Source organism: Lepidochelys kempii, chromosome 5 (assembly GCF_965140285.1).
Source record: "Lepidochelys kempii isolate rLepKem1 chromosome 5, rLepKem1.hap1, whole genome shotgun sequence".
In the NCBI taxonomy this organism is placed as follows: Eukaryota; Metazoa; Chordata; order Testudines; family Cheloniidae; genus Lepidochelys; species Lepidochelys kempii.
In genome coordinates, this window is record NC_136384.1 from 127,660,267 (window position 1) to 127,948,624 (window position 288,358).

Consider the following 288,358-nt stretch of genomic DNA (forward strand, 5'->3'; position numbering starts at 1 on the left):
GGAAGACAAGCAGCCAGCAGGTGTGATTTTATAAAGGGGGGATCTCAGCCATCCTGGTTGAAAACAGTGGAAGAAGGACTTGAGGTAAGCTATCCTGTAGGAGACAGGGGCTGGCTTATGAGTTAAATTGAGGCATAAGAATGATATCATTTTATTTTTATATGTAACTACTTGTTTCCAATATTCTTACTTGATATCATTTGAATATCTGGTCTTGGCTAAAGAACTGATTCTTGTTTTCACTATCAATGTACCTAAGTGCTGTGTGTCAAGTGGAGTGCTGGTGATCCTGAGTTGAATAGTGCACACCAGCTTGCAAGCTTCCTTTTGGGAGTAGCGCAACTGAGAGCTCCGTGTGCATTCAGTGGACCAGAGCCTGGATGCTATAGATGATGTTCCAGGTAGGTGTGCACCTTTCGCTAACCTGATCTGTCTCGATTATTATCTTTAAATTCCCTTCCCCAAACCTTCACTCTGTGTGTGTGTGCGCGACAATTTCAGTGCATGCCACTCTCGCCAGCAGACAGGGAGGGAGGCAGGTGATGCTGACACTCATTGTGCAAGCTCTCTCTGGAGAACCCAAGTGAGATCCATCACACACATGTCTAGAGAGTGCTGGCTGATGATGCAGGGGGCTCGCTGCTCCTCCCCCAAAGCCAGAAATGCTATATTAATTAATGCTGTGCTCCCCCAGCCTCACATCTGTTCATCCCCTACCAGAAATTAAGTTTATGACTTCAGGTCTACCTCTATCCCAGCCCCAGCTACTTCTGTAAAGGGTCTTCTCCCCATGCCTCCCAGGCCATGGGGGAGGGAGCAGATCCAGTAGGGACCCTCTTCTCCGTCCTAAGCCTGATGGTGCAGGAGGGGAGGTGCTGACCCATTTTTCCCAGGAGGGGAAGGTGGAAGAGGGAGTGGACGAGCCCAGCACCTCTGGGCTGGTCATCTGCTCTTCCTCCCCTCCCGTGAGAATGTGTTGGCTGCTCCCTCTCCCACTTGCCCTTCTCACAATCTCTAAAAGAGAGGTGGGGGTGGGACACACTGTATGTTTCCTGCAGCAGCTCTGATTGGCTGCCCCCCCACTGCCCTGCCTCTTGGGAATGAGTAGCCAATCAGTGGGGCTGGGGATTGCATGAAGTTTGGAGCTTGTGGCATCACCCCAGACTGGCCAAAATTCTGTTACTCCTCATGACATCATGAGACAGCCACCCTGCTATAGGTGTTTGTAGCAGGAGCATGGTACACCATAATATGTGAAAATTCTTGCACATGTCTTGAACACTCCATTGCCAGCAGAGGTCAGTCCATGAATCTAATGGTAAGATAAGTACATTCCATAGCGTGGATAAGCACCAAGACACTCTTTGATATGCCAGGAAGTTTCAGCTAAAATGGGTCAGCTGTGTCCAAGACTGAAGTTGAGCAAACCAGTATATTTTTCCTCTGTTACATTCTTATAAACACTTCATTAAGAAACTCTAGCATCCCTGGACTTTGTAGCAGGGACCTGAAATTTTGGCAGGGAATGTTGCCTGGTGTCAGGAATGTGCCTTTTGTCATCCCTGTGAAAACCTGCTCAAATTATAAGACTGACAATCTCAGTTTGCTCATGCTCGGTACAGACTTGTTAGAGTTTGGCAGCTAAATTCACTGAAGATTCCATCTGTACTGAGCATGCTCCAGCCTGGGGCTAAGCAGGCCTGTTCTTGTGATTACTGCTCCTGGCTACTGTGGCCAGGGTGGCATCAGGCAGAGAACTGAGAGCAGGGGGATTGACTCTCCTATACTCTCAATGCTCCTCCCTGCCCCTGGAGGAGAAGGAGGGAGAAGCTACACTACCATGCAGAGGGGTGAGTAACAGGAGGGCAGGGGATGAGATTGGGAGGAAAAGAGTGTCAAGCTTCCTGGGGGTACCCAGGGCTGTGAGTCAACTTGCTCCCACCAGCCCTTAGTGTGGGGATCTGCTGTGGATCAGCTCCCAGACTGCACCAGCCACAGACAACACAAGCCCTCCCCTCTCAGTCCATGCAGGCTCTGCTCTCCCTCCACAGGTAAGTGACTCCAGCTGGCTGCTCAGAAGATCCAGGGGGTGAGTCCAGCCCCTGCCACACTGGACACTCCCAGCAGGGCCAGAACTGCTGTTCCCAAAACAACAGCCCTACCCAGCTACACCTCAGAACACACCTCTGCTTGCACACAGCACATGCATTGGTTATAGTGCAAACGAGTTTATTGAGCAAGGCTCAGCCACGCTAGTGACAGCAAGCAGAAAGAGTGGAAATAACAGGTTACATAGAAACCAAAATAACACAATTAACTAGCAGGATGCCCTCCTGTCTAACAAGGTGCTATATACCCCAAAGCCTTTCTTCTCGTGTTTTCAACCATGATGGCTGAGCACCTCCTTTTGTAAGACCAAGCCTAGTCATCTCACTAGATGAAGCATGCCAGGATCTTTGTTCTTCAGCTGTAAACAGGGGTTTACAGCTGTTCAACACTTCCTGTTAATGTCTTCTCCTGACGTCCACAATCTCTTCACTAGCATCTGACACTGGCTGCTAATAGACTTCCGGTGTAAGATACACAATGGTCAGCCAGGGAGAAAAGTGCCTCCCACTTCCTGTCTGGTGGGACCTGTCTTAAGGCATATTACCTTGGGAGACCTGCCCTAATTATAGGGCCTTGAGACCATAACTTCCCATACATGTCTGTATCTCCTCACATATGATCTGCACATGTACATCACAAAAATGGTGATCCATCTGACACAGGCTTGCAGTAGAGATTTTACATGACATTCTTTGGTCTAGTATGTACACACCAGATCCAGGGGATCCCTGTAACTGTTATACACCTATCTGCCCATTAGCATCAAGGTCCTGGGGTCACACAGGACTAGGAACAGAGTGACAGACATAGAAGAAGGCAGATGATGGGGGATAAGAGGGAGAGAGAGGTGGGGGGAGAGGGGAAAGAGCCAGAAGTGGGGAAAGATAGAAGTGAAGTGTGTGTGTGTGTGTGGGGGGGGAATGAGTTAAGACAAGAAGCAGAGGATGAGAGAGGTAGATGGGAGATGAGGACAGGAGAAGGGGGAGCAGGAGGAATGGGTAGGAGACAGGGAGGGGAGTGGGGTGGAGACAGTCTCAGGAACTGAGGAGGGAGAATAGGAGCGGGGGAGGTGTCAGGGCAGAAGAATGTGTAACCACTAGTGCACACCCCTGTCCAGAACCTGGAATTGAACCCCGGGATCCTCTGCTGTCTGCAAATTGCTGTGAAAACCACTGACAAAGTTTATGACCCCATCCTCCCCTCTAGCGGTAGATTTACATAGCAGTTAACAGCCTACTCCTGCTACCAGTCATGTTGTTAGCTCGAGTGGTCGGGACTGTGGTTTGGATCTGAAGAGCTCACCCCCTGCTGATGACTGGTCTGTGTTCTGTCAACATGGTTCAGCTGAAAGCTGCCCTGGAGAACTGGATTCAATCCATGCCTCTGCCCCAGCCTCCCTGTGTGAGGCCAAGCAAGTCACTTAAACCAAAACTTTTTACAGGTGGCCACTAACTGTATTCTTAGGGTACCTGAATCAGACAGTGAGGGTCTGATTTGCAGATGTGCTAAGTACTCAGAACTGCAGTGAGATCAGTGGGAGCTCTCTATTCTGAGCATGTAAAGTGCTATGAAATGCTAAGTACTGTGAAAAATAATGCCCTGGGCTTCTCGCGTTGGGCTCCCCACATTAATTGATGCTTGACAATTGTGACTTTAATCCCGGACACAATTTTGTCCGTACAAACTGGGGATAATGCCATCAGACATCACAGGGGCATTGTGAAGATAAATGTATTAATGTTTGTAAAGAACTAAAATACTATGAGAGCATCAGAGAAAAGTCCACGAGGACACTGGTAATTCTGTATTCAGTGCAAGGCTTAGATGGTGAGCAGTAAATAGTGCATGCGGCTGAAAGATGAGGATAAAAGGAAATATTGAATAGCTGCACATTACGTGAGCACCATCCAGTCTGTGCACTGAATGAAGCAGAGGTCCTGGGGGGAAAATAGTATGCGATCATGTAATTAAAGACTGGATCATAATGCATACAGTGAATAGAGGCTGCATGGGCAGCCTTAATTTGAGCATTTCCTAACTTTTGCTTGTTTGACACTGCAACCTTAAGTTTCTTTAAACATCTTTGGGGGGAGGGGGTTAATTTATTTATTATATATATATATATATATATATATATATATATATATATATATATATATATATATATACACACACCCCCAATTTTATGACTATTGATCTTCTGAATGCTTGGTTACATGGACCATTGTTCTGCTGCTGAAGTCGTCATTCTGCTGTCAAATGTGATTTCAGTTCTTCACCCACAATTTCAGCAGGTGGACAGCTTTGCAAAGATGGATGTGGTGGCGAAGAAGAGATGCAGTTCTGTCAAAGGGAAATCAGGCACCTGGTACATGTGTTCCCATTGGTTATGTACATGATCACTGAATGATTAATAAACCTATGAACTGTACCTACTGTAAAGTTGAGATGTTCAATTTTATGAATGCCTCAGTCCCCAATTGGTTAATAAGCTAGGGGGTCCACTGTACATGTGGGTGTTTATTAGCTAGATATAAAACGTGTGTATGTATGTGAAATCTTTGAGTCTGATCTTCCACAGCCTGGTGCCATGTGGGACCAATTTCACTGGCACAAAATGAGTGGAAAGTTAGGGTAAAATTCTGTGGGTCTGATTCTCCAATCAGATAAACCAGGACTAACTCCATAGAAGTCAAGAAAGACATTGGTTTTACACCAGCATATAACTGAGAAAAGGATCAGGCCCTTGGATTTGCACCTTCCATTTCATGCTGATTTTGCAGTGACTTTGCGTCCGTGTAAGTGACTGCACAAGGTGTGAGGCAGTGGCCAGCCAGGCTTCATGGTCTCCAGATGCCCTGCTGAACTAGAGCTTGATTCTGCAAGTCTGAAGTTAATGGGTCAAATCCTCAGCTATCGTACCTGGGCCTAGCGCTCTCAACATTCAAGGGGTTATGCCAACCTAAGTCAGCTGAGGATGTGTTGCCCAACAAGAATAGAATCAGACACTTAAGGGGTGTGGAAAGAGCCCACTGGACTTAACTGGTTGGCTACGTTTTATTTCTCTATTCAATAAATCAAAGAAGCACAGCATTCTGACATCACATTTTTATATATTCCATGCATGGCATGTAAGCCCTTTCTTTACATGAATCACTACTTTTTCAGGCCCTGATTTAGCAATTCATCCCTACTCAGCCAAGAACTCAGGCACTTGTTTAAGTGCTTTGCTGAATTGGGGTGGATTTAACCACATGTTTCGGTCCTTTGCAGAATTGGGGTCTAAGAAGGCCAGTTTCAAAATGGCAAATGAGATGATTCTAGGATTCTGTATGTTGAATTATTCATTAGTACAGCTATTAACTTTCCGTCCGAGATCTTGTGTACATAACATGAAATTCAGACCGTCCTCTTTGCCAGCATCATGTAAAGCAACTTAATCTCCTTGGTAATGAAAGTTCTATCATGAACGATTTGCACCAATTCATTTCGTGCCCAGTGAAATGTAAAATATAAAGATTATGGTGAACATCATGGGCTTGATCATTAAAGTCAATGAGTATCTTTCCACTGACGTGATGGACTTTGGGTCATTGTCAATAGATGGGAGGAATGACAGTTTATTTGATTCCTTTAAACCATCTGGTAGTTAGCTAGCTTTTCATCTAAGCATCCCTTCTCCATCCTCTTTGCCAAGGGACTTGAACTGTACTGGAAGGCTGCAGGTAGCACTGGTCGGAAAATGGAATTTCCATTCCGCAGGAAATTCCCATTTGTTGAAATTTGTTTTCTTTTGAAATTGGAATGAAAACTCAAAAATCTGAAATTTTCTGTGAAACAGAAATCTCCCCCAAATTTTGATATGAGACTATTTAAACATTGTTTTGAGAATGTCAGAACATAATCTAATACACAATATGAGATATAATGGGCATATAGAGTAAAATACTAATTTAAATATAACATAAAAGTCAAAACAATATGGTAAAGTCAAGGCAAAACACACTTACCTTTCCAAGATGATAGAAATGAAAGGAGAGACAAAAATCCCTCATTTTGACTTTCTCTCATAGAAAAGTTCAGTGGAAATTGACATTCCTGCAAAATGTTTCCATTGATATGAAACTGCATTTGCTGATGGAAAACTGTTCCATTAACATTTTTTCAACCAGTTCTAGCTGGAGCCGTCTTGGGCCGGGTAGCACTGAGTACACTAAAGAGAGGTTTCAAATCTTTCCTCTGCCCAGGCTAGTGTTTAAGGGTGGTCACTGGACAGTGCAACTAGAAGGAATGAGATGGAATTGAGCAAGGGAAAATGTACACCTCTTTCCTTCTGTTCTGGCCTCTTTGTCCCACTTGGGGAATGCAAGGAGGGGGAATCTGGTCCAAGATGGCCAGCTGAGAATTTCTGGCATGGGGAGCTCTCAGCTCATATGAAATGATGTAGCTAGGTTCCACACCACCTCCCTCCCATCCCTCAGCCCTGCTTTCGGGGGGAGGAAGGAGTGTGTTGGGGTTGTGGGACCATGGGGCAAAGTATACCTGCGTTGTGCCAATTCACAGGTCCCGTAGGGACCTTTGCCAGTTGGTGTAAACTGGATCAGCCCCATAACTGCTCTACTTTATTTTGAGGGGCTCTAGAATCTTGAATTTGTTCGTGAGGATTTTCTGTGAAAGGCACTTGGATACTGCAGCGATGAGTGGCAGTACGAAACTAAGACAGATTTCGTCAGCAACATGTTAAGAGGGGGAGCCTCTTTCATGAGAGCTTCAGGGCAGAGGTGACCAGCAGAGGAAAGGGACTAGTAAACCTACAGGGAAATGATAGACGCAATACTTTTTAGTTATTTTAAGATTTCCGTTGCTGTCGTTTTGACCCCATTCCCTCTGTGTTTCTCTGAATATAACAGATCAGGGCCCTCAAACCTTTTCATAACCATATATTTTTAAAAGTTCACCATTTTTCTGGGCAGCTGTAGCCTTTTTTTAGCTTCCTTAAATGTGAATTATAAGGCTGGTCAATCAGTAATAAAGAAAATTCAGATTTCAAAGCGTTTCAACCAGTTCTAGTGAATTGGCAGCTGGCTAAGAGGAGGAATCTGCATCATGCGCTCAGCCGCATCTCCACAGCCCAGCAGCAGGATATGTAAGAACCACAGCATGGGACCTGCTGTGAGAGAGCCATCAAAGTCACCAGAATTAGAGCAGGAGCAATGTTAGGAAGATTTTTGTCACCCCACTCAGGCCCTGAGCCTGCCCCCAGTGAAGTCAGTGGCAGCAGGAGCTGATATATAACAGTCCCTGATCTTGCAATCAGAGACGGGTGGGGAGATGCATGCACCCACACCCTGCCCCAGATTGAATTTATGAGCTACTCTTGCAGCAGTGTGGCCCAGTGGATACAGCATTAAGCTAGGACTCAGCAGGCCTGGGTTAAGTCTCTGCCACTGCTCTGCTGGGTGATCTTGGGCTAGTCATTTCTCCGCTCTGTGCCTTTGCTTTCCCATCTGTAAAATGGTTATAGTGATACTGACCTCATTTGTAAATTGCTTTGAGATCTGATGACAAGCGCTGTAGAAGAGCTAAGGATTATAACTATTCTTTTATTATTTGCTCTGGATTTTCTGGACATTCCAACTGCATCAAGCGTGCTCAAGTCAATCGGGCTCCCCAGGGGGACAAAGGCTTGCCTGCACTGATCAGATTCCTGGCGCAGAGACTTAGGCTATGTTGCAGTGAAGCGGTACAGACAAGGTATAAACAGAGCTTACTGTTGTTTGGGAGGCTGGAGAGATGTAAGTGTGAGGTCTTTAAGCACAGCTTCCATCAAAAAAATTTCTATTCTCATCTTTGCTCAGTGCTTGGATACTCATATATTGATGACAGCACTTTATGCAGTGCTATTATTATGGAGAAATGTTGCCATTTCTGATTTTACTGCTGATCATTTAGTGTGCTATTAAACCACATTGCCTCCAGTTTCATATGCGGGCGTTCTGACCACATCCTGTTGTTTCCATGCAGATCAGGGATGTTCTATAGATAGCTGGACATTTAAAAATATCATTGTCCTGTGTGGATGATGTGACCAGTGGCCCTGCTGCTTTCTGCTTTGCTAAAGCAGAGTGTTCTTCCCATTGTCATTGTGCCAGTTTTTGGAGACCTCCCCATCTGTGTTCTCCAGCCTCCTTCCCATCAGAGAATGGCCAAGCTCTTGTTTCAAAGTCTGCCTGTTCCAAAGATTTGGTGACCTTCAACTGCCTATTTGGAGATGACCTTAGCAACAGATCTATTCCCTGTATGTATTTTTTGTTCTGTCTTCTTGATGGCAAAGAAGCAGTCTGTGAGCTCTGACCAAATTCCAGTTGTGTGGCCTCCTGCAGGGTTCTTGCCACTTCCTCTGAAGCATCTGGTACTGGCCAATGTCAGAGACAGACCCTCATCTATCTAGTCCACTACCCTGATTCAGTCTGGCAGTTCCCCTGTTCCTATGACATATGAGAAGGGCAGGATCTAAGAAAGGGCGAGAAGCAAGACTCCAATTGGGGTTATGCTTAAGTATACCACGCCCATCTCTCAAAGACCTCTCTGAGCCGCCTGTCATGTTTCCCTGCCCCTCTCCAGTGACACTGGTCAATCAGAGCTGGTAATGCCAAATTCCTAGGTCATAAAATGCCATCTCTGCCAGTTGCCTGCAGCAATTTTGCCAGCACAAAGAACTGTTGAGGCCCCAGCCATATACTGGTAATTTCTACCTTATTCTATCCAGGTGCCTTATACCCTGCCCATTAGCTTAGCAGCTGAATGTGTTGGTGCTATGAATGCGGAGAGCTTGGAAAGGTTTCACCATTTGTTGTTTCCTGGTATGACCCCTGGTGGGAAGAATTGGAGAGTCACATGACATGTTACTGGGAAGGAGTGTCTGCCCCACACTGGCTAGTTAGGGGTAAACAGAGTGCTCGGGCAGCTGAGTGAAAAGCAGCCAATAGGAGAGGGGATGTGAGAAGCAGCCAATCAGGGCCCAGCAGATCCATATAAAAAGAGCCTCAGGGCAGAGCAAGGTTAGTAGCTGCCTAGAGCTTGAGGACTGTGCCTGGAGTAGGCTGCAATCCTGTAGCACCTTAGACAAAGAAGTGCAGGCAGGGACCTGGGGAGAAATGCAGGAGCTCCAGATGGGTGCAGTGGCCACAGGGAAGTGGGTGAGGGAAATGCAGTGATAGTAGAGGCAAAGGAACACAGTAAGTGACTGCAGGAAGTGGGCTGGAACCTGGAGCAGTATGTGAGTCTGTGTCCCCCCCCCGCCACTCGCCATTGTAGAAGTGGTAGGATTGTTGACTACAGTCACCACTGGACTAGTAGCTAAACTCCCCCGGAAGGGGGGAACACAGATAGTGACATGGCCACAGGGCTGAGTCATGAAGTGGACACTGAGGTTCCTGTGGCTGCAAGAGGATGGCAGAGATAAAGTGACAGGTGCAAGACTGCAGATGAGGGTGTTGTCCTTGAGCTAACCCCTAGAGCAACCAGAAAGATGTGCTGGGCTGGTGATGAGTGACATGCACCATTCAGTTACACAAAATATTATTGGACTAGCTCCTGGAGACCCAAATGAGATCAGGACCCCATTTTGCTGTACAAAGAGGGCTGATTCTAGGGGTGGACTGGTAGGGTGATCACTCAGGGTGCCAACTTCCAGGGGGTCTGGTATTGCTGTTTCACTCTGCTTTTTTTCTCCATTCTGTCTTGCTCTGATTGGCCAGCTGTGTTTGGAGGATGGGGTGCTTCAAAACTCTTTCTGCCCTGGCTGGCAAAATGGCTAGGCCGCTCGTGTGTACAAGCACATACTAAGAGAGAGTGCCAGGCCCAGACAGCTTGCAACGTAAGTAGACCAGACAAAGGATTGGGGTGGTTAGGTGGGGCAGACAAAGAAGGGGCTGGGACATGCCAAGTCACACCCAATCAGTAGCAGAGCTTGGAATAGAGCTCTAGTATGTGGAGCCTGTACCTGACCCTGGGCCTCTCACACCACTTAAGTGACAAATTGCCGGGCAGCTCTTAAAACATAAGGCTCTACACATTTTAGAAAGCATGGGCACCTCTGAGACTAATGGAGCCCAAAGTAATGTCAGAAGGAAATTTTCTTGTCTCCCGCTCCCCTGGCTTACCTTCTATCCTCTGGGTCGAATGAGTGGATTAGCTTGTTCTTTGAGAAGCTTTGCAGAAGTGTTCAGAGTGCCTTCTCTCCTTGGTGGTTTGCATGGTATTGAGGAGAGGGGAATATTTTTACCTTTTAAAAAAGATGCATTGAATGAAACACTTTCAAATACAGAAATAAAGGGTGTGGAAGCAACATCACATCCAGTAGCAGAAGACACAATAACAACACTTAGAACTTTTCATCCATAGATCTCAAAGTGCTTTACAAAGGAGGTAGGTGTAATTAACCCCCCTTTACATAAGGGGAAACTGAGGCACAGAGGAACCAACTTACTCAAGGTCACACTGCACCAGAATCAGGAGTAGAACTTGTCCTGCCTCCCTGTAGGAGGGGGCAGAACTCCCTAGACCCTCCCTCCCAGGTCCCACTATTTGTCATTCACCTTCTGTGTCATTCACCCTGGGGCAATTGCACCCTGGGAGAGGGCTGGTTTTTCTTCCTCCCTTCCCCTTGTGAGGGAGGAGAATCTGGTTGGAACAGGGGTCAGCCTCTCAGAAAGGGCTTTATGGGCTCAGTCTCTCAAAGTCTATTGCCCCTGTGTAGGGTTTACCACCTACCCCTCTTCCTGGGCGTGTTGCTTGGCTGTCAGCTGGGGCATCTCTGGAAATGCTGTGACCCCCAGCTGTCTCCTCAACCGGCCTGCCTGTTAATAGCAGTCTCTGCATGGAGCAGCCTTCTGCCTGGTCACCAGCCCTGCCTATGATAAGCTTCCCCTTCTCCTCCAGGTTGAACAAGCCTTGCAGTTGTTCTTCCTTTGCACAGCACAGACCCAGAGGAGCTGGCTAGCCTCCTCCAGGCCAGTGTCTCCAGGGCTGTCCCTTCCTACTCCCTGAGCTGGGTGCCCTATCCACTGGGCCTCACTGCCTCTGGTTTGTTGGTTTCAGTGAGACCAGAATGAGAGCATCGCAACATCTGCAACAAGAAGAATTCTGGCAACTGTTCTCGGCTGGTTCCTCCCCATTTTGCTGGTGGCTATGATGTTGCTTCCACTTCTGTTATCCCTGGATAATAATAAGCAATACCCCAGGAGCCCCAAGCTGGGATCATTGTGCTCCATGCTGTACAAACGTAATGAAAAGATGGTGCCTGCCTCCAAAGATTTTACGATTTAAGGATAAGCGGCAATAGGTGATACAACACAGATCAGGTCCTGGAAGAGTTAAATTGTGTGACTCATGCCTCCTCATCATGGCGTTTCAGGTCAGAGGGGACTCTCCCTAGGAGACTTGTCTGGCCTCCCTGTATATCAGAGGCCACCAACACCACTCTGCAGCCGCCCATGAAACCCAACAACTGGAATTAGACTATTGTAGGCCATAGAGACAGAAAGAAAACAGGTTCCACTAAGCAGCTGATAGGATGTTGATGGAAAGCCAGGGCTAAAAGGCCCACATCAAATCTGGAGTGGGGATTTCAAGGAGGAGCACAAAGGGGTTGGATTGTTTTTGAAAAATGACCCACTAGCTGTCCTGCAGCAGGTACTGGGCTTGCATGCCGTAAGATGGCAGGTCTCCCTGAGCCTCCCCTGACGGCATGCTGTAGACTCGCCAACCACTGGGGTTTGCTTTGCACCTCATCCGAAAAAGTAGAGGTTATAAAACGCAGAGAGGCCTTGAATCAGGAGCCAGAGAGGCAGATCCCAGTGAGCAGCGCGTGTGCACCCGCAAAGCAAAATGCAGAGACAGTCTGGTTTTCAATTCCGCAGCGGCGCATCCGGATTAAGCCCCCGCTTTCAGCGGAGTTACTCCAGGTTCACACTGAAATCAGCACCTGGCCCCATGTCAGGGCTGGAGGGAGCTGCGCCAGCCCAGCCGGGGAGTGTGGAGTTTCAGAAATGCTGGGGGAAACCTTATGTTGTGTTCCGGCAAAATCCGGACTCCACAGCGCCTCTCACCTTGACTGGGGCTCTGAGAGTCTAGTGCCCCCCTCCCTCCCCCGTCCTACCCCAACAGGGTTCATGGCTCTGCTGACTGGGGGCTGCAGGGGGACCCTTCCCCATGGCCTCGTCCCTAGTCTTTCGCAATGGCAGGAAGAAGCGAGGCGTGATCCCCCGACCCCACCCCGCTGCAAAACTGAGTCACCCCCCCTCCAGCGGGACCCCAGTTGTCCGGCTCCCCAGCTGGGAGTTGCCCTGCCCTGCCACCGGGATCGGAGCCCAGGCCGCTGAACCGGGGCGCTTGGCCGGGCGGCTCCCCCCTTTCACCCTTCAGCCGTTCCCTGTGGGAGGGGGATCCGACTCCTCGGGCACTTGGCTTTCCCCCCCCCCCCCCGCCCCGCCCCGCCAGCCGCCCTCCCCCCGGGGCGTGAGAGCTGCTGGACGCCGGGCTGTGTGTGTGGACGCTCGGCGCGGGGCAGGGCCCGGAGCTTTGCCCAGGCTGGCGCGGCTCGCTCGTGGCCCCGCACCGCCGCTCTCTCCCGACGGCTCTGAGAGACACGCGGCTCCTCCAGTGGCAGCTCCCGCCTCGGGACTGACAGCCGGGCCCCGCGTACTGAAAGGCCGGGGTGGGGCCGGGGGCCCGCCGCTGCCATTGCCGCCCGGGAAGGTCCCATGGTGGTGGTGGGGAGTTGATCCTAACACTACCCCCCCATCCCCCCCACCCCCCGCAGCAGGAGCGCTGCGAACCCCTTGCAACCCCCCTGGTGCGGGCTGGGCGGCGGTGGGCTGACAGTGTGTGCGGGGGGCGGGGGGGCGCAGCCAGGCTGGAGATGCCGCCCTAGCCGCGGCAGGGGGAGGAGGAAGCCGCCAGGTCCCTCCTAGCCGAGTGGAAGGAGGGATGGTCCGGAAATCCCGTGATAAAAAGAGGGAGCGGGGCAAGCGGGAAGCTCTCGGCTCGGTTCGGCTCTAACTTCAGGGGACCGCTCCGGCCCGCGCCTTGCTGCGGCTCCCCCATGGACCCGGCCGGCGGGAGCTGCTAGGGCAGGCGTCGAGCCCCCGCTGCGGACCCGGAGGGGCAGGTAAGTCTCGCTCCCCCACATCCCGCCCCGGGGCGCTGTCCGCAGCCGCCGGGGTGCTGAGTCCGGCCCGGCCGGGCTGCAGGGACCCGCCGTGGGCCGGGAGGTTGCAATGCATGAAAAACCTGCCTCTGCACGGGGTGCCTCCGCGGTCCCCTCCCCGGGCCAAGCAGCGCGTGGCTCGTGGCTGGGGACAGGTTTCCGGGGGGGGGGACACCCCGATACCCTTCCTGGCAGAAGTTTGCAGAGGGGGGGAACACAAGCAGCGCGGGCAGCAGCCGGAGCTGGCGCCCCCCACATCTTGCCCCCCGCGAGAGGCTCCGAGCCAGGGGTTTGCAAGCGGTGCAAAGTCCGGCCGGTTACCCGAGCCAGCCTCCCGCTCCCCGGCCGCCCGGGCTCTGCAATGCCCGCCGTGGGAAGCGCCCTGCTGCCAGAGGGCTGACACGCCGCTTCCCCTTCCCGGTCAGGCTCCGGAGTTCAGCCGGCTGGGGGGGAGCGGGGGGGGCGTTGCGGAGCACACACAATTTGCGGGCATTTAAAAAGCCGCCCTAGCCGCAAAGCCGGGACCCCGAGCGCCCCGGGGTGCTGCATTCACAGCTTCCCCCCAGCCCCCGCCCGAGCCACGCTGCCCTCAACTCCCGCCTTTGCGTTTTGCACCAAACCCAGAGGCGGCTGCTCCCGGGCGCCCGTCACTGACACGGATCCGTGTCACTGGCCGGACAAACGGGGGCTGGGGCGAGCGCCCGGTGCCCCGAGTCCTGAACCGCCGCCCGACCCCCGGTGCCCGCAGCGGTACTTCCCGGCTGGGGCTCGGGCTCGCCAGCCTCACGGTGCGGGCTCCTGCACCAGCCGCTGCCAAAGCGGAGCCGGTTCACCTTCAAACGTCCCCGCGGCTCTCCCCGGCTGGGGCTGCTGCCTCCCGAGCACGCGCCCCGGCAAAGCCGGCCGCGGCAACAAAGTTGTAGAGCCCGGGCGCGGGGCTGCAGGGGGACCCCGCCAACCAGGCCCCCCCGGGGCAGCAACAGGGGCGGTGCAGCGCCGTCCTGGCGAGCGGCCCTGGCTGTGCGTGGCTTGCTGCCAACAGAGGCGGATGGGGATGCGCTTGCATCTGGGAACGAGTGCTACCCGTGTAAGGGGATCGCGCACACACACGCGCGCGCGAGCACACTGCGCAACGAGGGGGGGCTCACGGTAGTGTCAAGTAACTTCCACTGTCCTGGAAGCAACTGCCTGCAAGCTCTCCGAGAAGGGCTCCCCGGGGGGACAGCCACACACACGCGCGCGGTCCGGCCCTCTGTCCTCTACACCGACCTTTGTCTTGTCTTGCTTTGGGGGGTTCCCTCGCAGGCCGCCACCCCAGGACTCCTTCCCGTTCCACTTGCATGTGAGATCTGCCCGAGCGAGGAGGAATCTGAAGCCATCACCATGGATTTTGTTATGAAACAAGCTTTAGGAGGTAAGTGGGGTTGGGGCAGTTGATGCTTTGGGGTGCGTGCGGGACAATGACATGGGCCCCCCTCTCAGTAGCGCATCCCCCCCAACCCAGGAGTAAAACTGCATCTTTCAGATCCCACTGGAGAAGCCCCACGCAGTGCTGCTGGCACCAGGGCATGCCATTGCCCCACGGCACCCTCCGTTTCTTTCCCCGGGCGGCCCAATATAAAAGTCTTTCGACCGGAGCCAACATCCTGGCCCTGATATCCCGGGGAACGCGGGGACTGCATGTTTGCTGAATTTGTTCGCCAGTAGGGGGCAGCACCGTGGAGAGCAACAAACACAGGACTTGATTTCAAGCCCGTTGAAGTCAATGGGAGAGTCCCCATTGACTTCTGCGGGCTTTGGATCAGGCCCGCAGATCTGTGGAAGTTTGGGGCCCTAGGCAGACTGACAAACGTCCATCGCTAGTAGCTGGTCGCCCAAACAAAACAGCCACTGCGTGCTTCACTGCTCCTGGTAGCGTGCTGCCTTCCGGGACAGCTCCCTGTCTCGGTGTGGTTTTGCCAGTCCAGCATGCTAGTTACAAACAAAAAACCTGCCAATAGTGGTCAGATCTAGCCAGAGTAAGGCCAGATAAGTGGTAAAATCTTATGTGGAAGAGCTGGCCCTAAATTCTATTACAGACGCAAAACTTTGTGCAAACTCTGACACAGCCAGATGGTGCAGACATTTTATGCAGTACATAAGAACTGTTGGTTTTCTAGAACGGCTACCACAGGCAGAATCCGTTATATCAGTTAAGTATCTTTTTCCTGGCTTGCATCTGATGCCCTTTCTCCTTATTTTAATGCATTTCTTATTGTGGATGACGATCGTTTTTCACCCGGACAGTGCAAAAACGAAATGAAAGAAAAACACAAATGAAGAAAAATGTTTTATAACAGAATTCCCTCATTCTGTGCTGGCTATGTGGCCGATTCCAACCCAGCCTTTAGCAGGATCATTACAATTCACTCTTTCTATAACACTGAATATATTTTAGGTACATGGGATGTTTAGGTCTAATAGGTGGTCAAGGGCACAATTCTATGATTATTCCGGTCATATGGTAACTGCCCCATTTTTCCTTTGTCATTGGACCTACTGCGGTTTTATTGTACCGTGTTACTGAAGTCATTTTCTGTGTTATAATCACTTTATAAGGACACTTGCCACGAGAGTCACTGTTCATGTCTATCAGAGGTTTCGATATTCAAGAGAAAATGCAGTTTTCACTTTTTAAAGTGAAATAAATTAACAGTTGTAAATTGCAAAAATCAATCAGTAACAAAGCACAAGTTCGCACTGAGGTGCTGCGGATAAAAGGGTTTAATTTTAATTCTTCTGGGTTGTGCAGCATTATTGGGCAGAATATAACTGAACCCATAATCGACACCGCAGATTCACAATGTGTTGTCACATTTAATTAAATTCCGCGCACATTTCAAAGGGGAAATAATTTAATTGAGGGCAAATTCTGCTACCCTTCCTCAAGCCTGCACCATGAGCAATCCCACTGAAATTAATTTCAGCACTGGCAGAGTGGAGTACTACTTGTTGCAAGTAGGTATGGGACACTCAGACCCGACGGACTACTTAAGTAGTCAGGTATTGCTTATTATGATTAAAAATGGCAGAATCTGGCCTTTGCTGGAAAAAAAAATAGAGAGACCAAAAGACCTGCAATGTCATATGCTGTGGAATTGTAATTAAGAAATAACAATTGAGGTGCACACCATTTCCTGTGGATTAATAACCAGCTGGGAAGAGTTGATGGCCCGAGGCATAGCTAAGGATCTTTGATCCTAACCAGGCATCAATCCCATCAAAATGCCAATGTCAATATTTGCATTATAACAGGGGCATTCAAAAAAGCTGTTTTAAAAACCATTTTATGTCTCTGTTTTTGCATTTTTGGCGCATCAAGCACATGCTGCGACTGGCATCACTGTCAAGTCACTTTGCATCTCCCAGGCGTTGGTACCATAGACTCGCTCACCATGTGTCTATTCCCCCCCCCACCCATTTGTCTAATAAAGAGAAGTAACTGCAGCATTGTTGAAAATCATTAAATGTTAATTAATGAGAGTGAAGTACCACAGCCAACATCATTAACAGGTTTCAGTTTTTGGAAGCTGAATTGCCACAGATACATAAAATCACAAGTAAGAATCACTCAGCCAGCTGTTTCAACATAACATTGTCGACACTGAAGAGCACCGACATGTGCATTATGCTGCAACAGCTGGCAGTGTGTTTTTAATTTGCATGTGGTTTTTTATTAATGTTCATAAAGAAACAAGCAATAAAAGCTACACAAAGGTAAACAACTTACAGTTTGTATGTTACCAAATACTGCACATTTCATGGGCTATCCAGTGAAATTATGCAATTACACAACTTGTCAAAGCTGCAGGAGCAGACAACACAAAATCAGACAATATTACACAGACATAACATGCTAGGGTGGGAGTAACAATAATAGTAAAACCAGACATACATAAATGGGCACAAAAGGGAAGGAAGAGATGGGGTCAAAGGGGATATGCAGAGAGGGCAGGTGGAATGCCAGTCTGGTATTTGCTGCAATGGTATCTCAGCATTCTTTACCCAAATGTATCAAGAAACGGGTCCATATTTTTTCATTTAACTGTTTTATACATCAATAAACTATTCTTTCTTTCTCTGCTAACTCAGAGAGGTCCGAATACCCCTGCTCTATTCTGGAGATAAGTCTGCTCTTCTGTTTTTGTAAAATCATGCACTTGGTAATCAAGAACCAAAGTCTTTGTGGTGGAGTTAATCCCAGCATAGTAGGTACATAACATATCTTATAATTTGGAAGAGGTTTTTAAAATTTTTTTTTAAAGTTTAAAGAGAATTTTTAAAGTTATTTGTTTTATGCGCTGAACCCACGTAGAGATGCTTTTTGATGTCTATTTTCTCTGCATTTTTGAAATATGAGTTGATTTTCTAAATCTCCATGTGCATTTCAGAGAACAAGTCCTCATGTCCATAAAAGGTTTTATACTAAATGTTACATTTTGTTATTTTTAATAAGTGTCAACCCCTCTTCTTTCATGTGAAGACCCACTGAATCTTGCATTTCCAGTCAATGGAAAAACTCTCATTGGCTTACGGGAAAGAAAGCTTGTTTTTGCTAGAATATCTTGCATGATATGGTTGTTGCATTTTCCATAGGCGTGTGCTCTAGGAATTATTTTAGGCAAGTCCTTTGGCCTGTGTAACACAGGAGGCGGACTAGATGATCTAGCCTTAGAATTTATGAGTCTTTCACAAGCCCTTTTTGTATAAATTTGTCTCATTACCTTTCTATTTAATGCCATTTTGACCATCATTGTTTTGTTCTGAGAACATTTTCTACTGTGCAAAGTTATACCCTTCAGGTCCAATTCCTCTCTCACATGGGTGGAAATAAGAATTAATACCATTCAAATCAAAGGAGTTACCCACCATGTTAGACTGACACGAGCAGAGAATCAGGCCCACTTACTGTTACCAGTATAATACCTTGGACAATGATAAATTATGCTCCTGCTATTTCAATCTGCTCTTTTATCTGGGTAGGGATAATTTCTCCCCACACGCAGCTCTCCTGACATTGTGCACTTTCATGTAATTTGGCCCAGAGAGACCCATTACTCATCCCTGTCGTGTAAGTGGCAAGCAGTGGAAATTCTGACACCAGTTGAATTGCACACCTCCTTGGGACCAGTTAAAGAAAACCAGGAAGAATGACGTTCCTTCAGAGGCTTCTGGAAGCAAATAGGATGGAATTTCATCATGCACTTTCCATGTGCACAGCGTTTTCTTCTCTTGAATCCAACAGCAAAGACATTTGCAAACTAGAGGCACTTAGGGCTGGATTTTGAAAAATCCTCAGCAGTGGGACCAGAGCTTAGTAGAGCCTGGATGGTTACACCAGCTGAAGAGATGGCTCTGCGTTCTACTAAGTCAGTGGGAGCCTGAACTTGGATAGCCTTATGTCTATGAACAGTGATATTGGAATCAATCAGTGCCGTTCTCCTGGCCTTTGGGACTCAACTCCCTTCCTGACTGAAGGGAAACATTGTAAGGAGAACTTTGCAGTTTGCTCCCCTCCACCAGTGGGTTTTCCAATGGGAGAGGATGGCTTGGCCCTTAACTACTATAACTTCTAGGATACATGTTTATGGGATTTGGGACCTGGTCTTTGACATGGTCCCTGATGACATGTCCTTTGGCTCTAATAACATGCTGACAACAAGTCAGATTTGGTCCATATATATTTCCAACCAGAGTAGATCAAGGCTGTAAGACATTCAGGGGTGTGGATTGGTTCTTACTGCAGTTGACCGCTGGGTCAGAGGAAATTATCTGTGATGGATCTGGCAAGTTAGAAATGGAATTTTGGTCACTTTTCACCAACATTCATATGTGGGAACTGGGAAGATTTGTTGTAGGAATGTTCATGGAAGATGAATTTTGGCCTTGTGGCCGATATGAGTTTTGGAGGGAAACTGTATTCCAGACGTAGGAATCTTCCTTTACTACCCAATGGATTTGTCCAAAGAAGAGTGCTGTTTACATGCAGTCAATAACCATGCTTTGCACAAACTTCAGTGCCAGCTGTACCGTCGGCGTAATGCTGTTGTGCCCACACTAGGGTTATGTCTACACTAGAAACCCTACACTGGCACAGCTGCCCCACTGTAGTGTAGACACTTATTGCAGTGATAGGAGGGGTTCTTCTGTCACTGCAGTAAATCCATCTCTGCGAGAGGCGGTGGGGCTTAGATTGGCTTAACTATGTCTCTTAAAGGGGTGTGAATTTTTCACACCACTGAGTGACATAGGTAGGTTCCTCTAAGTTTTAGGTGTAGAGCAGGTCTCTCACTATCCCCTGGCATCTGCCTGGGCTCCAAATGTATCTTTTTAGCACATCTGTATCCCACCAGAAGTACCTCTTGTTGAGGGTGTGCACTGATGTCCACTAAAAGTGGTGACAAGTACCAGCTAAGCAATGCTTTACACAGCAGAGGGACAGACCTACTAAATATTTCTCTGATCCTGAGCCAGAGCCCTATCACGGGGCTGTTCCACCTCATCCCGGCTAGGACGGACCATGTGCATCTATGCTGCAATTTTTGTATCTCAGTAACTGTGCTGCATAGTAATGGGTGGCAGAAAACTAGAAACCAATCTATTAAAACATTTCTCTTGGTACATTATATAAGCAATATTGTCTCATATGAGACATTGTTTAGTAACAACAGCTGTGGCAAAGGATGGTGTGGCTCCCATACCCCTGGCCAGAGCCCCGACACAGAGACAAATGCTTGAGTAGAACCATACATACACACTGCAGTTACTAATTTGTCTGCCACAGTGACAGTGGCAAATGGTGAGAGGGAACAACCAGCTGAAAACCGGTAAATGTAATAATTGCACAAGGCAGACTCAGGAAATATTGCTGTACTGTGTTTAAAACCAGCACAGCACCTCTGGGAGGAACAGTGTTCCCCAGAGCCCAGGATGAACACAGTTAAATTAGATGGACGTTGGCGTATGACTTCACCATGGAAAAAGCCCCGATCAGTGCCCTGCCACAGAGACAATTAAATAGCCCAGATGGGAATCCAGCCACAATGTTTTCAGCTGGGATGCTGCATGCAAATGCCACACACAATTATTCTGTTTGACTGTGATGGGAGACAAAGCATTCTAAATCTGACCTCGCCTAGAGTTAGACTTGGCAGAATTAGTAGATGCTGAGATTCAAAAAGTTAAAGCTTTGTGATTGTTAAACTACAAATTGTCAACATCACAGGCCAAAATATACAAAGTAAATGTCCTTAAATCAAACTCTGATAAGCTCTCAAGCAGCATTGTTCTTACTTTGTCCATCTGTCAATTTTGATTATAATCGATGGAAGTATTTTTCTGTTGTTGGTTTGTGTGTATGGTGAAATGTACTGACATTTACCAATAAAAAATTAATCCTTTCAGATTTACCTACAGTACTCAAAAAGTTCAATTTCTCTATCAGCGATGTCTAAGACAAGGCCCCATGCAAGGTCACCTGGCCTTAAGAAAATAATAGGTTCTATAATTACAGCTGGACTGGAAATGGTTTTCCCATCCCCTGAGTTTAAGATTTCAATTTTTTTGACCTGAATTGGGATGAACTACTGAAAACTAAAAAATAAATAAATTTGCAAACCAATAATCCAAAAAAGAATTGGATTGGGTCAGTCAAACCAGTTCATTTTGATAATTTCAAGAGGTTTCATTTCAATTTTGACCTTGTTATCTTTTAATTTCCCCCAACGTTCTTTTGAATTGGAAGATTCATCAAAGCTGGCCCTTTTCTGTGAACAGTTTTGGTTTTGATGAATTGGCATTTGCCAATGAAAAAATGTTTCACCGGAAAATTCTCAGCCAGCTCTACCTAAAATCCCCTAATCCCGCAGGCTTGGCACCTCCTAGTGTCACAAACTGTTCTCACCCTCTTCCTCGAAGAATCAATGGTCCAGTAACTTTATTGTTTATCCAGTAACGAAAGGAGAACAACACCATGTGACTAAGGTGACCAATTGCACTGTGAAAATAACAATCAACAGCACATGAACATTTCAAGAGCAATGCGGAGGCTGACTTCCATTTGCATTGAATATTCAGGCCCCAATCCTGCAAGGTGTCCCAGGTCTTTATGTCTATGTTAGCCAGTGGGGTGCCATATGGACAATGGGGGCTGTCTGTGCTGAACTGCTGTTGGGAACAGGGACGTGCTGAATCACTAACAAATCTATGAACATCAAAGTCTGCTGGCAAACAAAAGACGTGAAGAAAAAAATGCTAAATTTACTGAATACATCTGTCACTGCAAATAGTTTATCCAACTCTAATTCTTACTATAGGTGTTACTCCTATGCATACATATAAACTGATTAGCGAAATGCAAAATCTTTGTACTTTATTAAGTGTTCACTTAATCCACAGACAGTACAGTGAGTTAGACAGTATGTACACTGTAATGATATAATAAACACAGAATAGGTCAAGATCTATCTATCATCAGTATGTCTACCCAGAAATACCATATATGCAATTCTAAGATATGTAAATACTGTTTTCTAATTTTTTCACTTTTCTGTATTATATCGGTATGTTCTTCATATAATACATGCACATCAACAGTGTAACAGATCTCAGTGAACTAAACATCAGACATAGATAATTGTGTTTCATATCGGATATTCAGTATGTTGTACTGATCACATTGTTTGGTGTTGGCAGAATAGGGCTGTGGAGTAAAATAACATTCATATCAAACTCTGCCAAGCTGACCTCGTGGTATTTTTATATGGCATTCATACAGAGTCAGGAGGAAACACTGTGATTGATGGGTGCAGATGTACCCATGCTACAGGCAATGGGAATTTTGTCTGTAATGTATCACGAGGAAAAGTGTCTGTTCCACCCCCCTTGCTTCTCTGCATAATCATGGCTGTGATTCAGCAGCGTACTCAGACACATAGTGAACCTTAAACCCATGAGTGACTTCAATGGGACTGCTCAAATGCCTGAAGTCAGGCATGTGTTTAAGGGCTTGTCTTCACTACTGGAGTAAGTTGACCTAAATTACGCTACTCCAGTTACGTGAATAAAGTAGCTGGAGTCAACTTAGCTTAGGTCGATTTACTGCAGTGTCTTCACTGCGCTGCCTCAATGGGAGACACTCTCCAGTCTACGTCCCTTATTCTTCTCGGGGAGCTGGAATACCGGAGTCGACCAGAGAGCACTCTGCCATTGATTTAGTGGGTCTTCAATAGACCCACTAAATTGACCTCTAAGTGTCGATCTCCCCAGCCCTAAATCCCCCTGAAGTCAAGTGGACATGAGCATGGGCTCAAGTGATTTGCTAAATCAGGGCCAGTCCTGGGATTACACTAATTGAATATATGAAGATGTGTGACTCTCAGACACTTTGGGAGGCAGGTGATGATCATTATAATACTATTTCAGTGCCACTGATTTAAGGGTTTAGGATCAGGCCTTTTCCATAGTTTGTTAGGGATGGTTTTTACCTTTGCTGTGTAACCATGAATAATTCATTCACTTTCTCTTTGACCCCTTGTGAAATGGATATTAAAATACTGGCTTATTTCACAGAGCATCATGAGACTTAACAAAATTAAAGTCAATGGGGCTATGCACATGCTTAAAGGTATGCACAGTGATGATGAAGAGGGAGATTTTCAGAGGCACAAATGGGTGTCAGACATCCAAGACCCACTAACTTTCAATGGGTATCGGGGCCTTGATTGCCCTCAGTGCCTTTGAAAATCTCCACTTTATTGATTCGGCCTAAAATCCCTTCGGGTGTCTTGGATTCAGGCTACACTGAAGTTTGAAAGGTTGTTCTTGTTGTAATTAACAAGTAGCTTTCATATCTGCTTGCTTTCCATAGCCTCTGCTTGGATTAGATGAGTTTGAAGTGCATTTGTATGATGAATTGACAGCATAGATTTTTGATGAGTGAATTTAAGAGAAGCACTGACTATTTTTCCATTAAACTGTTGGCAAGTGATTTTCATCAGTGAATCTCAACGCAAATGGCTCTTTGGAAGGCAATAATCATGGTTGTTGCCGAGATGAGACTAGAAATGAAAATCCCTGAGGTGACAGTATTATCAAAGGTACCAGAATGTGGTTTCAAGACATAGCACCAGATACTTTGCCAGTGTAAATCAGCGTAGAGTCAGAGACCATGCCAGTTTAAACCAGCTCAGGATCCAGCCTGTATATTCATTTAGGAACAGACCCGATCACCAGTATTCAATCCTACATGGAATAGCTTATAGAATCGGGGCTTTATTTTGCAGTCATTCCCATTGAGATCAGGTGGAATTACTCAATGAGGACGGTCCTATACAATGGATTCAGATCCAGTGTAAACTGATGTAACTCCATTGTAGACTAACTGATTTACAGCAACCTAGTATCTGGTGCAATGTGGGTAAAAGTGGCAGAATCTGGCCCTTATTTTTTTAGTCTCTATAAATCAGTGAAATCAATGGGAGTTAGGTGGCAAAATACCTTTAAAACTCTGGCCCTATGCCTTTCTTTTCTCAATCCTGCTCGTCTCTATGCTTACTTTCTTCTGTTGATCCCATTGTCCCGGCAATAATGTAAATGAAATCCTGCCTGAGTGTTCAGTAGGTATTAGGCCTCCTTTTGTTGTATTTGTAAATTAATATCAAAAGCGGACTGAGCTTATTCAGAGTCCTGTGATGGATGTGTGGTCTGGATCTGCTGATTGTAGGGATATGCTGAACTAGGATGTGTTCCATTTAGCAGCCATTTGTCAGACAGCCCATCCAGAAGGCGTCTATTTCGATAAGGAAAAATGATTAAAACTCACCAAGCTGTGAGAAAAATGATTTGCCTCTGGGGACAAAGGAAATCTGAGACGCATCAATGGTTTCATTTAGGACTGAGCGTTAAAAAACAACAATAAGCAAACAAAGAATGGAGGAAAAAGAATTACTGTTGATACTGGAAAATCAAAGAGAAATAATTCTTTTTAGGAAGGTTTTGCTTCATCAGCAAAGTGATTTTGTCTTGCACCAAACGCTTTATCATTAAAGAAAGAGCAAAAAGTTACGTCTTAGCAGAGAAAATATTGACACATGAAATCAAAATGTTAAAACTCCATTTTGAGATTTTTCTAAGCCTGTTGCCCTTTGGCTTGAATTGTAGCATCAAATGCATAATTGCAAATGAGCAATGGTGCCCAATAGGATAATAGAATCATAGGACTGGAGGGGACCTCGAGGGGTCATCTAGTCCAGTCCCCTGCACTCGTGGCAGCACTAATTATCTAGATCATTCCTTACAGGTGTTTGTCTAACCTGCTCTTAAAAATCTCCAGTAATGGAGATTCCACAACCTCCCTGGGCAATTTATTTCAGTGCTTAACCATCCTGACAGGAAGTTTTTCCTAATGTCCAACCTAAACCTCCCTTGCTGCAATTTAAGCCCATTGCTTCTTGTCCTATCCTCAGAGGTTAAGAAAAACAATTTTTCTTCCTCCTCCTTGTAACAACCTTTTACATACTTGAGAACTGTTATCATGTCCCCTCTCAGTCTTCTCTTTTCCAGACTAACAAACCCAATTTTTTCAATCTTCCGTCATAGGTCATGTTTTCTAGACCTTTAATCATTTTTGTTGATCTTCTTTGGACTCTCTCCAATTTGTCCACATCCTTCCTGAAATGTGGCGCCCAAAACTGGACACAGTACTCCTGTGAGGCCCAATCAAAGCTGAGTAAAGGTGAAGAATTAATTCTCATGTCTTGCTTACAACACTCCTGCTAATACATCCCAGAATTATGTTCGCTTTTTTTGCAATAGTGTTACACTTTTGACTCATATTTAGCTTGTGGTCCACTATGACCCCCAGAACCCTTTCCGCAGTACTCCTTCCTAGGCAATCATTTCCCATTTTGTATGTGTGCAACTGATTGTTCCTTCCTAAGTGGAGTACTTTGCATTTGTCCTTATTGAATTTCATCCTATTTGCTTCAGACCATTTCTCCAGTTTTTCAAGATCATTTTGAATTTAATCATAGAATCATACAATATCAGGGTTGGAAGGGACCTCAGGAGGTCATCTAGTCCAACCCCCTGCTCAAAGTAGGACCAATCCCCAACTAAATCATCCCAGCCAGGGCTTTGTCAAGCCTGACCTTAAAAACTTCTAAGGAAGGAGATTCCACCACCTCCCTAGGTAACGCATTCCAGTGTTTGACCACTCTCCTAGTGAAAAAGTTTTTCCTAATATCCAACCTAAATCTCCCACACTGCAACTTGAGACCATTACTCCTTGCTCTGTCCTCTGCTACCACCGAGAACAGTCTAGATCCATCCTCTTTTGGAACCCACTTTCAGGTAGTTGAAAGTAGCTATCAACTCCCCCCTCATTCTTCTCTTCCGCAGACTACACAATCCCAGTTCCCTCAGCCTCTCCTCATAAGTCATGTGTTACAGTCCCCTAATCATTTTTGTTGCCCTCCGTTGAACATTTTCCAATTTTTCCACATCCTTCCTGTAGTGTGGGGCCCAAAACTGGACACAGCATTCCAGATGAGGCCTCACCAATGTCGAATAGAGGGGAACAATCACGTCCCTTGATTTGCTGGCAATGCCCCTACTTATACATCCCAAAATGCCATTGGCCTTCTTGGCAACAAGGGCACACTGTTGACTCATATTCAGCTTCTCGTCCACTGTAACCCCTTGGTCCTTTTCTGCAGAACTGCTGCCGAGCCATTTGGTCCCTAGTCTGTAGCGGTGCATTGGATTCTTCGTCCTAAGTGCAGGACTCTGCACTTGTCCTTGTTGAACCTCATCAGATTTCTTTTGGCCCAGTCCTCTAATTTGTCTAGGTCCCTCTGTATTCCATCCCTACCCTCCAGCATATCTACCTCTCCTTCCAGTTTAGTGTCATTTGCAAACTTGCTGAGGGTGCAATCCACACCACCCTCCAGATCATTTATGAAGATATTGAACAAAACCAGCACCAGGACCAACCCTTGGGGCACTCCCCTTGATACCGGCTGCCAACTAGACATGGAGCCATTGATCACTACCCATTGAGCCCAACAATCTAGCCAACTTTCTATCCTCCTTATAGTTCATTCATCCAGCCCATACCCCTCCTAGCTTGGTATTGTCCGCAAACTTTATAAGTGTACTCTCTATGCCATTATCCAAATCATTGATGAATATATTGAATAGAACAGGACCCAGAATTGATCCCTGCGGAACCCCACTCGTTATGCCCTTCCAGCATGACTGTGAACCACTGATAACTACTCTCTGGGAACGGTTGTCCAACCAGTTTTGCATCCACCTTATAGTACTCCATCTAGGTTGCATTTCCTTAGTTTATTTATGAGAAGGTCATGTGGGAAAGTATCAGAAGCTTTACTAAAATAAAGATATACCATGTCTACCGCTTCCCCCCATCCACAAGGCTTGTTACCCTGTTAAAGAAAGCTATCAGGTTGGTTGGACACAATTTGTTTTTGACAAAGCCATGCTGACTGTTACTTATCACCTTATTATCTTCTAGATATTTGCAAATTGATGGCTTAATTATTTGCTCAATTATGTTTCCATGTACAGGAGTTAAGCTGACTGGTCTGTAATTCCCTGGGTTGTCCTTATTTCCCTTTTTATAGATTGTTACTATATTTGCCCTTTTCCAGTCTTCTGGAATCTCTCCCGTCTTCCATGTCTTCTCAAAATAATTGCTAATGGCTCAGTTATCTCCTCAGTCAGCTCCTTGAGTATTCTAGGATGCATTCATCAGGCCCTTGTGATTTGAAGACATCTGATTTGTCCAAGTAATTTTTAACTTGTTCTTTCCCTATTTTAGCCTCTTCTGATCCTACCTCATTTTCACTGGCATTCACTATGTTAGACGTCCAATCACCAGCAACCTTCTTGGTGAAAACTGAAACATAGAAGTCATTAAGCACCTTTGCCATTTCCACATTTTCTGTTATCCCCCCCCCCATCATTGAGTAATGGGCCATCCCTGTCCTTGGTCTTCCTCTTGCTTCGAATGTATTTGTAGAATGTTTTCTTGTTACCCTTTATGTCTCTAGCTAGTTTGATCTCGTTTTGTGCCTTGGCCTTTCTAATTTTGTCCCTACATACTTGTGTTATTTGTTTATATTCATTCTTTGTAATTTGACCTAGTTTCCACTTTTTGTAGGACTCTTTTTTTGATTTTTAGATCATTGAAGATCTCCTGGTTACGTCAGTTTGGTCTCTTGTCAGACTTCCTATCTTTTCTACGCAGTGGGATAGTTTCCTCTTGTGCACTTAATAACGTCTCTTTGAAAAACTGCCAACTGTTCTTCCCCTTAGACTTACTTCCCATGGAATCTTACCTGCCCACTCCCTGAGTTTGCTGAAGTTTGCCTTCTTGAAATCCACTGTCTTTATTTTGCTATTCTCTCTCCTACCATTCCTTGGAATCATGAAGCCTACCATTTCATGATCACTTTCACCAAAGCTGCCTTTCACTTTCAAATTCTCAACCAGATCCTTCCAGTTTGTCAAAATTAAATCTAGAACAGCCTCTCCCCTGGTAGCTGTCTCCACTTTCTGAAATAAAAAAGTGTCTCCAATACATTCCAAGAACTTGCCGGATAATCTGTGCCCTGCTGTATTATTTCCCCAACAAATGTCTGGGTAGTTGAAGTCCCCCGTCACCACCAAGTCCTCGGCTTTGGATGATTTTGTTAGTTTTAAAAAAGCCTCATCCACCTCTTCTTCCTGGTTTGGTGGTCTGTAGTAGACCCCTACCATGACATCACCTTTGTTTTTTACGCCTTTTATCCTTACCCAGAGACTTTCTAAAAGTCTGTCTCCTATTTCCATCCCAACCTCAGTTCAAGTGTATACATTTTTAATATATAAGGCAACACCTTCTCTCTTTTTTCCCTGCTGGTCCTTCCTGAGCAAGCTGTACCCTTCTATACCAATATTCCAGTCATGTGTATTATCCCAATACAGTCCTGATACTGCAATGTGGTCTGCTAGCATAGAAATATAGGGCTGGACAGGGCTTCAGGAGGTCAACCAGTGCCCCCGCCAAGCTGAGGCAGGAATAAGTACTCTTAGACTATCCCTGTCAGATGTTTTTCTGTGGTGCGGACCCTTACACTTTAATGAAATCAATAGGACTGGGTGCCTATGGATCCCCTGGCAGAGTCAGGGACTGTGGCCCTGATTTAGCAAGGTACTTAAGTGTGTGCATAATTTTAAGCATGTGAGGGGTTCCATTGAAGTCAGTGGGATTACTCATGTGCTTAAAGTTAAGCATGTGCTTTAGTACCTGGCTGAATCGGGGCCGGAATATGTTCTGTGTGTGTGTGTCCCTTTGCTTGTAAAGCTGTGTCCCTGAGTCATCACTGGTCCTGCTTCACAGGGCTGAGAGAGCTCTAAAATGCTCTGAAGCCTTCAAGACTAGAAGTCCATGCTTTGCCCGTCAGGAGGTTAGGGACCTCCCCTTTCCTATGGCACACAGCTCCTGTTTCTAACCATGGCAGGTCACCAGGATGAGCAGTCTCTCAGACAGCGAGGAGCTCACATAAAGAAGTAGCACCACTGTCAGAGAGGCGAACCTGGCCCGTGGCAGGTGTGACTGGACACAGTGTGAGGGTGGTGGTACTGGGGAGCAGGAGGTGGGGTTATTCCACATTTGGTGAGAGAAAGAGGAAACGTTTCTAGGGTGGCTGATCTCTGAACAAGATGGCGGCTGCTCAGAGCTGTTGAGAGGGTTGGAATGTGTCCTGGGGGAGAAGGATTAGTGAGCAGAGGACAGAAGAGACTGTCCAAGGGGTATGGTGACTCCATACCACACGGCTCTGTGGTCTATCCCCACCACCACGTGAGATGGACGGATGTCTGGGCATTCATACATTTTGACACAGTCTGATGGATTTTACATGGGAAATTATCTGAGCTTACGTAGCCAATACCAGAGACAGGCCTGAACTGACTCCCTGTTTCTGACACCTCTGGAGCCAGGCAGAAGGTTAGAAACTGAATCTGGCTCTGACTTTTGCAACTGGCCCCAATGCTCATAATGGGCTGAATCCACAGATCTGAACGCTCCTCGGGCGCTGAAACCCAGATCTGAATTTTCTGGCTCAAACGCTCTCTATTTCATACCACAGCAGCATCATAATAGCAGTTCCTTTAAGGCCTGATCCTGAACTGCTGAACTCAATAGCACTTTTCCCACACATTTCAAGGAGCACAGATCCAATGCCCATTGAAGTCAATGGAAATATTTCTGTTGATTTTGGGAGGATATTGGATAGGCCCCAGTCCACAGGGTGTCTAACTGTAAGAAGGACAGGAGTCCCATTGAGATCAGTGCAATTGCTTAAAGTTAGGCAGACACTTAAATTCTCACTGAATCATGGTCTTATGTAGCTTACTGACTGGTAGCCTATTATTTTACCTGTAACTTGATCACAGTGACTTGCTTATAGCCCAACCTTGCATTTCTTGTGCATCCAGAACTCCCATTGGCTTCAGTGGGGACATGAACAGGGTTCAAAGTGGATAAAACTACACATAAGGGTTAATTTCCCCCCATAGGATTTTAGTCTGATGCTGACCATTTTGATGTATGGGTTAAACAATGAAATCAAGAAGAGTGGTAAAATGTATTAGTGCTCTTACTTACACAGCTGAAGATTACACGGCAAGATATTTACAGCAAGCTGGGTCTTTCAGCCTCGATTGATTTATTCTGCAATTTTAAATTAGCTAATTTCAAACTGGTTGGGCTCAGTCATTGCAGAAACACATTAATACAAACAAAATTAATTAAATCTGCTAACTTTTGATGTGCATCTTATTAGAGTTAAAATTTGTCATCACCTATACAAATGAAACTGCTTACTAGCTACTTATCAAGAATTTGCAGCATGACTTGAATCCCGTAGCTTTTTTGTAGTGCTGTCGACCTTGGAGCAATGTCAAACGTGCAGCAGGCATCCACACGAGTTTGGAATTCAAAGTACTGAGAAGTATCATTTAAGGAAGTAAATTAAAACAAACAAACAAGCAAAATGTCCTTTGGTGGGCGAAATGGTGAAATTGTTTTGATAACTCTATGGGCCGGGAAAATGGAATGAAGAAACAGGAAAGCAGATGGCAAATAAAGAAAAGATAAAAAAGGATAAGAAATCCATCTGGGTGGATGGATAAGTAGATAGGCAGTTAGGCAGTACTTGCTCACTTCTATCTGTCTGATCAATCATTTTCACATTTTTTTTCTCCATCAGAGGGTGTAGGCTCAGCTGGCTGATTTAGAAAGAAGCATCTGCTTTGTGCTTATGGCACTGGGCAAGGAACTAGCTTCAAGTCTCAACCATGGCATGCATTCCTTGTGACTTTGGGAAAGTCACTTACTCTCTGGGCTAGATGTAACTTTACAGTCTGCTCTGAGAAAGAAGCTGTGCACATCTGTATCACCCCAGAAGCAGAGAATAAAACATGCTTCAGAGAGTCATAATAACCATTTTCCTTTCTCTGGGAAGGGAGAAAGTTACTTCACCCCTTCTTGAAGAGCAGTGCTCTCCTCCCAGCCAGCTGCTCTGGCCAGCATGTGGGAAGGAATGAAGCCTGCAGGCTCTGTGGCCTGAGTGTTTGTCCTTGCACTGATATTAGATTCATCCATTGAATCCCAGGAAAAATGTTTCAGTTAGAGCTGTTGGAAACTTTTTTGACAATTTTTTCTGTCAAACAATTTTTTTCTTCAAAAATGGTTTATTTCCTTGAAAAATAGTTTTCCATTAAACTATTCATTTTTTTGTGCTGAAAACTGGAAAACAATTTTTTCAGTTTTAAATTTTTCAACAGAAACTTGTAGGGAAAATGATAATTCCCCAACCAGCTCTGGTTATAATCTGTGACAAGCAATTTATTTTACACTGAAATTAAACTTACATCAGCCATTTTCCCCATAGCCAATTTCTGATAACAACACAAACGGTGGTGTTTAATGTCTGTAGCCCCATTGATTTTTGGGACCCAGACCTGTTCCTGTTAGAGTTAATGGGAAAACTCTCATTTCTTTTGGGGCTCGGACTGTGCTGCTACAGTTTAAGGTGACCTTTTTCTTCTTTTTTCCAAGCCCTTTTACCATTAATCGACATCCACCAATCAGATCCTTTTGTTCCAACCTCTCTGCTTCCCAACCAATCAAATACCAGTTCCAGAAACTTCTGTCCAATCTCCACATCCCCTGCTAATAATGTCTCAACTTACTTTTCCAAGAGGGTGCAGTTCCTACAGTCTCCACTAGGTGGCACAGTGAGCCACTTCAATAATGCTCCAGGTGAGAACTTGTCTACACTACGCGTTACTTCAGTATAACTACGTCACTTGGGGTGTGAATAATCCACACCCTTGAGCATCGTAAGTTACACCGACCTAAGCGCCGGTGTAGGCAGTGCTATGTCATCAAGAGAGCTTCTCCTGCTGACATAGCTTACTGCCTTTTGCAGAGGCAGGTGTTATAACGGGAGAGCTTAGAGCTTAGAGCCTCGCCACTACAAATGGTACAGCAGAACCGCTGTACTGGTGCAGCTGTGGCGCTGTAAGTGCTGTGATGTAGATGTAGCCTGACTCTTGAACATATAAAGAACTCTGTAGAAGACCAAGCTATCCAGGGGTGCTGGAGCAATTTGTATAGTGGGGGTGCTGAGAGCCACTGAACCAAACTGTAAACCTTGTATGTGATGGAAACCACTTCACCCTCCCCAGCACTCCTAGTTCCAGCACCTCTGAAGATATCTGTTCTCACCACATTCTCTTCTTTCCTTTTTTTCTTTTTTGTGTATTTGTAACTTCCCCCTTTTTGTTTTTCTTACTGCATAGTTGGGAGATCATAACTACACCTTCACTGTCACAGGGCTTGTTTACACTTACTGGGGGATCGATGCATGGTGATCAAAGCATCGGCGGTCGATTTAGCAGGTCTAGTGAAGACCCACTAAGTCGACCACAGATCACGTTCCCATCAACTCCTGTACTCCATCCGAATGAGAAGAGGAAGGGGAGTCAACGGGAGATGCTCTCCCATCAACATCACGTAGTGTGGATCCCATGGTAAATAGGTCTAAGCTACGTCAACTTGAGTTACGCTATTCACGTAACTCAAATTGCTTAGCTTAGATTGGCTTTCCCCTGTAGTGTAGACAAGACCATAGATACACGAAAAATGCATTACTACAGATTGAAAGAGGCCTGAAAGAGAAAGCATCCAATTATACAGAGTTTTATATTATTATATTAATTATATTATATTATATGAAAAGAAAATAAGCAATCTATTTGTTAACTGGCAGTTTGAACAAATGTTTTTTGCAGGTTTGTCTGGGTGTGTTGAGGGAAGTTTTAGACTTTGTACAGTTAAAGTGTATTGAGGCAGAGGTGTATAGCTGTGTGGGAATTTTTTGACAAATCATTTTTTGCCAGAAAATGTCAATTTGAAACCAAGCTTTTCATGGAAATTTATCTGTTTTGATGAAAATTTTGTTGAGACAGGTTTCTCAGGTTCAGGATGGAATTTCTCATGCAAGAGCAACCTAGTAGCAATAGCTCAGGGATTAGGCACTCATCAGGGAGGTAGATGACTTAGGTCCAGCTCACTGCTCTACCTAATTTGGAGCAGGGACTTAAGCCTAGTTCTCCCACATCCCAGGTGAATGCCCTAACCTCTGAGCTATTGGCTACTCTGGGGTAGAGCTTGCTCTGCTGTTTTTCCTGAAATATTTCAAAGGGTTGCATTTGTGTTCTGCACTGGAATGAAATCAAATATTGAACTCTCAAAATTTTTTCAGAAGACAGAATTCTGATTTTCTGGCCAGCCCTAATCTGAGGCAAATTCTCTGCTGGTGTCAATTGGCATGGCTTAACTGAAGTCAACATTGAGGGCCATTGGAAAAGGTTGCCAAGAGGTAAGGTAAATTCTCCAGCACTTGGAAATTTTAAGGTTGTGTCTATGTGAGGGAAATTATTCTAGAATAGGCATGGCATCAACTATTCCTCTATAACTATTCTGGTATAATTTCCCCGTGTGGAGACTCTTTCAGAATCAAAGTGATTTTATTCCAGAATTATTACTCTATTTTCAAGGTTATTCTGCAATAGCTATGCTGGTAAATTTCCCAATGTTGGCAACACTTAAGTAAAAATTGGATGTCTCTTTTAAGGATACATCTACACTTGGAGCTGGAGATGTGATTCTCAGTTCAAGTACACATAGGCTAGCACTCATAATAGTAGTGGCATGGGGCAGTGGCAAGTGATGGCATGGACTATCTGTGCCGAGTATGTATATGGGGGGGCCAGAGGGCACAGCTCCAAGTGTAGACATAGCCTAACAGAGATGCTCTAGTTCAACCAGTGGAGTGCCCCAGGGGTCGGTCCTGGGGCCGGTTTTGTTCAATATCTTCATAAATGATCTGGAGGATGGTGTGGATTGCACTCTCAGCAAATTTGCGGATGATACTAAACTGGGAGGAGTGGTAGATACGCTGGAGGGCAGGGATAGGATACAGAGGGACCTAGACAAATTGGAGGATTGGGCCAAAAGAAATCTGATGAGGTTCAATAAGGATAAGTGCAGGGTCCTGCACTTAGGACGGAAGAACCCAATGCACAGCTACAGACTATGGACCGAATGGCTAGGCAGCAGTTCTGCGGAAAAGGACCTAGGGGTGACAGTGGATGAGAAGCTGGATATGAGTCAGCAGTGTGCCCTTGTTGCCAAGAAGGCCAATGGCATTTTGGGATGTATAAGTAGGGGCATTGCCAGCAGATCGAGGGACGTGATCGTCCCCCTCTATTTGACATTGGTGAGGCCTCATCTGGAGTACTGTGTCCAGTTTTGGGCCCCACACTACAAGAAGGATGTGGATAATTTGGAAAGAGTCCAGCGAAGGGCAACAAAAATTATTAGGGGTCCGGAACCACATGACTTATGAGGAGAGGCTGAGGGAACTGGGATTGTTTAGTCTGCAGAAGAGAAGAATGAGGGGGGATTTGATAGCTGCTTTCAACTACCTGAGAGGTGGTTCCAGAGAGGATGGTTCTAGACTATTCTCAGTGGTAGAAGAGGACAGGACAAGGAGTAATGGTCTCAAGTTGCAGTGGGGGAGGTTTAAGTTGGATATTAGGAAAAACTTTTTCAGTAGGAGGGTGGTGAAACACTGGAATGCGTTACCTACGGAGGTGGTAGAATCTCCTTCTTTAGAAGTTTTTAAGGTCAGGCTTGACAAAGCCCTGGCTGGGATGATTTAATTGGGGATTGGTCCTACTTTGAGCAGGGGGTTGGACTAGATGACTTCCTGAGGTCCCTTCCAACCCTGATATTCTATGATTCTATGAACCACAAATTGTTGGGCTGGATGCTGGAATCATGAGATGAAATTCTCTGGCCTGTGCTATGCAGGCAGTCATAGATTCATAGATATTTAGGTCAGAAGGGACCATTATGATCATCTAGTCTGACCTCCTGCACAACGCAGGCCACAGAATTTCACCCACCACTCCTGCAAAAACCTCACACCTATATCTGTGCTATTGAAGTCCTCAAATCGTAGTTTAAAGTCTTCAAGGAGCAGAGAATCCTCCAGCAAGTGACCCATGCCCCATGCTACAGAGGAAGGCGAAAAACCTCCAGGGCCTCTTCCAATCTGCCCTGGAGGAAAATTCCTTCCCGACCCCAAATATGGCAATCAGCTAAACCCTGAGCATATGGGCAAGATTCATCAGCCAGATACTACAGAAAATTCTTTCCTGGGTAACTCGGATCCCACCCCATCTAATATCCCATTACAGGCCCTTGGGCCTATTTACCATGAATATTTAATTACCAAAACCATGTTATCCCATCATAACATCTCCTCATAAACTTATTGAGTTTAATCTTAAAACCAGATAGATCTTTTGCCCCCACTGCTTCCCTTGGAAGGCTGTTCCAAAACTTTACTCCTCGGATGGTTAGAAACCTTTGTCTTATTTCTAGTCTAAATTTCATGGTGGCCAGTTTATATCTATTGTTCTTGTGTCCACATTGGTACTGAGCTTAAAGAATTCCTCTCCCTCTCTGGTATTTATCCCTCTGGTATATTTACAGAGAACAATCATATCTCCCCTCAGCCTTCTTTTAGTTAGGCTAAACAAGCCAAGCTCCTTGAGTCTCCTTTCATAAGACAAGTTTTCCATTCCTCGGATCATCCTAGTATCCCTTCTCTGTACCTGTTCCAGTTTGAATTCATCCTTCTTAAACATGGGAGACCAGAACTGCACACAGTATTCCAGGCGAGGTCTCACCAGTGCCTTTAGTACAACGGTACTAAAACCTCCTTATCCCTACTGGAAATACCTCTCCTGATGCATCCCAAGACCACATTCGCTTTTGTCACGGCCATATCACATTGGCAGCTCATAGTCATCCTATGATCAACCAATACTCCAAGTTCCTTTTCCTCCTCTGTTACTTCTAATTGATGCATCCCCAGCTTGTAACTAAAATTCTTGTTATTAATCCCTAAATGCATGACCTTACACATCTTACTATTAAATTTCATCCTATTACTATTACTCCAGTTTACAAGGTCATCCAGATCCTCCTGTAGGATATCCCTGTCCTTCTCTAAATTGGCAATACCTCCCAGCTTTGTATCATCTGCAAACTTCAGTCAGACTGGATGATCACAGTTGTCCCTTTTGGAGTTAAAAACTACAAATTAGGCCCTGTATGGTTAAATCATGCCTCCAGATCATTTTCATCTTCCTCTCAGTTGCTTTATATTTTATTTTCTGCTTCTCCATGCATAAAGCTCTTCTGATGCAGCTCACATAGGGGACAAGTATTTCTACATGCCTGTTTTCAATATATTTGTTCGTTTATCCTACTGGAAACTCTTGGGTTTTTTGCACTTTAGTAGAGAGTGGAATCTTTTCAGAACTAGGTGTTTCAGAGGATTGACTTTGATGGTTTTGGACAGTGTACTGAGGACAAGCTGTTAGGTGCAATTTGTGAACGCCAGCACTCTATTATGTCAACTTCAATTGGTCCCAAACCTCACTTTATGGTCCTGTCCTCCAAGCTGGCAATATCCTTAGGGGTCCATGTGGTAGAGGGCATAGAGATGGGATGCTTCCGGGAAGACAGATGGTGGGCTAGAGCCCAGGGGTGTGTGCCATCCTATCTCTATCCTGCAACCAGCACATGAAATGGCAAGCTCAATAGCAAGGATTTTTAATGACTCCATAAACTTGGGGGCCGTACCCTGTGGCTGGAGAATTGCTAATATAGTACTTATATTTAAGAAAGGGGGGAAAAACATGACCAGGGAAACTATAGATCTGTTAGTTTGATCTCAATTTTTTGCAGGGTCTTGGAACAAATTTTGAAAGAGAAGGTAGTTAAGACTATAGAGGTAAATGGTAATTGGGATAAAATACAACATGGTTTTACAAAAGGTAGATTGTGCTAGCCCAACCAGATCTCCTTCTTTGAGAAGTTTCAGAGTAACAGCCGTGTTAGTCTGTATTCGCAAAAAGAAAAGGAGTACTTGTGGCACCTTAGAGACTAACCAATTTATTTGAGCATAGTCTTTCGTGAGCTACAGCTCACTTCATCGGCATCCGATGAAGTGAGCTGTAGCTCACGAAAGCTTATGCTCAAATAAATTGGTTAGTCTCTAAGGTGCCACAAGTACTCCTTTTCTTCTTTGAGAAGATCACTGATTTTTTAGACAAAGGAAATGCAGTAGATCTAATCTTCCTGGATGTCAATAAGGCATTTTATACAGTTCCACATGGGAAATTATTATTAAATTGGAGAAGATGGGGATTAATATGAGAACTGAAAGGTGAGTAAGGAACTGGTTAAAGGGGAGACTACAATGGGTCATACTGAAAGGTGAACTGTCAGGCTAGAGGGAGGTTACTAGTGGAGTTCCTCCAGGATCAGTCTTGGGACTATTTTTATTTAACATTTTTATTACTGACATTGGCACAAAAAGCGGGATTGGGCTCATAAAATTTGCAGATGATACGATCTTGGGAGGTATTGCTAATACGGAGGAGGACCGGCATATCACACGAGAAGATCTAGATGACTTTGTAAACTGGAGTAATAGTTCAAAGTGCAAGGTCATTCACTTAGGGACTAACAACAAGATTTTTTGGTATAAACTGGGGACTTATTAGTTGGAAGTGACACAGGAGGTTAAAGACCTGGGTGTATTGGTTGATCACGGGATGACTATGAACTGCCAATATGATGCGGCTGTGAAAAAGGCTAATGAAATCCTAGGATGCATCAGGCAAGGTATTTCCAACAGAGACAGGCAAGTGTTGGTACCATTATACAAGGCAGTGGTGAGACCTCACCTGGAACATGGTGTGCAGTTCTGGTCTCTCATGTCTAAAAAAGATGAATTCAAACTGGAACAGGTGCAGAGAAGGGCTATTAGGATGATCCGAGGAATGGAAAACCTACCTTATGAGAGGAGACTGAAAGAGCTTGGTTTGTTTAGCCTAACCAAAAGAAGTCTGAGGGGAGATATGATTGCTCTCTGTAAATACATCAGAGGGACAAATACAGTGGAGGGAGAGGAGTTATTTAAGTTAAACATTACTGCTGACAGAAGAACAAACAGATACAAACTGGTCATCAACAAGTTTAGGCTTGAAATTAGATGAAGGTTTCTAACCATCAGAGGAGTGAAGTTCTGGAACAGCCTTCCCAGGGGAGCAGTAGGGGCAAAAACCTTCACTGGCTTCAAGACTGAGCTTGATAAGTTTATGGAAGTGATGTTATGATGAGGTTGCCTACACTGTCATGTAGCCGATCTGCAACTGCTTGCAGCAAATATCTACAATGACTGTGATGGACACTAGATGGGGAGGGCTCTGAGCTACTACAGAGAATTCTTTCCCAGGTGTCTGCCTGGTGAGTCTCACCCAAATGCTCAGGGTCTAACAAATCACCATATTTGGGGCTGAGAGGGAATTTTCCTCAAGGTCAGAGTGGCAGAGAGCCTGAAGGTTTTTCACCTTCCTCTGCAGCATGGGGCGTTGGTCACTTGCATGTCTGAACTAGTGTAAATGGTGGATTCTCTGTCACGTTGAGTCTTTAAATGATGATTTGAGGACATCAGTAACTCAGCCAGAGGTCAGGGGTCTGTTACAGGAGTGGGTGGGCGAGGTTCTGTGGCCTGCGATGTGCAGGAGGTCAGACTAGATGATCACGATGGTCCCTTCTGGCCTTAAAGTCTCTGAGGTCTGCAGAGATGGCTGCTCAATTCTTACACCTGCAGCTACGGCCGCTCCTGCGCCTGCCTTGTTCTGAGCCTTGCTCCTGTCCTGCTCCTGTCGCCCCAGTCCTGCTCCCTTGCCCAGATTCTGACTCTAGTTCTGACACTTGACTTGATTCCTGGTCCCTGACTCTGGCTTTGTCCCATGGTTCTGGCTCCTGTCGCTCATCCTAGCTCTAACCACTAGGCTGGACAGCTCACGTTCCGGTTCAGAAACATGGAGACTCTTCAGGAGAAGTCATATGGCTCTGTTTACTGGAAGTGAAAATGAATGTGATCATTGTCCGTTGTCAGATTTGGATGCAGAAAGTGTTTATGATTAAAGACAAATACAGTAGGAAGACGAGGAACTGCAGGAGGCTCATGACTTTTTGGGTGGACCCTATGCATTTTGGTAGATCCCCATTTCTGTTATGGAAGTTATAGCTGGTTTAGAGAGTATACGGGCTCTAGTGAGCCCAGTTATAAACTATCCTGCATCAGTCATCCCACTCAGACTGCATGGGTTTCTTCTCGGTGAGGTAACCTCTGGTTGGATGCCCTCCGAGGCAGATTCCAGAAAAGGACTGTCAGTTGCGATAGGAGGAGTCTATCTGCAGAATTGTGCTCCTCTGAGAAGCACAGCAGATGCCTGCTTCAGTCGGGTGGTGCAGAGGCCTAAGGGGCTCTGGGAAAGCAGGTATGTTACACCCACAAGCCCGATCTCCATATACACACACACATGAGTTCAGAGACCAGCAGGTCATGCCCAGCTCGGGGGGGGGGGAAAGCAGGGGAGGGCGGTGAGAGGATGGCTTTAGCCTATTACTGAGCAGCAGAAGAAGAACAAGGATTCTGTCCCTGCTATGCATGACTTGAGTGACACTCACGTAGGTAGGGCTTTAGGTTGTAACACACCAAGCTCTTTAAAGCCCAGACAAAATATGTTCTAATTAAAATACTGCAGATTAGATGTTCTCTAGACCAAGAAAGAGCAAGTGGATCAGCCAGAGATACCTGGCACAACAGGATCACCATCCTTGACTGGGTATGACTACATTGCAAATTATTAATAATCATCAGCAGCAGCTGATATCAATCTGTCCATGTCAACGGAGCTTTGTTGATTTATATCAGCTGAGGACCTGACATTTGGGGGAAAGCAAATGACTTGCTGGTAATGCAAAGGAGACACTTGCAGATCTTTTTTCCTGAAACTTTAATACCTAACAGGGAAAAAAACCTGAACCCAAATTAAAAATACTGCTTTCATGGCTCAGAATATTTATTGTTTCTATGAAAAGTTCCAGCACTAGGAATCGCGTTTGAGAACCTTACCAATACAAAAAAACATGCTCTGCCAAACAAGAGCCCCCTACGCGGGTTACATAAGATTTTAAACATTCTCCGCTTGCTGCATTGACACTTCAGAGTTAAGCAATTGTCTCTTTTGCTGCTCTTAAGAACACAGCGACTTAGTTTTGCTTTTTTCCTCAAGAGGTGGTCCACTTAGTTGATTAAACCGCAACTCAATTATAAATGGTCATGCTACAATGTGGGAATAAAGCAGATGTAACAGACTTCAGCTGATAAAGTCATTATTTTTTGCCTTGTTGGTTAACTGGAAATTATGGGAGGGATTAGTTTTAATAGCTCCTGGGTGGCAGGCTTCCCATCCTCATCTTTGCTAACATTAGAGGACGCAAGAGTGGTTCAAAGAAATTTGTGCATTTCATGCTAGGATACAAAAGGTAATGGGGTAATTTATAAAAGATTTAAACTGAATATTAAATCCAAGAAAAGCCAAAGTAAGCAAATGATGAAGTGACAACTTAGTTAATATTTTAGTTGAAGTGAACCCAGAAAGCATGTTGACATTAGTGCATTATTTATAAGTATAATGCATCTGTGAAACGCCACGTTAAACCATCAAAGATGTCGGAAGGGCAAATAAGTCATCTAATTGGAGTCTGCAGAGCGACCAAAACTCTGCTGGAGATGGTCCCTCCTTGGCACTCTTCACTGACAGAGTTTCCCTTGGAGCCAAGCACATGACAGCTTGGTAGCTGTAGAAACAAAGCCTCTTGATGCTGGGTTCATGCTGAGGACATGCTTTTAAAATGGAATCTGATGCTGGTTCGAGCACAGTGTAATATTCCGTATTCTCCAGGCTGCCTTTTCCCCTTCACTTAATGCTTTCATCTAGTCAGGGGACAGGATGTGGGCTAGACAAATGTTGAGGGGAGCTGGGCTAGTAAATACAAAGCCAATATGTGGTTTTTCCCATGGATACCTGCTAGACCATGGCAATGGAGCACTTCTGCAATTACAGTACCCAACCCAAGAAGACAAAACATCTAACTGTAACCATAATCCTAGAAAGGGGAATGGAGCACCCCCTACAAGTGAGTCATGTAGCAGACAGCAAGATCCGGGCAAGGCAGCAGATTCACCTTGGAACCAGTTTAACACAGGTATTCAAGCTATTCAGACTAGAAGGATGTCTAGTGGTTAAGGCATGGGCCTGTAACTCAAGAGTGCCGGGTTCAGTTCCCACCTCTGCTACAGACTAGCGGTATGGCCTTCTGGAAGGCAGTGGATTTCTCTGTAAAGTGGGACTGATACCGCTTCCTTTGTCTATTTAGACTGTCTCTTACTAAGTGTTTTTGAAATGTGTAGCACGAAAGGGCCCTGTGCCTGGTTGGTGCACCTAGGTACTATTGTAAGGCTGTAGTGGTCCATAGGGCTCAGGCTCCTAGGGAGGCCACTCTGTCTCATTGCATCAGACAACAAACATTCAATTAGTAGTCTATGGCTCTGGCCACCTGGGTAGGGCACAGCAATGAGCAATCTTAGCCATGGCAGACAGCAAACACACAAGGCACAGGCCTGGGGTGAATAGGCAGCCACCCAGGGGTGGGGTAGGAAGCAGCGGGGTAGGGGGACCCGGACCCACCCTACTCCACTAGGTCCCAGCCCTGGGCCCTAACAGTGGCAGGTGGTTCTGCCACTGGGTCAGCAAGGATCCCACTGTAACACAAGGACTCTTACTGAGACAGAATAACCAGACTAGTGTCTGGTTTCCCTGGGCTACTTCCTATCCCAATGTCATCACGGCTCCCCAGTCGGTGAGTCCTCCGTCTCCTCTGGGTAATCAGCAGACGGCAGCAGCTCTTCTCCGCACTTGGTCTCCTCCACTGTCAGGGCGCTACATGGCTCGGTAGCAGGGCCAAAGTCCTGCAGCAGGATAGAGACATCTGTCTCATTTCCTGACTCCCTCCCAATTGAGCTGAAGGGCCTGCCTCTTATACCTCCTGTCCTGGCCCTCCACTTCTGGTGCTGGAGCAGGGCTGGCTTGGCTTTGCCTTCCAGGTGGAGTATAGTGGTCCCTTACTTTCAGGCTTGGAGGGAGGCCACTCTACCTTGCTACAAATGTCAATAAACAATAACATCACCAGAGTAAAAACAACATATTGGGCTACGTTCTGGCCTTGGTTGCATCCACACAAGCGTACTGAAGTTGGTACCCTGAACACACATACTTACTGCTGAATATATGAAATGCCTCATTTGAAATGCCTGATTAGCTAAGCACAGCCATAACACACTGTCTCACTGCTTGATCATTACTCTGTCCTCCTGAAAAGATCTAGGTGAGCTACAGCTATAAAATGCCAAATCCCTGTCTCCCAGTCTGGATTGGTCTGGGTTTTTGCCAGCTCTCTGAAGAACTAGCCATGGATTCCAGAGCCTAACTTTGGCACATTGGGAATTACAGATGATGAGCTTCCTTGGTGATCAACCTGATGCTCATAAAGAAGACGGTGGGAGAAATAGCAGCAGTCCATTTTGTGTACGTTCCTATAGCAGGGAGGAGTGAAGGGGTAGGGGAAACAATACAGCTATTCTGGCCAATATTAAATAAGAGTGACATCAGTTGTGATTGATTTTGTGATTGACCATCAGCAGATCACAAGTTGTTTATAGACGGTGAAGGAGAAGGTTCTGATTGTTGTACCTGGACTGATCCAAATGAACGAAGCCCCCTGAAGTCCAACTGCCCTTGATTTCAAAAGGTCTTCAGAGTTACCCCTGCAGGTAGCGCTTTTAAGATGCTTACCCGCGTCTTTATTTGTTGCTTTCATACTGAATTTCGCTCACAAGTTTCTTTCAGACCTTTCTCTGCAGCCGAATGCCCAGAGGCATTATCTGCTGGTCTCATTTTTCTCACTTCAGTGAAACCTCTGCCAGAAGGGACTCTGCCTCTCCGTGTTTTGCTCCAGCACCCGAACTGAGCCCAAGAAAGAGCTCTACAGCGGCTGTGTGAAAACTGTCTGAGTGAATCAGAACGTCTGTGTTCATTTTATCAGACTTAATATCAGGGATAGTGTCCATCCTGAAGGACAGAGGGGCCACGGCCAGGTCTACACTCAAAAGCTAAGAGGACCAGCTACGTCGCTCAGGGGTGTGAAAAATGCACACCCTCACCAACATAGTTAAGCTGACCTAACCCCCAGTGCACACAGCACTAGACTGATGGAAGTATTCTTCCATCGACTTATCTACTGCCTTGTGGGGCAATGAGTTAATTACCCCGATGGGGGGGAATCCCCTCCCACTGCTGTAGTGAGTGTCTACAGCATGCAGCTGTAGCATTTCAAGGGTTGAGAAGCCCTAACTCTGTGGGTCGCACCTGCTCTCTTTACTCACAGGAGTCATCTTTGCTACGGCAAAACCACTACTTGTGTGAGTAAGGAAGGCAGGGTTTGACCCTTTGAGAGAATTCTTCTTACTTTTGGTTTAAAAAGTCGTGTTTGGAGCACTGAGGAGCAAGTCTGCTGGTGTCCTCCATTTAACTCTAGCTCACTTCTAGCAGCTCTCTCTGTGCACCTTGTGATAGCCTGTCATGTTACCGAGCTGCACTGCACAGACGGTTCACCCAGCTGTCTTATGTGTCAGCATTAGGGAGCTGTCCCTTTTCTGTTGTGCTCTTTAGGAACATGGACTTCTTAGGGAGGTCTGCTGGCATCCCAGTGCCTGAACGAATCTGCTTGACATTTTATTAGTGGGATGTTAATGATATACAGTGTGACCAAGCTGCCTTCTGCGTTTCATTAAAATGTCAAGTTCTGCTTTGTCTGCTGGCTTATCATTTAGGGGGAGCTTGGAGTGAGGTTGTGGAAAACCAAATCCAGTTTGATTAAAAAGCTACGCAGTTCAGTTTAGTCCAAGATAAATGTTCCTCGTATTGCTTTTTGCACCCGGGCTCATTTCTTCCACCAGTACATGCCTGCTTTCTGATCCCTGCAATTACCTCCATCAAAGTGGTTACTGGGACTGGCAATGGGAGAGCAAAGTGGAATGACTACTACTTTTGTGAGTTAGCACACCAGGGGAGGGCTGATCTCTGGGTTAATACAGATAGTGAGTTATGAACTGGGTTTGTGCGAGATGTAAATGGGGCATATAATTCAAGGTTAATGCTATTAAACTCTGTCGCTAACTGTCTGTGCCTCTAGTCTGTTCTCATGCGCAATGATGTAAATTGGGATTAACACAAATGAAGTCAATGGAATGCTGGAAGAGCCTAATGTTTACTTCCCAATGTCAGGAAAATCTCCAGGCACTTCTCCCTGGCAGGGGCCTGGATCACTGACCTTATGGAAATACGAGTGGGAGGTGTCAAAGAAAAACTCTCTGAGTCCCCTCCAAAATCATTCTGTCCTGGGAGCCAGGAGGGAGTTGTCTGAGCCAGTGACCTTTGGCATAGGTGTGCCTCCTGACTAGTGCTGGGCAAGAATTTTTTGGCTGAAACCTTGTTTTGGTGAAAAATGCAGATTTGGCAACACTAAAACGTTTCACAAACTCGTATTGGTTTTGCTGATTTGTTTTTGGGGAAAAAAACAACAAAGGAAAAAGTCAGCAAAAGCCAAAATGAAACTTTGATTTTTCCGAATGGAAACAGCTTTCTGTTTTGTCATCATCTTCAGTTTAATGCTACATTTTAAAAAAAGGCTGAATAACACCATGTAGGGGTTGCCTTGAGCTGTGTATGACCTTTATGCAGCCCTTGGCAATCCTCAGTCTCATCAGATCTCTGAATGGCACTGGCCTGCCTCTCTCTCTCTATACACACCTGTCACACTTCAGGATAAATGCACATGTATTTCCCCCTTGTGGGCCAGCAAGGGCACTCATACTCAGGCTTCCGGTTCCCCAGCTATCACTTCTCTTGGGTGGAGAGCTGGTATCTCCAGGCTGCCACAGCTCCCTGCCTTCACTGTGTTATTCCCAGCAAAGAGAGTCTGCCTAAGCAGGCCTGCTGGCTTTCTCTTCAGAGACTGATCACAGCATAATTACCCACAGTTACAAGCTGCCCCATCACTCTTTCTAAGCAAGCGCATTGCATTCTTAAGGTAAGCACATTACACAGAAAACATATTAAAACAATAAAGGAGCCTACACACACTACTAAGCTTACCAGTGATCATCCCCACCCCTGCACTCCACAAGGGCTTCAGGTCCTCCCCCCATCTCCACTCTGCTGGGTATCAGTCCATCCAAACCCTTCCGTAAGAATCATAGAATCATAGAATCATAGAATATCAGGGTTGGAAGGGACCCCTGAAGGTCATCTAGTCCAACCCCCTGCTCGAAGCAGGACCAATTCCCAGTTAAATCATCCCAGCCAGGGCTTTGTCAAGCCTGACCTTAAAAACCTCTAAGGAAGGAGATTCTACCACCTCCCTAGGTAACGCATTCCAGTGTTTCACCACCCTCTTAGTGAAAAAGTTTTTCCTAATATCCAATCTAAACCTCCCCCACTGCAACTTGAGACCATTACTCCTCGTTCTGTCATCTGCTACCATTGAGAACAGTCTAGAGCCATCCTCTTTGGAACCCCCTTTCAGGTAGTTGAAAGCAGCTATCAAATCCCCCCTCATTCTTCTCTTCTGCAGGCTAAACAATCCCAGCTCCCTCAGCCTCTCCTCATAAGTCATGTGTTCTAGACCCCTAATCATTCTTGTTGCCCTTCGCTGGACTCTCTCCAATTTATCCACATCCTTCTTGTAGTGTGGGGCCCAAAACTGGACACAGTACTCCAGATGAGGCCTCACCAATGTCGAATAGAGGGGAACGATCACGTCCCTCGATCTGCTCGCTATGCCCCTACTTATACATCCCAAAATGCCATTGGCCTTCTTGGCAACAAGGGCACACTGCTAACTCATATCCAGCTTCTCGTCCACTGTCACCCCTAGGTCCTTTTCCGCAGAACTGCTGCCTAGCCATTCGGTCCCTAGTCTGTAGCGGTGCATTGGGTTCTTCCGTCCTAAGTGCAGGACCCTGCACTTATCCTTATTGAACCTCATCAGATTTCTTTTGGCCCAATCCTCCAATTTGTCTAGGTCCTTCTGTATCCTATCCCTCCCCTCCAGCGTATCTACCACTCCTCCCAGTTTAGTATCATCCGCAAATTTGCTGAGAGTGCAATCCACACCATCCTCCAGATCATTTATGAAGATATTGAACAAAACCGGCCCCAGGACCGACCCCTTGGGGCACTCCACTTGATACCGGCTGCCAACTAGACATGGAGCCATTGATCACTACCCATTGAGCCTGACAATCTAGCCAGCTTTCTAACCACCTTATAGTGCATTCATCCAGCCCATACTTCCTTAACTTGCTGACAAGAATACTGTGGGAGACTGTGTCAAAAGCTTTGCTAAAGTCAAGAAACAATACATCCACTGCTTTCCCTTCATCCACAGAACCAGTTATCTCATCATAAAAGGCGATTAGATTAGTCAGGCATGACCTTCCCTTGGTGAATCCATGCTGGCTGTTCCTGATCACCTTCCTCTCATGCAAGTGCTTCAGGATTGATTCTTTGAGGACCTGCTCCATGATTTTTCCAGGGACTGAGGTGAGGCTGACTGGCCTGTAGTTCCCAGGATCCTCCTTCTTCCCTTTTTTAAAGATTGGCACTACATTAGCCTTTTTCCAGTCATCCGGGACTTCCCCGGTTCGCCACGAGTTTTCAAAGATAATGGCCAATGGCTCTGCAATCACAGCCGCCAATTCCTTCAGCACTCTCGGATGCAACTCGTCCGGCCCCATGGACTTGTGCACATCCAGCTTTTCTAAATAGTCCCTAACCACCTCTATCTCCACAGAGGGCTGGCCATCTCTTCCCCATTTTGTGATGCCCAGCGCAGCAGTCTGGGAGCTGACCTTGTTAGTGAAGACAGAGGCAAAAAAAAAAAAAAAAGCATTGAGTACATTAGCTTTTTCCACATCCTCTGTCACTAGGTTGCCTCTCTCATTCAGTAAGGGGCCCACACTTTCCTTGGCTTTCTTCTTGTTGCCAACATACCTGAAGAAACTCTTCTTGTTACTCTTGACATCTCTCGCTAGTTGCAGCTCCAGGTGAGATTTGGCCCTCCTGATTTCATTCCTACATACCCGAGCAATATTTTTATACTCTTCCCTGGTCATATGTCCAACCTTCCACTTCTTGTAAGCTTCTTTTTTATGTTTAAGATCTGCTAGGATTTTACTATTAAGCCAAGCTGGTCGCCTGCCATATTTACTATTCTTTCGACTCATCGGGATGGTTTGTCCCTGTAACCTCAACAGGGATTCCTTGAAATACAGCCAGCTCTCCTGGACTCCTTTCCCCTTCAAATTAGTCCCCCAGGGGATCCTGGCCATCCGTTCCCTGAGGGAGTCGAAGTCGAAGTCGAAGTAAGGACTGGGGCCTCCCTTGGACAGAAGCTCCTGTTCCTTTGCTGGATTGGAATGAAGGCCCTGAGTCAGCTTCAACTCCGGCTATTTATTCAAAAGTCCTTTCTTTGTCTGTTGGGCCCTGGAGAAGCCAGCTGGGATCTTTGAACTGTCCTATCATAGCAGACAAAAGGTCCTCCCTCTCCCCCGGCCCAGGGCAAAGCTTCAAAGAGCTGGTAACTGGAGGAATTATATTAGCATATCTCCTCCTCCTAGAGATGTTCCATACAGTGTCATAATAACAGACACACAATTCCATTTTTAACACAGTGGACCCCAAAGGCATTAAACTTAATTCAATAAAATTTACCCAGGACATTGTCTCTAGTGTATCTCTAGCCCCATACACACCCGTAATAGAAATGCAGGCTTGGAAGGGACCTCCAGTGGTCATGTAATCTATCCCCCACCCCCTATGCTGAGGCAGGGTTACATAAGAACATAAGAATGACCCTACTGGTTCAGACCAAAGATCCATCTAGCCCAGTACCCTGTCTTCTGACAGTGGCCAATGCCAGGTGCCCCAGAGGGAATGAACAGAACAGGGAATCATATACATACATACATATACCAAGCCACCTCTGACAGGTGTCAGTCTAAGCTGTAACCTGTCTAACCATCTATTTATCTGTACACACATGTACACACCTACCCACCATCTTTTTTGATCCAGTAAAGTCAGATTGAGGAGCCAGACATGCTTCACTGGAAGAATAAAGAAGCAATGAAAAGCCAGTCATCATTACCTAAAGTACTACTTCGTTAACCTGTGATCAACTCATCAGCTTACCTTTCAAGCTGAAGCCTTGAAGTCGCAAACTAAGACCAATACAGCACTCAGACCGATACGCAATCTTGCCAATGAAAAGTCACCTCGATCATTTTCATGAAAGACTGTTTCACAATGTAACATTTTAAAATGCCTTTTCCTCACGTATCTCTGTCGCTCTGGGGAACATTTCCAGCTTCTTTCTATGACTAAGTGTGTGTTCTTCTCTAACACAAAAGGTGATAATGAAGTCCTTTACAGGATCCGTGCTGCCTGCCATGTACAAGAGGGTGAATTACAGCATCTGAATACATTCTGGCCCCCAGTCTATGAAAGAGGGAGGAAGGTTATTTAAACACGTTAGGCATAATGTAATCATTTGGAACATCAAGATGATTTGCTCCTTGCATTGGGCCCAATCATATAATAAGGAAATGAGTCACAGCTTTCGGCTTGTCGAGTTATTTCACAATATGAACTATCTTTGAGCGTATTGCATTGTGTGGCATGTCTTCATGACACTGCAGTACTACCTAGCTCTTATATAGCAATTTTCAACAGTAGATCTCAAAGCATTTTACAAAGGAGGTCAGTGTCATGATCCACATTTTACAGATGGGGAAACTGAGGCACAGTGGAAGCAATCTGCTGAGCCAGGAATAACCTAGGTCTCCTGAGTCCCAGTCCAATGTTCTCTTCATTAGGCAACCCTGCCACTAGGCCATGCATGGAATATATACAGAAGGGAAATGGTGACATTATTGGGTCAAGTATTATATTTGCCAAAGCATGCAGTTTCGTGATGAATGGAATTATTCATGAATTTGGGTCAAATTTAGTGAGTAGTTTTGGCTAAATAAAAAAGAGGAATTTTTTTTAAAGTCAAAATAGAGCATTTCAGCATTTTAGAAATGAACAATTTTGACATTTTGTTTCACCAGTTCACTTGGAAACGGTTTCATTTCTAAACAATGTTTGAAATGTTTTGCTCAACCCAAATGATTTTTTTTTTGGTTTCTCGTTTCGGTGAGAAAAATTGAAAAGATCCGGTTCCGTTTGAAACAAAACCAGGTGGGTTTTTGGAGGGTTCTGACTGGTTGCATGGTCTACCGATTCTGCATACCTGTGAAGACCTGATCCAAAGTTTATTGAAATCAACTGAAAGAGCCCGAATGATTTCAAGGGCTTTATGCTTACCCAAGATGCAAATCAGTGGAAACTCAAGCCCAGGTCTCTGCAGCTCTGAGTCAGATTCACTGTTAACAGAAAATGTTTGCAAAGTGTTCCCCTTTGTTTTCAGCCCACTAAATTGGAAGTGAGTTAGATAACCTCAGTGCATTCATTTGGATTCTTTCCTTAAAACTGTTAGTGTCCAGCAAATGTGCACAATTAGGCTATTCTAACAGCAACAAAGCTTTGGGGAAGGAATATCGAGCGATTGCTGGAGCACCACTGGAATTTGATCTGTCGTATGTTATGTGCTGTCAGAGCCCCACAGTTGTCGTGGAACTCATCTCCGCCTTTCAAGGATTTAGAGAATAGCATCTGTCTCAACTGTCCATAAAATATATATGTTTTGCTTTAGAGCCTACCCCGATAAGCCTAATTGTCCTCATATCCATTTGAAAGGGCATTGGGAATTTGCAGTTGAAATGGTGTTTATGCTGTATTACCGCTGCGAATGTTCTCTCTTCATGGGCTGCATGCTTGATGGCATCTTGCTCTCTCTTCATAAGCGATATAAAACCTACTGCCACCATGACAACAAACAGCCCTTTGTTTAGCCCTCGTGTACAGTCAAAACACCCTTAGAAAGTTGGCATTTGCAGCACTGAGTCTCTGTATTATTTCAATTTGGCAGAGAAAAGGCAGAGATGGGGAATGATTCTTTTTGTACTCTCAGGGCCATCGGTTGGTATTATGGCACCACTGCACACTTCAAGGCATGTGTGACGGGGTGGACTAGGCCCAGAGGCCCCCTGCTGGAGGGCTCAGGGTCCTGCCACACCCCGTCCCAGAGGGAAGCAGAAGAGAAGTCCTCCAAGTGGCTGAGAGTGGTTGCAGGAAAGCAGCCAATGAGAGAGCATTCAGAGCTCAGCTGGGCCATATAAAAGAAGCTGCAGAACAGCGCAGCAGTCAGTTGCTTCCTGGACCTTGAAGGGTGGTGGACAAGGTGTCTGGCTAGCTGGAAGAGTAGCAAGATCACGGACAGCTCACTGCAGGCCAGACTGAGCCCAGGGAAGACTGCTGAAGCTTAAGACAGTCTGTGGGCAGGGACCAGGGGAGCAAAGAAGGAGCTCCAGGCTGGCTGCTGGGACTGAGTAAGGACTGAGCCTAGGGAGGGCTGCAAGAAGACAGCCTCTTCAGGGAGGAAGCCTTAGGGGGATGGCCCCATACCAGGGCCAGGATACGTTTTAAAACTATGTACCCTGGAAGGGGTTTGTTCTGTTTCATGTACAGAGGCTGGAGGGCTGTGTCCTTGAAAAACCACCTGAGAAACCACTGACAGGGGTCACCATAAACTAAAGACCACAGAAACACCCAACCAGAAGGGGCTGTGCCAAGAGGTGGGTGCCGCTCTGTTACAGCGTGGTCTCTATAAGCTGTTTCCATCTGCTTGGTCTCCCTTTAACTTCTTCAGTGCGACACACACACTCAACTGCACTGTAAGGAGCTATTTCCACAGACATTAAGGACGTGCCATTAAGGACGCAGGGGGCACATCCCTCTGGAATGGGGGTGGCTGATCAGGGGAATGGTGAATTCATCTTACAAGGTCTGTCTATACTGCAGTGTAAGCCCAGGGTTAGTTGAACTCATGGTAGCAGACTCTGTGCATGTTAAACTAGGGCTTCAACGTCCACACTCATTTGTAACCCCAGGTGAGGAATTGTTGAATCCTAGGGCTCCAGCATCTATGTTGTGTTATGCTGGCCCGAGTCCACCCCCCACATCCCAAACTTCCCAGGGCCACTCTAGCCCTTTGTTCTTAGTGCAGTGTGGGAAAACTGACTGTCCATGTAGACCTGTGGAAATGTGCAATACTCTTGGGAGGCTCCCAGCACACGAGTCCAGTGGGGCTACGTCTACATCACAAACCAATAGAGCTTGAATCTTGGGTCCCAGTTTGACTTGGTTAGTGTCTGGGTTAGTGCAAGGCCTAGGTTAGTGCAATTTATGTGTAGACCGAAAAGAGGTTAGGCTTGAGCCTGAGTTTGAACCATGGGCTTATGTTGCAGCGTAAACATGCCCTCAAAGAGCCTGGCTCATTTAGCCTAGCTCATTTAGCCTAGAGAGGGGATCTGATTGTTCTCTATACATACATCAAGGGGATGCACGCCAGAGAGGGTGAAGAGCTATTGAAGCTGAAGGACAATGTTGGCCCAATAACAAAGAGGAACAAACTAGCCAGAAATATGCTTACACTGGAAATCAGAAAAAGGTTTCTAACCATCAGAGGAAGGAGGTTCTGGAACAACCTCTCAATAGGAGCAGTGAGGGCAAACAAACTAGTTTCAAGATGGAGCTTGATAAGTTTGTGAAGGGGATGATATGAAAGGATTGCCTGAGATAGAAGGGGACTGGACTCAGTGACCCAGGAGGCCCCTTCCCATTTTATGCCCCATCTACCTGTGACACGAAGGATTAGCTGGGAAAGTGGGGAGGAAAAGAGCTCTCAGTTATTCTCCAGATTCCCAGTTTTCATTTAAAAACACTCCTAGTTTGTACAGCTGTGGAGAAAACCTTCATAATGTGATCCTCATGCAACCAAGGCAGTGATGCCTGCCTGAATTTGCAGAGAGTCTGAAACAGTAGCTCTATGGTGTGAACTGCTCTGTTCATTTCAGTGGGTTCAACTCAGATGCCAGTGCTGGTAGTTTAAATGCTAACATTTAGCATTTCACATTTAACATTAGCAGAAGCTGGGAATGGACGACAGGGGATGGATCACTTGATGATTACCTGTTCTATTCATTCCCTCTGGGGCACCTGGCACTGGCCACTGTCAGAAGACAGGATACCGGCCTAGATGGACCTTTGGTCTGATCCAGTGTGGCCGTTCTTATGTTCCAACTCTTTGACTGCTTATCCAAGCACATAAGAAAGGAGAGGAAGGATCATATTATGAAGTTCTACATCCAAAGTGTGTGTTGCTTACCCTTGGGAGGGCATGAAGGACTAGGTTAGGGAGCTTATGAAGTGTATACGTTAGGATGGGTTGGTCTTTAACAACTCCAGGTGGTTGGAAGGAGGGAGATAGGGAAGAGAGGGCATAATTGGTTTCATTTTCCAGAAGCAGGGACTCAGCTTTCAAAAGACTGGGGAGCACTGAATTCAGGGATCTTGGTGGAAGGCTATGCAAGATTTAGCATGTGCAGTACATAAAGTAGGACTGTGGCTTGTTATGTGATGTACAAGTACAGGGATACAGTGCCCAGAGATTTACAGTGTCCTCACCAGGCTGGTCCCTAGCTAATTTTTACTTTAGCTGGTCTCTTTGTAGAATTGCATTGAGAATCAAAATAATACTCCATCTTGTGGGATGTTTCCACATGTTATCAGGGCGTGCAAGTTAATTTGGCTGCTAACTTCTGACCTGCCTACACTTAAGCTGCTGAGAGCAGTTCCAAATGGCTACAATTAATGACTGATAATGCCTTTTTTGTACCATGTCTTCAAAAACCATTGGGAAGGTATTTCAAGGCTCTTCTTGAATTAGGCCAATATTTTCAAAAATAGGTGCCTAAAGTTAGACTCCTAAATCCATACTTAGGTGTTCAAATAAGTGGCCAGTTTTAAAAAAACAAGCCAACCCAAAACATCTAAGCAGTTAACATCTCCCACTGACTTCCCATGTAGGATCCCAGCATTGAAACCTTAGTTCTATGCCTTATGAATAGGGAAGAGCTATCATTTGATGAGGGCATGATATGCTAATGATATTGCATAGAACTAGGGGCTGCAAAGCAGTGATGGTTGTTGAGCCTCTGTCCAGAAAATGTAGTGTGTCAGGAAGCAAATTTAAGAGGAAATTCTCTGCTGGGTAAAATTAAATCCACAATTTTGTTTCCTAAACAGCCAAATGAGGCCCTGTGCCAGCTCTGTCCTATGTTCCATACCTGCTCAGCATATTGTGATGTGTCCATTTCCCGAAGACGCTTGGCTGATGCTTAGCTTCAGACATGAATAAAACAGAGGTGATTGGATGCTGCTAACATCTAATGCAACTCAAGGCGAGTCTCAGTGCTGCAGTGCACCAGATCCTCCGCTGGTGTAAATGGGCGAAGATCTATTGGCTTTGATTTCCGCTAGCTGAGTGTAAATCATTCCTGGCCCTTCATGTGTATCCATTTTGAATGGCATTTTCCTGTCACTGGGAACAGAAAACAAAGATCCTAGAAAGATCAGTACGTGCCGTTCTCCTCTGGTCTCTCTTTGGGGAGTTGTTCTGTCCCGTCAGGCACTTTTATTTGCGTGGTGGAGGGTTCATACTTTATTGTGTTGTTCACCATGGCGATTGCTTCTTTTTAGCGTATTGATGTTGCTTTGCTTTCTTAGTACAACAGATTTTGTCAGTGCCAGATTGTGTTGGTTCGGGTAGAACCGATTAGAGAAGCACTGCTGAAAGTCATCAGTGACTAAGATGTGCATAGCAAAGGTCTTCTCTGGTGACCCAGCAGGCTATTTCTGCTCCCCGATGTGCTAGGGTTACGAGTCAGTCGACTTCGCTTTGGGGTTGAAAGCACCAAATCACTATTTTTACACACACACAGTAGCACAATGTATATGAGACAGAGGGTCAGTAGAAAAAGAAAGAGAGAGTAGACACGTATCTTGAAAACAATGGGTATGGGATGATTTTCCAAGGCCAAAGGGAGCAAGGCGTCCAGCTCCTACTGACTTCCAATGGGATCTGAGCACCTTCCTGCTCTTTTTGCCTTTCAAAATCTCCCCCATAATTATGACGCTTTGTGGAACTGAAATACCCACATGGTTTCTGCCACAGCAGCCAGAATGAGGCAATGAGGAAATGAAATATCCTGGGAAAACACCTCTCCTATCACCCCCTTAGCGGATGAGATGGTATATTTCATCAACCGCACATCTTCATCTTCCTCCTAAACATGATGCTGATGGTAGCGGGCCTTCAAGTGTGTCTCATTTCAATGCCTTGGATTCTCTTGAATTATATATTGCTTTGGACCAGAGAATTAAAAAAAAAAAGCCCCTTTCTCTCCCCAGGCCTATGTATCCGAAGTAGGAGCAGGGAATGATGTGCTGGGAGTCTGACCCCTCTCTACTGCTGGAGTGGCATGTGATATCCTAGTGTTGAAGTTCATTTCCATAGCAGTTTGCAATGTGATAGTCATGCCAGAACGGCTGGGAATAAGACGTGGCATGGGTACCACTTCCACTGTTATGTCAAAGTAGGTCCAGTATTGCTATGATGCCTGCCATTGGGGTATCATGTGGAGTAAGGTGTTCCTCTAGGTCAGATGTTCTCAAACGGGGGGGTGCAGAATGTATTTTGGAGGGGCATGAGACACTTAATTGAAAAAAACTGACTGCGCACATTCAGAGTTGGGCAGCCAAAGAGAGCGGTGGCTGCTGGCCAAGTGCCCAGCTCTGAAGGCAGAGCCACCACCAGCGGTGCAGGGAAGTAAGGATGACATGCTATTGCCACCCTTACGTCTATGCTGCTGCTGGCAGCAGCGCTGCCTTCAGAGCCGGGCACCCAGCCAGCAGCCACCGCTCTCTGCGCTGCCTTCAGAGCCGGGCACCCGGCCAGCAGCCACCGCTCTCTACGCTGCCTTCAGAGCCGGGCACCCGGCCAGCATCTGCGCTGCCTTCAGAGCTGGGTGGTTGGAAAGCAGCAGGTGCTGGCTGGGCGCTTCAGGGACGGGGGCGTAACCTACTACAGATACAAATAAAGGTCACTCCCCCTTATCATAGCACCTTACTCCACGAGAAGTCCCATGGAAATCAAGTCCCATGGAGTCCCAGCATGGGTAGTAGGGATGTCAGAAACTGACCATTACAGATTTTCCATTCAGGCACAGACCCAGCCGGACCCTACTGAGCTTATGAAACAGGGACCTTGGTGGGGTTTCATCTTCCTCTGCAGCCAGGATTATCTGTGTATATCTCACTTAATTATTTCATAGAATCATAGAATATCAGGGTCGGAAGGGACCTCAGGAGGTCATCTAGTCCAACCCCCTGCTCAATGCCCAACTAAGTCATCCCACCCAGGGCTTTGTCAAGCCTCACCTTAAAAATCTCAAAGGAAGGAGTTTCCACCACTTCCCTAGGTAATGCATTCCAGTGTTTCACCACCCTCCTACTGAAAAAGTTTTTCCTAATATCCAACCTAAACCTCCCCCACTGCAACTTGAGACCATTACTCCTTGTTCTGTCGTCTGCTACCACTGAGAACAGTCTAGATCCATCCTCTTTGGAACCCACTTTCAGGTAGCTGAAAGCAGCTATTAACTCCCCCCTCATTCTTCATAGATTCATAGATATTTAGGTCAGAAGGGACCATTATGATCATCTAGTCTGACCTCCTGCACAATGCAGGCCACAGAATTTCACCCACCACTCCTAAAAAAGACCTCACACCTATATCTGTGCTATTGAAGTCCTCAAATTGTAGTTTGAAGACCTCAAGGAGCAGAGAATCCTCCAGCAAGTGACCCGTGCCCCATGCTACAGAGGAAGGCGAAAAACCTCCAGGGCCTTCCAATCTGCCCTGGAGGAAAATTCCTTCCCGACCCCAAATATGGCGATCAGCTAAACCCTGAGCATATGGGCAAGATTCATCAGCCAGATACTACAGAAAATTCTTTCCCGGGTAACTTGGATCTTACCCCATCTAAAAACCCATCACAGGCCATTGGGCCTATTTACCATGAATATTTAATTACCAAAACCATGTTATCCCATCATACCATCTTCTCTTCTGCAGACTAAACAATCCCAGTTCCCTCAGCCTCTCCTCCTAAGTCATGTGTTCCAGTCCTCTAATAATTTTTGTTGCCCTCCGCTGGACTCTTTCCAATTTTTCCACATCCTTCTTATAGTGTGGGGCCCAAAACTGGACACAGTACTCCAGATGAGGCCTCACCAATGTCGAATAGAGGGGAATGTTCACGTCCCTCGATCTGCTGTCAATGCCCCTACTTATACATCCCAAAATGCCATTGGTCTTCTTGGCAACAAGGGCACACTGTTGACTCATATCCAGCTTCTCGTCCACTGTAACCCGTAGGTCCTTTTCTGCAGAACTGCTGCCGAGCCATTCGGTCCCTAGTCTGTAACGGCGCATGGGATTCTTCTGTCCTAAGTGCAGGACTCTGCACTTGTCCTTATTGAATCTCATCAGATTTCTTTTGGCCCAATGAGGGGGCCATTGAGGGGGCCTCGGGAACTGGTGCACCTCGGGCCCTCCTGTTCTCTGCCTATGGCACATAACAGTCTAGTCTCCCATGGGCTGTAATACTTTGGTCTCATTTCAGTTGCTGGGTTAGTGTGTGGGGGCTGGGGGGTATTGGTGGCCTGTGACTTACAGGAGGTCAGAACGGAGAATCTGATGGACTCTTCTGGCCTTAATGGTGACTCTGTGACACGTTTAACTTTAAGCTTGTGCTTCTGCCCCGTTGGAGTCACTGCTTGGCTGGATCAGAGCTCTGTGGAGCAGCGGAGCTCTGGCTCTTTGTACCTTACTTTCCTTGACAAGAGTATTTCCTATCCAAACTGGCCCACCTGAGAGAGCGGGGTGTTTTCTCTGGGGCAGCCTACCAGGACCCGCGTTCCTCCTTCCTGTGCTTCAAACCAATTTGCTAAACTCATGACCACGGGCTGCACAGAGTTAGATTTGATATTTAATTGGGTAATCAGAAGTTTGATTGGGGGTGGGGTCATAAAGAGTGAATCAGATAATATACAAACTGTCCCATTAGTGCTGGCAACAAAATCAAAGGTGTTACAGCTGGGAAGGTTTTACCCAGGAACTTTCAAATCATTCTGTCCCCATCCTCTCTCTCTCTCTCTCTCTCTCTCTCTCTGTCATTTTAATTTGAAGTTGTCTTTAAAAAAAAAATAACTGAAAGGATGGCACTTCAAAGGGCTATTTGGCTGTTACTGGCTGTTTCTCCACCCTTCTCATCTCCTTGTCTGTCTGACGGAGTCGCTGTCTGTCAGCCTTGCCTCAAACACGCTTCAAAGGGAAAAGAAACAAAAACAAATAATCTCCTGGCAGTTGTGTTGGCTGCCAGCTGGGTAGAGCACTCTGTAGCTTGGTAATGAAGCTCACTCTTCTTCACTAGCCTGCTGACAAGTGTGCTCTGGGAAGTGGCAGGGAGGCAGAAGCCAGGAAGATCCCGATGCATGTGGAGCTGGCTGATCATCAGAAAAGGAAGAGGTCCCTGGAGCTCTGGTCTGAACCTATTTGTCATTATGTGCCACCAGGTTTCTGCATATTGCCCCCTATTCTACCAAAGCCCTTAACTTTAAGCCTTGAAGGCAATGGGACTATTCATGTGATTTAAATTAAGCAAGTGCTTAAATGCTTTGCTGGATCAGGAGCTGACCTCTGTCCTTTTCCATACAAAAGAAGAATATTACAGTCAAACTTCTATCTGTAGATTTATTCACCTCACACTGGTCCTAAGTTCCTTACAAATGGGGTGCCTAAAGCTAGTGCTGTAGAATCAGTAGCTCCCGTTGACTTCATGGGAGCCTCTGGGTGCTCAGCACTTGTGAAAAGCAGGACACTAATATAGGTGCCCAAATCTGGACTGAGGAGCCAACTTTAGGGCCCTATTTTTCCAAATCTTGACCTTGGCAACATAAATCCCAGTCACTGCCTAATATTCAGCTTCTGAACATTTCCCAAATCATTTGGCATCTCTTGCACTCCACGGACATCCTGAATACAGATCTCACCTGACTCCTCCTGTCTCATGCCAAAGGTGGCTTTGCATGATTTAAAAATCCTCGTACCTTTAAAACTGTTTTTCTCTATCCACTATTTATGGTCAGCAGCAAACAATGGAACAAAACGGACCTGCTTTAAATATCGTATGGGACCAGAACCTCCACCCATGTAAATCAACAGAGCTCCATTGACTTTACTCTGTTCAAGTCAATGGGGCGATACTGATTTATATCAGCTGAGCATCTGGCTGCAGATCGTGTTGCTGTTTTCTGTGCATCCATGCTATAGAAACATTTTTTTCAGAAACGTAAAGGCGGGTGAAAAGGTGTAAGTAAGTCTGTACCTGATCTCGCATCAAAACACCACAATATGCTGCCAGTCTCTTAATTAAAGCATATACAGCAGCATCAGTACTGACAGTCATTTAGTGATGTCACTTCTGGGTGATGCCGTTTTACATCAGTTTAGTAACAAATGGGAACACCTGGGTTAAGAGGCGATTCCGCACTTCCTCCATTATACACTCTCCCAGGGTGTTTTTATTCCCATGATGACGTAACTTCTGGGAGGTTTGGCTGTTTTGCTAGACAGTCGATCAGACAAGCACTTTCTGGTTCGAGCTATGTGGATTTTCACCCATGAGCTTTGCTTCAAGGTTTAAGTTTGAATGAACTCACAATCTCAAAGCAAAAGTCCATTGAATTGGCCAGGTTTTGATTTGTGTGTGTGAATCCTACATGTGACAGTGAATTTGCCATGATTTCAAGTGTATTTTGCCAAGTCATTTTGAAACCTTCTGAACACTGGGGATTTGAAATTCAGACCTGGGTGGTAACTAACTGCGGGAAACATCCTCTGGATTGTACGCCGTTTAGGGAAATCTGCATTTGTTACACTTTGATCACATTGCATTTATACTTTTTGATGCATGTGATTTCTACCAAGCCCTGTGTATGAATTACCAGCATGCTGTTTTCAAACTGCTTTGACAATGTGTATGAAAAATAACAGCCCAGTAGTTCCCTCAGTTTATGCAGTGTATTTTTTTAAAACAGACTGTGAGTGGTAGGTGCTCTGTGACCTTGAGGCAACAGCTAATGTAATAATCCCTACTTTTATCACCAGCAGATCTCAAAGTGATTTATGAAGGAGGTTGGTATATTATTCCTATTTTACAGTAGGGGAAACTGAGGCACAAGGAAGGGCCGTGACTTGCCTGAAGTCACCCAGTGGTAGAGCTGGGATTAGAAGCCAAGTCTGCTGATCCCAATTTAGTGCGCTAGCTGCTAGGCCACAAGGGAGGAAAGAGAAACCATAGGCTACCTGGCAAAGGTGCTGAGAGAGCCCCCATCACTGTGGCTGAATGCCTCCCATGACCCCTGAGAGAGGGCAGTGCTATTACCCCCACTTTACAGATGGGTAACTGAGGTGCCGGTCACATAGTGAGTCTCCGTCAAAGGAGGGAACTCTTTCCCAGATCCGACCCTGGTGCCCTAACCACTAGTCCAGCCTTCCTTTTTAGGCTAAGGTATTCAGATTCCCCTGCCCCTCCCCAATCTGTATAAAATATTTCTCTGCAATCCTTTGTGATGAGCTGCCTAATTCGCTGGTGACTGTCATAATGTACATAGCCCGAACTCCTACTGAAAACCCCTTGCATCCTGTGTGCCGCAGACAGGCAGATATAGAGACAGATATATTATACTTAGGCTGGGCAGAATTCGACTTCTATTATTTTTTTATAACCTTGACAGTTAATACTGATTTTTCATTTTTTGATTGATTTAAATGTTCACAGGTGTGGGAACTTATGGGGGATGGTAATCAGACAAAGGGGAGGTCAGACAATAATTATTTAATAACAGTAGATGTTGAGATCCATAGAGCTAAAGCTTTTGGAATCGTTAAAACACAAAGTGTCCAAATGGCAGGGTCAGAATGTACCAATCAAATATCCTTAGCTCAGTTCTCAAGCAGCATTGTTCTTACTTTCCCTGTCTGTAAATTTCAGTGATCCTGGATGGGAATATGCTGTGTGTGTGTGTACGGTGAAATCGACATTTACTGATAGAGATCTAATCCTTCCCAGCCTATGTATGCTATATGGATGTTTGTAGAGCGCATTGGAGAAGTAGGATGTTAGATGCAGTGACAGATTAGATATAGTCAATTTCAGCTGGGAAACCAAATGCAAAGGTCTGGGAGCAAATGCTCCTCCCCTGGTTCTTGCACGGGGAGCATCCGCCAGCGGGAGGGCCAGCCTGGTAAGGGAGTAATTTGGGCTGCTGCTTCTCATAGCCGCATATTTGTCACTGCCTTCCTGCTTCTGCTCCAGCCCGCCGGGCAGCCGGAGTGCACCTGGGATTTGCTGCTCCATTACACAGCACCAAGGAGACACTTCCTCTGGGCTCCGCTGTGAGCATGAAGGCATCCGAAGCTTAGGTCACATTCCCACAGAGGAATAAAGCAGAACTTCTGAATGCCTAGGACTAACCTTCCTAACAGAGGCAAAACAAGACAGATACACTCGAACCTCCAGGCCCCTGGATTAACTCTGCTCATGGGAGGTGGGGGAAGGGGAGGAGGAGAAATAAGATTATAGACCCCTTTGGAGTTGGCTTCAGTTGCTTCTGATCTCACTCCTGTTCCAACACAGTTTGGATCTAAGTGGAACTTCCCCCATGCCGGGCTGGACAGGAGGAATAAGAAGCTGTCTATTTCATACTACTGCTGAGGCTGGATTGGGACTTTGGAGATACACAGAGGACTAGTCAGGCTGCAGTTCTTGAGATATTCTTTCATGGGTTGAGTAGACAATTCATGTATTCTTAGGTATTTTCCTGGTGCCCATCATGTCATTATCTGAGCACTGCATGATCTTTACCCTCACAAAGCCCCTGGGAAGCAAGGCAGGACTGTTCTCTCCATTTGGGGACGGGAAAATGAGGCACAGAGAGACTGAGTGACTTGCCCAAGGTCACACAGGAAATCAGTGACAGAGCAGGGACTTACACCTGGATGTCCCAAAGTCGCAGGCTACTACTCTAGCCGCTGGAGCATTCTTCCTTTTCTGTCTTGCCGAATAGGTGTTTGTTATGAGAAACAAATTTCTCCTGGCTTTGACGGCAGAAATCCTTCCCAGTTTTGGCTAGATCAATAGAAAAGTGTAACTGTCTCGCCTCACCACTGTGGTGCCTCCTGCTGGTCGTTCTGGGAATTAGCTCAGTCTTTTCACAGGGCCCCCTCCTCCAGTGGTGTCACTTCCGCTCTGGACCCGTGTCACCTCCAGGATCGTGGCATCCTCTTCAGGACACAGCCCTCCAGCCGTTTCCCATCCCGTTCTCCCCCCGTTCCGGGGGAGCAGGAGTCCTCTGGCCAGCCACTCACCTCTGTGGCCAACTGCAGCCCAATGTTCTAGCCACTTGCCTCAGTCGCAAACTGCAGCCCTTCACTGGCCACTCCCCTCAGTAGCAAGTGAGGGGCAGGGAGACCTGGGTCCGCCCACTACTCCAGGTCCTGACCCAGAGACCCTTTAAGCAGCAACCACATGCTGCATCTCCTTCAACTCCTGCTGTCCGTTTTCCTGGGCCATTTCCCTGTAGCCCTAGCACCTTCTCTGCCCCTGTATCATGACTTCAGTCTTTCAGCCAGTCAGGCTGCCCTGCCCTGCCCTGCCCTGCCCTGCCCTGCCCTGCCCTGCCCTGCCCTGCCCTATGCTGGCAGTTCCCTCCGCCCTTCAGGGACCAAGTCCTTTCTCCCTGGTCTCCCAAGAGGGAACTGACTCCTCTGCCCTTCAGCCCTCTTTATATATGGGCCTGCTCTGCCCTGACTGGCTGCTCCTTGCAGCCCCTCACTGATTGGCTGTCTGCTGCGCAGCCTCCCCAGGGCTGCTTTTTTAACCCTTTCTCCACCAGCGTGGGGCAGATGCCCCATCACAAACAGACACAAAAATATTATCCTGGACCCAGAGATTCTGAGAAATACATGTGATTTTGGATGTTTTTGTTTCTTTTCATCTGCTTTCCTATCTCTGCTTATACATATTACAGTGCAATATGGAGACATGTTCCCCTACAATCACATTAACCGATAATGTCCTTTTAAGCATCGAAATAATACTTTTAAGAAGATCTACAGCATAATTAAGTTGTATTGCATTTAATGGGCTACCCCAGTAAAACCCTATAAGCCCCCTTCCTGAAGAACTCCCAGTGACAACAATGGGAATTACACACATGTAACCTGCTTTTTGAGGCAAGGATCATCTTTTTCTTAGGTATTTGTACAGCGCCTAGCACAATGGGGCTGGGGCCTCTAGATGAGATGGCCATACCAATAAATAATAACAATAATAAGTAACCTGAATCTGCAAACATCTACTGCCAAGCGTAGTGCCACTCTAACTGCATTGCCTGGTAAGCCCTACTCTCAGTAGTAATTCTTTGCAAGTTTGAGACTAGGACCAAAGTTTTTCTCAACAAGACTGCATGCCTGAAGACATGATCCTTCTTTCTTTCTTTCTTTCTTTCTTTCTTTCTTTCTTTCTTTCTTTCTTTCTTTCTTTCTTTCTTTCTTTCTTTCTTTCTTTCTTTCTTTCTTTCTTTCTGATGGAGAAATATCTGAGTATTGTCTGACACTCTGGCATCTGTACATTCTCTTTGTATTTTGGTTACCTATCTTACAGCTTTCCCAAACTACATGAAAGGACCACAGATCTGAATGTATTTGGCCAGATCCTCAGCTGACATCGACTTCACTGGAGCTATGCTAATTTGCACCAGCTGAGGATCCGCCCCCAGACCTCTAACTACAACTCAGGCAGAGACTGACAAAAGCTCATCTGGTACATAGCAGTATCACAAGTCGACAAATGTGCCTTGGACAAAAGACACAGCAAAATCAGCTACCTATGGATGTGACATTTTGAAAATGCTGTAAGGTCATAGAAGCTTTGTATTTGTTCTGTCCTCTAGATTGGAAATCCAAAGGGCAGAATAAATTACCCAGGCCTGAGATTTCTTCCTTGCTGAAACACAGAGCTGTTGACAATGGGGTAATTTTTTACGGCGTATCCAACAGGGAACACTTTGTTACGAGTAAACCCAGAGCAAACAGGGACGTGATGCTGAGAGGTACCGAGTGCCTCCTGAAAAGGGCTGAGCCTGGCTGGCTGACTCGGAGTAGGTGCTCAGGGTGTAAAAGGATGAGGCTGTAACTTTGTAGCCAGCCAGCAGCAGCCTACCTGCAAACCTGGAAATATCAGATAAAACCCCTTTTATGCGCTCCAGATAATGGGGACACAAAAACAATAAACAAATGAGATCAACAGTCAAATCTTAATATAGCTGTGGTTTGATACTGCCACCCTAAAGTAGCAGCTTATGCTGTGAGTAGCCCTTTGAATCAGAGACCCAGGAGGAGGGGCAGCAGAATCCGCCCCCTGAAGAATATTACTCATGCTAGAAACCAATTCCTCTTTACAGAAACACTTATTTTAAATCCAGTGGAGACCCACCTTAGTGACCAAGGCTGGGAAAGCCAGTTCTTTAGCTCTGTGGCAGAAGTCCCCTATGGAACACTGAGGAGTCAGTCCAGTTCTCCTCTGATTGACTACTTTGCCCCAAACTCCCTGAAACATGGGCATGATTGGCTGGCACGGGGCTCTGAATTACTCTCCATGTAGCCCCAGCAAAACCACCCTGGCTCTCAGCCACAGGGCTGTGATGAGGGTGAGTCTGGCAGTGGATTCCCCTAGAGGTCAAATTCCAGACCCCCTTGTTAGAGCTGGCATTTGTGTCTGCAGGACCCAGCTGTGGCGACAGTCATAGACTCATAGAAGATTAAGATTGGAAGAGATCTCAGGAGGTCACCTAGTCCAACCCCCTTCTCAAAGCAGGACCAATCCCCAACTAAATCATCCCAGCCAGGGCTTTGTCAAGCCGGGCCTTAAAAACCTCTAAGGATGGAGATTCCATCACCTCCCTAGGTAACCCATTCCAATGCTTCACCACCCTCCTAGTGAAATAGTTTTTCCTAATATCCAACCTAAACCTCCCCCACTGCAACCTGAGACCATTACTCCTTGTTCTGTTATCTGCCACCACTGAGAACAGTCTAGATCCATCCTCTTTGGAACCCCCTTTCAGGTAGTTGAAGGCTGCTATCAAATCCCCCTTCATGCTTCTCTTCTGCAGACTAAATAACCCCAGTTCCCTCAGCCTCTCCTTGTAAGTCATGTGCCCCAGCCCCCTAATCATTTTCGTAGCCCTCCGCTGGACTCTCTCCAATTTGTCCACATCCCTTCTGTAGTGGGGGGGACCAAAACTGGACACAATACTCCAGGTGTGGCCTCACCAGTGACAAACAGAGGAGAATAATCACTTCCTTTGATCTGCTGGCAATGCTCCTACTAATACAGCCCAATATGCCGTTGGCCTTCTTGGCGACAAGGGCAGACTGGTGACTCATATCCAGCTTCTCGTCCACTGTAATCCCCAGGTCCTTTTCTGCAGAACTGCTGCTTAGCCAGTCTGTCCCCAGCCTGTAGCGGTGCATGAGATTCTTCCCTGCTACGTCATCCACATAGTCACCTTTTCTTAGACTGTTGCGATTCCACTTTATTATAATAAGTATTAGGAAACACTATTTCACTAGGAGGGTGGTGAAGCACTGGAATGGGTTCCCTAGGGAAGTGGTGGAATCTCCTTCCGTAGAGGTTTTTACAGTCCGGTTTGACAAAGCCCTGGCTGGGATGATTTAGTTGGTGTTGGTCCTGCTTTGAGAAGGAAGTTGGACTAGATAACCTCCTGAGGTCTCTTCCAACCCTAATCTTCTATGATTTTATGATTCTATTTGCATTATTTTTAGATCATTTGGGTGCCAAATTCTGCCAAGGGAGAGTCTCTATTGGACTAGGACGGCAAAATCTGACCTCCATAACATAGAGAACAAAGTAAATCATGTGTACGTGGAATTTTGTCATTAAAGGGGCACTCAGCTTAAAAATTATGGGCTGGTGTAAATCAGCATAATTATGTTGACTTCAGTTGAGGATTTGGCCCTATCTATTGTACAAAAAAAAAAGAGTGTAACTGTGTGACTATTAAGACCTTTAACTATTAAAAAATGAGATTCCTCTTTCCTTTTTACCACATTTACTGCTTGTTTAATTTTTGCACTTCACTGCGGTCGGTTTAGATCAATGGAGTCCATTTCACTTTGGTTTTTAGTCGGTCACTTACAGGTTCCCTACATGCTGCAATAGGTTGGTGCAGGTCAATATTTATTTATTTTAAAAAAATCACACCCATGGAAAAATGTCTGTTGTTCTGAGGTGTTGTAAAAGCTCGTTTTCCCAGATCTGAATTTTGGGTCAAATTGGAATTGCCACCATCCCTTTAAAAAAAACCACCTTAATTGTAAAGGCTGGCTACAGCAGTAGCAGAGTACAAAAGGCAGTAAGTGTCAGGTTGTGATGTGGCCAATGCCCTTTACTTCTTTCCGTTCAGTCTGGGAGTGAAAGCAGTAGGCCTGAAAGTCTGGTTGATGCATGATGCAATGTGAATAAAGAGCTTTTGTGGCATTTGACATGCTTGCTTTCTGGCTCTGATGATGAAGGGTGAAGGTTATCTGCATAAAACAGCCATAAATCATACTCATTGTGCTAGATAAGGCTGCTGATTGAATTCACCACTGAAATTTGTACCTTATTTTCTGGAAATTAGTGACTTGCAAGGCATGATTATAAGATCCTACACCAGGCTGACTCCATTGTGGTGTGTGCAACTAATTGACAGTTGGAATCTACACATAGTGGATATAGTAGCTGGATACATTAGTTATCAAAGTCAATCTATCAGCTAACAGTGCTGATTTAGTCATTAGTGTATATTGTCTTCACCTGCATTAACTAAGGACATACTTTTAAGCCTGCACCACTGAAATGAGTGGGAGGTTTGCCAATTACTTCACCGCAGGCAGCATCCTGCTGAGCATTCTGGCCCTGATTCTGTACCCATTGGCTTTCAAGCGTCTACTCACAGGCTTAAAATTCAGCCTGTGTTGAAGTGCTTTGCAATTCTAGGATCATAGAGACTGGCATTCTCTCTACGCAATCAGAGGGTGAAACCTGGCCACGTTAAAGTCAATGGCAAAATTCCCATTGACTTCAGTGAATTTCACCCAGAGTCTCTGACGTTTCCTTGAGATTATGGTGCATACTCTTAAAGGGACTGAATTTTGGCTCTACAAACTGCTCCTCTGAACAGAGCCGCATGAAGAACGCAAAAGCAACTCATGCCAACGTTCATTCCAATCTTGTACTTTACTTTGATTCAACCAAGTGTGTGCCCTTCGCTGGTCACTGTTCCTGAACATTCATGCAAATGTGCATTTGTTCCCACACATCGTTAGCCAATGGCTGTCCTATGTGGTTGCAAATCACCCTTGTGCAAAAGGCTAGCACAAGGCAAGTGCATTACTTAAGCTCCTCTTAAGCCTTCAGAATAAGAATTAGGTGGTGCATGGCTTTCCTGCTTCTCTCTGTCCATAGGAACGAGGGTTATTCATAATTCTCTATTTGTTAACAATTGTTTGCCTGTAAAGAAACTTTCACTCATCCTATCAAGGAGCAGAAAAAATATCATATGATAGGCAACAAGTCACATATCCTAGGTCATAAAAATAAACAGCAAAGATCGAAAGCAAATGGTTCATGGATAACCCTCACTCAAATGCATTGCATTCAATGCTTATGATTAAAAGATTCATTTGCAGAAATCAGGATTAGGACATGATTTGTAAAACTGCTACATTCACAGTCAGTATGATTTGCAATGAATAATTTGACCAGCTCTGCCTCTTGGACTTTCAATAGCTTAATGTGGCAGGACGATGAATTCACTATTTCATATAAAACTAACCAAACTGAGTAATAGAGTGACTCAGGATATACACCAGAGTAACTGAGATCAGAATCTGGCCTGTGTTGTGTAGAAAGTCATAGAACTGATCTGTTTTTGAAAATGATTGTGATGGTAATTTATCTCAAAGCATTTGACCTTTGAAAACTTGAACAGATTCAAATAAAATATCAGCACACAAAGGCGACACTTTGCTAGTTTTTCACAAATTAGACATTAGAGCAAGGTACAAATGGTTGGGAATTTTCCATTACAATATTTTTCAGATATATAGATTCTGCAAAATCAAAATTTTCATGGAAAAATTTCAGTTTCAGTTTGGGGCTTCTGCAAAATCAAAATATTCTGGTGAAACATTTTGATTTGCTAATTTTTTTTTTTTTTTTGGTTTTCCCTCTGAAAAATTGAAACTAAATGTTTGGTTTCAGGTTATTTTGACACTGAGTTGTGTCCACCTGAGCTTCCTTGGTGTCTCCTGGGAGTTGTAATTTGGGTACTTCATTCCCCTACTTTTCCTCTATGGGCTGGACTTCCTAGCTGGAGTACGTCTCCCATGAGGCATCATGGTCTCCTTTCTGGCTGAACTGTTGGGATGCATCATAGGAGGCTGTGATGCATTGTGGGTAATGTAGTCTGGATGAGTAGCCCAGCCCATACAGGAGAATGGGGTCATGAGATACCTGAACTACTACTCCTATGCAGTACAGTGGTGACTCTGGAAGATCTAATTCAGTGCTGACTGAGCTGAAATAAAATATCTTGAATTTTCTGAATTGAAATTTTTCAGAATTTTTGTTCCAGGAAAAACTTCAGTATTTTGATATTTCATCCTACTTTGGGACTGTGCAAAACATGGGATTTTTATGCATTGTGTGTGACTCAGTTTATCTGTTTAAACTTGCGCTGCTTGTTACATGAACTGAAGGGTTTAACTTATTTCAGAGACACTCACTGGGAGTGGGTAATCAATGGGCTGGTGTGTGTGTCATGTAGCCATGTCTGTATTGGGCTAAGGGATTATAAAGACTCGCTGACCTATGAATAGTCTGCTTGGGCAGTACTATAGAGATGTAAAAGAAGGTGGCCAAATCAAGAAAACTGGTTCTGGCACTTGGGCTGGGAACGAAGCAAAGGATCCCCTGGTGCGGGACTTTGATCACCTCACAAGGCTGATCAGGGGTCACATGACAGAGAACAAACCCTTTGTAAGAGGGAAGGAGCAACACTAATCTCTTTCCCTGGCCATTTCACCACCACACCTGCTCAAGGCTGGGGAGCTGCCTGCTGAGGTGGGGGACTCTGCCTCACTGCACACAGGTGCAAGGCCTCCCATAGGAAAGGTGAGCTAGAGCGAGGGGGACATGGTGGTCAGCCAGCTGGTGTTTTCCAGATGGTCTCTGCGGTGCTAGCTGTGAGTATGGCTGTGGGTTTGGGTTGGAATCCATTTGCAAAGCCTGGGTCTGTGTACTTCAAGGGTCACATGCCCCTGGAGAGATGAACTATAACCTGGAAAAGGGTGGACCTAAGCAACTGGGAAGTCTCTGCCCTACTCTCAGGGCTGAGGCAATTGGGCTGCAGGCTCTCAGCCCTTGGAAGAAGGTGCTAGACTGAGAATCTGCACCCTGCGGGTTGCTCAGCACACTCTGAGCTAGAGGCAGTGCCTGGGCAGTGCACAGACTCAGGGAGCTGAAAGCACCTGGGGGGACCCAAATGCAGTTGCCTGGTGAGTATCCAGCAGGAGGCGCTTGGCCAGAGCTGCCCCAGGCATGAGAACTGATGTTGAAATATCAGAACTTCCTTTGGGACAGAAATTCTGATTTTCAATCAGTGGCAGCGCAGAAATGTGTTATGAAGTGTATGAGCAGCCCCTAAGGGCATTAGGCACCCGATTCTCATTAAAATTCAGAGTTTTGGGTGCCCAACTCCTCTAGGATTCTACAAAAAATCCCAACTTTATCCCCAGTTTCTTATCAGCAGTAAATATGCTACAGCATGAGCCGTGCAATCTAAGGACTTGCGTACATGGTGCCTTGATAGGTTTCATTAAGAAAATTCCAAAATGTTTCATTTCAGTTTTAACACTTTTCTTTTTTTTTAAAAAAACCCTTTTAGGCTAATTACCATTAAATTTCTAAACAAAGTCACTTTGAACTAGAAAACCAGAATTTTTCACTTTTTGAAATGCCAAGTTTTGACAACTTTGAAAGCTTTTCTCTGTGTGTTTTTGTTTGTTTTTTTCAGTTTGGAAATTCAACCATGTTTCACAGACAGCTTTGGTTTTGACAAATTAGCATCTTTGGGTGAGAAAAAATGGTCATATTCCCAATCAGCACTATTCCTAAGGTCGTATCAGTACACTTGTATTCCTTGATTGAATCAGAATCCGTACCTATGTATTTTATCTGTGATAAAACTTACTAAGGCTGAGATTGTCAAATTTGCCAGAGGCAAACTGAGACCCAGTTGTCAACACTTGTATGGGAATTGAACATCCAAACTGCTCCAACATCTTGGGGGAAAATCTCAGCACAACAGATTGTTTCAGCCCCCATTGCAGTCTGGGGAAATTCTTCCATTGACTTCCATAGCTACTGAGTTAGGTGTGATGCTGGTATTTTACCCATCTGTGGTAAAAGCAAAGGGAGAAGAGCAGAAGAACTAGCAGGCTTAGGGACACGATGAGGTGAAGATCCCAGCTAATACATCCCACTCAGAGAAGGTTTAGATACCAATTGTCTTCTCAGAAGGCCACTGAAAACACGGTGTGCCAGCCTCAAAAATAGACCCATGACCAAGATCTACAGGGAATGGAAGCGCTACCCCAGCCTCCCTCCCTTTCCTTCCTGGCGGCATGGCTTCCCCAGCAACCAAAGGAAGTTGTCTTCTATGGGAATGGTGTACGTGGTATGTACACGCATTCCTGGCTCTGCTTGTTTAGATGATCTTTGTCCATGTTCGGTGGTTTGGGGTCAGAATTTTCTTTGTCTTTCTTGTGCTGTTCATCTCTGCCAAATGCAGGGAGTAACCAGGTTAGTGAAACATGGGCCTCCAACTCTGCAGATATTATCATGACCTCCCCACTGCGAAATGTCAGTTATAGCACGTTTGCCATCCAGATGGAGAGCTGTGAGTAAACAAAACATGGTGAGGGGGAGGGAGTGTTAAAAGCCCCAGAATGTGATTAAAAATGAGAAGAAATGAACGCAAGCAATAATAACAAGGTAACAAAGGTAGGAAGGGCCTTGTCATTCAAGGCCTGGGACTCAGGAGAGCTGGATTCAACTGCCAGCTTTCCCCCAGGTGTCCTACAGATCCCAGCGAGTATGTGAAGTTTGGGGGTGAGGGGAGGCAAAACTACAGACCCTTTGGCCGAGCCAGTTCCCCCAGCTCTTCACTAGAACTATTTGAGGAAATTTTTGCAAGGGGAGCCATGCAGGGTTCCTGCAATCCAGACCCCTTGTGAGAGTGTATCCAGAGGAATGGGTGACCCAAATTTCTCTTCAAATTCAGTCTGGTCTGGGCACTCCCAATGTCCATGGTCTGTTCCCAGCTGGCTGAGAATACAGGAGATGATCATCACTTGGAGAGGAAATGAGACATGTTGCCTGTTGAGATGTTTACCAATCTAGTGACATTTAAAAGCTCCATATGATTATTTATTTGCATTGCAGTCGTGTCTAGCCCTCATAGCCCCATTGTGCTGGGTGCTGTACTGAGGCCTGATCCAAAGCCCACTGATCTCCATAAAAAGGCTGCCTCTGACTTTAATGGGCATCACAATGATCAAGCTGGTCATGCAGAATATGAGCAAACTGCTACAACATATTTTGTTTGCAGAGCAATGGGAGCCATATTGGACCCAGGATGTTAGACAGAAAAGGCAGGTGAGGTAATACATTTGCTGGACCAGAAAGAGACAAGCGTTCGAGCTACACGGAGCTCTTCTTCAGTCTGTGTAGCTTGCGAGCTTGTCTCTTTCACCAACAGAACTTGGCTCAGTGAGGGAGATTACCTCATCCATCTTGTCTGTCATAACATATTTTGACAGTTGTGCAGAAGATCTGTGGATAAGCGGTGCCATAAAATTGCAAAGGAATATTTACTGGATGGCTGCAAACTTGCCTCTGGTTCTTTACCTGTGTCATTTTTCAAAGGGCTATGGGATGATATTGGATGTAAGGCTTACACGATTGTTTGCATGCCTTATGCTCTGTAGACCATAACAACAGGCCCTATCCAGTGGATTAGGGAGATATTGCTAAAATCGGCCAGTCAGCAACTAAGTTATTCAAGAAAAACTTAGGGTAGAGCCTCAGCTGGTGTAAATTGGTGTAGCTTCATCAAAGCAGTTGGACACAGATTTACACCAGCTGAGGATGTGGTTTTGTTTCACTGATGAAACATGATGGGCTAAATGTTGCTTTCCATTCCTCCAGGGTCAAACTACAATGCAATGACCCCAGATTTAAAAAAGAGCAACAGAGGCAGAATTTAACCTAATAGTTTGCAGCTGCCAGGTGTTAGAGAACTACTGCTGGAAAAATATTCTCAAGTTTTCTTGAAACAAAGGACCAGATACTTAGATTGTGTAAACTAGTGTCGCTCCATTGACTTCAGTTTGCACCTGCTGGGACCCTGGGCCGAGTAGCCCTGTGACATTTTAAAAAAAATCTTTCCTTCTAAATTCTGTTCCCAAATAGACAAACAATTCACACAAAGATTTTCCAAACTCTTGTTTGAGTCACTGAAAAATGCAAAGTATCTTGACAATACCCAATGTATTTTTAGTGTACCCAAGTCATTTAAAAAAAACACAATTGTGCATTTGGTGAAGCTATGAAATATTGCTTTTTCTCAGGAAGAGAGCTCATAAACTAACCCTGAAAATCTGGGCTTATAATGGAAACCCTGACAGACTCTTAGCTATTCCTGGCACTACTGAGTGCCTCAATAAATTCTCCCTGGCTTTGCACTTCCCATCATGATTCCCCCCAAATGTAATACATTTATAGCAAGTAATCACTTGAAAATGTAGGCAAAAGCTTTTAGATGAATAACCTGCTGTTTTGTGAATATCTTTATTAAGGAACACTGATTGAAATATTAGTTTCGCAGCGGGGGGGGGGGGGAGCTGTATTTTTCTGAATAGGGTTCTTATCAAAGTCCTTTAAACATTTAGCCACAGATGTTCTTTCTCTTTCTTTAAAATTTTTTTAACAATCTCCCCAGAGCTTTTATTCCAGTTGTTTTTTTTTCTTAAGAGCAAAACCCCTCTAAGATATTTCAAAATGGTTGTGATGAACTTTGTTTTCTTTAGGCTGCTCAGATCAGGTTTCAATGACAACCGAAAGAGGAAAGGGAAATGTGGAAAAGAGAATGTAAATAAGGTAGAACCACAGTGATTGGCACCCGTGCCTGGAGCTCTGATCCAGAGAAGTCCTTAAGAACATGGGTAACTTTCAAGCTGTGCATAAGTTTAATGCTAGGTACAAGCTTAAGTGCTCTGCTGGATCAAGGCCCACTGTGGAAAGGGCTGAATCCTGCACAAAGATCAAGCTGTTGGCTTGTGCATTGGAGTGATCTGGGGCGGTCTGGGTGTACGTCACAAAGTGGGAGGCTGTTAGTTTCAGCCCAAGCTTCTCCACCACTTCCAGACTATGCTAGAGGTGAGGAGAAAGGTGAAGATAGAAAAGGAGCTCATTCAGTGGAACCAGGTATCCATTGCCTAAGCCCCTTACATTACCACCATGGGTACAATGTCTATAATCTCATCACTGGATCCTCCATTCTGAAAACACAGGGAATGAGATTTTAGGATGCAAGCTTGCCCACTGGCTTCAATAGGAGGAGGGAGCAAGCCTTTAATGCAGGAGGCCTCACTGAAGACCGCTGCTCTGAAATCTTTGCTGAGGTGTCAGGTTAAGATGGCTCTGTGGTGACATTCATCTGGTTTGTGGATTAGCAAAATGAGATTTAGACAGGTCCTGATCCACTGAATGTTTGTTTCTAGTGGAAGTTCAAGGTGAATAAAAAGTCTGTGGGGAATTGAGATTAGAAGCATTTCATCTCTTGTGGGTCAGTGGCATTTTGAAAGAGGGCGTTGTCAGCAGAATGCAGGTTAGTTTGAAGTGGCGCCAGACTGAGAAGAGTGTTTGATTTTAATAAAGCTAAGACAAAGCCAGAAGTGCCTTGAGAGCTCCTCAGTCGGAACAAATCCAAGAGCAAAACTGACCAATCTGAAAGCACAGGTGGTGTGAAAAGAGCTGATCTGATCGCTGGCAAAGGAGTCCGCCTCAACATCAAAAGAGAACAGATCTTGCCGCTGTCTGCACTAATTAACAAATGAAAGCCTGCAGAAATAATGTGCCGTCTGTCAGATCTTTTATTGTTTAACGTGTAAAAAAAAATATGACAAGTAGCTTTATTCGGAAAGGCTTTGAGATTCCTATTTGCATACCGCACTAGGAAAATGCACTGCCACTGCTCAGATGCGCTTGTCCGTCAGAGTGACGAGCCAAACCCTCAGGGCCAGATTGTGGCTGCAAGCACTAAGTAAGGGGACGTGTGCAGTCGTGCTGCCCCGGCAGCAGAGTAAGGGCCAGATGTCATAATCTGGTCCCTGGCTCCTGCTCCAGGTGGAAGTAATCTTCAACCATATACCATCAGTGAGTAGGTGTGTTTCCAGTCAGGTCTTGCTGGACTCAGTTCTTGGCCCTACACTAATTAATGTTTTTATCAATGACCTGGCAGAGAATATAACATCGTCACTGAAAGCTTGCAGATGACCGAAAAATTGGGGGAGTGGTAAATAAGAAGGGGACAGATCACTGAGTCGGATTGCTTGGTAAACTGAGCACAAGTAAACAATATGTCTTAATTACACCTACATGTCAATATCTAGGAACAAAGAATGTAGGCCATACTTACACGACAGGGGACTTTATCCTGGGCAGCAGTGACTCTGTAAAAGATTTGGGGGTCATGGCGGATAATCAGCTGAACATGAACTCCCAGTGCGACGCTGTGGCCAAAAGAGCTAAAACAATTCTGGGGTGCCTAAACAGGGGAGTCTTGAGCAGGAGCAGAGAGGTTGTTTTGCCTCTGTATCTGGCACTGGTGCAACCGCTGCTGGAATCCTGTGTCCAGTTCTGATGCCCAGGGGCGGCAGGTTTGTATAATTTTTGGTGGTGCCCAGAACGGGTCCAAGTCCTGCCCCCCCCCAACCCACGCCTAAGGCTCTGGGAGGGAGTTTGGGTGCAGGAGACGGTGCAGGGGGCGGGCTCTGGGAGGGAGTTTGGGTGCGGGGTCTGGGCTGGGGCAGAGGGTTGAGGTGCAGGTGGGGATGCAGGGGGTGGGCTCTAGGAGGGAGTTTGGGTGCAGGGTGAGGGGTCTGAGCTGGGGCAGGGGGTTGGGGTGCGAGAGAGGGTGAAGGGTAAAGTGCTTACCTCGGGTGGCTCCCGGAAGCGACCCGCACACTCCTCTGGCAGCAGCTCCTAGGTGGGGGACCGGAGGAGTTTCCATGCATCGCTGCCTGCAGGCACTGCACCTCAGCTCCCACTGGCCTCAGCTTGGGGCTGGGGCAGGGTGTGGGGGGACCCCCCCCACCAGGGGCCACAGGGACCTGCCGGCCGCTTCTGGAAGGGGAGTGGAGCAAGTGGGCAGGAAGCCGTCTTAGCTCCATTGCGCTGCTGGTGGCGGCGGTGGGGTCCTTTAAAATTGCCCAGGGGTGGCAGGTGGGGCCGGGGGGGACGCTGAGGGGATGCTCTGGGGGCGGCAGGCAGGGTTGGGGGAGAGACCCCATGCTCTCATATTGGTGGAGGACGGCCATACAACTTGCCGCCCACAATTGAAGAAAGATGTTGATAAACTGGAGAGGGTTCAGAGAAGATCCAGGAGAATGATTAAAAGATTAGAAAATATGCTTTGTAGTGATACTCAAAGAGGTCCATCTATTTAGCTGAATCTTCTCTTTGCTAAGGAGTGACTTGATCATGGTCTATCAGTACCTGCATGAGGAACAAATATTTAATAATGGGTTCTTCAACCTTGCAGCAAAAGGTCTAACAAGACCCAATGTCTGGAAGTTGAAGCTAGACAGATCCAGACTAGAAATAAGGTATACATTTTTTACCAGTGAGGGTAACTAACCATTGGAACAATTTACCAAGGGTCATGGTGGACTCTCCATCATGGACAATTTTAAAATCAAGGCTGAATAAATTTAAAGATACATCTCTGGCAGAGCTGTGCGAATAATGGCTAGTTTAGTTCACTGGCAATTCTGAAGAATAAAAGAAAAAGGCCTTGGGTATGAAAAATGAAATTTTTCAAAATCTTCAAATTGAAAAGTCTCTCTAAAAATTCTTTTCAGTTGAAAGAAACATTTCATTTGACTTGAAATATTTTGTTTCGGTTTTGAGCTCTTGTCTCTCACCCTTAATTTTATTTTAAAAAGAAAATCTTTGGAACAAAGTCACCCTAATTGAAAAGTTGTAACACTTTTTGTTTAGAAAATAACATTTTGATTTTTAAAATTTTTTTTGGCAAAGCAATATCAAAATAGACACAAATGCAAAATGTCTGTCACCTCAAATTGGCATTTTTTTTTTTAAAAAAAAAGGTTCGGTCAAAAAATGTTGCCCAATTCTAGTCACTAGAAATAAAAATGGAGGGTTCCCAACCCAAATAACTGGAACCAAAGAGGCGTGAAGAAGAGCTCTGTGTAAGCTCACGAGCGCGTCTCTCTCACCAACAGAAGTTGGTCCAATAAAAGTTACCTCACCAACATTGTCTTTGGAATCAGAGTCACTATACAGACCATTAGTAAGAGACCCATTTCGATCTTAATAGGGATGGATGAATTGTGTTCAAAGCCAGTGTTGGTTTTGCCAGGATCCATCCAGCTACTGTTTCACCGGTGACTTGTCGAGGCAGGAGGTCGGATAGAAATTGCATGGTAGGTATCCTGGAGAGTGGATGGGAAACAGACAGAGGAGGAAGACTCTTGAGGCTAGAGAGAGAAGACAGCCCATCTAGCAGTACCATGAGTCTTTGAAAATTCCTAAAAACATTGGCTACAGATCACAAGATGATTAAACAAGGCTGTGGAAACTTCCAGTAGTGATCACAGAATATCAGGGTTGGAAGGGACCTCAGGAGGTCATCTAGTCCAACCCCCTGCTCAACCCCCTGACACAGGGAACAAAGGTAAGCAGCAGGATACGGACCCTGGACTTCAGGAAAGCAGACTTCGACTCCCTCAGGGAACGGATGGCCAGGATCCCCTGGGGGACTAACTTGAAGGGGAAAGGAGTCCAGGAGAGCTGGCTGTATTTCAAGGAATCCCTGTTGAGGTTACAGGGACAAACCATCCCAATGAGTCGAAAAAATAGTAAATATGGCAGGCGACCAGCTTGGCTTAATGGTGAAATCCTAGCGGATCTTAAACATAAAAAAGAAGCTTACAAGAAGTGGAAGGTTGGACATATGACCAGGGAAGAGTATAAAAATATTGCTCGGGCATGTAGGAATGTTATCAGGAGGGCCAAATCGCACCTGGAGCTGCAGCTAGCCAGAGATGTCAAGAGTAACAAGAAGGGTTTCTTCAGGTATGTTGGCAACAAGAAGAAAGCCAAGGAATGTGTGGGCCCCTTACTGAATGAGGGAGGCAACCTAGTGACAGAGGATGTGGAAAAAGCTAATGTACTCAATGCTTTTTTTGCCTCTGTTTTCACTAACAAGGTCAGCTCCCAGACTGCTGCGCTGGGCATCACAAAATGCGGAAGAGATGGCCAGCCCTCTGTGGAGATAGAGGCGGTTAGGGACTATTTAGAAAAGCTGGACGTGCACAAGTCCATGGGGCCGGACGAGTTGCATCCGAGAGTGCTGAAGGAATTGGCGGCTGTGATTGCAGAGCCACTGGCCATTATCTTTGAAAACTCGTGGTGAACCGGGGAAGTCCCGGATGACTGGAAAAAGGCTAATGTAGTGCCAATCTTTAATAAAGGGAAGAAGGAAGATCCTGGGAACTACAGGCCAGTCAGCCTCACCTCAGTCCCTGGAAAAATCATGGAGCAGGTCCTCAAAGAATCAATCCTGAAGCACTTGCATGAGAGGAAAGTGATCAGGAACAGCCAGCATGGATTCACCAAGGGAAGGTCATGCCTGACTAATCTAATCGCCTTTTATGATGAGATTACTGGTTCTGTGGATGAAGGGAAAGCAGTGGATGTATTGTTTCTTGACTTTAGCAAAGCTTTTGACACGGTCTCCCATAGTATTCTTGTCAGCAAGTTAAGGAAGTATGGGCTGGATGAATGCACTATAAGGTGGGTAGAAAGCTGGCTAAATTGTTGGGCTCAACGGGTAGTGATCAATGGCTCCATGTCTAGTTGGCAGCCGGTATCAAGTGGAGTGCCCCAAGGGTCGGTCCTGGGGCCGGTTTTATTCAATATCTTCATAAATGATCTGGAGGATGGTGTGGATTGCACTCTCAGCAAATTTGCGGATGATACTAAACTGGGAGGAGTGGTAGATACGCTGGAGGGGAGGGATAGGATACAGAAGGACCTAGACCAATTGGAAGATTGGGCCAAAAGGAATCTGATGAGGTTCAATAAGGATAAGTGCAGGGTCCTGCACTTAGGACGGAAGAACCCAATGCACAGCTACAGACTAGGGACCGAATGGCTAGGCAGCAGTTCTGCAGAAAAGGACCTAGGGGTGACAGTGGACGAGAAGCTGGATATGAGTCAGCAGTGTGCCCTTGTTGCCAAGAAGGCCAATGGCATTTTGGGATGTATAAGTAGGGGCACAGCGAGCAGATCGAGGGACGTGATCGTTCCCCTCTATTCGACATTGGTGAGGCCTCATCTGGAGTACTGTGTCCAGTTTTGGGCCCCACACTTCAAGAAGGATGTGGATAAATTGGAGAAAGTCCAGCGAAGGGCAACAAAAATGATTAGGGGACTGGAACACATGAGTTATGAGGAGAGGCTGAGGGAGCTGGGATTGTTTAGCCTGCAGAAGAGAAGAATGAGGGGGGATTTGATAGCTGCTTTCAACTACCTGAAAGGGGGTTCCAAAGAAGATGGCTCTAGACTGTTCTCAATGGTAGCAGATGACAGAACGAGGAGTAATGGTCTCAAGTTGCAGTGGGGGAGGTTTAGATTGGATATTAGGAAAAACTTTTTCACTAAGAGGGTGGTGAAACACTGGAATGCGTTACCTAGGGAGGTGGTAGAATCTCCTTCCTTAGAGGTTTTTAAGGTCAGGCTTGACAAAGCCCTGGCTGGGATGATTTAACTGGGAATTGGTCCTGCTTTGAGCAGGGGCTTGGACTAGATGACCTCCTGGGGTCCCTTCCAACCCTGATATTCTATGATTCAAAGCAGGACCAATCCCCAATTTTTGCCCCAGATCCCTAAATGGCCCCCTCAAGGATTGAACTCATAACCCTAGGTTTAGCAGGGCAATGCTCAACGCACTGAGCTGTCCCTCCCCCTGAATGATACAGTTGCTGCTGCAACTGATATTCTCTTATTGATTAACTAGCTAGGTGCTTCTATATCTAGATGGTACTGGGTCTGATTGCAATAGGAGATTCAGATAAGATAAAGTTGAGAAGAGAGGATTTCCTCCCCTTTCTCCTCTTTGAAGTCCTCAATTTATGTACAAAGCATAAAAAGAGAAAGAGGAGGGGGAGTACTTTAGAACTGAAGTAACTTCCTAAGTATGATAGACAGCTTTGATAGCATGAAAGAGAATCAACATTGAATAATGCTTCTCAATTACAGGAGGCAGCGCCAAACCATTGCACCACAAAGGGAAAAAGGCACTGAAATAAACCAAGATTAAGATTCAGCCTGCCTGTCATGCTTTCTAAAGCAGAGCCTGATGCTGGTTTCTCAAAAGACATCAGAGAGGGATGGGTTGCAAAGGGCCCGATCCAAAGCTCACGTGGCTGAGATTTTGAAAGAGGCTTTTAAGATCTCACTCCCAGAGTCTTGTTGTTGGCTAGAATGGTCCTTAGGCTAGTCCCAAAGCTAGGGGCAGCTCCGGTGCTCCTCAGAGCCAATGCAACTTTGACTTCGACTTCAGTGCCCTGAAATAGCCGCAAACATTGTGCTCGGACTTTGTAACAGACCCCCTTCCAGGGCAGGCTGACTGACCCTCCTGAGAGCCATGCACAGAGGCGACGGGGGGGGGGCTGTGGGGTCAAGTGCCCCCCAGATTTCAGACCCCGGCAGGGCTCTGCTCTGCCCGCCGGCCAGAGAGGCGGGCTCTGTCCTTCTGCTGCTGCCCCTCGGCCCCGGCACTTCCAGCTCGCTCGGCCCCTAGCCCCGGCAGCCGGGCCTGGGTGGGGGTGGGACGGAGCCGCTTCTCAGGGCGCGGACGCTCCCCAGCGCAGCCCAGCGGCCGCCCTAGAGAGCGGCCCCCCCGCCTCTCCCCACCCGGCGGGCAGGGAGTGGGGCCGAGCGAGCCGGAAACGTGCTCGGGGCGGGGGAGGGCTCGGCGGGAGAAGGTCAGAGCCCTGCCCCCAGGAGACTCTGGCGGGGAGAGCGCGGCGGCCGCTGGGAAAGGTGCCAGGAGCAGGGTCCCTCCGCTCAGCACGAGTTAGGGGCACTGCCTGTGCCCCTCCCCCTGCTCACACGTCCACGGGCGCCCGAGTCTCCCCCGGCTGCGCCCGGCCCGGCCTGGCCCGGCCCGGCGGCGCGCGCTCCCGTGGCCCCAGGACCCGGGGGGATTGGCTGCTCTGGCCCAGGGAGGTGGGGCTGGAAGGTTCCTCCTGGAGGCAACACATAGGGCAGTCACTTGCCCCCCCCAACGCCTGTGCCCCCTCAGTATCAGCAGGGACCAGGCGTCTCCGGCCATGCAGTTCTCAATGTGGCCAACAATTCTCTGGTCAAGTGCTTTTTTTCAGTGGAAAATGGCTTTAAATGAAGTGGAAACTTTTGCAACTAAAAATTCTGCTTTTGTCAAAAAAAGAGAACTGAGTTTTTTGTCTTGAGTTTCACTGAAATCTCCCAAAGAGTGTGAAGAAAACTTATATATGAAATCAAATCATTGTTTTCATATAAATTTTCTGGAGGAGTAAAAAATTGCCAAGCAGCCTGAGTGGTGGGTGAGTCCAAATTATTTGACATTTTCGTTTTTTAAAAAGACATTTTTGCATTCTCAGAAAATGGCAGATAACTAAGAGGACTTAACATCCATCTTCACTAGTCAAGATCCTCTAGATTCATAGATATTTAGGTCAGAAGGGACCATTATGATCATCTAGTCTGACCTCCTGCACAATGCAGGCCACAGAATTTCACCCACCACTCCTAAAAAAGACCTCACACCTATATCTGTGCTATTGAAGTCCTCAAATTGTAGTTTGAAGACCTCAAGGAGCAGAGAATCCTCCAGCAAGTGACCCGTGCCCCATGCTACAGAGGAAGGCGAAAAACCTCCAGGGCCTTCCAATCTGCCCTGGAGGAAAATTCCTTCCCGACCCCAAATATGGCGATCAGCTAAACCCTGAGCATATGGGCAAGATTCATCAGCCAGATACTACAGAAAATTCTTTCCCGGGTAACTTGGATCTTACCCCATCTAAAAACCCATCACAGGCCATTGGGCCTATTTACCATGAATATTTAATTACCAAAACCATGTTATCCCATCATACCATCTCCTCCATAAACTTATCGAGTTTAATCTTAAAGCAAGATAGATCTTTTGCCCCCACTACTTCCCTCGGAAGGCTATTCCAAAACTTCACTCCTCTGATGGTTAGAAACCTTCGTCTAATTTCTAATCTAAATTTCCTAGTGGCCAGTTTATATCCATTTGTTCTTGTGTCCACATTGGTATTGAGTTTAAATAATTCCTCTCCCTCTCTGGTATTTATCCCTCTGATATATTTAGAGAGAGCAATCATATCTCCCCTCAACCTTCTTTTAGTTAGGCTAAACAAGCCAAGCTCCCTGAGTCTCCTTTCATAAGACAAGTTTTCCATTCCTCGGATCATCCTAGTAGCCCTTCTCTGTACCTGTTCCAGTTTGAATTAATCCTTCTTAAACATGGGAGACCAGAACTGCACACAGTATTCCAGGTGAGGTCTCACCAGTGCCTTATATAACGGTACTAAAACCTCCTTATCCCTACTGGAAATACCTCTCCTGACGCATCCCAAGACGACATTAGCTTTTTTCACAGCCATATCACATTGGCAGCTCATAGTCAACCTATGATCAACCAATACTCCAAGGTCCTTTTCCTCCTCCGTTACTTCTAGTTGATGCGTCCCTAGCTTATAACTAAAATTCTTGTTATTAATCCCTAAATGCATGACCTTACACTTCTCACTATTAAATTTCATCCTATTCCTATTACTCCAGTTTACAATGCTAGTTAGAGCATTGGACGAATACACTTCTTGTTGATCTTCTCATGCCAGGTGAAGCGTTGCCAACTCTCACGATTTCATCATGAGCCTTGTGGTGTTCCTTTAAAGCCCCAGTCCCTGGAGTGCTGTGACTTCATGAGATTTTCAGCTTTTATATTAAGGAGGAGATTTCTAACCCTCACGGTTGCAGAGAAAAGCTGGAAAACATGATCCAAGTGCAACATAAATGTACAAAAGCCAGAAAGCAAATAAAAAGAACTCTTAACTTATTTATTTTTTTAAATCATGATTTTTAAGCCCATCCTAGGCTATTTTGGGGGGTGACTCCAAACAGCAAAAAGTTTGGGTTGGTGATATTGCAGGCAGAGAGAGGGATGTATGTGTTTTTTGGCTTTCCAGCCCCTCAAGTTCATGGGTCTTTGGTCTGATGGAATAGTGGGGACTTCAACCCAGCTGGACTTGAAATCTAGGAGGACATTAAAAATGAGAGTGAGGGAATAAGGTGGGGAGCTAAAGTAAACCATAGCAGGGATAAAAAGTTTCCAGTCTCCAGCAGGAATCAAGGACATAAAGCACAGAGGTGATCAGCAGATTCATAGATTCCAAAGCCAGATCTTCTAGTCTGACCCCCTGTATAACTGTTAGCGGCTTGTGGTGTGGTGATCAGGTAGCTGGTCAGTGGAAATAATACAGTAAGGGTGAAATTCACCCTTGTGCGGAGGGGCAGTGGTGTATTGTCCTTGCATTGGCTCTGTGCGCTGATGAACTTCATCCAAAGGCAGCAAAGAGACCACAGCATTTTTCTTAGGGCTTTGGACGGTCTTGTCCCAGTTTGTTTTCTTTTTCCCTCAAACCCAATTAAGTCTGAGCCAAAACAATGCTTGAGAAAGAGAGATTGCCATCTCTAATTCCCACTTGTTCTCCCTCCATTTGTATAACACGAGGAGAAACGTGGTCTGGTCATGCTGCCCCAGAGAAAGGCTTTCACTCTGATCTGGGACACAGCTTTTAGTAACTGCTCTGAAGCTAAGATTTTAATCCCCCAGTGGAGATGCTCAGCAGTGTGGCGTGCAAAAGCTCCAGTGTGCAGTGAAACCTGTGTGTTTGGGCCTGGTCCTGAGGCTGAAGGAGGGTGAAGAGGAATCTCCCCTGATCTCAGATGGGAACCTCAGAACTGCTTGGGGAAAGGGCTGGTGAGTTCATACAAACCAGCTTCCTGCCCCAGTGCCTTTAACAACTCCTCACTCTCTCTTCTTCTGGGGCAGGAGGGAGAGGGGCCAAGTTTCCGTTCATGTAGGGAGGTGAGCAAGGATCCCCAACCTTGTTACATCATTGGCCCAGTGGCCCTGGGCTGAGCGTTTTGATTCAGGTTGCCAAGCAGGACAGACTCAAGTCTTGCACCCTCTGATCCATTCAGGTTCCTCAACTGGGAAGGGATGTGCAGCCTTTCCCACAGCCAGGACCTCAAAGAGGCACCATCTGAGGTGATCTGTCCCCCAGAGCGCTGACAGCCATACATGTCCACCTGGCAGGGAAGGCCATGGGATCACAGACTCTAGCTCTGGGAAGGGGTTGGGCTTGTGCGGTTGTGTAGTTGCCACGAAGGTACTAAGGGCAGGGGGTCGAGCTAGCAGCATGGTGTCATGCTGTGGGCCGGGGTTCAGCTCCCTCGTTTTGCCAGTCTGTTCCCGCCTGAACGACTAGGCTGTTACTGCTTTGGCATGATGCCAGGGCTACAGAGCATCGCTGAGGCTGCAGAGTTGTTAATGCTGCTCGTGTTGCTATTCTTGGAACTCTGGCATCAGCTGCACTGGCAGAGAGTGAGGGGGGTGAAGCACTGAAATGGGTTCCCTAGGGAGGTGGTGGAATCTCCATTCTTAGAGGGTTTTAAGGCCCGGCTTGACAAAGCCCTGGCTGGGATGATTTAGTTGGGGTTGGTCCTCCTTTGAGCAGGGGGTTGGACTAGGTGACCTCCTGAGGTCTCTTCCAACCCTAATCTTCAGTGATTCTATGAGAGTGCTGTATGTTTATTCAGCATACCTCAGTGTTAGAGACCAGCTCGGTTCGGTGGTGAAGGCACCCACTGGGCCAGGTATGTCATCACTGAAGCACACTCCAACAGGTCACAGGGACACTAATGCCCGTGCCAAGGTAACGGCTCAGTCAACAAAACAGGATGCTGTCCCCTTGGCCGATACAAAGTTCCCCCTCCTATGATTTCTCCTTTAGTACATTGAGATGAACAAGTTACATATCACACTGCAGATGTGTTACCACCCTTCTCCTTGTACCTGCTTGTTCAAACCAAACATCCTCATCTGTTATCCTGTCCTCCCATCCTTACCTTACAGGGGTTGGTGTGTTCCTCTACCATCTCTTGGGAATCTGTTTACGTTGTTACTTGAGAACTTGCGTGTTCTTGTACTGTCCTCCCCAATCAGGAATGTGCTTCTGTGGTTAGCTGATACCTGGTGTTACTCTACTGCCAAGGCTACTCCGGTTCATACTCTGAGTTATGCCTTGGGCTCCAGCAAGGCCTATGTGGCGCCACTCTTATAATACATCAGTACTCGCTCTGGGCTGCATCGTGGCTGGCCCTTATGCAGGTGCTCGATGTGTCGGTAGAGGGAGCGGGGACATGCCAGGAGCCATTGCTCCACGGTGTGGTCCCCTTCTGGACCAGCCAGACTTGCAGACCCTGTTCCCCAGGGTGTGCAGAGACGTTACCTTCCCCGCGTCTCAAAGAGGGTCAGGAAAGGGAGGGGACAGCACACAGGACCGTGGCCCCATCCCCTCCATGTCATGCTGAGCAGTGAGATGGGTGCTCAGGGTAATGAATGCTGCACCCCCTGCAAAGATATAGTCACTGACCTTCTGCCCCATCTGAGAGCATCAGAAAGGACAGGTGATTTCAGGCTCTACACTACCCCCTGCAGGGCTGTTCCTCAACAGCCTGCCTGAACTCAAGGGCTTGAAATAGGGAGCCAGAGTCTGATCCCAATCTGCATGGGCTCGCTTTACAAACAGAGGCAGCTTTGCTTACGAGGAGAGCAGAAGAGCACATTCCCATGTGTGGAATGACCGCCGATGGTGCTGCCTAGTGGTCATGCTTGGTGGGATGTCTCCCTGTTGAAGCACAGTCCTGTCCTTCAGTGCCTCCTCCCAAGGGTTCCCAACCCCCCCTTTTAGCACCGGGGCTGGGAGGGCTGGGCCCTGGAACAGTCAGTCTTTTGTTGCTGTATTGTCCTCTGACAATCTGCTGTATTGTCCAGGGCCCAGTGTGGGCAGCTACATCCAACACCTTGGGGTGCTAAGCCACTTCCCCCTAGACCACTTTGCACCGCAGTCTTCTTCCGCTCCCCAAAGTAAATCACTCCAAGCAAGTCTCTGACCCGCACACCCCGTCCCCTGCTTCTCCTTTGTGGGTTTGCCCAGGTCTGTGTCGTTAGGGCCCAGGCAGTGAACTCCTGGGCAGTACGCTCTGCTCAGAGCCACCATCTGCTGCCTTCCACTGCCTGCCTCTGAGAGCTGTTCCTTGCTCTCCAGTGCGAGGTCTGTATGCCCCGTCATGTCCTGCTACAGACGACCCAAGATCCATGATTGGAAGTGACTGCTAGGCTAAAGCAGAGGGATTACTCTTCAAGCATAGGGGCTGATTGACTTGTTTCAAACCCAGGAGGACAGACTGTAGTCGATCACAACCTGTGCTTTTTTTTGTTACAATGTTGACTCTTAACAAACACATGTACTGTAGGCTTTCAAAATGACCTGCTAACGTTCGTACAGCACTTTGGCAAGGGGAAAAGGCCAGATATACTGTAAGTGCTGAGTATTGTTCTTTATTTAAAAACAAGAACCAAGAAAAAATTTTCTGGAGGGTTGTTTTACTTGCTTGGTGACAGTAGAGACTGTATAGACACACTTGTATTCATTTTATTGAGGGCCTGATCTAATTCCCATTAAAATCAATGGAAGGATGCCTGTTGACTGCCATGGGAGCTGGATTGCACCCTAACTAGTTTACTAACAGGGAGATCAAGCCCAATGTGAAAGGAGGGCTGTTTGACAATGTTTTGCCAACATGTTAATTTGGAGAAAAAAACGACACTTGGACCAATGTGAACAATGTTTGTATTCTAACTTCACTTTAAATTCAAAGAAAAAATGTATTTGAATTGCATGGAACTGAAATGAACTTTCTTCAATTTTCAGGGTTTTCCCCCCACTTTCTGTCTCTCCCTTCCCTCCTTTCTAAAGGAAAAAAATCTTTCATTTCAAATCAAGTTTGTGGAAAACTCAAAAATTTATGGGGGAGGGGGAATTGGAATTTGAGGGAGAACTTGAAACAAAATGAGAATTTTTATTCTAAATTTTTTTTCCAGAGAAAGGCTTTCCTGCTTTTGAGCTATTCCTGGAGGGGCAGGTTCTTCTGTGTACAGATCTTTCTCCACTGAGTCAGAGTCAGCCACTTCCTCAATGATGTCTATCTCTTTCCAGGGGCCCCTCAGAGATGTCTCCATGCATTTGGAGAGTGGTCAGGGGGTATGAGAGTCCATATTTTCCCCACACAGACCCTATGCACATTTGAAATGAGCAGTCATAGTCAGAAGCTGCATTAACTTTCCTCTCTGTGGGGGCAACTGCCCTTTAAGGACGCTTCAGTCAGTTATGGTTGGGAGTCAGCATGAAGGCACAAAGCCACCACTTCCTTGTGACAAGTTGTGTGGCAACTCTACAGGGTAGCACACACAGAGGCAAAGGAAAAATGAGGGCATTCCAGGGCATGTCTCCCCAGTGTGGAGTGTGATTGCGACTTCAGAGGTATTCCTACCAGTCATCATATAGTTCATTTGCATACTGCAGTCTTATTGGTTAAGATTAGTGCTAGTCAGAAATTTTGCATCAAAATGATTTTCCAGGAGATAATGCAATCTCTGCAAAACTGAAATTGTCTGTAGGGAAATTTTGATTTTTTTTCTGCAATTTTTCTGTTTTCCATCAGGAAAAGTGAAATTAAATATTTTGGTTTGGGTGGGTTTGACCCAAATTGGAATGTTTTTGTATTGTTAAATGGACACACAAGTTTTTGTTTCAAGTCGGTTCAATATCAAATAGCATATTCCTATGGTGATGCATTGCCTCATGGGAGCTGTAGGTCAGACCCCCATTCTTACCTATGGACTGGGCTCCCTGGCTTCCCTCTCACTGAGCAGCATGGTGCATTGTGGGAGTCACATGTCTACAAGTGCATATGGGAGATGTAGTCCAGCCAAGGAGCTTTGCAATAGGGCAGAAGTGGGGCATCAAACTGCCTCATGGAAGTTATAATTCAGGCTAATTCCCATGATAGAGGAATGTAGTTTAATGATGAACTAACTTACAACAAAGTGTTTCAAGCCAGTTCAGTGAGTGAAAATGGATCTTCTTGAAAGATTGCTATGAAGTATGGCTGAAATTTTCCAAAGCAACTCATTATGTTGGCTGCCATTCTGCAGTGCCAACGTGAGATGGCTGAAAGAGTTCTGCTTTTTTCAGAGGCTAGGTGCTAAGTATTTCTACAAATCAGGAGCTTTTAAAGTGTTTCAAATTGAGTACCCTAAATCATTAGCTACTTCTTAAAATTTTGGCCATGTTTGACTTTTTCAGCTAGTGGTATCTTTTGTGAATCCATTCAATTAATCCGCTTTTGCCATCAACAGATTTAGTTGGGGATTTGTCCTGCTTTGAGCAGGGGGTTGGACTAGATGACCTCCTGAGGTCCCTTCCAATCCTGATATTCTATGATTCTAACCCATGCTCTGCTTCCACAATGAAGTTTATAGTGGAAAACTAGTGCCTTTGGATATTTACTAGGAACAGTGCAGTTGTGAACAGCTTCTGTTGTCACTAAAGATTCTGTGGCCAGGCTAGCCCTGCATGCATCAGATAGTAACGGCTATCAAAAAACAGCTGAGATTCCTTCTGTTGAGTATGAAAAGTACAGTCTCATTTAGCAGCAAAATACTGCTGCAGCAAATGTCCCAGCATAATTCAAGATTCCTAGGGAATATAACATAAAATATCAGGGGTGGAAGGGACCTCAGGAGGTCATCTAGTCCAACCCCCTGCTCAAAGCATTACCAAGCCCCAAATCCCTAAATGGCCCCCTCCAGGATTGAACTCACAATCCTGGGTTTAGCAGGCCAGTGCTCAAATAACTGAGCTATCCCTGCCCCCAATGTTTACATGCATAATGCTGGATGAGTGCTTTTTGTTGTTGTTCCCCGAATTGCTTAAAATTTTCAAGCTTTGGTTCTCAACAGCTTGGGGACTACCTTCTGTAGCTCCACTGATCTTAGCACAGCATGTCAGCGTGCATGGAACCTCGTTCCCCATGTTAGCTCTTTACACAGCCTCATTAAGTTTGCACCAGGCCAACTGATGATTCACAAGAAGAAATATTATCCAGCGGATCTTCTTAGCCCTGTGGAGCCAAGCCAGCTAACAGGAATAAACAATAATAAAATCTCATTTTAGCCAGTAGAAAGCAGATCTGCTTCTGAACACAGCCAGCAGGCAGATCCGTGGAATGCAAAATTAATATAGTTACCTGGGCATTTTTCAGAGCAGAACCCACACTTTGATATTGATGGAAAAGCATAATTGTGTATTTTACATAGGGCAAAAGCTTTTTACAAGGACTGGCTGGATGTTGATAATGCTAGCTATGAAAAGCATCTAAGCAGAACTATGGTGCTCTTTAGAACGCTGGTCCTAAATCTCTGTTCCAATTATGTTCATTCTTATTAAAAAATAAATAAAATCATTCCAGAGTTTTTCAGCACCTTTTGAGTAAGAACTTTTGAAGAAGCCAGGCTATCCTGGCAGGGTGTGTGAGCGAGAGAGTTGGTGGCGTGAGAGACAGAGAAAGGAGATTCTCTGTGTTGATGTCTGGGAGGACATAAAATATTAACAGGTGGCCAGAGGCACACGCCTATAGGAGCTCACAGTTTTCAACAGAACAAGGAAATTCTGCTTTCAACCAATGACCACAGGTCTGATTCTCTGCTCTGTTGCAGCCCCTCTGTACCATTGTAACAGTGTAGCCAGGCCGCATGTTGGCCAGATCTCTCCAGCGTAGGGAATTCCCTGGGGTAAGCCGGATCTCCCAGTGGGGGAATGTTGGCAGAACAACTCGACACCTGCCCCCTTCATGTGCTCCCCGTTGTAGGGGACATGCCAAGGTCAGGGATGGGAAGCGAGGGGGTGTGTTGAGGATGAGGCAGGGCCATGACTGGAGCAGGCGGGGCTCTGGCTATTCTCAGCCGTGGAGAGGCCCATGCGGGGGATTGTAACTTAGCGTAGCCCTGTGCTCTCTTCTTTCTTCATCTTTGATTCCCACCCATAGCTCAGCAGTGACAATGGGACCCAATAAAGTCTTTCCGCCATGTTCTGGCTTCCTTCCTCTTTAAAGCTTTTTGTTCTGTGCCATTCTTCACCGTGTCCATCCGACACATCCTGGGACTTCCTCCATCTCGGGTTCCTTGCAGTCTGGTGTGCCTCTGGAAGTGAACTGGCAGGCCTTCCTGCCTTGGCTGGTGACCCCTTCAGGGCAGGGTCCAGGAGGAGATCAGAAATGTCCGTATTACCCCTGGACTGGATGCACCCTCTGGAGGCACAGCAGAGACAGCAGCCCAAGGAGCACTAAACAGAACAGACAGCCCTGAAACGCCTGAGCTGAATGGGAAAGGGAGACCAGCAGCTCCGTGCCCTGTTTCCTCAGTACCTCTGGCTGCTAGGAGGTCATGCTGGGCAGGAACTGGGCATTATCTGTGGGATGGGGACCGGATCCCCTTCCCCCCAGTATAGCAGTATGGCATGTATACAGCTACCATGATTTGGGGGACTATTCAGCTTGCCTGAGCCGTTATTTGAGATCTGATGATATGCACCATAGAAGAGCTAGGAGTGGCTCTGTTGTTCTTCAGGTGCGAAGTAACGTTGTAAAGAGCTTTTTATTTAATGAGATTGCCAGATCTGAACATGCCTGAGCAAGAGCTGCAGCTCTGCATCTGCTGCCTGCCTGGTAGCCTCGCTCCTCTGAGAACCAAGGGCATAAGCTGGATGTGCCATGGGCAGAGATTAAAGCCGTGCACATTCGAGAGGCCACATCAGAGGACAACTTAGAACGGCACAGATGTCAAGTTCAACACAGCTACAGAAATGTCACCTTCACAACAAGATGGTGCTGCCATAGTCTCTGGTTTAGTGCTGTTTTGTTTGTGTGGATCACAGCATTATCCCGAGGCCCAATTAGTGAGATACGCAAAGGAAAGGGTGAACTGCCATTGTAAAAGGTCTTAAGGCAGAGTGGCCTTGTGCTTAGAGCACTGCGTTAGGATTCTGGAGAGCTGGGGTCCATTCCCAGATCTGCCACTGCCTTGCTTGGTGACCTTGGGCAAGTTAGTTCAACGTCCTGTGCCTCAGTTTCCCCATTCGTGGAATACTTCTCCTTTTGTAAAGGGCTTTGTGATCTATTATGGAAAGTGGATAAAAGCCAGGTATGTCGTTATTGTTTTGTAAACAATTTTGATTCAACTGAGCTGAAGCTTACAAGCCTTGAGTCTGGCAAATACAGTACATTTGTGTGAACGAAATGGGGGGGCCCAATCCTGACCCAGTTGAAACCAATGGAAGGTTTTGTCTGCCTCGGAGGCTGACTTCCCTGCATTCTGCCACTGCAGGTGAAAATGGGTGATTTTACAAAGAACTGATGGAGCTAACTTTCAAATAAGCGATGTCGTGCTATAGTTCTGGGCTGGATTGTGGCCAGCTCTTTCATACTCCCCCTTCTTAATTCTTGTCAATTCTTTGTATTCCATTAGTACCTAGAGACCCTTGCCAAGATCTAGGCCCTGCACAGGCAGAGTAAGACAGACCATACCCCAAACGGCTTCCAGTCTACATAGCTGAATAATATAATTTTTCAATATCCCTGTGGTGTGGCTCCCCAGAATTGCAGCACTTGCACTCAGGTGTGGGTGGGTCTACACAGCACACTAAGCCCGAGTTCTGACTCAGGTTTGAGCCCAAGCCCCCCTTCCGTCCACTCACAGATCAGTCTGATTCAGGACAGCAAGCCCTCAGGGCCCAGGTTCTAGGATTCTGGTGGTCAGAGCCTGACACAGGTCAAGCCACAGACCCAAGTCAACAGGTCTTTGTAGTGCTGTATGGATATGTTAGCATGGCTGTGAAACTGTAAATCACAGAATCACAGATTAGGGTTGGAAGAGACCTCAGGAGGTTCAACCCCCTGCTCAAAGCAGGACCAATTCCCAGTTTCTGCCGCAGATCCCTAAATGGCTCCCTCAAGGATTGAGCTCACAACCCTGGGTTTAGCAGGCCAGTACTCAAACCACTGAGCTATCCCCCCCTTCTGTCATCTACCACCCCTGAGAACAGCTGAGCTCCATCCTCTTTGGAACCTCCCATCAGGTAGTTGAAAGTAGCTATCTCCTTTCCCCCCTCACTCTTTTCCCCCCTCACTCTTTTCTTCTAAAGACTAAATAACCCCAGTTCCCTCAGCCTCTCCTCATAAGTCATGTGCCCCAGCCCCCTAATCATTTTTGTTGCCCTCACTGGACTCTCTCCAATTTGTCCACATCCCTTCTGTAGTGGCGGGGGGGGGGGGGGGAGGGGGACCTAAACTGGACACAATACTCCAGGTGTGGCCTCACCAGTGCCGAATAGAGGGGAATAATCATTTCCCTCGATCTGCTGGCAATGCTCCTACTAATGCAGCCCAATATGCCGTTAGCCTTCTTGGCAACAAGGGCACACTGCTGACTCAGATCCAGCTTCTCGTCCACTGTAATCCCCAGGTCCTTTTCTGCAGAACTGCCGCTTAGCCAGTCGGTCCCCAGCCCGTAGCAGTGCATGGGATTCTTCCATCCTATGAGCAGGACTCTGCACTTGTCCTTGTTGAACCTCATCAGATTTCTTTTGGCTCAATCCTCCAATTTGTCTACGTCACTCTGGACCCTATCCCTCCCTCCAGCATATCTACCTGATGTCTGTGAGGGGAGGGCTCCTGCCTCATACTGGGAATGAGGGGCGATCAACAGGTTATCTCAAGTGCTTATATACAAATGCACAAAGCCTTGGAAACAAGCAGGGAGAACTGGAGGTCCTGGTGATGTCAAGGAACTATGACGTGATCGGAATAACAGAGACTTGGTGGGATAACTCACATGACTGGAGTACTGTCATGGATGGTTATAAACTGTTCAGGAAGGACAGGCAGGGCAGAAAAGGTGGGGGAGTAGCACTGTATGTAAGGGAGCAGTATGACTGCTCAGAGCTCCGGTACGAAACTGCAGAAAAACCTGAGTGTCTCTGGATTAGAATCATAGAATCATAGAATATCAGGGTTGGAAGGGACCCCAGAAGGTCATCTAGTCCAACCCCCTGCTCAAAGCAGGACCAATTCCCAGTTAAATCATCCCAGCCAGGGCTTTGTCAAGCCTGACCTTAAAAACCTCTAAGGAAGGAGATTCTACCACCTCCCTAGGTAACGCATTCCAGTGTTTCACCACCCTCTTAGTGAAAAAGTTTTTCCTAATATCCAATCTAAACCTCCCCCACTGCAACTTGAAAACCTCCCCCACTGCAACTTGAGTGATTAAGTTTAGAAGTGTGTGCAACAAGAGTGATGTAGTGGTGGGAGTCTGCTATAGACCGCCGGACCAGGGGGATGAGGTAGATGAGGCTTTCTTCCGGCAGCTCACGGAAGCTACTAGATCACATGCCCTGATTCTCATGGGTGACTTTAATTTTCCTGATATCTGCTGGGAGAGCAATACAGCGGTGCATAGACAATCCAGGAAGTTTTTGGAAAGCGTAGGGGACAATTTCCTGGTGCAAGTGCTAGAGGAGCCAACTAGGGGGGGCGCTTTTCTTGACCTGCTGCTCACAAACCGGGTAGAATTAACGGGGAAAGCAAAAGTGGATGGGAATCTGGGAGGCAGTGACCATGAGTTGGTTGAGTTCAGGATCCTGACACAGGAAAGAAAGGTAAGCAGCAGGATACGGACCCTGGACTTCAGGAAAGCAGACTTCGACTCCCTCAGGGAACGGATGGTCAGGATCCCCTGGGGGACTAACTTGAAGGGGAAAGGAGTCCAGGAGAGCTGGCTGTGTTTCAAGGAATCCCTGTTGAGGTTACAGGGACAAACCATCCCAATGAGTCGAAAGAATAGTAAATATGGCAGGCGACCAGCTTGGCTTAATGGTGAAATCCTAGCGGATCTTAAACATAAAAAAGAAGCTTACAAGAAGTGGAAGGTTGGACATATGACCAGGGAAGAGTATAAAAATATTGCTCGGGCATGTAGGAATGAGATCAGGAGGGCCAAATCGCACCTGGAGCTGCAGCTAGCCAGAGATGTTAAGAGTAACAAGAAGGGTTTCTTCAGGTATGTTGGCAACAAGAAGAAAGCCAAGGAAAGTGTGGGCCCCTTACTGAATGAGGGAGGCAACCTAGTGACAGAGGATGTGGAAAAAGCTAATGTACTCAATGCTTTTTTTGCCTCTGTTTTCACTAACAAGGTCAGCTCCCAGACTGCTGCGCTGGGCATCACAAAATGGGGAAGAGATGGCCAGCCCTCTGTGGAGATAGAGGTGGTTAGGGACTATTTAGAAAAGCTGGACGTGCACAAGTCCATGGGGCCGGACGAGTTGCATCCGAGAGTGCTGAAGGAATTGGCGGCTGTGATTGCAGAGCCATTGGCCATTATCTTTGAAAACTCGTGGCGAATCGGGGAAGTCCCGGATGACTGGAAAAAGGCTAATGTAGTGCCAATCTTTAAAAAAGGGAAGAAGGAGGATCCTGGGAACTACAGGCCAGTCAGCCTCACCTCAGTCCCTGGAAAAATCATGGAGCAAGTCCTCAAAGAATCAATCCTGAAGCACTTGCATGAGAGGAAAGTGATCAGGAACAGCCAGCATGGATTCACCAAGGGAAGGTCATGCCTGACTAATCTAATCGCCTTTTATGATGAGATTACTGGTTCTGTGGATGAAGGGAAAGCAGTGGATGTATTGTTTCTTGACTTTAGCAAAGCTTTTGACACGGTCTCCCACAGTATTCTTGTCAGCAAGTTAAGGAAGTATGGGCTGGATGAATGCACTATAAGGTGGGTAGAAAGCTGGCTAGATTGTCGGGCTCAACGGGTAGTGATCAATGGCTCCATGTCTAGTTGGCAGCCGGTATCAAGTGGAGTGCCCCAAGGGTCGGTCCTGGGGCCGGTTTTGTTCAATATCTTCATAAATGATCTGGAGGATGGTGTGGATTGCACTCTCAGCAAATTTGCGGATGATACTAAACTGGGAGGAGTGGTAGATACGCTGGAGGGGAGGGATAGGATACAGAAGGACCTAGACAAATTGGAGGATTGGGCCAAAAGAAATCTGATGAGGTTCAATAAGGATAAGTGCAGGGTCCTGCACTTAGGATGGAAGAATCCAATGCACCGCTACAGACTAGGGACCGAATGGCTAGGCAGCAGTTCTGCGGAAAAGGGGTGACAGTGGACAAGAAGCTGGATATGAGTCAGCAGTGTGCCCTTGTTGCCAAGAAGGCCAATGGCATTTTGGGATGTATAAGTAGGGGCATAGCGAGCAGATCGAGGGACGTGATCGTTCCCCTCTATTCGACATTGGTGAGGCCTCATCTGGAGTACTGTGTCCAGTTTTGGGCCCCACACTACAAGAAGGATGTGGATAAATTGGAGAGAATCCAGCGAAGGGCAACAAAAATGATTAGGGGTCTGGAACACATGAGTTATGAGGAGAGGCTGAGGGAGCTGGGATTGTTTAGCCTGCAGAAGAGAAGAATGAGGGGGGATTTGATAGCTGCTTTCAACTACCTGAAAGGGGGTTCCAAAGAGGATGGCTCTAGACTGTTCTCAATGGTAGCAGATGACAGAACGAGGAGTAATGGTCTCAAGTTGCAGTGGGGGAGGTTTAGATTGGATATTAGGAAAAACTTTTTCACTAAGAGGGTGGTGAAACACTGGAATGCGTTACCTAGGGAGGTGATAGGATCTCCTTCCTTTGAAGTTTTTAAGATCAGGCTTGACAAAGCCCTGGCTGGGATGATTTAAATGGGAATTGGTCCTGCTTCGAGCAGGGGGTTGGACTAGATGACCTTCTGGGGTCCCTTCCAACCCTGATATTCTATGATTCTATGATTCTATACCTCTCCCCCCAGCTTGGTGTCATCTGTGAACTCGCTGAGGGTGCAATCCATGCCATCCTCCAGATCATTAATAAAAATGTTGAACAAAAAATGGAGGTTACAGTGCAGTGTGGATGCTCAAGCACAGGCTTGGAAAGACGGAGTCCACCAGCCCTGAGGCCCACTGACCTGGAATTACAAAGCAGTGTAGACATACCCTATGTGTGCCATGTAAGCTGTCATTTCAGGGTTTGGGCAGGCGTCTAGGATGCAGTGATTCTTGCTGATTTTATGTGAACATACGAAGGTAAGTTGTACAGGGATGGTTCTGCCTGTTCTGCTCTGTTTTGCCTAAATCCTGTTATATCAAATAACAATTCCAGTGGCACAGGGCCAAGGAAACTCATTGCCAGTCTCTGAATTATTGGTGGATCTCTCTGGCCTGTTCATAATTCCACCCAATATGTGCGGGGTGATGGAGAACTGACAGCTAGTCTTGTTCATCCCCAACTGCCCCCAGGCATGTAACCGTGAGTTCCATATAAACAATCCGATAGCAGCATTGGGACTGTGATTCTGTGCCTTTACCCCCACTGAGCAGAGCCTCGATTAGCATATCTCTCCCTGCTTATCTTTGTTCTATGTCGGATGGTAAATTGCTGCTGGTCTATACCACTAGCAAATTCCAGCTCCCAGTCCACCCGCTCTAGGGCTTGGAGAACAGTCTGGGGAGTTGATGTGGGTGCATGGAGGATTTCTGCTTCCCTGCATAGGCATGTGGCACAAATCACACTCGAGACCTAACCGAACATGTTCTTAAACACCTAGTGATCTAGGCTGGAGTTTCTGTGGCACCTGAGGGGAGGAAGGATGGTCCAGTGTTCGCCCGGGCTGTGGAAGACTTGGGTTCGAGTCCCATTGCCCTGCAGACTTCCTGTGTGACCATGGGTAGGTCACTCAGCCTCTCTCATTATGTCTACACTACTGGCTGGGGCTGGCTTTCCCCGGTTCATGGACACGCACTCCAGTTAGTGTGAGTATCAACAGCGCTATACCCCCGGTAGCAGCAGAGACATGGCTTAGCCATGCTCCGTACATAGCTAGGGTGGGTTTGCACTTGGCACTGCTATTTATACACAAGCTAGCGCAAGTACCTAGAATCACACTTCTAGCTCGTAGTGTAGAAATAGCCTCTGTGTCTCTATGGCACTGCCCTGCCTCCCGGGGTGTTGAGGATAAATACATTACAGATTGTGAGGTGCTCAGATGGGTGCCAAATAATTACCTGAGATAGCCTAACTCTCTTAGGTGTCTTTGAAAATCCAACCCCTGTGCCATCAATCTGGAGAGTCCTGGAAACTAGGCCACATGAGCTGTTTCAGTCTTGGGTGTCTGATGCTTGCATTTGATTTTTGACTGACTGACAGCTTGAATCGAACCCAGAGCCCAGCCAGGGGCTAACTTTTTGAACTATTCAGGTTGCTAATGTACAGTAACATGGCTGTATAGATTTCACAAATTCTTTTGAAAGCATGAAATGCAGCAAAGCTTTAAGAACAACCATGCCAATAAATTATCGTTTAACAAACCCAGATTCATATTCAGAGTAGATTTCTTTGATGGATGCGTACAAGTCAGGCTTAGCTGTCCTGTAAATAAAGCTGCTGTCAAGTGACTCTGAGGCATTGTTCGGGTTTTTTTTAATATTCACAGGAAAAATTCAAAGTCTTGTGTCAAAGGGAAAAAAAGAGAAACCTGCTGATGCTGAAAGATTAATGCACAGTGTGATGGAGCTTGTCAGAATAAACAATTCATTATTAAAAAGAACTGGGGCAAATCATGGCTAATTCTTATTTTACATAGAATGGGGGCAGGGGGGGAAGGAAGGCTACTGGTTTTGTGGAATTGGTTTAGTGCAGAGGTATTTTGTGATGGGCAATTTGCACTTTGCGTTGTAGTCTTCCTGCTACCAAATGCCACTTTATTTGTCTTCCCAAAGGCTTGCATTCAGCTGATCACAGATCTTAGGCACTCTTTCTGCTGATCAGAAAGTAAACATTTCTCAGTGTGCGTTGGATGAATCCAGAGGGGGCCTGATCCACGGCATGTCGAAGTTTAATCGGAGTCTTTGCCCTGACTTCTGTGGCTCTTTGCACCATTGATCCAGATTCTGCTTTGTATTCTGGCTGCTTTGCACCACTCCACTCCCACAAAATGGCCCTAGGGCTGGATTGCCTGTCCACAGTGGGCTGTTCTAGCATAGGAGGATCCCGTTTGGTACAGAGCTGCACTTCCAACCACCTTAAGCAACCTCTTCTTCCCCAGCTTCCTTTCCAAATGCCCCATTATGTAGTGTTCTCCCACTTTCTCTCTGCACCTTCTTCCACGAGGCCTTTGCATGCTGACCTCACCTGAGCAGACACACAGCTCGTGTATTATACAGGACCGCACTGTGCCGTTGGTGTCCAATCGCAGTGTGAGACTCCTCGGGGCCAGACTGTCTTCCTCTTGGTTGCCACAGCACAGAGCAAGCTGACAGATCTTGGCAAAGAATACACCGTAATCAGCGGGCTGAGGACTCTTTTTGGTGATGATTCCGTTTGAAGACAAAGAAATCTGAAAACTGATGAGAAGGACAGATGTAAATTTCACTTACTGGCCTAGTAGGGCTCAAGCAAACACCTCCAAACTTTGGAGCACATGGATCTCAATCACCAATCAGCTCCAAACTTCACTGCTGGACTCTATCTATCTGTCTGCTCAATGGGACAAGCCAGAACACTGGTGCCAAACAAACACCCTCAAAACTCAGAGACATTCAGCTGTAGGACCCTCATTCAGCAAAGCATATGGAAGGCACAATGTGATCTAGTCGTTAGAACACCAGATGGAGACTCAGGAGATCTGTGTTCTATGTGTGGCACAGCTACTGGCCTGGTGGGTGTCCTTGAGCAAGTCGCTTCCTCTCCCAGTGCCTCAGTTTTCCCATCTGTAAAATGGGCATAATGATCTCTATCTCCTGTGTAAAGTGCATTGTGAGCTGGGAGGTATTGTTCTAATAATATAAACATGGGCTTAACCTGAAGCATTCACTTAAGTGCTTTGCTGAACAGGGATGGGATTACTCCTATGTTTGAAAATAAGCATGTGCTTAAGAGCTTTCCTGAATCAGGGCCTAGACCTAGATCTGGATCTGAATTTTGTAGCTCAGGCTCATACTTGCTGGCATTGGCGCCGAAGAAGCAGTCTGTCCTGTGCTGTTTGTCTTGGATAATCCCCTCTCGTCCTCCTGCCCACCCAGATACTACCCAGTGGGAAGTAATTCAATATTTGCATTTATCATTCTGCAAACGTCGCGTCTCACATGTTCTGTTCAAATGGAATGAAGGGAAAAGTTCAATTTGAACGCACTTCTAATGATAAATAACCTGTCCCATTCGAAAAGAAATTGTAGACAGAAGTCCGTGTCTGCATAAAAATGAGTGACTGCAGAGTACCCACGGTGGATGCAGACATAACAGTAATGAGGCCTTGCATATATATAGCTTATTCCCCTTCCTATATGGGAGTAAGTTATAGTGGATATAAGCACATCTATACCCTGATCGCCCCATCCACCCAAATGGGAGTTGTATCACTTTAACTGCACCAGCACGGTTAAAGCAGCCCAAGGGTTGCATGTAGATGAGCTCTGAATAAATGCCTTGCTTTGTTCAGCACTTCCCAGTGACTTCAACAGGAGTCCCTTTGTAAAGCGCTTTGAGATCTATGGATGAAAAATCCTGCTTCGTTACCGGATGCTCCACCCTTTGGGAAACGAAGCCAGATGGTGGCTGATCCTGCACCCTCCTAAAGCTAATGCCAACAGTCTCACTGACTTCAATGAGCCCATGACTGAGCAATTAGCCCCTGAGCCTGCAAGCCCTGACATGCATACTTAACTGTAGTGCCCTAAATAGACCAAGGGCAACCAATGGACTACTCATGAGAGCAGCTCAGCACAAGTGTAAGTACTATCAGGATCGGGGCCTTGTTTAGGAGTCTAAATATGGTATTTGGGGCCAAGCTTTGGGCACTTTTTAACAACCTTATTGCATGATTTTTGCTTCCCCCAGAAAAGAGCCAGTGAGCCAACAGCCTCTTTTATGGCATGTTTGCATTACATGAGTAGCTCCACTCGATTTGCATTTCAAATGAAGCATGCTAGTGTTGGTGTTTAGTAAAACATGACCAGCGGGGTACCTTCTAATTCTGTCAATGAGCAGATGGGGAGACCTCCTCTGTTTTATAGAGACTGCACTTTGCACTTCACAGAGGAAGCAAACACAGCAGAAATTTGACCACTGCTAATGGAAAAATACCGAGGAAGCAAAGACAGCCTGTGGAAATGCATTGCATGTGTGTACAGAGGATGTTATCAAGAGATTCTGTTTCAAAATGCTGTACTTCCTAGCTTTAAAGAGGACGTGTGTATGTATGTGTGTGTTTATATAGCTATATATATCCCATAAGAACAATGCAGCTGTGATGAATAATAACCTACACAGCTACAAAGCAGAAGTTTTCTCTTAGAGTATGGGCAAAATATCCTTTTTACCTTGGTACTGGTGGGACGACTGGATATATATTTTTAAAAGAAGTTAGTTTTCAAAGGAAGAATAGTTAATGGGTCCTCAGGAAGTAGATCTCTTTCCAACACTACAGTGAAGCCCACTTACAGTGCTAGGTAGGATAGCACTGGTATTATACCTGAGTGTCTGCAATCTCTTATACACTGTAGTATGATGAGCGGAATTGCATTAAACCCCAAACTGCTGTTTGAGCTGAAGCCTAGCTATTAGAAAGACATCCCATCTTGATTTAAAGCCTTCAAGGGATGGAGAATCCACCATTTTCCTAGGCAAGTTGTTCCCCTAGTTAGTTACCCTCAGCTTTAACCTATGACCAGATTGAACGAAATACACAAGTGTCTTGTTTTTTCTTTTTTGAACAAGAACCTAATGTTTAAGGTGGTCCAAAAAGAGACTGGAGACTGGGGAGGAAGTAAAAGAAACACAAGTAAAATGTCCACAAGACAGGGAAGTGGCTGAACTAGGTTTTCTTACATGAACCTTCCAAATTACAGTCTTAAGCAAAGCTATCTTGTGCAAAGACACTGCTTATGAGTACAGCAACAGGGTGATACATGAAGAAAACTTAAGATGGAATAGACACAGAAGAAGAGAGAGAAGAGAAAGGGGGGAAGTGGAGAAGAAAACAGAAGAGAAATTTTGATGAGGACGCTCCAGGTGGCCCCGCCCCATACTGGGGGTGTGATGGAATCTTTAATGTAAGAAATATCTATTTTCCCTGTTGCACTCTTCCCTTTGAAGAGCAAGAGAAGGCCAGATTCTGATTTTCAGTACTCAGATGTGATTCCACTTTCTCCAGATTTACCCTGCTGTAACTGAGATCAGATTCTGGCCTGTGTTTCTTCACTTACAAATGATCTGTCAGTTTTCATGTGGAACCTAAAGAGAACTTTACATGCTAAATCAAGAACACATAAGTCTTTCTCAGATGCTTCGATGCAAGGCTATCAGTAAATTCTCCCCAGGCTGTATCAATAGCCAAGATTTCCAGCCATTTATTATGAATGAAGACTGCTCTGGAGTTCAACGTAGAGGTGTATTTCCACCCCTTAGTGAGTAGGAGGCATCCGTTTTATGAAACTAACAAGACTCTTTATAAAAAATGTTCCTGGATTGTCTGTAAAAAATTTTCTGTGGGTGATGTCAATATAAGCTCACACATCATTTTTCTCCTATGACTTGAGGGAGTACCCCTCCAGCTACTAATGAAGCAGAAGCAAACATCGATTTAGTAGCCTATACACAGCTGAACTACATTTTGATCCATAAAGGAGTGGCCCTGATAGAGCAGATTTTGGTGAGTCTGAACCATCTGAGTCTTCCTACGATGACAGATTCCCCTGAGGATTTTTTTCAAACCTCCAAGTGCTTGCCTAAGGAGAGAAAAGTCACAGACACAAATCAGCAGCATTTTTAGAACATCTTCCCTTGCTAGTCACTCCAGAAGATGAAAGGTAACAGAAGAAATTATTCCTTAATGGGCTGTGAAATGGAAAATTGTCCACAAAAGCTAATGCACATTGATCACATCTGGGTTTATGAAAGGAAAGCTAAATGTTATGGTCAAGATTTTCAAAACGGAGGGCCTAAATTAGGGACTGATTTTTCCCAAACCTTGAGCATGCACTAAGTGGGACAAACATACTTATCTTACCCTGGTCCTAATCTCCCATCAGGTTTCAGGAGCACAGACTCTTGCGCCCAGTGGACTCCTATTTATTTTCATGGGACAGCATACAGATCCATGCAAGGAGAGACCCTGTGGCGCAGGGTCAGGTTTATAACAGTCAGCTTGGGTGATGCAGGTGGATATAATTATAAACTGCATGTGCATTGTACAAAATGTATACCACACGTCTTTAACACACACGACAGCATATTGCTGACATTTCTAACATTGAACATGTAGACCAACTTTACATTCTACTGTTAAAATGACCAGACCCTCCTCAGGGTAAATCTTTCAATGGCCACTGGAGTGAAGATGCTGCAAATTGGTGGAGGATCTGCCCCATCCCACTTAAAATCTCTTACTGTTGCCAGGCACAGCTTGAGTGGTGAGTTCAGAGCAAGAGCCTGAGCCCAGCCGTGAGTGTGGGCCCCATTGCAGTCAACTGAGGTTCAGCATGCAGAAGGATCAGGCTCTTTCATAAGCAATGACCAATTCCATCTCCTCACAATAATTTTTACATACATCATTTGTGAAACTTTCCACCCTCTGCTGCTGCTTTTAGGTCCCAATTCTGTCGTCTGGCTGAGCAAGACTCTAGGGTGCTGAGTCAGGAAAGCACTTAATCACATGCCTAAGTCTCGCTGACATCAGGGGCCTGAATTGGGGCCTCTGTGAAGAGCCATGGGGGTTGTGACAGAGGTGGCGTTAAGTGATGGCTTCTTTAGTGCTGGCGGGCATCCTGTCTATTTCAGGCTGGGAGGTAAATTTCACTCTTAATGGAGCCCCTGCTGATCTCTGCTTAGGGGAAGCCCAAGAGGTTCTCCCCTTTCATCAGCCAGGATGGGTAGAATCACAGGTGGTGGTTCCGACTGCAGATCCAGGGCCACGATCTTGGAAGGAGGGTGTTGTGCTGTCAGTCCCGTGCTTGCGTTGTTGCTCCCAGAGTCCTGGGAAGCCATTTTGGAGGCAGATGATCTTCGCTCGGCAGTAAAAGGTAGCTCCCAGTAGCGAGCGTCTCTGAGTTGTGACCACCTGGGGACAATTGGGGTTCCACTACAGAGTGTGGGTTTTTTGCTGCCTCTTGCAGCAGAGATGCAGGTGGCTTTTGCCTCCAGCACAGCAGTGATGAAGGTCAGCAGGAATTCCCTGTCTGTCTGTATCAAACTGTGTTTTGCAGAGCTCATGTTCTTGCTTCTTCTGTTCCAGGTCCTCCTAGGACCATGCGATCTGCCTGGCAGGGAAGGTGGCACTTTGGTGCTGGCAGACCTATAGCAGTAGACAGGGAGTGATTGCATTAATTCTTGTACTCCTCCTTCACCTCGTCAGCGGGTAGGGTTTTCTCTGCAAACACTGCTGGGAATTGGGCAGGATCAGTCATTTTCAGGCTGTGCCGTGGTGGTGGTTCTTCTCTCCTGTGGTGGGGAAATGTTTTTGGGTGCGACTCTGATTGCCGTCCACCTGCTTTGCACCATTTTCAGGGGTGACTTAAACAGCTGCATAGCAATCCCTGTACGCTATGCTAGCTGGCTGTGATGTCCAAGAGACTTATCTGCCAGCTGGCAATAGCTGGTGTTCAGGGGCGCTCCCAACATGCCTGAAGGGCCTGCAGAGGGCAGTGGTGTAGGATCCAGCTATGCCAGCTGCCGACTGTCCTTCACTAGAAGACTCCCCAGCTGGGGAGATGCAGCCACTTTCTGGATCCTTTGTGCCCCTGGAGGGGCTGTAAGAGGTCATATCACAGCTGAAAATATGGCCACTGTCTGAAAATCATCTGCAACCTCCTCTCCTCCCCATCTGCTGCAAACCTCTACCATTTGCAACATCATTGCAAGGGGTAGAATGCTTGCCACCTTGAGCTTAATGGTGCTGAGCGAAGAACTGCAGAATTTCCCTTCGAATCTATCCATTGCAAAAAAATAAAAATAAAAAAAGATCTCTGTTATGCTATAGTTACTCCTTCCCCCCAGTAGATGTCAGGCTATTTCTAGACCCATTTTTGCAATAATGACATACGGAGCAGTATTAACATTCAGCATAGTCCCCAGGCAATGGACTGGGGGGAAAGAACGAAACAGGAGAATTTAATAGTCATCCTTGCCTGTGTGGGAAGGGGACCTTAGCATGACTGTTCAGACAACTCCAATCTCTCTGTTCAGACTGTCCAGTTAGTGCTGAACATGTTACTTTGCAGATTGGTTTGTATTAAAATCATTAAAATGCCGCGTCATGAACACAGGGATCCAGAAGAAGCAGGCACAGACATTTTCCACATAGACTGTCTAGTATAAGAAAGGAGACAAATGGGTCTTTAGTGTTATGTGTATTGATTCTGGAGCTTTCTAACCAATTGGATGGTTCCTCTTTCTTCAAATAAGATGTCCGTTTCAAAACTATTACCCAATGGCCTGGTGTAAAAAGAGAGAGAGGACACAGCTTTGTAGAGGGGTTTTCTGTAAAGAGCATGATATCCATCATTCCCAGGGACAATTAGAGACAAATCCTGCCCTCCGTACATGAGCCAAACTGACGCTGAAGTGAATATTAAAGTTATCATGTTGATTGTCCATTCATAACCTTGCTATAATTGAAATTTTTTTCCAGTTCTTTGAGTACAGCTATTGTGCACCACTCATCCTTGTCAATGAGTCGCCAAGCTGCAACCCTTACCCATGAATAATCCTTACTTATGTGTGACCAGATTTCCCCCCAGGTGCAGCCATTGAATGCCCATAAATGCAGGGACCTCACGCTCCATGTTTCCTGGAACACAGGATTCCTCCCAAGAGCTGGGAAGTTTTGAGGAGGAGCCAAGGCTGCGGTCCTGCCCTTCCATCCACTGGCTATCAGAGCTGGCTGGCCAACCGAGAGATGGGGCGGGGTTTGGTGCCCTCCTGAAGGAGGATGGTAGTGGATACATTTCCCCCTGCAAGCTGGATTTCTCAAGGAAGAATTCTGCTCTGTTGAGGTATAACTTCTCCCAGAGCAACCCAGTGGGTTGCACCCTTCCTATTGTGGGACTCTGTCTTTAAGGCATAGTTGAGCCTCTGGGTAGTAAGTCAAAGGGACTATTCACATGAGCAAGGTGTCCAGTCAATATGCTATCCCTGTGTAAATCCACTCCAACTCCAAGATCTAACTCTGGAATTTTTGGTAATAATTTTTTAAAAATAGCTCTCTACCCAAAATTCTAACTTATTTTACAACCCAGTTGACAAGCCTTCATTTGTGTAGTGTCTTTATGAGCGGTGGTATTGATCAAGCAGCGAGTCATTAAGCCTCACATTAGTGTCCTCGCTAGATGGGAAGATGGATACATTTTACCATTAGGTTACCCTTACCAATCATAAATGGAAAGTAAATAGAAAAGTTTCTAAACAGGTTTCCCCTGGCTCTAAAGTGTTCTGTGCTCTTCGGTTATCTTTTGACTTTCTTGCAGGAAAAAAGGAAAGTAGAAAAAATGACATCAATTATTTTTCTTGTCCAATTATCTCTTGATCCCCTGAGTTCTTCTAAGTAATTCCATAGACTGAAGTGACTCTATACCCGCTGTTGAAAACAGCATGGATCAATAGCAGACATGGCCTATATATTAAAAAGAAAGAAAACCTCAGCTATTCATTGAGAACTGAAAAGGAACATGCACAGCTCTTACAATCAGGGCAGTGAACAGAGGTAAAACAAGTCAGAGCGCTCTTGGTGCGTAACATTGCTGTAGAGCTTTGCTCTCCCACTGATATAAATTCCTGTTGATGGAAGAATAGGCACGGTAACTATATATACATATATATATATATTTACTCCATAGGAATATTAGGCACCAAGAGGTCTATGACTTGTTCGAGTTCTATTCAGAGCTTTGACTGTGAGAGCTGTGCGTTTTCTATTTTCTCTCTCTCTCTCTCTCTCTCTCTCTCTGTGTAATATACTTCTAGAAGTGTAGTCAGTAACATTTTTCCACGACGCATTTCACCCCTTTGATTAAATGTGTTTGTATGGAGAGCAGGGCCTTGTAACAGAACTTTTCAGATCCTGGTGGGATGGGAAATGGGTTAAACTGAGAGCCCCCAAGAGCAATGGTTCAGATGAATCTCTACTGTCTTCCCCTTATTGTCCTAGTCAATGTTTGGATTTTTTTCTTTGGGCGCTCAGCGCCTTTGGACAACCAGGCCACTAATTTAGGTGCATAAATATGGATTCAGGGGCCTGGTTATGGTCCTGACCCAACACCCCCTGAAGTCAGTGGAAGGATTCCCATTGACTTCAGTGGGCTTCGGATTAAGTCCTAGAGGCAGCCAGATCTCGGTCTTCCTGTCTAGATCTTGATAAATTGGGATAATAACTAGGGGGGGGAGGTGATTTCTATGGAATTTTCTGGGATGCAGGGAAATGCCACCCAGTCCTTACTCAGGTGCTGAGAGTCAGGGAAAGAATTTGGGTGGGGTATGGTTAGAGGCTCCCTGAGCCTGAATAGACTCTTGTTGTGTTTCCCTTTACCGTATCTGCCCCAGCTGGGTTGAGGGGGGCTGTTTCCCTGGTAGCACTGTTGCCGTGTTGGATCAGGTCAGGCTGATGGCAGGAATAAACATTTTGTCAGTTCTAAACCCAGCGTGACCCTCACAAGATCGTAGTTCTCTTCTTAGGCTCTTTGGTTTGACCTGAGTGTGTTTGGAATCAGCCAGCTGTCCCTAACTGTAACACTGAAGCGTGAAAGGTGTGCTTCTTGTCTCGCTTGTGCTGGTTGGGCACTGGGGCAACTCCTCAATGGAGTTGCTTCTGCTTTAACTTGTGCACTTAAAATCTGAACAGGACCAATACAATCTAGACACCTAATCTGTCATAGGGACCTCCTGGACAATGCAGGCATCTTCTTTGTTGCGCGGTTAGTTTTGAGTTTCTAGTGCTTTTGTCCAAACTAATTATAAATGAGCAAGGAGTGGGGACTTCTGCTACTTTACTTGAGATCTTTTTCCAGAGCCCAATTGCCTCGCACAGCAAGGAAGTTTTACCAACCACTCAGCCTAAACTTTTTGTTCCTTGAGTCCATCCTATTACCTCGTGTTATAGCCTTTCCTTTTTCATTACTCTAAATGATTCCTCTCCCTCTTTGGTGTTGACCTCCTTCAGATCTTACATGTCTGAACTGTTCAGCCTTTCCTCAGAAGGCAAACCCTCAGTCCTAGAGCCAATCTGGTCTCACTTTGGTTTGTCCATACTCTTTAGAAAAGAGCTGCTGAGATAGGGGCACTAGCCCAGGTGTGGCTATGCCACATCTGTGTAGAAAAGGGACCTCTTCCCATGACATGAGGGGGCCTAATTCTCATTGACACAAAGGCCTCACTCCAGCAGCGAAAAGGGCCTTAAAGTAGGTATCAGTTCAGTTAACACCCACTTTAAAACCCCTTTCCACTGTCAGCGGGATATAAAGGTACCTTCGTGTCACGCCCTGCAGGTCTCAAACTTGGGTCTGTGGGAGGCAGCATACTCCAGTCTTCCACCCAGCAACTCGGACCAGGGTCCATGGAGCCCAACAGGGGCACAAGCCTCACCCCGAGGTTCGGACTGGGTGAGCTCCAAGGCTCCTGATTTGACCACAGCCCCTATTTAAGCCAGAGGAGGAAACAGGAAGTTGTCTGTAGAAGTGGGCCTCACCCTACTGTGGATGGTTGATTGGGTGTGTACCTGTTCCTGCCTTATGATCCTGACCTCCTGGTATCCTAACTCTTGATCCCTTCCCTCCCATTCGTCTCGTGCCATTCCAACCTGGCCTGATTCCTGGCTCCTGGCCCCGTGGCCTGCACCTGATGCTAACTCCTAGGCCAGGCCAGCCATGCCCTGGCCCTGACACTTAGGGTACATGAGAACCTGGCTCTATGGCTCAGCATCTTTAGCCCGAAATGGCCTTTCCTTTTTCCTCATAGAAGCCTGGTGAGAATTAATTCACATTTAAACATATGTAAATGTATTCCCCTCTGTGCCTGATCCTTAACGGACATGAGTCTGGTACAGCCCCAGCTGTAATTCTCAAGCTGTAGAGAATTAGGGGTCTGGAGATCACTGGTTCAGTCCCTGGCTGTCAAAGATGTAGATCCCACAACTTGAAATGACTCCGTTGCACACATCTCGTTTCTTGACCTGTGCTATATTCTCCAATTTCTTCCTGCTCCCGTTCAGGGCAGGATTGGGGGCAGGCCACTTCATAATGTATAAGAGGCCATTTCTTTTCTACTGAGACAGATCTTTATTGCTAGTGAAACATGCTGCTCATTGAGATGTCAAAGGCATGAAGCATTAGCCAGCAAGACCATCTCCACTCTAATTCTTGCTTCATCACTTTAACATCAGACATATTTCTTTTCAGTTCTGTGTGGCGAAATATTGCTTTCCTTTGCTGTCCAGAGCTAAGCATGAATAGGGGGAGGCAGAATAAATGTTCTCTGGTTTCCTTGGAGAAGTCTTGGCTCAAGTTTCTTGCAAACAAAATCACTCTTGCCAACAAAGATATGAAAATAAACCACATCAAATTTCTCCAGCTAGAGTTATTGCAGCTGGAGCAGAAAAAACTTTAGCCAACTTTCCCTTTAAAATATGGATTGAGCAAATTATTCTGCTTGTTCCCTTCTCTTTCTTTCCCCGCCCTTATCAAACACTTTCAGACCCGCAAAGTCTCAAGTGGATTTTCAGCATTCTCACCTGTGCAGTGGTTTCTTGCAACTGGAAGCAATCTCACTTGTTAATGATCTACTTGCCAGCCTTTTAAAAGTGAAACTTTACATTCACTAGTGAAAGTTGCTTCTGCTCTTTTGTTGTTTAATTGATGAGCTCTGGCATTCTGTATGTAACCCTTCTGCCCGTCAGAGTTGGCAGCAACAAGGGTCGGGTTCAATATCTAGGGGATCCATTCCAATAACACAATGTGAACCGGCTCGAGCCCCCACCCAGTGACCTGGGACCAATATATACCACCCCCGCTGGGCGCCTCCAAGAGGCAATACTTCCCCTCTCGCAAGCACAGAGTCTGAGTGTAGCAAAAGCCTTTTAATAACAGAGAGAAACAATGTGGCATTATGTTGGGGAAACACCACCAACAGGATTCATAACATAACCCATGAGCAAAAAACCCACCCCAAGCAAATTGGGGCATGTCCTTTCCCTTTGGTTCTTGAGTCCAGCAACCCCAAATCACCCAAAGTCCCAAAAGTACAATGACCCAAAAGTCTCTGTCCCTGGTCAGGGAAGCTGCAGAGTTCGAAAGTTTATCTGCGGAGCTTTACCTCCTAACCTGGGTGGAGATGGGACGGGGGTAAGAGGCACCTTACATGATCTGAAGCTGACCGCCCCCCAGCTCCATAGGCCTTCACTCTGCTCCGCTCCGCCAGCCGCCCCACGAACTGCTTCGCTCAGCTCCGCGGCCCACATACTGCTCCACCAGCCGTCCCCCAAACTGCTCCACAATATGTCTTCAGGCTCCCCCACTACTTAACACAACACTCAGTGATGTCAGCTCTTAGTCTGTTCAGCTCTTTAGTGAATTCAGCTTGTAGTAGGGGAGCCTCAGTGCTGGTGCACCATTAGCCCAAGGTGAGCTCAGCAGCCTGTAACTAGACTCCTAATGAAATCAAAATTACCTCTGATATTCCATTGTGGAGAGAGAAGGAAGTGCAATCAGCATGTAAGGCCCTCACCAAGGGGCCCATACCACCAAGCATTAATACTTGTCCCCAGCCTCTCTCCATTCACAGAGTTTTGGAACCCATGACCCTTGCCTAGCGAGTGCTACTTAGTTGATGGTGAGTCCCTCCATCATAACAAAAGGCCAAGTACAGTTCCCATAATCAGGGTAATAACAATTTATTCTTTCTGCCCCAATAACAGAGACACTGGGGATCCCACAGCAGCCAAAGTGACCATTTGGGCAGCTATGGCCTCATTCTAGGCGGGGTGGGTGTGCCTATGCAAATGAGATCGGCCCCTGAAGTTCTTTTCCACAACTTGCACACCTCACCACCAGATGACAGGGTGGAGCTCATCCTGACACTGCTTACATCTACATCCCAGGTACCGCGAATTCAGCAGAGACCCAGTGCTGTAGCAGGGCCCCCTCTGGTAGTTCTCAGCTCCTCTATGTTCAGAAAACTTGTCAGACAGAAATTCTTCCAGGCAATTGTGCCTATTTCTTAACAGCCCATGAAAAACCATCTCTCTTAACTTAGTAAAAAGCAACTGGAGCAAAACCTGGTGGAAAAGGACAGAACTGGTGATAACTTTCACTGCCAGGTCCTGTGTCTGGCCAGTAAGAATTATGAAACTGGATGGCTAAAGGTGTAAGAGTCAGACGAGCAGGTTGCTGAATTGTATGTCTGTTTCAATAGACCAGGAAGCTCAGTGCCTCGTGGTAATCTTGCCTGCAGGTAGGCAGACTGTCACCTTGTTTCAGGAAACCGGTTCAATGCCCCCAGAGGGCCACTGTTGCCCTAGTGTGGAGGTTGGGGAGTAAGCAGAGTGGAGGGGAGGGATGGAGATTTTGTACATATTGTTTGACATTCACCTGAAGGACAGGCAGTGGCATCTGACAACAGGCGGTGCTGAGAACACGTCGGCAGCATTAGGCGCATCAGACTGTGCTGACTGCATTGCAGGGCTTCTCTGCCAGCATACTCTGCCCTTTGCACCGTCAGTGGCAGCTTGCTGCATTGGTGATGAATGTGTAGAATGAGGAATGATGTGGTGGGAGGAAAGTCGCTCTAGATGCAGCAGGCTCATGCTGTTAGATAAGCCCAGCTCAGAGGACAGCCCTCGGCGCTGCACTGCTCAGTGTCTTTTGTAGGGGTATTGCTCAGATAACGCTTGCTTGGCTCTAAGGGAACTCTATAAGGGTGAATGTACAATACGTGCCTATAAATAAGTCAGCTACAGTCCATGCAGCCTGCTCCATCAGTCCCTTTGCCTTACTGCAGCATTGCCAGATAGACAGCTCTCCTTGCAAAGCCTCCCTCACTTTACAACCACTGCAGAGAGCAATTGCCCTCTCAGCTCAGCCCGGCGTCTACTCCCCTTCCTGCTTATAGCCAAAGACAACACCTGCCACATGCAGGAAAGGCCCGATCCCACAAAGCACTTGAGTACGTGCTCAGTTTAAGCACATGATTAGTCCTGTTGACGTTAATGGGGCTATTCATGTACTGCAAGTTAAGCAGTTTGCAGGATCAGACCCAGAGAGCGCGCGAGAGAGAATGCAAGCTCTTTGTCAGGCAAGGCTTTTTGGAAAACAATATTAAAAAACCCCAAACCCTGAATGATGCTGTGTTTGTTAATGTGCCTAGTGAATTGTGATGTGGCTGGATATCAGGCAGAGGAACATCTCTGAAACAGTCATTCTGTTCACGCTTTTTGGGAGTGGGGGAGGGCTTCGAGAGCTTCAAATGTGTGAGGTTTATCTTTTACTGGCTGTATTTCTCCTTCCATTCATCCATCCATCTATTGATTTGTGTGTCTGTCTAGGATTTTATATGCCACCATCTGCACAACATCTGAGTGCCTCCTAAATAGAATGGAAAGAACACTAAACATCTTTTTCCTCCTTCCCAAGCTGTAGGGAAAATAGTTTGATTGGTGTCAAGGATTTTCATCTGTTTGTTTGTTTGTTTAGGGGTGTGTGTCTGTCTACCTCTGTTTGTACAAGACGAAATAGCTGGGAAAGCTCACCCAAGAAGAGTTTTGCCTTTAGTCCTAGGAGTGATCACAGTACTCAACACTCTCATTTCCTGTAGCAGGGAGTTCCACAGCCTAGACCCACCTCCTTTGAAAATTCTGTCTCCAGTCCACACAAGCCTTTTGCTTCTCACCTATTGACTGGTGGACTCTACCACAGTTGGCTAGCCAGTTATTAAACCACTTATTAAAAATTGGTTAACCCTTTAACTATTTAGCAATGGAACCTTAATAGAAAGTGTGATCGTTAACAACACAAATAGAGGTGTTTGCATGGTTGCCCACTCTAGAGGTCTTAACTTCCTCGTTAGATAAGTAGCTTTCCCTGCTAAAAGGGAGTGTATAAATGGTGCTTACATGGCTCTCACTGTTACTGAACAACATTTTGCAGCAGTTTCTGATCAATGCGCTTAAGACTTAAATGATCTCTTCCGCCAACTGGGAGGGTCTAGGCCATAAGTATCTGTGACAACACTGGTGCAGAGCTTGCTCTGTTTGAGAGCCCTCTGACACTCTGCTGCAGCTGTGTTGGTGTCAACAGGAGGACTGGCTGTGAGCCGGATTAGAATGATGCAGGATTTCAGAATTCGCAAAAAGAAAAGGAGTACTTGTGGCACCTTAGAGACTAACCAATTTATTTGAGCATAAGCTTTCGTGAGCTACAGCTCACTTCATTGGATGCATACAGTGGAAAGTGTAGAAGATCTTTTTATACACACAAAGCATGAAAAAATACCTCCCCCCACCCCACTCTCCTGCTGGTAATAGCTTATCTAAAGTGATCACTCTCCTTACAATGTGTATGATAATCAAGGTGGGCCATTTCCAGCACAAATCCAGGGTTTAACAAGAACGTCTGGGGGGAGGGTAGGAAAAAACAAGGTTAAATAGGTTACCTTGCATAATGACTTAACCACTCCCAGTCTCTATTCAAGCCTAAGTTAATTGTATCCAATTTGCAAATGAATTCCAATTCAACAGTTTCTCGCTGGAATCTGGATTTGTAGTTTTTTTGTTGTAATATTGCAACTTTCATGTCTGTAATCGCGTGACCAGAGAGATTGAAGTGTTCTCCGACTGGCTTATGAATGTTATAATTCTTGACATCTGATTTGTGTCCATTTATTCTTTTACGTAGAGACTGTCCAGTTTGACCAATGTACATGGCAGAGGAGCATTGCTGGCACATGATGGCATATATCACATTGGTGGATGTGCAGGTGAACGAGCCTCTGATAGTGTGGCTGATGTTATTAGGCCCTGTGATGGTGTCCCCTGAATAGATATGTGGGCACAGTTGGCAACGGGCTTGTTGCAAGGATAGGTTCCTGGGTTAGTGGTTCGTCTACAGGCAAGCTCTGCGATACAACCGCATTTGCTCCAACCCCTCAGACAGAGACAAACACCTATAAGATCTCTATCAAGCATTCTTACAACTACAATACCCACCTGCGGAAGTGAAGAAACAGATTGATAGAACCAGAAAAGTTCCCAGAAGTCACCTACTACAGGATAGGCCTAACAAAGTAAATAACAGAACGCCACTAGCCGTCACCTTCAGCCCCCAACTAAAACCTCTCCAACGCATTATTAAGGATCTACATTATTAAGGATCTATCCTGAAGGATGACCCAACACTCTCACAAATCTTGGGAGACAGGCCAGTCCTTGCCTACAGACAGCCCCCCAACCTGAAGCAAATACCAGCAACCACATACCACACAACAGAACCACTAACCCAGGAACCTATCCTTGCAACAAAGCCTGTTGCCAACTGTGCCCACATATCTATTCAGGGGACACCATCACAGGGCCTAATAACATCAGCCACACTATCAGAGGCTCGTTCACCTGCACATCCACCAATGTGATATATGCCATCATGTGCCAGCAATGCCCCTCTGCCATGTACATTGGTCAAACTGGACAGTCTCTACGTAAAAGAATAAATGGACACAAATCAGATGTCAAGAATTATAACATTCATAAACCAATCGGAGAACACTTCAATCTCTCTGGTCACGCGATTACAGACATGAAAGTTGCGATATTACAACAAAAAAACTTCAAATCCAGACTCCAGCGAGAAACTGTTGAATTGGAATTCATTTGCAAATTGGATACAATTAACTTAGGCTTGAATAGAGACTGGGAGTGGTTAAGTCATTATGCAAGGTAACCTATTTACCCTTGTTTTTTCCTACCCCCCCTCCTCAGACGTTCTTGTTAAACCCTGGATTTGTGCTGGAAATGGCCCACCTTGATTATCATACACATTGTAAGGAGAGTGATCACTTTAGATAAGCTATTACCAGCAGGAGAGTGGGGTGGGGGGAGGTATTTTTTCATGCTTTGTGTGTATAGAAAGATCTTCTACACTTTCCACAGTATGCATCCGATGAAGTGAGCTGTAGCTCACGAAAGCTTATGCTCAAATAAATTGGTTAGTCTCTAAGGTGCCACAAGTACTCCTTTTCTTTTTGCGAATACAGACTAACACGGCTGTTACTCTGAAACCTGTCATTATGCAAGGCGATTTCAGGGTTGTTTCTTCCCTCCAGTCTCACAACATTGTCCATTCCAACAGATCTCACTGTCTTGCAGTGGCTCAGTGACAGACAAGAAGCCAGGCACAAACCCCAGTTTGGCTGTGTTAGATTTCACCAACCAAGCACTGGGTGCAAACTCCTCAGGCGTGATAACAGCATAACCAGGGAGTCACAGACAGTCCCCAGGGGTATGCCAGTCAGTCTTGTCATCTAGGCAAGCTTGCCTTTGTGATAGCTGGTCCCTTACACCAAACACTGCAATAATATTCAGGTTACTCTCAGTCCCTAAGGACCAGTCACTTACCCCAGGTCAATTGCAGTTAGATCTCACACCAAAGACAATGGGAAGAAAATCAAAGGGAAAAAGGAGTTCAGGAGAGCTGGCAGTTCCTCAGGGAGAGTGTTAAAGGCACAACTGAAAACTATTCCGCTGCACAGGAAAGATAGGAAGAATAGTTAGAGGCCAATATGGATCCATCAGGAGCTTTTTAATATCCTGGAATTCAAAAAGGAAACCTACAAGAAGTGGAAACATGGTCCAACTGATGAGGAGTAGAAAAGAATAGCACAAGTATGCAGGGACAAAATCAGAAAGGTTAAGGCACAAAATGAGTTGCACCTGGCAAGGGACATAAACAGCAGTGAGAGGAGGTTCTTTAAATACATTAAGAACAAGAGAAAGAAGAAGGAAAGTGGAGGCCCTCTACTTGGTCAGAAAGAGAGATAATAAGTGAAGACATCAAGAAAGTTGATGTGGTTAATGTCTATTTTGCTTCAGTCTTCACTAAAAAGGTTAATGATAATCAGATACTCAACACAATTAATACAACCAGGAGGAAGGAATGCAAGCCAAAACAGGGAAAGAATAGGTTAAAGAATATTTAGAAAAGTTAGATTTATTCAAGTCAGCAGGGCTTGATGAATTTCATCCTAGGGTATTCAAAGAACTAGCTGAAGCAATCTCACAGCCATTAGCATTCATCTTCGAGCACTCCTGGAGGATGGGATAGGTCCCAGAAGATAGGAGAAGGGCAAACACAGTACTTAACTTTAAAAAGGGGAACAAGAAAGACCCAGGGTAATTACAGACCATTTAGTGTAACTTCAGTATCTGGAAAGATACTGGAGAAAATTGTTAAACAATCAATCTGTAAGGACCTGGAGGATAAAAGGGTTACAAGGAATAGTCAGCATGGATTTGTCAAGAACAAATGACGCCAAACCAACCTAATTCCTTCTTTGATAGGTCTACTGACACAGTGGATAGGAGGGAAGCAGTAGACATGATATACCTTGATTCTGACACAGTTCTGCATGACTTTCTCATAAGTAAACTAGGGAAATGTGGTCTAGATGAAATTACTATGAAGTGCACAACTGGTTGAAAGACCATACTCGAAGAGTCATTATCGATGGTTTTGCAGTCAAATTGGGAGGGCGTATCTAGTAGCGTCCTTCTGGGGTCAGTCCTGGGTCTGTTACTATTAAATATTTTCATTAATGATTTTGATAATGAAGTAGAGCATATACTTATAAAATTTGCAGACGACACTAATCTGCGAGGGGTTGCAAGTACTTTAGGGTATGTCTCCACAGCAACTAGACACCATGGCTGGCCTGTACCAACTGATACAGGGCTTGGGCTGTGTGGCTGTTTCATTGGTGGAGCCTGATCTCTGGCACCCGGGACAGGTTTAAAGTACAAAATGATCTTGACAAATTGGAGAATTGGTCTGAATTCAACAAAATGAAATTCAATAAAAACAAGTGCAAAGTAGTTCACTTAGGAAGGAAAAATCAAATGCACAACCACAAAATGGGGAATAACTGCCTAGGTGTTGTATTCAGTGATGAGCTGGAGCCGGTTCACACCGGTTCACTAGAACCGGTTGTTAAATTTAGAAGCCCTTTTAGAACCGGTTGTTCCATGAGGGACAACCGGTTCTAAAAAGGCTTCTAAATTTAACAACTGGAGAAAAGTGGCACCGTATGCACCGACTCCATGGGTGCTCCAGCCCTGGAGCACCCAAGGGGAAAATTTGGTGGGTGCAGAGCACCCACTGGCAGCTCCCCGCCCCACCTCCCGGCCCCAGCTCACCTCTGCTCCGCTTCCGCCTCCTCCCCTGAACGCGCCGCCCCACTCTGCTTCTCTGCCCCCCAGGCTTCCCGCGAATCAGCTGTTCGTGCGGGAAGCCGGGGCGGGCTGAGAAGCGGGCCGCGGCTTCCCACCCAGGTCCAGGGAGACGGAGCAGAGGTGAGCTGGGGGTGGGGGGGCACGAGAAGGGCCACCCGTGCTGCAGCAGGTAACCGGGGGGGCAGGAGAACTGCTCCCCACCCCAGCTCACCTCTGCCACCCTTGGCCTGAGCGCGAAGCCGTCGCCTGCTTCTCAGCCCTCCCAGGCTTCCTGCCGAACAGCTGATTCATGGGAAGCCGTGGGGGGCGGAGAAGCAGAGTGGGGCGGTGCATTCAGGGGAGGAGGCGGAGCGGAGGTGAGGTGATCTGGGGCCGGGGGCAGGGAGGGGAGCTGCCGGTGGGTGCTCTGCACCCACCAAATTTTCCCTGTGGGTGCTCCAGCCCTGGAGTACCCATGGAGTCAGCGCCTAAGGTGCCACCTTTGATGTGATCAGTGGGGGAGCGGCTGCTCTCCCTGCTCCCCCCAGCTACGCTCCCCTGCCCCTAGGAGCCAGGGGGACCTGCTGGATGCTTCCTCGGAGCTGCCCCAGGTAAGCACCTCCGGGACTCCCCAGCTCGCCCCCCGGCAGGTGCCTCTTGCTCTTAGGGGTGGGCACGAGACCCTCCTGCCCGGTTCTGGGGGCAGTCAGGGGACACGGGAGGGGGTTGGATGGGGCAGGAGTCCCCGGAGGTGGGGGTGGGCAACGACCCCCTCGTGGGGTGAGGAGGGAACCGGTTGTTAAGGTTTTGGCAGCTCATCACTGGTTGTACTGCTGAAAAGGATCAGGGGATTTCAGTGGACAACAAACTGAATATGAATTGTCAGTGTGATGCAGCTACAAAAACAAGTCTAATATGATTCTGGGGTATATTAACAGGAGTGTTCTATGTAACACAGAGGAGGTAATTGTCCTGCTCTATTTGGCACTGGTGAGGCCCCAGCTGGAGTATTGTGTCCAGTTCTGGACACCACAATTTAGGAAGGATGTGGACTAAATGGGGAGAGTCCAGAGAAGAGCCATGAAAATGATAAAAGGTTTAGAAAACTTGACCTATGAGGAATGGTTGAAAAAACTAGGCAAGTTTAGTCTTGAGAAAAGAAGACAGAGGGGTGACCTGATAAATGTCTTCTAATATGTTAAGGGCTGCTATAAAGAGGACAGTTATCAGTTCTCCATGTCCACTGCAGGTAGGACAAGAAGTAATGGGCTTAATCTGCAGCAAGGGAGAATTAGGTTAGATATTAGAGAAAACTTTCTAACTGTGAGGGTAGTTAAACTCTGGAATAGGCTTCCAAGGAAAGTTGTGGAGTGCCCATCTTTGGAAGTGTTAAAACAAGTTAGACAAATACCTCTCAGGGATGGTCTAGGTTTACTAGGGAACTGGACTTGATGACTTCTCAAGGTCCCTTCTAGCCCTACATTTCTATGATAAAGGAGTTACAGTCTTAAGTTTCAAAAGGTTATAGAAGCGTCTATAATAAGCAAGCTCTATATGTACTTTAGGGCTATCCCAGGCCAAGCACTGGGGATCTTTTGCTTATGCCTAGTAATCCTTGCTCCTCAGAGTCCGAGCAGCATAAATGACACAGTCCCTCCTTGTTCGGGCATTTTATTCCTTTCTCCTTTCTGCTTTGATTGGAAAATTCAGCTGTTGGGAGGAATTCATCTATACATCTTCTCTTCATGAGGGTGTCTGTGCAGGGGGGACAGAACCTCTGGAGAGTCTGCAAACAGAACTCAGTTTATTGAGCACAGAGGAGCTCATTCTTAATGGTGAGGGGCTAAAATGTCTCTCTTCTGCTGTGTTTCTTAATCTTTTCAATATTTCTAACCCTTAGTTTATGAGGGCTTGTATATATGGGGAAATTGACCTACATAGCTATTCATGAGTCACTCTGATTTGCTGTAGCTAATCTGGAATAAGTGTCCACATGAGGATTTATTCCAGAATAACTATAGCACTTCAAATTCACATCCTCCCTTATTTCAGCATCACTTCCTCATGTAGACCAGCCCTAAAATGGATTGTGGGAGCACACAGGGGTGTGAGCAGGAGTAATGCCTCCTCTTATGTCCCTACATGGTCGCCTTGTCCCTTGGATCTGAGTGCGCAGGGGATAAGTGTGCACCTGTTACTTCCTCTCCCAGCAGGTGAGCAGGGAGTATGGTCCCCAGTCCACTGGCCAATGTAGCTAAGCAAGTCTGGGGTGGGGTGGACAGGTATAGTCACTTCTAACTGGTAAGTAGCAAATTCCTACCTCCCTGGAGCAAGGCCACGAGGGAGCCATACTCTGATTTCAGGGGGACTACTCAGGGAGTAAGGTATTACTCAGCAGGAGTAAAGGTATCAGAATGTGGCCCATTGGTGCTCCCTGCACGATAGCTGGTAACCTACACGTCTCACTTGTACTATCAAGAGTAATACCAATGCTGAGCACCCAGGTAGGTAAGTATCCTCCCCATTTTGCCAGCGATAGGGGGAAGATTTTCAAAAGGGCTCAGCTGTCATGTAGCCATGTATATAAGGGGCAGATTTTCATTAGTGCTCTGCACCCAGCATACATCCAGTAGATTGAGTGAACTCCTTGAGAAATTTGGGCCAGATGGGTCCGGTGACTTGCCTAAAGCCACAGAGAGACAGAGTTATTGTCACAGTTAAGAGCTGTGTCCAGAGTCCCAGTCCTGCTCTTAGATCACTAGACCACATCTCTGTTACCAGCTGGGAAACAGTGTCTGCTGTAATGTGATGGTGTATGTTCCATCACACTTAGTGGCTTCCTGAAAACAAGAGGCAGACTCCGTAGTCTGAAGAGTCATTGGGAAGTGTTGGGTATTATGATACAGCCAGTCTCTTCTTTTGTGTCTCGCTTTTCAAACACCTGACCGCAAGCCCTTTTAAAACAGGCTAGGACCTGAATGTTGAATTCTGTGTATTCCCGTGAAATAAGTGTTAAAGAGATCCAATTTTCCAAGAGTATCCTATTTCATTTCCACGAGAGCACAGCTGCAACAGCCTCAGTTACCTCTTCCTATTAGGGGATGTCAGATGAAGAGCTGCATATAGGACTGTTAATGTATATAGGCCAATGCAACCCTTTGTACTTCCATGGAAGCCTACAAAAAAGATACTAGATTTCGTGGGCAAATAGAAGTGACCCAGAGTCTCATAAGCAGCATGTGTTAAGATAACTGGGATTTTAATACCACACAATATTGTGATTCGTTCTTTCCATTCATGATTTTCATAGTAAGGTGCAGCTTTAAGAGTTGAGGTGAATGGGAAGTAAATTGATGTGAAACAAAACTAGTTGCTTGATGCGGTACTGCCTCCTTTGCTGGGATCCATGACAGCTTTGCAGCAGAAATGTTTGAAGAAATGCTAACACACCAATGGGTACCTGGGAAACTCTTGTCAGTGCAAGGAGAGCCACTTGCAGGTTAAGCTTTGAAGTTGGAAGGAAGCATTTCTTATAGGAAGTCGGAGGACAATAGGGCAAACATATCACAGGAAACTCCTCATCCAGAGTTCATCATTGAACAGTGTTCCATTCATATGGCAAACGGTGTCTCATTGTGGGAAATTAAAATACCAGCCTTTGGTTAGAGAGGTGTTATAATTATTTGTACTGCCTAGAGGTCCCCAACTGTCAGTCATTTTGGTCCAGTGTGTATGAAATAATGGTCAGGTCAAGGAAAGGTGGAGAAAAGGTCTCTCTTTTAAAGCCAGGATTTTTCTCTTTTCAATGTGTGTGTGTGGGAGGTGCGGGGTGGGAAACGTGAGCTGGAGGGGGTGTCTACCCTAGAGTTTTAACCAAGTTAATGGATTGCCAGTTAACTTGGGATGCTACCACATGTACCACTGTACATGCAAGTCTGGCCACTGCACAGATGTTTGTTCCTTGCTCACGGAAGGCTGATCCTCAGCTCCAAGCCTGTCTGTTTTCCATCGGATTGCAATATCTCTCCCCTCGGGCTGAACTTAATCGGCCTCCCCTTTGCGGCCAGACTCTGAGAAGGAGGAGAATGCATGTGGGGATAATTGCACTGACTTCACAGAGGTGATGTGAGGATAAACAAATGAGAGAGTGAGGCATTCACATACTCGGGGCGGGGGGGTCATGCAAGTACCTTAGAAATGGCTGGGGCTATTCTGGATATGTCAGCAGGGAAATCCTCTCTGTGCTGGTGCTGAGTGGTGATTTTAGGCCCATTTGCCTTCTACACCTGGGGCTCCTGAGCTACCTGAAAAGGAATTAGATGAAGAGATGCACAGGCGGGCTCCTGCTGTCTGTGTTTGCCTTGCGAGCAGCAGGAACCCTTCAGCTCTGTGAGCTCTTGGTTTCACAGATGCCCGCTATTGAAATTGACAGTGACAGCTTGATCAGCAATTTTTGACACGTTGCTCTGCATCAAAGAAGGGGAGAGGCAATCTCCTCTTTGTGGAAAGTCAGCAGGCTCAATTATTCCAAAGTCATCTGAGCCATCCGTAAATAGACCTCTAGACTGCCTCTTCCTCCTAGCTGCCACTTCACCTCCCAAGGTGAAGGGTTTGCCTTGGAGGGTGCGTTTACATTAGGGATACCGTTTAGATTCGGGCCAGACAGAGATCCAGAATGGCCCATGGTATCTTTGCAAAAGGAAAGCAGCTTTTTGATTTTTAAAGCAGAAAGGCTTCCCGTGCTCTGGCCTTGCTCCCTGCGCATTACAGACACCGGTGAGACTTTAGAGGGGTTGGAAGCAATGACTTAGCTTTAAAAAAAAATTTAAAAATGGAGAGCTCTCAGGTAGTTCAGTAACTAGTCCAAAGGCTCTGAGAGTCCGGGAGTGTGTCCCAAGCCCCAGGTGTGTTCTTTTCAGTTTCCCGCTCTTTTGGAAACATGATGCTACAAGCAATGGTGGTACAGTGCCTTCGTGCGGGGTCTGCAATGGGTGCGGTGGGAAAGATTCTGCGGTTGACTTATGAGACTAGCGGGTTTATTTTGCTTCGTCTCTCGACTTTGGCCAGCCTGCCACTGCCAAAGTGGCGAATGGTCTGCCAAACTGCTGAGGCACTGCCCGACCTCTTGAGCCACCAAGAGTCGAAGTGAGATGCCAAAAAGATCCATGAAAGGCACTTTAAATGCTGCCAGAGCCCTTCCTTTGGCATAAATGGTTCTCGGCAGCTGTCACCTCTGGAGGCTTTCTTACTGTGGTAAATAATTTTCAACTTGTGTGGAATGTGGGTAACTTTGGGGTGAGTGAGGGACGTTCCAGAGGTGTGTCCATTGCTGAGAGTGTGTTCCCTATGGGCATCTAAGGCTTTCACTTCATCACCACACAGCTGGCTTATTTCCAGAGTGATAGTTATCTCGTTGTAATTCCCAAGGGGAGACCAAGTACTTGGGTTTACTGCAAGGCCAGCGCCGTCTCCCACACTCACACCCCATCTGTGGCTCACCTTCTCTGGTTAACGTTGCAGTACAACTCAAGTGCCTTGTCTCTGCTGCACGTTGACAGGATAGCTCTTGTCTGTTTTTACAGTCTGTGGGGGAGCACTTCTCTCTCTTCATCATTGGGTGCAACCAATATAACTCATTGTATATAAATGAGCTGCCAAGAGGAACTAATGAAATTGGCTCCTGGGGGAATGAAAGACACAATTTGAGGCCACTTGCATACATTGAAGCATGCACAAAGGTTGGGATATACACCGGAGCGCACACTTCATGCATATGAACCCACCTATGCACATAGCCACAAACATAAAGATCTCTGAGTGACCCATAAGACAAGAAGATGAAATAGCATTTCAATGGACTCTCTTTCCCTGGAGATATTTCAGACCAGCCTGGAGAAAGCACTGATAAACGTGCCCTGCCTTGGTAGAGAGCTAGACTAGCCGGCCTATGTCTTTTTCACCCCTCCTTTCTGTGGTAACCAGGTCCCTACATTTCAGCACTAATAAGGTTATCCAGGCAATGGATGTATGGACAATGAGTGGTGGGTTATACAAGAGCAGGAGAAACAGAAAGGTTCAGGTTTGCGGCCCACTGTTCATCACAAAGATGTACACAAATCAAGTTTAAAGAAACTGAATCTCAAACTTGGCGGTGCGATGTGCAACTGTAAGCCGGGCTTGCCAGGCCACCAGGCCTCTGTACTGTTTCCACACCCTGGCACTGAGATGGGATTGGGAGGCCCACGCTGGGCTCACTCCAGTCTCTGCCTCCACGCTGCTCTCCACTAGCCATGCAGCTCAGGGAGACTCCTGGGTTCTCTCTAATGAGTGAGCTGGTTCCAGCGCTTTCCTCTTCCTGCCGATGTACTGGGTGACTGTTCTGATCCATGGTGCTTGCTTCATCATTGCCTGCTTCCAGCCTCCCCTCCATTCAGTGTGATTCCCCTGCCCAGGCTTAGCTGACCAGATGTAGCCTCTGTTCAGTCTCCTCAGAACTCAACATGGTTCTGGTTCTCGCTCTGGTTCTCCACTACATTGGAGCTTGAATACTCATATGCAAAGGGGCATCATGGAGCTACAGCTGGTGTGAATGAGTGCAGAGTTCTGATTTTGCACGTGGTGTCATTTCCTTGATGTGCCAGGCAGCGGACAAGCAGATCAGAATTGTTCACCTGGCTGTTTTGTGCTTTTTTGGAAGGCACCAATATTGAGGCTCATTGATTTAAACCTGCAGTGAAGTCAGATCTTCGGCTGGTGTGAACAAGGTTAACTCTGCTGGCTTCCATGGAGCTTTGCTGATTCACACCAGCTGAGGATCTGGCCCTAGACATGTTGCTAAAGAATTGTTCTGTGTGGAGTGATTAAGCTGGTTAAATCGAACTTGCATGTCAGAATAAGGGTAAGAGAAGGATAGTGGGTATGAGATACATGAGGAGACATCACAGACAGCCAATCAGGAACTTTAATTTATTAGCAACCTTCTCAATTTATTTCACAACTGGATTTAAAATGTCACACTGACTTCAACGCAGTAGGGCCTTTCTAAATAATTGCTACAACTAACACACTGACTGTTTCATTTTTCTGATTGTTTTTACGAAATGGAAGTAGTAAACAACCATTGAGGGGAAAAATATGAGCCCCATGCAGTCTAGATATTCTTATTGTGGGTCTGACATCACATCTGAAAACTCAATTTTTAAATAGCTTCCTAATATATCACATGGATTTATTCCAAGGAAACTTTCCTGTTACAGCTAGTGCAATATAAAAAGGACTCTTAGCACCAATACAAAATAATAAATCATCTGCTACCTGAACAATTCAGTTAAGTGAGTGGATCAATAGGAATGTTCTAGGAAAGAGAACTATGCACGGATTTATAATGTTCACTTATGGCACAGATACCACTGAAATTAGCTATGGGGTCACGGACGTGTGCTTTTTCTACACAACGAGGCAGCCTGACAGTATATGCAGGCTTCTGCTTTCCAGAGAAAAAATAAAGAATGTTTTAAAAAATTACGAAATTATAAATGTGTTTAAATCTAGCAAAAAAATATGCTACCAACCTCCCGTGTGTCTACAACTGCATGACAGTTGCTGTGTGGCACATACTTGAAACTGGGTGACAGCAGTGGGCTTAGAGTTCCTCTCTTCCTGCTCTACAAGTGCAAGCTTCTTCCATGTCACTGAAAGGAGAATCTCCTACAACTTGCAGTAAGAGCGAGTCTTCATTCTTAGCTGTATTGGGTATACGGCACACCCAGTGAAGCAGTTTGGTTTGCCTCCGGTAGAGGCCAGTGCCATTTCACTGCTGTACTGTTAACTTAGCACAATAACTCAAGGTCAAAAGTGGTGTGTGTTGCTTTTTTTAACCAGTTTACCATTTTGCACTTTGGCATCACATGCATTGTTGTGCCCCGAGGAAGTCAAGCCTGAGCCAATATGAGCTGACTTGATAAAACAAGAATTCGCCTGCAAAGAGCTTTGTGCATGTACATATTTCAAATACTCGTCAGAAAGAGCTTCTGTAACCTGAAAGGCTGATTCCAGAGGAGAAGTTCTCTTGGCAACAAAGTCTGTAGGGATACCTGAATCGTAAAGGGTGTTTACATTGCCAGCAAGACCGGTGTCAAGACGGATGAGTCTGAAATAGATTGGACAGCTGAGGTTAAGATGACCTGTGACAATCAGATTACTGCTGGAGCAATTGTCTGACCTAGGGGCTAGAGCCCCTTGAGGGTTCTGTTCCTGGCTCTGCCTCTGGCCTGTTGGATAACCTTGGGCAAGTCACCACCCCACCCCGTGCCTCAGTTTCCCTAGCTGTAAGAAGAGAATGACACTGGCCACCTTTGTAAAGTGCTTTGGGATCTACTGATGATAAGTGCTATGTGAGATCTAGGTATTATTATTTTTATTTTATTTTATTTTAATTTTATTTTATTATTACTGTTGAATCAGATCAAATGATGGATTATGACAGGGGGGCTGGGTCTCCTGCCCCTTTGTAATGGCTCAGTATGCTGGAAGCTCTGCAAAGGTTTCCCCTGGAGTTTCCCATCATTCCAGCGAGGAAGCAGGGGTGGAATACAAATGCTAGAGATCCCAAGGTATCATCAGACCATCCCATGCACAGAGGTCCTGTGTCTGCACACCAGTTCTGGAGACCGGGTGCTCTCCCTATATCTTTGGGGCCTTCCCTGAATGGGATCCACACTGGGCACGGGAAAGCAAACACAACCCAAAGCTGTTACCCCCAGGTAAATACCACAGGGCTCGTAGGCAGGGCAATGAGAACCATATTATCTACCCTCATCCTTCCCCCTTCCTCCTCATGGATCCCATCACCTATGGGGCTCCCCGCTGCATAGGGGGACAAGGAGAGGCAGATGGACTCCTCCCCTTCCTATTCAGAGGTTGGGAGATCTGTAGGTAAAGAGCCCTCGACTCAGATCAGGGACACAACCTGTCCCATTGTTATCACATGCACTTGCTGGCTTCCCACAGCATCCCACAGTAATGCTAATTACCATTGAACATCTGGATGCTGAAGCAACTTCTCAAGGAGGGTCTGAGTTTAATCTGGCCATTGGAAATTGCCCCATGTGTTGAAGGTCTCGCTGTTTGTTTGATAGAGTGCTCAGTCAGGACCTGATCCAATGGAAAGACTCCAGCAGCCTTCGGGTCTGATCCAAAATAACCATTCCAACAATTCAGCCCAGGTTCCTTCTCTTGCAATACAATCAGACGAGGAGGAATCCGAATACAACTCCCTGCTTTTGTGGCTCTGGAGAATATTGTATCCATTCTTCTTCTCAATGTGTCATGGATTCTCACAGGTATGCATGTAGCAACAGCTTCTGAAAAGAGAGCAATGATGAATGAATGAAAGAGAGAGAGATTGTGATATTACACCAGTGTAGCAGAGAGATGAATTTCTTTCCATGGCATGTGGCTGAAAAGGTGGCTATTTGTGTAATGGATTCAAATGGTCCAGCCACTTTTAATGGAATGCACTTTTCTTTATCCTTTTCCTAATGGCCAAGCACAGGAGGGGAAGTTAAAATGTTCTGCAAATCTCCAAAATCTTTCTGTCTGCTATGATTCAGAAAAGGAACAAATGTACTTCTCCCCAACTTGATTAACAGAAGGCCGATGAATACCTGAAAAGCTCGTTACAATCATTCCGAAATAGCTAAATGGGAAGAGGAAAGAAAATCTATGCTAAAAAAATCTCTCCAGTCTCTTTTTCTCGTAAGCTGGAGGCAGAGGTTTGCTTTTATCAATGCGGTGACCTGAGATTTTTGGGCCAACAAACAGAGTTGAAATGAGAAACTTTTGTTTCCCAAAAGTGCAGAGAAGGATGCTAAAAGTGCTCATTTAAACCTCAAAGCGGACCTCTTCTGCACCTTCCAGTCCCCGCACAGCCATCATTATCTGAGCCAAATGACTCAAATCCAGGATCTCTCATTTAGCTATGCAAATCAGCTTGCTTTTTATTTGTTTTAGCACACCAATGGCTCTAGGTGGCAGGGTGGCCACCATCAAATCTACGTTGAAAATGCAGTGTGAACTACTAACCCTGTTTTTGTTCTGTAACAATCGGAAGACTTTGGAATGGGAAGGGAAAGCTATTTAGGATGCTAGGATTTTACATGGAAACTCTGGACCATGTAAAGCATTTTGGCAAAGCTGGAAGTGGAGGGAACAGGGACAATTAGAATCTGACCTGAATTCAGAGGTCTTCTGTGGGTGATACTTCCTGCAGGGCTTAGTCCCCCGCCCTGGCTTTGTAATGCATGGATCTGGCTCTGGCTCACAGTTGCTGGGTGGCAGTGTGGAAGCGTTGCTCACCTTGAGCTTTGCAGACCTGGGTTTTAGTTCTCCAGCTCCCTGCAACATCCAGCCTAGGTGATGAATTCAGATTGTCCAGAATCTAAGCTTTAACTGACTCATGAACTGAGTTTCTAGCCCTCATGGACTTCAGAGAGAACCTTCCAAAGGCACGGGATATCACTGTCCCCTATGAATCTGATTGGAGGGTCAACTTCAAAGCCCATCTGCAGTGTCAAGATGAACTACTTAATCACTGGTCATGTCAATGGATGGAATGGGGAGTAGAAAATGGCAGTGAAGACAGCCGGGTTGAGAATTGGGGTTTATTGCCAGAAAAAGGACAGAAAAGACTTTACAAAATGGGGAAGGGAGAGAGAAACAGAAGAGAGGATGGGGAAGGAAGAGAAACAAAAGGTCAGAGATAGCAGTGGCCTAAAGGGGGTAGCAGTGCTGAATGATGCCTGCAGATAACACAAGAAACGGGGTTACCCAATGACAATAATAGGCAGCTGTTTTAAAACAAACATAAGGAAGGATTTCTTCACACAATGCAGAGTGAACCTGTGGAACTCACTGGTGAGGAAAGTTGTGAAGGCTGAAAGTATAATTAGGTTAAAAAAATAATTAGATAAGTTCATGGGGGATAGTTCCATCAATGGCTACTAGCCAAGATGGTCAGGGATGCAACCCCATTCTCTGGGTGTCCCTAAACCTATGATTGCCAGAAGCTGGGTCTGCACAAGAGGGAATGGATTATTCAATAATTGCCCTGTTCTGTTCCTTCCATCTGGAGCACCTGGCATTGGCCACTGTTGGGAGACAAGATACTGGGATAGATGGACCATTGATCTAACCCAATATAGGCATTCTTATGATGAATGCAGCAAAAAGACACTGAACAAATAGGTTTAGACCCAGATTCCTAAAGATATTTGGGTGCTTAACTCCCATTGGAACAAGGCTCCTAACTACCTTTGAGGATCTAGGCTTCATTACTACAAAAGGTCTTGCTCTCTCTTTAATCTCTTTTTAACCATCCCACTGCCATCAGTGGACATCTTACTGTGTGCTCTGGGGAGCAGCTGGTCGTGAATTCAGACTGCAGCCTAAGGGCCATACATAAACACAGAATTCAGCTGTCTTCTTCAAATGAGTTTGCAGCCCTGCTCCAGGCTGTGTGTTGGCAGTGCAGAGAGGGAGTTTTGGCCGGAGACATTTCAGCTGTGAAGAGGATCGCTGAGGAGCAGGGACAGAAAATTAAGGCTGCCATTTTTCAGTAAGTGTCATGCAATAGTGGGCCCATAAAGGATGTCACGTCTGGCTTGAGTTTTGAATTCCCTTTGTGGTTTTCCTCTTTTCAGAAAGAATAATAGCCCTTCACAGAGACCTGTACTGCACCTAGGAGACTAGAGTGGTCTCTTCAGAACTCCTGTGGTTCCTCAAGGGAGGTTTTAGTTGGCATCAGCTACATTCACATTAGGGAGGCCTCACTAGGATGCTGGTATTATTTATCTGATAAATGATAATGGTTCCTCTGGAGCCATTAGGTCCTAATGGGTAAATACATATCTGAGTTTGCGTAGAGTGCGTCTTTGGAAAACACGCATTACTTACCTGATGGACTGGTAAATCTATATTTACGACTTCAATCAAAAGGAGATTTTTGATTAAGTAGGCCTGCCTCTTGTTTAGCTCCCTCTTCCCATTCACTCAATCGATGATAGTGACAAGGGGGCTAATATGGCTGCTAAAAAACCGGCTCAAATTCCCGTTTTGCTACCCCACTGAAGCCAACAGAGGGGCGAGAGAGGTGGATTTAGGCCACTACGTTTAAATCTTAAAACTTCTCACAAGGGGTTTATTTTGCAGAAGGATGTGGCCGTTCGCAGAGAAACGGGTTCCTACATAGAACACTCGTGATAATTTCTGTTTGGTTTCTAAAAGCTCTGCTCCACTTTACTGACAAGTGGCCTGAAAACTGTGTCTTAATACACTAATTTGGACTAAATGGCTCCAGCACTGGGTCCAAGCCCATAACACCTTTCTCCATGAGTGGTTTCAGTGGGATTACTCATGGAATTAGGTGCTACTCAAACTGACTAAGGAATTAGAAGCTACCACATTTGTCCATAGGTCTCAAAGCAGTAAAGGAAGGAAGTACAAAGGAAGTAAGCATCACTTTCCTTTACAAAGGAAGTAAGCATCACGATCCCTGTTTTATCAATGGGGAAACTGAGGCACAGAGCTGGGAAGTGATGTACCCAAGATCACACTGTGGGCTGATTACAGAGCTGGGTGTAGAAAGCAGGTCTCCTGATGCCCATTCCAGTGCTCTATCCACTAGATCACACCACCTCCTTATATGCCTGTAAAAGAACACCTGAACATTTGCAGTATTGAGCAGTAATCTTCTAATGTAAAATTACTGGAAATACATTTTAATCTGAAATGTGTCGTACTTGAGGTCTTCTATGCCAAGTTTCAACCTCACGTTAACATTTTCAAGATTTATATTTTAGCCCCCTGAAAACCAGTTATGACACTACAAGCTAAAATGCATTGCATTTCAGGAGTGCAGCATTCTAAAAGATCTGCAGGTTTCATGCTGGAATCATCTGCAGAAACCGCCATTTTTTAATCTATTTAGTTATTCAAACTATAGTAGCACCTAGAGGCCTTGATTAAATCTGGGCTGTCTTGGGCTAGGTGCTGACGTAGAGTGAATAACAGCCCCTGTCCCAAAGAGACTGCATTCTAGAAGACGAGATGTGACAGGCAGGTAAGACAAACGAGCAGGCTGTGGGGAAGGAAGACAAAATAACTATAACAACTGCATGTTGCCATCTAGACTGGCGGCACACACGGTTCGGAGATGTGGGTGACCCCATCGATAACTGAGAAATCCTTCCTCGAGCTCCTTGAGCGGTTGTAATGATAGGTCCATGGGGCCTTTGACCTGCAGTGCAAAGGGATGAGGTTCACATGGTCTCTAGTGAAAGCAGGAAAGTTCCCATAGCAAGGAGCTGGAGCTGCTGGAGGGCGGCCTTTGGAGCTCAGAGCTCAATCTGTAAGCCAGCCTAGCTCATGTGGCTGAGGCATGATACTGGAGGTCATTCATTACAGAAACGTTTGAATGCCTTCACATTAACCAGAAGGGGGAAAACCCCTTGTACTCATTTATAAACAGATCACGAATTCCCTTTCACAAGCGCCTGAATAGCCCATGAACAGGTGCTTTAGGCTATTTGGCTCTGAATTTTTTAAAAAATCTTTTGGAATAAAGCCATCAGTGAGCATAGGAGCATCCCCCTCAACTCTCAGGCAAGGGCTGTAGCCATTAAATTCAGCTCTCTCTCTCTCTTTCCTGGCTATACTGAAGCTGTGTGAGTAATTTCAAATGGATGGGGAAGTTACAGGTGCCTTGGCATCATGTATGGACTAATGCAGAGATGTTGGCTTTTCAGTCATGGCGGTTTTGCTGACTTTGCCCCTCCAAAGCTACTCCCCTGGTGTAGCTGGGTCACAGGGACGGAGGAGCTGAGGATTAAGGTCAGGCTTGACAAAGCCCTGGCTGGGATGATTTAATTGGGGATTGGTCCTGCTTTGAGCAGGGGGTTGGACTAGATGACCTCCTGAGGTCCCTTCCAACCCTGATATTCTATGATTCTAATGTTGAAATGTAGTGTCGTGCCTTGCTCAAGTCTTGGCCTGAATGGCATGCATGTAATCATCACATGTAGTCAGCACCACTAGGAGGCCCTCGTGAATTGCAGGAGAGTTTAGATGAAAACTAACACCAGAAAAGAAGGGCCAAATGCAAAAGTTCAGACTGGGAGAGTGTAGCAGATCGCTGACTCACCAGTGCAGCACCTACTGCTGGTCAGTCCGGGAATTAACGTATCCAGCTCAGGAGCGCCTTCCTCTGGCGAGTTTCTCCCTGCCCTTACCTGTCCCTCTGCAGTCCCTTTATCTCCACCACGTGTAGGCCCCATGTCCCTCCTGGACCATGGTGCCCCTTACCTTGGGGTTCTGCCCCTTACCCAGGGAACTCCACTCCCCTGAGCCAATCTGGCCTCAGTGACCCCCTGCCAGACCTCATCTAGCCCCTTTACTCAGAGGCAAACTGCAGTCTGCAATGGCTACCCATCATTGGCTAGGAGGTTGGAGCTGCTGCCTTTCCCTGCAGCCCCAGTACCTCCTTAGGCCTCAGCCTGGGAGGTCGCCAGGCCTGACTTCCCCAGCTCAGCCTGCCCCTTCCAGAGCACTGCTCTTTTGAAGAGTACCCTGTGCTCCCAGGCAGCCCAGTCCTTCCCACCCCAAGGCTGGAGTGAGACTGCCTGCCTCCTAGCTCACAGCCCTGTTTATACCAGCCCTACTGGGCCCGGATTGGCTGCTACCTGCCTTCCGCTGATTGGCTCCTCGGGGCAGCTCTTGCCCAGAGCTGGTTTTAACCCCTTTCTCCCTGGAGCAGGGTGCTTGCCCCGCTACAGAGAGAAACCTACGAGTAGGAATGGGTCACAGAAGCTACACCTACACTGCGAGCTGGTGGTGTGATACCTCTGCCTGTCTAGACACACTCACGCTGGCTCTCATGGAACTAGCGTGCGTATACATAGCAATGTCACCCCAGTAACAGCAGTGGAGGCCCGGCTGAGCCGTGCTGAGTATAAACCCTGCCGGAAACCAGCGGGTATGTACTTGGCATGGTGAAGCTGCGCCTTTGCTGTCGCTCCCGACGCTCCCGTGGCTATCCAGCTATTTATACTCATGCCAGCTCGGTGAGCCCCGCACGAGCACATCTACACAAGCAAAGGAACCGAACCCCTACCCTGCAGTGGAGATGCTTAACTAGAGACTGAGAAAGATAATAGGAGCAGAGAGAAAAGAAATATAGAGAGGCAGGGACTTCCTGGGTCACTCAGTCCAGTTCCCTGATACCCCAGGCAAGCCGCTCGGAAATTTATCCTGCTCCATCTTAAAGCCAGGTAAGTTGATTGCCCCCATTACTTCTATTGGAGCTGTTCCAAAACCTGCCTCCTCTGATGGTTAAAAACTTTCTTCTAATTGCCAGCCTCAATGTATTCAAGGCCAACCTAGCCCAATTTCTTCTTGTGCCAAGATTGTTTTTTAGATTAAATAGCTTTTCTTCCTCCCTGGGGTTTACCCCCAGGATGGATCCCCTCTCAGCCTTCAGTTTTGCTGAACTAAAGAAGCCCAGCTTTTCTTACCGTCCTAAAGGAGACCTAGATGGGTTGCAAGAGAATGTAGATGAAAAATAACACCATAAAAAAGATCAAATATAAAGGTTCAGATCAGGGAAAAACTTAGAAGTGGGAATGTGTCACAAAGACCGGGAACAAATAGGAGCACAGGGAAGAGAAACGAAACATGATCAGAAAGGGGAGAAAACAAAGACTCCTCCGTCTCTCGCTGCCTCTCATGCCACTGGAATAAAGCAAGAGAGAAGGGCACATCTGACAGTGCAATGCCTCTCTCTGTGATTTTCCGATGGGCCCAGAACATGAACTCCTTCCATGGCCTCCGTGGGCATTGCATATATAATTAAGTAACTGAGACACACACTGTGGTTTGCTTTATTTTAAATGGTCAGTTGCTCTGATGACCATTAATAACATAGAATCACAGAATCGTAGGACTAGAACGGACCTCAAGAGGTCACCTAGTCCAGTCCCCTGCACTCACGGCAGGACCACGTAATAACTAGACCATTCCTGACAGATGTTTGTTTAACCTGTTCTTAAAAACCTCCAATGATGGAGATTCCACAACGTCCCTAAACAATTTGTTCCAGTGCTTAACCACACTGACAGGAAGTTTTTCCTTATGTCCAACCTAAACTTCCCTTTCTGCAATTTAAGCCCATTGCTTCTTGTCATATCCTCAGAGGTTAATGAGAATAATTTTTCACCCTCCTCCTTGTGACAATCTTTTAACTGTTATCATGTCCCCACTCAGTCTTCTCTCTTCCAGACTAAACAAACCCATCTTTTTCAATCTTCCCTCATAGGTCATTTTTTCTAGACCTTAAATCATTTTTGTTGCTCTTCTCTGGACTTTCTCCAATTTGTCCACATCTTTCCTGAAATGTGGTGCCCAGAACTGGACACAATATTCCAGCGGAGGCCTTATCAGCGTGGAGTAGAGTAGAAGAACTACTTCTCATGTCTTGCTCACAACACTGCTTCTAAAACATCCAAGAATGATGTTTGCTTTCTTTTTGCAAGTGTTACACTGTTGACTCATATTTAGCTTGTGATCCATTATGATCCCCAGATCCCTTTCTGCAGTACTCCTTCCCGGGCAGTGATTTTCCGTTTTGTATGTGTGCAACTGGGTATGGATCACTTGATGATTACCTGTTCTGTTCATTCCCTCTGGGACACCTGGCATTGGCCACTGTTGGAAGACAGGATACTGGGCTAGATGGACCTTTGGTCTGACCCAGTATGGCCGTTCTTATGTACTTATGTTAACTGATTGTTCCTTCTTAAATGTAGTACTTTGTATTTGTTCTTATAGAATTTCATCCTATTTACTTCAGACCATTTCTCCAGTTTGTCCAGATCATTTTGAATTTTAATCCTATCCTCCAAAGCACTTGTAAGCCCTCCCAGCAGGGTATCATTCAAGTAATTTTTAACATGTTCTTTCCCTATTTTATCCTCTGATCCTGCCTCTTTTTCAGTGGTGTTCACTATGTTAGACAATAGCTCGCTATTAACCTTTTGGTGAAAACTGAAACAAAAAAGTCATTTAGTACTTCTGCCATTTCCACATTTTCTGTTATTGTCTCCCTCCCCCCCCCATCGAGTAATGGGCCTACTCCTTCCTTGGTCTTTCTCTTGTCCTAATGTATTTGTAGAATGTTTTCTTGTTACCCTTTATGTTTCTAGCTAGTTGAATCTCATTTTGTGCCTTGCCCTTTCTAATTTTGTCCCTACATACTTGTGGTGTTTGTTTATATTCATCCTTTGTAATTTGATCTAGTTTCCACTATTTGTAGGACGCTTTTTTGAGTTTCAGATCATTAAAGATCTCTTAGTTAAGCCAGGGTGGTCTCTTGCCATACTTCCTATCTTTCCTATGCAGTGAGATAGTTTGCTATTTTGCCCTTAATAATGTCTTTTTGAAAAACTGCCAATTCTCTTGAATTGTTTTTTCCCCTAGACATGCTTCCCATAGGATCTTACCTACCAACTCCCTGAGTTTGCTATAGTCTGCCTTCTTGAAATCCATTATCTTTATTGTGCTGTTTTCCTTCCTACCATTCTTTAGAGTCGTGAACATGGATAGCTATGCATACAAAGAGGATGAGAATGAAGTCTCACGTTATAAAGCACCTACTGAAGGGTCAAGAAGGGACTTTCCTCTCTATGGCACTGTCAACTGATACATACATTTCTGGGTTTGGAAAGGAGATTTTGTTTTGTTTTGTTTTTGCCTTAATCTGGAGCACTCTGGTGCTAGAGGTGGGACACTTGACTAAAAGGACCAGTGGCCTTACAGTGCATGGCTAATCCTACATTTTGTTTAATGAAGTCAAAGCTAATGAGAAGCAAGTGTTGCCACAGACAGAGAAGCTGTGAAGGATACATGCACTCAGAAGAGCAAGAGGGAGACATGAGGTCATCTGCTCAGAGGACACATACAAAGCTTTCTTCTCCATCATCAAGATGAAATGGCAAAATACTAACCAGGAGACTAGGCAGATGAGGGAATATCTTTTATTTGACCAACTTCTGTTGGTGAGAGAGACAAGCTTTAGAGCTTACACAGAGCTCTTCTTCAGGATTAGGAAAGATACTCAGAGTGTCACAGCTAAATGCAAGGTGGAACAGATTGTTTAGCATATGTAGTTAACACGTAGATGTTGCTGTTAAATTTCTTGTCAACAGAAGTTGGTCCAATAAAAGATATTGCCTCACCCGCCTTGTCTCTCTAATATTCTGGGACCAACAGGGTTATGACACCACTGCATATGGCAAAATACTGTCTGTTTCCTTATTTAAAATGGATCCCTGTTGTCTCATGAATTAGATCAGTCAGAAAACAAGAATCCCGTCTGCCATCCCCAAAGATCACAAAACCTCGGCAATCCCTGCCATGAGAAGTTGAGACATGAGGCTGATGTTGTTTAGCTGTGTGATGCCTCCACACAAAATCAGACTAAGGAAGCCAGTTCTTCCTGTCTGATCTCTGCTGAGGAGAGAAAATGCAATGAAATATGGGAATTGACAGCAAACAAAACGTGTCTCCTCATAACACAAAGAATAAGAAATTTTAGAGATAGAAAAGATCTCTTTAGGTCACCGAGCCCATCCTGCAGAGACCAATTCAGGACGGTTCCCTTAACAGGATAGTCTCATCTGCTTTTTTCAAGCTTGCTTGTTAAGTATCTCAAGACCACTACCTTATCCCACAGTCCTAATAGATCTCACTGACTGAAGTTTTTCCTCCTATTCAATCTAAATGTTGCCACAGGAGACAAACGTAACAGTATTTTCCACTTATATGAGAGAGCCAATTTCTATGGCAATTTCATTAGAAAACACGGTGAGTCTGGAAATCTGTGGATGTCAAACTTCATTTACAAGGAATCATTTATGAAAATCAGCTACTGCAGCAAGGAAAGAAGCTGCAATTTTTTTCAAACCACGAAATCCGTGCGTCAGATCTGGTTGATTTACCCCACCTGTGGATCTGGCCCTATATTTATTTTTTCTGGTTTAATGTTTTGATTTAGAATGTCTGAAACTTGCTAACAAGTATTAATGAATAAGGTTTTGTGATATCTACACACACACGTACCTCACATGTGTTTGGAGGTAGAAGGGAAGTCCCTTGTGAGGATGTGGTGTCCATCATTGCCAATGCAAATGTACCACGTGGGCATTAGGGTGTGGCTGAAGAGGTGTCTCATAACATGTTATTTCCTTGCTTTCAATGGTTTGTGTTGGGAGACATTGTCATACTTAAACCAGATTAGTCTCTTTAAAGCAAATAAATTTATGGGGTCTGTATCCAGACCTAGATTTATACCTGTGCCTAGATGCAGAAATAGATTTGCTGGTTAGCAAAGTTGTTGGCTATGTCAAATGATGAGTTACTAGATCTCTACTATTGGTTGAATCTTGCTCATCTTACACTAGTAGCCCTGTTGATCTCAGGTGAACAAGACAAGGGGGTCAGAGGTCTATGTTTTCATTTATTCCTGAGAATTAAAGGGGGGGTGGTGGAAAATTGTCACATACATTTTTGCCAGGCAACTGAGAATAGCATTATGTACAGAAGTGTCTCGTTGGCTTGGTAACAGAGAAACTTGGTGTCACTACAGTCAGAAAGAATTGTTTGGAGGCATTTGTGGAATTTATCGGTAACTTGGCAAGATATAAAAGCCAGGAATGAAAGTAATCTGATAAGAAAACATAACTGATTCCTCTGCATATTTTTCTTGTTTAGTGGCATCTGCATAAGAAAGCCCTTTGTGAAGTCTCAAAATAAATATGGCCTTGGCTTTCCTGCCAAACGAGCAAGTGGTAAATGAAGACTTCTCCTTCCCCACTCCCTAAGAAAACAGTTCCCATAATTATTGCTACAGACTTTTTCAGTAGCTTCAGCTTCCTGGTATTGAATTAATCCTTGTTAAAGATACTGTGTGACTAAATGGGAAGACACTAATGAAACGGAGAACAACTTTTATCCACAATACAAGAAATGTAACACTGTAGCCTTGAAGAAGAAAAGTCTCTCTGGGGTGGTATGTAAAAAGCTGGCTTAGATGTGAAATCAAGCTGAGTCAGTATAGAAGGAGGGCAGTTCTGAAGAGACGTTGCAAAGAGAAGTGACCCTTTGACTTCTCCAGGCCCTCTCCTTCGAAGTACGCTAAGATTAGCTTCAGGAGTTCAGATGATTAGATCAAAATCATGCTGTGACTCAGAAACTCAGAGACATCAGGTTGATCCTTCTGTTAGTTCTAAATAAGGCTCTGATACAAATAGAATGATCAAAAAGTCAGTTCTTAGGCTCTCTATAGTGTAAAGCACAGCAAAATGTTAACATCTTTTGTGGATCTTAATGTTTATGGCTCTAGATGATAGCACATTCAGAAAGTAGCTCATTGACATTTCATAACTTGAAGATAAAATTTTCAGACATTGACTCTGAAAATTTGGTCAGAATGTTATGAAATATCTATGAGCTACTCTCAGAATGTCTACCAGCCAGAGCCATATGTTTCACCCTTAGAATCTCCTTGCCATATAAACCTCACAAAGGCACAAGCAAATTGTCATCGGGGGGTACTTCTGCAAGCCGTTTTCAGATGGGAAAATGCAAACAAGTCTTTCTGCACATTCAGATGTAAGCTCTATGCATTCACCTTGTGCCCACACAAGCACTGCTGGCACAAATCACTCTTCACTGACAAGGTGTACCTTCTAATCCATGCCATTTATACTGTATGGAAATTTCCAGGTTTCTTTGCTTAGAACATTATTTCTAACATATTTCTGCTACCTTCTCCCCTTACAGATCTCCTCAAAACCCATCATTTGCCATAGTCCACCCACCAAGTCCCCGAAGCATAAATATGTCAGTAAAATTTTTAGGAAATTAACTTGGGCCCTTATTCAGCAAGTTAGTCCAGCAGGTACCCAACTTTAAGCACAAGAACTGCATTGGCTTCAGTAGGATTACTGATGTGCTCAAAGTTAGGCATATGTGGGGGTACCTTGCTGAATCATGGTGCCTGAGCGAAAGTCCATTGCAGCCAATGAAAAGACTCCCCTTGACTTTTGGGTCAGGCCCCTGATGCCTTGCCACCTTACTTTATGAAATCATCCCCTAACCAAATCTTGTCTCATGCTATTTTCCCCAGTTATCGTTCTCAAGGCAGATCCTTAGGGCAGGAATAGCATCGCTATGCAGTTATGGTGTGTGACATATAAGTCAGACTAGATCATTGCTTGGTTCCACCTGGCTTTAAAATCTATTGATGTTCTGCATCTTCCCATGGTGCTATATATAGCAATTAAATAATGAGTTAAAGCAGCCCACTGAATTACAGCTAGGTAGGAAAAATGGTTTATATCGAGCTGCTTCATAAGCGATGATACAACACGATGATGCTCGGACAATGAATTTTAATCCCAATACGAAAAAAATGTCAGTATGATGCATCACAGGAAGTCCCAGGGGACAATGACTAAAGAGCCCAACGTCAACGATTTTACTGGGCAGTGACCACTCAGAGGCCTACTTCTTTTGGCTTTTAAACATGACTCAGAGTAAGGAATTCTAGGGTCACACAAATGGGAGATGAGAATTGTTCCCCCAGAGAAGCATGGATGATGTCATAGAGTTTAAGGCCAGAAGGAACCACCAGATCATCCAGTCTGACCCCTCTACATCACAGGCCACCAACACCACCCAGCACCCACATACTAACGCAACAACCAAAATAAGACCAAAGTATCACAGCCCATGAGAGACTAGACTTTTATGTGCCACAGGCAGAGAATAGGAGAGACTGAGGGTAAGGGACTGACTAAGTGAGATATACCCAGATAATCCTTGCAAGCGATCCACACTTCATGTTGCAGAGGAAGGCAAAATCCCCCAAGGTCCCTGCTAATCTGACTTGAGGGAAAATTCCTTCCCATCGCCACATATGGCGATTGTGTTAGACCCTGAGCCCCTGAGCAAGAACCAGCCAGCCAAGCACCTGAGAGAGAGAGAATGCTTGGTGTCAACTCATAGCCATGGCCCACCCAGTGTCTCATCTCCAGCCGTGGTCATCCCTGATGCTTCAGAACAAGGAGACCAAAAGCCCCCAGATTACATTGTGGGGGAAGGAAATCCCTTCCTGACCCCCTTCAGGTAGCAGGCTGAAGCCCTGAAGCATAAGCTTTAGAAACATAGTTCATTAAATCAGATTCTCTTCCCTGCTGTGACTGGTTTGCCTGTCTCTGTAGCACAAAGAGGCCAGAGAATGGCTGCATATTATTTATTAATTATTATTATTATTTTATTTATTATTATCATCAGGCCTAGGATGCCTAGTCATGGACCAGGACCTGTTGTGCTATCCCCAGCTGGAGATTCCCGTATCACATGGGATTCCTGGTGGGAAAAGCATGAGAATAACCAGTTCCTACCCCACCCTTCCCCTGCAGATTCAATATACAGATTCAACCAGCAGGGTCTTACTTTCTTTCCGTAGAAGCTTCAGAAGGCTAGAGGGAAGAACTGTCTACTGTTTCCTCCTGCCTGTTACTGTAATTGCAAGTCTCAGTTGAATGTAAATTAATTCTTAGGAGTCCTGTCACTGAACTGCTAAAAAACCCAGCTAAAAGCTGCTATCCAGTGGCCAATAATGGTGAAAACTGAACATTTGGAGGAGGAATAAAAGAGACATAAAAAAGTGCTTCCACACCAAAATACAAGTTAAAATGTAACATGACATTGCAGCTTTTTGTAATACATTACATTCCCATCAATTAACAATGGGATCACAGTGTAATATTCAGAGCAATTAGAGAACGGCTTTGAATTCTCTGATGAGTTAAAAGACTCAACAAGAACCCTGGGAACTAGGTTTCCTTTCTTCAAGGTGCCCTTTACACTGAATGATTTTAGAATTAAATATCTACAGGATTCAAAAAGTCAGCCATGCCTAGTTCAGAGGGGAAAAAGAGGATGTCTAGTCTATTTCATATATAACATGCCAGGTTGTGGCTGCATTATGACATAATGCTGGCATACAAAGCAATGCTTAAAGGCAATAGCCCTATCACTTTTTCTGTTGCAGAATTCAGCTTCCTGAGTAACTAGTTCACTGTGGTCCAGGCAGCTCCAGCTGGAGATAAACTAAGGGCAGATAACCTGGTAGTGCACTGAATCTAAAACAGTGTGGTTACCAGTGGAAATATTTCTGGGGAAATCAAGCTACTAAATATATATCACAATGGATTGTGAATGTATAGGCACAGGAGGGCTGCTTCAGAAGTTCACTGTATAATCAGCCCTGTGTATACCATCTGTGTATACCTACCCTCCTAAGTTCTAGCAAGCCAGACGGCCCTGTTTGAGTCTCAGTTGGCCACCCGCTTTTTGGCCTTGGGCTCCATCAGACATGCAGCTCAGGACCCCCAAGTTGTCAGGCATGAGAAAGGAAGGACTTCCTTATACCCTCTTCCACCCTGCTCAGGAGAAGACAGAATGTAGCATACATGAGTTAAAAGATAAGATTCATTCTGTCTCAATAGAATGCACAGGTCTGTCAGTGTTCATGGCAAACGCTGGGCAGGAATGTGTCATGCAGAATGCTAGGGGGGAAAAGGACCGCCAGAAAAAAAAATCCCTGTAAACAATGAGAGTGTACGGGACTAAAAACCGCTTGTTCATCATTATTTTCCCTCATACAATTAGAACCACATGTAATAACCAGCTAAAAAACTACACAGTTCTCAGCTTTCATGGACAGGAATGGTGAAACAATGCACTCTTTGGATGAGAGTTGGGAGAACACTCAGTGTAAGCTAGACACTTTTGCTTACCGTGCTGGCAAAAGTCGAAGCCCAGCGGAATCTAAAATAGGCAGAGAAGAAATGTGCAGGAAGAAATCAAAAGATCTCAAAAATATTCCTACAGTTACTAAGTCATTCTGCTGTGCCTGAGAACCTTCTTATAGGTTTTGATTTAGAACAAAAACCTTTGAGATGCTGCCCAATTTGTCCTCCATTTCTGAACCAAGCTGATCATGAATTGTTCTGTAATTTGTTGAAAGATTTCATAGCTAGGACAAGTACCTTCCATTCTTATCCAAATAATCAATTGATAGAAGAGTTTGCCATAAAGGACCATAAAAGCTGATTCTCCTACTTCACCCAGGACTGGAGGGCAAGATATCGAGGTGCTATCAGTGTCTGTGCATGAACTTTGTCACTTTCATATAGTGTAGCGCTAGGTCAGGCTTTTATTATGTTCTCCGCATACACAAAGAAAACATGAGATGGTCAAGTTCAGGATCCTGATGCAAGGAAGAAAGGAAAGCTGCAGAATACGGACCCTGGACTTCAGAAAAGCAGGCTTTGACTCCCTCAGGGAACTGATGGGCAAGATCCCCTGGGAGAATAACATGAGGGGGAAAGGAGTCCAGGAGAGCTGGCTGTATTTTAAAGAATCCTTATTGAGGTTACAGGGACAAACCATCCCGATGTGTAGAAAGAATAGTAAATATGGCAGGCGACCAGCTTGGCTTAACAGTGAAATCCTTGCTGATCTTAAATACAGAAAAGAAGCTTACAAGAAGTGGAAGATTGGACAAATGACCAGGGATGAGTATAAAAATATTGCTTGGGCATGCAGGAATGAAATCAGGAAGGCCAAATCACACCTGGAATTGCAGCTAGCAAGAGATGTTAAGAGTAACAAGAAGGGTTTCTTCAGGTATGTTAGCAATAAGAAGAAAGTCAAGAATAGTGTGGGCCCCTTACTGAATGAGGGAGGCAACCTAGTGACAGAGGAGGTGGAAAAAGCTAATGTACTCAATGCTTTTTTTGCCTCTGTCTTCACAAACAAGGTCAGCTCCCAGACTACTGCACTGGGCAGCACAGCATGGGGAGGAGGTGACCAGCCCTCTGTGGAGAAAGAAGTGGTTCGGGACTATTTAGAAAAGCTGGACGTGCACAAGTCCATGGGGCTGGATGCGTTGCATCCAAGAGTGCTAAAGGAGTTGGCGGATGTGATAGCAGAGCCATTGGCCATTATCTTTGAAAACTCCTGGCGATTGGGGGAAGTCCCGGACGACTGGAAAAAGGCTAATGTAGTGCCCATCTTTAAAAAAGGGAAGAAGGAGGATCCTGGGAACTACAGGCCAGTCAGCCTCACCTCAGTCCCTGCAAAAATCATGGAGCAGGTCCTCAAGGAATCAATTCTGAAGCACTTAGAGGAGAGGAAAGTGATCAGGCACAGTCAGCATGGATTCACCAAGGGCAAGTCATGCCTGACTAATCTAATTGCCTTCTATGATGAGATAACTGGTTCTATGGATGAAGGGAAAGCAGTGGACATGTGGTTCCTTGACTTGAGCAAAGCTTTTGACACTGTCTGCCACAGTATTCTTGCCAGCAAGTTACAAAAGTATGGGCTGGATGAATGGACTCTAAGGTGGATAGAAAGCTGGCTAGATTGTCGGGCTCAACGGGTAGTGATCAATAGCTCCATGTCTAGCTGGCAGCCGGTATCAAGTGGAGTGCCCCAAGGGTCGGTTCTGGGGCCAGTTTTGTTCAATATCTTCATAAATGATCTGGAGGATGGTGTGGATTGCACCCTCAGCAAGTTTGCAGATGACACTAAACTGGGAGGAGAGGTAGATACGCTGGAGGGTAGGAATAGTATACAGAGGGACCTAGACAAATTGGAGGATTGGGCCAAAAGAAATCTGATGAGGTTCAACAAGGACAAGTGCAGAGTCCTGCACTTAGGATGGAAGAATCCAATGCACCGCTACAGACTAGGGACTGAATGGCTCGGCAGCAGTTCTGCAGAAAAGGACCTAGGGGTTACAGTGGACAAGAAGCTGGATATGAGTCAACAGTGTGCCCTTGTTGCCAAGAAGGCCAATGGCATTTTGGGATGTATAAGTAGGGGCATTGCCAGCAGATTGAGGGATGTGATCATTCCCCTTTATTCAACACTGGTGAGGCCTCATCTGGAGTACTGTGTCCAGTTTTGGGCCCCACACTACAAGAAGGATGTGGAAAAATTGGAAAGAGTCCTGCGGAGGGCAACAAAAATTATTAGGGGACTGGAACACATGAGTTATGAGGACAGGCTGAGGGGACTGGGGATGTTTAGTCTACGGAAGAGAAGAATGGGGGGGATTTGATTGCTGCTCTCAACTACCTGAGAGGTGGTTCCAGAGAGGATGGATCTAGACTGTTCTCAGTGGTAGCAGATGACAGAACTAGGAGTAATGGTCTCAAGTTGCAGTGGGGGAGATTTAGGTTGGATATTAGGAAAAACTTTTTCACTAGGAGGGTGGTGAAACACTAAAATGCGTTACCTAGGGAGGTAGTGGAATCTCCTTCTTTAGAAGTTTTTAAGGTCAGGCTTGACAAAGCCCTGGCTGGGATAATTTAATTGGGGATCGGTCCTGCTTTTAGCAGGGGGTTGGACTAGATGACCTCCTGAGGTCCCTTCCAACCCTGATATTCTATGATTCTATGAACTTAGATCAAAACATAAATACTCTGGCTGTAAGGTTGCCATATAACACAACTTCATTTCTTAGAAATCAGACTAACACATATGAGACAAAGACAGAGAGAGGAAAAAGGCTGCTCCCTAAAGCAGTGAGGCCCAACTCATCCCACTTTGTTTTAAGCTGGCTCTTACCAGACTCCTCTGATTGTACCCTTCACTCCAGAGCCCCCTCACTTGTGAGCAGGACCAGGAAACCCACTGCCGCACACATACTCTTAAAGTGATAGTTTGTAATTCCAACACAGTCCACAATATGCCACTGGGACTGGATTAGCACTTTACAGCCCACCCCAAGGAATCATAGAATCGTAGGACTGGAAGGGACCTTGAGAGGTCATCTAGTCCTGTCCCCTGCCCTCATGGCAGGAATAAGTATTATCTAGACCATCCACTATCTAGACCAAGGAAGGGTAAGCTTGTAGCAAGGAAGGGAACCAAAAAGTCACAGTCTGCTTCCTGCTCTCCCCTTGCTCCAGGGTGCGAGCACTTCTTGCTAGTGCAGATTTCTTCCCCCTCTGTGCCCATTTTGGAGCAGGGGCCAGGACACATTGAGAGGTGGTGCTTCTGTGCCTTGTGCCTGCCCATGCCCTGGTCCCCAGGGTAGAAGAGGAATGGGAGTCTGTCAGTGGCTGCTCTGCATGCCTGTATGGGTGCCTGCAATGCAGGTGAACCCGCAGTCTCCCTTACTCTCCTGGCAGCCTGTAGAGCCTGGGTCTGTGTGGTCAGATTGATCGGTGTAACTGTGGCATCGCTCAGTCCTGTTCATATCAGTGGGACTGTAATGAAGCATTGCAGCGAATACCCACCCGACAGACCCAAAGGATCAACACCGTGCCCATGGTTCTAGGTGCCTCCGGCCTTGTCCGTAAGTGGCCCAAGTGCAACTATGGGGGGGCAGTGGGGTGCATGCGAGAAGCATGGCTGGGCAAGGGCCACACACAATAGTGGAAAGTTGGCTCCGGAGAGCACCAGGCCTGGGAGCCAGAGACCAAAAAGGGAGACGAGGAGTAGGCAGATTTGTGGCCCTGCCTGCCCCAGCATGTCCAGTAGGGCCGATGCAGTCTGTGCTATCCCAGGGTGGGGTGGAGCAGGTGCCCCCTGGACATAAGGAACAGCCCAGAGATGCTGTTGGCACAAATCTGTCCAGTACTGCTTCTAGGGAGGCCTTGCTCTGCCGAGTCCCCTGACCAGGGCCGTGGCCTCTCAGCCACTATCTAACCCTGCTCGTCTATAGCGTTACGGCGCTGGGGCTATGTATTAACTCACAACTGCTGCCAGCGTGCTCCTTCGGCCTGGGATACTAACCTCTGCATTCAGGATTTTCTCCTCTGCTCTTGTAGCGTTTCCCTTGCAACACCGGTTAAATTACAGCGCCACCAGCGCTCCGCACAGCAGGCTGGTTAACTGTCCTGCTGCAGCAGCACACACCCAAAGGTCAAGAGCCACTCGTGTTTACATCAACTAGGCACTTACGCGGCGCTCTCTGCATTCTCCTCAATGCTCCATCTCACTGCTGCTGGGTAACCACGTCAAACGGGTCAAACCCACAGTCACTGGCTGCAAGCTGGGGACTTGCAGAAGAGCTTGCCTGTGTATTTTTTGGCCTGTTTTGCTGTTTCCTTTGCTAAGTGTAGACCTTTTCCTGCCTCTGAGCTTGGCTCACCTCCCTGTGTCTGATGGAAAACCCTTTCCAAAGGCAGAGGAAGTGGGATGGGCTCATACTTTTAGCTAGTGAACATACAGGAACAGAAGTTTTGTAAAGGGACCACTTAGTGCAACGAAATCCCCTCTCTACTCACAGGACTGCAGGCCGGGACCTTGCTGCTTTATCCAGCTACCTCGGAGAGTTGGGGGAAAACTCCTACTGATGAAACAGGAAGTAAGGGAGGAGTGGAGCATGGCTCCATCCCAGAATACTCTGGGTAGCCCAATTAACCCCCATTATGGCCACTTTACTACAAGAAAGGGCTGGCTTGTATTCACCTGTCCCTTAATCGGTTCTTCCTAACATGCACGCTGTCTTCTTCTTGTATATTTTCTTTAGGGGCTACCAAAGACATGGGGAAGATGTTGGGAGGAGATGAAGAGAAAGATCCTGATGCCGCCAAGAAAGAAGAGGAACGACAGGAAGCCCTGAGGCAGGAAGAGGAGGAAAGGAAAGCCAAATATGCAAAGATGGAGGCTGAAAGAGAAGTGATGCGACAAGGCATTCGAGACAAGGTAGGTGTTGCTTTCAGAGCATGCTGTGCGAACCTATGTGTGCCCTTCCTAACAGGGAGCTGGTATTTTATGCTGATTATGGAATAACTATGGGACGAGTTTGTTGAGTGATCAGGAAACACCAGGTAAGTGCCTTGCTGCACTGAACTTTTAAGCCTGTATTCTTGCCCTGAGCCTTCTCCTGGCTAAACCTGCCTCATGTGTTGAAAAGTGTTGTGATGCCAGAATGGGAATTCTGGATGGATGGAGACGGATGGTCAGTACTTTGTACATTGCTCATTAATCAGTACAAAAATAACTGAAACATACCATGACCTTTCCCATCCCTACCCTTATGTCATTTGACTCTCCAAAGTCATATAGTTGATTTATACAAAATACCATCATCCAATGGTTTTTGTTCTAAGAAAGTCCAAATATCTCCTGCTATTCAATGCGTTGTTTCCAAGACTTCCTGAATGCTTATGAATGAAAAGGGACAACTCATCTCTACTTCCCATGTTTGTTAGCATGATTCTTGTCATGAGGAACCAGTTTGTCTGATAGAACAGTAAAACAAGAGAGATTCACTTAACATCTGCAAGAATTAAATATCAGGAAACATTGTTCTAGCCTTCTTTGCACTGATGTTAATGGGAAATCCAGGTGCAGAGCAACCATAGGGTTAGGCCTGACGAATAAAGTAACACAATAATTGTGAGGATTTTAAGCAAAGTTTAAAGGGTGATTGGGGAAAAAAAAAGTACAAATCCAAGCATTGCCAAGGAGATTGATGTAACTTAACATGATTGGAAACAGATGCGGCAGTGTATCAGCCCTTATGGCCCTGTGTGGAGGTGTAGAGCAATTCTGCTGACTCTCTGTGGTAACCAGATCAAGAGGGTCTCATTAGAACCAGATCCAAGATGTAAAAGTCTGAGTGGCTCTCAGAGGTGGGAGAAATAGCAGAAGGAACAGGAAGTCCTGCAGGGAGACATCCTTGAATTGAACAGACCTGAGAGGACTCTTGGACAATAGTCAGTGGAGGAGTCTGCAAGTATAGTCGTGCACAAGGGCTTTGTTACTTATGTTGCATGTCCAGAGGTAAAGGGTAACAGCAGATCCCAAGAAAGAAGGGGTTGAGTTTCAGACAAGATCTTATCACATGGTGGTGGGGACTGGGCCAATTCTCAGAATATATTCAGGTGACCAATGTGGGGATAGCATCAATCAGACTGGGGCTCTCGAGTGAGATGATGATGCTGACTGTCAGAATTGGTGCTTGACCTCCGAAAGAGACAAAGAGAGAATTTAAATCCTAGCACAAAACAGAAAGAATTGGGGTCTAAAGGAAATGGTTATGGACCGTAATGTAGGCAGTCTGGTGTAGTAGTCCGAGCAGGAGTCAGGTCTAGTGGGCAGAGCAGCATCCAGGTTGTGAAACGAAGCCAATGGTTAGCACCAGAGTCAACTGTCGATTACCAGAGCCAAGGGTCAAGCCAGAGTCAGAACCAGGAATCGAAGCTGAGGGTTGGAACTAAGGTCAGATACCAAATGCCAGAGCCAAGGATCAGGCCAGAGTCAGGGTCCAAAGTCTGAGGCTGGGGTTGGAGCCAGGACTGGTAACTGATAGTTGGAAGCAAGGTGTAAGGGCAGGAGCTGGAGGAAAGGCAGGGATCAATCCCAGAGGAGGAGCATGTAAGGGGTGAGCCAGGAGCGGAGCAGGAATCAGGAACAGAGTAGAGTGCAAGAAGAAGGGTCCAATGTAACCACAACAGGAAGTCACCTTGTTGCTCAGACTAACTTCCTGTGCCTCCTTCTGTCTTAAATAGTGCAGCTGGACCAACTGGTGGAGCCGGGTGAGGCTCCAGTGGGTGGTACCTTGGCTGAAGCCCACTAGGTTTTGGCAGACATTAGAGGGGAGGCCAGAATACAGTGGCTGTCTGGGAACTCCCAGGCCTGGGTTAAAGATCTGGGGCATCCAAATTGGGTCGACAATTCCAAACAGATCATGAAGATTCAGGAAAGGGGATGCTCTATGAATAGATTGTTCTTGTGCCCCAGGTGTGAGTCTAGATAAAATACCAGCTTTCAAGGAGAATAGTCAATAACAAAATTGAGGGATTTCATTCTAAGAAAAAATGCTATTGAAAGGAGCTTGTCTCCTTGTGATGGTGGTAGATAGAACATTCATTAATGGGGAAGATAAAGGAAGCTCTGCTTTGCCGGATTGGTTCTCTAGCCAAAGCCAGCGGGTTATTTTAAATATAAGGGGGATAACGTGAGTAATACATTTCTTAACAGGAGACGAATGAACCCCCAGCACATAAGAAGGTCAGACTAATAGTCCATTTAGCCCAGTATCCTGTCATCTGTCAATGGCCAGTGCCAGGTGCTTCAGAGGAAATGAACAGAACATGGAAATTATTGAGTGATCCATCCTCTGTCTTCAAATCCCAGCTTCTGGCAGTCAGAGGTGTAGGGACACCCAGAGCATGGAGTTGGGACCCTGACCATCTTGGCTAATAGTCATTATGGACCTATCCTCCCTCAATTTATCTAATTCTTTTTTTAACCCCGTTATACTTTTGGCCTTCACAACATTCCCTGGCAATGAGTTCCACAGGCTGGCTCTGTGTCCTGTGAAGAAGTACTGCCTTATGTTAGCTTTAAACTGGCTGCCTGTTCATTTCATTGGGTGACACCAGGTTCCTGTGCTGTGTGACAGGGTAACTAACCCTTCCCTCGTCACTTTCTTGCCACTGCTAATTTTTTTATAGACCTTGGTCATATCCCCCCTTAGTCATCTCTTTTCTCAGCTGAACAGTCCCAGTCTTTTTAATCCCTCCTCAGATGGAAGCTGTCCCAGACCTGTAATCATTTTTGTTGTCCTTCTCTGTACTTTTTCCAGTTCTAATGTATCTTTTTTTGAGATGGGGCGATCAGAACTGGATACTGTATTCAAGGTATGGGCATACCATGGATTTAAGAAGGGACAATATGATATTTTCTGTCTTATCTATCCCTTTCCTAATCATCCTGACATTGTTCGCTTTTTTGACCGCAGCTGCACATTGAGCAGATGATTTCAGAGAACTACCCACAATGACTCCAAGATCTCTTTCCTGAGCGGTAACAGCTAATTTAGACCCCATCATTTTGTGTGTATAGTTGGGATTATGTTTTACAATGTGCATTACTATTCAGTTTCATCTGCCATGTTGTCAACCAGTTTTGTGAGATTCCTTTGTGACTCTTCGCAGTCTGCTTTGGTCTTAACTATCTTGAATATTTTGTATTGTCTTCAAATGTTGCCACCTCACTGTTTACCCCCTTTTTTCAGATCATTTCTGAATATGTTAAACAGCACTGGTCCCAGTACAGACCCCTAGGGGACCCCCACTATTTATCTCTCTTCATAATAAAAACTGGCCATAGAATCATAGAATCATAGAATATCAGGGTTGGAAGGGACCTCAGGAGGTCATAATATCCTAATATCCAACCTAAACCTCCCCCACTGCAACTTGAGACCATTACTCCTTGTCCTGTCCTCTTCTACCACAGAGAATAGTCTAGAACCATCCTCTCTGGAACCACCTCTCAGGTAGTTGAAAGCAGCTATCAAATCCCCCCTCATTCTTCTCTTCTGCAGACTAAACAATCCCAGTTCCCTCAGCCTCTCCTCATAAGTCATGTGTTCCAGACCCCTAATAATTTTTGTTGCCCTTCGCTGGACTCTCTCCAATTTATCCACAGCCTTCTTGTAGTGTGGGGCCCAAAACTGGACACAGTACTCCAGATGAGGCCTCACCAATGTCGAATAGAGGGGGACGATCACATCCCTCGATCTGCTCGCTATGCCCCTACTTATACATCCCAAAATGCCATTGGCCTTCTTGGCAACAAGGGCACACTGCTGACTCATATCCAGCTTCTCGTCCACTGTCACCCCTAGGTCCTTTTCCGCAGAACTGCTGCCTAGCCATTCAGTCCCTAGTCTGTAGCTGTGCATTGGATTTATTGGCCATTTATTCCTACCCTTTGTCTCCTATCTTTTAACCAGTTACTGACCCATGAGGGGCCCTTCCCTCTTATCCCATGACAGCTTACTTTGCTTAAGAGTCTTTGGTGAGGGACTTTGTCAATGGCTTTTTGAAAGTCCAAGCTCACTATATCCCCTTGTCCATCCTCAAAGAATTCGAAGAGTTGTTGGGGCATATTTCCCTTTACAAAAGCCATGTTGACTCTTCATCAACAGATTGTGTTCATTTATGTGCCTGATAATTCTGTTCTTTACTATACTTTCAACCAATTTGTGTGGTACTGTGGTTATGCTTACTGACCTGTAATTGCCAGGATCACCTCTGGAGCCTTTTTTAAAGATTGGCGTTACATTAGCTACCCTCCAGTCATCTGGTACAGAGGCTAATTTGAATAATAGGTTGCATACCATAGTTCGTGGTTCTACAATTTCATGTTTGAGTTCCTTCAGAACTCTTGGGGTGAATACCATCTGGTGACCTATTACTGTTTAGTTTATCCATTTGTTCCAAAAGCTCCTCTATTTACACCTCAGTCTGGGACAGTTCCTCAGATTTGTCACCAAAAAAGAATGGCTGAGGTGTGGGAATCTCCCTCACATTCTCTGCATGAAGACTAATGCAAAGAATTAGTTTAGCTTCTCTGCAACAGCCTTGTCTACGCTGAGTGCTCTTTTAGCACCTTGGTCCTCTAGTGCCACCTTGGCTTGTTTGACCAACTTCCCGCTTCGGATGTAGTTACACATTTTTGCTGTTAGTTTTTGTTTCTTTTGCTCGTTGCTCTTCAGATTATTTTTTGGCTTGCCTAATTATATTTTTACACTCAGTTTGCCAGAGTTTATGTGCCTTTCTATTTTCCTCAGTAGGATTTGACTTCCAATTTTTATAGGATGCCTTTTGGCCTCTAACTGCCTCTTTTACTGTATTGTTTAGCCATGGTGGCATTTTTTGGTCTGTACTGGGTTTTTTTAATTTGGAGTATATGCTTAGTTTGTGCCTCTGTTATGGTGTTTTAAAATAGCTTCCATGCAGCTTGCAGGCATTTCACCCTTGTGACTGTTCCTTTTAATTTCTATGTAACTAGTGTCCTCATTTTTGTGTAGTTCCTTTTTGAAGTTAAATACTACTGTGATGGGTTTCTTTGGTATTTCCCCCCCCACAAGGATGTTAAATTTAATTCCCTTATGGTAGCTATTACTGAGCAGTTCAGCTATATTCACTTCTTGGACCAGATCCTGTGCGCCACTTAGAACTAAATCAAGAATGGCCTTTCCCTTTGTGGGTTCCGGGACAAACTGCTCCAAGGAGCAGCCATTAATGGTGTCTAGAAATTTTATCTCTGAATCCTGTCCTGAGGTGACATGTTCCCAATCAATATGGGGATATCTGAAATCCCCCTCTATTATTGGGTTTTTTGTTTTTTTCATATCTAATTTCCCTGAGCATTTCACTATCACCGTCACCATCCTGGTCAGGTGGTCAGTAGGAGATTCCTACTGCTAGACTCTTATTCCAGCGTGGAATTTCTACCCATAGAGATTCTATGATACTGTTTGATTCATTTAAGATGTTTACTATATTTGATTCTATGCTTTCTTTCACATATCATGCCACTCCTCAACCAGTGCAACCTACTGTGTCATTCCTATATATTCTGTACCCTGGTGTTACCGTGTCCCATTGATTGTCATCATTCCACCAAATTTCTGTGATGCCTATCACATCAATATCCTCTTTTAATACCAGGCATTCAAGTTCACCCATCTTAATATTTAGACTTCTTGCATTTGTATATAAGCACTTATAAAATTTGTCGATATTTATTTGTCTGTCTTCATGTGATGTAATTAAATAGGACTCTTTTTCGTTTCACTGTTTCTCTTCAGTTCCTACCTGTGCTTTATCAACTTCTATCCTCTCCTCTTTACTAGGATATAGAGTATTGCTTTTAATAAATCCTCCCCTTAGGTATGTGTCTGTCTGAACTGTGTGCTCCTCCACACCTCTCGGCTTTCTTCCAGCTGTTCATTTAAAAACTCCTCTCTGACCTCTCTAATTTTATATTCCAGCTGTTTGGTTCTGTTTTGGTTTAGGTGGAGCCCGTCCTTCATGTTTAGGCTCTTCCTTTCCCAAAAGCTTCCCCAGTTCCTAGTGAACCTAAATCCCTCCTCCCTACACTGTCGTCTCATCCACACATTGAGACCCTGCAGTTCTGCCTGTCTAACTGGTCCTGCGTGTGGAACTGGAAGCATTTCAAAGACTGCTTTCATGGAGCTCCTGGACTTCAATCTCTTACCTAGCATCTGAAATCTGGCCACCAGGACCTCTCTCCTACCTCTCCCTATGTCACTGGCACCTACCTGTACTACGACCACTGCTTCTCCCCAGCACTGCGCATAAGTCCATCTAGATGTCTTGAGAGATCCGTGACCTTTGCACCCAGCAGGCAATTCGCCATGCAATTCTCCTGGTCATCAAAAATGCAGCTATCTCTGTCTCTGAGGGCCACGCATTCCTACACGCATAAGCCCGCCACCTGCTCATAAGGCAGGTAAACATACAAGCTGCACTCAGTGCAATAAACTGGCTAGCCCCCATTCTGCTGCTGGACTTCGGCCTGCAGTATTGTTACTCTTGCAGGGCTTTTTGTTTGTGCTTTGTTTTTTCAGGGGATTATTGGCCTAAGCTTAGAGCAGGTTTGTTCGGTGTATTTGCCTCACGCACTCCCTCGTCAAACTCCCATTTGCTAGCACCGCTGGTGGCTCGGGGTTGGCTTTTAAACCCCTGTTCTCTCTGTGATAGCTCCAACCCATTGCCAAGGGATTATAAAGGGGTTAGGAGTCAAAGGGTGGTAGGCTAGAGCCTTCTTAGGAAGCTCTCAGTCTTGCCTAGCCAGTCACTAGCTTCAGCACACAGTCCCCCCATACAGGCCGCATTATAAATGTCAAGCAAGCAAGCACACAACAAACAAGCAAACAATGAACTCACCACAAGGATCACATGGTCGCTCTCCTACACCAGGAGGACTCTTCCTCCCTCGCACAATTCCCCTGTTCGCTGCTCCTGTTTGTGAGGAGGCATCTCGGACTGCCTCTCCTGCTGTGCTCCGGCAGTGTCTCTGAAGCCAGGCCTGAGTAGAGACCTTGCTGTAATGTCAAATGTTAGGTCAATATTTAAAGTAGGAAATTTGAAACACAGCCTTTTATAAATCAAAGGCAATCTAGATGAGGCCATACAATTCTTCGATATGACCAGGAAGTGGACCAATACTTTGGTGTGTCATGGGAAAAAGACAATATCCAAACAAAAGTTATTCATCTAAGACATCCTAAGTATTTTGGATCTGGCTGTCTTGGGGAGAAACATGGCTTGGAAAATGTCTATGTTCCCGAGTGACTTTTCTGAGCAAGGGATCTGGTCCTCAGTGAGTACAAATCAGAATCATTGAAGTCAAATGGAGCAGCACCATTTGACAGCAGCTAAGGCCCTTTCCACTAGATCAGTGGTTCTCAGCCAAGGGTCTGTGTACCCCTGGGTGTATGCAAAGTTTTTTCAGGGGGTAATTAACTCATCTAGATCAGTGTTTCTCAACCTTGAGGTTGCAGCCCCCAGGGTGGTCATGGGATGGGTTTAGGGGGATTGCAAGTGCAGGGCTAGCATTAGGGGGTGGCAAGCAGGACAGTTGCCTGAGGCCTCACGCCACAGGGAATCCTGCCAAGCCAAGATACATGTTTCAGCCCCACTGCCTGGTGCTTGGGCTTCAGACAAGGCTCACAAGTGAAAAACAAGCTCAAGTCTAATACTGAAATGTAAGCGCAATATTTATATTCCAATCAATTTATTTTATAATTATATGGTAAAAATGAGAAAGTCAGCAGTTTTTCAATACTAGTGTGCTGTGACACTTTTGTATTTTTATATCTGATTTTGTAAGCAAGTAGTTTTTAAGTGAGGCAAAACTTGGGGTATGCAAGACAAAATCAGCCTCCTGAAAGGGATACAGAAGTCTAGAAAGGTTGAACTGCACTAGATGACTGGGGTGGATCTGAGTTTAGTGACAGAAATGATAGTGTTTCCTGTTTGTAAGGAGTGGCTGGCTTGAAAAGAATGATGAAGAGGCAAGGGACTCCAATCTCTTCATTTTTCTCTTGAGCAAAATCCCTAATCGCCAACCTTTGAAAGAGGGAGCTGTTTCCTGAAGAATTGGAAAAGTTGTATTAAGTCTTTAAAGAGCAGCTTGAAAGAGTAGACATCTTTTTAACTGATAGGTCCACTGTGGGGGAATAATACCCTGCCTGGCAGAGAAATTGATTTGATGATAAGAGACAAAGACTTGCAATAACTTCGATGAGATCCTAATGGATGGAACTGGAGAATCTGAAATGAACCGAGATGCTACAGAAAGAAATTTCCAGTATTTGACAGTGTTACATTTTTGTTTCTCAGTTTAGTAATTGACCTTGGTCTTTGACAATCACTGTGAAACTGGAACTCTGGGGAAAAAAACAGAATATGGAGTGCAGCATGGATATATGTATAATATTCAAGATTCAAGAAGATCTTAGCCTCTTTCTTTCTTTCTTTCTTTCTTTCTTTCTTTCTTTCTTTCTTTCTTTCTTTCTTTCTTTCTTTCTTTCTTTCTTTCACTAACTTTTGAGTGCTTGACTTTGCATCCTTAATAGCTTTTAATGTGTTTTTAATGTAATTTCCTGCATTTTAAAAAAGCAAATTGAAAAAACAGAAATTCCATCATGTGAAACTCTCTTGAATTCTCATCAGCAGGGTTAGACCCTTCAGAGCCAGAGCACAGACCCTCTTCCACTTGAGCTGCAAGACGGACTGATAGCAATAATACGGTATCTTTCTCTTTGTGGACCCACCAGTAGAAGGGGGTGGGACACACATTTGGCCAGTGAGTTTCATAGCTGTTTGCTGACAACAGAGGAATGCTGAGACTCAAGAATCATGAGTTCTACTCCAGATTCTGAGACAAGTGTACTCTCGAGGTAACAGACACTTCTATCCCCATCTTGTTCCAGTAGTCCCATTAATTTTAATAGGCAGTACAATCCCCTGGATGGTTTTGAGAATCTCAGCCACTGGCAATAAAGTTCTCTGCCATCCTTGGAATTTTAGAACTAAAAAACTGGCAGAAACAAAAAATGAACTCCCTTTCCCCAGGAAAAGAATAAAAATCTTGAACCTTGATGAGGACTGCATCATTTCCAGAGCTCCCATGAAATATGCTAGCCTGTGTTGATTTTAACCTTGAGGAAGGTGACAACATTTGGGATGATCAGATTTGGATAAGCTCTCTAGAGGCTGTCCCACCCACTCTTGCTAATGCTGGGCCTGCTGGCTTCCTTTTTTCATGTGGAAAAGTGTTGTCTTAATGCTGTCTTTTTGATCTGGTTGCCAAAGTAACCCTCAGGCTCTGAGTCCCAAAAAGATGAAATTGAGGTTTATATTTGTAGACCTACATCCTAATGTGAGATGATCAACCTGCAACATCCCATAACTAATTTGCCTTGAATGCTTCACTTGAGTATTTGCATATTTAACTGATGCTTAGCCATGAAAATCTGGTCTGGAGGGCACTGGAATAACAGGATGTGTATTGACTCCGCTCTGCAATAATTCCTTTGACAATAAGCTCCAAACCCAGCAGGGCAAATTTTCTCTTGGTAAAATTTTGCTTCTGTTAAACAGCTTTACAGTGTTTGCAAAGCTCTCGGATTTTAGGGAAACTGGGGGATGTTTTATTCTTGGAAAAGAACAACTTCAGATGTAGCTAGCACCAGGGGGCTTTCAAAATGCCAACTCAAACCTGCTTGAAAACCTGGTTGTGAAGATGTACCATTCCTGTGGAGGGAAATATAAAATTCATTCTCTATCACAGACTACTCACAGCTAAAGAGAGCCAGAAGAATATTCTCCTCAAGTCAAAAGTTAAGGGCCTGGATAATACTTTCCCCAGCAATTAATCGTGTTCTGCTATTCTAAAGGTAAAGTTTATGGCCTGGACAACTGAAATGTCCTGTCTGACAGACAGTGCACCTTTTACAACCCTAGGGAACTTTTCAGTTCAAATCTGTGGCTGGGGTGTGGTTAAGGTGCTGGCTTTGGGTTCAATTCCCTAACCCTAAGCTTTGCAGGACAGTGACTGTGTTGGTGTATCTACAGTGTCTAACACAATCGGGCTCTGAGCTCAGCTGAAGCCTTTAGAAAAACCCACCTGCCTAAAAATCCTAAAGAGCCCTGCTAGCCTATTTCCATCTAGGAAGTCAAAAGAAGCACAGTTGGTGAGGGGATTGCCTCCATGGAGACGTGAGCAGCCAAGGAGTTCCCTGAGCTCCCCGGATCCATCTATAACTCCACACCCAGCACGGTGCGACATCAGTGTGTATGAGGAATCCATTGGCTCATATCTTCTGCTCACATGCCAAGGATGGGCAGGGCCCAAACCACTCTCTCCTGCCACCTGCTCCAGTGAGCTGGTGTTCCAGTATTATTCCACTGCGGTGACAGTGAGTAGGTCCCGGCTGAGAGGGCAATTGACTGAGGAGATGATTGTCTTCTGAAGGGCACTGATCCACCTCCAGTGGCGTCGAGGAAAGGAAGGGACATAGTGGGGCTACAAAAGGGCAGGGCATATAAGCCAATATCTTCTGGCTGGGATTCTCAAAGGAACATAAAGGAGTTAGGGGCTCAGATTACATTGGAAGTCATTGGGAGTTGGACACCCATCTCCTTAGGCCTTAAGCTTTAAAAAGTTCAGGTTTAGTTTAGTTCTTCCTGTATCTCAACAACTTTCCTAGCTGCAGAGAGGGCAAATGACCCGAAGGGACTAGGAGGAAATTATCAAGCTAATCACCACTCATAACTTCAATGAGAGGTGAAGAGTGAAAGACTGGCAGAGCTAACTCACTGGACACCAGTGTGGCCTCAGCTGAGACTTGAAAGGCAGGACTGTGCTCATGGAAATGTCCTCCAGAACTGAGTGGAGTTTGACAGCAATTTCTGAACCGACCTGTATTGTGGTTGTTGTTGTTTATTTGTATTGTGGCAGTGCCCAGTCAGAGACCAGGGCCCCACCGCTCTAGGCACTGTATAAAAAGACTGTCCGAAGAGCTTACAGTCTGTGATATTCTGTAGCAGAGCTGTAATTACATTTGTATGATAATTTTAAGGGGTCTAGAGAGGGAGATCCCACTGGGTATCTACAGTGCATTGTAAACTCTGGTCTATGAGACCAGACCTTTGTCTTTCTGTCTGTCTTTCCAAGCCTGCATCCACACTGCATTGTAAACCTGGGTTTACAATTGCTGGACCCAGGTCTCACAGTTGTGCTAATGTATCCATGCTGCACGACGCAGACCTTCTGACTTAGGTCTGCAGCTTGAGCTGAGTCCATACGTCACAATGACAGGGCCTGGACCCAAGTCACAAGAGGACTCGGACTCCTACCCACCCACCCCCAGCAGAGTCCTAGTCCTGACTGATTGTTGACTGGAGTCATACTGGTTGTGTGTGGACAGAAGGGGGGCTTGGGCTCCAACCTGAATCAGAGCCTGGGCTTAGCGTACTTTGTAGACATACCTATTCTTTATTACATTCTATAGCTCTTTATAATAATTCTAGAGAACCTTAATTAGATACCATATAACCACATTGGTTCAATCCTCATTACGTTCAATAGCCCTTTTCCATAAGCATGCGTGTACATTTTCATTGACTCTTTCATATAAACAATACCGAATTTTCTGGGCCATCTGAATGCAAATCTACAGACCAGTTCCTCAGCTGGAGTGAACCAACATAACCCCACTGACCGCAGTGGTGCTCCGCCAACTTTCGCCAGCTGATTTTCTGTCCTTGTCACTTTTGATACTTTAAAAATTCAGCAAAGGAAGGCACCATTCCACAAATGTTTTATCTGGGAAACAAACTGACTTCATTCCCCCCCCACACAAGTAATTTTAATTCAGTTTTTTTAGAAGACTCCACTGGCTTAGTTTTTCCCTACTGTATTATTGGGCATGTATAGTAAATTGGCTTCCACATGCAAGACTGTTCTTGTTTAACTACATTCCAGTGTTCAGAGCTAAATCCCAGTCCCCTCCTAATTGCTGTCAACGAGATACTCAGAATAATAGGACAGCTCCTAACTAGGTCCCATGGGAGACACTCCCGTAGTTACTGGACTATTTTTAAAAATGAGGAATTAAAGTAATATTTTCTATTTACATAGCATCTTTCAGGATCCTAAAGCACTCAAGCGCTTCATCAATCACTTCATCCAGCGTTAAAAGAGAGGTGAAACACGACAGCTGTTTAAAAAGTGCTTGGCACTATACAACAATGAATGGGCCCAAACCGCTGATGTCGGTTGCATGATGATGATTTACACCAGTTGAGGATCTGACCCCTTAGGACTGGATTGAAGAATACCATAATCCAAATTGCAACTCTATTTAATGTAATTGCCAGGACTGTAATTGAGACAGGGCATGAGAATGGTGCCACAGGCCTTTCATGACTGTAAACAATCACCCTGTGCGCTCTAGGCATTGTGGTTCACTGGCTAGTGCAGGGAGCTAACCATTAAGAGTCCTGGGTTCTAGTCTTGCCTCTGGCAGTGACTCACTGTGTAACTACAGACAATTTATTAAGACTTCTTTGCGCTTCAGTTCTTCAGCTGTCGAATGGAGAAATTCACACTTGCTTTTCCTTGTACAGCACTTTGAGATCTACCGATGCAGCAGCATGTCAGTGCTTTATATCATCATCCAGTCGGCACTCCTGTATGATGTAAGGGGGGGGGGGATAGCTCAGTGGTTTGAGCATTGGCCTGCTAAACCCAGGGTTGTGAGTTCAATCCTTGAGGGGGCCATTTAGGGATCTGGGGCACAAACTGGGGATTAGTCCTGCTTTGAGCAGGGGGTTGGACTAGATGACCTCCTGAGGTCACTTCCAACCCTGATATTCTATGATTCTATGCCTGTTCTATCACTATAACCGTAGCAGTACAGTTACACCGGTATAGTCCTGCCGCTGCCAGTAAATTTCCCCACATAGACAAGCCCTGAACTGAGGGCTTGGGCCATTTGTGGAAAAATGTTTTCTTTCCTAACAAAACCTGACTCCGAAGGGCTCATTGAGCCTTATATAGCAACAGTCATTATCAAACGAAATATGGAGCAAGGACTTCCTCCAGATCCACTATCTCTCTAGGCACTGGCATCTCTCTCGTCACTGAAGCATGTGAGTGCCTCACATTCATTGATGAATTTTATCCTCAGAACACCCTTGTGAAGCAGGGCAATGCTATTACCCTCATTGCACAACTGGGGAACAGAGCCACAGAGACCAAGTGACTTGCCCAAGGTCACACAAGGAGACTGTGTCAGAGGTAGACATTGAGCCCGGCTCTCCCAAGTCCCAGGCCAGGGACATACCCTGCTGCCTAAAAAGCAGACAAATGGCATCACTTGAATCAAATTCCTGACCATTTCCTCATAGCCAGCAAAAGAATCATTAAAATGTAGGCCGTTATTGTTCTCCTGGGACCAGCAGCACTACAGGTGTTGTGACCGGGTCGGGCCAGATGGCTATAGGAGAGTAATAGAAGGCAGATATATTAGCCCCAGGCTAAGTAGGTCCCTTTTCCCTGGGTAAGGTAACAATCCAGAACAATCAGGAACCTTCTGGAGACAAGACAGGCTGATTAGAACATCTGCAGCCAATCAAGAAGCTGCTAGAATCAATTAAGGAAAGCTAATCAGGGCACCTGGGTTTTAAAAAGGAGCTCACTTCAGTTTGTGGTGTGCGTGTGAGGAGCTGGGAGCAAGAGGCACTAGAAGCTGAGAGTGAGAACGCGGACTGTTGGAGGACTGAGGTGCACAAGCATTATCAGACACCAGGAGGAAGGTCCTATGGTGAGAATAAAGAAGGTATTGGGAGGAGGCCATGGGGAAGTAGCCCAGGGAGTTGTAGCTGTCGCACAGCTGTTCCAGGAGGCACTCTAGACAGTTGCATTCCACAGGGCACTGATACAAGCCGCGGCTGCCCAGCAGGAGGCTACTCGTGTCCAGGCAGCCGCCCAACAGGAGGCAGTGCGGCTGCAGCAAGAGACTAATTGCCTGCTGATGGATCAGGCTGCTCAAGACCGGGCCATGTTGCGGGAACTGGTAAACCAGGTAAAGGCCCTTACAGAGCTGAACCGCGGCCATGTTGGGACGCAGATCATGCGGGCCAGCAATTGGCTGCAGAAAATGACCCGGGAGGATGATGTAGAGGCATACATCCTGGCCTTTGAGAAGTCAGCCCTGTGGGAGGCTTGGCCCCAAGAACAGTGGTCTGGTATCCTCACTCCATTCCTGTGTGGGGAGGCCCAGAAGGCCTACTATGATTTGCCTGAAGAGGTTGCGGCAGACTACCCCCAGCTGAAAGCAAAGATCCTGGCCAGATCTGGGGTAACGACCGCAGTGCGGGCCCAGTGATATCATGAGTGGAGATACCAGGAAAACAAAAACTTGCAGTCCAAATTATATGCCCTCATCCATCTTGCACGAAAGTGGTTACGAACTGAGTCCCGGAGTCCGGAGGAGATACTAGAGGTTCTGGTCATCGACCGGTACATGAGAGGACTACCACCAGACCGTCGCACCTGGGTAAGCCAGAACAAACCCTCCACCTACGATGAGGTTGTCGCGCTGGTAGAAAGGCGAAGGACGGCGAGGGAGCTGACCCGACCGGTTAAGGAAGAAGCACCCCGGGTTAAACTAGCAGCACCAAGCCCTAGAGCTCAGGTGACTGGGCCACCAGGAGAGCCCAGGTGGAAAAAGAGGGGGGCTGAAGGCCCACCAGAAGCCACAAAGAGTTGGAGCACTGAGGGGGAAGAGGATCATGATGTTAGACTACCCAAACCAAGAGACCAGGGAATGCCTAGGGCTCCATACAGATGTTACGCCTGCAGGGAGTGGGGACACATAGCTGCACAGTGTCCCAATGCCGAGGAGCTGATGCAGTGTAACCTGGGAAACTGGGCAGACCATGCTCCCTAATCCACCTTGTGGGGGTCTCACTAACCCCACATATGTACACTAGATCAGTGAAGCTAAATAGGGTAGAGAACACAGCACTGGTTGATTCAGGGAGTGCTATCACGCTTGTTTCGGGGAAGCTTGTGAAGTGTAGTCAGCTGCTGTGGGCTAAGCATACGGGGATAACATGCGTCCATGGGACAGTTGGTTATTACTCCACCATCCCAGTAAAAATCGAGATTCAGGGGAACACTACTAAGGTAACAGCAGGTGTAGTCCCTGAACTCCCATACCCAGTGCTCATAGGGAGGGACTTCCCAGGGTTTGGAGACTTACTCCCAGTAGGGGAATTGGAGAAAGGGGGAAGCCCTGAAAGTAGTGAGGCATCCACAGTAGGCTGTCAACACCCAACCTTCTCTGAAATATCGCCAGATTTGTTCTCCACTCCCAGACAGTGTAGAAAGACGAAAAGGGAAAGAAGGGCAGCTAAGGCCTTGGGAACCAGAATACTGGCCCAAAGCCAGAGGGTCGCTCTCGTAGGTAGGCGGACCCGAGCAGCTGAAAAGGCGGCCACCCAGGAGGGAGAAGCACCCGAGTCTGACCCACACCCTAACGCCTCTGAACCAGTAGAGGCAACAGAGACTGGCCCCCTAGAGCTCGGGCTGATTAGCCCCGGGAGAGGAAATTTTGGACGGGAGCAGGCTAAAGACCCAAGGTACGACAACATTAGGAAGGAGGTGACTGAAATAAATGGGGTCCCCATGGAAGGGGAAACCCAGGGACCAGGATCCTACTTCATAATGAGGAAGAATCTCTTATACTGAGTTGCACCAGTACAGGAGCAGAAGGTACAGCAGATCCTAGTACCTCAAAAACACCAGAATGCTGGATTAAGTCTGGCCCATAGTCATCTTTTTGGGGGGCATTTGGGGGTAGAGAAGACCCTGGCACGGGTCCTGCGACAATTCTTCTGGCCCGGAGTACATGAAGAAGTGTGGAGGTACTGTGCGTCCTGTCCGGAGTGTCAGCTGCACTGTCCCCGTCCCCACTTCAGGGCACCTTTAGTACCCCTTCCCATCATAGAGGTCCCCTTCGAGCGAATAGCCATGGATCTAGTGGGACCCCTGGAGAAGACAGCCCGGGGCCATCAATATATACTTGTCGTTCTGGATTATGCTACTCGCTACCCAGAAGCCGTCCTCCTGCGGAACACGACCTCTAAAACGATAGCTAAAGAGTTGGTGGGGATCTTTGCCCGAGTGGGGCTACCAAAGGAGATATTAACAGACCAAGGTACCCCATTTATGTTGAAGCTAATGAAGGACCTCTGTACGCTGCTCCATATACATACCCTGAGAACTTCAGTCTATCATCCGCAGACCGATGAGCTGGTAGAAACATTTAACCGAACCCTCAAGGCAATGATAAGGAAAGTGGTAAGTTGAGATGGGAAGGATTGGGACACCCTACTACCCTACCTTATGTTTGCAATCTGGGAGGTACCTCAGGCCTCAACTGGGTTTTCCCCCTTTGAATTATTATATGGACGCCACCCCCGTGGCATACTAGATATTGCAAAAGAAATCTGGGAAGAGGAATCCAATGAGGGGAGAAATATAATTGACCATGTGTTGCAGATGTGAGAATGGATAGCCTGGGTCATCCCGATTGTACAGAAATCATGGAGCAGGTCCTCAAAGAATCAATCCTGAAGCACTTGCATGAGAGGAAAGTGATCAGGAACAGCCAGCATGGATTCACCAAGGGAAGGTCATGCCTGACTAATCTAATCGCCTTTTATGATGAGATTATTGGTTCTGTGGATGAAGGGAAAGCAGTGGATGTATTGTTTCTTGACTTTAGCAAAGCTTTTGACACGGTCTCCCACAGTATTCTTGTCAGCAAGTTAAGGAAGTATGGGCTGGATGAATGCACTATAAGGTGGGTAGAAAGCTGGCTAGATTGTCGGGCTCAACGGGTAGTGATCAATGGCTCCATGTCTAGTTGGCAGCCGGTATCAAGTGGAGTGCCCCAAGGGTCGGTCCTGGGGCTGGTTTTGTTCAATATCTTCATAAATGATCTGGAGGATGGTGTGGATTGCACTCTCAGCAAATTTGCGGATGATACTAAACTGGGAGGAGTGGTAGATACGCTGGAGGGGAGGGATAGGATACAGAAGGACCTAGACAAATTGGAGGATTGGGCCAAAAGAAATTTGATGAGGTTCAATAAGGATAAGTGCAGGGTCCTGCACTTAGGACGGAAGAACCCAATGCACAGCTACAGACTAGGGACTGAATGGCTAGGCAGCAGTTCTGCGGAAAAGGACCTAGGGGTGACAGTGGACGAGAAGCTGGATATGAGTCAGCAGTGTGCCCTTGTTGCCAAGAAGGCCAATGGCATTTTGGGATGTATAAGTAGGGGCATAGCGAGCAGATCGAGGGATGTGATCATTCCCCTCTATTCGACATTGGTGAGGCCTCATCTGGAGTACTGTGTCCAGTTTTGGGCCCCACACTAGAAGAAGGATGTGGATAAATTGGAGAGAGTCCAGCGAAGGGCAACAAAAATGATTAGGGGTCTGGAACACATGAGTTATGAGGAGAGGCTGAGGGAGCTGGGATTGTTTAGCCTGCAGAAGAGAAGAATGAGGGGGGATTTGATAGCTGCTTTCAACTACCTGAAAGGGGGTTCCAAAGAGGATGGCTCTAGACTGTTCTCAATGGTAGCAGATGACAGAACGAGGAGTAATGGTCTCAAGTTGCAGTGGGGGAGGTTTAGATTGGATATTAGGAAAAAACTTTTTCACTAAGAGGGTGGTGAAACACTGGAATGCGTTACCTAGGGAGGTGGTGGAATCTCCTTCCTTAGAGGTTTTTAAGGTCAGGATTGACAAAGCCCTGGCTGGGATGATTTAACTGGGAATTGGTCCTGCTTCGAGCAGGGGGTTGGACTAGATGACCTTCTGGGGTCCCTTCCAACCCTGATATTCTATGATTCTATGATTTGGAAAAGGCGCAGGAGGCCCAGCGAACCCATTACAATCGCCAGGCAAAAGTCCAACAGTTCCAACCAGGGGATCGGGTGATGGTGTTGGTACCCACGGCAGAAAGCAAGCTTTTGGCCCAATGGCCGGGCCCCTATGAGGTGGTTGAACCCGTGGGGAAAGTAACCTTCAAGATGCGGCAGCCAGGACGCCGGAAACAAGAACAAATTTATCACATTAACCTCTTAAAGCCTTGGCACCAACGAGAGGTATGTGTAGTGGCCCAAGAGACCCCAATCCAGGGAAATAATATGCAGGAGCAGATCAGGATATCCACTGATCTGACACCAAACCAGAAGAAGGAGGTAACTGAGATGATTAACCGATACCAGGACGTGTTTTCAACCAAACCAGGCCGGACCACCGAAGCATATCACAACATTATCACAGACCCTGGGACAAAGGTAACTTTAAGACCCTATCGGGTCCCAGCAGCAAAAAGGGAGGAGATCAAGGCAGAGGTAAAAAGGATGTTGGAGCTGGGAGTCATCGAAGAGTCCCACAGTCAGTGGTCAAGCCCGATTGTGTTGGTGCCCAAACCCGATGGCACCACTAGGTTTTGTAATGACTTTCGCCAGCTGAATGAGATATCCAAAGTCAATGCATACCCCATACCCCGTATCGATGAGTTAGTTGACCGCCTGGGCAATGCCCGATTTTTGATCACCCCTGATTTAACAAAGGGATACTGGCAGATTCCCCCTGCCAAAGATGTGAAAGAAAAGATGGCATTCTCTACACCAAAGGGTCTGTTTCAATATACTGTTCTTCCTTTTGGACTGCATGGGGCACCTACCACCTTCCAGCATCTTATGGACAAGCTCCTACGGCCCCATACCAGTTATGCAGCGGCATACCTGGATGATGTGATTATTCACAGCCCCGACTGGGAAACCCACTTAGGAAAGGTGGAAGCGGTTCTGGACTCGCTAAGGCAGGCTTGCCTCACAGCCAACCCAGCCAAGTGTGCTATAGGGCTAGCCAAGGCTAAATACCTTGGCTACATTGTAGGAAGGGGCATGGTCAAGCCCCAGCTAAACAAACTAGAGGCTATCCAAAATTGGCCCCAGCTGAATCGGAAAAAGCAAGTCCGGGCATTCCTGGGTGTGGTGGGGTGCTACCAACAATTTATTCCCCATTTTGCTACCAGAGCGAGTCCCCTGACAGACCTGATAAAAGCCCGGGGTCCAGACATGGTGAAGTGGACAGATGCCACAGAGAAAGCATTCATGGATCTACAGAGAGCCCTCTGCAGTAACCCCGTGCTTATAGCCCCAGACTTCAACAAAGAATTCATTTTACAAACAGATGCATCTGAAGTAGGATTGGGAGCTGTCCTATCATAGATGGTCGGAGATGAAGAACACCCAATCCTCTACCTCAGCAGGAAACTCCTCCCAAGAGAGCAGAAGTATGCCGTGGTTGAAAGAGAGTGCCTAGCTGTGAAATGAGCCATGGAAACACTACGTTATTACCTTCTGGGACGATGGTTTACCCTTGTGGCTGACCATGCACCCCTCCAGTGGATGCAGCGAAATAAAGAGAAGAACTCAAGGGTGACCAGATGGTTCCTGTCCCTACAACCTTTCCAATTCACCATACAACACCGGGCTGGAAGCCACCATGGCAATGCAGATGGCTTGTCACGAGTACACTACCTGACATCCCAATTTGCCCAACCCCATAGTGTTGAGCGGGGGGAGTGGGATATGTGACAGGGTCAGGCCAGATGGCTATAGGAGAGTAATAGGAGGCAGATATGTTAGCCCCAGGCTAAGTAGGTCCCTTTTCCCTGGGTAAGGTAACAGGGAAGGTTCCAGAACAATCAGGAACCTTCTGGAGACAAGACAGGTTGATTAGAACATCTGCAGCCAATCAAGAAGCTGCTAGAATCAATTAAGGAAGGCTAATCAGGGCACCTGGGTTTTAAAAAGGAGCTCACTTCAGTTTGTGGTGTGCATGTGTGGAGCTGGGAGCAAGAGGCACTAGAAGCTGAGAGTGAGAACGCGGACTGTTGGAGGACTGAGGTGCACAAGCATTATCAGACACCAGGAGGAAGGTCCTATGGTGAGAATAAAGAAGGTATTGGGAGGAGGCCATGGGGAAGTAGCCCAGGGAGTTGTAGCTGTCGCACAGCTGTTCCAGGAGGCACTCGACAGCTGCATTCCACAGGGCCCTGGGCTGGAACCCGGAGTAGAGGGCGGGCCCGGGTTCCCCCCAAATCCTCCCAACTCCTGGTCAGACACAGGAGGAGTCGACCTGGACTGTGAATTCAGAAAAACGGCCAAGCTGAGGGCTGCTGTGAAGCTCCAAGGCGAGCAAATCCTCCAATAAGCGCAAGACCCACCAAGGTAGAGCAGGAACTTTGTCACAGTGTATAATGTCAGGCACATAGCACATTATTACAGGGTATCGGTCATAGAATCATAGAATATCAGGGTTGGAAGGGACTTCAGGAGGTCATCTAGTCCAACCCCCTGCTCAAAGCAGGACCCATCTCCAATTAAATCATCCCAGCCAGGGCTTTCTCAGGCCTGACCTTAAAAACTTCTAAGGAAGGAGATTCTACCACCTCCCTAGGTAACACATTCCAGTGTTTCACCACCCTCCTAGTGAAAAAGTTTTTCCTAATATCCAACCTAAACCTCCCCCACTGCAACTTGAGACCATTACTCCTTGTCCTGTCCTCTTCTACCACTGAGAATAGTCTAGAACCATCCTCTCTGGAACCACCTCTCAGGTAGTTGAAAGCAGCTATCAAATCCCCCCTCATTCTTCTCTTCCGCAGACTAAACAATCCCAGTTCCCTCAGCCTCTTCTCATAAGTCATGTGTTCCAGATCCCTAATCATTTTTGATGCCCTTCGCTGGACTCTCTCCAATTTATCCACATCCTTCTTGTAGTGTGGGGCCCAAAACTGGACACAGTACTCCAGATGAGGCCTCACCAATGTCGAATAGAGGGGGACGATCATGTCCCTCGATCTGCTCGCTATGCCCCTACTTATACATCCCAAAATGCCATTGGCCTTCTTGGCAACCAGGGCACACTGCTGACTCATATACAGCTTCTCGTCCACTGTCACCCCTAGGCCCTTTTCCGCAGAACTGCGCCTAGCCATTCGGTCCCTAGTCTGTAGCTGTGCATTGGGTTCTTCCGTCCTAAGTGCAGGACCCTGCACTTATCCTTATTGAACCTCATCAGATTTCTTTTGGCCTAATCCTCCAATTTGTCTAGGTTCCTCTGTATCCTATCCCTGCCCTCCAGCGTATCTACCACTCCTCCCAGTTTAGTATCATCCGCAAATTTCTGAGAGTGCAATCCACACCATCCTCCAGATCATTTATGAAGATATTGAACAAAACCGGCCCCAGGACCAACCTCTGGGGCACTCCACTTGACACCGGCTGCCAACTAGACATGGAGCCATTGATCACTACCCGTTGAGCCCGACAATCTAGCCAACTTTCTACCCACCTTATAGTGCATTCATCCAGCCTGTACTTCTTTAACTTGCTGACAAGAATACTGTGGGAGACCGTGTCAAAAGCTTTGCTAAAGTCAAGAAACAATACATCCACTGCTTTCCCTTCATCCACAGAACCAGTAATCTCATCATAGAAGGCGATTAGATTAGTCAGACATGACATTCCCTTGGTGAATCCATGCTGACTGTTCCTGATCACTTTCCTCTCATGTAAGTGCTTCACGATTGATTCTTTGAGGACCTGCTCCATGATTTTTCCGGAGACTGAGGTGAGGCTGACTGGCCTGTAGTTCCCAGGATCCTCCTTTTTCCCTTTTTTAAAGATTGGCACTACTTTAGCCTTTTTCCAGTCATCCGGGACTTTCCCCGTTCGCCACGAGTTTTCAAAGATAATGGCCAATGGCTCTGCAATCACAGCCGCCAATTCCTTTAGCGCTCTCGGATGCAACTCGTCCGGCCCCATGGACTTGTGCACGTCTAAATAGCTTTTCTAAATAGTCCCTAACCACCTCTTTCTCCACAGAGGGCTGGCCATCTATTCCCCATGTTGTGATGCCCAGCGCAGCAGTCTGGGAGCTGACCTTGTTAGTGAAGACAGAGGCAAAAAAAGCATTGAGCACATTAGTTTTTTCCACATCCTCTGTCACTAGGTTGAGTCCCTCATTCATTAAGGAGCCCACACTTTCCTTGGCTTTCTTCTTGTTGCCAACATACCTGAAGAAACGCTTCTTGTTACTCTTGACATCTCTGGCTAGCTGCAGCTCCAGGTGCGATTTGGCCCTCCTGATCTCATTCCTACATGCCCGAGCAATATTTTTATACTCTTCCCTGGTCATATGTCCAACCTTCCACTTCTTGTAAGCTTCTTTTTTATGTTTAAGATCCACTAGGATTTCACCGTTAAGCCAAGCTGGTCGCCTGCCATATTTGCTATTCTTTCGACACATCGGGATGGTTTGTCCCTGTAACCTCAACAGGGATTCCTTGAAATACAGCCAGCTTTCCTGGACTCCTTTCCCCTTCATGTTAGTCCCCCAGGGAATCCTACCCATCCGTTCCCTGAGGGAGTCAAAGTCTGCTTTCCTGAAGTCCAGGGTCCGTATCCTGCTGCTTACCTTTCTTCCCTGTGTCAGGATCCTGAACTCAACCAACTCATGGTCACTGCCTCCCAGATTCCCATCCACTTTTGCTTCCCCCACTAATTCTTCCCGGTTTGCGAGCAGCAGGTCAAGAAAAGCTCCCCCCATAGTTGGCTCCTCTAGCACTTGCACCAAGTGCTAGGTCAATAGTGCCTACAACCCCAACCCACCACTGTCGCTCAGGGACTCCCCCCACATTACTACCCTGAGGGCATAGGTTGCCCCAGAAGACGTGGGGTGAAAGGCACTGCCATAGATCTGTCCCATACCTTGCCCATAGGAGCTAGCTGGGCCACCTCTGGGGGCAGAGAGCTACACTGAGCAAAGGGGTGTATGACGGGGCAGACCACAAGATGGTGCCCTGGGGGTGATGGGAGACATTCTGCTTCCCAGAGGCAGAATACTTGCTGCTTTTTCCTTCATGCCTACCCTTAGCTTTGCCCACCAGGCACAATCTAGCTCATTGCTGAGAAAGAGGAGGGACATGTGCTGTGTTTGCCCACCATTCTAGGGCTATACTCATCGAAGAGCCAGATAGTCAAAAGTAGGTAGGTGCCTAAAGATACATGTAGTGGGGTTTTGCCTAAGCAGGTTAAGCACCAAACTCCAACTGATTTGAAGTGTCCTAAGGTACCTAACTCAAAAATCCCACTAGGCATCTATTTGCACCTTTAGGGACCTAAATACTTTTAAAAATCTGGTCGTTGGGGTCTAAGCCCCACTGGCTTCTAGTAAGACTTAGGCTTTCAAGCATTTAGGTCACTTGGGCTCTTTTGAAAATTTTAGCCCAGGCCTTAGTCTAACACCATACTTCAAAAATCAGAGGAAAAGAGCAGAAGTAATGGTTATCTTATATGGCTAGGAACATCAGCTTTGCCATACTGGATAGATCCATAAGCCTTTTAATTCCAACTGCTGTACCCTAACCCTAACCCATTGCCATTGCCACTTACCTGATGCTTCCAAGGAAGGTTAAAAGTAATGGCAGTGCCTCAATAGGTATAGCTGCATCTTTAGGCACCTAAATAGCTTTAACAATCTGGGCCTAGTGCTAACCTTTCCACCCAGTCACAGTGAGGGACCCAAATGGTTAGTGAGACTCGTTAACACATTTTAAAACACAGTCCAGTTCCATCACTTCTTATTAACCTTCATTTCCAGTTACCGGTGTACACCATTAACAATAGAGCTGCTTGAATAAGATTCACCCAGCAACTTATTTGATAGATTTCATGCTATGTTGAATAGATCACACAGTAAATATTATCCTCTATTTCTTCATTTCTCACCCAGTGTTCAAACTGGGTAGAGAATTTATTAATATTGACACATTTCATGACTTTTCTTTTTACCAAAACATTTGCAAATAATCTTTTCTATTATCTGCCCAGCTCCGTTTATGAATTCATCCCTTTCCCCTTTCCTGATTATTCTGTTTGTTTCCTCAAGACTGAGGAATATGGTTCTCAGAGTCAAGAAAAGTAGTTGTTGGAGGGATAGCTCAGTGGTTTGAGCATGGGCCTGCTAAACCCAGGGTTGTGAGCTCAATCCTTGAGGGGCCATTTAGGGATCTGGGGCAAAAACTGGGGATTGGTCCTGCTTTGAGCAGGGGTTGGACTAGATGACCTCCTGAGGTCCTTTCCAACCCTGATATTCTATTCTATGACTTCACATCAAGAGTGGTTCAACATAAATGTTTCCTGCTATACTAAGGAGCTATGTATAGCATATAAGTATATATATATATGTATAGGGTATATATGTGTAACACTGACAGACCCTGGTCAGCAGGATTGAACCTGGGACCTCTGGAAATTAGTGCATGAGCCTCTACCACATGAGTTAAAAGCCGACTGACTGTTAGCTAAGGCTGTAGAGCAGACTTATTTAACTCTCTCTAAGTGGTCTCAGCACCACTAGATGGGACAGAACACCACACCCAGAAGGTGAACTCATATTTGATGTCACTCTGAATATATCTCAGTGCTGTGTGTTAAGTGGGGCGGGGAACTGGTGAGCTGGGCATGCTATTTCTTTGGAAGCAGCAAATCAGTGAATACTGTGGCCACCCAGTGGACCAAGGGATGGAAACTCCAGGGAGATGCATGGAGGGCTGGAGTGGGCCTATTGCTAACCTGCAGCGCGACAGCAGGGCCTGTGAGGCCTAGAGGGGAGGGACCGTGTTGACAGTGGGCAGTGGGGCTGGGGAGCTGACCCATGGCAGGCGCAGACAAGGATTTTCTTCACGCTAAGGGCAGGTGGTAGCGACGTGCCTCAAAACATAATACTGCTGCTCAGTATAGCAGTCAGCATCTATGCTAAACCACTGTACACTGGCGTCAGTGCGTGATGGATGAAGCCCTTACGCCAGTGCTAAGTGGCTGTGTAAGTCTGACCTGTCAGATTCTAGCAAGGCAGCCATTACAGCCATTCTGTCATGACTGGTCTGGATCCAGTGTCCACTGAAGTCAGTGGAAAAGGCTCCGATTGACTTCTTTCTACACTGGATGAAGCCCTCGTTGGCCTAGATCCTCCAAGAGCTTTCAGTGGGAGTGAGGCGCCAAATAACTTTGAGGGTCTGGCCCTAAGTGACGACGCAAGATGCCGGGTGGTGGAGGACCGGACCCAGCCTGCTCACCTTCCCCAGTAAAGCTGACACAGCAGAGAGAAGTAGATGAAGACCCAAGCCTCTTCCCCCTTAGCTCCTTCTTCTGCTTGTCTGAGAAAAGCAGAGCTCATGTACCTGTGCTGATTGGACAGCTCTCTCTGCATACATCTATATGTGTAATTAGATGAAGTGGCAGCTCTTGCTGTTCTACGCTGGGATACTGCTGTTTGACGAGACAGAATCAGCTCTTGGATCAGTTCTTGCCTGTGATCCAGGACAGTTACATCCCTAACAGGGAGAGTTATTACTGGCTGGTAACAGGAAGTGAGAAGAGGAAAAGCGTGAGATGCCATTGCTTTTGAACCAGTAGGCTCCTGCCTGGGATTAATTGGCAAAGGCTGACAGTAATAGGATAGCAGCTTTCATCCCAGAGCTCTTTGCAAACTCCAGCTCGATCCTGTGAATGCTTACTCTCATGAGCAGTCCTTGTGGCCTTGATGGAACTACTCCATCATGAGTAGGCATTTGCAGGATCAAGCGTTAGACAATAATTGCTATTTCCATCTGTAGATCTCAAAGCATGCAACAAAATATGTCAGTATCGTCAACTCCATTTTATAGATGGGGAAAGTTTGGCGCACAGAGATGAAGTGCCTTGCCCAAGGTCAGCCAGTAGGCCAATGACAGAGCTTGGACTGGAACTCCAGAGGTCTATCCACTGGACCAACCTGCCTCCCAGTTTACATTTCATCCAAACGATTACACTGTCAGCAGTATGGGGTATTACTTCACACTGCAGCTGTATCACCATCCAGCAACACCTAGGGATCCAAACTGTGCCCCTAGATTGCACAGCTGAGTCACAAATGGCGAGACACGTCCATTAAAAGTAGGAACAGTGGTACCTAGATCGAACACAGTCAGCATGGATACAGGACCATCATCCTGCATCTGGAGGAGACCATCCACTGATGTCACCAGTTCATAGACTGCACCCAGACTGAATGAATCAGAGAGGTCTGAGGCAGCTATGTACTTGGAGACTCATCTTGCCACAACCTTCTCTAGGGCCTGCACTAGAAATGGCAGATATGATGCTGGTTATCCAGGTTTTCGTCCTCAAGTGTGTGTTTTTGGTCGAAGGATGCACCCCAGCTTCTTTAAGAGAAGCCGGCACCCTGCCCTCCCTAATGGAGGTGTTGGCAGTGCTCTCCAGCAATGGACCCAGTGCTCTCCTCCTGACCTTCACCAGCCAAGAAGGACATGCATCCAGTGGACAGGTTGCAGGATGAAGTGCTCTTAACTCCACTAGTGCCTCAGAGAGCATCACGGGCTAAACGTAGCCAGGGAGACCAAGCCCCTTGAGAAGTCTCTGTGTACTGAGGAGAGCAGACAGCTCAGCCTGGTTTTATGCACAAAATGATCTGGAATTTCGTCACAAGAAACATGATTCAACCCAGCCATGGAGTGGAGACAGCTTGGATTAACAAAAGTGTCTACCAATTTAGACCCCTCCACCAGTAGATGCTGTGGTACAGACAAAGAATCTTCCACACAGTGATGGCATTAACCTGCAAAAGGTTTTTGACACCGTCAATCTGAACCTGAGACAGCCACCTTCACCAATGCTCTAGCCATCTGCTTGCAAATCTATGAATGGCGAGGAATACAACGCATATCTTTTAAAGCCAGAAGAGACCACTATGGTTATATAGTTTGACCTATGTAACACAGGCTAGAGATTTTCACCCACTGATCTCTTCTGTGTATCTGAATACAAGCACAGTAATTTGTGGCTGCACTAGAGTGTATCTTTTAGAGAAAAAATCTAATCTTGATTTAAAGACTCCAAGGGATGACGATATAAAACCCTGCCAGCAGGAGTGGTGGAAGCTCCCCAAAAGTGGGGCACCACCAGCACCCGAGCCCCTGCCCCCTGCCCCGCCCTTTCACCCGAGCCCCTGCCCCCAGCCCCGCCCCTTCCCCTGAACACCTGTTCTCGCGCCTCCCCTTCCCCAAGCCCCTTCCCCCACACCGCCCCTTCCCCAAAACCCCTTCCCCCACACCACCCCTGCCCCTGAGCCTCTGCCCTTGCACTGCCCCTTCCCCCGAGCCCTGTCCCCCTCCCCGCCCCTTGCCCCAAGCACCTGCCCTTACACAGCCCCTTCCCCCGAGCCTCTGCCACTGCACCGCCCCTTCCCCCGAACCCCTGCCCTCGCACCGCCCCTTCCCCCAAGCCTCTGCCCCCTGCCCCCTCCTTCCCCCGAGCCCCTGCCCTCGCACTGCCCCTTCCCCCAAGCCTCTGCCCCCTGCCCCCTCCTTCCCCCGAGCCCCTGCCCTCACGCTGCCTCTTCCCCCGAGCCCCTGCCCTCGCACCGCCCCTTCCCCTGAGCCTCTGCGCCCATCCCTTCCCCCTTCCCTCGTGCTGCCCCTTCCCCTGAGCCGCTTCCCCCACACTGCCCCTTCCCCGAAGCCCCTGCACTGCCCCTTCCCCCAAACCCTTGTCCCCCTCCCCGCCCCTTGCCCCAAGCACCTGCCCTCACAGCACCCCTTCCCCCGAGCCTCTGCCCCCTGCCCCGCTCCTTCCCCCGAGCCCCTGCCCTCGCACTGTCCCTTCCCCTGAGCCTCTGTCCCTGCACCACCCCTTCCCCCGAGCCCCTGCCCTCACGCTGCCTCTTCCCCTGAGCCCCGGCCCTGGCACCGCCCCTTCCCCTGAGCCTCTGTGCTCCGCCCCTTCCCCTTTCCCTCTGCCCTCATGCTGCCCCTTTCCCCGAGCTGCTTCTCCCACCCGCCCCTTCCCCCAAACCTCTGCCCCCCGCACTGCCCCTTTCCCTGAGGCCCTGCCCGCCGCTCACTCCTCTCCGCCCCCTCCTCCCTGTCACTCGCCCTTCCGGCCTGTAAAAAGCAATGGGACCCTGGCCCCCTGTCACAGTGCCCCTGCCTGCAAGGACTTCATCTGGTGATCTGTCGGAGGAACCCTGACTTCCCTCACACCCCTCTGCTTTGATATCAATAGTCTTTGACAGTGGACCATCACAACCTTGTCCTAACAGGTTAGGTGAGCAACAACTGCGAAATGCAGGAGAGGATGCTGATAAAATGTTGGGCTGGGATGCGTCATGGGGCACTTGCATCAGTCATGTCCTATTTCATGGACTAAGTACAATGACATTGTCATCATTTGCCTAGTTTTTCACGTAGCATCTTTCTTCCTACCTAATTCAAGGACAAAAGACACTTGGAAGGTCTCCAAATGAGGAATTAAAGATCTGTTCTCCTCCTGCTGTATCTAAACTACCCCATTAGTTCTTAAGATGCAGTAATTATCCACATGGACCCATGGGGAGATTACACCCCTTCGAGGGGAGGTTAGTTATTGGAATCTTGAATTATCAGATAATAACTTACAGGGGCTTAATGAAATCAGCAGCATTGCCCTTGTTCTGAATGCAGCCCAGTGTTCCCATGTAAGCTGCTTCACAGATCCATAGTCAGATGCATCATTCTCTACTGTTAAGAGTAATACAAGCCAAACTCATCCTTTGAAATGCCAGAGCTTAGAGCAAGATCATGGAGCAGAGCTGTGCATCAGTTCTGACATGGCTTTCACTTTCTTCTCCTGGGATTTGTGATTGTCACAGAGAAATAATCATTTTAGGTGCCTAAAGAGGAGGACGATCTCAGAATATTATTAAGGTCATATGCAGGGCAGCGTGAGAAACTTTGCAGTATGTTTACTTGCAGTATTAGCCTGGCCTTTGCCTTCCTTTTCCAGTGCTGCTGAATCCCTTACCTGAGGGCTTGTCTACACATGGAGTCATTCTGGATTAGCTGTTGTGCCTTAAATTCACCCCCTGCTCTAATCTGAATTAACTTTCAAGTGTAGATGAGCCCTAAGAGCCAGATTCTGCCACCCTTACTCATGTTCAAAAGGGTGTCACTGTGCAAGAGGCAAAGGGTTACATCAATCATTACCCAACTCTAAGCATTCAAAAATCAGGAATCAGGGCCCCCGAAATAATGAAATTTTAAACAGTGATAAATTTGAGGGAAGCTTCTTTACTCTGTTAGTTTTGAGCCTGCAGGATTCACATTTCCAAGCTTTTTGCTGCAACCATGAGGGCTAAACTCTTACCTTTTATAAAATTAAGCTGAAATTTCTCTTGTGTTCACCTGACTCCAGCAGCTGGGACTTTAAAACAGCCCACCAAATATCGAGACTCACAATAAGATTACGAGAGCTGGCGTGGCTTTGGCAAAAGCCATGTTAAGTGGGGTGCAGCACTCAGTTGCCACATACCAGGAGAGTGCAGGGAAGGAATTATGCCTCTGAGATGCCCTGTAGCCTCCATATTCCCTTCTCACACTGGTATAAGGGATGGGGAAATTAATTTGCCAAATACAACATCTTGTGCGCCAGATCAGCTGCACTGACGGACACATTGGCAAGGGGAGAGCTAATGCTCCAGCCACCCTCCAGCGCTGCACTCTCGCCTGCTTTGGAATGGAGTGACAGGTACACAGAGCCTTCTTAGTCCTGCTTGTCTAGACCAAGATACCACACAGAGGCATCAGAGCAGGCCATGTAGTCCCATCAGAATCTAGCCCAATGAGATCATTTGCAATATAAGGTCATCCTCTCCCTGCGTAAGGGTAGCAAAATCTGGCCCTGAGCTATTTTCCATGCAATGCCATCCGCTTAAATGAACACTGCCATCACGGTCCCCGCAAGACACAGGAACCCTGCAAAGCCCTGGGGATGGAATGTTCTGAAGATCTCTGCAAATCTGGGTCCAGATTTCCAAAAGGGCTCGGTATGTCTGGGGTGGCGCTAATCTGGATGTGTCCCACTGGGAGCTTCCGCCTCCTGAGCTGTTTTGAAAACCAGGCTTGATGTAGCTCTGTCCAGCCCCTTTGCTCTGTCGCAGCTTCTGAGATATTTCCTTCAAGTCACATTAACCAGATCCCAAGCCCATCTTCAGCTCTAGTGGTCCAATGGGTTAGCACACAGTACTTATAGAGGAGTTATGCTGAGGTTGTAAGTTCAAACACTGATTTCTTAGTGGTTTTTAAGGTCAGACTTGACAAAGCCCTGGCTGGGGTGATTTAGTTGGGGATTGGTCCTGCTTTGAGCAGGGGGTTGGACTAGATGACCTCCTGAGGTCCCTTCCAACCCTGATATTCTGTGATTCTTATTCAGAAGCAGTTAGAGATCTACACTGTGTCTGGAGGGAAGCAGAGGGGGGACAATAATAAACAAACAACCAGGGCACAAGACGGCCAACAATGAAAACTTAGCCCTCAGCCCCTTGTGTATGAATCATAGAATCATAGAATATCAGGGTTGGAAGGGACCCCTGAAGGTCATCTAGTCCAACCCCCTGCTCGAAACAGGACCAATTCCCAGTTAAATCATCCCAGCCAGGGCTTTGTCAAGCCTGACCTTAAAAACCTCTAAGGAAGGAGATTCTACCACCTCCCTAGGTAACGCATTCCAGTGTTTCACCACCCTCTTAGTGAAAAAGTTTTTCCTAATATCCAATCTAAACCTCCCCCACTGCAACTTGAGACCATTACCATTACCATTACTTGAGACCATGAAAGCATGCCAGGGCTTGTTTGGTTTTTATTCAGCAAGCCCAGTGGTTTAGTTTCCATCTTGTTTAGAACAATGAAGTAGCTTTCCATGCACTGCTGAAGAGACCACGGTATTGAAACAAATGTTTTCCCAGTTTACATCTATTGGACAATGCATCACGATGTTTTGACAGCTCCTTTTTCCAGATTTCTTGCTTTTGAAGCACGTTGATTTTAGGGAACTGCAGAACACTCTGGTTTTTCACTTCTCTAACAAGTCTGAGAGTTGATCTGGGATTGCACTATCCAAGAAACGGCATAATGATCCTGCTCATTTTGACCATAATCTTGCAAACTGGCCTGTGAAGGAAAATCAACAAAACAATCACGTAGGTCAGAGGGAGATTGTTTTCATAACTTCTGTGTGCTCTGTCCAGGTGCTGGTTCAATAAGAAAAGTTCTCACTTATCTTCCTGTTTTCAGAGCTAGTTAGTTCCCTCTCACTGTGATGCTGTGAAATTGGCTTCATGGGAACACCTCATTGTAGGCTAGACTGAGTATCAGAGCAGAGAAAGGGGAAGTGTGTACCCAAAGTGTCCCGGGATAGTGCTGGTTGGGAAGTTTTTGGTGAAATGTTTTTTGTGAGGGAGGTAGCTGAAAAAAATCCCATTTTGTCAAAACCAAAACTGTTCACAAAAGTGTTGGGTTTGACAAAATACCTAAAAAACAGTTCTGGAAAGTTGTGATTTTTTGAGTAAAAATGACTTTTTGTTTGAAAATTTCAGTAAATTTATACTAAAGGTATAAAAAAAAACAAAAAAAAAGGGGGAAAAAAAGGTTGAAATTGAAACAGACCATTTCGGAATGATCCAAAGGAAACATTCTGATGGATCTGGCCCGAAACATTTTCGGTCCATGAAATTTTTGAGATTTCGACTTCTGGTCCTGATTTGGGATGGGAAAACCCTTTGGAGATGTTGAAAATGCTTGGTGGATGGGAAAACCATTTCTCAGCCATCCCTACCTAGGAAGAGCTGTAGGAAGCATGCATGATGCACGCACGGTCCCTGCCTTACTCTCCCTTGTTGCCCTAACAGGCAGTAAATTACATCCTCTTTTCACAGTGCAGTTCACTCCTCCCCACGCACGTGTCCAGCCAGCTACTCTGGCTGGCGAGTAAGATGGGCAGGGCCAAGGCTCCTCCCACACCCCTTCCTTTATTTACCCACTTGCCATGAGGTTGAATACTGGGTAAGCAGCCCCGGATTCTCCGCGACATGCCTGGGACCGTAGTCCAAGCAGCTCTTACTGGGTCCAGCCAGGGAGGAAATGCAGTAAGGGGCCTTCTTCCCTGGCATAGCTAGATGCAGTCTAGCCCTGGGAGAGGTCCAATAGTGCTGTGAAGGGGTCAACTGCATCATCTGCTACTCTCTCCTCAGCCCGCAATGGCACCATTCACGCTGCCATAACCAGCTGTGCAGAAGATGGGCTTCCGATGGATTAGTGCATTGAGGTCCAGGACACTGCACCTGCTTGAACCAGGCCTGAAACTGGCCCCCAAAGGATGATGTACAACAGCCCCTTTGTGGAAATCTTCCCATGTCAGGGCACAACCGTCTTTTTGGGTCACCACCTACGATGGTGAATTCAGCCACCCCAGGCCCAAATGTAGGGATGCTAATTTGAATTTAGCTGAACTTCTTTGCTCTGGAAATCAGGCTGGAAATCTCCCAGGAATAGAGCTTCTTGCATGATTTCCACTAGTTTGGGGGCCTTCCATTCTTTGTTGTCTGGTCAGAATGAGTACAAGCCCTTCCTTGTGACATGTTGTGATCTGTTGCTCCTGGTCTGGTCAGAAGGGGCAGAGGGATGAGAAAATTAGCAACAGCAACAAGGCGAGATGTTATCTAGGTATGTCCAAACCTCCAGAAAGGATTGGAGTGAATACAGTGCCAAGCCGGCAAGCAGCTGTATGTGAGCAGCCCACTGGCCCTGTGCAGAGCCCTGTCAAAGCTCATGCTACTGGCTGGATTGGGGCATAAGTTAGGGAGGAAGCAGTGAGCCTCTTAGCAAATTCACCTGTCCCTCCTAGCTAAGTGCCTCAAACTGCACTGTCACTCAGTCTTGCCTTTGCAGTGAAACGCAAAGATGCCCTTTCCGATTTAAATAGACAATTTTCAGTGCTAACTACTTTGACTCATTTAATAAATGTATTGTCAGCAAACGCACTCACAGCACTTCCTGCTGCTTCAGGCCTCGGTTTAGCTCCTTATTTCCTTTGCTGGGAAACTGAACTCTTCCTGAGTATGGAGAAGGTTTACATGGGGTTTTCAAAACATGCAAGTGACTTAGGAGCACAAATCTCACCAAAAGCCAATGGTGGGTGGCTTATGCCCCAGAGTCACTTCCAGTCTGGCCAGGAAGCTAAAATTAGCAGTGTGGACATTGCAGCTCGGGCTCTCAAGCCCATCTGAGCCTGGGAGCTTGAGCTGGCTAGCTGTAGTCTCTGCCACAATGCTCACATTGCTATTTTTAGTGCACTAGCTTGAGCAAAGTTAGTGTGAGTCTGTCTACCAGGCCTGAGAGGCTTGGTCCCAGCTGCAATGTAGACATACCCTGACATGCTTTTGTAAATTGTGCAGGTGTCGATGGGAAAAAAACTGTCCCCAATACCAGGTCAGAAAGTGTGATTGAGACTTGGTAGGATGGGCAAATGGGCTTTGTCATGTCTACAGCAGTTTGGGGAGCCTTTTGTTCTAAACGATTTTCAGCAACAGTTCTATTTCCTAGAGCATACAGAGCATACGCCTTTCTTTCACTCAGGTTCAGTGATAAGAGGTTCCAGTGTTGACAGATGATTTTCCCGGTAGAAAGCCTTAGAGGTAGAGCTGTGGGAAGCCAGTTGGATAAATTTCCGTGGAACCATATTCTGTTGCAATATGGGGATCCATGAAAATGCATTGAGCGATCAAGTTGATTTTGCCAGAGTTTTGTCTCAGAAGACAACCGGAACAAGTTCTGACAATGTCAGAACGTCCTATTTCAACATTCTCAGAATGAAACATTTAGGTTTTCCACTCTGAAGCAACTTTTCATTTCAATGTTTGTATTTTGCATTATATATTACAATTTAAAAACGTCGAAATAGAAACAAGAGATTTTGAACAACCTTGAAACATTTTTTTGGTTTGAAATTTTCCTTCATGGAGAATTTCATAATTTTCTAATTCCATTCCCGCTTGGAATGATGCCAGAGTCAGGGTCTGCTAGAGTCAGACTGCTACTCAGTGCCTGTGAAAACGGCAATCTGCGTGCAATGCAGAAGGAAACATGGCATCTGGCGGAAGAAAGTGATCTCGGGAGAATGCGCTACTTTATTTTTTGTTTGTAATTTTTTCCATTGTTTTGTTTCCCATTTTGCAGTTTTTGCAGAAATGTGCAGTTATCCATTCAGTTATTCATTCATATATCATTCATGCAGTTATCCATGAGATTACTGGTTCTGTGGATGAAGGGAAAGCAGTGGATGTATTGTATCTTGACCTGAGCAAAGCTTTTGACACTGTCTCCCACAGTGTTCTTGTCAGCAAGTTAAAGTACGGTCTGGATGAATGCACTATAAGGTGGGTAGAAAGTTGGCTAGATTGTCGGGCTCAACGGGTAGTGATCAATGGCTCCATGTCTAGTTGGAAGCCGGTGTCAAGTGGAGTGCTCCAGGGGTCGGTCCTGGGGCCGGTTTTGTTCAATATCTTCATAAATGATCTGGAGGATGGTGTGGATTGCACTCTCAGCAAATTTGTGGATGATACTAAACTGGGAGGAGTGGTAGATACGCTGGAGGGCAGGGATAGGATACAGAGGGACCTAGACAAATTGGAGGATTGGGCCAAAAGAAATCTGATGAGGTTCAATAAGGATAAGTGCAGGGTCCTGCACTTAGGACGGAAGAACCCAATGCACAGCTACAGACTAGGGACCGAATGGCTAGGCAGCAGTTCTGCGGAAAAGGACCTGGGGTGACAGTGGACGAGAAGCTGGATATGAGTCAGCAGTGTGCCCTTGTTGCCAAGAAGGCCAATGGCATTTTGGGATGTATAAGTAGGGGCATAGCGAGCAGATCGAGGGATGTGATCGTCCCCCTCTATTCGACATTGGTGAGGCCTCATCTGGAGTACTGTGTCCAGTTTTGGGCCCCACACTACAAGAAGGATGTGGAAAAATTGGAAAGAGTCCAGCGAAGGGCAACAAAAATGATTAGGGGTCTGGAACACATGACTTATGAGGAGAGGCTGAGGGAACTGGGATTGTTTAGTCTGCAGAAGAGAAGAATGAGGGGGGATTTGATAGCTGCTTTCAACTACATGAGAGGTGGTTCCAGAGAGGATGGTTCTAGACTATTCTCAGTGGTGGAAGAGGACAGGACAAGGAGTAATGGTCTCAAGTTGCAGTGTGGGAGGTTTAGGTTGGATATTAGGAAAAACTTTTTCACTAGGAGGGTGGTGAAACACTGGAATGCGTTGCCTAGGGAGGTGGTGGAATCTCCTTCCTTAGAAGTTTTTAAGGTCAGGCTTGACAAAGCCCTGGCTGGGATGATTTAACTGGGGATGGGTCCTGCTTTTGAGCAGGGGGTTGGACTAGATGACCTCCTGAGGTCCCTTCCAACCCTGATATTCTATGATTCTATGATTCTCACAACAGTCAGTTTTGATCACCTATGAAATAATTTACAGGAGAAAAACCTGGATCCAAAAGACAAACTTATTTCAGTGTTTTGTGCCTCATTTCTGGCATGATTTATGTTTTAAATAACCTCTTACACAGGCAGAATTATTGAAAAGACAGGGCAATATGTAAGAGTATAGGATATAGGCTAAGATCTACCCCAGAGGTCTGTGTGCAGATATAACTCCATGCACAGATCTACCTGTTGCAGTGCTAATTGCACCTCCTTAGCACCTTCTTCCCCCATCACACACTCCTCTAGCCCCATGGAGGACTCTCTGTATATTTGGGATCCCCAGTGGGGGAGGGGACAGAAAGTGGGTGGGGCAGAAGGAGGAGATGGGAAGCGGGGCTAGGAGGGGACAGCATAAGGTTGAATCCTGGGGGGGTCCCTGGTACTGTGACTCCACTGGCACTGTGCTGCCAGGGAGCTGTGGCAAGGGGTCACTGCCGAGGGAGAGAGCCAACATGGAGGACTAGGGCCTCTGCATGGATAGCTCTGGCCTCTCACAGCTTTGGAGATATGTCCTTTTCTGTGAGGCAGTTGGGGAGGCAAGCCACCCCCCCCCCAGATGGTGCAATCAGGGGTTCTCCATGGGAGGATCCCTGCTGAGATGTCTCCTCCAGGGCACTCTCCAGGAGGTTTCCTGCAGGAGAGGATGATCTGGCCCATAACTCGTCATTATTCTGTTTCTTGAATGTTTAATTATCCCAGAGGTGCCCTGTGAGACCGCGCCAATCCCTTGAAGTGTCCCCAAGTATCTTTCCATCTCGCCTTCTTGAAATATTTCCATCCGTTCCGAGACTTAGCCCGAAGTGCGATTGGATGCTCTCAATTCAGTGTCAAGGGAAACGTCATTTAGGCTAGTCAAGCCCTGTCTCCCACTCTGCCACCTTCAATTAGAGGCTGCCTAAAAGGAGCACCCGGCACGTCAAAGGAGTCAAAAATAAGATCTTCAAAACCCAGCCAGGATGAGCTCCGTAGCAGTCACACGCTGTGTCAACAAACCTCATTTGGATCCGTTGCTTGAATTTGGGGTGTCGCAGGTGGCGAGGCCGTGACCCCACTTCTCACTGCTGCTGGTTGGGGGAAAAGGTGATTTGGAGGAGGAATAAACAGCACTATCGCCTTTTTATTTATTGGTCACTCTCACTCCCACACTGGGAGGGGCACTGCTCTGTGTAAAATCACATTCAAGGCATGATCTTGCCCTCTCTTTTTATCTTTACTCTTCCTAACAAAATGACAGTTATCAGCATTTCCTTTCCACTTAAAGGGGCAGATTTTCAAAAGGGCAGTTCCCTTTGGGCAGGTGCAAAATACCCCCTCGATTTAATTGCAGCCACAAGCCTAGGTGCATTGTGCTTCTGAGTATTTGATAGCAGGCACAAAACAGGCATCCTAAATAGAGGCACAGGTCCTCAGATTTGCACCCATAATTCCTTCTGTTTTATTAGGAGAGTCAGTGACATCTGCCCAAGGATAACACCAAGGTCCTGCCTTTAAACCATATATTGATACAGGTTTATATATGTCCATAACACGAACACAAAGGGCTGAAGTGAAAAGGTCAGTGGTTTAGCATACAGAAAGCTTGGCTATACTCTGGATCAATAAGAACCCAAGGACCTTAACAGGAAACAATCACCTGGAAACCTCCACACAACATACCGTAAACATAGCTGTATTATTTTCCCCCGAAACCTTAACAGTCAGAGCATCAGGATGGTGCAGTACCACATAAGCTTAAAAGGTATTAAAATAGTCACAACTCCTCTAATTAGAATCAAACCCGAAAACTCTGAAGTACTGGTCAAGAAAGGAGTAATCGTGATTGAAGAGCACGTATCTCAGTTTGAGGTGCCGGTCCTCTCCTGCTTTCCCATGCTCAAGGGCATGAGGAGGCACTGCACGATGTGAATTAAAATCAAACAAGAAGCCACACCGCAGCACGCCTGCGTAAACGGATTAATTTATGAGCGGGCATAGAAATAAGTGATTTAGAAATATCTGATTAATTTTGCAGGATTTTGAGTTATAAAACATAGGGCTAATTTATAAGTCAATAAACTAATTACGACATGTAATTGATTAACTTTGTTTGGTGGGGATGGCAAAAAAAGAACCTCGGCCACCAACTAGATCGCAGGCCCTGGTTCTCATGGGAGACTTCAATCACCCTGATATCTGCTGGGAGAGCAATACAGCGGTACACAGACAATCAGGAAGTTTTTGGAAAGGGTAGGGGACAATTTCCTGGTGCAAGTGCTGGAGGAACCAACTAGGGGCAGAGCCCTTCTTGACCTGCTGCTCACAAACCAGGAAGAATTAGTAGGGGAAGCTAAAGTGGATGGGAACCTGGGAGGCAGTGACCATGAGATGGTTGAGTTCAGGATCCTGACACAGGGAAAAAAGGAGAATGGCAGACTGCGGACCCTGGACTTCAGAAAAGCACACTTTGACTCCCTCAGGGAACTGATGGGCAAGATCCCCTGGGAGAATAACATGAGGGGGAAAGGAGTCCAGGAGAGCTGGCTATATTTTAAAGAATTCTTATTGCGGTTACAGGGACAAACCATCCCGATGTGTAGAAAGAATAGTAAATATGGCAGGCGACCAGCTTGGCTTAACAGTGAAATCCTTGCTCATCTTGAACACAAAAAAGAAGTTTACAAGAAGTGGAAGATTGGACAAATGACCAGGGAAGAGTATAATGACCGAGGATGCAGGAGTGAAATCAGGAAGGCCAAATCACACCTGGAGTTGCAGTTACCAAGAGATGTTAAGAGTAACAAGAAGGGTTTTTTCAGGTATGTTAGCAACAAGAAGAAAGTCAAGGAAAGTGTGGGCCCCTTACTGAATGAGGGAGGCAACCTAGTGACAGAGGAGGTGGAAAAAGCTAATATGCTCAATGCTTTTTTTGCCTCTGCCTTCACAAACACAAGGTCAGCTCCCAGACTACTGCACTGGGCAGCACAGCATGGGGAGGAGGTGACCAGCCCTCTGTGGAGAAAGAAGTGGTTCGGGACTATTTAGAAAAGCTGGACGAGCACAAGTCCATGGGGCCGGATGTGCTGCATCCGAGAGTGCTAAAGGAGTTGGTGGATGTGATTGCAGAGCCATTGGCCATTATCTTTGAAAACTCATGGCGATTGGGGGAAGTCCCGGACGACTGGAAAAAGGCTAATGTAGTGCCCAACTTTAAAAAAGGGAAGAAGGAGGATCCTGGGAACTACAGGCCAGTCAGCCTCACCTCAGTCCCTGCAAAAATCATGGAGCAGGTCCTCAAGGAATGAACTCTGAAGCACTTAGAGGAGAGGACAGTGATCAGGAACAGTCAGCATGGATTCATCAAGGGCAAGTCATGTCTGACTAATCTAATTGCCTTCTATTACGAGATAACTGGCTCTGTGGATGAGGGGAAAGCGGTGGACATGTGGTTCCTTGACTTTAGCAAAGCTTTTGACATGGTCTCCCACAGTATTCTTGCCAGCAAGTTAAAGAAGTATGGGCTGGATGAATGGACTCTAAGGTGGAGAGAAAGTTGGCTAGATTGTCGGGCTCAACGGGTAGTGATCAATGGCTCCATGTCTAGTTGGCAGCTGGTATCAAGTGGAGTGCCCCAAGGGTCGGTTCTGGGGCCAGTTTTGTTCAATATCTTCATAAATGATCTGAAGGATGGTTTGGATTGCACCCTCAGCAAGTTTGTAGATAACACTAAACTGGGAGGAGAGGTAGATACCCTGGAGGATAGGGATAGGATACAGAGGGCCTTAGACAAATCAGAGGATTGGGCCAAAAGCAATCTGATGAGGTTCAACAAGGACAAGTGTAGAATCTTGCACTTAGGACGGAAGAATCCAATGCACCGCTACGGACTGGGGACCAAATGGCTCAGCAGCAGTTCTGCAGAAAAGGACCTAGGGGTTACAGTGGATGAGAAGCTGGATATGAGTCAACAGTGTGCCCTTGTTGCTAATGTCCCAATGGCATTTTGGGATGTATACGTAGGGGCATTGCCAGCAAATTGATGGACATGATCGTTCCCCTCTATTCGACATTGGTGAGACCTCATCTGGAATACTGTGTCCAGTTTTGGGCCCCACACTACAAGAAGGATGTGGAAAAATTGAAAAGAGTCCAGCGGAGGGCAACAAAAATGATTAGGGGACTGGAACACATGAGTTATGAGGAGAGGCTGAGGGAACTGGGATTGTTTAGTCTGCAGAAGAGAAGAATGAGGTGAGATTTGATAGCTGCTTTCAACTACCTGAAAGGGGGTTCCAAAGAGGATGGATCTAGACTGTTCTCAGTGGTAGCTGATGACAGAGCAAGCAGTAATGGTCTCAAGTTGCAGTGCGGGAGGTTTAGGTTGGATAGTAGGAAAAACTTTTTCCCTAGGAGAAACACTGGAATGCGTTACCTAGGGAGGTGGTGGAATCTCCTTCCTTAGATATTTTTAAGGTCAGGCTTGAGAAAGCCCTGGCTGGGATGATTTAGTTGGGGATTGGTCCTGCTTTGAGCAGGGGGTTGGACTAGATGACCTCCTGAGGTCCCTTCCAACCCTGATATTCTATGATTCTATGATTCAGCTTACATTGGACACTTTAATTTGCTGATGGGTCCCATGTTAGAATATTCGGGGAGGTTTGAATGATAAAATAGTCACGGTGTTGGTACGATCTGCATTGCCTCCAGGCTGTGGTCAGTGTAGCGCCAACAAATAGGCTGAGCTTGGTGACAAGTGAAGGTTATACTTCCATTGGTTAGAGTGACTGTGAAAGCTGCAGATCCAGCAGAATGGAGTTTTGGAGATAAATTCACCTCTGGGTCATCACAGAGGGGGAAATTTCACTCCCAGTACCAACCTGGCTTTTTTGTTCATTATTATTTGTATCATGGTAGCACAGAGAGACCTCCAAAGAGATCAGGGCCTCATGATGCCAGGTGCTGTACAGATATATAGTAAAAGATAGTCCCTGCCCTGAAGACTTTACAGTCTAAACAGACCCATGGTGGAAGTGGACACAGAGAGGGGAAGTGACTTGTCCATGGTGGATAGCAGAGGCAGGAATAGAACCCAGGGCTCCTGAATACCACTCCAGCGTGGACAACCCTGGATGCAGATTGTTCCTGACATTGAGGTGCTGCGTGGAGGGATTGAGTGGATGCAATGTGATGGTTTGAATTGAATTACAATCTGCAGAAGCCATGGAGGGCATGACCTTGCTGACTCGAGAGCTGAGCAGAACTCGGCTTCGGCCCCCTTCATGACAGTGGTGTAGCTTGTAGCAATCCGATGTGACTGCAGCCACTCCTGGTGCTCAGCTTTTCTTCCCTCCTGCTTTTTCTTCACAAGCCGTCTGAGCACCAGGCTGGTGTGAACGGACGGTGGAGTGGGAGATGCCAATAGCAGTAGTTAGGGAGTGGTTGAGGGGCCTTACTCAACGAGAGGCAGGATTCTCTCACTCTTGCTTTGATTTGCGGGGTCCTCGTCATAGGTGATATTGCTACTATCACTGGGGAAAAATAAATGGAAAATTGATGCGACTGAAAACTATGAATTATAGTGAAGGCTGAGGAGAGGAATATTACCAAATTCACAACATTGGGTTACAGTCCCTGCTATTCGGTGGCAAGGTCTTCATTGTGTCTCAGACCTTTTGGAGCAGTGCACAATTGCATTTTGTCACCCCCTAACTCATTTCATGGTGCCTGTGCTCTGTCTGTTTTACTCCTGGAAGAATACCATGAGGCCCGAGGGCCCAATGCAAAATCCATAGGAGTCAGGACCCTGGTTGACTTTAGTGGGCTTTGGATCAGGCCCGGAGGTAGTTTGCCCTTGGCGCTCCATGAGTGGTAGCTTATAAGCAGTGCTGTAACTTGTTTCTTCTGATGTCACATACAGAAGTTGGAGGAGTTAACCAAGGCCAACCTCAGCTCAGCTATCAGAGGAACAGAAACCCACCGGCCAGGCTGTGCTTCTCATTGAATCCTGCTATTGTCAGATTGCTTTCCCTATTTCCCTGCGTAGGGTGCTTGGTAGTGCAGCCAGTCAGGGATGGTGTCAGTTACTTTCTGAGATCCTATATCTTAGCATGCAGTGTAACAGGTCACCCTAGATTTCTGTACCAATCCTTGGCTAATTTCTGCGGTCAGGAGGAGAGGTTTCATCAGAACTCATTTCATTAAATGCTGCAACACATCTGCAACTGGGATAAAGGTTTAGCCTTCTGTAGTTCCACCCCTCCATAATGCAGGTAACTGTCCAATTCCAGGAACCTGGCATTTCACACTCTAATGGCTGTGAAATTTGTTCTGGACTTAATACGTTCAGTCATGGCCATAAAAAGAGGCATAAACAGTCTGAAATGTCATGAAAACCCCATGCAGAGGAGAGATTCAAACAACATCTCCCTGGGTAGGTATGCAGTTACATGCCATTTTGTGTTATTGATTGGTTAAAAGCCATCCTGGCAGCTAAACGCATGGCAAGAAATCACAGAGGGCCTGATCCCAAGTCCATGAGACAATGCCCGTTGACTTCAATGAGTTTTGAATCAGGTCCCTTAAAATATGATCCCTGGCTTCCCAATGCAATCTGGCACTCTGGTGCTTTGCTACTGAGCTACCCTCGCCCAAGAGTGACCTGCTGCAAAGGAGAGTGGGAAAGATTGCGGAGAAGGGGGAGCCGTGGCTCTGCCCACTCCTATGTGCTGATGGGGCCGTGAATTGGGATATCTGCTGCACCTCTTAATTTTTGCAGCAAATTGCTCTCCCTATATGCTGGGAGGCAAAGTGCCTGTCTGGTATACAGTGCCTCCTGGGCCAGTTCGGCTCCACCGCACCCCTTCCAATGGGTGGGGGCACGATCTTCCCCTGGATGCCGCCTGGTGTCTGATGACCTCTAACAATGGCCCACAGTGGACAGATGCTTGCGTGGAAGTTCCGGGCTTGGAGTTGATATGGTTGGAGCAGCGGAGCTATTTTCCTGTCCTGTGAGTTATCTTCTCTCCGCTCTGCAGAGGAATGCCCATCACACTATTCTGCAGTGAGATGTTCTGCTGCACAGTTATAAAATGAGCATCTGCCTTGGGCTCAGCTAAGGGCTTGCTATCGAGTGGAACAGCACAGAAACACGGGTTCCCAGGGTACCCATGGCATAATCCAGGGTAACTCGGGGTGACATTATGTGGAATATGAAAGCAGCATTTGAAGACCTGACACCAGCTTTATTATGACCAGGATGGCCTGCATTGATGCCTGCCACTCTATGCTCTCCTGCGTAGCCCCCCTTCCTGGTCTGAGAGTCTCATGGCTAAGGATGGATATTTGTTTTGCAGCACAAATGACCGTTTTATAGACTTATTTAAGGACCCCATCATAGCACCCTTACTCATGCGGGGTAGAATCTACTCCTCTGAATAACCCCATTACCGAAGGGAATGATTGCACTTGATACGTCCCAAAGATCTGATCCTGGGACTGCTGCATATTGCGTGAAGCACAGCTGTCTCAATGATGCCTTGTGTTCAGCCCAGTCTGTTTGTTGTATCCGCCTGGTCGTCCCCAATCAGAGAGTTAGACTGTAAGCTCTTCAGGTCAGGGCCTGTCTTGACGTTCTAGGTTAGTGCAGCACCTAGCACAACGGGGCCCTGAGTCAGACCTCTGTGCATGACCATGATGCAAATAAAAGATGACCGTGAGAATAGCAAAGACCCCAAGTCATTGTCCTAACTGCTGAGTTCATGAAGGGAAGGCTGCACAAGCTGCATTTGGAGCAGCTTGAACCAGTCAGCGTCAACAGGAAAAATGCCTCAAAGGCTCTTTTGTAATTGCCAGGAGAATTAGCGGCATTTCCACCTATAGATCCCCACACTCCAGCGTGTGCTTCACTTTAAGCACATGTGTAGATCCACTGAAGCCATGTGCTGAGATGCTTTGCTAGACCAGGGGCCCAGTGCAGGAAATATCTAGAATCCCACCTAATTCAAAGTCCCCCTGGGTTGCCTGCTTAAACCAGATAATTTAAATATGTTTAAAAAAAAATCACTTTATACTAGCTGCAAATTAAAGTGACTGACAATTTTATTTAGAGCTCTTAAACTGCACAGAAAATGTCCTACAGTATTTAACTTATTTAAATGCAAATTTACAGATTAATACAGGAACAATGACATTGTTATGCTAATCACAACATCTTCCATTTCTTCCACTAAATACTGATTTTCTCTTTCTTTTGTTTCATGTGCATTATTTCCTTCTCCGCCTCCCCCGTCACCACTCCAGCGCAGATAAACCTCTTCAAGGTTTTCTCTTAATGTTTCCATTCTATAGAAAGTCATGTTCTTTGAGCCTTTGTGGTCAACAAACATGGAATGCTCTCTGGAAAGGGTGCAGGGCTGCATTCACATTGGCAAAGAAATGTTGTACCTACTGTGAATGGAGAAACATTGCATTGCCTTGGTTTCAGACAAGAAGGAACACCTCTCCTTGTGAGCTCCTTTGGAAGGGTATGAGAGAAATTAATCACTGTGAAACTATGTGGTACACCTGAGGAAAAACCTTCCAGCTTTTGTAAGCTACTTTACCTTCCTCACAACAAGAATAAAAGCAAACAAATATGGGCAATGTCAAAAAAAATCACCAGCCTAAACATATAAGACACTGAAAACAATTGGATTCTGTTCCTCTCCTCTGGATAATACTCCTTTTCTCCCACCCTTCGTTTGTCTCATCTGTTCAGGCCCTGATTTAGTTTAGATTTAAGTGTGCGCTTAAGTACATCCCTATTCAGCCAAGTCCTTACGCACAAGCTTGATTTAAACCCCATTAAAATCAATTAAAGTTAAACATGTGCTTAAATGCTTTCCTGGATAACTTGGACTTAAACATGTGCTTAAATGGTGATTAACCACTGGAATGAGCTATCATGGGAAGGGGTGGATTCTCCTTCCTTTGAAGTCTTCACATCCAGGGTCTTCACCCCGGACTGCCTTTCTGGAAGAGATGCTTTAGTCAAACAAATTATTGGGCTCAATGCAACTGTAACTGGGTGAAATTCTGTGGCTTGTTTATATCAGAGGACAGACTGAATGTCCTAATGGGCCTTCACAATTTTGCATACATTTTGAGGTTTACAACACACTTTTCCCCCCACTAGTACAGTAGAACTGCATTTAACCGAGCTGATAGCGGCTGGGGCTCGGGCTGTCAGCCCCGCAGGTGGCTGGAGTTCCCACTTTCAGACCTGCACATTAATGACTATGATATAATTGCAGCAAAATGTCTGGTTATCAAAACAATTAGCAGGCATAACATAATACTTGAGTGTTCATATTGTTCCAGCAAATTTTTCTTAAACAAATAGGTCTTCTCTGGCTTTTCCAAATTACTGCAATTAATGAAGGTCCCTTGTTACTTTTCTGTGATTTTCCATGTCTTGGCCGTAACTCAGCTATAGTTATTTGACAATCATCCCACAATTCAAGTAGGGCCTTACCTATGCATGTACCAAAATAATAACAATACTCAAAAATACAGAAGCAGTAATCCAGCCTACAAGGGTGACCAATATCAAGTGTTAAGTCACACCTGTTCTGTACAAAATCTCATCCCCCAAAATGAAACTGAATTCCCCATCCAGCCATTTCCCTTCTACCCAAGTATAGGCCAGTTTAAACCCTGGTGCCACAAACCACAATTCCACTGATATCAGTGGAGTTGTACCTATTTATGTCCATGCTAGATTTGGCCAAACATGGCGTACAAGTGTTAATCTATCCCAGTGGGTCTCAACTCTGGTCCACCGCTTGTTCAGGGAAAGCCCCTGGTGGGCTGGGCTGGTTTGTTTACCTGCCGCGTCCGCAGGTTCGCCACTCCAGGCCAACAGGGGCTGCGGGAAGGGCAGCCAGCACATCGTCACAGTTAAATGGAAGCAGAGCTAATGGAAATAAATATCTCTGCGGTGTAACCCAGAATGTAAATTCCGAAGGTCAGACCTGCCCATTGTCTCGCATTCATACAGGCTTTCAGTAGTTACTTGTTTCAAATACAATGTTTAAATCCTTTCACAAAGACTCTCATTTTAAGTATATATAACGAGAGAGCGTGATTTCTAATGCCGGCTGAGTAGTGTATAAAATATGAAGTCTGTCTTTGTGCTGCACCTAGCACGATGGGGCCTTGGCCTGAGCTCCTAGGCATAGCACAATAATAAATAATGCTTGTACTACTGCCACAGATGGATGACAGTATCTAGCTTTGCTTCGCTTGGCTCAGTATGAGCATGTTTTCAATCGTGGTTTTCAGCTAATAATGCTAAGAATGAAAACGTGTGTCTGTGCTTGGATTAGACTAGTGCACACCCCACTTGCACGCTAACCCCTGGTTCATGTGGCACCTCGGTCTCTGGAATTTGAAGCTTCCATTTAAAAAACGAAGAAGGGCAGGTCTACAGCTAAGACTTGTCTACCTTCATTGCTCGGGGCTGTGAAAAATGTTACACCCTGTGTGACATATTCAGATCAACCTAGTCCCCACTGCAGATGCAACTTGTTCAACGAAGAATCATAGAACTGTAGGACGGGAAGGGACCTTGACAGGTCATCTAGTCCAGTCCCCTGCACTCATGGCAGGACTAAGTATTATCTAGACCATCCCTGACAAGGCTTTGTCTAACCTGCTCTTAAAAATCTCCAATGTTGGAGATTCCACACCCTCCTTAAGCAATTTATTCCAGTTCTTAACCACCCTGATGGATGTTTTTCCTAATATCCAACCTAAACCACCCTTGCTGCAATTTAAGCTCATTGCTTCTTGTCCTGTCCTTAGAGGTTAAGAAAAACAATTTTTCTCCCTCCTCCTTGTAACAACCTTTTATGTACTTAAAAACTGTTATCATGTTCCCTCTCCATCTTCTCGTCTCCAGACTAAACAAACCCATTTTTTTCAATCTTCCCTCATAGGTGATGTTTTCCAGACTTTTAATAATTTTTATTGCTCTTCTCTGGACTTTCTCCAGTTTGTCCACATCTTTCCCAAAATGTGGCACTCAGAACTGGACACAATACTCCAGTTAAAGCCTAATCAGCACGGAGTAGAGTGGAAGAATTACTTCCAATATTTCTGGCTCTTTGTCTGGCCAGATAGGGAGCCATCATTGTTTTCTTGGTACACCAGTGCTTCTGCACCAGAATGGCAAGAATCAGGAAGCAAAGAGACATGCAAACAACGGAGGGGAAAATGTATTCAGACCTCCACAAGTGACATTTCAGTCTCTTGTCAATCCGGTGGAGAAAGTTCAAGTCAGTTTACATATAATCTGAATTTATTAGTCCATTCCTAAATGAAGCACTCCTGAGTGCTCCCTGGCAATACACTTCCATTGTGTTCCTTAACACATGTCACTTTTTAAAATAGGAAATACAACTTAACGGGGTCGCTGCTGCTGGTAAACAGTATAGGATCGCCCCTCCTTTTTTGGCCCCCACAGACTCAGACAGAAGGGTGAGCTAGCGAGGCGTAGAAACAAACCATCTGAAGTAGAGGTGTGGGAGGAATCAACATTGGATACAAATACAGGATACAGGATACAAAATTGTGGGGAATAACACCAGCATAACAAAAAGCTCTCTCACAGCATGGCAAATATTTAAATATACGAGCATGTAAATATGTGCATACATAATGTCAAGCCCCAATCCTGCAAAAACACACACACACACACACACACACACACTTCATTTTAGGGGGAAAAGTAGCTCCAGCCCTGCATTGCCTGCTTCCCTGGTGGGCTGTTGGAGCCCCAGGCAGAGTGGGATAGGTGCTCGACTGGCTCTGCCTGAGCCCAGGGAAATAGTTAAAATATTGACCATGGGCCCCTGACCTTTGTGAAACAATATGTTCAGCTCCCAGGATGGTGAGGTTGAATGTTGCTGATTGAAGGAAAGCTGTAACTGTTCCATTTCTTGGAGACCAATTTTATACTTGTTAACCACCTTTCTACACTGGGTGTTCAGTTTTGCAACCACAGCGATGAAATCCATGTATTGGTTGCAGCCTCAGGGATCCTTCACAGGTGTCATTCTTTAATGTCAGTAAATCTGGACCTTTGTCAACTCTGTATTGATAGGAGTCCTCTCCCTGAAAGAAGTCTTATATCACATCCTGTCAGAAGTCCTTCAGTTTGGGATTTTACCAGAAGATAGTTCCCCATACCATGGTATTCCTGCCAGCATTTTTGCTCTGAAGTTTGTGTCCAGTTTGTAAAGCTGGCATGTGAAAATATTGAATCCTACTGGTGGAAATATTGAATTTCCATTGGTGTTCTTCCCACAAAAGGGAAATCACACTGTTCATAGAGGTAAGCACATATCTTTCCATTCTACAGGACAGATCTATTGATTAATTTCCTTCCTCCAAATTAACCTCATACTGCCAGTATTGCCCAGTAGTTCTGTGGAAAAGTGATCACCTTATACTGTAATTGCTTTCTGTAGTCTCTTGTTTGGGATAAAGCTAGTTAAAATGTCTCAACTTCATGTGGTTGTGTAAGTAACATCTGAGCTGTAAGAAGACAATAAATTCCTGATTTCTAATTTATAGTTCTCTTGCAGTAGTGTGGAAGATTTCAGTTCAGCTTTGTCACTGGATTTTCTTATGTACTCAGATGCTGCTTTGTCCATTTTCCTTTTCTATCATTTGTGAAATTAGGAACGATGCACCAGGGTATTAATCAATATAGCTCCAGTGAACTCACGCTACACCAGCTGGAGAGCTGGTCCAGTATCTGGGATATTACAAATGGTGATCAGTTTTTAAATAGCCCTCACAGCTTCTGCTAGGTTCAGCGCACTGAAAATCCACAGATTATCCCTTGTGAATATTTTCTGATTTGAGTGAGCAATTAATGATGATTTTCTGTAGTCCTTAATTGTGAGTGTCACTTTTCCAGACTGTAACTCATTAGCTCTGATCCAATCCACCATAAACATTAATGGAATTGCACAGTGATACTTTTAATCAGGTGGCAAGGTTGTGAATATGGAAAGGCAAGTCGTACATTTTTTTTCTTCCTCAGCTGCATTTGTGCCAGATTTTACTCCCGTTCCATCTTGCAGTGCCTAGCCCAGTGGGGTCTTGGTCCAGGACTGAGACACCTAAGCACTATTGCAGTGTACATAACACTAATGAGTTTGTCATCAATGTGTCTGGATGCAGGATCAGTCTCAAAGCCAAAAGTAACTTCTCTTGTGAGATCCAGAGCTGCTGTTCCATGAACCAATCATTTGTGCTGTGAGGAGATTGTTTCTCCAAACTGAGGTGACATTTGACCATTTAACCTTTGGGTAGAAGAAGTCTCTCATTAGCAGTTGAGGCTAGTATTTTCAAAGGAGCCTAAAGATACGAGGTGCCCAGCTCCTGTTGAAAATCAAGAAGAATCTAACTCCCTTAGTCCCTTCTGAAGACTCCAGCATAAGGGTGATGAAGTTGAAGGCATGCAGCATCTCGTTAGTGGTGATCAGCACCTCACACGACGGTCCCTACAAACCAAAGCAGGGTCGCGTGCACATTCATGAGACTGCATCTTCAGGCTGCTAGGAGAATGGAAACAAGCCCTTATAGTAAACCAGGATCAGAAGTGTATTGAGAGGAGGCAACATCAGTCTTTCAGTTTTCTTCAATACTTTCAATGCATCGTGTTGCCCTCACTTAGGGCAAGATCCAAAGTCCCCGAAAGTCAGTGGAAAAACCCCCACCCCCAGGCCTTCACACCTGTGCAAACCCGTCTGGCGTCAGCGGGAAGGGATTTTTGCAATTCAGAGCAGAATGTGCCCCTCGGTTCTCAGGTCTGCTGCTGAGCTCAGATATGTGACATGCGTTACGGCCAGGAGAACCCGTGCAGAAGCACAGCAATGGATCACACGTCTGAGATTAGAATCAGACCCCTTCAGATGAGGATTTTCGAGAAAGCAACTCATGAGCGCTGGGCTGTTCTAGGCAGGAATCTCCTGTTGTTTCAGATAATGTTGTACTGCCCAGCTTTTCTCTGAAGCAGTAACTTTGCACATCATCCCACTGCTCATCAGTCACCTGGCACCCCGCAAATTCCAACTGTCTTCAGCGGGGACTCTGGATGTGCAAGGAATGAGGGATCAGGCCCCTTAGTGCTCAGATACTAAGGCAGGGGCTCATTAGTGGTGATGGGTCAGGTTCTCATTCGCACTGATGCCCATTTGCACCACTGTAGCAGCATAATGGGCCTCACAGTGAGTGTACACACAACTCAGTCCCACTTTAACATCCCTTTAAACTGCCTGGGTGGTGTCAATGGGCATTTGTGTGGATGGGAATCTGGCCTGATCAATACAGACAATGAGGCAGTCACTGAGGGGTTGCCCTTGATCCAACGAGGCCAGGATTTCACCTGTTTGGGGCATCAGGTAATTCAGACTTAGCCTTGATTTGTTTTACACACACACCTTCCATATGTAACTAACCCTCCCCTAGCAGGGAACATGATGAGCTGTTCAAAATATGGATGTAAGAAGAATATGAAACAGCAGTTGACACCTGGAAACTTTCAAAATATTATGATTAGAAGAATTTCTTCCTCTTTATTTAGTTGCGGTGTTTTTCTTCCCTTGTTAATGACATTTGCATAAAAAGTGGGCCTGAGTCTGATCTCCAGGTGGTGTAAATTAGAAGTAGCTCAGCGAAAGTGGAGGCCATTACAGCGGGGTAAATCGGGTGCAAGGGAGATGAGAATCACGCCAGATGCTTTGATTCTCAAGAGCCCATTTGTGCCTGCTGCATGTTCCCTGTTTGAAGTGATAAGCTTCTGTGACATCATAATTGCCTGCTGCGGAGAGAGGTTTACGGGCCCAATCCTGCTGATACAGATGTGAGCGAGTGACTTGTGTGAGTTCCATGGGAGTCCCTCATGTGCGTAAAGTCGCCCATGTGCCCAAGTGCTTGCAGAATTGGTGGGGTGTAAATCAGTGTAGCTCCAGTAAAGCCAATCAAGCAAGGCCCATTTAGAGCTGCTGAGGTTCTGGCCATGTAGGATTTCCAATGGGGTCCGTAGGAGTAGGCGGACGGACTAGATTAAGAGCTGGGAACAAAGGCTCTCATTTTTATGCGGTTGTCTGTGGAGAGAAACAAAATGTCTGATATGTACGCAAAAGCATTTCTATACAGGTTCCTCGTGAGATGCCAAGAGCTGGAATGGGTTACCTAGGGAGGTGGTAGAATCTCCTTCCTTAGAGGTTTTTAAGGTCAGGCTTGACAAAGCCCTGGCTGGGATGATTTAGTTGGGGATTGGTCCTGCTTTGAGCAGGAGGTTGGACTAGATGACCTCCTGAGGTCCCTTCCAACCCTGATATTCTATGATTCTATGATTCTATCCCAATGCACCCGAGCAGTGTTCTGCCCTGTTCTGCCTAGCAGCTGTGAAAGATGTTTGCATCTCATTAGTTGGAGAACTCTGACAATAATTACACACAGAGATAAACACGCCCTCAGCTGGTGAGGGGGCAGGATCAAGAGTTTTGACCACTATGTACCTAACACCTTTTTTACACCAGTAACAAACCCTGAGCCTCTGGGGTCTCTGCTGAGAACCTGGATTTCCTCTAAGAGCTGCTGCATATTTGCAGTGCTGAGCTATGTTCCTGGGTACAAGCATGAAGACAGCAGCAGGGTAGGCACTCTACTGCTGATGGACAGCCCCAAATACTACTGGATCACATCAGCGCAAAGGTTCCCAAGCATTTTCATTCCACGTCTCCCTTTGGGCCTGGGGGTGGGGAGTTGGGTGCTGCCCCCAGGATGTGGGAGTCTGGGGGGAGGCGTTGCAGAGCAAGCTCATCCTGCACTCATCCCCGGAGCGGTGGCCTCTGTCCTGCAGGGCTTGTTGGGGGCCGCTCCCTACTCCAGAGTAGCCAGGCCAACCCTGAGTAGCTCTGTGTCCCTGGGGACCAGACACCAGGGCACAACTCGCAAAGCGAGGAGCCGAACCTAGCCACTCCTATGGGGTGACCAGCTAGCACTAGCAAGTGTGAAAAATTGGGACAGGGGATGTGGGGGGTGATAGGCGCTTATATAAGACAAAGCTCTGACTACCAGGACTGTCCCTATAAAATCGGGACATCTGGTCACCCTACACCCCTCTTAGACAGGAGCTGCTTCAACCGGGATAGGGAGGGGCAGGCTGTTGTGGGTCAAAGCGGGACAGTCTTGTGACCTCCCCTGGTGCTGTCTCGACCCATAGTTTGGGAAACTTTCCATTAGAGCATTAACGTCCAGCACACATGTGGTGGCTGCATTCAGTGTAGCCCATAGTGGCCTTTGCTATGTCGGAGAGAACAGCTAGGAATGATCCTTTTCATATATAGATGTTTGAGGCTACTGTGAAAGGGCAGATGGCTAAAGGCAAGTGCAATCTCTGCCCAGCCTACCACCAGAGAGAGGAGGTTTCCATTCATCCTGGGTGTCCACTGTGGGGGCATGCAAGCTGTCCTTACTCAAAGCTGCAACAAGTGCTGGGAAAGTTGTGTTTAGGCCAGCAAGGGCTGGCTACATGGAAAGTCCAAGCATGAAGCTATATTTGGTGGCCAAACACTGAGGGCTACATTGGAAATTTTAAAGTCACGGGTGGATGTTTTTCTAGTTCAATTAGGAATTAATTCAGTGAAGTTCTCTGGCCTGTGTAATGCAGGAGGTCAGAGTCCAGTGGATCGAGGAATCTATGCAATAACAAATCTATGAAATAACTACGTTGGCCAAAGGTCTGTCAGGGTGACAGCCAACACAGAATGCATCCACTCTTGGAAGAAGCTGAGGGCACCATGGCAGCTCATACCTATGAGCCAAATGAACTTTTTTTATGACAGATGCCTAACGAGATTAGACGGAGGGACTGCACATGCCACCTACCACATCAGTCCATTGCACTACGTGCAGCATTGGTAAGAACAGGTATCACAGAGCAGGGGGTGAGCAAGAACGGATCTGAAGAATCCGTGACGCTGTGTGGAAATATGCCTCTAACCGCAAAGACAAAGGTGGCGCAGACACATAGATCAGTTGCATGTGGCAGCACTACTAGCTAACTGCAACCGACCTGTTACAGCCACAGTTTTATGACCCCCTGGCTACGCTGTCTGCTGAGCTACAATGGAGAAAGCCAGGGATGACTTCCAGTTCTCCCTTGCTTGAGGGGGGTGACCAGGAACTAAATACAGCTGCCCCCAAGGTGACTCCAGATAACACCGTTCCATAGGGTCGAGAATTTGTCCCTTAGCAATCAGGCCCTGATCCTGCATCATTAAAGTCAGTGGGAGTTTTGCCGTTGAGTTCCATGTGAGCAGATTGGGGCCCTAGTGAAAGATCTGTCTACTTCTCATAAAGATGATTCTTTAGTTAACTAAATGTTGCATTCACAGTGCTGTTTGTGTTCAGTGCAGCATTAGACTTATAGGTATGTGATGTGATGCTACTAAAGCACAGAGAAGAAGGATGGCCCATTGCTTGGGGCAGTAGTCTGGGACTTGGGTGATCTTGGTTCAATTCTTTGCTCTTCCACAGACACCCGGTTGGCCCTTGAGTAAGTCACTTACCTCTCTGTGCCTTGGTTCCTCATCTGTACAATAAGGTAATAGCACTGGCCACCTTGCTGGGGTGCTGTGAGGATAAACACAGTTCGAGGCACTCTGTGGCTGTGGTGATCAAGTCCATATCAGCATTTGTTGTAGACAGACAGCATTATCCATTGCTTAGGTCTGATTTATGTTCAAAATGCAAATCAATACAGCAGGTGCCTTGGTGCTTTCTCCGTGCTGCCTCTTATGTCTGGCACAAACTCCCTCCCCCCCCTCCAAAATATGGAAAGCCAACACCTTATCTTGCATAAGGCTCACTTCTGCTGTGATGCCTGGAGTAGCCTGCCAGCTGCTCCCCAGATGGTGAGCTACCGTGGCACACAGCTAGTCTACATGAAAACACACCAGGGTTATTATAGCCTCACTATAAGAGAGGCTATCATAACACTTCAAGATGCAGCAGCAGGTGTAAATGGCTGGACCTCTTCCAGTCGCTGAGGTCCAGCCGTTTGCTCCTGCCGCTGCATCTTGTCCTTGTTCTAGATTCTAAATTCTTTACGGCAGGGATTGTCTTTGCCTACATGCCCCAGTGCAATGGGGCCCTGATCTCGCTGCTTCGGCAAAACCTAATGTAACCCTTCTGCCCGTCAGAGTTGGCAGCAACAAGGGCCAAGTTCAATATCTAGGGGATCCATTCCAATAACACAATGCAAACCGGCTCAAGCCCCCACCCAGTGACCTGGGACAAATATATACCACCCCCGCTGGGTGCCTCCAAGAGGCAATACTTCCCCGCTCGCAAGCACATAGTCTGAGTGTAGCAAAAAGCCTTTTAATAACAGAGAGAAACAATGTGGCATTATGTTGGGGAAACACCACCAACAGGATTCATAACACAACCCATGAGCAAAAAAACCCACCCCAAGCAAATTGGGGCATGCCCCTTTCCCTTTGGTTCTTGAGTCCAGCAACCCCAAATCACCCAAAGTCCCAAAAGTCCAATGACCCAAAAGTCTCTGTTCCTGGTCAGGGCAGCCCCAGAGTTCGAAAGTTTATCTGCGGAGCTTTACCTCCTAACCTGGGTGGAGATAGGACGGGGGTAAGAGGCACCTTACATGATGTGAAGCTGACCGCCCCACAGCTCCATAGGCCTTCGCTTCGCTCTGCTCGCCGCCCCACGAACTCCTTCGCTCAGCTCCGCTCTGCTCTGCACAAGCAGCTCCCGCCGTCCCATGAACTGCTCCACCAGCCGGTCCACAAACTGCTCCGCGTCCCACCAGCAGCTCCTACCAGCCTACGAACTGCTCCACCAGCCTGTCCACAAGGCACTCCAGCCTCCCGCAAACTGCTCCACAATATGTCTTCAGGCTCCCCCACTACTTAACACAACACTCAGTGATGTCAGCTCTTAGTCAGTTCAGCTCTTTGGTGAATTCAACTTGTAGTAGGGGAGCCTCAGTGCTGGTGCACTATTCGCCCAAAGTGAGCTCAGCAGCCTGTAACTAGACTTCTAATGAAATCAAAATTAGCTCTGATATTCCATTGTGGAGAGAGGAGGAAGTGCAATTGGCATGTAAGGCCCTCACCAAGGGGCCTATGCCACCAAGTATTAATACTTGTCCCCAGCCTCTCTCAATTCACAGAGTTTTAAAACCCATGACCCTTGCCTAGCGAGTGTTGCTTAGTTGATGATGAGTCCCTCTATCATAACAAAAGGCCAAGTACAGTTCCAAGCACAGTTCCCATAATCAGGGTAATAACAAGTTATTCTTCCTGCCCCAATAACAGAGACACTGGGGATCCCACAGCAGCCAAAGTGACCATTTGGGCAGCTATGGCCTCATTCTAGGCGGGGTGGGTGTGCCTATGCAAATGAGATCGGCCCCTGAAGTTCTTTTCCACAACTTGCCACACCTCACCACCAGATGTCAGGGTGGAGCTCATCCTGACACTGCTTACACTAATGAGTAATGATAATGATTAGACAAGTCCCAAAAGGCTTGAGAAGGATGGAGGAGTCTTTTATTCTGAGGCTATTGATAACAATCACTAATACATAGCAAGGGCCTCTTTCTCGGACTCCACTCCGATCTATGCATGGTGGAACAACTCCCGCTCATGCCTTGATCCTCGGGGTTGCGGCAACAGTGTCGCTCTGGATATTGTCCAGAGTAAAAGGCTGGTGCATTTTGCAGCATTTAGAACATTATCAGTCCTGTGATGAGCAGAAACGCCTGCTCCGAAAGTCAAGTCAATGGAAATAATAAGAGTCCCCAAGTAAGCGAAGCAGCATGTTTCACCAGGCGTAAGAAAGGGGAAGGAAAGCCCCACCCATGCGAGCGCCCTTCCACTGCTTGATCAAAGTCGTGTTAAAAAGTGTTAAAGCCCCACGTGCTCACACAGATTCCTTTCACGGGTTATGGGCTATGAAGCAAGATCCCTTTGAAACTGAAGCCAATAGGATCCATTTGTGAGCAAGCGGAGAAGGAGTCTGCTGCAGGGAGTTTATCCTTCCTTTCCTGGGGTTGTGGTTTCTCACCGGCTGCTCGTTGTGAAACGATAGTGCCCTGGGACGTGCTGCGTGGGCCTCACAGCTGCCGTCAGCTTTCAGCAGCAGCCTGCAAGCAGGTTTCCAAGCCCTTTCCTTTTCTGCAGAGGGAATGGATTCAGCAAAGAGGCTGTCCAGGGGGGACTGCTCTCCCTTTCCCTGATTTCGGCATGGCAGGGAGACTGATGCCGAGCAGTTAACAAGCTGCTTTTTACTGCAGTGTTTCCGTGAAAGACCGGGATGCTGCTCCGCACGCCAGGGTAAGGGTGACTCCAGGGAGTTGAATCTGAGGCTAAAGTGGGACCTTAAAACGGGGTCTCCTTGTCATGCCAGTCCCGGCTCAGTCTTCAAGGCCTCTTAACATCTCCAAAGCCTACCTCAATCAGCATGACTGCGAGGCATTTGTCAGGCTCTCAGCAGAGGAGGGTTTCGGCATAGAGGCTGACTGGCTGTCACGGTGTAATGAAAGCAGGCAATTTTGTTTTCTTCTACGGCTTTATGAATAATTTTTTTTGGTGCCCCTGGAGAGGATAAATTTCACAACACGTGGAAACTTGCTGATTACATAGGTGTGAATCAAATGCAGCACCTACCTCACTGTTATTACTTACTACTGGTATAAAGGTAGCACCGAGAGGCCCCTACGGAAATCAGGGCTCCATGGTGCTAGGTGCTGTACATGCATATAGTGAGAGACAGTCCCCGCCTGAAAGCGCTTCCAATCTGGCTAGACAAGACAAAGGGTGCTCGGGGCAAGAGAGGCCCAGAAATGGGAAGTGTCTCCCTCAGGGTAAGTAGCAGAGCTGGGAATAGAATCCAAGTCTTCAGTCCAGGGCCTTTCCACTGGGCCATGCGGCCTCCTTCACCCACTAATATAGTCTCAGATGCATCAAAATGTCTGACTGAGGTTCAGGGAACTGGCAGACATTTAAGCAAAGCTTCCTGCACTCCTGGCCACGTGTTAAGGGTCCATTGCTCAGGGCAGGTCTCCGGCCTGTGCTATATACAGAAGATCAGACTAGATGATCATAATGGTCTCGTCTGGCCTTGGAATCTCAGAATCTCTGACTTTGCTTTCTGCAAGCTCTCAGACAGTTGACCTTGCTTGGAATGAATCTTTGGGGGAAGTAAATTTCAGCAGTACCTGCATGTGTATTCACTAAAAACAGATTGTAACTTCATGTCTGGGAATACTTAGGCTGAAAGTGCATATATACTCAACCAAGCGGGGACCAAAAGCAGTAGTATGGGACTTATCTGACCAATCTGACCTAAAGAAGAGCTCTATGTAAGCTCAAAAGCTTGTCTCGCTCACCAACTGAAGTTGGTCCAATAAGAGATATTACCTCACCTACTTTGTCTGTCCAATCACAATAAAACGAGACAGCTCAGTATCAAAGACTGATGATCACAAATAGCCATTTGTCATCTATCCATACTGTTTAAAAATGCCATATTGGAAAGAAAAAGAAAAAGAACACACCATGTATACAACACTTTCTAAATATAGATCAACTACTCTTTATAACAGCCATGTGAGGTAGGTAATATAATCTTCATATTATAGGTGCAGACCAGAGAGACAGAGGTTAAGTGACAAGCCTGTGAAAAGTGTGGATCTCCAGGCAATGCCATATCTTTTCTTTTGCATTTGCTAATAATGCTATTTTTTCTTTCATTCTTTTCATAAGGGGCCCTAACCCTATGAACATGAACCTACCCCCCCCACACACACACACACACAAAACCCCACCACTTTCAATGTACCCTGGTAGCAACTGGAGGGTAGATTTATCCAATATGGGTCAATCTTCAGGTGGCATAAATCAGCGTAGATTTGTTGACTTGAATAGAGTTATGCAATTTACACCAGCTGACCATCTTTGTCTCCTAAATTTAATTCTAGCTAATTGTCTCTCATACTCAATCTTACCTTTATCCTCCCTTCCTGAGTTGCCCAAACACTTAGATTAGCAGCTATAGCTCATCTCTGGGCAATAACAGATCTGCCTGTAATAATAGAATGGGTTGGGAATTTTCTGACAATTTTTTTTTTCATCTGAAAAGGTCAATTCGTTGAAACTGAAACTTTTTCCGAAACAGTGTCAGGTTTGATGAAATACTCATCTCAAAAACTTTTTGGTTAAAAAAACTTTCAGATTGTCAACCCAGAAAGGTTTTTCTTTGGGGGATGCAGGGGGAGGGGAGTTGAGTCAAAATGACTTTTTGTTTGAAATTTTAGTAAATTTTCAAAAAGTTGTAAAAAGGTGGGAGGGTTGCAGTCAAACCAAACATGTTTAAATTAAAGAAACAAAACTTTCTGATTTTTCTGAACCAGGATTTTTAGTTCACAAAAAGATTCAGGGTGGAAAAACAAAATCTGAAACGTCAAAAATGTTCACAGGAAAGGAAACCCATTTCTCACCCAGCCCTGGCAAATATAGGATACAGGATTGATACTGGAGCAGCTCAGAAGGGAAGTCACTCAGCAGAGTTTCTGTCAGCCAGCCCTGGAATATTACCACAAAGGGCCAAAAGTGAAGTGGTACAATTACACCATCCTTTTTTAATAAGGCTTTCATGGTCACGATTAGTTGGCTGGCAGGTAAATTTAGGAAGATTTTGCCTTTGAATTTTGAGTCGCATTTTCATATAGTCAAGAATGAAAAGAAAATAAATAAGCGTAAAACTATATTGATCTGTGTGCAGTCCATCAAAGAACGGTTCTTAAAACCGGCTGCAATTGAATATAGGCACAGCCCTTTGCAGCAGTAATTACAACTAATATCGGACACAAAAAGATCCTGCAAAGATAGCGCTGATCCCATCTGGAGTGTTATTTCTTTGTTGTGGATTTAAAGTGCTCTTTAAATGTTGCCGGCAGTGGTGCCACAAGGGCACTAACAAATGATGTAGGAGCTCAATAGAACAAATTAACTTGTGGCTTCTTGCAACTCGCCCTTTTCATTGTGCAAGCAACTGATTATGGCGAGGACTTTTCTGGTGACAGTAAATAAATGGGATCACAGTGTCACAGGGCTAAGCCTAATGGACATTTCAAGACCTTTCTCTGAAAGGCTTGTGTCCGTGTAGGAGTGTGGCTGCCTGCCTGGCACACAGTGCCTCAGTTTCCCTTCTTGGATCCCCAAATAAATTCCCATCAGGATTTTTCCAGTCCAATCACAACAGGCCAGAATCTGATTTATTAACTTAAAGTTCAAAGCTAAGCACAGATGCCTTCCCTCCAGCCTTCATCTGGGTGCAGCCCAAACTCCCCTGGTCTGGTCAGAGCCCTTCCTGCTTTAGCAGGTACTCTCAGACCTTCCTAGCAGCAGCAATCCCCCTGGTCTGAGAGTCTTCCCTCTCTGCAGTCTCACTACAGCCTCTGGAGCTCCCCTCTAACTGCAGCCACCTTCTGCTCTTTATAGGGAATTGGCTTATCCCCTCTAGGGAGGTGGGGCAGGGGGGAGGCTCATTCTGTAGTCAGGGCTGGCTTGGACACAGGCTCTCCAGCCCATAGGCAAGCCAACCTGTGATGGAGAGCATGTGCCCCAAGCAGAGAGCTCAGCAAAGTCTCTTCGTACGTATTTGCTGGGGTTCTTGGTCACGTATTTGCTGGGGTTCTTGGTCCATGAGTCAGCATCAAGAATGGCAGTGGTCTGCTGTCTCTGTGCTGAGGAAGGGTTGTTCTCTGGAATTTCAGGGATCTCGTTAGAGAGAGAATACAGAGCATGGCATAGGGACTCTTTATTGGGAATTGAAGGCTAGGTGTTTTCTCACCCAGTAGTATTGATGGGAAGAAGCTGCTCTGGCAGCTTTCCTTCCCCCTCTTCTTTCCTGCAAGAAACTCCCCTATGGACTAGGGGGTTGATCAGTGCTAATTTGTAATGAAAGAGGTGCTGAGGCTCAAGCAATTGGGTGCCAGGGCTCAAGCCATTTTTTTTTACTTTCATAACTGATGCGGCAAGCCAGAGGGGCCGGGGCTATGAACGGCCAAGCCCAGAGCGGCCGGGGATGTGAACTGCTAGGCCCAGAGGGGCCGGGGCTATGAACTGCCAGGCCCAGAGGGGCCGGGGCTATGAACGGCCAAGCCCAGAGGGGCCGGAGCTCAGCCCTGGCACAAATTAAGCATTGGACTGGATCGTACGCTCACTGAATTCAATGCCAAAGCTCCCATTGACATTAAGGATTCAAGATCAGAGGCCAAAGTGGTGCCTGTATAGCGTCCTATCCTCCAGGTTGGGTAATGTTGCTTTTCTGTGTTCGGGTGCTTTTGATTTTGCTCCGGTGCTTGTGTCTTTTCACAGAAATGTTTGGGGAAAACCAGCTGGCTTGGGTCCCAAATGTCAATAATCTTACACTGGCAATCCTTCAGCTTCTAAATATTTGTTTGTTTGCTATTCCCCACTCTGTTGCTGAGATTATAAAGGGACCCATGACCCAAAATAATCCGTTTCTGCTAAATGTATGGCCTTGCATTATGTTTACTCAGATGGAACAGAGGAAGTGATATCAGAGAGCAAAGGAAGCTCCAGTGAATAGAACTGGGGCACTGTAGCACAAAAAGGGGGTGCACATATGCCTGCTGCTGAAACTTGCTGATTGGCTTCTCCACTAGGCGCAACCCCTGTGATCTGAGTTGTCATGAGTTCCCAGGTGAGCAAAATTTTCCTGTAAAGAATGTTCATCAGCAGCACCCTGAATACAGCCAAGTGTCCAGAGCTGCCAATAATTGACTAATGATCCTTTGCAAATTCTCCAAACAATTACTAAGCCACACAGATAATTATTTTCAAATTCCAGGGTATTTTTAGACTCCATGAGTAGCACCTCAAGGAAGACACTGCCTTGGGGTAGAAAAGACTGGCATTCAGTTCTCACCTCTTCCACAGACTCCCCGGGCAAGCCCTTGAATGTCTCTGCGACTTGGTCGATGGTATTCGTCTTCCTTTGTCTATTCAGCCTGTAAACTCTTCAGAGCAGTGCCTGTCTCTTCCTATGTGTCTGAATAGTATCTAACATGATAGGATCATGATCTTAGTGGGGGCTCTTCAGTTCAGAGGATAATAAGAAATGGGTTTTTATTTCATTTTTATATTGTAGGTTCGCTTGCAAAGCCGTCGTACATTGTTTACACTCCTAAAGTATCGCACTAAATGTAGACTGTGGGACTACAGACTAAATGTGGGAATTGGTCCTGCTTCGAGCAGGGGGTTGGACTAGATGACCTTCTGGGGTCCCTTCCAACCCTGATATTCTATGATTCTATGATTCTATGATTCTAGACAGCATTTGGTAAACTGGAATGTCTATGAAACTGCATTCAATCTAACTGCGAAGCTGCTACGAGAAAGCTTTGCTGTGTTAGCCTTACGGCTTTTCTTGGCACAGCTAAAATCAAGTAAGCATTCGGTTGCTTCAGCTCCTCCCATGACCTTGCAGAAGTCGCTCATTTAGAATATGAGAAATAGGTCAGGCTAGTTTTCCTGTGCTAGATGATTAATAATTCACCAACAGCTATTGTGAAATCTCTGTTAAAGAACAGGTCACATCCTTCTTCGGCTGGGGCTGGGGTCTGCTGGCTGAACACTGGCAGTAAGGCTAGTCAAAGAGAACATTTTGCTTGAACCTGGTTTGCTCATAGCTGTGGTTTGCACAAACGTGCATCCCTTTCTGAATGCTAAGGAATCCGGGGATGGGCGTGGGAGTTTTTAAAATTAAGAAATGGTGCTTGTTCTGAACGCAGCATCCCTCAGGGGCAGAGAGACTGCATTGCAGGGAATCTAAGCACAAACACTTCACTGTTTTCAGGGAATGCGACTCGGCCTGGTAGCTTCTCACAGCTTCTTACTTAGCTGCAGCATTGCACAGCCCTTACCCACACAGTGTGGTGCCTGACACCTTTGCTTTCAGCTGGACTCCTTGTGGAGTAGGGGACTCACAGGGAATAAGGGGATCGCTGTCTGGCTGCACATGACTAGATATATGGGGTGTGCTTCTTTATGCAATGCATAGACCTCATCCTGCAAACACCTGGGGTCATATTGGGCTACCTACCCTTACCCACAGTGAGGTCCTATTGATGAAAAAGGAATCCTACAAAACATGGAATAATGGACTAATTACTAAGGAGGGGGACAACAGAATAGCCTAAGCATATAGGGACAAAATCAGAAAGGCTGAGGCACAAATGGGTTACACCTGGCAAGGGACACACAAGGCCATAAGAGGAAGTTCTTTAAATACATTAGGAGTAAGAGAAAGAAGAAGGACAATGTAGGTCCTTTACTTAGCAGGGAAAGACAGCTGAGAACTGATGACCTCAAGAAGGCTGAGGTCCCTTCCAGCTCTAAATGTCTATGATTCTATAATTGCAGTGGGGCTGCCCGAGGAGGAAGGGGCTACGCGGTGTGAGGGGAGGGTATTCTGGTCTGGCTCTAACTTGTATTGTGTGTCCTTTACTCTCAGGGCCAGATCCTCAGCTGGTGTAAATTGTCATGGCCCCATGGGCTCCAGTGGAGCTAGGACCATTGCCCCGCAGCCTCCAAACCTCTCCGTCCAGCTGCCCCTCTTCATCCTACTCCGCCCCCCATTCTCACTTTCTTCCTTTCACCACCTCGATTCTCTCTCTGCCCATCTGAGCCTGAGCCTGCGGGTCTCTACCCATGGGCCTCCCCTGGCTCTGGGTGTGTCGTTGCTGTGGAGACAACAGAGCACTACTGAGGGGCGGTGCTTTTCCAGTGTAACGGGAGTCCCTGCTCAGCCCCTGAGGTAGGGGGTAGAGATGGAGCCATCCTAAGCTCCCCCTAGCAACCGGCCTGACCTCCATGGGCTCAGAAGAAAGACAGTGCGGCTGCACTTGGCTGAAGTGGAGGGGACAGGGACGGCTGCTCCCTGGACAGGCAGTATGGACTGTACCTCCACCCCGGGCTGGTCCTTGATGCCTGGGAAATCCTATTAACACTCACTGTGCTCAGCTGTAAAAGGGGACACAAGCAGCCAGGTAGCAGGATCCAGGCTGGAAGTTATTGTTACGCCACAAATACCCCAGATTCACCCATTTGGCTGAGGTGGTGGCGTGACTATCTGGATTGGCCCTCAGAACACTGGCCTGGCATGTGAGGGGCTGGAAGCATAAATGCTTACCTACCCCACTGTAAGCTTAGGTGGGGTTGGTCCCACTGATTGCAGAGATGCTGCCGGAGGAGAGAAGGGTGGTTGGTCTGGCCCTACATTGTACAGTGTGCTCATGATGGGCTTAGTCATAAATCACCTTCCTGACTTCTCTTCACGGGCTGCCACTCACATCACCCAGCTGTGCGCATGGGAGAACAGGCAGAGCTCCTCCCCCTCCCATGCAAGTGGGTGGGGAATGGGTGGGCAAGGTTGGGGAGTGGGCGGAGCCTTGGCTACATCTCCATAATGCACTAGCTAGCACAGCTGAGCTGGCACGGAAGGGGAAGTCATCTGCACCAGGTACGGGACTGGGTCAGATCGCTGCTCCCACCCGAGGTCAAAGGCTCATGGGAATGTCCTGCTGGGAATGCCCTACAGAGACCTCGTCAGCTCACAGAGGAGCCCTGGGCCCTGAGGGTATAGCCAGCAGCGTGACCTTTAACAGGACAACCCAGGATCTCTGCCATTTGTCCTGGAGACCTCTGACAACAAGCCCTGGTGTTGCGACTGTGCCTCTCATTGTGGCTGCTGTGCTGGGTGTTGGCCCTCGAGCTTCCGACTCCTTCGCACTGCTGCGGGCACAATTCTCCGTCTCGACACAGGCTGTGTTTTTCAAGTGGTGTTAAAGAAAGAAAAGAAACGCAAACTTCCCGGAAGATATTCCACCAGGGAAAGCTGCCGGGCAAAGTGGGAGCAATGTTACTAAGGGCTGCTAATTACATTAATTAAAACAAAACAGTTTTCTGCGTTCCGAACCCTTCCTTTCAGATGTGCTCTTATTTCTCACCCAGTGCAGCACAGTCAGCGCCAGCACTCGTACTATGGACTGTCGTCTACGGAGAGTCCCACGCCTGCTTTGGAAACGCTGACGTGGAGAGAATCCCAGGCAATCCGATTTCTAGGCACAGTCAGAATGGCCAAACAAATGGCGTTTCTGCCCCTCTTCACTGAACACTAGCATGCCATCCTTGGGGCTGCTTCAGTCTGGTGGCAGGTGCATGATGAAATATTGATGGGTAATCATCTTTTCAGAGCTGGGGAGCATTGCATCTTCAGTGATGAGCCTGTCTTTCAACAAGATGTGACTCTACGCAGCTGAGTCAGATTTCCTTATCTCTTTTCTTCTGGCGAAAAGAACTGGAGGTGCTGATGGCCCGGGAATAAGGAAATTAGGAGATTCCTACATGTGACGATCCAGCAGGAGGAGGAATAATTCATATGAAATATTGTGTCAATGTTTAATTTAAGGGTGGGATTTTCAAAGGGGCCTATGTGAGGTCAGGCTCCCTACTCCATTCGTCCTTATTGAGCCTCTGAAAATCACAGCCTAAATAAAGAATATTAGAACATAGGAATGGCCATACTGGGTCAAACCAAAGGTCCATCTAGCCCAGTAGCCTGTCTACCAACAGTGGCCAATGCCAGGTGCCCCAGTGGAAATGAACAGAACAGGGAATAATCAAGTGATCCATCCCCTGTCACCCATTCCCAGCTTCTGGCAAACAGAGGCTAGGGACATCCTGGCTAATAGCTATTCATGGACCTATCCTCCATGAACTTCTCTAGATCAAAGATCAAATGTCAAAAGATAAGCTGCCATTCCTATCACTAACAGGAGAGCAATAGGCCTTGGCACCATGGTAAGTTTTAAACAAACTGGTCAAAAAAATGGGGAAAATGTTCTCAAAAACTTTTGAAGTAAATACATCCCTCTCTTTCCTCAGAGAACATGTCAGAATTGGAACTGGTGTGACCAGCTCTGTTATTAAAGTACATTTCACAGACTGGAAAAAGCTGACAGTAAAAATACCTTTCTTCACTGCACAAGGTGCTCCCAAAACCCACTGCTTGAGCTCCTCTGTCCCAGCTCCATCATAGCTCACATTCCATTGGGATGCCCTGGGAGGATGTGCTTCAGGGTGAAAGCAGCAACTGGTCAGAGCCAAGCAGCCATGGGGAGCCAGATAGCAGAACTGCTCAGGACCTGCAGGGAAGTGGTAGTTCCAGAGACATGGGCATGTTGCAGGTCCCACCATAGCATGAGTGTTCGGGGATTTCAGATACCCACTGCCTCATCTTCTCTTTGGGGCTGCCCCCTCCTCCCTAGATCGGAACAGGATTGGACAATAAGCTCTTTGGTTGCCCCCGTCCTGTCCTACCTGTAAAAGGACATTTTAAAGGACAAATTTTCAGACTCAGTGCTGGAGGGTTGAGTAGGCTGCATCCTAAGACGCAAGGTAGCAAGTAGAAACTGCTTAGAACACTTTGCAGAAGTTCAATTCAAGGGATGAATGGAGGTTCAGATCAGTTCTTGTCTTATTCAGTCTAGCTTGCCCATCCCTTATTGGAACAGAAGTGCCCTCTTCACGGGCTGCTTTTCACTATACGCTTTCCTCTCTTTTCTGTGCCTCTGCACGGAACTCACCACTGGGCCGAAGTGCTCGTGTTCCAGTGTCTTGTTCTCCAGAGCATTGTCACCGGGCGCTGCTCCGAGCTCTGACTCAAGGCGGTTTGCCTCTGACAATCAAATTTTACATATTCTCCTGTGCCAATGAGTCAGCTGTCCTGTCCATCCCGCCTGTGTTCTAGTTTCCTAGCCTGCACTTTGTATGCGGCACAGGCCTATTCATGCAGCTCTTGCAGCTATAATTGGTTTTAGAGGCAGTGTTCACATTGACAAAGGACTCTTTTGTGGCAATAAACACTGAGACCTGAAAGGGTTTCTTCTATAGCACAGCAAAAGCCGGCAACAAAAGACTCCCCGCACTTATCGACAGCATCAATTTGGGCTATTAAAAGACAAATTATTTTGTGTGCATAGTTGAGTTAGAGGCACATTTTATTTTATAGCTGAAGAACATCTAGCCAAATAGACACAATACTAGCGACTTGCATTGACGGAAAGCATGTAATTGAGGAATGCTTAAGATACACACTGGTCTTCTGAACTGCAGGCTTGCGTGGATAGTTTAGGCTCACGGATAAATCCTGCCCATGGTGGTATATTAGCTGGTCGGGGAGGGGAAATAGAGGGTTCCTGCTATGGTGATGGCAGCTATATGATGACCTAGCTCGTTGGGGTAATGCAGGCAGGGGTGTACGCGATCACTGCTTGAAGAGCAGCAGCACCTAGTCCAGTGTAGCTCATACTCTGCACCGTAGCACAGCTGTGTGGCTTGAGCATGGGACTCAGGAGACGTGAGTTCTATTCCTGGCTTTGCCAGGGACTTTGGGCACCTTAGTTTCCCCATCTGTAAAAGGGGGAGAGTGGTACTGCCCTCCTTTGTGATCTCCTGAGGAAACACACCAGATAAGAGTTAGGGATGAGTGTGATTATGTCAGGGACTGGCTTTAACAAAATCCCAAGGCGTTATTTATATAAAGGAAAAAGACACCCGCCCCAGACAAACAAAAGAAGCTCCAGACCACCCGCCCTGAGAACAGAGAGCGTCTGTGCATTGCAGAGTCAGGGTCCTGCCCCTAAACAGTTACAGTTACTTTTACTACTAGCTCTCGCTAGCTGACCTGCTGTGGAGGCCTACAGGGATAGACAAGCCTATAAGCCACAGCAGTCGCACCTTGGAGCAGGGGAGTACAGGCAGACATAGCAGCCAAACCTTCCTTGAAACAGCCCCCTCCGCCCTGATGTTGTATTCCAGAGGGCGGTGGCTCCACAGGCCCTCTTCCGCTGAGTGTGTCCATGCAATATAGCCAGCAGATTACCCTCCCCATGGTCCACCTGGTTCAGTATTTAGAATGTTAACTCTTCGAGGCAGGGACTGTCTCTCACTGCGTCTGTACAGCTCCTAGCACATTGGGGCCCTGAACTGGATGTGGGCCATGTAATGACCTGAACTCTAGATCCGGTCGTACTGCACATAATAATAATAACAACCCTATCTCCAACAGTGGCCAGTTCCAACTGCTTCCAGAGAAGGTGACAGAAACTCCCAGTAGGTAGATGTGGGGTAATCTGCCCCATCCCACGAGGGGTCAATCTCTGCCTAACCCCTAATAGTTAGAGATTAGTTTAAGACCTACAGGGGGTTTTAATAATTTTGAAAATAATGCCTTGATCATTTCAAGTACAAGCAATGCCCTTGAAATCACACTCTCTCTAGCATACGTAAGGGCTAGGTATTGTTAGCATTTTATAAATATGATGATATCTAGCTCTTTTATAGCACTTGTCACCAGTAGAGCTCAAAGTGCACTACAAAGGAGATGAGTACCAGCATGTCCATTATACAGATGGGGAAACTGAGGCACAGGGCGGCACCATGACTTGCCTTAGGTCACCCAACAGGCCAGTGGCTGAGCTGGGAATAGAACCAAGGTCTCCCAGTACAATGCTCTATCCCTTAGACTATTCTGCCTCCCAGTTTGGTGCAGGTTGGTGCATTTGTGGGTTTTTATTATTCAGTAACTCACCCCACAAAGACAGGTTTCAAAGTAGCAGCCGTGTTAGTCTGTATTCGCAAAAAGAAAAGGAGTACTTGTGGCACCTTAGAGACTAACACATTTATTTGAGCATAAGCTTTCGTGAGCTACAGCTCACTTCATCAGATGCATTTTGTTAGTCTCTAAGGTGCCACAAGTACTCCTTTTCTTTTCACCCACAAAGGCTCTGCAGACCAAATTTTGCCATACAAAAAGTTTTTAAAATACCTTCTGGTCCTACAAGGCATGACAGGGTCCCTTTCAGACTGTAGTTATCTTTCATTTTGCTAGCTAAAGTTGTTCAAGATGCAGCCACAACTGCTCTTGCATTCATTCAACGATTTCCAAGTGCTTTACAAACGTTAAATGAATTCAGCCCCCTTTCCCGCTGTAAATCACCTCTGCTGTCAGTGCACACAGCGGTGAAGTGACTGGTCCAAGCTCATACAATGAATCCGGATAGGACCCGGGTGCCCTGAGCCCCAGTCTCTCTTCTGAAGACTGACCCATCCTGGTGGGTCAGGTACTGAACTGGGAGTCAGGTGACATGCATGCTCATCCTGTTTCTGGTCTTCTGGTTGACCTTGGGCAGGTAATTTCATCTCCCTGTGCCTCAGTTTCCCTCTCTGTAAAACGGGGAATGATCCTGACCTCCTTTGTAGAGTGCTTTGAACTCTACCGATGGAAAGAGCTGAGGATTGTTGTTGTTTAAAGGCTGTGACAAGTAAATAAACATGCAGTATGATCTTATTGAATTCTCTTTGCTGCTGGAAGCTTTTTTCTTCTTCTAAGCATTCCCATGAAAGGGTTTTTACTCTTCCTGGCTTTTCTAATGGGATTTAAAAGCGTTTTTTGCATTTCAGAGTGAGGTTCAATTCAAAGGGTTGAAAATAATTGATTAATCGCTTTTGATTTTAGTGAGTCTTGACTCAGCCTCATGGTCTCTTCAGATGTATTATCAGGCGGAATGTTATAATGAGAGGATCCACAAAAGGGGGAATGGTACAGTTTGACTGTATTCAGCAAAATCCCAAGAGCACTGCGTAGAAAACCGAACTCGTCTCACAACAAGTACTAGATAATCACCTAGCTCACCTCCCCGGAGCTTTTAGCAAAGCAGGATTGTGCCTTGCTGCCCAGACTGCAAAACTGACTCGGAAAAATTGGAAGAGGCAATTGAAAAATAAATAAATAAATGGAACCTTTGGATGAGCCTAACACACTGTCAAAATGCATGTCCAATAATCCCTTCCATTCAAGGAAGCTATTCAAGACAGACTTCCTTTATGAAACATGCTGCAAAGCAACACTTTGGGCTTCCTGGCAATTGCATCATGGGTGCTGAGCACATATTGACCCCATGCTCCATTGGAATTCCAGTGGAATGTGCATCTAGGAACATTCTGTGTCCCCATCTGCCTGAAAAAATTCGTTGCCGTCCAGATTACACTAAACTTGGAAAAGCACAGATGCAAGCATGATAGCTGGTTCCATTATCCAAGGGGAAGGTCATCCTGGGGGCCGTGTTCCCTCCAGCTTTGCCCCCAGGAGTTCAGAGAGCTCATGGTGTAATGGTCCCCGGAGATCAGACCCAGCATCTTCAACAAGAAAAACCCTGGCCTCTGCCACATGAGCTGGATGAATGTTCTGCTAGCTACTAGTCAGCAATAGATTCTAGAGTCACTGAGACCATCACTGGAGCAAGATGTGATCGCACTCACTAGGGCCCTCCTGTTGCATCTCACAGTGCTGCTCCACCGTGTGCACAGAGGATGCAAGGCCCACGGGGAACATCAGCATTGAGGCCAGTGTAACTTCCACATATGGACTGCACAGGAGAGGGGAAAGTGCTGCGACACCTTACCTGGGAATCACAGAAAGAGAGACGTCTGCCTTACAGAGACAGCTGCTCCTTCTGAAAGCTCCCTTTTTTGGCTGGCTGCTGAGAGATGCTCAACTCTCCCCAACTGCTGCTTTATGATGAAAGATATGAATCCATAAGGTCATCTTCATGCTTGGCTGGCCCCCTTCCTATGTCTCTGGCTAACAGCTCTATTTTGAAGCTCAACTAGAGGGAGTCAGCACAACCTCATTATATTTCTTCTGCTTTAGAGAACCAGGGAAGAGGAAGCTCCGCACGCTGTTAGATCATAAGAGAGCAGTGGGCTTGGGGAAGGACACAGCAACAAAGTCAGTGGGTCTCTGGCATCGTTCCCAAGAATCCAGTTGACAAAGAGCATCATTTTGGTGAGGAGGACGTGTGCTTCTGTTTGAGAAGAGTCTTCAGTGACTGTGAAGGTATCCACAGAGAAGGAAGGATGGTCTTGTGGGTGAGGCACTGGACAGGTCCTAGCTCTGCCACTGGTTTCCTGTGTGATATCAGGCAGGTCACTTTACCTCATGGGTCTCAGTTCCTCCTCTGTAAAATGGGAATAATATTACCCTACCTTGCAGGGATGTTGCTTATGTGAGGTGCTTAGAGTCTATAATGAAGGTGGCAATGATGATGGAGCAGCCTCTGTGGTAGTGGATCTCAACTGGAAAAGTGAATTTGGGCTAGAGAGGGACTTAATGTCTTCTGGGCAATAATATCACTTCATAGAATCATAGAAATGTTGGGCTGGAAGGGACCTCGAGAAGTCATCTAGTCTAGCCCCTTGTGCTGAGGCAGAACCAAGGGAACTTAGACCATCCCTGACAGGGGTTTGTCCAACCTGTTCATAAGAACTTCCAGTGATGGAGATTCCACAACCTCCCTTGGAAGCCTGTTCCAGAGCTTAACTACCTGTATAGGTAGGTTAGATATTAGGAAAATCTTTCTGTGTGTCCCTTGCTGCAGATTAAGCCCATAATTTCTTGTCCTACCTTCACTGAACATGGAGAACAATTGATCACAGCCCGCTTTATAACAGCCTTAATATATCTGAAGACTTGCTACAATGCCTTTTGATTTCACTCTCCTACTGTGGTCATATGTACTATGCTCTGTCACTTTTGCTTAGTGGATACTACATTCAAAGTACTTTGAGCACTTTTATCAAATGTACAGTACAGCATAAACTTGTAATGTGAAGATCAACTGCACCTACTTGAAAACAAATGTAACACACCAGAGACAGAACACGTTTCAAAAGTTTTGTAATTCATTATTAGCAGTTCCCTAGAAATTCTGAAGAGGCCATACAGGGAGCGTTGAAATAATTCAGCTGTCAATCGCCAACCTCCAGAAGAATTAGCCGCTTGGGATTTAGCTTCTGAACGTCACTTGACTTTGATTCATGGGTTTGTGAAGGTTCTTGTGATCAATGCGGCAATCCTCAGAATTGCATGTCCAACCAGCACTAATTCAGCAACACAGAGCAGGAGCAATCCCTGAGCCTCCCAAGCTGCAGATGAACTCCTCTGAGGGGGCAGATAGGTGTTCTCGTTTGCTGGCTGATGGCATCAACATCACGCGTCACTTGGGACAGACAAGCTATCGGCTCCTCCCAGCGCTGAGCCAGGAACATCCACATGGGGCCTGTCTCATAACGTGCCCAGACATGTGCTGCTGGGTTATGAGCACTCCAGAGCTACTGCAGTAATTGAGAAAATAATGGATGAGACTATGAAAAGGAAAATAGAGCTTTTCACACCTGGCAAGCAGGGTCTGGCAAAGCAGATGACTGTGCCTAATGGAGCATCCTGGGTGCTTATAATAGATTGAACAGCTCTGATTTGTTCTTGCTGTACTGGGAGGAGGCAGGACGCAAGTGTTTTGGGGGTTGATGCCTTGAGCCTGGGGTGTGTGTGTGTGTGTGCGTGTGTGTGTGTGCGCCTGTCCCACACCCAGGCCTCTGTTGTTAGCACCAAGACTTTGCACCATTTGCATATATAAAGAACTGGATGCTAATTGTTGCACTGCTTGGTGAAGCAAATCAGCCCCCCCCCCCCCCGCCACCCCTTTCCCACCCAGGAATAAATGTTCTGTGCAACAATATGCAACACCACTGGGCCAGGGGTGAAACCTGGATACTCTAAGTGTCAGTGATCAGGAGGCAGAATTGAGGGTGTATGAAAACCAGTAGGAAATGGGATTCTAACTTCCAACGCAGGTGCCTCCTGTGTGTTATCATTGCGTCTTCTCCCTTCCCTTCATCTTCTGTCCATTCCTTTTAAGGAGTCATTTGGCTCATCCGTTATCTCTTTCGTTCTCTCCCTCTAGCCATCTCTCTTGCTGTCTGTTTTGTTTTGAAGCTCCAACAGCAAAGACGTGTCACAGTCCCAGCTCTTCAGAAATAATTAGCTCCTACCGCTGAATGGGCCTGCAGTGATTTCCCCCCCCATAGTTTTGTAATTATTAATGCACCAGACACCATATTCTATACTCTGCAGAAGTGCTGTGGAGAGTGGCCAGACTTCGTTATCCCCAATGACATAGTTGTGCCTTGGTCCCGCTCTAAGTAGCAATCTTTGTTATTTGTGTTGCAGGACCAAGCAGAGGCCCAGGCAGGTACTGGGATCTCATTGTGCGAGGGGCTGTACATATATCTAATAAAAACACAGTTCATGCCTCAGAGAGCTTACTGTCTCAGAACCGGCAGCTTGGTCCTACTCCCGACATAGTGTTGCCATGGGTCAAATCTGGTCCCACCGCACAGCCTGGAGAAATTGAAGGCAGAGCTGATCTCACTGCCATCTCAACAGGCAGGGCACACCGACTATTCAAAGTGTGACAGGGTCAGGCTAGATGGCTATAGGAGAGTAATAGAAGGCAGATACAGTAGCCCCAGGCTAAGTAGGTCCCTTTTCCCTGGGTAAGGTAAGAGGGAAGGTTCCAGAACAATCAGGAACCTTCTGGAGACAATTAAGACAGGCTGATTAGAACACCTGCAGCCAATCAAGAAGCTGCTAGAATCAATTAAGGCAGGCTAATCAGGGCACCTGGGGTTTAAAAAGGAGCTCACTTCAGTTTGTGGTGTGCATGTGAGGAGCTGGGAACAAGAGGCACTAGGAGCAGAGAGTGAGAACGCAGACTGTTGGAGGACTGAGGAGTACAAACATTATCAGACACCAGGAGGAAGGTCCTGTGGTGAGGATAAAGAAGGTGTTGGGAGGAGGCCATGGGGAAGTAGCCCAGGGAGTTGTAGCTGTCGCACAGCTGTTCCAGGAGGCACTCTAGACAGCTGCATTCCACAGGGCCCTGGGCTGGAACCCGGAGTAGCGGGTGGGCCCAGGTTCCCCCCAAATCCTCCCAACTCCTGGTCAGACACAGGAGGAGTCGACCTGGACTGTGAATTCAGAAAAACGGCCAAGCTGAGGGCTGCCGTGAAGCTCCAAGGCGAGCAAATCCGCCAATAGTAGAGCAGGAACTTTGTCACAAAAGACACTGAAGAGCAATTCAATAAGTTAATTTTACACGTTCGTTTTCAAAAGCCTTCATTTTCTGAACATTGTTCAACTTCCTTTCTCATTTCTGGTGCCTGTTGAATCCACCAGCACCCGCACTGATCCTCCGACTGAAGAATAGGATCTGTGGAAGAGTCATTTTCACCTTTCACAAAGAGCAATGCTTGTTCCCAAGCTGAAAACTCAAGCTGGCCTGGACTTTGTCGATTTTTTTTTTTTTTTGGTCTGAGAAAGCCAGTTCATCAAACTTGAAACTGTGGGAACATATCGGTTTTGATGAGCCTTGTGTCAGGCAGGGGTGGCAAATCCAGGATGGAATTTCTGGTGAAAGAGTTTGCAAGACTAGGATACCCAATAGCCCACTGGTTAAGGATCGACCCTGGGGTACATAAGACCCAGGTTCGAGTACCCCCTCTGACTGGTTGAACCTGGGTCTCTCTCTGAGGTATATCTACCCAGCAGCTGGGAGGAGTAATTGCCTGGAAGGAAGACAGACATGAGCTAGCACCTAGAAATAGCTCATGATAGCTGCCTCAGTAGGTGACCATGGGGTTGGGTGGAACTGTACTAGCAGACCCTTAAAGACACTTCCAGTGGTGCTCCTTGCAGTGCTGGTAACAGAGCCCTGTGAGCTGGAAAGCCAGTTCATTGGGATAATAATCCACAAGCAGTACTTGGGTTTATACCAGGGCTTTGTTCTCAGATCCCCTTTGAATGATTCAGTCAGTCACTCTGGGCCTGATCCAAAGCCCTTTGGTGCCTGTTTACGCCTTCACAAGGCACCAACTTATTGACAGTGGACCAAACTGGCGAGGAAGTGATGGATTCTCCATCTCCTGAAGTCTTCTGTTCCAAGCCGGCTGCCTCTCGGCTTCAGTCACACGCAAGTAATTGAGCTCAGTACAGGAGGAACTTGATAAAATTCTCTGGGCTTTGTTATAGAAGATGTCAGACTGGATGATTGAATGGTCCCTGCTGGCCTTAAAGTCTATGAATCTATGAATTGAGCAAGCATTTACATATATGCCTAATATAAAGAACATGCACAGTCCCATTGACTTCAACCTCAAGTACTTAACATTAAACATGCGCTTAAGTACCTTGCAGAACTGGGCCCTATACTGATGCAAGTAGTGGCATGAAATCCATGGCATTTATCAATGACGTGGATCTGAGCCTGCTTTTTAAAGCCTTCACAGTGAAACAATAATAATAATTTCCCTAAATCAAAACAAACAGGCATTTGGTACCTTGATTGGTGAGTTAAGGACATGATTGTGCTTCCATACAAGACAGTGGAACAACTCCCATTGACTTCAGTGGGGTAGGATTGAAACCTAAGAGCTGTGCTACTGGCTAACAGTCCGTCCAACTCCTCCCAGGAGCTAATTAGCAACAGGCCTGTTCTCATTTCTCCCAAGCTGCCTGGCACAGCTCTAGATCACTGCCTGCTTGTGGCAGTGGGATCATCCCATGAAAACGTTCTGTAATCCTTGGGATAATTAGGATGTAAAATTACAAGGGGTTTTTAGAACAGGAGCAAAAAATTGATACTGAGCGAAAGAACCGTTTCGCCTTAATGTCAAAATATGCGGAAGAACAGGGCGCCGCTAAGACACAGCTGCAAACTAGCTGTGAATTAAGAGAAGCTTAGAAATATGCAAGTGCATATATTCAGGGCATAACACACTGAAAAATGCAAGCCTTAGCAAAGTCAACTAGAGAAATAAACACGGGTGTCTGCCATGGACCTGCTCTAAAATGCTGGCAAAGCAAAACACAGCCACATGGGGGGGGGGGATGCCCAGAACACCCCGCCTTGATTTTTCTTTCAATGCCTGGCAGTGCATATATCCTGCTTCTAAATCTTATTGTGCTGTAATGAACAGACTGGCTGGCAGCTCCTTATAGCTTCACTGTTAGACTCCTTTTGGGGGGGAACCAGTGAGCCAGATTCCACCCCTTTTATCTCACACTGAATACCAGCACACGGCATAAATCATGCCATTGACTGAGTGGGATCAGGAAGGGGCTCCGAGCTCTAATGTATTCAGTGTAGACAGGGAAATCCGCACCCCGATTTCTGATGAATAGTTCTCATTGCTAGTTACCTAGCCCTTCACAGGGAGCTATACATTTTGCAGAGCTCTATGAAACCACGCCCCTGCCCCAAAGAGCATGGTCTACTAGCTAGGGCCCTGGACTGTGAGTCCAGAGACCTAAGTCATGTTCCTAGCTCTGTTACTGACCTGCTGGGCAAAGCTGAGCCAGTTTGTGTTAGGCCTCTGTCTGGCTTGTCTGTTTAGATTGCGAGTCCTTTGGGCTGAGGCTTTTCCCCGGCTATGCCAGGGAAAGCACCGAGCAGAAAGGCAGCTGCGGTCGTTACATACCACTGTAATAGACATAAAAATTGGCCATGGGCAGGGGCATTGTGGGGGGGGGGGGGGGCGACAGCAGCCCCCATTCCATGTCCCCGCCCCTCAGGGCACACCGCCCAGGGCAGGTGGAGGGTCCAGGTCTCCCCACAGTGGCCCGGGCTCCCTGGGCAGGGCAGGGGGTGGGGCTTTGGGGCAAGGGGAGGAGCAGGGGGCAGGGCCCCATGGTGAGTGGGGCGTAAGGCCCACCTTAGCCCCCCATCACGAAGAGGTTGGTGCTGCTCACAGGGGCTGGGCTTTGCGGTGGGGAGCTGATCATGTTATCGGCTCCCCTGTTGCTAAGCCTAGCCCTTGCCACTCTGCACCTGCCCAAGGTTACTACACCCATGTTAAAAAGTGGGTGGGCATGGCCCCCCCTGGCTCCCCCGATTCTGGCACCCCTGGGTCTCCGGGGTCTCTTTGTGCCCAGGGCCCCAGTGAATCTTAATCTGCCTCCAGGCTGGATGGCAGCCATTAAAACCTTCCAGCATAAGAATGTTGGGGACAAACAGGGACACACAGAGCCCCTGGCATGGGAGGGGAACCTGGGTGTGGGGGACACACAGAGCCCCTGGCATGGAAGGCGGGAGGAGACCCCCGGGGGGGGGGGGGGACGACACAGAGCCCCTGGCCTGGAGGGGTGGGAGGGGAACCTTGGGGGGGGACACAGACCTCCTGGCATGTGTTGGAGGGGAAGTAGGCAGCACACAGAGCACCTACCAGGAGGGCAGGGGGAGGGGAGTTGCAGGGAGTCCCAGAAATAGAAGGGGATAGGAGTGGAGGGATGCAAGGAGACATTGGTCTATATGCAATGAGCTCAGCCGCTGGAAGCTCTGCAGGGTGCAGCCCCCTAGTGGTAAGTTCTGGTCCCTGAGCCCACCTCAGGCACTAAGCAGATAGAAGAGACGGGAGGGGGTGAGATCCAAAACTCCCCCCATCACCAAACGACCCCCTTTCCTTTTTGCCATCTTTCCTGGTATTTTATTTCCTGTCTCTGTTGTACCCTGACTGCTTTGCTCTTGAGTTGTGCATGCTCAACCCGACCATTTGGCCTTGGAGCACATTTTCCAGGCAGACCAGGTTCTGCCTGGCTTTTTTCTATCATTAATAAACTCTTAATCGACAGGGGAACGACTCAGCACCGAAAGCTACAGGACTGTGTGATACTAAAATTCAAACTCAGGGAAAAGTTTTTGTGCTGTGCCCGGGGAGCCGGTGAAAGCTGCATAATTCCCCGTGTGCGGTGCTAAATATGTACCCCTTATGTTATCTAAAAATCCTTTCTCTACCTTCTTTTCTCCATTCAACCCACCACACTACCGAGATTGCCAGGCTCTGTTTAGTTTGGCAGCCCCTCCAGAGTCATTTGGGATGACCACATGTTCTTTTCATCCTTTTCATGTGCTGACCTCATAAGCCCTCGGCAGAGCCAGAAATTAAATGGATCCGTTGCGGTGCTGGGTTCTTAGCTCTCCCACAGTAAAATGTATCCCCAGTGATGTTCCATATTATTTCTCTCCCACCTCTGACTTGTCTGAGTTTCATTATGGAATTAAATTAATTAATACGAACAAAGTAGCAAAAAACCCAAACAAACAGTTGTGGGGTTGTTTTTTTTCAGAATTAAGGTTTTTGTTATTATAAAAGAACGGCATATATTGGCACCATCCAAAATCCTGGCACGTTTGAACCCACTAGGCATTTCCCTGAGAGAATTCAGGGGCAGCCTGGGGGCAGGGAAGGCACAGAGCCCCCTCATGAGAGTAGTCCTGGCTAGATGGCAGGCAGTTTGTGTGCCAGGACATACCGACAGTTAACACCAATGGTCTCTACTGTTCAGCTAAGGAAATCTTTCATATTTGGGCTAAGCGATAACGGGCCAGATCCTTAAGCGGGTATTATAAATTGAGTGACACTGATTTACACCAGCTGGGAATCTGTCCCATTGACCTCAATGGAGCAACGTCAATTTCCTTGCCAATTAACACCAGCTGGAGATCTCACCCACGGAACGGACATTTGTATTTTTGGCTGCTGGTCCCTCTTAGATGGATTTTTAACTTTGCGGCAACTTGAGAATTTCTTCCAACAGCTGCTCTGAACATAAACACCTGACGTGGCTACCTGGCAAGTTACTGTGTGTCTGCTTTGAGCAGGGGGTTGGAGTGGATGACCTTCTGGGGCCCCTTCCACCCCTGATGGCCTGTGATTCCCTGTAGCAAGCCAGGGGGCGAATCTACAGCTACGATGCAGTGAAAGTCCTGTCGCACCCAAACCACACTCGCTCGCTGGGCCCACGTGGGACGTCACCGCGGCAAGCCGGGGGGCTGTAGATTCACACCCTGGCGTGCTGTGGAGTAACTTGAGAGAAATAGTTTCAGTGTGTTAACTTCTGTTTTGCAAGGACCCCAAATCATAGTTTAGGTGAGAGCAAAATAATTAGCTGCCAAAAAAAAGTTGAAATAGTTTGAAATGATTACAGAGCAAAATTGGTAATTATTCTTTAATGGTGACGGGAGTCGGCACGGATATTTCCAGAGACCACCAAATTAATATATTAACTCACTGACTGCGAGCATAGTAGCAGGTTTCCCCAGTCAGGCCCACACCGTTTATTTTAATTTCGTTGCCTGTGAAGTGAACTGCAGAGGATGACAGCAGCTGATTCTGAGACAAGCTTATATAAGCACCAAGCAAGTGGCATGTCAAGCAAAGCTTTCCGGATCTATGTAATTGGTTGCTTGTTTCGGGACAATCACAGAATATCCTTTAAATGGAAAGGTGCCTGATGAGCATTTAAATCATGTTGCAGCGGAAGCGAAACTGACCTGGCTTTGGCTACCTGCGGCAGCAGTTACTCACCTAGGGAAGCTAAGTCAGTTTCACTCAATACAAAACCAGATTTTTAGCTCTTGTCAGTATCGCTCCCCCCCCGTGCGTGTTTCGGTGCACAGGGAACTCCAGCTCTGCGCCGCAGCCCAGCTGGGAGTGTGAATTTGTTTCAATTTGAACAGTGCCCACGCGGTCGCCAGAATTCGTAATTGCGACTGGTTTAGCTTCTGCTTTCAATCTAAAGCTCCTCATCCATACAGTTGAACAGAAAAGGCCATCGACAATCTTTTCGGAACGTGCTTTTTCGTGTTTTCTGCTTGTATTTAAAAAAAAAAAGTAATTTTTTGTTATTCTCGTTCGGTTTTGTGGGAACGAAGGTGAACGGGGAATAACAGACGGGGCTGTGTAAGGAGAGATGAGACATCTGTAACAGGGGGATAATAGTACTGACCTCCCTTTGGAAGGGGCTTTGAGATCTGCTGGGGGGGGGCATTAAGGGGGGCAGCCAGCGCCCCTGTGGGCTGGGTAGGGCAGGGTTAAGCGTGCGGAAGGAATTCTCGGGCTGACCATTCAGCCCTGGCGAGAGACATGCAGTCTCTTCTTGTCCTTCTCAGTAGCCCTAATCCTGATTCGTTGCCCACGGTCCGTTTTAGCAAAGTATTTAAATGTGCTTCACTCCCATTGAAGCCAGCGGGACTTACCCATGTGCCTATACTTACGCACATGCTTAAATTCTTTGCTGAGTTCAGACTGCAGTGTGTGCTGGGCGCATCAGGCTTCCATTCCTGCAGCCGGGGTATGCGCTTGCCCGGTCCAGCTCGCACGCCTGGTGCTGTCCACACATGCCGCATTGTCCAGTCCAATCAGAGCAGGCGCGCATGGCGACGGTTCACGGCTCTCCCTCGGCCCGGAGCCTGTGGACGCTCTGTGGATAATCGCATGGCCGCTTCTGGGGAGGAACAGACAAACAGGTGTGAGCCGTGCCATCCAGGACTCCCGGCTCTGCAGTCCCCACCCCACTCTGCAGACTGAACGTGCAAGGTGCGCGGGGAAGACTCTCCCTTTTGGCCCTCTGCACCCCGGGGTGCCGCCCCCTGCGCAGCGCAGGATTGAAACCGAGCAGCTGCTGTGGCTCGTACAAAGGCACCGGCTTTTTCAGGCTACCGGCGCTCGGAAAGGCAAACGCCTCTGAGAGTTATCAAAGGGCATCCTCGGAACCTCCGCATTCGCCTTGCCTTGCCACAGAGCCACAAAGTCTCCGCCGACCACGGCAGCCTCGAGAAATCAGGACTAACACGGGGGCGGAACCAATTCGCCCACTCGGAGAGCTGGTGTAACCAAGGGGTGAGAGGGATTTCCGTCCAAAGGCGCGTCTGGGGACGTGCATATTTGATGGAGATGATCTAACATTTGTCAGCTAACTGAACAATGCAGAGCAGCCCACGGAGTTGTTTCCTCTGTAGTGCCCCCGCAACGGCCATTCCTTCTGCGCCCCATCTGTTGGCACACGAAGGCTGCCACTGGCCCCTCACCTAACTAAAGAATAATTTGTCTTAACTAACCTTTCCATGAAATGTCATTGGAGTTGAATGGAAGATATTCGTGTGCTGCCTAGCATCAAAAGGAGGTAAAATAATGAGGCGAATATCCCCCCCCCACACACATAAAAGGGGGCTGGCATTTGCAATTAATTGGACTTTAAGGAAAGCGTTCCTTTAATCTCCTGTATTAATTTTGGGAATCTGTCACTCTCAGATCTAATGGTGAGGGGGAGGGAAGGCAGGAAAACTTTTTTTCAATAGAAAATGTTGAGGAGTTTCTTGATGAGACCTGCCACACTTTGGTCTGGTAGAGTTTGCGAGAGAATGGAGCTGAATTGTTGGCATTACAACAAATTACGCCAGATCTATGTAATGGGAGAAATAAAAAGAGCAAATCATGAAAAGTGCATCTGCAGCGTGCCTATTCCACTGCAGTGTACTGATGGTACCAGGAAAATACAGAGCACTTTGTGCCACTCTAATCCTTTGAGCTCTTTGAACTCCCATGTAATTTTCTTTTCAAAAACACTTATTCTTGCTGGCCTTTACAGAGGTTCAGGCTAGTTAGTCACCCTGTGAATCTGCTGTATCAAATTTAATCTTAATTCCATTCAGGGCTTTAATTAGAATGTGGGCAAGATGGAAGGAGGGGTATGGACGCATTCAGAGCAGGCAGACAGGTCGTCCCACAGAAAATCTCAGCTACCTCTAGACTCCTCTTCATCCATTCAGCTCAACTGAAATGAAAATGAGCCTACAGGAGTGCCCTAAGGGTATTTTGGATGCTGTAGGTTTGTACATAACTTGGAGCTGAAGTGCTTTTTTCTAATATTCCCGTAAACTCAAAGCAACTTCTTCTGGAAGTAACAGGAACGTCTGAAACTACCCTGAAAAGTGTAATGGCCATCGGGGAATTGGGAGTGGTGGTATAGAAATTATTCCTTGAGGTGGGTCAAACCCAGATCTTGGCAGCCAAGACCTTTCCAGTCTTATGCCTGCTTCTGAAACACCTGGTTCTGACCACTGTCATAGACAGGATACTTTTTAAAAATAAATAAATAAATATTTGTATTTTAAAAAAAAGGGGCGGGGAGGAGGGATAGCTCAGTGGTTTGATCATTGGCCTGCTAAACCCAGGGTTGTGAGCTCAATCCTTGTGGGGGCCCATTTAGGGATCTGGGGCAAAAATTGGGGATTGGTCCTGCTTTGAGCAGGGGATTGGACTAGATGACCTTCTGAGGTCCCTTCCAACCCTGATATTCTATGACCCAGTCTGGCAGGTCTTATGTTTCTCTAGTGAATGCTGTTGTTTAAATATAGAACCCTAGAATAAAATTCTGTTACACATGTAGAGTCTCGGCTTCATGACTTTAATTCTCAGGGACAGTAGCAAATCTCCACTCCACTTGCAGGCTTGAGAATGTTTCTGTTCAAACAGTAATGAGTCAGATTCATACACAGGAGTACAGAAGCTTGCTGTGCCTCCAGAGGCTGCAGCTCAGAAGAAGGTATGTTTTGAGCTCAAAGGTCTCATTCCTATCTAAAGGATAAGGAAGAGGCAAGGTACGGGGCCACATCAGTTGTGCTAAACTCACCCCTCTGCTTTCATGGATTCCTGTTGCCTGCTAATCATTTTTTTCTCCGCAGTGCCATTACTGCCTGGTCCCAGGATAGAAAATGAAACATTGAGGTAGGCATAACTACTTGGTCAGGGGTGTGAAAAATCCACACCCCTGAGCCCTGTAGCTTGCTGATCGAACCCCTGGGGTAGGTCCACAGAAGAGTGCTTCTGTCAACCTAGCGACCATCGCTCAGGGAGATGGTGTTCTTGCACCAACAGAAAAATCATTTCAATCAGTGTAGGCTGTGTCTACACGATGGGGTTATGCTGACATAGCTACAGCCCTGTAGTGATGCCGGTGTATTCTCTGTAGTGTAGACATACCAAAGTCTTGTGGTGCGTCGAGTCCTTCACAATTGTGCATAGTGTTGGCCTAACTCTGCTCCCAGGGATAAAGCTCCCCTTGACTTTGCAGGTTCAGTATTAGGGTTTATCTAATACTGGGGACACTCAGGGCTTGTCTTCAGGTACCGTCAACACAGTGCTGTCTACATGGGGGTGGGCTAGGTCAGTGTAACAAGATCGCTCAGGGATGTGGATTTTTTGCAGCCCCGAGCAACATCATTATAGCGATACAGGTTTGCAGTGTAGACCTGGTTTCAGGAAAGTTAATCCAATTTGACAAGGTGTAAATTTGAAGTGCATTAGTTCATCTGCATTAAACCACTGTATGGATGCTCTTCCAAATTAAAGTTTCCTGAATTTGGTTTAGCTTAATTCACTTTCAAAACAAATTAAGCTAAACTATATTCAGGCCACTGTAAATACCGAATAGGGGCATCCACCCAGGCATTTAATGTGGTTTAACTAATCCACTTTAAAAGTGAATTCAGATTAACTTTCCTGAGTGTCTCCATGTAGACACTCCCTTATGCTAACACTGAGCACTATGGATAATGCCACCCAAACGTTTTAAAGTTTAAAAAACACAAGTTTGTATTGTCTTGGTGAGGGACATAATCATTAGAGTAATGGGCAGTGGTTAGGAGGGGCTGCTTTTAACAGGATGTCTCTGCTCCCTATGTAGGGAACAGAAGGCTGCTAACAATTATGCAGATATTGCAGCAGTCAGAGGCATAGTTTTATTTTCATTAGCACCTCAGGTTTCTACAGCAGGGCTGAGCTGACATTTGGAAGCAGATTCCTTTTTAAAGGTTCATGATTATTTAACACAATGCACTGCAGTGAGCCAGGATCCTTGTCAGAGCAAATGTCAATGTTTGATGGACCCCCTCATGTCCTCCGCCGCTCTGTTTGCTGGGTGTCTGACAGTATGTTCTTTCCCCCTGCAGTACGGGATAAAGAAGAAGGAAGAAAGAGAAGCCGAGGCCCAGGCTGCGCTGGAAGCCAATGCTGAGGGGAGTCTGACACGTCCAAAGAAGGCCATACCTCCCGGCTGTGGGGATGAGGAAGAGGAGGAAGAGGAGAGCATTCTAGACACAGTCATCAAATATCTACCTGGCCCTCTTCAAGACATGTTCAAGAAGTAATGGCTGCAGCCTGTTAGACTGTCATGAACAGTAAAGCAATGGATTTCTCAAATGAGAATTTACAATCTTGCCACACATCACACAACCCCACTCTCTCCCTCCACTCTAACCCCCGTCCCCGACCTCTCCGTTGGCCCCCTGAGATTCCATCCATTCCTATTTTGTACATAGTCACATCCAGTAGACGCCTCTGAATGGATGTAAGGATTAATGAGCTGCAGTCTACACAACTTTTATTATAAGCCATAGTACTATGTATGTTAAATAAGGCAACTGTACATTAAACAGAGCAAAGGAAAAGCCTCATGTTTGTTTCCACCCAAAGCAGGAAGGAGTGTTCACTAACAGTGAGCAGTGGCTTCTTTTATTTTCCTTAATTATTATTATAATTTTTAATATGATAGTTGATCAAGCCACCCTGGTTGTTCATTGTTGGTACATCTCTTGTAGCAAGGGATGCCTCCATTTCCCATGGAAACAGACCTTTTCCATTTTATTCCATAACCCTCATAAATAAGAGATCATTTGGAAAGTGAACCATGTGCAACTCCTATCTCCAACACCATTCTCAGAGCTGTGGAAGAGCTGAGCCTTCCTCACCAGGTGTTGATGGTAGAAACCAGCCGCCTCAGAATCTAAGCAAGAGTCTTGTTGCTTTGGGAATAGCCATACAATGAATAGCATGACCAGAGTGTAGTGTGGACGGTGCTGTCATTAGATCTAGACCAGACTGGTTCGGTGGTGTTGTAGTACAGAACTTCCCAACCCAGGGGCCTTATAAGCCCACCACTGAGTGGAGTGGATACTTAGACTCCCCAACCTTCCTCTTTCGGCAAAGATCCCCAGTGGCATATTCAATCATGCCGTTCCCAGCTGTGTTTCCAGGAATGGCATTCCAGCTCCAGCAATTGCTGTGGCTATGCTCTGTTCCCCCAGGTAGCATCAGAGAGGGGAGGGCTTCTAGTCAGAGAGCAGGACCAGGAGGCAGGAACTGCTCCTGAGTTCTAGTCTCCATGCTGACTCTAATTCCCTCTTTGACCTTGAACAAGTCACTTAACCTCTCTGTCCCAGTCCCCCCATCTATACACTGGAGATAATAATACTTACCTACCTCACAGGGATGTTGTGAGGGTCAAAAGGTGAATACTTGTATAGTGCTGCACAGGGGCTAAGTATTATTATAATGTTGGGTGGCATCGTTGGGTATTTACCCAGTAAATACCCTTGCGTATTTACCCAGTGATGGGAAGGTTGGACCAGGACTCTCGTACTGTCACATTTAAAACCTTCTCAAATTCAGATGGATTTAGAATGTCTCCCAACCTAATGGTGTCAGACAACACATTGTCCCCAGACGATGCTGTCTTGCTACTGCAGTGAGTATATGTGTACACTCTTATTTGTTACACAGTTATTCATCATTTCATCTGGTCTGTTATTTGTAGAGCTGACATTTGGTTCTGGGACTCTCTCAGCTCAGAGTCACTGTAAATGTCTGGAGCTTCTGGTCAGCACCATGTCTTGATCTCATGAGAAAAGAAACGGTCTCAGGCGACTTCTAACAAGCTGATCATTTGTCTGGCAGCATTACACTGCCACATGCCCTGTGCTAGCCCAAGCTTGGAAAACAAATGGTTACTCGTTATTTCGAACATATTTGCAAGTAAATAGCCACTTAGCATGGACGGCAGCGGGGAAAATATACCGTAGATGCAGATTTAGTAGGAGACGTAATTCAGCTTTGTGTGCCTGCTGCCGACTGGTGCTGAGAACAAGACGTTTTTATTTGCTAGTATAAAACCGACTGTTGAGTTAAGTACGCCTGGGATTGCCATTGTAGAATATCCTGTTCATCAACAGCCAAATTGTAGGACTGGTGCCAATTCAGGCTGGGGTTGGTGGGTGCATTGCTGTTGACTTCAGTGGCAGTGTGCCTGCTTTATTCCCTGTGAGTCTGGCCTGCGGGGTTTTGCTCTGAATACCCATTCTGAATTTTATTCTTTCTTGAGCTCGATAAAATCTTGGGGTCAGATTCTCTGCCGGTATAGACAGACTACACTTCCCTGCAGCGATCGGCGCTACACCCACTGAGTACCAGCAGAGAACTCGGTCTTTACATGCCACAGATAGCATTTGAGCAATCCCATTGGCTCCAGTGAGACTATTCATCCGCTTAAAGCTAGGCACATGCTTAAGCATCTTTCTGAATGGGGCTCCTAATTAGATTCTTACATGAGCCAGACAGGAGCAAGCTGTGCTGGATTTAAGCAGGGGAGGTGGAACAAGGCTGTAAACACAGTCCCTTTAGCATCACCCATAGAACCACACATACCAACTGCAACAGACGGCCTATGGGATGTACACTCCCTGCCACTTGTGGACCGGTGTAATGAGCATGCTCCAAACCCCTAGCGCATGCTGGCGGACTTTTGCTTTCCTTCGAAGTCAGTGTCCAGAGAATTCACTAGAGTAGGAATGGGATTTAGAAAACCAGCCCCAGGAAATTTGTGTGCTGGTTGCTGAGAGCTGCAGGTCAGCCTCCCATGGGCAAAAGCAGAATGTTGTGACTTCTTAAGATAGCGTCAGCATTGTTTGCCCTCGCTTTCACTAAAGAGAGACGAATTTCCCTGCTCAGACTTCAATCACCTGCATTGTTTCTTATCTGTGTGCCTAGATTTGATACCAGAGCAGCTGTCAGTGATTTGTCATTTCCTAATGAAAGCACTCAGTTCTCCCTTTCCAGAACTAGCAAGCTCCCGCTTGTTTCCATTTAAAGTATAAAAATCCTTCCTCATCCTTAAAGCCATCCTCACCCCCACCAGACTGCAAAAACTACTGTAGGTTCCACAAAGTAAGTGGACATTGCTCACTCTGCTCCTGCTTTAGACACCAGTCGTCCTTTGGCCATCAGCATTGATTTACTTTCCTCTCCATGCAAGCTCTATTCCCGAGACACAAGTAGTGCCTGCTGTCTTGCCTTTTCTTTTCTCTTGTTGTTCTATGTTGGGTTTTTCAGGGTCTGCCTTGCGGAGAGAAAATACATCATTATATCCAGCTCTAGGTGACTTTACAAGACTTTGGTTTAATCGAATGGGTCACAGTGGTTGAGCCATTCACTGATTGGGTCCTGGAGTAGCTAATACAAGAGCCTGTGCTGCATGGTCTCACGGATCAGGAGTAAGTGTTGCTGCTCCTGGGGGGACAAGTGGGTTTGTTTTTTAAAAGTTCCATTCCCCTTTTTGATTTGGCCTCCTAGGAGACTGAAATTGCGCAAAAATATGGGGCCTATGTAGTCTTTCCACTTGGCTTGGAATCAGGATCATAAAGCAGAATTGGGAGAGTCATTTGTCTAGCGAAATTCACAAGGTCTATTATTGGTGCCATCAGAACCATTGTCGGGTTTCCCAGCTCATCCCAGCTGTAGCCAATATCCCTCTCACCTGAGCTCCCAATGTATGGTCTAGTCCTTCTGCCACTAAACTCAACTGGAGTTTGCCATTGACTATGGACTTCAGGGGGAGCAGGTCTGAGCCCACAGTTTTTATATTGTCATTCGTTCAGTAAAGAAACCTGATGGATAAGATACTCTGCCTGTGAATTACGTACAGGTCAGTCCCTATGGGAGAGAAAGGCAGCATGTGCTGAGAAGATTTGCCTCAAATTACTTTTTGGACCTTGACTAAGTTATTGGTCAGCTCAGAGGGTTTCTCCAGCTCCAGAGTGCCTCAACAGCTTTGAATGAAATTGAAATGGGCACTTCCCCAACCCCGAATTTGACAATCATCACCCCCAACCCCTTCAGCTAACTTGCATTGTGCATGAACGTGAAGAGCACTGTAAAAATGCCACACGCTCAGTGCTCAGTCAGATGTCAAAGCACTTAAACAAGACCAAAGAGAAACATGGTTCATTGTTTGGATTCTGAATATCTCTTTGTCTTTCCATGCTATCGTTTTATTTGCATCACCAATATGTTCAATCTCAGGAAAATGAGGTCTTCTGTTTTTAATTGGTTTTTATTTACACAGAAAGGTGGGCAGCCATTTTTTTTCTTTTCTTTTTTTTTTTTTTTTTTGCCATTCTTTCTCCTTCATAACTCCAGGGCCTTTCTGTTTAATAAAAAAAAAAAATCAAGAGGTCTCCACTTTGTGGAGGGCAGCTAATTTAGTTTGACATTGCCCTTCATGGACTTACATCTATCTTTAGAGAAAGCCATATGAAATCAGACTGCAATATTAATTATGAATGCTACTCTGTGTTAAAAAAAAGAGAACAGATCATGTGCTAAATCACTCTGGCGTTTCTCTGTCTATGTTTCTAGTATTGTATGTTAGCCTAGTTTTTCCCCAGCCCCTTCCCTTTGTCAAAGAAAGACCATACCAATGCTGCTGACCACATCTTTTTGACAAGCTTACCGCACCAATATAACTGTTGTTTGCAATCAACTGTTGTGACCTGAATGTAATGTCCTATGTATCTGAAATGTGTCTGTATCTGTTTTACTCTGTTACCAAGATAATGTTTTTCATGTGCTGAGTCGGTAAAATGTTTCAGTAACTGTCCTCTAAAAAAAAAAAATGCTTGTTTTCATACATACACACACATACATACACACACAAAGGCGAAACTCTAACTAGCTGGTGCATTTTTCTAAAAGAAATGCCCCCAGGTGTCTCCAAGATGCATGCAGTACCTTCCAACCAGCCAGAAGATGATTTAAAGTAGAGACTTTGTGAATGTAAATTTCATTTGTAATTTGCCTGCTACCTTTTTCTGCATGACATGGATAAGTGATATGATGTTCTTTTAAAATGGAATCACAGCCAATAAAAAAAAATAAAGTGATTTCATGCCTTTTTTGTAATGCTTTCATATTAAATCCCTACCATGCTGACCTGGGAGAAGAAAATTCACTCGTACATATGCAAATAAAATTGTAGTGGAGTAATTTAGAAGCATGAGCCTGCATATGCCAGAAAACAACAGCGGCATGTTATTTTTTTTCACTTGTCCAAACTTCACCAAGATAATGTTACACCCACGGGTAATTAACCATAAGTTATAACCATGTCTATGTTAACAATGAGGCATCCGGTGGCACCTTAAAGACTAACAGATTTATTTGGGCATTAGCTTTCGTGGGTAAAAAACCCACTTCTTCAGATGCATGTTTCATTGTTTTGTGGATACAGACTAACATGGCTACCCCTCTGATACATGTCTATGTTATTGTTAGTTAGTTTTCCTTGGGAAAATCAGAAAATACATCCCTATCATAGAATATCAGGGTTGGAAGGGACCTCAGGAGGTCATCTAGTCCAACCCCCTGCTATAAAAGGTGGAGGATCAAAACCTATGGAAGTTTAGCAGATTTGAAGCTTAAACCAGGGAGAAGATGAGCTACTTTGAAATTGACTGTATCAGCGAATCCAGTTCTCGTGTTTATACAAGTTGTCAGGTTGTTGAAGACTCTAAAGACCTGATTCTCCTCTAAGTTATGCTGATGCAAATCAGAAGTAACACAACTGAAGTTAGTGGAGATACACAGTGTAAAAACAGCATGTGGGGAATCAAAATCTGGTCCTAAAATGTTCAAGCCTTATGTTTTCCCTTAGGAAATATTTTCTTTGGGAGCATACAGTAGGTCATACTTTCTCTGCCAGCTACTGAAGATTAGGAAGGACCATGAGTGAGTATTGGATATCAAACTGACCTTCTTGTTAGTCTATGCAGCATTTTCAGCAAATAAAAATATATCCTTTACATCATGTATATTCATCATGTGGTTCCTAAGACAAAGCCAATAGAAAATCCATAAGAACTTGCTGATAGTAGGAGTTAAGCCTCATGAGAGGAGGAAAAATGTCCCTGCTTTTTCCCCTCACCACCAAAAAAACTCTTCAATGTTCAAAGGAAGGATAGGCTATAATAACTCTGCAAACTATTGAGCAGCTGGGTGTTGAGTGAGGCATCTAGAATTTGCAGAGCAGTGACTGGGGTTGATAGGCGTCCCCTGTATCTGGAAGGAACAAGCTTTGTTGTGACGTGAAGCTCTCGACCAAATTGCGCTTGGTCCAAAAAGCATTTGCGGTGATTTTTAGATGGCTGTGGCCCAGCAAGGTCACCCTGTGGCAGTGAAGTTGATGGCTGAGGCATGTGAACATAAGAACATAAGACTTGCCCTACTGGGTCAGACCAAGGATCCATCTAGCCCAGTATCCTGTTATGATCTTGGCCTTCACAACATCCTCTGGCAAGAAGTTCCACAGGTTGACTACGCGTTGTGTGAAGAAATACATCCTTTTGTTTGTTTTAACAACTGCCTATTAATTAACAGCTACCTATTAATTTCATTTGGTGAACCCTAGTTCTTGTGTTATGAGAAGTAGTAAACAACACTTCCTTATTTACTTTCTCCAAACCAGTCATGATTTTATAGACCTCAATCATATCTCCTCTTAGCCATCTCTTTTCCAAGCTGAAAAGTCCCAGGTTTATGAAAAGGGCCGGCTCTAGGATTTTTGTCACCCCAAGCAAAAAAAAATTTGGACCCCCCCACTTTTTTTTCATGCCCCCTCCTCCCCCGGCTCCGCCCCAACTCCGCTCCTTCCCAACCCCTTCCCCAAATCCCCGGCCCTGCCTCCTCCCCCGGGCGTGCCGCATTCCCCCCCCCATTGCTTCCTGCGGTTCCCCCCGCCCCCTGCAACCACCCGCTCTAGCTCACCTCCGCTCTACCTCCTCCCCTGAACATGCTGCTGCTCCGCTTCTCCCCCCTCCCTCTCAGGAGAGGGAGAGGCAGCGCATTCAGGGGAGCAGACGGAGCAGAGGTGAGTGGGGGGAGCGCAGGAAGTAGCAGGGGGGTAGAGGAACCGCTCCCCGCCCCAGCTTGCCTCTGCTCCACCACCGCCGTCTCCCCCGAGCACGCCGCCGCTCGGCTTCTCCTCCCTCCCTCTCAGGCTTGCCGCGTGAAACAGCTGTTTGGCATGCGGCAAGCCTGGGAGTGAGGGGGGAGAAGCGGAGCGTCAGCGGCGTGCTCAGGGGAGCAGGCGGAGGTGGAGTGGAGGCGGAGCAGAGACGAGCTGGGGCGGCGGGGGCACATTTCTAGGGGCAGCATGGCCGGCGCCAGAATGTCACCCCTAGAAATGTGCCACCCCAAGCACCTGCTTGTTTTGCTGGTGCCTAGAGCCGGCCTTGTTTATGAATCTCTCCTCATAAGGAAGCCATTCCATGCCCCTAATCATTTTTGTTGCCCTTTTCTGAACCTTTTCCAATTCCAGTATATCTCTTTTGAGATGAGGAAACCACATCTGCACACAGTGTTCAAGATGTGAGTGTACGATGGATTTACATAGAGGCAACATGATATTTTCTGTCCTATTATCTATCCCTTTCTTAATTATTCCCAGCATTTTGTTCGCTTTTTTGACAGCCGCTGCACACTGAGTGGATGTTTTCAGAGAACTGTCCACAATGACTCCAAGATCTCTTCCTTGAGTGGTAACAGCTAATTTAGACCCCATCATTTTATATATATAGTTGGGCTCGTGCTTAAATACCTTGCTGAATTTGGGCCTAAGGTTTTGAGAGCCCAACATGCCTTTTATGATCTGCTTCAATGCCAGTGCACAGGAATGTTTGGAGCTACTGCCCCAATCCTACACACTCCCAAATTCACATCCGTTGACGTCCCACCCAAAATCCCCAGGCACTGAAGACTGAGTTCAAGTTCACCGCTGGCCATTGATCAGTTCTTCACCAGAGCATGAAAGTCATGCCCACTCTCTGCTCAGCAACCGATTGGCACAAAAATAACTAAGTGTATGAACCAGACTGCAGCCTACATGGTTGGGAAGGTGAGTGGGAGCTGGAGAGACCAGACAAGAAAGAATCAAAATATAAAGAAGTGGAGGGGCCCTGTGAGAGAGGGCAGGCAGCCCACTACAAGTCCAACCCAAAGCCCAATGAAGGCTTTGGATCTGACCTACAATGGAGAGCCCAGATGCTCCCCACTGGCACAGGTATGGGGCTAGGACAGATGTTTCAGGTGGGCCTTTAGTTCCCCTGAAGGCAGTGGTGAAACATCCACTGATGTCAAGAGTTAGGCCAAGGCAGAGCATGCTTGAAAATCCTGTCGCTGGAAGCCAGTGAAGGCAAAGGGGGAAAGAGAATAATACAATGGTGTGATGGATGGAGGAGCCCGTTTACAGTTGTGTTTGGGGCTCACATCATTAAGCTGTCATTGTTCTGTAAGATGGGGCAGGAGCGGTGCCTACAGAATGTCCGCTCAACAGTGCCTGTAATGTGTTCAAATACAATACAATGAAATGTCTTCAGAAAGACTGGGCGCGGACAGGATACAGAAAACAGAATCCTGAAGAGCCAGTGTCCTGCTAAAACCCCCAAGTGAATGAAAGATTGATTGTGTTGTGTTATCTGCTCTCAAGTGGGAAAAGCAAAATCCTGTTGTAAGCCTGCAACAGCGATGACCAGGATCCTGGCTTATTGTGTCTCAAAACCATCACAGAGTGACAAATTGGTGCAATCCGCTGTCTTTCTTAAACCTGCGCTTTGTCACATAAAACACTCTTCCAGGAAAAGACGCAGGACAAATGTTGTGGGCTGGTTAATGTGAATCATTTAAAAGCCCTGCAGTTATGTAGGTTTGTAGTTAAAAATATTGAGCAAGATTGATGCTCTGCGTGATGACACTGGTTGTCAGGGTGACGAGAGAGTCAAATGAGTGATGGCTATTTCTTATTCATATTGGTATTAGTAAGCATTGTGGGCTAGTGGATAGAGCACTGGACCGGGACTCAAGAACTCTGGATCCTAGTCCTGGCTTTGCCACTGGCCTGCTGCATGACATTTGGGCAAGTCATTTTCCTCACTCTGTGCCTCAGTTTCCCCATCTATAAAATGGGTATAATGACATTAGCTTCCTTTGCAGAGCACTTTGTGAGCTGCTGATAAAAAGCACAATATAAAGCTAGGTATTAGTGGTCAGTGACCCAGTATGGAGAAAACAAAGAGTTCTAAGAGTTCATCCGCACAGAGAAGTCACACCGGTTTAAGTTAAACTAATTTCAAAAACTAATTTAGTTAAACTGGTGCAAACCACTGTGTGGATACACAGCCATGTGTTTAAAACTGATTATGTTGCGTTAGCTTCCTCCTGTAGACTAAACTGCTATAAACCAAGTCTAAGCCAAACTAAGAGCATCCAGACACAAAGATTTGCCTAAACCAGTTTAACATCACACTTTTGGTTAAACCAGCACGTCTTTGTGTACAGACCAGGGTACATTTTCAGAAGCCTCTAAGTAACTTAGGACTCGAAGTCCCATTTTCAAAAGAAACATAGAGGCAGATTTTTCAACGGTATTTAAACCCTTACAGTGCCAGATAGGCGCTTAGTGGGCCTTTCAAAAGCATCAAGCAGGTTAGGTGTCTAATTCACATTGATTTTAATTGGAGTTAGGTGCCTAACTCACTTAGACCCTTTTTGAAAATCTCACTAGGCACATATCTGCACCAGTGAATACCTTTGAGAAACTGGCCCTTAGAAGCTTAAGTCCCACTGGCTGCTAATGAGACGTGCATCCGACGAGGTGGGTATTCACCCACGAAAGCTTATGCTCCAATACGTCTGTTAGTCTGTAAGGTGCCACAGGACTCTTTGCCGCTTTTACAGATCCAGACTAACACGGCTACCCCTCTGATAATGAGACTTAGACTCTCAAGCATCTAGGTCACATGGGCATGTTTGAAAATGTTAGCCTTAGTCTAATGACATACTTCAAAAATCAGAGCAAAAGAGAGCAGAAGCAACAGCTTTCTGATACAGATTGGAACATCTGGCTTGTCGTACTGGATCAAGCCACTGCTCCTTCAATTCCTCCAACTACAGCTACTACTTGATGCTTACAAGGAAGGTTAAAGAGGACAACAATGCCAGCAAGGAACTCTGCCACAGCTCCTGATGTAACAGCATGCATTTGTACGCCCGCCCCCCGGTGCAGGGCTGGGCCTTCATGTGGCAATCACCACATGGTCAACATAGACTGATCTGTTAACAGTGCTGAAGGGAAATGGCCAAAAAATGAGCAACGGGTGAAGATGGTGCAAAGAAAATAATTTCGGGCCAGGGGGACGGGAAATAACCGAACTCTCTGTATCAAGATTGACAGTGCGGTAGGGCTGGTCTGAAACCAGGAGAAAGCAAGGAACAACACATATCCATGGAGAAACAAAAGGCAAGTGACCAATGCCTGTACTCTAGGGGACATGCGATGGGACTGAGTCACCACTTGATTACGGCTGGTCCATGCTGATGTAACACTACTCTAGGCAACACCCTCTAAGAGGTCTCAAGTTGGGCATCCAAAAGTCAAGTTCAAAACATCTTGATCAAGACTTTTAACCTTCCCTCATAAAAAAACATGGTTGATGTTGCATTATACCTGCTTGTTAGTCCAGCCCCCTCTAAAATATCCCCCTCGTGATTTCACAAGCCTCTGAAAGCCATACTAAAGGAGCTGGCTAATTGAAACAAATGGCACCAGCATATGAATGTTCATCCAAGACTTTGATACCCACAGACAGGGCTGGATTTCCAATTAGGCACAGTAGGCCCATGCCTAGGGGAGCCGGTGTTCTAGGGGCGCCTAAAGGTGGGTTAAAAGTTAAAAAGTGAATACATACAGCTCCCCTACAGACAGCCGGGCTCCTGGTAGCTGCCCAGTGTGTGGGGCTGGAGCAGGGTATGCATCCGAGCCAGCCTGCCTGGGGGTGCTGTGAACCCCAGCCAGGCAGGGCAGCGGCTAAATGTGCTGGGAACGCCCCAGCCCCTTCCCAAACTCGGCTAGCCTGCTGCCTCTGCCCTGTGCCACAGAGGGAGCGGGAGGAGCATGGCCAGAACCTCATTCACTTGCATGGGCAGAGCTGGAGTGTGGCTGCCACGCCAGGCTGCAGAAAGGGTGGAAAACACTCGCCATGGGGAGAGGTACAGTCCTCCCCTTGCACCTCGCCTGGGGCAGGTGGGCTGTGTCCTGATGGGGGCTGGGAGCACTGTGCGTGGCAGAGGGTCTTGTGCCTTCCCAGGGAGGCTGTGTTTATATTTCTTTTTGTTTTATTTGTTATGGAAAACACAAAGGTCAGCTGTAGTCAGGGGGGGCATTGAGGATGCTGCGCCTAGGGGCGCGTAAGGTGTAAATCTGGCCCTGCCCACAGTGGTGCGCTCTGCAGCTTCCTACCCAGAAAGCTCTAACCCGCTCGGTCAGGCAGAAAGATTGGACAACTGGACAAAACAGATTTCTTAGGAGAAAGATTTATTAGGAGCCTTTGTGATGCTTTATTGGGGTGGGGTTCAACTTCTCGGGCAGGGTTCTGGAAACTTGGGGAGAGATTGTCAAAGCCACGGTGAGATTTGGATGTCCGGTTATTGTTCATTTGAACAGGGCTGGCATTTCTAAGCCTTGAGGCTTCGCTAGAAGCCCAGGATTAAATGAGGCATGGATGTGTGGTGAGGCTGTTCATTTTCTCTTAGCTGCTACAGATGTTGAACACAGTGGACATTTTCTTGCCCTGTGGAAAATTCTAAAACCACCTGAGGCCAAATTCTGCTCTTGGTGGCCTGTCCCCAGCCTTTCCCTAGGCTAACTGTAGGAAGCATCTGGCCCTTAAAGTGGATTCACTCACAAACATGCATTTGCTGCTGCCTCTTGTTTTCTGGATGCACCAAGCAGCACCTTAGCAGCAGCTGTCACCATGGCTGGGCCAGACAGAGATGCACGTTGCTGTGACGGGTCTGAGCAGATACCTGACCATTGTGACTCTGTGCTTGCTTGGATGTTGGAGGCAAATACTTTCATGGTGGGTCCTGGGTGTTTATTAAAGATCCCGGTGGTGGAAAATCTCATTGCATATTGGTTTCCGAGGTGAAAAATACAGCTTGGCTTGACGATAACTCTCTCGAGGCGTTTATTCTGCTTTTCTGCCTGTGTTTTTTTCAGATGATATTTTCAGTGTAAACAGCATAGGATTGTTTTCATTACCCCACGCCAGAGTGAACATGCAGGCTGTAGATCAGTTGGTGTTTTCAAGAGAAAGCCAGGTTGCTAATCCAGATGACACTTGGTATACATCTACACAGCAGCTGGAAGTGAGCCTCTCCACCCAGGCAGGCTAACTTGCTACTGGGACTCGAACTAGTGTGCACAAAGAGCGGTGTGGATATTGCAACGCTGGCTCTCCAGCCTAGCGGGCTGGGGGTGCTTGAGAACCCAAGCACCAGCCAAGTTGTAACATTCACATTGCTATTTTTAGCATGCTAGCTCAAACCCCACTAATACAAGTCTGCCCCCCGGCGCTGGGAGACTCATACCCTGCTTCAGACTGCGTAGACATACCCGAAAGGTCTGGGAGTGACAGAAATGAGTGGGGCATCTTCAAAGATGAGCATGTGTGTGACTCTGAATATGAATCCCCTAGAGCCACTGTGAAACTCTGTGCCTGATCCTGATCTCACTTGCATTGGTGCAAATCAGCAGTAATTCCAGAAAAGCCAGTGGCATGACTTGTCAATCAGAGGGGAGTCAGCCCTTCCCAATGGGAGGATGACAGGTGGGAAGGACAAAGGGGGCAATGGCATTTGTCATTGTTGCTTGCTGAGATTCATGGGGCTGGTAGGGCTGGTCTCTGACCTGAGCGTGGTGTTATGCACTGAGTTAAACCTCTTTGGAACTGGCGCGGGTAACCTCTGGCCCAGGGGATTTCCTGACATAGAAAATGCAGGGGCAGAGGCATTGATTGGATTTGAACAGTGTTTTGTCCAGTTGTCTGAGAGAAACAGCAGAAAGACCAGAGACACTAAGAGAGAAAGCAGCAAAGAAGCCCCAGACATAGCCAAAGAACTGGTAGCATGGCCCTGAAAAAAGCCTACAGAGAGATTTTGGGCTGGGTGCTGGCTAAAAGAGGCTGTGAGCTAGGGCACTGTCTCCTGCTGTGTTCAGGGAAACTGGACTTGGTATGTTCTTTGTAAACAAACGGGATTGCATCAAAGAAATGTCTGCCTCCGTCAACAATTTTCTCCTCCTAACTGGAACAACCTGCAGGGTCCTGTCCTTTGGCTCTCTGCTCCCATCAAAAAGGGGTAAGCTTCGTTCCTTGGTTGGTGGCTGTCAGCAAGCTAAGCTGGTGGAGCTTTTCTTCAGGAGGGCAAGAAGCCAGCTCATTTTAAAGGGATGATTTGCTGGGCCGTCACGCTAAAAGCCAGCTCTGGATGTTGGCAGATAGGTCAACTATCATTGTATCCTGGTGGTGAGACAGGGAAGTCCACACCTGGGTGTGGTACAAGGAGCACCCTGGGTCAGTGATCTAATTCTAGTGATGTAAAAGATCAAGTGTCCATGACAATCTTTTTGTATTTGTGTCCCCTTTGGTCCTGTGGATGGGGAGGTGTTTCTGCCCTGCCTGTTGACCCCACGTGGCAGATGGAGTTTCCCGAGAACCCAGAAGGTGGCATTGCCATTTTAAGGGGCTCTCCCATGCAGGGTTCCATTCAGACTCACCTCACGCCCAGAAACATAATTTTTTTGCAAATGAAAATTTAAGTGTTGCTGAATGCACCAATCTTTTTCAATCCTCGGATGCACAGGAGGTGTGCTAACTCCTGGTGAGAGACAGTCCCTGGGCCAGGATGCTCCTGGTCTAAATAGAGAGGAGAGACCAAGGGTGGGAGGGAAAGTGATTCATCCTTGGTCACCATCAGAACTGGGAACAGAACCCAGGCTGCCTCTTGCCTGTCCCACTACACCCTTCTACCTTTCTAACCTGAGGGGACATGTGTGGCAGCTGGGAGGCCCGATTCCCGGAGCGGACTTGCAATGGCTAAGCTCAAGCTAGCATGCTAAAAATAGCAGCACGGAAAATGTGGTGTTGGTGGTGGCTTGGGGTAGCCGTCCAAGCCTGGCCGAACCCCTGGATCTGAGCCTGGGCAGCTAGAGCCTGAGCCAGTGTCACAACATCCATGCTGCTATTTTACCCCAGCATCTCGCGCTGAGCTAGCTCAAGTCTGTCACACCTCCCTGCTGCAATGTAGACATACCCCTATATACAAGTAGTGGGGTTTGGTGGATTATAAATGGCCCCAGATAAGCACTCCCTGGACTTGTCAGTCTGTTCAGGGAGAATGTGTATTGTTACATCACAAAAGAGATAAGCCCTCCTTATGTTCTGCTTAAACGTTTATCCAAGACCTGCTGAGCATGCTCAGAGCACATCTGCAATCTCTTCTAATTGTTATTAGCCAATCTGTCTTTTTCAAACTCAGTTCTGGGCAAAATCAAAATAAGCCCATTTAGCTGCCAAGCTGCAAAATCCCAGCCTGTCTGAGTGATCTGTGTGTGGGAACAGAATGTCTAGCAATAATCTAGCTGAACAGATGGCCATCAAAATTCCTCCTCTCGTCTGCAAAAATTCACCTTTTGGCTGAGAAGAAACATGGGAAATTGCAGCCCAAAATATATTGGTTTGGGTTTATGAGTGAAAAATCACCATAATCAAAAACGTTTGACCACTCAAATTAGTCAAAAAAGGGACCATTTTTCATGAGTGCATGTGAATAAATGTCACTTTTTTCCCCATCAAAAAGTTTTTGTCATTTGACAATCTCCCCCCAGCGCTATTTCCATTCTTCCATGGGAGGCCCAATTTTCAAACTAGCTCAGTTCCTAGGTCATCATCATTATGTTCCTATTACGCCTCTGAGCTTTAGGGCTGCAGTGAAGCTCCTCCACTCCTGTCTGTTTCTGGCAAATCTTTCAATGGTTCCCCAGCTGTGCCCCAGGTTTTTCAGCTCAGCTTCCACAGCTTTTTGTAATATTGTTTTCGGGCGGCCTCATTTTTGCTTGCCTTTAGGAGTCCATCTTATTGCTACTCTGGTGATGGAATCAGTTTCCATCCGAAGCACATGACCGATCCATCTCCAACACCTCCTGGAAATGATGGCATTCAGATCCTCTTGGCTGCAATGTGACAATAGATCTTGGTTTGAGATTGTTCTGGGCCAAAAGATACAGAGGTATTTTTCTGAGGTAGGTTGTATGGAATGAAGACAGTTTGGACACGTCCTACTTTCTCATTCCCCAACATTCCGCACTATAAAGTAGTGTTGAAAGAATGCAGCCCTGATAAATCTTGAGTTTGGTTTTGGTGTTGTATTTTAATCATTTGCAGACTGTATTTAAGATTCTGAAGGTGTTCCTGTCTTTACTGATTCTGTTCCAGATGTCCTGGCTTGCTCCACTGTCCTGGCTGATGGTGCTGCCCGAGTATGTGAATGTTTCTACATTGGTGAGAACATAATCCTCTATCCATACTGGTGATGGTGAGGCACTATTAAAGGTCATGAGATCTGTCTTATTGCGGTTGATTTTCAGTCCAATTTGCTGGCTGAAAGCATTGAGTCAAGTTGTTTTTTCTTGTATATGGTGTTGGGTATGTGATAGGAGAGCAACATAATCTGCAAAGTCCAGGTCTTCAAGGGATGAAAAGAGTGTCCATGTAATGCCTCTTGGCATATCTTCTGCTGTACGCTGCGTTACCCAGTCAATGGCAATGTTGAAAAGGATTGCAGATATGACACACCCCTGACGTATTCCTCTTTTGACTTCAAAACTGAGCTCACTGCGATCAACACTACATGTAAAGTTGAAATAGAAGCTTTTGATTACGTTGATTATATGGAAAGGAATTCCATATGCCCGCAGGATGTGCCATAGACTGGTCCTGTGAATGCCATCAAAAGCCTTCTCAAGGTCTATGAAATTTATGTAGAGTTGCCATTGCAATTCTAAGCACTGTTCTATTAGGTTTCGTAGAGTGAAGATCTGGTCTGTGCATCCATGCCCTTTCTGAAAACCAGCTTGCTCTTTTCTGAGAACGCTATCAACTGCCTCTGATGTATGCTGGACTATGATCTTACACAATACTTTGCTTGGCAAAGATAAAAGTGTGATACCACAACAGTTATTATAATCACCGAGAGTTCCTTTCTTTGGTATCTTTACTATAACCCCATTGGTCCACTCATCTGGCACTTTTTCACTTTCCCAGACTGATGTAAATAGAGGGGCCAGGATAGATGCTGCTAATATAGGATTTACCTTGAACAATTCACATTCAAGTTATCCTTGCTGTCATAAACATAAAGGGAAGGGTAAACACCTTTAAAATCCCTCCTGGCCAGAGGAAAAACCCTTTCACCTGTAAAGGGTTAAGAAGCTAGGATAACCTCGCTGGCACCTGACCAAAATAACCAATGAGGAGACAAGATACTTTCAAAGCTGGAGGGGGAGAGAAACAAAGGCTCTCTCTGTCTGTGTGATGCTTTTGCCAGGAACAGAAAAGGAATGGAGTCTTAGAACTTGGTAAGTAATCTAGCTAGATATGCATTAGATTCTGTTTTGTTTAAATGGCTGATAAAATAAGCTGTGCTGAATGGAATGTATATTCCTGTTTTTGTGCCTTTTTGTAACTTAAGGCTTTGCCTAGAGGGATTCTCTATGTTTTGAATCTGATTACCCTGTAAGGTATTTACCATCCTGATTTTACAGAGGTGATTCTTTTACTTTTTTTCTTCAATTAAAATTCTTCTTTTAAGAACCTGATTGCTTTTTCATTGTTCTTAAGATCCAAGGGTTTGGGTCTGTGTTCACCTATGCAAATTGGTGAGGATTTTTATCAAGCCTTCACCAGGAAAGAGGGTGTAGGGTTTGGGGAGGATTTTGGGGGGAAAGACGTTTCCAAGCGGGCTCTTTCCCTGTTATATATTTGTTAGACACTTGGTGGTGGTCACAATAAAGTCCAAAGGCAAAAGGTAAAATAGTTTGTACCTTGGGGAAGTTTTAACCTAAGCTGGTAAGAATAAGTTTAAGGGGTTTTCATGCAGGTCCCCACATCTGTACTGTCAAAGTTTGACTCAGACTCACAATTTATCAGACCACTCTGTTTTATTAGCAAAGCTGCTCTGCTAATACATTTAGAAGTGAGCCCCCCGAGTGGGGCTTGTGTCTTTTAATTTATACAGTTTTTTTGGACAACAAGTTACAGAGAAGTTACAGACAAAAGAAGAAAAAGATTTTAGTCACCACCCTTCGAGATCCCTGAGACCAGTCACGTATCTTCAATTACCTGCCACCCTTAACAATCTCCTTTAACAGCTTCCAGTTAACTTAACTAATTGCCCTTCACATCTTCCATTCTGATGCCTGCTTCTTAGATGTGCTGGCTCTATCTTAATTGCTTCTCCATTCAAAAGCTAACTGTCCCTACGTGTGCTCCCTCAGATACTTTGTAACATGTTTTGGCATGCCATCTCATATACAATGTATCCAGCATGTCCCCTTATACAACGTTATACTTATACAATGTTATACTTCCACAGTACCCTAGAGTTCAGAGTGAGGGAGGAACCTTGACACTTGCCAGGAGCTTTCCCATTTTTTAAGGATTTGATGGCTTGAATGATCTCTTCCTTAGTTGGGGTGTCTGTGTTGATATCAAGATCGTCTTCTGCCTGCTGGATGTTTGCTTCCTCTTTAGATGGCTCTGGTTCAGCAAATTGGCTTGTGAATTTCACAATGTTCAAATAGGGTTCTGCCAATGACTAGGTCATTCACATTACAGAAATCAATGAGCCTTTCTCCATTTTCATTCATGGTGCCACACCCATGTCTTCCCATTGCTCTGTCATTGTTTGTGTTGTCCTTACTGATCCTGGCATTCAGGTCTCCCATGAGGATAGTTAGATCGTGGCGTGGTACTCTCTCTAACTCCGCCTGTAGAGTAAGGTAAAATTTGTCCTTTACTTCTTCATCACTGTCATTTGTAGAAGCATAGCACTGAATCAGGGTAATATTATTATGATTCCCTTTCTGTCTGGCTCTCAAGTCTGCAGCTGATGGACTTCCACTCAAGCAGGGAATGCTCCACTCCCTTCTTCAAAAGGATGGCAACACCCTCATGGTGTTGTCCATCATCCCACCCAAAAAACAGCAAAGTTTCCCCTGAGGCTGCTGTTAATCTTCCTGATCCCATCCATCTGCTCTCGCTGACAGCCAGGATGTGTAAGCTGTAGTGTCTCATCTCTGCTGAGACCTGAGCTAGCTTCCCTACTTTGTACATTGTCCATACGTTCCAAAAACCAAGTTTGGTTTTTGTCTTGGTGTTGAGCACTTCAGTCTTCATGCCAGTGGCTTCCTTTCGGCTTTCACCACAGGCAGTCATACGGGTCATTGACTCCTAAAGGCCATCACACACAGTAATGGTCGATTTCTCCGTCGCTGTTTCTGTACCATATTTCGTTTTTACAGGACAGGGTTGTTAGGACACAGACTCTGGGGATTGTTAGAGCACACAAGCTGTTCCGCCATGACAAGGCGTGGACACCAGAGGACAGTTCCTAGGTCAGGTCTGTCTATATCTGAGCGATGGAGTGTGATTCCCAGTTTGTGTAGACATATCTGTGCTAGCTCCTCAAAATAGCAGGGTGTCCACAGCAGCATGGATGGCTTCTTGGTTAGCTGTCTCAAGTACAGTCCCACTCAATCCCTAGGTATGTACTCTGGTGGCTAGACCAAGCCACAGTGGATACACTGCTATTTTCGGACTAGCAAGAGCGAGTACATCTATGCAAGCTGGAAATCCCACTTCCCTGCTTAAATGTAGACACAACTTTAGCCAGTTAGATAAGGGCCAAACTCTCAAAAGTGCTCAGCACTCCAGTTGCACATCAGGTGCAGAGCTCTTTTGATAATCTTGCCCATAAGCCAATGGTATAAGTCCTAGAAATTGCTTCTCCACCACTGGATTTCACAGCCACCCTGGGATGGAGCACAGCTACACTGTTCTAGGAGAGAAAGCGACGCAACATCCAATACCAACTGAACATGCAGGCTCAAGATGGATGGTAATGGCCCAGATTAGAATTCAGCCAGGACACCACACTTTTGCAGAAACTGTATTTCCTGTTGAAAATTCCTGACCAGCTCTAGTCTTGACATTTTCTGGTGCCGCTGCTGTGAGGGATTCAATCTGCCACCCCATTTCCTGGGAAGTCTCAAAGATTTCCTCACACAGGCAGCTTTCGAGGTTGCTTACTGCTCAATTATTCCAGTGTGACCTTGTGGGTAGTGTGCTGGTCTAGGACTCAAAAGAGATGGGTTCTATAGTGGCCTCTGCCGCTAGCCTGCTTGGGACAGTTATTTCGCTGCCCTGTGCCTCCTTTTCCCCATCGGTAAAATGGGGCTAATGACAGTAACCTGCCTTTTAAAGCACTTTGCGAGCTACTCATGAAAAGCGCTAGATAAGAGCTAGGTATTGTTATTCGTTACCATCTCAACACAAACACCTACAATTAACCTTCTCTGGAGCCCAGCCATCTGGATGTCAGATAAATCACTGTTTTATCTAAACAATCCAAGGAAAAACCACCTGGGAAACTCAGCATCAGGGTTCTTCTACCCCCAAATACTGTGTGAAAGAGGGTGGAACGCCGTCTTACAAAGCTAGACAAGACGGAGCCAGTATGGCAAATTGTAACATTCCCTTCTCATCCTCATGCTATTGCTTTCCAATGGCCCAGCCTCTTTATCTGCTTGCTCCAACATGCCCTATGAAGGGAGCAGCTCAGTACTATAAAAAGGCTGAAGAGAAGGTGGGGTTTAGAGGCAGGAGAGTTGCTGGGAATTTGGGTGAGAGCTCACTGGGGCTGCTGGGAGAGGATTAGGTGGTGTTTTGGTAGGTGTGTATATAAATTTAGTGGTAAGTTCTGTGATTGGTCTAACCCAGGCCAGTGGTTCACCACTCATTGTGGTTTGGGCTTAAAAAGGGAAGGAAATCCATCCCTTCCTGGCGGTGTCAGTGGAAGACCTGCATTAAGGAGGGTGTCTTGGAAGCAAAGTGACTAAAATGGGGGTAAACTACGTGATTATCAGCTAAGCCTAAGTTGTCCAATAACAAGCCTGTCTGCTGGACTGCACAGACCAGCCTGAGCTGGGAGTAGGAACTTCTGGAGGTTGGTTGTTCAGGCGGGAGCCGCTTGGGATAGCTAAATCCATGAAACACAAACCTGAGTGGAGCAGAACTAGTGTAAACCATTCCTGGGCACCAGAACCAGCAATGATCTAAGAAGAGGGGAAGACACGCTCACTTAGAATCATAGAATTGATTTAGTTGGTGTTGGTCCTGATTTAGTTGGGGTTGGTCCCGCTTTGAGCAGGGGATTGGACTAGATGACCTCCTGAGGTCTCTTCCAACCCTGACATTCTATGATTCAATGAATCATTGAATTCCTACAGTGAAACCTTGGGTGGGAGAAAAAAAGCTTTCTAATTGCTGCCTCGACGCTGCCACTTCCAGTAGAACAAACTTGATGTCATTTCCCCTTAGTCAGACCTTTAAAGGTGAATGGCAAAGGGGACATTCTCGGTCTTGAGTCCTTTACTGCTCCTTTCACATAGCAAGTGTTTTCACCCCAAAAAGCTAGGAACAGGTGTAAAACTTATAGCCAACTCCACTGGTTTTTTCCTGCCACCTTCTTCTTTCCCCTCATCTCACTCTGGCTCTACTGTAGCACCCGGGCCCGCCCACAGCTCCTGGTCAGGATATCCAGTGAGGGCGTTCAGCTGGGCCAGTCTCCTGCAGACAAATTAGGGCATTTCATGTACATCCTGGTGCTTCATGTTCCATGGTGACCTGTTCAGGGGCCTCTGTTTCCCTCCACTGTCAACCTGCAGGTACCTTCTGTCTCATGGACTGCCAAATTCTAGCTCTCTCAAGGCAATGTCAAAGCCTGTTTGACAGCTTACTGGAAGAGCTACTGAATTCTTCATAGATTTAGATTTTTCTCTGTCCAGACTTCCCATGTAGCTTCAGGATGTGACTGGTAAGCATTGCCTGCTTTGGCCCATCTTCAGGGTTCTTCTGATCATGCTGGCATTCCTTTTGCACTAGGGTAGTTTCCACTGAAAGTATCAGGACCGGTTATACACACCACATCTGATGGCCTGATCTGAATCTGCTGGTGAGTTTTCACCATGCCTGTTGGAGACAACAGTCACAGCAACTGATAGGTTACCAGATTGTGGCTCTCCTTTCACTCTTGGCAGTTTTCTCTGACTTCCATGTCTTCTAATGGTAAATCAAATTCTACTTCCACAGAGACCAGGCTACAGAAGCAGCAGATAAGCCAAGTATGTCCTGCTGGGTGGAAAATCAATGCTTTGGGTGAAACTGGCCTGACTTCAGTCCCTGAGCTTTGACAGTCATTGCGATAGTGAATGAACAGGGAGGTGGAGTTACCTTAAATGGGGGATGGAGATATGGAGGTACCAGGGTCTGAGTGGTCTGTTTTTGGCATGTACACAGAACTTGGATAAAAGCATAAAGTGCTCTCTGGAAGGTTGCGATGTAGCACTGCTTTATTTCTCAGAACTGTAATACACCAAGACTCAAAATCAGAGAGCAAGCTGCCTGCTCCCTCAGAAACACAACTGGCCCCACTTTACTCTAGGCTGGCTCTCTGCGGCCTGACTTATCACACGCTTCCTTACAGAGCCCCTTGCCTGCAAGCAAGGAAACCCCTTGCAAATTAAAGTGATAACTTTGTAATGCAAACAGATTTCAATGCACCACCGAGGACCGAGTTCCTTGCTCTCTTCAGCTCTCCCAAAAACTTGAGCAGCATCTACCACTAATACGTAGTCATGAGTGCAGGGGACTGGACTGGATGACTTCTCGAGGTCCCTTCCAGTCCTACGAGTCTATGACAGTGGGCATATCAGACATGGGTTGGGCTCTGACTAGTATCTGGAATGCCAAGGAGGGCTCTGAGTTAATACCACTCTGTGGGGCTAGGGGAACTATACACCTTCTCACCTAAGAAGGGTAATGGTTGGAAATAGCTTCCATTTGAGGTCTGCTTCATCCAGATAAACTAACAGACTCCAGAAGCAGATGGCAGGCTGCTCCACTCCCAACAGTGCTAAGGGACTTCAGCATGGTGGGTCAGGCTACAGTCCCAGCCTTCCTGAGAAACTAGTGGCTTAGAAAGACAGATGGTGGGGCTTAGCTTTTTAATCTGTTGCATATCTTCAGTCACTGCTCTAATCTAGCTACCCAGCTACCCAGCTTTCCTCCTCGGGGTCCCTAGTTCGTCAATCTGAGACTTGCCCTCTGCCATGGTGGTAGGAAAGCAGTGTTGGGTGTTCAGTAACTAGGGTGACCAGATGTCTCGATTTTATAGGGACAGTCCTGATTTTTGGGTCTTTTTCTTATATAGGCTCCTATTACCCCCACCCCCTGTCCTGATTTTTCACACTTGCTGTCTGGTCACCCTATCAGTAACTATTCAGCCTCCCAAACTCACTGTGCTGTATATCATGGATATAGCCTGCCATTTCCTTGCCATCCTCACTAATGCTACAGTTTTCAATCTATGCTCCAAAGTCAGGGAGATGCAGGGAAATTGGGCCAGAGCCTTATTCACTCACCCAGGCTTGTGGTGGTGGTGGGTGACTTAATGGGTGTAGACTTCTATTGCAGGGCAGGGGAAATGTTTTGTTTTTAGATTTACTCTTTAGGCTACGGCAAAAGGTGAGAAGGGCATGCCTTTCGGCCTTTGAAATGAAAATCTCCATTCTGTGGAGTACTTCTCCCTAAAGGTTTGATCCCGCATCATTTGACTTCATCACAAAACTCCCATGGAGTTTAGTGGAATCAGGTGATGTATCTCCTAAATGCAAGCCTTCCAAAGACTGAATAGACTGTTTCATTGGAGGTGTTCCATGAATCAGAACTATTAACTTGGAATCTGGAGACCTGGATTCTCTATTGGGTCCATCTTTGCTGACTGGGAGCAAGAAGCAAAGCTTATTGTGATCTGCCACTATGAAAACAGCAGCACAGCAGTGAACAAAATTCAATCCTGTTGGGCTATATAAAATGGGACAAGATGCTAATCCTAGGAATACACTTGATGGCTTATCTTCATATTGCAAACTGTGCTCAAATCTGCTTACCCATCTCAAGAGCAATGGAGCAGAAACAGAAGCAGCCCAAAGGTGGGGGTGTGACAGGTTTGGTCACAGAGATCCCCTTGGGACTGTCACCTGATGTGCTGACATTACCTCTGAGCCCATTTTCCCTGCCAGTTTGGGACTCCAGAGCCCTGTCTTGTTGAGCCAGACACATTAGCCTGCTGCAACACAGACTCTGGGTCTGGGCCGCGCCCCCAAAGCTGCAGACTTTAACCAAAAACTGCTCAGCAGGTTACCTGTCCCCAGCACCCAGACACCCAGTTCCCAATGGGACCCAAACCCCAAATAAATCTGTTTTACTCTGTATAAAGTTTATATAGGGTAAATTCATAAATTGTCTGCCCTCTATAACACTGATAGAGAGATATCCATAGCTGTTTGCTCCCCCAGGTATTAACCGCTTACTCTGGGTTTATAGGATGACTATAAGCTGCCAATGTGATATCACCATGACAAAAGCTAATGTGGTCTTGGGATGCATCAGAAGAGGTATTTCCAGTAGGGATAAGGAGGTTTTAGTACCGTTATACAAGGCACTGGTGAGACCTTACCTGGAATACTGTGTGCAGTTCTGGTCTCCCATGTTTAAGAAGGATGTTCAAACTGGAACAGGTACAGAGAAGGGCTACTAGGATGATCCGAGGAATGGAAAACTTGTCTTATGAAAGGAGACTCAAGGAGCTTGGCTTGTTTAGCCTAACTAAAAGAAGGTTGAGAGGAGATATGATTGCTCTCTATAAATATATCGGAGGGATAAATACCGGAGAGGGAGAGGAATTATTTAAGCTCAGTACCAATGTGGACACAAGAACAAATGGATATAAACTGGCCACCAGGAAATTTAGACTAGAAATTAGACGAAGGTTTCTAACTAACAGAGGAGTGAAGTTTTGGAATAGCCTTCCAAGGGAAGCAGTGGGAGCAAAAGGTCTATCTGGCTTTAAGATTAAACTCGATAAGTTTATGGAGGAGATGGTATGATGGGATAACATGGTTTTGGTAATTAAATATTCCTGGTAAATAGGCCCAATGGCCTGTGATGGGATATTAGATGGGGTGGGCTCCGAGTTACCCAGGAAAGAACTTTCTGTAGTATCTGGCTGATGAATCTTGCCCATATGCTCAGGGTTTAGCTGATCGCCATATTTGGGGTCGGGAAGGAATTTTCCTCCAGGGCAGATTGGAAGAGGCCCTGGAGGTTTTTTGCCTTCCTCTGTAGCATGGGGCACGGGTCACTTGCTGGAGGATTCTCTGCTCCTTGAAGTCTTTAAACTATGATTTGAGGACTTCAATAGCACAGATATAGGTGTGAGGTTTTTTGCAGGAGTGGTGGGTGAAATTCTGTGGCCTGCGTTGTGCAGGAGGTCAGACTAGATGATCATAATGGTCCCTTCTGACCTAAATATCTATGAATTAATAAACAAAAGTTATTTTATTAAGTATAAAAAGTAGGATTTAAGAGGTTTCAAGTAATAACAGACAGAACAAAGTAAGTCACCAAGCAAAATAAAGCAAAAACACGCAAGTCTAAGCCTAATACAATCAGAAACTGATTACAGTAATATCTCACCCTCAGAGATGTTCCAATAAGCTTCTTTCACAGACTAGACTCCTTCCTAGTCTGGGCCCAATCCTTTCCCCGGTACAGTCCTTGTTAGTTCCAGCAGACATCTCAGGTGGTAAGCAGGGGTTTTCTCATGACTGGCCTCCCCCTTTCTTGCTCCACCCCCTTTTATAGCTTTGGCACAAGGTGGGAATCTTTTGTCTCTCTGAGTCCCCACCCCTTCTTCTAAATGGAAGAGTACCAGATTTAAGATGGTTTTCATTATCAGGTGACATGGTCTCATGTCTCTGTAAGACCCCTAGTCTCCATTCCCCATGGGCTGGCCCACACATACACAGGAAGGCTTTCAAGTAACTAAGACCATTTACAACTGATGGAGGGAGGGATAGCTCAGTGGTTTGAGCATTGGCCTGTTAAACCAAAGGTTGTGAGTTCAATCCTTGAGGGGGCCATTAAGGGATCTGGGGCAAAAATTGGGGATTGGTCCTGGTTGGACTAGATGACCTCCTGAGGTCCCTTCCAACCCTGATATTCTATGATTGTTTCTGGAGCACCCTTAATGGCCTTAATATGTTTACATCAGTGATAAAAGTTTATATCTTATTCTCCTAACTCCAGATATAGAAATAATACATGCAAACAAATAGGATGAACACACTTAGTAGATTACAAGCTTTCTAATGACATGAAACAAGGGGTATTTAGCGTAAACCATATTACAGTTATGTCATATTCATAAGCATATTTCCATAAAGCATATGAAGTGCAACTTCACAGGTCAATAAACTAGGAGATGTCCAGTGAAAGTGAAAGGCGACATTTAAAAACGTATTGGCCAAAACTTGCAAACATGAGTGTCTAGGTACCTACATAAAAGGCCTGACTGTTTTGGGATGCTGTGCACCCATAACTCTAATTGAAGACAGTTTGACTTGCAAATGCTGAACTACTGAGTAGCATTATTATTCTGAGTTAAGTATCTGATTTCAGGCATCCAAGTTTTCCTAGCATTCATGTTATGTGTTTTATGGTACCCACAAGTATTCTCAGCATTTCACCAAGAACACAGATGGCTCAAAAGGAAAAAAGCTTTCTTTTTACACACAACTCACCTGTGGAACCCCCTGCCATAAGATATTATTGAGGATGATATCCTGAACAGGATTCATAGAATCATAGAATAACAGGGTTGGAAGGGACCTCAGGAGGTCATCTAGTCCAACCCCATGCTCACAGCAGGACCAATCCCCAATTAAATCATCCCAGCCAGGGCTTTGTCAAGCCTGACCTTAAAAACTTCTAAGGAAGGAGATTCTACCACCTCCCTAGGTAACGCATTCCAGTGTTTCACCACCCTCCTAGTGAAAAAGTTTTTCCTAATACCCAACCTAAACCTCCCCCACTGCAACTTGAGACCATTACTCCTTGTCCTGTCCTCTTCTACCACTGAGAATAGTCTAGAACCATCTTCTTTGGAACCACCTCTCAGGTAGTTGAAAGCAGCTATCAAATCCCCCCTCATTCTTCTCTTCTGCAGATTAAACAATCCCAGTTCCCTCAGCCTCTCCTCATAAGTCCTGTGTTCCAGACCCCTAATCATTTTTGTTGCCCTTCGCTGGACTCTCTCCAATTTATCCACATCCTTCTTGTAGTGCGGGGCCCAAAACTGGACACAGTACTCCAGATGAGGCCTCACCAATGTCGAATAGAGGGGAATGATCATGCCCCTCGATCTGCTGGCAATGCCCCTACTTATGCATCCCAAAATGCCATTGGCCTTCTTGGCAACAAGGGCACACTGCTGACTCATATCCAGCTTCTTGTCCACTGTCACCTCTAGGTCCTTTTCTGCAGAACTGCTGCCTAGCCATTTGGTCCCTAGTCTGTAGCGGTGCATTGGGTTCTTCCATCCTAAGTGCAGGACCCTGCACTTATCTTTGTTGAACCTCATCAGATTTTTTTTGGCCCAATCCTCCCATTTGTCTAGGTCCATCTGTATCCTATCCCTGCCCTCCAGTGTATCTACCACTCCTCCTAGTTTAGTATCATCCGCAAATTTGCTGAGAGTGCAATCCACACCATCCTCCAGATCATTTATGAAGATATTGAATTAAAGCGGCCCCAGGACCAACCCTTGGGGTACTCCACTTGATACCAGCTGCCAACTAGACATGGAGCCATTGATCACTACCCATTGAGCCCGACAATCTAGCCAACTTTCTACCTACCTTATAGTGCATTCATCCAGCCGATACGTCTTTAACTTGCTGGCAAGAATACTGTGGGAGATCGTGTCAAAAGCTTTGCTAAAGTCAAGAAACAATATATCCACTGCTTTCCCTTCATCCACAGAACCAGTAATCTCATCATAGAAGGCGATTAGATTAGTCAGGCATGACCTTCCCTTGGTGAATCCATGCTGACTGTTCCTAATCACTTTCCTCTCGTGTAAGTGCTTCAGGATTGATTCCTTGAGGACCTGCTCCATGATTTTTCCGGGGACTGAGTTGAAACTGACTGGCCTGTAGTTCCCAGGATCCTCCTTCTTCCCTTTTTTAAAGATTGGCACTACATTAGCCTTTTTCCAGTCATCCGGGACTTCCCCCATTCGCCACGATTTTTCAAAGATAATGGCCAATGGCTCTGCAATCACAGCCGCCAATTCCTTTAGCACTCTTGGATGCAACGCGTCCGGCTCCATGGACTTGTGCACGTCCAGCTTTTCTAAATAGTCCCTAACCACCTCTTTCTCCACAGAGGGCTGGCCACCTACTCCCCATGCTGTGATGCCCAGCGCAGCAGTCTGGGAGCTGACCTTGTTCGTGAAGACAGAGGCAAAAAAAGCATTGAGTACATTAGCTTTTTCCACATCCTCTGTCACTAGGTTGCCTCCCTCATTCAGTAAGGGGCCCACACTTTCCTTCGCTTTCTTCTTGTTGCCAACATACCTGAAGAAACCCTTCTTGTTACTCTTAACATCTCTTGCTAGCTGCAGGTCCAGGTGTGATTTGGCCCTCCTGATTTCATTCCTACATGCCCGAGCAATATTTTTATACTCTTCCCTGATCATTTGTCCAATCTTCCACTTCTTGTAAGCTTCTTTTTTATGTTTAAGATCTGCAAGGATTTCACCGTTAAGCCAAGCTGGTCGCCTGCCATATTTACTATTCTTTCAACACATCGGGATGGTTTGTCCCTGTAACCTCAATAGGGATTCCTTGAAATACAGCCAGCTCTCCTGGACTCCTTTCCCCTTCATGTTATTCCCCCAGGGGATCCTACCCCTCAGTTCCCTGAGGGAGTTGAAGTCTGCTTTCCTGAAGTCCAGGGTCCGTATTCTGCTGCTTACCTTTCTTCCCTGTGTCAGGATCCTGAACTCAACCAACTCATGGTCACTGCCTCCCAGATTCCCATCCTCTTTTGCTTCTCCCACTAATTCTTCCCGGTTTGTGAGCAGCAGGTCAAGAAAAGCTCCCCCACTAGTTGGCTCCTCTAGCACTTGCACCAGGAAATTTTCCCCTACATTTTCCAAAAACTTCCTGGATTGTCTATGCACCGCTGTATTGCTCTCCCAGCAGATATCAGGAAGATTAAAGTCGCCCATGAGAACCAGGGCGTGTGATCTAGTAGCTTCTGCGAGTTGCCTGAAGAAAGCGTCATCCACCTCATCCCCCTGGTCCGGTGGTCTATAGCAGACTCCCACCACTACATCACCCTTGTTGCTCACGCTTCTAAACTTAATCCAGAGACACTCAGGTTTTTCTGCAGTTTCATACCAGAGCTCTGAGCAGTCATACTGCTCCCTTACATACAGTGCTACTCCCCCACCTTTTCTGCCCTGCCTGTCCTTCCTGAACAGTTTATAACCATCCATGACAGTACTCCAGTCATGTGAGTTATCCCACCAAGTATCTGTTATTCCAATCATGTCATAATTCCTTGACATCACCAGGACCTCCAGTTCTCCCTGCTTGTTTCCAAGACTTTGTGCATTTGTATATAGGCACTTGAGATAACCTGCTGATCGCCCCCCATTCTCAGTATGAGGTAGGAGCCCTCCCCTCACAGATGTTCCTGCCTGTGCTTCCTCCCGGTATCCCGCTTTCCCACTTACCTCAGGGCTTTGGTCTCCTTCCCCCGGTGAACCTAGTTTAAAGCCCTCCTCACTAGGTTAGCCAGCCTGCTTGCAAAGATGCTCTTCCCTCTCTTCGTTAGGTGGAGCCCGTCTCTACCCAGCACTCCTCCTTCATGGAACACCATCCCATTGTCAAAGAATCCAAAGCCTTCTCTCTGACACCACCTGCATAGCCATTCGTTGACTTCCACGATTCGACGGTCCCTACCCCGGCCTTTTCCTTCCACGGGGAGGATGGACGAGAACACCACTTGCACCTCAAACTCCTTTATCCTTCTTCCCAGAGCCACGTAGTCCGCAGTGATCTGCTCAAGGTCATTCTTGGCAGTATCATTGGTGCCCATGTGGAGAAGCAGGAAGGGGTAGCATGCACCAAGAATACAATAAATCCTCCTGTTTCAGGGCATAATCCCGAAGATGACATCTAGAGACTAGGAAGAGAATTTCCTATTGGCAGGCAACTCTCTACTTGTCCATATTAATGGTTTTTGAGTATTCTTTTGAAACCACTAATACCAGGCATTGTCATGCAGGATGCTGGCCTACCGAGATCTGTCTGAGCTAGTGTAATTGTGATGTTCCATCCAAACACTACACTGAATGATGAATATTCAATCCTCTTCATTCCCTCAGTGGGCTTTGCCACCATAAAACTATATGAACAAGAGGTTTGTCAGCAAATTAAACTGAGCTTTGCTCACAGTCAGAGCAGCAAATGAATATGCTTGCAAGGGTCTAGACCAGTGGTTTTTAAAACTTTTTTTCTGGCTACTCAGTTGAAGAAAATTGTTGATACCCATGAGCCAAAGGTGTGTGGGAGGGGCTCAGGATCGGGGCAGAGGTTTGGGGTCCGGGGGTGAGGGCTGCAGGGTGGGGCTGGGAATGAGGGATTCAGGTTGTGGGAGGGGGCTCTGGACTGTGGCAGGGGGTTGGGGTGCAGGAGGGGGTCAGGGATCTGGGCTGTGGGTGCAGGCTCTGGGTTGGGGCTGGGGATGAGAGGTTTGGGGTGCAGGAGGGGGCTCCAGGTTTGGTGGGTCTCAGGGCTGGGGCAGGGGGTTGGGGTGCAGGAGGGGGTCAGGGATCTGGGCTGGGGGTGCAGACTCTGGGGTGGGGCCAGGGATGAGGGCTGTGGATGCAAAAAGGGGGCTCAGGGCTGGGGCAGGGGATCGGGGCATGAGACTGGGACACGGGTTTACCTCAGGCAGCTCCCAGTCAGCGGTGCAGCGGGGGTGCTAAGGCAGACTTCCTTCCTATCCTGACACTGTGGACTGCGCTGCACCCCAGAAGCGGCCAGCAGCAGGTCCGGCTCCTAAGTGGAGGTGTGCAAGCTGCTCCAAGTGGCTCTCACCCACAGGCACCGCTCCCTCAGCTCCTATTGGCCAGTTCCCAGCCAGTGAGGGTGCGGAACCAGTGCTCGCGGCAAGGACAGCACGCAGAGTCCCGTGGGCCACCCACTTAGGAACCGAACCTGCTGATGGCCATTTCTAGGGCCCAGCACAGTGTCAGAACAGGTAGGAACTAGCCTGCCTTAGCTGGGCAGCACTGTCAATGGCCAGCCCCCCCCCTTCAGCTGTAGCTCACGAAAGCTCATGCTCAAATAAATTGGTTAGTCTCTAAGGTGCCACAAGTACTCCTTTTATGTTACTACTGCAGCCAAAAGCCACTACTGGCTAGTGTATGCAATTGTTGCCGCCCTGACAATCTTGTTTGTGCAATAATGCTGTTTATGGCAGTCAACCGTGACCCTAGCCAGCGTGTCAGAGGGAGGGTGGAAACCTAAGTGGTGACCCCTTACAACAAAACGTTGATTCGGGGTCAAGGGGGGATCTGGGGAAGGCAGATCAGGGGAAGGCAGATCAGCACTGCATGTTGCTAATGCTATTGCAAGCATCACAAAGAGTTTTGGGGAGGGTCAAAGGTGTGAGTGAAGAGTGAAAGATTTTTTTGCAGGCTGCAAGAGGCCAAAGGGGAAAGGAGAAAGAGAGAAAGGAGTTAACTCAACACTTCAGCTAGCAAGCTCAATCTAACAATAAGATGCTGGCCCCAGTCCCAGGTCACAGTGCTAGATGAGAAGTTTATCTCTCACCTAAACACAGCCAGCCATAAAAAAACTAGGGCTGCAGAGATAAAAAACACAGGTGAGACGACGAGGGGGGAGCAGAGCTTCGTGTCCTTGGAGCCATTGTGTTTTAAAAAAGCGAAAAAGATCACAGAAAGCCAGTTTGGACCAGCACAAAGAGCACCAGGAACAGAGGTCGCGGAATGGAACACCCCCAAAGGAACCCAGGACTTAAAACCCGCCTAAAAGATGGAGTAATTGGGAGATCATAGTGGACCCCGGATGACCTGAGCCCAGGACAGAACTCCTGTCCACCCTCCCCCCTCTTCTGCTTACATTACACCCAGGCTTGGCCAGCCTCGGGTAGAGTGTGTGAGAGGATGAAAGTGGGTTAGGGCTTGAGGCACTAATGCTTTCTTCCTTCCTCTGAGTGACATGGGGAGCATGCATCACTCTCTGCTGTTTTATTATTTTATCCATAAAGCTTTAAAATTTAGACAGTTGGTGTGTTTCGTCATCTCCCCCCTGAAATGATCCTGTGGCCTCAGCCTAATCACCTGATGCCTCAGGCAGATTGGTAACATAAATCGGTCACAATGGTCCCTGTCTCGTCATCAGGCAAGCACCATGCTTGCTCAAACCCTGCCTATTGCAATCAGCGTGAGAGCGAGAATACCCATAGTGAGAGCTATGCTCCTCAGGCTGACTTCCTCCCCTCCCCGAGGGAAGACACTAACGGGGAGGACTCATCCAGATATCTGTAGTTCCTGGACAGCTTCTTTCCAGAGTCTTCTCCTCTCTGGGAAACAGGGGTTGTAAACAGGGCAGTTCTGTGAGTGGACAACCTGCGAAATTGGGATAAAAAAGGGATAACTTTCTCCTCCTTAACCAAGGAAACGGCGCTTCTCCAAAATCACTTCACCCCTCTCAAGTGAAAACAGGCTGCTGAAAAGCTAAGCCTCCTGGAGATTAATTTTAATGGGAGATTTATTTCATTGATGCAATCTCCTAGGCTGCTTTCAAAAAAGAAGCCCTGTGAATAGCTGGTCTGTGAGCGCTATCGGCCCTAATATGAGCTTGGGCCTGGAGCAGGCTGGATCACTTAGTTTTTGGTTTGCTAGCAGTTCAGGTGGGGTGGAAGATGGGGTGGACTCTGTGTGAGGTGAACTGAATTTGAAAAATTTCAGTGAATCAAAAGGCCATTTTGGGCCTAACTAAACACTTGTTTCTGGGTGTTCATAAGGGGCTAGAACTCCCAGGGAGGCTGCCTGCTTGGTTTGTAACCTGTAGCCTGATGGTGAAGACACTCACTTGGGCTGTGGGAGGGCTGGGGTTACTTGCGAGAATGTGGAGACAGAATTCATATGAATGTGGGTAGTCTCTATTACAGAGAGTGTCGCGCCACTGGGTTCTGGGATATTCTGCTGTGGGGCTCTCCAGGCTCTCCTCTGTGTATAAATAGCCAGTGGAGTGGAGAGTGGGGAGTTGGTCTCCCCGCCCCCCGCCAAGTTCCAGGCCATATTCATCAAGCTATAGTTACTCCCTCGCTTGCTGGCCCAAACGGAACAATTTATACCCAGTGGGAGGGCTAGACACATCTCTACCATGTAGGTGTACTGGCTTCACTTATGCTGCTCTTTTAGTGTTAGGAAGTGAAGGGTATGAGTTATTAGTTACTTATCTCCTGCCTGAGGCTGCTGCCATCATTGTGACATCTCCCTAGCTCTCTGTGTAGGCCCATCAGAGCATCCCTGAAAATCTTGCCTATGCTAAGGCGAGGAACTTGGAGAAGGCCAGGCTGTCCCCAAAGCTTGGAAGTGTTTTGACTATTAACTGACTTGCAGCAATCATCAGGTGGCTAAACAACTTGCTTCCCTTGACCTCAGTGATGTAGGTATTCCTAACCCAAAAGGATATGCCTTCGCAAAGAACTGAAGGCTCACAGACTGTTGAAGAGGGGAAGTCTGTGCTCCTGGGCATAGTATTGGTTGCTCTGATTCTTCTCTGGCATGTGTACAGTCTCCATTGAACAAAACCCACCAACCCATTGTCTTGATTTTCATAGCTGCAAAGGAATTATCCCCATTGGTCAGTGGAAGAGCATGGACAACTTCCAGGTAGCATAACAAGCTGTCCTGGGAAACAGCTGACTCTCCTCCTCCAGAAGAGGATAATCTTGGCTGGCAGCTTAGGTTAGTTTAGCTTTTCAATTATTGCTATTGTGGGAATGTCTGAACCCCAGCCATGGAGAAGGACCCCCAATGTGCTCAGTACTGTATGAACCAATCTGTCCCTGCTCCCTGTGTGGCCTGAGTTAGGGGTTTCACCTTGGAAGCCAGTGGATACTGTGAATACCCAAAGAGGGTAGGATGACTGTTTAGTGAAGGTTTGCATGAACAGACGTTCTGTGTGAATGCTTCCAGGGCAGAAATAAATTGGGCATGTAGCCAATCACCTTGTTTCCAGGGGCAGCACTGTAGCTGGGATTCTGCAATGGGAGATGAGGTAGAAAGGTGGTGTAAAGAGATGGTGGCTGGATATGGAGTCGGGGGTGGGAGGAAGAGTAGACAAGGCTGGGAGAATGCTCACTCTTTTGGAGGCTGATTGCTGAGACAAAACCCCTATGAAAGGGCAGATGAGCCAAACTATCTAGCACAGTGCTTGGCATGTGCACCCTCCCCTATTCCTGATCACACCCATTCTGCTCCTGCAGAAGGGAAGATGGAGCACAATTTGCCCCGTGTTCTTCCTTCCAGCAAGACTTTGAAGCCTTTCAGCTGATATTTTTAAATTCCTTAGGGAGCTTTGACTATTCAGTTCCTATTCAGTGTGATGTGAATGGGACATCTAAATCCCTTAGCCAGCTTTGAAATTGTTCCCCAGTTAAAGTTTTACCCATAAGAGCTTGGTATTTATGTGAAATAAGTCTTCCCTCTCAACCTTATAGTGCTAACTACCTCCATGGCATTTCCATGTGTCACCACTGAAGCTGCTCATTTGACCTCTAGGTTACTCTGCCTCAAAGATGGGGAAGACATACGGGCAGGTTACGCTGTTCTAGGTGTATAAAGGAAATTGCTGATGGCCAGGAAAAGTGAAGTGTTGGGACCCTGTTTCTGTTCTTAGCTGGGTCCTATTTCTACTGTAGGCCAGTGCAGAATAGAACTTGGGAGAACTGCAGCTTGGGTGGGAAGAGATGACTCCAGGTTAGAACTCAGTCACCTGGATTGTAAAAATAAATGGCAAAATGCCAAGGCAGTTTAAGCAGCTGCCCCACCCACTAGGGCTGGCTAGCAACAAAGAATAGGGACACTTGGGCTACCAGCAACCCGACCCCACCATGATCGAAAGGAGCAGAGAGGGGTTTCCCAAAACATTTTGAATTAAAACAACTTTCTGGACTCCATATTCTCTCCCTAGCAGTCAGGCCCTGCTCAGCACCATCAGCTAGGGAGTGTCTGCTTTCAGGCAGACTGGCCCCTTTTGCACCTCTGAAAACCAGCTGTAACCTGCCCATCTCTGTGGGCGCCTCACCCCATAACACGCCAAGCAATACTGACAGCTGACGAGCTGTAGAATTTGTGCCTTGGCCATGCCCTGCATGCTGCCGGACCCAGGATATAGCTCACTGGAATTTGGGCGGAGATGAAATATTTTGTAGTGCAGGATGTTTAAGTGAGCTGTAGAAAGCAGTGGTGCTGGGTGTAACAGCACACTTGTAATAGTCTCCCGCTTGGCTCAGTGACAGGATAGATGGGGTGCTCAACAAAGAGAGCTCTTTACCAAGACGTGTTTTCTGTAATGCCCGCTGCATCGCTAAAAAGCCAGCCTTTGCTAGCAGGATTATCTGAGCTCGCACTGTAATTTCCAGCCTGTTTACAAAGAGGCTAATTGAGTTATCTCAGATGCTCCAGTGTGTTAGCGGTTGGCAAACAGTCATTTTCTAATAGCAATCCCTGCAGAAGAGAGTTCAGTGCAGCCATAATGTTCAAGGCCAATACTGCAATGAAGTGGGTGTTCGATGCTCTGGAGAGGAATGAGGCAGTTACATCTCCGCTTCAGAGAAAGAGAAGCAGAGCAAAATACATAACCGATTGTAGGCTTAATCATAATTGCAGGTCTAAAGAAGACCTCCCTTGTTTTGCACTGTACTATCAATGCTGAATTACTACAAATGTACATGTAAAGGGGGAGACTCTCAGCACTAAACAAAGCCTTAATAGCCTCCTTTCTTCAGTGCTACTGTCTGCCGTTACACAGCAGCATTGCTGCAGTTCAGAACAAGTCAGTGGATGTGGGGCTGCACGGAGTCTGACTTATCTAAATTGGGTGACAAGTCCATAAAGCACGTGCAGGAGCCGGAGGAAGAAGCTGCAGTAGGAGGTGAGACCAGCATGAAATCACTCCAGGCGCATGTTCCCAGCCTTTACAAATACAGGAAGGATCCCTTGGAATTGTTGCATTGCTGGCTTTCGAGCTGATCCCCTGAAAAAACACAATTGAAAAGCATGCCTGCTTTTCAAACACTTGCTCTGAACTAACTGTGTTGGCTTTTGGGGAACTGGGGGCAAGGAGGGGGCAGTCCAGGCAGGTCAGAAATCGTTTTTTTCCTTATGAGTTCAGTGAGGGCTGAATCCTGCAAGGTACAGAGGCCTAGATCCTCAAAGGTGTGGAAGTGCCTGACTCCCATTGACATCACGGGGAGTTAAGTACCTAAATCCCTTTGAGGAGCTGGGCCCACAGTTCCTAGGGTGGTACGTGACTGTGCCCTAGCTATTCAGGCTGAAAGGCATAAATAAAGATAAACAATGAATGTGCTGGAATCTCTTTCCCAGAGGAGAACTGGCCATATAATGCCTGTGTATCGTTATGTCACTGAGTCAGCACCATGGGAGGAGCGTGTCCTGGAGAGAGGCAGTGCAGTCCCGTGGAAACCTGGGTTCTCTTCCTGACTGGCTTCCTGACTTGCTGTCTGAGCATGTGCAAGGCCCCTCCCATCTCTGTGCCTGTTCCCCTCTCACCCTTTGTGTGCCTGGCCTATTTAAAGGTCCACTCTTTAAGGCAGGGACTGTCTGTCTCACTGCATGACTCTACAGCACCTTGCACAATGGTTAGGGTTGCTAACTGCCACTAGCCTACAAGATATTTCCCTGTTCGGAATAAAACATCAGGGATGGGACCTTCCAAGCTTAATCAAATGAAACGAAACAAATGGCAATTAGCCATCCAAACCCCCATGGTCCCTGAAAAATCTCAGCCCAATATTTAGACACCTAGTTTTTTACCTGAGCTCTTAAGTAGCTATTGTATAGTAGTGCTATGCATCAGCTGCTTCAAGCAGCAAGGGGAATAAGCCATGCACTCAAGAGTTTTCCTATCTTGGTAGCTAACTGAGATCCGGATTGTTTATGAATTTGGGCCTCAGACATGATTTGCTACCTGAAATGTACATTCATTCTGACTGTGGAATAGGGGCGGGGTGTTAAAAAGTAGAACACCAGCTGAGCATCAAAGGGAATGTTACAAGACGTAGAAATAAATAAATATAATATCCTACAGGCTGATAGGCATCATTAACCAGGGAAATAAATAAATATGCGACTTGAATCAATATCACTGATTTAAAACAAACACACACAAATGATTTTAAACCACAGTCAGCAAAAGCTGCTATTTTGCTAAAGGCCGTATTGTGCTTAGCGGCTTGCTCGTCACTGGGTTAAAACCCAGCGCACCTTGAAGAGTGACATGGCTCTTGAAATGTAGGTGGAGCGTGATGTATGTATGCGACTGGAAAGTGTTCCACATTCAGTTACTGGCATGTGCTTGGATAACGTTGTGCAGAAGCAGCTGGCTTGCAACCCTGCAAAGATGGCTCACAAGTCACTCCAATAGAGTGGCACAAAATAGCACTGCGAAAAGCCATTGAGTTTTCAAGGGCAAAGGAAGGTTACAAGCAGAATATTAACGTATTATATTGCCATCTTTAATTCACCTCTCGATTATTGTTCTGCTAAATATTAGCCCAATGTGTCTGAGATAACCGAACAAAAATTATGCTTGTAATAATTTTATTTAAAAGGGAAGTTATCTCCCAGTTTTGTAACGCACAGAGATATTCATGTATGAAGCTTTGCTAAAGTTGACAGCATGATATTTTCTTTCCCATCCCATAAGAGATTCCAGTGTTTGTGTGTGGCAGTGGGGGCAGGGTGTGTGTTAAAAGTCAAATACTTCCCCTCCTCCCCCTCCAAGCATTAGATGCAGAGAATAAGACCAGGTTTAAATGGATTGTGTGTGAACAGTATCTTGTGCTAATACACACACCAGTGAGCCTACAGCCCACTGAGGAGGTGTTGCTGCTGAAAGCTTGGCAAAGCTCCTGTTTAGTAAGGCGATGTCATTAAAGGGAAAGAGGCTGCGGTGGCAATTTTGCTGTGGTCCCCGACTGCACTGCCTTGGCTGGATGGCTCCACTGATTCCAGTGAACAAAGCTGTTCCCAGGTTTGCTCAGTCCCATCACGAGCCATGCAGCTCGCATGTCTCTGTGCGTCAAGATGGGGCTCAGAACAAGCGGGCTGTTCATTGGGGTTCTCCTGCCCCCAGACACAAATCAGTTATCCCCAGACATGTGCAATTGCTTCACACCTCCCACATAAAATCAACCCATCAAACCATCTGGGGCTCCCCACCCTCCTGCCCCAACAGCTCTAACGCCCACCTCTTCTCCCTCGCGCCACTGCCTCCTGGCAAGGAACAGGTGCTCCACTCCCTTGCACCCCATCCTTCACCAGCTCACAGGCTTCCTCGGCTCTCCCTCTCTGCTGTGCCCCTCGCCAGGTCATGGGCTCCCCACGCACCCCTTTCCTCCCTCGGAAAAGGTCACAGCCCCCTGTCTGCTACCACCTTGCAATCGCAGGCTGGCTAGCACCTCCCTCCACCTCAGTTTTGCCCCCTTGCCCCACCCCTGTCCCCAGGTGGAAAAGGCTTATTAAAACCCCTGCTGTGCACTCTAGGCTGCTGGCTCCGTTGTCCTGCTGGAGAGAAGGAAGAAAAGGGAGGCATCTGTCCCAAGGCTTTTTGTTTGCTTAAAGAAAGAAATGGGTCCACTGGCTCCAAACTCATGTGAATTCGCTAGCACTGGCAGTGTGTAAATGAAAACTGATGGCTTGGCTAAAAGAGCTGCTAAGATACAAACAGGAATTATTTCTGAGAAGTCCTATAGCCAGACATGCCAAACACATGAAAAAACCTCAGAAATTGGGCTCACTTTTGGCTTAATTGGCTTGTGAGTTGCTTGTTGGCAAGTTTTTGGCTTGTAGCTTGTTGGGCTTGTAGCTTGTTGCTTCTTTTTTTTTTCTTTTTTTTTGCTCCCGGCAAACAGGGGCAAGCAGGGGCAAGGGGGGGAGAGAGTCAGGGATCCACAGTCCCTGACTGCAAGCCGGGGGGGTCTAGTCACATAGAGTGTGGGGATTCTTAGGGATTGGCTTGTTTTGGCCTTGTTTTGAAATGGGATTAGCTTGATTTTTGGCTTATTGTGAAAGTCGGGGAGCTTATTTACTGTGTGAAAGGTGGCAACTGTGCCTATAGCCTGTGTTGTGCAAGCATTGAGTCCAGATGCTCATTGTGGTCCCATCTGGCCTTAGGATTTATGATTTACCAGTTACCATTGAGCTCAAAGACTTTGCAGACTCAGGGCTAAAACACAACATGCTGTAGACAGCATCTAAACATAACTTGACTCGAAAGTTCTGTGAACATTAAAATATTTTTGCCAGTGGTCAAAATAATTTTTGTAGGCGGTAAGTTATTTTTTCCCTAGAGCTCTTTAGGCTAATTGTGCCATTTCTCAAAGAAATGCTTAACAAATGCTGACATCATTAAATTACATAATGGTTGAAACTCAGTTCATGCGGTTAAATGAAGATGTTGGTTTAATTGGCTTTTTAAAAAAATGTATTTGCCTCAGTGATGTATTTCCATTATTAAATCATCTTGTATTTGCAGGAAGATTTTAAAACAATGTATTTTTAGACTGACTCATTTTCAATCAATCATCTTAATGGGACTGCCAGAAGACAGCAGAATAATCAAGAACAAAAGACGCCCAGCAGAAATGAATTGTATTTTATGGGACTCATAGTAGTCTATACAATGTATGACTTCTCCATTTGACTTACCGATAGAGCTGGCTGGGAAATGGGATGTATTTTTCCAGGAAAGAAAGTAAGAAAGAAAAAGAAAATGCCTGCTTTGAAATGTTTCACAGACATTTTCTGCTTTGTTTTTTTCTACATGGAAAAAAGGGGAAAATGCTAAAGAAAAGTCAATTTTCATTTCCGAAAGGGGCAATTTTTGAGGGAAAAAAATCATTTTTCTTAGCTGTACTGGAATGCTTGTTTTCACTAAAGATGGATCTGATCTGCACAGGGCTAAGTCTACAACCTATGACCCAGCTGTGAACAAACCCCAAATTTGGGGCAGTCAGAGATGAGCCCATCTGTTGTGCTTTGATACAGAACCTGGATGGGACAGGTTTGAGTTTCTGGGGTCAGACGGCCCCAGCTTCATTAACATCTCAGCTGTAGCCTGACCAGCCCCCACCACTCACAGGTACAAACTATATTCCACAGAGACGCTTTCTTCCCTTCCCTAGTGGTTTAAATTCACTCACAACAACACAGCACAAGGGAACTAGGGTCTGGGGGCCTGATCAAAGGCCTTTAGAAGTTGTTGGGAGTCTGAGAACAATGGAGCGATTCCCTTTGACTCCAGTGGGCTTTGGATGACTTAGCCAGATTTTCAGAAGCTCTCAGGAATCAATGTTTGCTCTGCCTGCTGTGCTCTTTTATAATATTTGGTTCCAATTATGGGGGTTGAGCTCTTCTGAAAATTGTGAGCATACTGCACAGGTAGAATCATAGAATCATAGAATATCAGGGTTGGAAGGGACCCCAGAAGGTCATCTAGTCCAACCCCCTGCTCAAAGCAGGACCAATTCCCAGTTAAATCATCCCAGCCAGGGCTTTGTCAAGCCTGACCTTAAAAACCTCTAAGGAAGGAGATTCTACCACCTCCCTAGGTAACGCATTCCAGTGTTTCACCACCCTCTTAGTGAAAAAGTTTTTCCTAATATCCAATCTAAACCTCCCCCAATGCCAGTCCACTGCAAGATGCACGAAACTTTGGGGCCTCCGATCGCCCCCATTTTGCTGTGGAACCCTGTAGATTTTTCACTTGTTTTATGCATGGCCATGCCCCAATCCTTGCAGAAAGTGTTTCTTCATAAATCCTCTCCCTGCAATGCACATGGAGCTGAGTGGAAGAATGAAGCAGAACTTGAGACCTAGCTTTTCTGGTGGGATTTTAGGTGGCTTGTGAGGTTTGGCAAACCAGGTAACTGATTTCTTCTCAGACTGGGGGTGGTGCAACCAAGCCTTGCTAGCAACCAGCTGATGGGGCAGGCTTAGCAGCAGCAGACCCAAACCCCAGTGAGCATGCTCCTTTAGGAGATATCCCTCTCTACCTCTTACTGCCGGATCTACATTCTGGCTGGTATCACGTGACTCCTGTTTGCTTTTTCATACATCCACACGTGAAATACTTTTGTTATAGGCACTGTGAGAATGACTCTCAACTGCGGCTCTTCTGGAAATGTTCTGCTAAATTTTCATGTTGCTTCATCTCAGGGCAGAGAAGCCTTCTGTCTGAAAGACAGGGCTGCAATTTTGACAAAGGCCTAAAGGATTTGCGGGCCAAGTGAATGGTAATGGGATATCCAGATCTCCTGAGTCGCTTTGAAAAAAGTCAGCCTAATGGTATGACTTCAGACAGGCTTTGCCTCCTCTGTAGTTACTGCCACTAATAACAAGATGAGTGCACTTCTCCCTGGAATCCTGCTCTCTTCATGCAGGGGGACAGGACTGTTGGTTTTTGCAGGATGAGAGAGAAGCTGAAGCACATGTATTAGAAGACAGGCCCAGATTTCCATCCTCAGCTGGTCTAAACTGGGCCACAGCCTCAGCTGATGTAAACTGGCATTGCATTACTGACTTCAATACTGGGCAAGGATCTGGCCCTGTGTTCAGTACTTCTGCAGAATTTAGAGCCTTATGTTGCAAATCTTTCGAGCCAGAGACCAGACTTCTTACAACACCACGCAAATCTATGGCACCATAAATAATCATGTTAATAAATAGTTTTGTGCTGTGTTTGGACAGTGTCTAGCCTCATGGGTCCCCAGTCCCAATAATACAAATAATGATAAATAGGTATGCCTGTCACGTGGTGTGTATGAATCTAAAAGATACTAGATCCGATTCTCAGCCGGTGGAAAGCAGCATCACCCCACTGAATGCAAATGGAGAGAAGTGGCTTTATACCAGCTGAGACTCTGTCCTGGTACCACCTTTGTAAAAAAGGTTTGTTATTACTGCACAAACGCTGATGAAGCAAAGCAGCAAGAGACATTGCTAGGAAGATGCACTGACTGAACCAGCATCTTTGTTTCTATTTTGAATACAGTTTTCCATTCCCCAGCACGCTAACCTAGATCACCAGGCAGGTGGGTATCTCAAGACCGTTGAACACATATGCTTTTCCCCAGTTACAGAAAACCTGTTTCACACACTTCTGTGCTCACCACTGTGGACATTTGCCGTATTTCATGGCCCCCGAAATTAATGTTTGGACTCTTTTCCACAGGAAACCATTGATTGGCTCATGTTCACTGGAAGCAGGACCCAGTTTTATGGGCAGTTTCTGAGCCCTAGCAAATGTGAGTGGAGTTTTGAGATTGTAATGATCCTAGCACCAGGCAAGTTTGGGTTGGTTTCTGGCTTCATTTGCACAGCTCCTCTAGTGTACACCTCACCAAATCTGATGATGGCACTTAAAAAATTATAGAGTATAAGGCCAGAAGGGACCATCTCATCAGACCTGAGGAACAATTCACCTGTAGAATGCGTTGCCATGGAATGTTGGGAAGGTCGAAAGTATAACAGGGTTCCAAAAAGAACTACTGTAGATACGTTCATGGAGGATAGATCCATCAGTAGCTGTTAGCCAAGATGGTCAGGACTAGAATCACATGCTTGGGGCAAGGCTAAACCTCTGACTGCCAGTACCCAGGAGGGGAAGCTGGGGTGGAGCTCTGGTACTGGACTCTGTTGGAGACAGGCTACTAGGCTAGATGTGGTATTGGTCTGACCCTGTATCACAGTTCTTATGACATGCTGTATATTACAGACCACTAAACATCACCCAGCCAAGCCCTACAACCAGCATTAGACCAAAATATTACAGCCCCGCAGAGACTAAACTGTTGTGTGCCACCTGCAGAGAACAGGAAGGACCGAGGTGCGCCAATGCTCGAGGCCTCTGCCATGGCAGGGAATTGATGTGGTGAGATATAGCCAGATGAGCCAACCAAGTGATCTGTGCCCCATGCTGCAGACGAAAGTGTAGCCACCCCAAGATCCCTGCATGTTTGATCTGCATGTGGGAGTTCTAATTCTTTGTTTCGTTTAAAAAAAAAACACACCCCACAGAGTGCTGGCCCCGAATGTTAAGTGCCTAATCTCTGAGTAAAGCTTGAATTTTCAGAGGAGTTGCAAGAAAATCAGTTAATTAGTTTCTGAGGTCTACTCAATTAAAAGCTGGCACCAAACAAGTTCACATTCTGAGGGGGTTTTCTGGGCTGCTTTTGCTTAAAAACAACAGAATGTGCAATAATTGTACCTAGCGGGAGTTAGATGGAGTCTCTAGAGTTACATAATTATTTTATTAACAAAAATAAGGTTTTACATCATAACTGTTAGTTTACCTCATGTATGCAGTGTAGCTGCAGCTGTGTCAGAGGTGTAAAGCCCAGGATATTAGAGAGACAAGGTGGGTGAGGTAATATCTTTTATTGGACCAACTTCTGGTCATGGTTAATCAAGGGAGTTATGTCTCACCATGGAAGTCCACGGTTAATGATGACCAGCATCTTCTATGAAACAATAGCTGTTGGTTCATCATAGCCCAGGAGCTCTGTGAAGCCGGCTGCATAGTATCATACATGAACATTAGGATCTTAGCAGCTGTTGCTATGATGAAGTCCAGGATTGGTTTGAACCTGTTGAACAGGTTCAGAACCTGTGTTGTACTGTACTCCTGAGTCATGTCATGATGACCAAGATCCTCTAGTCCAGTGGTTCTCAACCTTTTGGGGCTCAGGACCCATTATTTATTTATTTGGCATATGCAATCTGGTCAAGCCAAGCCATATCATTCTTATCAACAATGTTCAAGGCACAAAGACCTCCAGTCATTCCACTAGTTGCAGTTCTCAAAAGTGCATGTCATGGTTTGTGGTTGCCTACAGGGTCATAGTGGACTGTCTCTAAAAATGCCACTGAAATGCTGCTGCAGCACAAATTCCACATCTAGTACAAAACTGGTGAAAACTGGCTCCATTGCCGTCATGGGAAATCAAACCAGGGTTGACATTGAGCGGGGTCCAAGATGAGATAATTATTTGTCACTTTCTCTGTGGCCCATAAAGCTCACCACACGTCCTCTACCGTAAATCCCTTGCCTGTTAAACTTAGCCACAGTGGGCGCCCTGTGGGCAGATGACCATGTGGTGGATTAAACAAATCTTTAGTTATCAGTAGATGTGGCATATCACACACTTTCATCATGAACTTTCCTGTGCTTTCCTCTCTGTGAACACTGGGGGGAGCAATATTGCAGAGAACCACTAACCATGGTATGGGATTACATTTTAGTGTGCCTGAAATACTACGCATGGTGGAATTAAGTTGTACATCAATCATCCTTGTGTGAGACGAGCGAGCCCATACCGAAGTACAGTACTTCCCCCACTGAGTAACAGAGTGCCTCTCTGAAGTGCATAATGTTTGGGCGTTGGCACCCCACATCATTCCGACCAGTTTTCCAAGCAGGTTGTTGTGCATTTTGACCTTAGTCGTTGTTTTTGTAAGATGGTCACAATATGTGAGAGTTCCATCCAACGTGACAAATAGATAGACCCAGTGTGAATCATGCTTTATTTGGTGAGCATTGAGAACTACATTCAGCTCTCTGCTCGCTCCTGCATGATGTAAGTGGAAGATACTTGACACAGTCTTACTTCCACTTGGTATCAATGACAATAATCAGCCATAGCTGCCATATCTGCATTGAGAACATGCTCAAGTACGTCAAAGGAGTGTGACTGGGTGCCAAGGCATATGTTGTCTGCATAAACTCACTTATGAGACCTGTATATGGTAGGTCAGTTGAATAAAGTTGGAAATAATACTGACCTTTGTGGGAGGCCTTCAAGCACATTTTCTATCACCAATATGCACACGGAAAAGGCAGTTTCTCAAAAACAGAGCCACGGCACATACAAAGGTACTTGGCATAGGACCCATTTGTAAATGTTTATGACCTGTCTTGACCCAGTAAATAGTCGGGGGTGGAGGCCCTGGGATGGTTTCACTCGGATCCTGCCTCCCGGGTGGGGTTGGGTCCTGCCAAGGATTCACCCCATGGTAGCAGCTCCAGTGCTGTGGGGCTGGCTGGTCTTGGCTCTCTGCTTCAAGCGTTGCAACCTCTGGGGTTGCAGCGCTGCTCAGGTTTGGCCCCACCCCTGTGACTGGGGGGCTGGGCCAAATTTGTGAGAGTGGAGTTGTGACCCAGCTCACGGGATTGCAGTGCTGCTCACTCAAATCTAGGCTACCCAGACTCCCATCATCATGGTGCTGGGACCCCAGAGGATACAATGCCTGGAACAGGAAGACGAGCCCAGCCAGCCCTGTGGGACAGGAGCTGCCATGCGATCCTTTGAAACATTCTGATGACCCAATTTTGGGTCCCCATCCACTGGTCACTGCTGGCTTGTGGAGATCCATGGAGCTGGTCAGCTGGTCAAGAGAGAGTAGCATCTTTGACAAAGATATAGATACAGTGTGGAAGGTCCAGATGCTGCAGTCCTGTCCTTTGTTGAACTGTCAGGCCAGTGCAGGGGTCAGGCTACTGCGCTGGCTTGGCATTTTTCACAGAGATCTTGGTTGTCCATGAATGTTGCCAGTGCTGGCTTGGAGTTCCTTTCTTAATCTATGCTAGGAGATTAGTACCCAAAATGCATGGGAGAGTTACATGGTATGCGAGTTAAGGCTGCTCTGTATATAGTGAGGAGGTGATTTTACTTCTGTATTCAGCACTGGTGAAATATTTCTGCAAGAGATGCTTGGGTCAAACACAAGTGATTAGGCTCAGTACAGGAGCAACTGGATGAAATTCTATGGCATGCGCTATACAGGAGGTCAGACTAAATGATCTAGTGGTCCCTTCTGGCTTTAAAAATCTATCAACAACGCACCTAACCCAACCCCACAAATGCAGGGAAATGAAAAGTTAGGGCATCTAGCATTGTATTCTGTATGCTGCTCCAGAGATGTACACATCACCCCAACAGTCAACACCTCCCCCCACCCCAATCTTAGTTCTGCCCCAGTATCTTCCAGCCTTCCCTCCCCCAGCTACTAGTGAGTGCAATGTTTCGGAACGGCGCTGGGCAGAGGGTAAGAGACAAGACTGGGGGGCGTCTGGCCATTTATGATAGCAAGGAGTGTGGGGATAGAGGATGCTGGAAGGCTGGCAGCTCTAAAGGGGCAGAGTTAAGGTGGTGGTGTGCTGACTGAGTTGGCCAGTGGTGAAGTCTCTGGGTGAAGAAGGGAATATTAGATGCCTTAACTTTTCCCTCACTTTTGTGGGTTTGTGTTAGGTGTATTAAGATGTGGGGAACCCTTAACTCACATAGTCATCCTGTTTTTGTGTACTTCTGAATGGTTAATTAGCCTGGATGTTTCCAAGGGCCCTAAGGGAGTCAGGCTGCCCTTGGAACTCAAAAGGGATGGAAAGCAAAGATGACACAACTGTCTCAGCCAGGGATTGACTTTACTTAAGAAAGTCCCCAGGTGTCATAAAGTGGGCATCGTTGTCTTCACGCCACCCATTCCTGGCTGCGAAGGGTGAAGGCCTATTGGGCATGTGGGTGCCAGTCAGAGGGAGCATGCTGAGCTCTGTCAGTCCTGGACCAGCAGAATGGCCCTGAAGGGATGGCACAAGCTGGCACAAGTCTGTGCCTCAAGGACTGTGGGGAGGAGCTGAAAGCTGGCCCCACCTCCTTGGGTGGGTGGGGCAGAAATCAGGTGAACCATTTACCTGCAAAATTAACCCCAAATTTCAAAGCTGTGACAGGTTCGGTTCAAATTTTGCATCCTTCCTAATTTTAAACTGTATTGAAACCTGCATTAGCTTCTCCTCCAGCCACTAAGCAAGAACGCAGCTCTTTTAAATATCGCGGGTATCGGCATGCGATCATGATGTGAGGCAGCTGTGTCAACACCAAGGAAAATAATTATCACAGCAGCTTGAGAGTGCCAAGAAGCAGCGAGCCTTTGGGGTGGCATGCCCCCAGCACACAGCTGAAGCATGAATGAGCATCAATGTCATGGAGCCATGGCCTTGAGCTGGGGCAGCAAAGATGGGCAGCAAGATTTGGACAAGCATCTGGGAGGAAGGAGGGGGCAGACAGGGTGGGAGATGGAGAAGGGAACTGATCCGCCGCATAGGAGCAGGGAGATGCCTGGAATCAGAGAGAGAGGTGGGGAAAGGAAGCGAGAAGGGGAGTTGACTGGCTGAGACAAGGTCACGCGTATGAGGGTGGGGTCTGCTGGGGGCAGGTGGACAGTGCTGCATGGGGGGAGAGGGCTTGGTGTGTAGTCCTGGTCGTGGGTCCAGGTGGGTGAAGATAGTGGTGGCAGTGGAGATGCAGTGGGAACACAGTTTTACCTTTCTGACCATCTGTCCAGGACCAGTGGTTATAACATGGGTCCGGGAACCATTTGTCCTCATCTGTCAGAGTGGTTTCTGTATCCAGTGGGAGCTATTCAGAGCCTCTAGAGGCATACAAGTGCTCAGGGGTATTAGGTTCACCCCACAGTGCCCAGTCTACACTGCTACCCTCTCAGCGAACACAAGTGCGGTGTGGGGGGCCTCACTCCAGACTCAGAGACTCTGACCATGAGAGATGAGAAAGTTGTGCACTACTGGCATGAGGGATCAAACAAGGAGAGCCCAATGGCAGGTGCATCTATCATACTTATATGTCCCTGTGACGGGGTTAGGACTCACCACTGCTGGTGCCTCCTGCTGGTTGCTCCGGGAATTAGCTCTGTCCAGACATGGAGCACCTTTTTCGCGTGGCGCCTTGCCCCTCGTCTGCTCTGCTGCTTTGGGGACCTTCGTTGCTCCCCACTCGGTGCCCAATGCTCCGGTCTCACCCCCTTCCGGGGGTTTGGTGTTATCAGCAGTCCACGATCTGCACCTGTTGTAGAGGCCAGCTGCAGCCTCTAAGTCTAGCCACTTATTGCTGGGCCCAGCCACAACCTGGATCAGGCCACGCTCCTCTTCAGCCCGGAGTAGCACAAGGGGAAGGGAGGGACACAGGCCCACCCATTACTCTGGGTCCCAACCCAGGTACCCTCTAGCAGCAGCTTCTCTGCCCTCCTTCTCTCCCCTTGCCCAGCTATTGTCCCTGGGCCACTTCCCCTTCGACCCTATGCACCTGCAGCCTGGGGTTTTCCATAGCTCCCCAGCTCCTTCTGGCCTTCCCCAGCACTGCTCTGTCCAAGGTACTACCTTCCAGCCCAGGAGCCAGTCCTCCTCCCTTGACCACAAGGGAGAGACTGCCTGCTCCCTTCCTGGGCAGCCTTTATATATGGCTGAGTCTGGCTCTCATTGGCTGTCTCTAACTCAGCCTCTGATTGGCTGTCTCTAATGCAGTCTCTGATTGGCTCCCTAGCAGGCCTTGTCTGATTGGCCACCCATCTGCACTGCCTCCGTGGCCTGCTGAAACCCCATCTAAGTTAGGAGTGGGGCAGCCACCCCACTACAGTCCCCCTTAACTATACTATCCAAGCACTGCACAGTCATTCATACATGGAAGAATATTTAAATAAGTTAGATGTATCCAGGTAGCCAGGGCCTGATTATTTTCATCTTAAGGGGCTAGCTGAACCAATGTCGCAGCTGTTAGCAATTATCTTCGAGAGCTCATGGAGGATGTGTGAGGTCCCAGAGGACCGGAGAAGGGCAAACACAGTATCTATCTTTAAAAAGGGGAACTAAGAGGACTGAGGGAATTATAGACCAGACAGCATAACTTGAATACCTGGAAAGACACTGGAACAAATAATTAAACAATCAATTTGTGAGCTATAAGGAATAGTCAGCATGGATTTATCACAAACAAACCAACCTAATTTCTGTCTTTGATACGGTTTCTGGTCTTAGAATCATAGAATCATAGAATATCAGGGTTGGAAGGGACCCCAGAAGGTCATCTAGTCCAACCCCCTGCTCAAAGCAGGACCAATTCCCAGTTAAATCATCCCAGCCAGGGCTTTGTCAAGCCTGACCTTAAAAACCTCTAAGGAAGGAGATTCTACCACCTCCCTAGGTAACGCATTCCAGTGTTTCACCACCCTCTTAGTGAAAAAGTTTTTCCTAATATCCAATCTAAACCTCCCCCACTGCAACTTGAGACCATTACTCCTCGTTCTGTCATCTGCTACCATTGAGAACAGTCTAGAGCCATCCTCTTTGGAACCCCCTTTCAGGTAGTTGAAAGCAGCTATCAAATCCCCCCTCATTCTTCTCTTCTGCAGGCTAAACAAGCCCAGCTCCCTCAGCCTCTCCTCATAAGTCATGTGTTCCAGTCCCCTAATCATTTTTGTTGCCCTTCGCTGGACTCTCTCCAATTTATCCACATCCTTCTTGAAGTGTGGGGCCCAAAACTGGACACAGTACTCCAGATGAGGCCTCACCAATGTCGAATAGAGGGGAACGATCACGTCCCTCGATCTGCTCGCTATGCCCCTACTTATACATCCCAAAATGCCATTGGCCTTCTTGGCAACAAGGGCACACTGCTGACTCATATCCAGCTTCTCGTCCACTGTCACCCCTAGGTCCTTTTCCGCAGAACTGCTGCCTAGCCATTCGGTCCCTAGTCTGTAGCTGTGCATTGGGTTCTTCCGTCCTAAGTGCAGGACCCTGCACTTATCCTTATTGAACCTCATCAGATTTCTTTTGGCCCAATCCTCCAATTTGTCTAGGTCCTTCTGTATCCTATCCCTCCCCTCCAGCGTATCTACCACTCCTCCCAGTTTAGTATCATCCGCAAATTTGCTGAGAGTGCAATCCACACCATCCTCCAGATCATTTATGAAGATATTGAACAAAACCGGCCCCAGGACCGACCCTTGGGGTACTCCACTTGATACCGGCTGCCAACTAGACATGGAGCCATTGATCACTACCCGTTGAGCCCGACAATCTAGCCAGCTTTCTACCCACCTTGTAGTGCATTCATCCAGCCCATACTTCCTTAACTTGCTGACAAGAATACTGTGGGAGACCGTGTCAAAAGCTTTGCTAAAGTCAAGAAACAATACATCCACTGCTTTCCCTTCATCCACAGAACCAGTAATCTCATCATAAAAGGCGATTAGATTAGTCAGGCATGACCTTCCCTTGGTGAATCCATGCTGGCTGTTCCTGATCACTTTCCTCTCATGCAAGTGCTTCAGGATTGATTCTTTGAGGACCTGCTCCATGATTTTTCCAGGGACTGAAGTGAGGCTGACTGGCCTGTAGTTCCCAGGATCCTCCTTCTTCCCTTTTTTAAAGATTGGCACTACATTAGCCTTTTTCCAGTCATCTGGGACTTCCCCGGTTCGCCACGAGTTTTCAAAGATAATGGCCAATGGCTCTGCAATCACAGCCGCCAATTCCTTCAGCACTCTCGGATGCAACTCGTCCGGCCCCACGGACTTGTGCACGTCCAGCTTTTCTAAATAGTCCCGAACCACCTCTATCTCCACAGAGGGCTGGCCATCTCTTCCCCATACTGTGCTGCCCAGTGCAGTAGTCTGGGAGCTGACCTTGTTCGTGAAGACAGAGGCAAAAAAAGCGTTGAGTACATTAGCTTTTTCCACATCCTCTGTCACTAGGTTGCCTCCCTCATTCAGTAAGGGGCCCACACATTCCTTGGCTTTCTTCTTGTTGCCAACATACCTGAAGAAACCCTTCTTGTTACTCTTGACATCTCTGGCTAGCTGCAGCTCCAGGTGCGATTTGGCCCTCCTGATAACATTCCTACATGCCCGAGCAATATTTTTATACTCTTCCCTGGTCATATGTCCAACCTTCCACTTCTTGTAAGCTTCTTTTTTATGTTTCAGATCCGCTAGGATTTCACCATTAAGCCAAGCTGGTCGCCTGCCATATTTACTATTCTTTCGACTCATTGGGATGGTTTGTCCCTGTAACCTCAACAGGGATTCCTTGAAATACAGTCAGCTCTCCTGGACTCCTTTCCCCTTCAAGTTAGTCCCCCAGGGGATCCTGGCCATCCATTCCCTGAGGGAGTCGAAGTCTGCTTTCCTGAAGTCCAGGGTCCGTATCCTGCTGCTTACCTTTCTTCCCTGCGTCAGGATCCTGAACTCAACCAACTCATGGTCACTGCCTCCCAGATTCCCATCCACTTTTGCTTCCCCCACTAATTCTACCCGGTTTGTGAGCAGCAGGTCAAGAAAAGCGCCTCCCCAGTTGGCTCCTCTAGCACTTGCGCCAGGAAATTGTCCCCTACGCTTTCCAAAAACTTCCTGGATTGTCTATGCACCGCTGTATTGCTCTCCCAGCAGATATCAGGAAAATTAAAGTCACCCATGAGAATCAGGGCATGCGATCTAGTAGCTTCCGTGAGCTGCCGGAAGAAAGCCTCATCTACCTCATCCCCCTGGTCCGGTGGTCTATAGCAGACTCCCACCACTACATCACTCTTGTTGCACACACTTCTAAACTTAATCCAGAGACACTCAGGTTTTTCTGCAGTTTCGTACCGGAGCTCTGAGCAGTCATACTGCTCCCTTACATACAGTGCTACTCCCCCACCTTTTCTGCCCTGCCTGTCCTTCCTGAACAGTTTATAACCATCCATGACAGTACTCCAGTCATGTGAGTTATCCCACCAAGTCTCTGTTATTCCGATCACGTCATAGTTCCTTGACATCACCAAGACCTCCAGTTCTCCCTGCTTGTTTCCAAGGCTTTGTGCATTTGTATATAAGCACTTGAGATAACCTGCTGATCGCCCCTCATTCTCAGTATGAGGCAGGAGCCCTCCCCTCACAGACATTCCTGCCTTTGCTTCCTCCCGGTATCCCGCTTTCCCACTTACCTCAGGGCTTTGGTCTCCTTCCCCCGGTGAACCTAGTTTAAAGCCCTCCTCACTAGGTTAGCCAGCCTGCTGGCAAAGATGCTCTTCCCTCTCTTCGTAAGATGGAGCCCGTCTCTGCCCAGCACTCCTCCTTCATGGAACACCATCCCATGGTCAAAGAAACCAAAGCCTTCTCTCCGACACCACCTGCGTAGCCATTCGTTGACTTCCACGATTCGACGCTCCCTACCTAGGCCTTTTCCTTCCACGGGGAGGATGGACGAGAACACCACTTGCGCCTCCAACTCCTTTATCCTTCTTCCTAGAGCCACGTAGTCCGCAGTGATCCGCTCAAGGTCATTCTTGGCAGTATCATTGGTGCCCACGTGGAGAAGCAGGAAGGGGTAGCGATCCGAGGGCTTGATGAGTCTCGGCAGTCTCTCCGTCACATCGCGAATCTTAGCCCCTGGCAAGCAGCAGACTTCTCGGTTTTCCCGGTCAGGGCGGCAGATAGATGACTCAGTCCCCCGGAGGAGAGAGTCCCCGACCACCACCACCCGCCTTCTCCTCTTGGGAGTGGTGGTCGTGGAACTCCCAACCTCAGGACATCGCATCTCATGCCTTCCAACCAGCGGAGTCTCCTTTTGCTTTCTCGCCCCAGACATATCATCTGGTCCACTCTCCGCAACGATACCTGTGGAGAGAACATGAAAGCGGTTAGTTACCTGTGTCTGTGTTACTGGAACCCGGACATTCCGCTTACCTCTTCTGGAGGTCACATGTTGCCAAGCTTCTTCACTGGCCTCCTGGCTCCTCTGTGCAACCTGCTCTATATCTGTAGAGCTTTGTGCCCCTAGAAGCCTATCCTGAGTTTTGTCCAGGAAATCCTCAGTTTCCCGTATGCAACGCAGGGTTGTTATCTGTTGCTCCAGACCTTCAATCTTCTCTTCCAATATGGAGACCAGCTTGCACTTTGTACAGACAAAGTCGCTTCTGTCCTGTGGAAGAAAGACAAATATGGCACATCTAGTGCAGGTCACAACAGCTGAACCCCCCCCTTCCATATCACCTTCCTACTACCAGCTTCCTCAGAACAGTTTGCAAGACATAAGCCTCACTGGGCTCACTCCAGGCGAACTCCCAGGCAAACTCCTGCTGTGAGCTGCTCTGCTGTCCCCGCTGCTCAGCTGGTTCTCCGCCGCTCAGCTGGTTCGCGAAGCTCTGGCTATTTTTAAACAGCCAGGCTTCCCTGTCGCAAACAAACAGACACCCTACAGACACCCTACTGTCTTGTGGATGGGGGGAAGCTGTAGACATGATATATCTTGATTTTTAGTAAGGCTTTTGACACAGTCCCACATGGCATTCTCATAAGCAAACTAGGGAAATGTTGTTTATATAAATGACTATAAAGTGGGTGCAAAAGTGATTGAAAGACCATACTCAAAGAGTAGTTATCAAGGGTTTGCTGTTAAACTGAGAGGGATGTATCTCGTGGGGTGTCCTGGGTCTGGTACTATTCAATGTTTTCAGTAATGACTTGGATCATGGAGCAGAGAGTACGCTTGTAAAATTTGTGGGTGACACCAAGCTGGGAGGGGTTGCAAGCACTTTGGAGGACAGAATGAGAATTCAAAATGACCTTGACAAATTGGAGAATTGGTCTGAAATCAACAAGATTAAATTCAATAAAGACAACAGCAAAGAACTACAGGTAGGAAGAAAAACTCAAGTGCTCAACTACAAAATGGAGAATAACTGGTTAGGCAGCAGTACTGCTGAGAAGGATCTGGGGGAATCACATATTAAATGTGAGTCAACAATGTGATGCAATTGCAGGAAAGGCCAGTGCTATTATGGGGGGTATATTAACAGGAGTGTTGTATGTAAAAGACACAGGAGGTAACTGGTGAGGCCTCCACAGGAGTACTTCTCCTGTTCTGGGTGCCACACTTTAAGAAAGATGTGGACAAATTGGAGAGAGTCCAGAGGAGAGCAACAAAAATGATTTAGGAAAACCTGACCTATGAGGAAAAGTTAATAAAACTAGGCATATTTAGCCCTGAGAAAAGAGGACCTGATAAAAGTCTTCAAATCTGTCAAGGTCTGTGATAAAGAGGACGGTGATTGGTTATTTTCCATTCTACTGAAGGATGGACAAGAAGTAATGGGCTTAATCTGAAGCAAGGGAAATTTAGGTTAGATATTAGGAAAAAATCTCTAACTCTGAGAGTAGTTAAACTCTGGAACAGGCTTCCAAGGGTGGTCGTACAATCCCCCTCATAAGACTGGAGAAACACCTGTCAGAGATGGTCAAGAGAGACTTCGTCCTACCTCACTACAGGGGGTTGGACTAGAGCAGAGTTTCTCAATGACCAGTTCATGGACCAGCGCCAGTCTGGGGCAGCCTCCTTGCTGGTCCCCTGAGAGTTCCCTGACACAGAATATTGAGATTTAAAAAGTAAAGGTGTTTTTTGGACTTGCATTTTGCATCACTATAGTCATTCAATTATTTCAGAACCTTAAAAAATAATAAATAAATAAATAAATAAACAGAATGCGTTGCCATTGTGCTGATATGCAGAGCACATTCGTGTGCTTTTCTTGAAAGGAAGTAGTTAACCGAAAGTGGCGAGTGAAATTTAAGCTCTAGTAAAACTTTTACTTAGCTAAACCAGACAATGTCATTGTCAAAGCAGTTACCTCTGGATTGATTTTTTGGGACTAAAAAAGGTTCAGACAAATATAACAGAAATGCGAGTGACTCTAAACATGATAAGGAAGAATGGTTAAAAGAGAAAAGGAAACATTAGGCCTTCAATCAAAAATACAATTTGTCTTACGTTAAGTATAGGTTTGTTGCAAATGAGGCTGTCGAATGCTCAAAACCTCTCTGTGTTGTGTGTGGCCCGTCTCTGAGCAATGATGCTATTGAAACCATCAAAAATGATTCCACACCTTCAAACCAAACATCCAAATTTAAAAGAAAAGTCAGTGGAATTCTTCCAAAGGAACCGAGATGAAGAGAAGAGGCAAAAGAAACTACTGCACACTGTCATAACATCAAATGAAGGCACGTTAAAAGCATCCTATCTGCTGTCCCTACGCAGAACTAAATGCAAATCAGCACTTGCATCTGGTGAAGAACTAATCAGTAATAGATGCCTGTTGCGAAGTCTGGGGTGATGCAGCTGCTAAAAAAGTGAGCTGCATTCCATGGTCAAATGATACAGCAACACCCTAAATTGGTATTCTTTTCCAACTGTTTTCATTTGATTCTCAGACCAAATTACAACCACCTAGGTGAGAGGTTTCTAAAGCCTCTCATCAGTTGAAGCCTGCCATTTATTTCTCTTTTTTAAAAGTCCCCACTAAAGTTAACTTTTAGATAAAACACTCTCAAAGTAGAGTCAGATGCAAGAAATTGCAGCCCCTGCCTTCCCCTCACTAACTTTGCCAATGACTCACCATCAGACCATTTCACAGCAAAAGTTCTGCAAGCAGGTGGTCTCTGAAGGCATGTGTCAGACTCATTAAGGAGCAAAACAAATGATGCCCATTAGCTGACAAGACTAAACTCCATCAGCTATTCCTGGTGAAATCTGGGCTGTACACAATAACTCTCCATCTTTGGGAGCACCACAGAGTGCAAGAGAAGCAGAACAGGGACTACTCAGGATTTCTACATCCTTGATGTTTGAAAGTGGCTCATAGTCCCCAAAACTTTGAGCCCAGGCTCCTAGCTGCAGTGACTTGTGCTGAAAGCAGAACTGTGTCAGACATGAAATGGCTTTTATGAACAGAACCACCCCACACCCTGAAGGTACAGTCCTTAATCCCTGGCATGCCCAAACACATGTGGAAGTCAGTGGTTTGATTCTGCCCTTTGTGTGGTCATTTACACCTCTTGCAACGTGACCCAGATCAGAGCAGCAGCATTTCACAACCACTTTGCTCGGATGGAGATGACACTGCAGTGTACAAGACACTGGGGGATCAGGCCCCTTGACTGCAGTAAGAATTTGGAATGTGCGAGGCATGCAAGTTTGGACCCTTAGACACCTAGAAATCAAAGACCTCTGAGGAGTTCTAGTCTGTCTTTCTGCCCATCCAGGGTCACTCCAGATGTAAACTCATTGGGCCAGGACCATGAATCATAGAACCATAGAATATGAGGGTTGGAAGGGTCATCTAGTCCAACCCCCTGCTCAAAGCAGGACCAATCCCCAACTAAATCATCCCAGCCAGGGCTTTCTCAGGCCTGACCTTAAGAGCTTCTAAGGAAGGAGATTCTACCACCTCCCTAGGTAGCGCATTCCAGTGTTTCACCACTCTCCTAGTGAAAAAGTTTTTCCTAATATCCAACCTAAACCTCCCCCGCTGCAACTTGAGACCATTACTCCTTATTCTGTCATCTGCTACCACTGAGAACAGTCTAGATCGATCCTTTTTGGAACCCCCTTTCAGGTAGTTGAAAGCAGCTATCAAATCCCCCCTGATTCTTCTCTTCTGCAGACTAAACAATCCCAGTTCCCTCAGCCTCTCCTCATAAGTCATGTGTTCCAGTCGACTAATCATTTTTGTTGCCCTTCGCTGGACTCTCTCCAATTTATGTTTTCCAATTTATCTACATCCTTCCTGTAGTGCGGGGCCCAAAACTGGACACAGTACTCCAGATGAGGCCTCACCAATGTCGAATAGAGGGGAACAATCACATCCCTCAATCTGCTGGCAATGCCCCTACTTATACATCCCAAAATGCTATTGGCCTTCTTGGCAACAAGGGCCCACTGTTGACTCATATCCAGCTTCTTGTCCACTGTAACCCCTAGGTCCTTTTCTGCAGAACTGCTTCCGAGCCATTCGGTCCCTAGTCTGTAGCAGTGCATTGGATTCTTCCGTCCTAAGTGCAGGACTCTGCACTTGTCCTTGTTGAACCTCATCAGATTTCTTTTGGCCCAATCCTCTAATTTGCCTAGGTCCCTCTGTATCCTATCCCTACCCTCCAGCATGTCTACCTCTCCTGCCAGTTTAGTGTCATCCGCAAACTTGCTGAGGGTGCAGTCCACACCGTCCTCCAGATCATTTATGAAGATATTGAACAAAACCAGCCCCAGGACTGACCCTCAGGGCACTCCACTTGATACCGGCTGCCAACTAGACATGGAGCCATTGATCACTACCCGTTGAGCCCAACAATCTAGCTAACTTTCTATCCACCTTAGAGTCCATTCATCCAGCCCATACTTCTTTAACTTGCTGGCAAGAATACTGTGGGAGACCATGTCAAAAGCTTTGCTAAAGTCAAGGAACAACACGTCCTTCGCTTTCTTCTTGTTGCCAACATACCTGAAGAAACCCTTCTTGTTACTCTTAATATCTCTTGCTAGCTGCAACTCCAGGTGTGATTTGGCCTTCCTGATTTCACTCCTGCATGCCCGATCAATATTTTTATACTCTTCCCCGGTCATTTGTCCAGTCTTCTACTTCTTGTAAGCTTCTTTTTCGTGTTTAAGATCAGCAAAGATTTCACTGTTAAACCAAGCTGGTCGCCTGCCATATTTACTATTCTTTCTCCACATCGGGATTGTTTGTCCTTGTAACCTCAATAAGGAGTCTTCAAAATACAGCCAACTCTCCTGGACTCCTTTCCCCCTCATGTTATTCTCCCAGGGGATCCTGCCCATCAGTTCCCTGAGGGAGTCGAAGTCTGCTTTTCTGAAGTCCAGGGTCCATATTCTGCTGCTCTCCTTTCTTCCCTGTGTCAGGATCCTGAACTCGACCATCTCATGGTCACTGCCTCCCAGGTTCCCATCCACTTTTGCTTCCCCTACTAATTCTTCCCGGTTTGTGAGCAGCAGGTCAAGAAGAGCTCTGCCCCTAGTTGGTTCCTCCAGCCCTTGCACCACATGTTATGTGTTTTTCTAGTTCTGAGCACAAGGGAGTCCTGGGTCATGACTGGGCCTACCAGCCACTAAACTAGTAACAATAAGAAGAGAAAATATTTACTAGTGTTTTGTTAAGTCTGGTTTTGACATGAAGAGAGGAGGATTGGTCTTGTGATCAAGACACTGGCCTGGAACCTCAGATTTTGTTCCCTAGCTTTGCCTGGGGCTCCCTTGTGACCTTGGGAATGTCAGACAGGCCAAAAATTATCAAATCGAGATGCCTCCAGTTATGCTTCTCAACTAGGCCCCTAAATGCACAGCGTCCTATTTGAAAGGGCTGCACTCCGAGCAGCTCCTATGAACTCCACTAAGAGGTGCTGGAGGCTTGGCCCTCTGGAAAAGCAAGTGTGAGTCAGTGCAGTGCAAACCCGACAGCAGAGTGATGCTACCAACTGATATGCCATTGCTAGTCGGCTACCATCATGAGTATTTTTGAATTTAGTAGAGGCCTGGAGGTTAGGGCCCTCCCCTGGGCGGTTGCAGCTTGGGTTCAAGTCCCTGCTCCATTGAATGTTTAATTATCTAAACAATGTGGAAGAGACGTTCCCCACAATAGCCCACATCTGGGTGGCTTGAACTTTCAAGGGGTAGACCTGGGTTTAAGTCCAGGTGCCAATGATGCAGAGTGGGGACTTTTGACTGGAGGGAGGGGCACCTCCGCCTCCCTGTTTGGTGAAGGGCACCTTCATTTCCAAATGTCCTTTGCTTCTATTTAATAAAGGTGAAACAATGCCTGTAAAGAAAACATCTTTAATTTCAGGTTCAACCCAAAACAACGTTTTTCTGACTTTTCAATTTGCCAAAAATTTTGAACTTTTTCAGGTTGACCCGAAACGATTTTTTATTTTCCAGAACAGCCAGCAAACGAGAAAACCAGTTACCCACACAGCTGTACTCTATGGATACCCAGAAGCTATCGGAGGGAGTTCAGTTGCTTTTGCTAAGTTTCCACATCTATTATAAACACAGTGCATTAAATCCCAGCAATCGGTTTGATGCACCCGTCCCAGCAGGGTCAGCCTGGTGTAACTTCTTATTATCATCCCTTTCATGTCACTGACTGCCAGAAAATGAGATACAGATTGTGGTGGTGAGTCCAGTTCTTCCCCCTTATCCTGCACGACACGTATGATTTATGGCTGTTTAATTCAGAGGACCTTCACCATTATTATCACAATTAGATAGCAAGATTGAATTGCACATCAAACGCTTCCAAGCTGCTTTACTCATATTGATCCATGCATTCTCCCCTAAATAAAGACAGGCAGACTTCCTGTTCTAGTGGTTTGACCTCTTTGGTTGGCTGGAAAACAGCAAAGGGTAAATTCACATGCTGACACCTACAGCCTTTTAACTTGACCCAAATTGAATATGATGCTTTTTACATTGGACCTGATTTGCCTCTCACAGTTGGTGAGTTTGGGTCAAGTTTGAATTAAAAAAAGAACTCAAAATGTCAAAATGGTTTGTTTCAGCCTTTCTGAAATGAAATGTTTTGAGTTTTTATTTGCTGATGGAAACCTGTTTTGATGATTTTTTTCCAACCAGCACTGCCCAAAAAACCCAAAGAGAGAAAGATCTGCCCAGACCCAGGTCAGAAAGGGGTGGACAGTTTGGACTGGTGGGTCCCTGGCAGGCCAACTAGGGAAACTAGGGAGGGGCTTAGAATTTGCTGCAGGAGGATCTGCTGTCTGTTAGCATCGGGCGAAAGGGAGTCTATGTGAGGGGAGATCTTTCCAGATTGGCAGACTTTCTCATCCCAGCTAGGCACCCTTTTGCAAGCAGACACCAGGGTCTACGCTGGAACCCCGAGCTGTACACACAACTCATTTTTTGGTTTGGTGGCAAAATTAAAAAAGATTACGTTCAGCTCAACTGGCCACTTTTAAAAAAAATTTCTGGAGAAGCAAAACAGTAAAAAAAATTGTTTTAACAAAATATGTTAATTTGTCTTCTTTTGTTTCTGAGATATTTTAAATCTTTTTTAATACAGGATTTTTAGTAAAATTGAGTGAAAGTCATACATGGAACATCTTTCTGAAATAAAAACTCAAAACATTTCTTTTCAGAAAGGCTGAAACAAACCATTTTGACATTTTGAGTTCTTTTTTTTAATTCAGACTTGACCCAAATTCACCAATTGTTTCAGTTTGAATCTTCATTTTTTGGTGAAAAATGATTCATGTGACACATTTTGCCCAGCTCTCCTGTCCCGTGAACCTCACTCTGAGTGGGTCTCAGTGCAAATACTCTCCACAACTGGACACGCACATCCCACGGGGCGGATCTCATTAAAAACCTCGCGCTGGTGCTTATTTTAAAATCACACCTTCAGATGGGGACCGGGCCTCTTCCAGTTCACACTGGAGGGTTATTTTACAAGCACGCTGACTGTTATGCCTAACAAATGGTGACCATTAAAGTTACAGTATTACCTCTCAGCAGGATGACCTGGGAGAAGGCTTGAGATTTACTGATACCTCTATTTAGTGGCTCAGCTACACTTCCTCTGAACCAGCTGCTGGGTGACACTGGAGACTCAGTCATGACTATCCTCTCATCTTGTCTGCACTGCAATACACCCTTCAAAGAAGCCATTGAAATAAAGAGAAATTATTTCTCCGTGCAGCCCCCAAAACATTATAGTACAATGTGTAACTACATGTACATACCCAGCAAATGCAGCTTTCTAACATCCAGTCCCACTGTGATGCATTAATACCAAAGACATCCGAGACAGGATTATGTCCCCATCCATACTGAAGAAAATGAACAGGCCAGATCCTCAGCTATGCAAATGGAGGATAATATAGAGCTACACAGATTTACACTCTGGCTCAGATCCTCAAAGGAATTTAGGCACCTGACTCCCATTGATTTCACTGGGTGGGAAGTACCAAAATACCTTTGAGGATCTGGGCTGAACTGAAGGTCTGGACAATAGAATAGAAATCAGGGGCTACACCGTATGTAGGGAGAAATACCGGTTTCCTCACGATAGATGACGAGATGGCCCCATCTCTTTCACATATAAGGAATGATAGAATCATAGAATCATAGAATATCAGGGTTGGAAGAGACCTCAGGAGGTCATCTAGTCCAACCCCCTGCTCAAAGCAGGACCAACCCCAACTAAATCATCCCAGCCAGGGCTTTGTCAAGCTGGGCCTTCAAAACCTCTAAGGATGGAGATTCCACCACCTCCCTAGGTAACCCATTCCAAAGTGCTTCACCACCCTCCTAGTGAAATAGTGTTTCCTAATAGCCAACCTAGTCCTCCCCCACTGCAACTTGAGACCATTGCTTCTTGTTCTGCCATGTTGTGCTAACTGTCCAGGAGTACAAGCCCATGGGTTTGTCTGGCCAACAAACCTTTAGTCTATACACACCCAGCTCAGTATAGGACTGCTGCAATGAGCTGGAGGAGAGCTGGCTGAAGGACGACTCCTTTTCTCCAGTGCTCTGCAGTGGGTATCCCAGGTGGGGTACAAACCCAGGCAATGGGACCAATGTTTCCAAACCTGGGGGCAGATCCTCAAACTCAGCGAAAGTCCTATTGAGTCGGGCACTCCCCACCACCAGCTGGGGCTGGCAGAACCAGGCTCTCACTGTTTGCACGGGACAATGAACTCTTTGTCTGGGACGAGTGCAGCATGGTGAGACCTTCTTTGTTTCCCTGGGCACACACATGAGCATGTCTCCCAAGCCAGGGATGCTGCTATGCTTTTGCTATTTATGTTTGAAAAGCAATTTCAGCGCTCTGATCTCTCTCCCTTTTGTTAAAGGGATGTCTTTTGTACTAAGAAAGGAGCATTTCACTGCCAATCTAAGGCCACTGCCTATACTCTGGTTCTTCTCCCAGCCACACGCTCTTCTCTGTCCCTGCTACATTTTCCTTCTGTGGTTGCTGTTGTCCCTGGCAGCACAGCACAATTTCGTTTTGTTGTTGCTTCTCAGAAGCCAGCGTGTCAATGCCAACCCAGCATTCATAACCTTGAGCTGCAACCAGCAAACAGATACAGAGCTCTGTCAACTCCGCTTAGTCTCTCTGCCCCTGCTAGGCTGGATTTGTCAAAATAGAGAGACAGTGTTTAAGGTACAACGCTGGTGGCTGGGCCAGCGCTCATAGCTGTGAACTCCAGCCTTCAGCAGCAAAGAGACTGTCTCAACCTCTTTCCTCCACTACAGGGGTGGCCAACCTGAGTCTGAGCCAGAATTTACCAATGTACATTGCTAAAGAGCCACAGTGATACACCAGCAGCCCCTCATTAGTTCCTGTGCCCCACTCCCAGCACCACCCGCCCACCGGCAGCCCCGCCGATCAGCGCCTCCCCAACCCTCCCTGCACCACCC

The 288,358-nt window shown here is 46.5% G+C and overlaps 1 protein-coding gene across 2 annotated transcripts; it reads left to right on the plus strand.

Moving 5' to 3' along the window:
• The first annotated feature begins 13,018 nt into the window (after positions 1-13,018).
• Positions 13,019-231,767, plus strand: CPLX1 (complexin 1). 2 transcript variants are annotated; one of them, XM_073345780.2, is made up of 5 exons: positions 13,019-13,282; positions 14,627-14,735; positions 53,312-53,466; positions 144,047-144,222; positions 226,725-231,767. In XM_073345780.2, exons 3-5 carry the CDS (start codon positions 53,439-53,441, stop codon positions 226,920-226,922), a joined length of 402 nt encoding a protein of 133 aa, XP_073201881.1. In that variant the 5' UTR covers positions 13,019-13,282; positions 14,627-14,735; positions 53,312-53,438; the 3' UTR covers positions 226,923-231,767. The 2 variants fall into 2 exon arrangements, with proteins under 2 accessions (XP_073201881.1, XP_073201880.1); XM_073345779.2 differs by lacking the exon at positions 53,312-53,466 and having other exon boundaries at positions 13,035-13,282.
• Positions 231,768-288,358: the final 56,591 nt, after the last annotated feature.

Coding starts and splice junctions, on each gene's coding strand:
- CPLX1 (XM_073345779.2), top strand. CDS start 14,705: ATGGATTTTGTTATGAAACAAGCTTTAGGAG. Junction 14,736..144,046: donor TATGAAACAAGCTTTAGGAG/GTAAGTGGGGTT, acceptor TATTTTCTTTAG/GGGCTACCAAAGACATGGGG. Junction 144,223..226,724: donor GACAAGGCATTCGAGACAAG/GTAGGTGTTGCT, acceptor TTCCCCCTGCAG/TACGGGATAAAGAAGAAGGA.